General features: G+C 44.5%; 1 protein-coding gene across 2 annotated transcripts; it reads right to left on the minus strand.

Annotated features, from left to right (window-relative positions):
- Nucleotides 1–61,102: 61,102 nt before the first annotated feature.
- Nucleotides 61,103–192,413, minus strand: CLIP3 (CAP-Gly domain containing linker protein 3). Of its 2 annotated transcripts, none has more exons than XM_069206973.1 (14): nt 192,288–192,413; nt 114,939–115,093; nt 109,733–109,872; nt 105,899–105,992; nt 105,204–105,365; nt 102,783–102,901; nt 93,444–93,680; nt 89,181–89,316; nt 79,320–79,457; nt 76,367–76,501; nt 75,449–75,572; nt 74,432–74,496; nt 70,451–70,523; nt 61,103–62,202 (listed from the first exon to the last, which is right to left on the minus strand). In XM_069206973.1, the coding sequence occupies exons 2-14, from the start codon at nt 115,072–115,074 to the stop codon at nt 62,148–62,150; spliced, it is 1,614 nt and encodes a 537-aa protein (XP_069063074.1). In that variant the 5' UTR covers nt 115,075–115,093; nt 192,288–192,413; the 3' UTR covers nt 61,103–62,147. The 2 variants fall into 2 exon arrangements, with proteins under 2 accessions (XP_069063074.1, XP_069063075.1); XM_069206974.1 differs by having other exon boundaries at nt 62,005–62,202; nt 102,789–102,901.
- Between the last annotated feature and the right edge of the window lie 67,662 nt (nt 192,414–260,075).

The raw sequence follows: 260,075 nt of genomic DNA on the forward strand, positions 1-260,075 counted from the left end.
AGCATTAGGAAAACAAGCTCAACTTCCTTTCAAAATCAGACCCAGTGAGCCCAACTTTAGTAATAACAGAGAATGGTTATCTAATATTACTTTGACATTTGAAATCATATATTTCCACGTTTTGGATTGAAGTGGGAAACGATTTCGGGCAGGAGAAGTTAAATTAAAATCATTTTAGGCTTTAAAGATCGGGACTTTCCCGCCTCAATCGGATTGAGCTAGCGGTACAGAACACACACATACTCATCCATGCTAACAATTTACAAGCTGAAAGTGGAAGATGTTTTTTGAAAAAAGTAAAGGAATGTATTTTTTCCATCGATATGCATTGAATCAGAAGTAATTTCAGGTGGGCATAGGTAAAATCAAACCCTATTTGGCACGAAAAATCGGGAGTGTCCCACCGGAATCATGTCTGTTGGCATATGGATACGTGTCAACGTTCTGAAATACGAAAGAGATTTTGAAAAAAATTCGATGGGGGATGTAGGATTTTTCATTGACTTTAATTGAAGCACAGACAATTTCAGGCAGGAGTCTGCTTTAGTAAAGCCGTTTGAATCGGGTCTGCACACACCTTCAAAGTTTTCCTTTTTCTAATGTATGACATTTCATAGTTTAAGAGCACTTAAGTTTTACATTTCAATGCCTTTTGTCTGACACTGTGGCCCTCATGAAGTGCACATTCTCCCTTTGAGCAATAACTTACATGCCAAAAGACCAGATTCAGATGGAAGACTCCTGATTTTTTAAAGCCAAAAATGGCTTTATTTTTGTTGTCTCCCCGCTGAAATTGCTTCTTCTTCCATAGAAGTCAATGGGTGGAATACATTGTCCGGAATATTGTTTTTTAAATCTCCCACTTTCCTCTCCTAAAATGTTGGTATGTATGCAATAGATCTGTTGGCACAGTTTTTGCTTTGCAGGAATCAATACTTATCAAGGCCAATGAATCTTTGGACCCAGCATAAAGGTATAGAGAACAAGACATATAATTTTGGTACATCCTACATTCAATTACTCAGTATGACCAATGTGGCCACACATGGAAAACTCCAGTCAGGAATAAAGTTGAGGGGTTTTATTACAAACTCAAGCTTAAAGTCATGCAGACAATTCTCAAGGCAAAGCTATAAAGATATTAAATCACCAAGGTTGACCAAGGCGATAAAATAGATTTAGGTCAACTAACATTAGGAGAACTAGGAACTCTTCAAATACCATACAAAAGATCAGTAAAACAACTTGATGTACAGAAAACAAGCACTGCTCAGTTCTAATAAGCATTAAGGCAATTTGAAGCATCTGAATACAGAACGTTTGGGTGGTGAAAACCCTACAAATTAGCCAATCAGGCATTAACATGTGCTGTGCGAGCCACAAGCAGAAAAAAGACAAAAAGGACAATAGGGGCAAAAATAATTTTGGAAAAAAGGAATCCTTCGGCAACAGGTCACTAACTAAAGAGGGCAAAAATAAGTAAGAAGAGAAGACGTCAGCATCTCAGAAGCTCGGTCAAGAGTCTTCTACTTGGGGTCAGGGGAAAAATCTGTAAGTTTCAGCAAGGCATTTCAAAGGGGGCGAGGGTAGGGAGGGCAATACCTCTCAAAGTACAAGGGGGGTTCAACGTCTAAAGATTGGCGAGAGGGATCTGTTGCTAATCCATCTAGGGGACGGTATATTAAAGTTCACAGGGCAAAATGATTTGTCAATCCACCACTCCACAGTGACACTGAAGGTAGAACATCCAATAGAAATCGATCAGGTGACTCAAATACAAACATCAGTTAAGATTCTCAGATTTGTCATTAGAACTGTGTCCATCTGTGCCCTTCCATGTGAGACTGAAACATTTGTATATAAAGTCAGTCCATGGTTCTAAATGTTCCTTACTTAAGGACAAATTTGCATATTCTAAACATGTAAGACAATAGGGCATCTATTACCAAGCTAGGTTTCTCATGAGAATGAGATCTGTAAGAAGGGTACACGTTAGCAAGATGACTTGATATTTTCTGCACAGTAACAAATACATGGCATAACAGGCCTAACTTAGGCTAATGCAAGTGAATTAAACAGCACATTAAATCATACACATAAACATTTAGCACTTATGTTAAAATTTAAACATTAATAAACATCTATTAATATTCATTTTACAATAACTTTAAATGAGAAATAACTCTCTTAATACTTTTCTATGAATATAGCGCAGAACTGCATTTCTCTTGTTTTTGCATTCAAATTTAAAACTCTTTCTTTTGCATACTATTCTTTTAGACTCTGAAATATAACATAATGACAGAGTAATTCTTCAAATGTAATTTAGTCTCTGTACCACATCGGTTTCTGATAGCTAGTCTAGGGTATGTACATAGTAATATAGCTTCTCAGTGCATCACTGTTAGAAATGGGGTCTCTAGTTGGCAGCGGCTTGAACCCTGTCCAAGCAGGGACCCTCATTCTACTCAGGGTAAGGGTGTCACACAGCTAAGATAACCCCTGCTCACCTCCTTCGTAGCTTGGGTCAAACAGTTAGGCATATCTCAGAAGCAATGTGTAAAGTATTTGTACCCACACAAAGTACCAAAGTGAAAACACCACAAAAATACTCCACACCAGTTTAGAAACGTAGCCAATATTTATCTGAGTAAAACAAGACCAAAATGACAAAAATCCAACATACACAAGTAAATATATGATTTTTCAAAGATTAAATGTAGTATAGCGCTTACAAACACAATAGTTCCAACTGGGGCTATCCTAACGGCTTGGCGAAGTCGTTTTCAATAGTTCGGCACCACCCGCAAGGGAGCGCGGTCGGCCACAGAGTTGTATAGAGCACGGTTACAGTACCTTGGAAAATGATGAGGAAACAAAGACATTGCAGACAGTCAAGAAGGTGAGGATCGCTGAAGCCAGTGCCACGTCAGTTCCTTACTGCCATTGGGGAGGTGAACTGTCGGTTCCTAACTGCTAGGCAAGAAAGGTGAGATGTCGGTTCCTTACGGTTGCAAAAGAGGTGATGTGGCGTTGGCGGCGAGGTGTCATTTCCTTAGGACAAGGCAGGGTCAATGAATCCAGCAGGTCAAGACATGAGGCGTCGACTTCACAGTGTTACAATCGCACCACAGGACCACAGGTGCTGTGGCAGAGTCGGGTACCAAAGACGACAGTGACACAGCACTCTGGACTCCTGTTGTGGCGGGACTTCAGAGGCGCTGTGGTGGTGTCGGACCTGCGTTGTAGGATGCAGTTGTTGCACTCGGCAGGGACCACGGCTCAAGGGTAGCTAACAGCACAGGGTCGGAGAACGGCACCAGTTTCAAAGTCAGTCTGGAAGTCGTTGCACTAGTTTCTTCCTTATTGCACCAGAACTCACTCCCAAGAGGCCAGGGACTGGATTTAGCACCACTTGACAAGTCAGGACTTGTAGCAAGAGAGCCCAGGCGCTGGCAGGTGAAGTCTTTGATGTCCCTACAACTTCTTACCAGGAGGCAATCTCAGTCCACGCCCTTGGAGAACCTTTGGAAGCGGGATGTAGAAAGCCAAGTCCAGTCCTTTAACTCCCTGGACAGAAGTAGCAAGCAGCAGACCAGAACAACAAAGCAACAGGCAGAATGGAAGTCCCTCCTACAGCATCCAGCTCTTCTTCCTGGCAGAATTTCCTCAGTCCAGAAGGATTCTAACTATACAGTGTAAGAGGTCCAGTACTTATACCCATCTCTGTCTTTGAAGTAGGCAAACTTCAAAGGGAAGTCTTTGTAGTGCACAAGACCCTGCCTTTCCCTGCCCCGGCACTAGACACACTCCTAGGGGTTGGAGACTGTTTTGTGTGAGGACAGGCACAGCTCTATTCAGGTGCAAGTGTCAGTTCCTCCCCCTACTTTAGCTCAGGAGACCGATCAGGATACACAGGGCACACCTCAACTCCCTTTGTGTGGCTGTCAAGTATGAATGCACAAATAACTCAACTGTCATCCTGACCCAGACGTGTATTCAGCAGACAGGCAAAGGCACAGAATGGTTAAGCAACAAAATGCCCACTTTCCAAAAGTGGCATTTTTAAAGTCACAGTTCCAAAAACGACTTCGCCAAAAGATGTTCAGAGACCCCAAACTCTAAATCTCTATCTGCTCTCAATGGGAAAGTACACTTAAAAATATATTTCAAAGCAATCCCCATGTTACCCTATGGGAGAGCTAGGCCTTGCAGTAGTGAAAAACAAGTTCAGCAGTATTTCACTATCAGGACATGTAAAGCACACCAGTACATGTCCTACCATTTAAATACACTTCACCCTGCCCAGGGGGCTGCCTTAGGCTTACTTTAGGGGTAACTTACATGTAGTAAGAGGGAAGGTTTCGGCCTGGCAAGTGGGTGCACTTGGCAGGTGGAAATTGCAGTTTAAAACTGTACACAAAGACACTGCAGTGGCAGGTCTGAGACACGTTTACAGGGCTACTCGTGTGGGTGGCACAATCAGTGCTACAGGCCTACTAGTAACATTTGATTTACAGGCCCTAGGCACATCTGGTGCACTTTACTAGGGACTTACTTGTAAATCATACATGCCAATCATGGACAAACCAATCACCAATACAATTTAGACAGAGAGCACTTGCAATTTAGCACTGGTCAGCAGTGGTAAAGTGCCCAGAGCCCTAAAACCAGTAAAACAAAACAAGCACATGGTCAAAAACAGGAGGTCAGGGCAAAAAGTTTGGGGATAATCCTGCAAAAAGGGCCATTTCCAAAAAATCACTTCACAGTCAAACCATAAATCCTTTGGTTAACATAATGCATAAAATGTCACAGATATATGATCATTGTGACAAGAAGGGCAATCCTAAAAATTCTGCTACATTAGTCCCCACTCTGATGGCAAATCAAGCCATCACAAAACACACAATTCTCATTATCAATGAGACAGTTCAAAATTTCAGAGGTCGTTCCAGACAAGGACTTCTGAACTACTTTAACTGCTTGATTTTCCTATAGTAAATGCTCCTTCTAGTCTTCATCTCAATCTCTTCCTGTCTCCTTTGACTCTTTGCTCTCCTTTCTTTCAGCCTCTTGAACAACTGCAATTAGGGCACACATAGCTACTATCAATATGGGGTCTCAAAATGGTTCCAACATTTCCTCTCCCTAGACTTCCAAACCACTTTCCAACTGCTAAAAAACCATAACCTATTGGTCCCCCATGCACCTGTTTGCTGTTAACTCCTTGAGGTCCTGTTTCTAGTTCGTCATGTTCGCAATGTACTTTCTTACCTCCTTACTATTGTCAATGATATACATGCAGCACTATTGGGCTTGTAACATTTTGCAAACTCTGCCATCCTTTGCAAGAAGAATGTGGAACTCAAGGAGATTTTGTAAAACGATTGATCTTACGGCAATTATTTCTGTGTCCATCAACAAGATGGCACCTGCTGTATCTGCAGATAACGTATCTACTATTGTTGACAACTTCCTTATCTTTGTATTATTCAAGGTAACACCTATTGATGACATTATGGCACCAAGATGCCTCCTACAATTTCTGAAGCAGTAGCCCCTCTCTTAACTCTGGCATTTGATTTATCATTCCATGCTGGATCATTAAAATGGTCCACATGATAAATCGTTGGAAAAGCTACTCCCAGATAACATATATCATACCAACCTTTCCACAGTTATAGGCGTTCCTTCCATAAATGAAATAAACACCTGGTATGGCGGGTTCTTGTCCAGCTAACATGAACGTCTAAGCGCTCTCAAACAAAAACATGTGTCTACATTCACCAGCCCCTACAAAGTCTGTGTCAGTCTTGGATTTGGGTCTATATACACATAACTTCCCTACATGTTGCCAATCTAAAGCAAGGGACCCTTGATTTCCAACTAATGAGTGTGTTTCATCTTTTCTCCAATCTCGTAAAACGATTCCCTTTTCTATTTTAGCCTACAAAGCTCTTCTCCTTTCTTTGACTTGTCCAATGAACTCCTTTTCTACTGGGGTAAAATACAGGTCAAGTTATTCTTATGAGCATAAACTGTACCAAATATCAATGTAGGCTCAAATAATCCTCCCACTGTGTCAATGTTTTTTGCTTTTGCAATGTAGCTCAAAAGTTTCATGATTGGGACAATTGAAAACACAAGATCATAGTTGGAATAATAATACTGATAGTATCCCCACTGATATAAAAAAAGTGTTAACAATCTACAGGAAATTCCATAAGTTAAGAGAAGACTATGATAGGTGATTCTCCCACTCTCTGATGAAGGCAACTGAATGCACATGTGACAATCTTCAACTTCCCTAGTATCAATATATTCATACAACAACCCATAATATAAATTTGCAGACAAATCTCCTCTAGAACCATCAGTGTGTAAATATTTCTCATCATTGTGTAGGGGATCTTGATCTGCTGTGGGATTTGCTAAGCTCGGAGCACTTATAGATTTGACCTTCTTGAAATCACTTGTTGTTGATATGCTCAGTTCAATGAGCAGCAATATAATCTCAATAACTGTTATGACTACTAAACCTACACGTATGTATTTACATTTATTACCTCTACTTCTATTCGACTCCACAAGTTCTCTAATTTAAAAATAAAAATAAAACATTACAAAGCGTTTTTAATGTATCACTGTCCCTGTCAGTCCTTTATATTTATAAGAAAGTAAATATTAAAAATAGTCTTTTTCAGAATTTCAGATTATTCACAGAAGTTCCTTGATCTTCTGGAAAATTCATCAAGAGTTTTCCTACTTGCAAAGGTTCAAAAGGATTCTAATGAAAGTTCAAATGTCTCAAATAAAATCACAGCTCACAATTAGTAATATCCACTTCAAAAACGGTATGTCGTCATTCATCAAGCGGCAATGAGATTTCAAAGTTCAGTTCCAATGCAATATCAAATTCAAGAATATTGAACTGGATTCAAATTGTTAACTCAAAAGATTGCAAACTCCTCCCAGTCTTTGGTAGTAAAATATTTCCATTCAGGTGCTGACTATTTTCAGCTTGGTACTATTTTTCTCTTTGATCTTCTATTTTCTCGATCCTAAGCATCACTGTAACTTTGGCTTTTGTCTTCAGTTTCTTCAGCAATTGTTTGAGACATTTGAACTGCTGGCATTGTTTGTTCACTTAGCCAATTGTCTTCCGGTACAGCTTATTTATCTACAGCAACTGGTTCTTCATCAGCATCCGAGCTCGCATGAGTCAAGTGACTCTGTCTCAACCCTTCTGTACCAACTACTAATGTTGACTCACGCAGACCCTTCTCAGACTGTGCATGTGCTGCACCAGTCACTTGCCCAGCCCCAACAGCTTGACTAACCTGATCCCTTTTCCTCACTGGAACCTGGATCTTTGCAAGTATGGCTCGCATGTAACCAGTTAGGGAGACCAGCTCACTTCACAGCAGTAGTAGTGACAAGTACTACCTGATAAGGGCCTTTCCGATGCAGCTCCAAGTATGATTTCGTTACATGCTTCTTCACCATGACATAAACGCCTGGACATAAGTCATGGCAGGTCATGGCAGATCTCCTGCTGCAACTGTACTGTAGCTTCTCCAAACTGATGGGACACAGAAAGAACCATGTCAGCCAGTCCTTTGCAATATCCAGCACCAAGTTATCGGTAATGTTCACCAACGCATTTGCAGGCACACCTGGCAATCTCATGGCTCTCCCCATGATGATCTCATGCAGGGACAAACCAGTTTTTCCGTTGGGCATACTGCACATACTGATCAAGACAAGAGGCAATGTGCCTGGCCATGTCAAAGTGGTAGATGCACATACTTTTGCCTGTCTAGACTTCAAAGTACCATTGATGTGCTCTACCAGTCCAGAAGCTTCAGGTCTGTAACTACAATGTAGTCTTTGCTCAGCTTGCAATGTCACTCTTAATAATTTTAGGACCTCACTATAGAAGCGTGTCCCTTGGTCTGACTCTAGAGAAGTCGGGAATCCGAATCTAGGAATCAACTCCTTAACAGCTTCGCTACTGTGAGAATGTCATTTCTTTTTTTTGGGTAGGCTTCCACCAAACACGAGAAAACACACAATGACTAAAACATATCTCAGCCCATTGCATAAAGGTAGATCTATAAAATCCAACTGCATCCTGTTGAACGGTCCTCCTGATCTGCCTATGGGACTTATTGTAACTACGGTGAGTTTTCCTACGTTCATCTGCTGGCATGTGACGCACCTGTCACACACAGCTTCTGCTATCACTCCAAATCCGACGTTAAACCATGTCTGTCTAAAGGTTCTGATCATTGCATCTCGGCCTCTATGTGCCTGTCCATGATAATACCTAGCCATGGGTGACATCAAACTATTTGGCACTACATCTCTTTCACCACTTGAAACCCAGATATCACCCTCATTTCTCTTGACACATCCTGCTCTAGCCTAACACTGCATTCCTCTTCTGTCACTTCTTCCTGCAGTCCTTTAACTTCTTCCCAGGTATCAATAGCAGTTAACAAAAGGTTTTGACTTGTCTCATCATTTGTATCATTGCTCCACTCTCTATTAAAGGATGTGTAGCTCAGGGCGCAATATCTTGTCACCTCGTCTGCGTGCGTATTTCCTAAAGTTACATTATCAGTAGATTTGTTTATGAGCAGCACATTTGCTGACAGCAATTTTTGCAAGCATCTGTAATACATTCAACAGATTGTAAATCTTATCTCCATTATAGATAGTGGATCCAGAGGAGGTCATTAACCCTCTTTGGGACCACAACTGTCCAAAAACATGAACAACACCAAGCCCTTACTGACTATCAGTGAAGATTGTCACTTTCACCTAATCATGAAACACAGCATGCTCTAGTAAGAGCAACTAATTCAGCTTCTTGGATAGAAAAGACTTCTCAAAGCTAGGAAGCTTCAATCGCACCTGAAACTATGTCAACTGCATAACCAGCTCTCAGTGTACCCTCTTTGTCTCTTAAACAGGAGCCATCAACAAACATGACATAATCTTTCTCAGAAGAATATCTTGAATGTCAGGTCTTGGTTTGGTGCACAATTCAATTACATCAAGACTGTCATGCTCAACCCCATCCATATATTCATTGGCGTTTTCAACAGGGATAGGTAACAAAGTAGCAGGATTCAGAACGGTACATCTCTTGAGATTTACATTAGGCACGGCGAGGATGACTTGCTTATAATGGATCAAACATGCACTGGTGATATACTGTGTTTTGGTTCGAGTAAACAATATCTCCACAGAGTGGGGGTGCAAAAACCTTTAAAAGGTGACCCATAACAATGCCTACGTACTGTTGAATGCTGAGGCTCAGAGCTGCAACTGCCTTCAAACAACCAGGCAGAGCAGAAGACACAGGATCAAGCGTGGCAGAAAAATAGGCAACAGGCTTGTTTGCATTTCCATGCAACTGAGTCAAAACTAAGAATGCACATCTTTCTTCCTTCTTCCAACAATATAAAGTAAACATTTGTTATTAACAGGTATTCCCAGAGCTGGGGCGCAACAAATGCTTTCTTTCAGCTCCGGGTGGACACGTATACAGTTGTCATCCAATGGTACCAGATCAGAAACATCCTTGTGCATAAGCTTCTCTAAAGGCTTGGCCAAAAGGGAAAAGTTTGGAATCCGTTGGCGACAGTAGCCAACCATTCCCAGAAACACTTGGACTTCCTTTTGAGTAATAAGGGCATTCATTTTTAGAATATATTCTTTCTTGTGAAATTTTCTGCACACCTTTCTCAGTGTGGTGACCTAGATATAGAACTTCTTCCTGGCAATACTGTAATTTTGCTGGGGAAACGTTATGTCCATTCTCTCCTAAATGATTCATGAGGGCAATTGTATCTTTTTTAGAAGCTTCTTAAGTGTTTGATGCCCCAAGAAAGTCATCAATATACTGGACTAAGACTGAGTGATAAGGCATTTTGAGTGACTCCAGATTCTTTTTCAAGATCTGAAAATGGATGGACTCTCGGTATACCCTTGTGGATCTTGGCACCATGCCAAAACATGAATGCCAAACTGAAACACGAAGAGAAAGTGGCTCTCCTAATGCAACGGTATGGAGAAAAATGCTTGGCAAAGGTCAATCACAGCGAACCATTCTGCTTCACATGGAATTTGTAATAAAATCACTGCAGGATTTCGTACCACAGGACTCCATCTTTAGTAGAAACAGCTGTTTATGTCTGCTCAACAAGCTTTCTGCTCTTCATCCCATCTTGCCTCAGCAATTGTCTTTATTGTTTTCTGCATTCTGTTCTCATACTTAGTTGTAATTTTTTAACATGCTATGTTTTCCCAAGTACTAGGGGGCATATTTACAAGAAACTGATGCATCAGTGCTGATGTGCCAGTTTTCTTGCGTGGCCCCTGCCCCACCTAACGACACCACGGGTGCACCTTAACACTGCCTTAGCACCACCTTAGCATCAAAATAATGATACTAAGGCAGCGCTAAAGTGGTGCAAGGGGTGCTTAAATATGCCCCATAATTCCTAAGACAAAGCTATAAAGATACAAAATCACCAAGGGTTGATCAAGATGACAAAATAGATGTAGGCAAACTAACATTAGGAAAACCAGACGCTCTTCAAATACTATACAAAATAAAGGCAAAAGACCTTGATGTACAGAAAACAAGCGCTGCTCAATTCTAATAAGCATTAAGACAATTTAAATCAACTGAATACGGATAGTTTGGGCAAGGGAAAAACCAACAAATTAACCAATCAGGGATTAACATGTTTTGGGCGGGCCACATGCGGACAAAAGACAAAAAGACAAAAGGGGCAAAAATAATTTTGGAAAAAATGAATTCTTGGGCAACAGGACACTAACTAAAGAGGGCAAAAATAAGTAAGAAGGGAAGGTGTCAGCATCTCAGAAGCTAGGTCAAGAATCTTCTTCCTGGGGATAAATCTCAGCAAAGCATTTCAAAGGGGGTGGGGGTAGAGATGGCAATACCTCTCAGGGTCCAAGGGGTTCAGTGTTTGAAGATAGACGAAAGGAATCTGCTTCTAATCCATCTGGGGAATAGGTATATTAAAATTCATAAGGCAAAATGTTTCATCAATCCACCACTCCACATTGACATTGAAGGTGTAACATCAAATAGAAATCGCTCAGGTGACTTGAACTGAAACATCAGCTAAGGTTTGTCATGAGAAACGGAGTCCATTTGTACTCTTCCAGTCGGGACTGAAACATTTGTATATAATGTCAGTCCACAGTACTAAATGTTCCTTACTCAAATACACATTCACATATTCTATATGTGTAAGACAATAGGGCATCTATTACTAAGCTAGGTTTCTCATTCACTTAATCTGGAAGGAAGGTACACGTTGGCAAGATGGCTTGACATTTTCTGCATAGTCACAAATACAAGGCCTAACAGGCCTCACTTAGGCTAATGCGAGTGAATTAAACAGCACATTAAATTATGCAAATAAACATTTAGCACTCACTTTAAAATTTCAACATTAATAAACGTCTATTAGCATTCATGTTACAATAACTTTAAATGAAAATAACTGTTAATAAATTTCTATTAATGTGGTACAGAACTGCATTTCTCTATTTTTTGCATACAAATTAAAAACTCTTTTCACAAGGAATCTAATATCATTCATAACATTTCTGCTACATCAATTCCAAATGGAATAACATCACCCACATTTATAAGTATCGACCAGCTGGAATTATTTGGTCCTCAAACTATGTGCTCAATAATTCCAGGCACGGAGGCACTGAATCCTTTCAGAGGCTGCAGGAACTGCTGACAGTATCACAGCCCAGCCCCCACCCGACCCCTGCCACGGAATGGTGGAGCACATAACACTGCCACTGGCAGACTAAGGGCCTCATTTACAAAAAAGGGACACATCGTCATTGATGCGTCAGATTTCTTGTGCCTGCCGCACATCCCCTAACGAGGCCATGGATGTGCTGTATTTACGATACAGAGCTCCATGGTGCATGTTTTCACAGATGCATCAGAAATTCTGACGCATCTGTTGGTGCTAAAATGATGCATTGCTGGAGTTGCATTGTTAAAATGACACAACTTAAGCAATGTGAGGAGAATCCGACTGGAAAAAGCCCTGCATCAATTTTACTCCTGGTCTGAGCAGGTGGTTAAATTTTGACGCAGAACGGTCATAGAGTGATGCAGTAAAACGTTGTAAATTTTGCTGCATCAGTTTTACATGGCGTTTTCTATGGGAATGTCTACCTTGCATACATTATACCTAGTGCAGGTATAATGTGACGTAGGGCTTTACAAACTGATGTATTGGACCTAATGCATCAGTTTGTAAATATGGGAAAGTGAAGTGCTCTGCAAAAAAAAATGACGCAGCAGCAACGCAAGGGGTTTGTAAATGAGCCCCTAAAGCCTGTCCTGACCTCCCTGGCCCCAAGCCCCACAGCCACTTTTTCAGACATTTTTTAACCTGAACAAAGCAGGTGGAAACTTTCAGCAGTTTTCTCCTTGCGATTGAGGAAAACCACATGGAAAAGAACTGGTTATTCTGGGTCCATGTGGTCATTCCCCATCTTGGGGAAAAACTCGTAAGCAGCAGATTTTGGTGCAGAAATAAGACGCCAAATCAGAAATTCTGCTCCTCCAATCTCCAAAATATGCCAAACTCGTAATGAGGGCTACAGAGTGATACAATATTGCAAATAGAACAATCCATTTATGTATCTTTAATGAGATAATGTATAGAAAATGCACTTCGTTTGGGAATGTACTGGCCTGTGACTCCATTGAAACAGTTGCAAAGTCCTGAAGTCTTCATTTAAGGTCACTACCACCCCACTTCCGATTTCCAAAATGATTGCCCAGGATTTTTAAAATGGAATGTTCTAATACAAAAGGAATGTTAGGAGAACAAATTGTGAACCAGTTTGTGTCGCCAGACCGCAAGCAATGTGATGACATTCATCTTAAATCCTCAAGCTTAACTCAACCTTTTCCCTGGGTGACACAGATTTACAAACTGTGGCTTTTGACTGCAGAGCTATTCATTTGGAGGCAGAACAACCACAGCCAGTTCTCCAAGTATGTTGCCTATGATCAAACCCATTATCAGCTCGATACTAGAAAACTCCTCACTTGAAGTCCAGCTCAAGTTGTCTGCCCATTCTTCAATCCACCTTTCGGCTATGATTGGCTTAGTCTTTTAGATACTTTTTGATATATCATAAGGCATGTGAGTTAAAACGAATCACCTAGCCACCTCTGCAATATTAGTGGCATCCACAATGGTTCACTCTCAAAGAGGCTGCACTTCCGGAACCCCTTGACAGGAGGTGGGTGAGTAAGAAGGAGGCATAGCCATGCCACACAAGTTGTGAATCCGTGCTTGTCCCCTTTCAAAATGCAGATGCAAGGTCAACCCAAACTGCTTGCATGTGAGTCTTTCGAAAAGGCACATTAGCCGGCAAGCCTTCAACCCATTGATCCAGCCCTGTGAAGTGAGGGATGCTGGTTTACAGCAGGTAAGAGGAAGGCAGTACTACTGTCCTTTCAGACCAGGAGTTCGAAAGTATGTAGCCATTTAGCTAATGTTTTCGGTACCAGCTTAGTACAATTCATTGACAGACCGCAACTGCAAAGGAGGAAACAAATGCCCCCCTTCAGGATGTTCACTTTTACCCTCGTAGTTTTGTAAACGCTGCTCCCAGCTTAGAGAAGTAAAATCATAAATCGTTTTGCTGAGCACCACAGATGTTCAATCTGCTTTAATCCTGGGATTGATAAACCACGATCTAACATTAGCAATAACTTCAGAGCTCGGTGAGGAAGCTTTGCTTTCTGGAGTTTGTCTTATGCACCTCAGCAGCTCTATTTCAGATGCTGAAAGCTGTGGTAGAGCTAATGGTTATGCATGATTATATGCTGCTGTAAGTGACACTGACCCAGGAAGTTTATTAAACTTTTCTGCCCCCTTTCCCTAGTGCTTCTTACTCCAACATTGTCAATTCTGGCTCTCTCCTTACTGTACATTTTGTTCTTCCTCCGTCTACCCCACCATGCTTTCTCCCCCATCCACTCTGTCCTCTTCACCTGCTGCTGGACACAGTGCTCGGTTTTTAAACCTTCCTTCACCCTCATGTGAGGTGAATTTGTGGCTGTCTGTGGAGATCCCAGGGACACAATGAAACTTGCAGGCAGCACCTGATTTTTGGGGCATATTTATGAACCCCTTGCGCCGCAGTTGCATCACCTTTTGTGACGCAACAGTGGCGTAAACCTCCAAATCATATCCATGAGACCACGCAAAGCCACTCTGTGTGGCTTTGAATAGCCTCATAGATATGGAGAAAGGCAATCCAGCGTTGCCTTACTCTGTGTTAGGGAGGCGGTCCATGGGCATTGCAGTGGATGTTCCCTGCAGCACCCATGGATTTTTACGCATCCTCAGATTTACAAGACCCTGTAAACCTGGAGATGTGTCAAAACCTTACGCCTCCCCAGGGGAGGTGCAACAAGGGGAAACATCTTTATTTCTCCTCATTTTTTCCAAGAGGAAAACACCTCCCAAGTTTGTTTTTGTGCGGGAAGGTCCCCCTTCCTGTACAAAAACAATCCTGTCTACAACGCAGACACCATTGCACCATGGTGCAGGAGTGTCTGCATTGGTGCTAGGCTGCCAAAATTTGCACCAGCACAATGGGAAAGGACAGGAATGTGCCGTATTGCATAGATACAGCACATTCCTGCCCTTTCCCTTTTGTCACAGGGCAGCTCAACAAGGTGACTTGCTGCGCTGCCCTGTGCCAAAAGCCCATAAATATGAGCCAAAGTGTCTCACTATCAGCTGATTCCATCAATCTAGAGCCAGCAAGCTAAGGGGCCAACCGGATTCGCTATGACTTTACTTCTTGATAGCCACTCATGATTCACAGCTGTAAGACTTCTCCAGAATTATTAAGGGGACAGGCCTCAATCTACTCACCAGCACCTTGGACCTGGAAGATTGAAATGAGAAGGGACTCAACACCAGCTGCTCTGTGTTCAGCTGATTTGCATGATAAAATACGGATCTCACAGTAATTTGGGATGTTTCTAAAAACTTTAGTCTTGCCCTCTATTAGTGACACCTGGCATGACTGAATATACACCTGGGCACAGATTATCAAACGTGTCACCCAAAGGTGCTGCGCTGCATTGCGTGAAAGTGCCATATCAACGGAGATATTTTACTCTCCTCCTCTCTCCCTAGCACCAACGCACAATCAGGCTGCCAAGCGCCAGGCACATACCATAGTGCAAGAGTGTCTATGTGAGTCTGGCATAGGTTTTGTACTGGAAGGGTGCCTTAGGCTAACTTTAAATCTTTTCCCACTTCAGACGTAAGCTGTACACTGTAGCACACATGCAAAATGGGAAAACTTAGAAGAAAAAAGACCGCTCCTTTTTTTTTATTGCCTGCCTTCGTGTGGTGTGTTGTTTTGGTGCAAAACCCTATCTACTTTTGTGAGTAGATAGTTTTGCATCTAAAACCATGGGCAGTTTGAGAACGCCCATGTACCACCCATGGAACACCCATTTGACACAGAATAATGCAAACCAGCATTAGGTGCTGCTTTGTGTTACTTTGAGGAAACCTTCCATATATGCGCTGGAGAGAAAATTAAAAAATCATTTTGTGTAGCTTTTCGTTACAAAACCCAGTGCAAAGCATTTGTTAATCTGGTCCTTGGTGTGCCAATCCATATTGGTCCTCAATGGCACCAGGCATCCTCTTATTATGCCAAGCCCCGCTGTAGAGGTGTGGTGTGCATGTGACTAGGTTTGATCAGTGACCTCAGGCATCCACAGGTGTGTGTCAAAGACATGCTACGACTTCCCTGATAGGAATAAAAATGCTGAACAAAATAATGCAGAACATAAGTCTATTGATTCTCGAGAAATGTGAATTATTGCCCTAGTGTAACTGTAAGTTCTGAAGCTCATACTAACTGTTGGACCTAGAATCCTTGGATTGTTTTCCCCTAACTTTTGCCCTTCAGGCTTAGGGAAATTTTATGAGTTCCTAGCGCCACGGGAGCATCACTTTTTTGATGCTCCAGTGGCGGAATTCCCTGCGCCGTATTTAAGCCATGGCGTTAAGCCACTTTTTGTTGCTTAATGCCACCTTGTAAATATGTCCCTTTCACACACAGCCCTTTGTGTGGAAGGGGCGTGCAATGGGTGTTGCTGTGGGCGTGCCACAGCAACACCCATTGCATTTGATGCTGCCTTGGATTTACGAGTTTTCATAAACCTTTTGCAGCACAAAAGTTTAACACCACCTCAGGGGTGGAGTTAGCAAGAGGTAACAAGGAGGAATACTTTTATTCCTCCTTGTTTTTGCTTTTTCTATGTGTGCTGCATTCTGCAGCATGCATAAAAAGAGCAGAATGCCAGACATGATTGTTTATGTGTGGTAAGGTGTCCCTTCTTGCACATAAACAATCATTTAAAAATGATGCTTTGGCACTTCTGTTTGAGCTGCATTCTGCGTCACACACTGAAGTGCCAAATCGCCATTAGTGATTGTTTATGTGCAGGAAGGGACACCTTCCCACACACAAACAATCAAACCCCTCAGCGCAGACATTCTTGCACAATGGTGCGAGGATGCCTGCGTTGGCGCTAGACAGCTTAATTTAGCGCCAGCGCAGAGGACAAAACAGGGGTGCGCCGTATTCAATGAAATACAGCGCATCCCTGCTTTATGAAAATGACGGAGCGCGGCGCTGCCAATTTTGACGCAGCATCACACTCTGTCATTTTCTGTTAAATATGGGCCTTAATGTTATTGCTGACTTTGTTTTTGCTGGACTTAGGATTCTGCGTGCTTTTAAAGTGCTTGTGCTCTTTCCCTAAAATGTGGTAACATTGGCTTATCCACAATTGGCATATTTAATTTAGTTATAAGTCCCTAGTAGAGTACACTACATGTGCCCAGGGCCTGTAAATTAAATGCTACTAGTTGGCTTTGAGCACTGATTGTGCCACCCACTTAAGTGGCCATTCAAACGTGTCTCAGGCCTCTCACTGCAGAGCCTGTGCGTGCAGTTTTAAACAGCCATGCCGACGTAGCAAAGTCAACCCTTTGACAGGCCCAAACCATCTTTAATAATACATATTAGTCACCCCTAAGGTAGGCCCTACACAGCCCCAAGGGCAGGATGCAGTGTATTTAAAAAGTTGGATTTGTACCTTTAAGTTTTGATTGTCCTGGTAGTGAAAAATTCTTACATTTGTTTTTCACTACTGCAAGGCTAATCTCCCCCCGTAGGTTAACATTGGGATTACCTTATTACATCCTATAAATGTAATTCATAATCTAGAAGAGATACACATTTGGAGTTTGGTGTCTCTGGAATCACAATTTAAAATTCTAACATGGTGAAATTGGATTTTAAATAGTTATATTGGAAAATTGCACATTTAGAAAGTTGGCATGTTTTGCCTTGCCCGTTTGGTGCCTGCTGCCTGTCTCTACTCACATGTCTGGGGTGGGGTACAGCTGGGCTTTGTGTATTCCCTCTAGACGGTCACACACAAAGGGAGCATAGGTGGGACTTGATAGGCCATCTGTGTCCTAATGCGCCATCCTGGGCAGTGTACATGCTATGTTATAGAAAATTGTGTAGGTCATGATTTCATCTACAGAGTAGAGACCATTAGCAGTAGCTTATGACCATCCAAGGTGATTCAGAAATCCAACTTTCCTCCATGGTATACTGCACTCCTCCTCTGTGATGGCTGATGCAGGGGCATTTCTTGTGGTTTAGCAGAGAAAGAAGCCCCATACTGTGTTCTCAGGTGTTCGTTATATTGCTGGGATAGGTGCTTTTTCCAACAGGTGGTCTTTTGTACACAGTACCCACTGGCGGCTCTGATGGGATAATTTAATAATCCTTAAAATGAGGGATGAAATTATTACAATGCAATGCCCCATTTGTACAATGCCATCAATATTTGGTCACAGTTCAGTGCACTTCGGCCAATATTTGTACCTACTTCGCTACAAATTTGCATAATTTTTTTATGCAAATTCGGTGCAAAACTAATTCCATATTTATATTTTGATGTTAGACCCATTTTTTAGATGCATGAACCTACCTTGCATCAACGAGATGCAAGGTAGGAGTTACCATCTAAAAAAATGGTGCTAACCCCATAGCCCCATATTTATCCCCTGTGCTAAAATGACACACGGGTGGGAGGAGGCGCTAAATAATGGTGCAAAGCTTGCACCATTAGAAGAAGGGGGTTTTGCACCAAAAAATGACGCTAGGCAGGTTAGAGTAAAAAAACACAAATGAGTCTAACCAGCCTAGCGTCATTTTCTGATGCAAAACCATCCATACCACATGAATCCTGTCTGAAAAAAGACAAGAGTCATGCCCACCACCCCAATGGCCAGCACAGGGGACCAGGGTCCCTTGTGCATGGCCATTGCAGCCATGTTCCATTTCAGGGCCCCCAATGGCACTTAAAAAAAAATTACTTACCAGTACTTACCTATACTTACCTGGAATGGGGTCCCCCATCCTCCGCTGTCCCTCTGGTGTGGGTGGAGGTCTCCCTGGGGCCTGGGGAGGGCACCTGTGGACTTATTACATGGTGTTCCACCATGGAAATAGCCCCAGAGGTCCCCTAACACCTGCCATAACCCAGGCGTTAAATAATGGTGCAAAACTAAGGCCATAGAGTCATTTTTTGCACGGGAACTCCTGCTTTGCATCTCATTGGCGCAAAGTAGGTTTCCGCGTCCCAAAAATAACTTTAACTCCATAGATTTGGCACAAGATGGGTCTAGCACCAAAGTATAAATATGGAGTTGGTTTTGCACCGAATTTGCATAAAAAAAATTATGCAAATTCGGCACAAAACAAGTATAAATATGCCCCTCATTATTATTTTATCACCCCCCACACACACCTCCCTTTTCCACCCATTGGCCTCTCCCCCTGGGATTTGCGGTGACTGCCACTATAGAAAAGGACCTTCAAACCTCAGGGCATTATACCGAAGTTCCTTCAAACCCTAGTATGCAAAAACATGACCCACAAAAGCTTTAAGCTCCTGTCAGTAACTCCTTCTGTTACAGAAATCCACACCTTATTTGTACTTAGCATTTCCTGCACCAAAGTTCTCACAGTTAGACATAAACTTCAGTAAGAAAAGTGGGACAAGCATATGAACTGCAGGACAATCTTGCAAAAAATTCGAAAGATTAGAACGGTTGGCCATTGTACTTTTGAGCCAGAAGTTGAGCCTAGTAGCATTTGTTTTTCCCAATCTTTATAGAAAACATTAGACAGAAGCATGTTAAAATACATTAAATGATAACATGGCATGATAACAGGTATATGCACCACCTCCTAATACAAAAAACACAAACTAGGCATATTTTCTTGAAATAGCAGTATAAGATTGAAATAGCGGTAAAAGATTGATTGAATCACCTAGGTTACAAAGCTGCCCATTTGAAATCCTTATGAATTGCTTTGAAATCCCTATGATTCAGTTTATAATATTTGGTGGTGCTAGCTAAAGGAAACATTATTTTAGATTTCAAGTGTCCCATCCCCTTGGAAAGCACAAGAGAACCAGCTTCTATGATCCTCATTATTTGGCTGGAGAAAAATATGTTTCTCAGTAACATGTTAGTCTGCTCAGTTGAGGTAGCTAAAACACCTGTTGTTGCTAAGTTGATCCACGTCCTGTGTAATACTTTCACTCAGTCCTGACAGTATATCTGAAAGCATGTTGCATTCTGGGGCATGCTGTTTTGGTTTTAACACAATAAGAATAGACCAAAAAATTGTACACATGGTAAGTTCTAAAATACACCATATTGGCTAAAGTGGCAGAAATGATGGAATGCATGAGACAATATGACTTGGGAACAGTGCTTAATTTGTAAAATATTCAGTGCAGGTGCTCAAATTGTTTAGGAGGACACACCCACTTACCCACTTCCTCCACTGGCTCCACCCACTTACTCTTTTGGCTCCACCCACTACCTCAAATGGCACTACCGAAAGTCAGATGTAATACCTCGTGATTCCATGATATATATTAGGTAATGTCTTTAAAAAATAAAAAATATATATATTGGGTCCAGGCGCATTATGCTTACACTGTCATCATATGCACTCTAACATTTCCAAATTCATAGCCCATGCACTGCCCCTAGTGCCCAAGCATAGCCAAAATGTCTACTAACAACCTCCATGTATAATCCAATTGCAGCCACATTAGCTTTGATTCCACCTTAATTTCCAATTCAGCTCCATAATGCACATGGCTTCGAAATAACCTATTCTGCAACCGTAGTTATTGTAAAGTGGTAGGTGGTGTTCCCCTCGGAGCTGAAGGTTGGAAAGTGGTGTGTGTGCGTGCCACTGTTTCAATAATAGAGTTCCTCTTCTGTGGTTGTGATAGGTACCCTCGAGCAAAAGGGGATACAGGGACTGATGCTTTGACTGAGGTGCAGTGTGCTGTGAGGGAGGGAAGGCTGAGTGAATTGCTTTCAGTGCTGGAAAGGCAGACCTTTCCTGAAAGCAGCCCCCCAGCCACCATTGGAACAGAGTACTAACCTCTTACAATCTAGTGGCGCAGCCCCTTTGTACATGTTCAAACCCTGTGATACATACTAAGGGTAGTTAGATAACACTTGGAACCTCGTTACATTTTGGAAAATACATATACTAACATGGTCTAATAGTTACATTCAGTGTAATACAAGCAGCTGTTTTGGTACCTGCTTGTATAAGTTTATAGTTTTCTTTTTTAGATTCTCACACTCTGAGGCAGGAACGCGAGTTGCACATGGCAATGATCTCTATAGAACACCACATAACGAAAAAAAAATGTTTTTCGGATAACTGCACACAAAGCTATGCTGCAGCCTCTTCAGGGCAGAGTTAAAACGAACTATTAGGAACTCAGGTTGAAGAGGTGAGGTCCCTTGCTTCAGTGGCTTCATTGCTTTGCTGGAATGCAGCCAACCTTGGTTTTGCAGTGTTTTTGCCTATAGCGCAAACTCAACCCAGAGGTATTAGACCACTTTACATGAGCACCAGTTACATTACACAAGTCGCCATTCATTTTTGGTAGGCTCAGGGAGATTAATCAATTTACTCAGAATCACAGAATGTTGAACCAACGCCGAGACTCAAACTCGGTTCCCCAGTTCCAAAGTTGGCGGGTCTGGTTGTGTTAGCGCAACTTGGCTTATTTGGTTTCTTATCTTTAATTTATAAGAGGACGTGTTAGTGGTTCGATGGACCTTTTGACTACGCTTAGAGTAGTTCCCACTATAAGACTCAATTTCAATATCAATCAATAGGATGAATAATCTTGGGAGTCAGTAGTTTGCACACACCATGACCCCTATGGCCTTGAATAATCACACTTATATGTAAAAGTTACAATGTTTATTTCCTTATATGAACAATGTTAATATCACATAACGTAGTCTCAAAATCAAATGATAAACATACAGAAACATACCTGTTGACTAAACCTTCTGAAGAATCTCAATTTAATCAATGAGTGTATCACTACACATTCTATAATTACAGTACAAATCAATAGTGAGAAAAACTGCGCAATAGAAATAGCATACATTTAGATTCAGCAAACAAAAAAGACATCAACTGTTGTCAATATTTAGCATGCATCTTCAGTGAGTCTCCTAACTAGCCTTCTGATTAGAATAGCAAGTTTGGGCATAATGCAAAACAATTTAGTCAACACAAATTTGGAAAAACATCTAGCTATAACTCTATCAAATTAGCGGTTGGTACCTAAAGACAAAGCAGATTACATCAACAATAACATTGGGCTAGTACCTCTCCTTTGTATGGATCAACAGGCGGCAGCTGTCTTCGTTAATTGGACATCTGTTCGGTCAGCATGGCATCGGGACTCAGCAATAACGTTCAAGACAGAAATGCTTCAGGAACGGGCATAATAGGAAGGGTACTTCTCAGTAAAGATTTGGGAAAGTGTGCATGCTCTCCTCTCGGAACAGTCTGGCTAAGTTAGATTCCCTTGGACGTCTTCCCACTTTGCTATTGGTCAAAGAATCGTACGTTTACATTTAGTCCAATGAAAGTAGAACCTCAAATCTAAGATACAACTATACTGTCTTTCACATGTCGATGACTGACTCCTCTTCTCCTGTTCCCATCATTGGGCTCATCAGTTAACAATTTTGTATCGCCTTATACTCCAGTCAGTGCATCTATTATTAGTTCCTTGGAACATCGCCTTTACACACACTAAATTCTACAAAGTATCAATAGCTAGAACAATATATTCTAGCAAGCAGTTCTTCTGGGAAAGAAAATGTAGCTCTTAGCATCTGGTCAACGCAGTGGAAAAATACAAGTCTAACTCTCAAGGCAGCCATTTTATGTGACTCATTTTAACAAAGCAACATGACATGAGGACATGCAACTAGGCCCAAGACCTCGCTAATTTGAGGGCTATGAATAATAAAGCAAATACATAATTCATGACCATTAATATAAACATGAGCACGAAATTTTACATTAATAAGCAGTTAATAAGGGCACTTTGTGATTACTGACGGTCACTCAAGTAGGCACATTTTTAAAGTTGTATATTATTTCTCTGTATTATGGCCCTCATTACAACCCTGGCGGTCGGTGATAATGTGGCAGTAATGCCACCAACAGGCTGGCGGTAACTACCGCCAAATTATGACCATGGCAGTGAGAACTCAGATAGGCAGCCACTTTACCACACCGACAGCCAGGGCGGAAACAACAGCCACCATAGCGGTAGCCGCCTACAGCCAGGTGGAAGTCAATGTTCCACCCACCATATTAAGACACATCAATACGCCACCGTTTCCGGGGCAGTACCAACGGCATCAAAAGCCTGGTGGAAACAGACCTCAGGAGAGAAAGGACTCACCTTTGGAGACACAGGGAAGAACCACACTGCCATGGAGCCCAAACTTTAAATATTTCCTATGATATTAGACATCCTGCTTCACCACGAACACCAACGCCGGCGAAGACGACGATGGTGAGTACAGCCGCCTAGCACACAAGGGAGTTGGGGAGGAAAACAAGAGTGACACACACGCAACACCCTATACCCCCAACACCATACACACAATCAGCTGCAGTACTAAAACTTATTTACCCGAACCCCTGAGGAATAATGCAAGGACTACAGGAAGGTGATAAAGTGACTGTAATAATAACAACACAGTAGCAATACGAAAAGTCAGTCTCATGGTATATACATATGTACAGTTCAAGGGACACTGCCCAGTCCTCATTGTGCGTGGGCCACAGGGCCACAGGACAAAGTCCAAGGCCCCACTTGTCACCTGCACCAACACAGAGAGAACACTGCAGGGGCATCAGTTTGAAAATAGGCAGGCAGCTCAGGGGGAAAGGGAACAGGGGCACCTCAGCCAGCATATGGAACAAAAGGTGGGGCAACATGCCCTGTGCTTGGTCCTGGGGAGTGCAAGGCCACAGAATCTCTAGTGGGTTACTTGTCCACATGCTCTGGAGGGGGCAACATGCCCTGTGCTTGGTCCTGGGGAGTGCAAGGCCACAGGCTCTCAAGTGGGTGACTTGCCAACATGCTCTGGAGGGGGCCACATGCCCTGTGCTTGGTCCTGAGGAGTGCAAAGCCACAGTCTCTCAGGCGGGTGTCTTACCCGCTGGTTCTGGATGGGGCATTGTGCCCTGTGCTCTTGTTCCTGGGGAGGCTGGGTTGGTGGGTGTCTTATTCACTGGTTCTGGAGGGGGTATCATGCCCTGTGCTCTTGGTCCTGGGGAGTGCAAGGTCACAGTCTCTCAGCTGGGTGAGATTTTCAGGGGGCAGGCCGCACAGCAGCCCATTGAGGCAGGACTATATACCGTCCACCAGCGGTGACGGCTGCTCAGTGGTGGTGCTGCTGCTGCTGTTGGTGGTGGTGGTGGGAGGCTCCAGCTCATCCCCTGCAGCCTCGGACGGCTGCCCACTGCTGGTGGTGGTGCTGCTGCTGGGGGGCTCCATCCCATCCCCTGCAGCCTCGGACATCTGCCCACTGTTGGTGCTGCTGGTGGGGGGAAGCTCCAGCCCATCCCCTGCAGCCTCGGGTGTCTACACAACCGTGGTTGGTGGCGGGGGCTCCATCTGAGTCCCTGCACCAGGCCCCTTGTCCTTTCTGCCTGCTGGTGCAGGCACCTTTGCCTTCCTGGCAGCACTAGGGGCAGGCTCCTTGCCCTTCCGGGCAGCAGCTGGGGCAGGCTCCTTGCCCTTCCGGGCACCAGCTTGGGCAGGCACACTTTCTTTGAGGCTGGCTGTTGCCCTGGATCCTTTTTCACCACATGTGGGTGTGGAGACTACTGGGCCCATGGACTTGGTGGCTGAGGTGCTTGCCTGGGTTTTTGCCAAGCTGGCCAGACATGAAGGACGGGGGAGGGATAGGGAAGAGGTAAATGGTGGAGAGGAAAAGCTTCTTAGGGACATTGGGTAGGGAGAAGGTTTGGGAGTGGAGGAAGAGGGAGTGGTTGTGGGAGGTGTCTGTCTGCTGTGTTTGGGTGCAGGTGCATGGGCCGGATGCTGTTGTGAGGTGGATGGCTGTTGGGTGTCTGAGTGCTTGCGTTTGTGTACCTTGGGGGGGTGACAGACACAGTGGGAGAGGACACAGGGGATGTGTGCATGGCTGTTGTAGAGGTGTCTGCAAGTGAGATGTGTGTTCTGCTATGTGTGGTGGTGATGCTGGTAGTGGATGAGGATGTAGTGCATGCAGGTGTGAGTGTAGACGCAACTGGGAGGGAGGTGGGGGACACAGTGGAGGCAGTGGATGTTGGTATGTCTGCATCTGGATGGTGTTTGTGTGAGTGCCTGTGGGATGATTGTGTTTGCCTGTGCCACTCTTGTGTGAATGCCTTCCAGAAATGCATTTGTCTGTTGCATTTGGGCTGCCAGCCCCTGGATGGCATTCATAATGGTTGACTGCCCAACAGAGATGATCTCAGGAGGTCAATAGCCTCCCCACTCAGGGAAGCAGGGCTAACTGGGGCAGGGCCTGAGTGCCTGGGGCGAAGGAGATGCCCACCCTCCTGGGTGAGCGGGCATGTACAACTCGATGAGGGGCTGCTGGGAGGGCAGTGCTGGTACAGGGGTTGCAGCTGTAGCTTGGGTGGTCACAAAAGTGTCCACCACCACCAGGGAGCTTCCATCGGAGGAGGTATCTGTGTCCGAACTGTCCCCCCCAGTCTCCACCAGGGTGCTCCCCTCGCCCTCCGTCCCACTGGTGCCCTCAGCGTCAGTGGACTCTGCCTCCTGGGTCTTGTGGGATGCAGCTCCCTCCATCGCCGCTGCCTCTTCTCCGCCACCAGATGATGCTAATGCACATAAGGAGAGGATGACAAAACAAAAAGGGGGGAGACAAAGGATACACTTGGTCAATGGCTGCACCAACACCACCGTTGGAGTAAACACCACTGTCACACACAGGGAACAGCCCTACGCACTATGCAATGCACTATCTGTTATAATGCTAGCCACCAAGGCATGGGGAGGGGCACATACCGCCAAATGCAGCACACCTTGGATCCACAAAGCCCTGACCAGTTGTGGATGCCTTCAAGCTGGGTAGCAGGATTATCACTTTAGAACCCTGGCCACCATGGGAACTACTCTGCAATGTCAGGCCTGGCCTAGGGGCACCCATTGACACACATTCCCCTACCCGGGTACCCCCCTCCCATGTGTAAGTAGTGATGATGGGCACTGTACTCACCCCCTTGTGGCTACTGTGATCTCCTCAAGCATCCATCCATCTCTGGATAGGCCACCGCCAGTATGCAGGCCATCAGGGGGGTCAGGGTTCGACAGGCACCCCTTCCTCGTTGGGAGGCCATCCCCAGCTGGGCCTCCGCCGTTTTCCGTGCCCAGCATTTCGGGTCCTCCCACAGTTTCCGATAGTGGGTGCTCCGCCTGCCGTTAACCCCAGGGCCCGCATGTCCTTGGCGATGGCATGCCATATACCCTTCTCTTGATGGGCGCTGACCTGCAGAGAAATACACACAGGAAATGGTATCAGTAAGACCGTCCTGCCTGTTACATTCATGGCCCACCATACCTCTTCACATCGCCATTTGGACACACAAGGCCTAGCACAGAAGCTGCACACCGCCCATGGGGCATCCACCCATCCCTCCTACACCAAGCCTTCAAATACACCATCCCATGCATTCATGCCACATGCATCGTGCTCACAGTGTACTCACCTGTTGGTCTGGAGGCCCATACAGCAGTCCGTACTGGGGTAGGACCCCATCCACCTGTCGCTCCAACTCCACCTGGGTGAAGGTAGGGGCCCTTTCCCCAGTCACACGAGCCATGGTAGGTTCCAGACACAGGTCACATCAGCACATGCAGTGTAGGTCCTCTGCTGTTGAAGGTCAGGTAGCAAGTGAGTGATCAGATAGAAAATGGCGGTGACGTCCGCGGCGGTGCATACCATCACCGCCGGCATACATCACCATTGGCCACTGTACCCCAAGAGGGCCCAATGTTAACCAATGAGAAGTTGCACGGCGGTTCACAACCGCCTCCCACAACGGCACACAACGTCAGCAGAATTACCTCACTTCCACCTGCACCTCCACACAGGACAGGCGAACGCCATTTCAGTGGGGGACAGGACCTGGATAATAACTGCGTCACAGTTCAAAATAGGACATACAGGACAAATACCACTTATACATTACAAATTAACATCATGAATTGTACTGTTGTGGCTACAATGTTCAGTTTGTGACAGGCTCCTCACTCTTTTGCCCCATAGATTGCTACCGCTGTGGATGAATAGGAGATGGAGACATACCCCCATGTACAGACCCATGGTGGACTTGGCAACATTGGAGGACAGGCACGTTATCCTCACCTATAGACTTTACAGGGCCACAATCACAGAGCTGTGTGCCCAACTGGAGTCTGATCTGATATCAGTCACCCCACTGGGATCCTCCCTCTTGTGCAAGTTCTATCTGTGCTCCATTTCTCGGCAACTGGTTCCTTCCAAGTGACAGAGGGCTTGGCAGCAGGAATATCACAGCTAATGTTCTCAATAGTGCTGACACAAGTGTTGTCTGCCCTGATTAAACACATGTGCAGCTACATTGTTTTACCCCAGGTTGACAATTTGGCCACAATGAAGGCTGACTTCTATGCAATGGGACATATCCCCAACATAAATGGGGCAGTTGATGAAACACATGTCGAATTTGTCCCCCCTCCCCGGAAAAATGAACAGGTGTTCAGAAATCGAAAGAGTTTTCACTCCATGAATGTGCAGATACTGTGCTTGGCGGACCAGTACATCTCCCATGTCAATGCTAAGTATCCAGGGTCTGTGCATGATGCCTTTATCCTGAGGAATAGCAGTATCCCAAATGTGATGGCCCAACTACAGAGGCACCAGGTGTGGCTAATAGGTGAGCCCTGGTTCCCACCCAGTAGATCTTTGTGTGTGGGTATGGTGTGGGCCATATACAATAGTGTGTGGCTAAATGTTGTCCCTCGATATTTGCAGGTGACTCTGCCTATCATGGCTACTGACCCCTGTGGGGAATGCCAGGACAAGGGCAGAAGAACGTTACGATGAGGCACATGGGCGAACAAGAAGGATCATCGAACATACCTTTGGCCTCCTGAAGGCCAGGTTCATGTGCCTCCATCCAACTGGGGGATCCCTGTGCTAGTCACCCAAGAAGGTCTGCCAGATAATCGTGGCATGCTGCATGTTGCACAACTTTGCCTTGAGATGCCATGTGCCTTTTCTGCAGTGTGGCAGCAGTGAACCCTCTGGACAGTGAGGATGAGGAGGAAGAGGATGAGGACAACAGAACAGCAGTGATTCAACAATATTTCCAATGACACACAGGAAAGACAGTGGTACTTCACATTTTTGTAATTTTTTGGATTATCTATGGCACTGGCTTGCTGTTAATTCCCAGTTCTATGCCCACTCACTGTACCCTTTGGCAACTCATTTTGCAGATGTGGGTCCCCCACTACCGCTCCTGGTGTGGTTACTGCAGCCAACTACAGGTCTTTACTATGTGAACATTACTGTACAGTTGAATTGCAATGTTTGAACCTCGTTACACGAATACATACTTAAAACATTTGACATACTCCATACTTGTAGTTTTTTCAAAGTGTGTTTATTGAAGTGCTCAGAAGAAGAGGGGCAAAGTGCAATGGAATGGGGTGATGATGGAGGAAAGTCCAGGGTATTGTTCCAGTCAATTTGTAGCACAGGTGCATTGTCCAAGGGGACATAGGAATGGGAGCAATGGCAGTTCAAGGTGGACAGGGTGACAGAGTGGAACACAAGGGTGACAATCAGAAGAGTCTCATTTCCTGGCAGGGTCTTGGCAATAGTCTCTGGCTTCTGCCTAGATCGCAGGGAACGTTTGCAGGGTGGTTCTTCTTCTGCAGGGGAAGGGGTGCTGGTGGCCTGTTGGTCCTGTGGCGGTGCCTCCTGTTCACTAGCAGCAGCGGAAGTGGAAGGCAGTTCAGATGTCTGGCTAGTGGCAGGGGCCCACTGGTGTGAGACTGCCTCCCTCATAATGTTGGCCATGTCTGCCAGCACCCCTGCTATGGAGACCAGGGTGGTGTTGATGGCCTGCAAGTCCTCCCTGAGCCCCTGGTACTGTCCCTCCTGCAGCTGCCTGTTCTCCTGCATGTTGTCCAGGATCTGGCCCAGCGTATCCTGGGAATGTTGGTATGCTCCCACGATCTCTGCAGGTGCCACCTGGAGAGTCGGTCCCCTGGACCCATTCTCCCCCTGGCACACAGCAGTCCTCCCAGTTTCCCTGTTTGCCTGAGCCTCTGTCCCCTGAACCGTGTGCCCGCTGCCACTAACCCCAGGTCTCTGATTGTCTTGGGTATGAGGTGTGCCCTGGGGTCCCTGTAGTGGTGTACACACTGCTGATTGACGTGTCCTGGGACAGAGGTATGGGTACGCTGGGTGGGTGCTGTGGTGGTGTTTCCAGATTGGGGAGGCTCTGTGGTGGTGTGTGACTGGGCCTGGGTAACAGGCTGTCCAGAGTCCCTGATAGGCCAGGTTGGCCATCCAGATCCAGGCGACCAGAGTTATTGTCATTACTGTGGGCCTCTTCTGTGGGGAGACTGGATAGTGCTGGCACCTCTTCGCCGCTGACATTGGCTGGGGTACCTGTGGGATGTAAATACCGTTTAATTGTTTCTGTGTGTGACATATTGTGCATCGGTGGGTTGCCCTCTTTGTATTTGCCCTGGCAGCTTTCACTTGTGTACGTTGGTGTTTGGGGGGGTGATTAGTTCACTCTAGTGTGCATGCTTTAGTTATAGGTGTCCATGCAGGTCTGTGAGTGGTGTCCATGCATTGGTATGGCATGCAGGGCTAGGCACTGGGATAAGTGAGATGTGATGGTGGGGTGTGTGGGAGGTGGTGGAGTGATGGGAGTGTGGGTGAGGGTGGGGGTATGTGATGGCATGCAGGTAGGGGGGTGATAATAGATTGGAGTTGACTTACCAGAGTCCAGTCCTCCTGCTACTCCTGCCAGGCCCTCAGGATGCATCATTGCCAAGACCTGCTCCTCCCATGTTGTTAGTTGTGGGGGAGGAGGTGGGGGGTCCACCGCCAGTCCTCTGTACAGCGAGTTGGTGTCTTGCTACAATGAAACATACCTTCCCCCGTACCTCATTTCACCTCTTCCTGATGTTGTCCCTTGTTCTGGGGTGCTGTCCCACAGCGTTGACCCTGTCCACGATCCTCGGCCATAGCTCCATCTTCCTAGCAATAGATATCTGCTGCATCTGTGCTCCAAATAGCTATGGTTCTACCCTGATGATTTCCTCCACCATGACCCTTAGCTTCTCCTCTGAGAATCTGGGGTGTCTTTGTGGTGCCATGTATGTTGTGTGAGTTGTGTAGATGAGGGTGTGTAGGGTGATGTGTTGGGGTGTGTGATGTGGGGTTCGTGGGTGGTGTATCGGTGTAGGTGGTGTGTGGCTCTGGTTTTGTCTGTAGTCGTGGTGTCTGTCTTGTGCCAATGGTTTGTATTGGTAAGGGGTTGTGGGTAATGTGGGTGTGTGTTTTATAGTGGTGTGGGTGTGGTGTGTGTATGGGTGTCAGGTGTGTGTTGTTTGAATTGTCCAATGTAATGTCGTTTTGTATGTGTGTGTGTATTTTGAGCGCGGCAGTATGTACCGCTAATGGTTTACTGCCATGGAATGTCCGCCGTGGTGATTCGTGGGTCATAATGTGATGGGCGATGTTCTGTTGGCGTAATGGTGTGGGTTTGGATACCGCCAGTTTATCACTGACCTTTGGTGTGGTGGAATTGTGTCTGTGGTTGAATAGTGACAGATTGGTGTGTGTGTGTCATTATATAGTGAACGGATATCCGCTGCCGCCGCAGAATGTTGGCAGCAGTCAGCATGGCTGTAGGTGGGTTTTATCGCCTATGTCATAATGAGGGCCTGAGTCATTTTCTATGCAAATATAACATTCAATATACATGAATATTTATTAGTAAAATTCAGCGTTAACAATTCCTCCTCTGATGACTAAATATGTCATCACACTTACATCTTCCCACACAAATTTTCTATTCAGCTAAAATGTGTCAACCCTATCTCTTTTAATTTTTCATTCCCTCTTCAAATTTTCCCTAAACAATTTTTCCATTTTATTTTTTTGGATAAAGAACTTTTATTGGTTTTGCAAAAACAACGACATTAAGATACACACAACATGGCACCAACTGGTACCCGGAGACGGTCACCTTTCAGTCCCCAAACAAGCTACCACAGACAAAGGTTTCAACCAGTATGCGGCTGCATGGACATATTCTAAAGGAGAGAAGAAGAGATAGAAAAGGGAGATGAGGGGAAACCCCCCCATGGGTTATACTGGGGGTAGACTCTCCCCTGCGGATCGTGCAGCTCATGGGCAAATTAGGAGCACCACGTAACCTCCCACTTCCCCCACACTTTGGTATATTTATTTGGGCACCCCCTGGCTTCATATACAAGTTTTTCATGCTGGGCACACCAGTCTACACCTCATCTCTATCTGACCTGCGCCGGCGCCGCCCCAGCCTTCCAGTCTGCCATTATGTCTCTTTTGGCCACCAGACATGCCACTCCCAGGAAGATTCGGTCTGTTCTTCTCAATCCCACTTCTCCCATGACCCCCAGTAAGAGTGGCAACGGAGCCACTTCCTCCTCATCTCGCAAGACCCATGAGACCTCCCTCATAATCGCCCTCCAGTAAGTCGCTATGGATGGGCAGGACCACACCATGTGGTAAAATCAGCATCCGGGCCCGAGCATCGAGGACAGTCAGCCCGGGGCCGGAGGCCCGCTCTGTGTACCCTAATGGGTGTGAGGTATGCTGTGTGTAGATAGAGGGTCTGTAGCAATTGGAATAGAGTGGCCATGGTTAGGGTCCAAGGGGCCATTAGCGCTTCCCTCCATTCCACCTCCTCTATAGGGCCCACCCACTCCTCCCACTTCTGGCGAAGCCCATCGAGTGGACGAGTGGTGTTAGCAATCAGAGAGCGGTAAATCTGTGAGACCCCGCCCTCGCCCAGGCTCCCCATGAGAACCCTCGCCTCCATGGGACTGTACTCAGGTATGGTCTCTCCTGCTCAGACGTATACCAATAGTGCATGGCGGAGTTGTAGGTACTTGTGAAATTGAGTCTTGTTCAGTGAAAAGAGTCGTTGAAGCTCTTCAAAGGATCGCATGTGTGACCCCCCCCCCAGACGTCTCCCAGCGTGGAGATTCCTATACTGTCCCATCTCTGAAATCCCTCCAGCACCGAGACCTCAGCCAACCACCCCCCTATGCCATAATGGGGTCTGCTGGGTAAGCCAGCCCCATCAACCTGACACTCTTTGGGCTTCGCGCCAGCCCAGCAAGACCACTCTAGTCACCTCAGGGGACACTCAAGGGATTGGACGACCATTTAGTGCTTCAAGGACCCTGGGGTAGCCCATCGTTTGGAGCTCCAGTCGGTATGCTGAGTCTGTCCAACCACCCCCCATCCAATCGTTTATTACGAGTAGGTGCATCGCAAGGTGATAATAGTAAATATTGGACATTCCCAGACCTCCATCGTAGACATCTCTTTGGCAGGTATTAAGAGCCAGCCTAGGGCGGGTGCCGCACCACAGGAACTGACGTGCTACTGTGTCCATTTCTTTGAACCATTTCCGAGGAATTGGGTGCGGAAAGTTCTGCAGTAGGTAAAGGAGCCTAGGGAGGATCATCATTTTATAGAGTTCTATTCTACCAAGCAGATTGAGAGCCAGGGCCTACCAACGTTGGAGGTCGTCTTTAACTCATCGAGCAAGCAGTGCGACATTAAGCGCCCATGCCAGCTCCGGTAGTAGGGCCACCTGCACTCCCAGATATTTAAAACTGTTGCGCCTAATAGGGATGTTGCCACTCAGCGCAGTCTCTGGAGGGATGCAGGGGGACCAATAGGGATTTGCTGGGGTTCAAAGTCAGGCCTGAGGCCTCAGAAAGCACACCCAGGATTTGCAAGATTCGAGGACCGCTTTTGGCAGGGTTGGATAAGTATATAAGCATGTCATCTGCGTATAATGCCACACGGTCCTCCGGCCCCGTGGGCCATGACCAACCCTCAACTAGACGGTCCTCTCTCAATAGCTTTGCCAGGGGCTCTATCGCGAGTGCGAAGAGCAACAGGGACAATGGGAATCCTTGGCAGATGCCCCGACAGATGGGGAACGGGTCCGAAATCACCCCATTCACCTGGACTCGGGCGGTCGACTTAGAATAAAGGAGCTTCACCAGGCAGCGGAACTTGGGCCCAAATCAGTTATTTAGCAGGACGTGGCCCAGGTAGGTCCAATCTACAGTATCTAAAGCCTTCTCGAAGTCCAGCAAGAGAAGAACCAGGGGAGACCGGGCTAGGGTTTCGCAGTGGGCTAAGGCTACGTGCAGGTGCCTGATGCAGTGTCTTGTACTTCGTGTGGGCATAAACCCGCACTGGTCAGGGTGTACCAGCGAGGTAAGCACTCCCCTCAGCCTAGTGGCAAGAATCATGGATAATATCTTAACCTCGGTGTTTAAGAAGGAGATGGGACGGTACGCCGAGCAGAGTCACGGCGGAGGTTGGGTCTTGGGGATCACCACAATAGTGGCCTGGTCGGTCCCAGACGGGAAACAGCCTGTTTTTTCAGCTTCCTCGTACATATTTAGCAAGTGAGGGCCCAGGATATCTCCACATCTACTGTCGAGCTCTGCCGGGAAGCCGTCAGGGCCAGGTGTCTTACCTGGTGACAACTTAGCTATTGCATCGTTGATCTCTACAAGGCTTATGGCCTCATCCAGGCTTTCCCTGGTCACTTGTGAAATCTTTGGGAGGACAATGTCATCTAGGAGAGGGGACTCCCTTTCGGCCAGCGGCGCTCTGCTTATAGTCGTGCATAATAGGAGGCATAGCTCTGCGCAATGTCACCTGGCATCTTGGAAAGAGTTCCCGATTCATCAGCTATTTCGGAAATAATTCTATCAGCAAGCGGCCGAGTGGCTAGCCAGTGTAGGAGTTTCCCATTTTTATCCCCCCAGCCGTACACCCGGGCTGCTGATGCACGCCAGAGGTGCTTTGCAGTTTCTAGTGTTAAGGGTCTAATCTCGTCCTTGACTATAGTGAGTTGCCTCGAAGTGGAGGCTGATGCGGAGGCCGCATGTCAGCGCTCAAGTCGCAACGCCCTAGTCTCAAGCTCTGACACCCGCGAGTTGCGTGCGCGTTCCCGTATGCGAAGGAGATGTTTGGCATGTCCCCGGAGAGTAGCTTTACATGCAGCCCAGACCGTGCCCGGCGATTGCACTGACCCTAAGTTTTCCTCGAAGTATTGATTAAGATGATCTCTAACCGCTAGGGTGTACTCACTGTCCTGCAGGTGCCAAGCATTCAGACGCCATATCGGGCGCTGGGCAGGGTCTGCACCTCCCAACCGAATTTGTAGTGGTGCGTGGTCTGAGACCCCATGCAGCAGTATCTCAGCCCCGGTGACACTGGCAATGTCCAGCGCTGGAATGAACACGAGGTCAATTCTAGTGTGAGTCTGGTGGGCGGCTGAAGTGTGTGTGTATTGTCGAGTCCTGGGGTGCCAGATTCTCCAGACCTCACACATACCAAGGCTCTCAGCCCAGCCCCTCAAGCCCGACGCCCGGCAGGAATGGCTGGCAGATACAGAGCCCGAAACATCTATCCTGGGGTCTAGGACGGAGTTAAAGTCTCCCCCTATTAGAGTAGTCCCCTGGGGGAGCCCTGACAGCACCTGGCAAAGTGTGAGTAAGAAGTTATCAAACGCAGTAGGGGGGCGTAGGCACATATGAAGTTAATCTGCAACCCGTGGAGTGAACCGGTCACTACAACGAATTAGCGCTGTGGATCGGGCTGGGTGGCAGTGACCACCATGGGCAATGAACGATGGATCAGAATGGCCACCCCCTTGGAGCCTCTCGAGAATCCCGAGTGGTAGACTTTGTCGGATTCACCTCGCGCAAGCATGGGGCATTTGGTGCCAAGTAGATGAATTTTCCATTTTAATTTCTTCCCTCCTCTGATCATTTTTCATTTTCTTTGCTTTAATCACATGATACAATTTACATGTTCCCCCTGCTCCAATTAAGCAAATCACAATAATCATAATCCCTTGTATTTTTTTCAATACTATCCCTTTCCCAAGTTTGCTGAGCCAATTCCCTACTGAAGCAAATCCTTTGCCACCTTTTTCCCAAACTCCTGGTTCTTTCAGCTCTTTCAAATCAGTGCTGTTGTTAGTCAAATTAGTAAGTAAGCTTCTAATTTCTTTGCTATTATCAGGAATATATGAACAACAATGCTTCGAATTCAACATCTTGCAAACTCTGCCATCCTTTGCTAAAAGAATATCTAACGCAAGGCAGTTCTGAAGAGTCATAGATCTTACCGCAGCCATTTCTGCATCCATTAGGTTCATGGCTCCTGAAATATTTTACAACATGTTATCCACAATAGTAGAAAACTTTTGAATCTTTACAGAATTTAGGATAATTCCCACTGTAGGAATTATTGCTCCAAATCATCTCCAACAATACTAGAAGAAGAGTCTCTCTTTTGTATAACATGATGTAACTCAGTCATTTTCGGTAATCTTTTCAAGTTCTCTAGTTGAAATATCTTTGGGAAAACTATCCCTAAGTAACATGTGCCACACCATCCTCTTAGAAGACGGTAATAGGCATTTGATTCACAGTTGTAAAAAACTCCAGGAACTGCTGGATCCTGTCCATTCAACATGAACGTCCATTTGCTGTGAAACAAAAACACATGTCTACATTCACTTGGTCCCACAAACAATGCATCAGTTCTAGATTTAGGCCTATATACACAAAGCTTTCCTATGTGTTGCACATCTAATGCTAACCTTCCTTGTGTTTTTATTTCACTAAATGTATAATCATTTCTAAATGTTCTTTTCTCTAAGCCCTTTTCTAGTCTCTCTTTGAATGCCTTTCTCCTATCATCTGTCTGATCTAAGAAGTCCTTTTCTATTGGTGTAAGCGAGCATGTCAAGTTGTTTCTATGTGCATTAGCGGTGCCAAAGGTTAACCTATACTCAAAGAATCCTCTCACTAATTCTATTGTGTTCTCTTTAGCTACTCTACTCAGGTATTGAATTATAGGGACAAACGAAAACACAACATCATAATTAGAATAGAAATACTGGATGTATTCCTAGTTATAGAATCTTGTTAGTAGCAGGCTACAACTTATCCCATAAGTGAGGGGTGAGTAACTCCTTCCTTGACTGATGAAGGAATCTGCGTGCAAACATAACAACTTCTCGCATCCATTGTCTCAACATACTCACTCAATAGGCAATTGAAAACTTTAGAAGAAAGTTCACCTCAGGCATTATCTACGTGCAGATACTTCTCATCTAACCTAAACTTCTCTACTTCTGTGAGTACAGTAGTGGTCTCTAAAGCTGAGATGGTTGTCTTTACTCTTGACAAGAACAGTAATTTCCACAATCAGTGCCAGACACAATATCATGCATACAATTGCCAATCCAATACTCATGTATTTCCAGCACCTATTCTTCCTACCCTGCTGGCTACGGTTACTCATGATCTATAAAGAATCAGAAAGTGGAAGAGAAAATTATGACTATGAAGCAAAAATCTAAAACAAATCTTCAATCTTCTTCAGCAATTATTTACAAGTTTCAGTCTTTCTTCCAGGATCCTTTTGTCACAAATCGGTTTAGCAGCTTGTCATAATCAGGTTATCTTGTCAAATCAGGTTATCAAAAAGCCTTTTCCGGTTACTTTCAATAGTCTCTTTTTTCTCTGCACTTCTCTCAGATTATAGTTTCAACAGTTCAGTTCATTGGTTTCCTTCAAGTGGCAAAATATTGACCTGGAATGTCTCAATCAAAACAAAAAGACAAATATTATCTTTGCCATTCTCTTGACGTTGCATGTGCCCATTCAGGACCAGCGTACCTTCGACTTGCAACTCTCTTTCTTTTCAACCTTTGATCTCCATTAAATTCTCCTTCACTCAAGTCTTCTCTCCTTGTCATGTCTACTACTTCCTCCTCAATTGTTGTCACTGTGATTGCTTCTTTTCTTTTTGCTTGTGACTCTGGCCACTTATCTCCTTTCAGTGGACCTTTCGTTAATGCTCTTTTCAGTTTTAGACTTGTAATTTCTTCTTGCTCTGCAGGACTTACTTTTGACAGACCTACAACTGGTTCAGGAGGAGTCAGACCACATTGGCATTGATCAGCCTCAACTCCTTCCCCCTCGGGGTCTGACGTCTGCTCTATTTGTCTCTCAAGACTGTGTGCTTCTGGGAGAGCCCTCCTCTGACTAGACTGTCCTGCTGCCTCAGTTGAGTTTGGTCCACTTTCACTTTCCTGTGGGTCTTCTTCTTCGTCTCTCACAGGAGTTGCTGAACCACTTTCGATTTGCTCAGATACAGTCTTGGTTCCTCTTTCTCCCTTTTATGGCTCTGGAGTTGGTCTGGACGTTGCTGGTACTCTCAACAACTCCTCTTCATTGTCCAGAGGTGATGCCACTTTCCTTGCATGGCTTGCGTGGATCCAATTTGGAATTCCAGCACACTTCACAGCTGTTGTAGTGATCAGCACTACCTGGTAAGGGCCTTTCCACCAAGGCTCCAAACACGGTTTCCTCACGTGCTTTCTGATCACAACCCAGTCACCTGCTCTCAGGTTGTGTCCTTGACCTTGAGATGGTTGCGCTTCCACTTGAGAAGAGAAAGAGCGAACCATATCAGCCAGGCCTTTGCAGTAGTCCAGCACCATATCATCTGTTATGTTCACAAGAGCATTTGCAGGAACCGCTGGCAACCTCATTGGTCTGCCCATGAGGATCTGATGCGGTGACAGTCCTATCTTCCTGTCTGGTGTGTTTCTCATTGTCATCAGAACTAACGGTTGTGCGTCTGGACGCACACATTTTCACCATTCTTGATTTCAAGGTACCATTCATCTGTTCCACAAGTCCTGTTGCTTCTGGGTGGTAGCTACAATGCAACTTCTGCTCAATGTTTAAGGCTTGAACATAGTAATTTATTTACTTCATTGTTGAAGTGACTTCCTCTATCTGATTCTAAATAGATCAGAAACCCAAAACGTGGTATCAGTTTCCCAAGCAGTAATTTCACTACTATGAGGCTGTCATTTCTTCGAGTAGGGTAAGCTTCATTCCAATACTAAAGATACAGACAATCACCAACACATATCTCAATCCTCTACACACAGTCAGCTCAATAAAATCCATCTGCATTTGCTGAATGGACCTCATGCTCTTCCAATGTGGCTCAAATTGACTGCTGTCCCTTTTCCCGCATTCATTTGTTGACAAATGATGCAACAATGGCAAACTGCTTCAGCAACCTTTCTGAACTTTGCATTGAACCAATTCTGTTTGAACACATGAACCATTGCATCCATCCCAACATGTGCTTGACCATGATAGTATCTAGTCATTTGTGTCAGCAAACTGTTTGGCAAAACCAATTGACCCTTTCTCGAAACCCACAATTCATCCTGACGCTGTACACATTTCATTTTGACCCATTACTTTTTCTCCTCCTTCTCAACGTTACTCAGCAATGCTTTCAGTTCTTCCAAGGTATCTATAATATGTAATGCATAAGTTGGACATGTCTCATCTTCCTCAGGTAACAATTCTCATTTATATTTGAACGATATACAGTTCAATGCGCAAAACATTGCGGCTTGATCCGCATATCCATTTTCCATTGACGCAAAATCTTGTGATTTCAGGTGTGCACTGCGTTTCACAATGACAATATTTTCGGGCCTTTGGATATCTTGCAACAATTCCTGAATTCTCTCACCATTTCTGACTGGTGAACCAGAAGAGGTCAGGAAACCTCTCTGTGACCACAACTAGCCGAAGTCATGCACTATTCCAATTCCATACTGGCTGTTCATATAGATGGTAACTTTAAGTTGTGCAGAAACATGACATGCTCTAATAAGGGCTACCAGTTCCGCCACTTGTGCACAATATACTCCTCAAAGTTAGGACGCTTCAAATATACCAGAAATCGTGCATACAGCATATCGTGCTCTCAGTATTCCTGTATTGTCCCTTAAACAGGAACCATCGACAAAAATAATTTGATCATTTTCTTCTAATTGGGTACCTCTGATATCAGGTCTCGGTTTTGTGCATAGATCAGTTACTTCGAGACAATCATGTTCAACATCTTCCAGCTAATCAAAATTTCACCATTTTCGTTTGGGAGTAAGGTTGATGGGTTAAGCACTGTACACCTTTTCAGTGACACATTTGGGGACCCCAGGATGCTTGTTTTATAACGAGTCAGCCTGGCACCTGTTAAATATTGTGTCTTGGTTTGTGTAAGTAAAACGTCAATAGAGTGAGGGACCATAATAGTGAGGGGATGCCTCATCATGATGCCCTCAGACTGAGTGAGCCTCTGTCCAACTGCAGTGACTGAACGCAAACAGCCTGGTAAAGCTGCTGAAATTGGGTCCAAAGTAGCTGAAAAATATACTAGTGGGTGGTTTACACCACCATGGACTTGAGTCAAGACAGACAAAGGACATGTACCACGCTCATGACAGAACAACGTGAAGGGTTTTGTGTAGTCAGGCATTCCCAAAGCCGGGGCTTTGCACAAACTTTCTCTCAACTCAGAAAATGCTTTCATACAGGCTGGATCTAACACTAAGGGTTCAGTAACTTCTTTATGAGTCATCTTCTGCAATGGCTTCAAAATGACTGAGAAGTTGGGAATCCACTGGTGACAATAGCTTACCATTCCCAAAAATATCCTGACATCTCTCTGTGTGGCTGGGAGACTCATCTGCAATATGGCTGTAACTCTTTCTCTGGATATTTTTCGAATTCCTTTCACAATCTGGTGACCCAGATATTTCACTTCTTTCTGACAGTATTGTAATTTAGCTGGGGACACTTTATGGCCATTCTTTCCTAAATGGTTCAGTAAGGCAATCATATTGTACTTGTATTCTTCTTTTGTTTTGGACATAGTCAACAAATAATCAATATACTGTACCAATGTTGATTGGAAAGGCATTTCCAGTGACTCCAGGTTCTTTTTCAAGATCTGGTTGAAAATGGAAGGTGACTCTGTAAACCCTTGAGGAATTCTACACCAACGGTAGACTTCATCTAAAAATTTGAAACAGAAGAGAAATTGATTATCCTCATGAAGAGGTACAGAAAAGAACGCCTGCGACAGGTCTATCATGGTGAACCATTCAGCATCGCATGGGATCTTAAACAAAATCACTGCTGGATTTGGCACCACGGGACAACATTTAACCACAATTTCATTTACTTTTCTCAAATCTTGAACAATTCGAAACTTGCCACAGGGCTTTCTTAATCCCATTATTGGTGAAATACAAGGACTGCTCAACACCTCCTTCAAAACTCCTTCATTTACAAATTCTGCGATTATGGGAGCAACTTTTTCAATGGTGTCCTGTATCATGTGCTAGTGGGGAATCTGGGGAAAAATCAAGTTTGGCTTGACTGGGACCTTAACTGGCTCAACTCCCTTTGTTAGACAAATGTCTTTTCCTGTCAAATCTCACACTTTCATTTTAACTCTTGCCTGTAAGTCCGGAGAAAGAGCTCTCACTGTGAAAACTGGTAAAAAGCTAATCAAAGGGTATTCCTCATTTATTGTCTAACAACCTGTCTCTGGAGCTGGGTCATCATCATCATCACTGTTCGTCTAAATTTCGATTCCATCATTTGAACAAGTAATCGAGCACCTTGTTTTACACAACAAGTCCCTTCCCAGTAGGGATACAGGACTTGAGTCATAGGGGGTCATTACAACCCTGGCGGACGGTGTTAAAGCTGCGGTAATACCGCAAACAGGCCGGCGGACAAAAAAAGGGAATTATGACCCTGGCGGAAACCGCCAACAAAGACAGCCACTTTAACACACCGCCCGCCATGGCGGTACAGACAAGCAGCGCGGCGGTCACCGCCAACAGACAGGCGGAAGTCAATGTCCCGCCCATAGTATTACAACCCGCCAATCTGCCACCTTTTCCGGGGCGGATTCACCGTGGATAATAACACGGCGGAAACTGCTTTTGCAATGGGAAAACACTCACCTGAACACATCCCACGAGGAAGGAGGACTCCATGGAGCAGGAACTCCAAATACTCCCAGCGCTTGTCTTTCTGCTCCTCTACGACCACCATCTACGTAGGCGCCGAAGACAACGGTGAGTACTGCACCTACGAAATGGGGGAGGGGGGAGTCAAAAGTTAGGGGGACACCCACGAAACACTCCCACCCCCACCCCCACCCTTGCATATTACAACATACACACCAATGCATTTCCAAACATCACAGTAACAACCCACAATCCCCCTGGAAGAATGCAAAGACAAAGCGAGATCCGTTCAAACATTGTAATGTTGCAAGAAACAAGTTTAGCAAAAATATACAGATATATACGAAAATCTTTCTGAAAAATATACAGTACGAGAAGTAGTGCAGATATGTACATATCAACGTCCAAAAATGCATGGGCGAGGCCCACAAAAGATACCTGACCACAGTCGGAGAGAACACTGCCGGGGCATCAGATAGAAATACTACAGGCACCTCAGGGGGAAGGGAAGGGGGTGGCACCTCAGCCGGATGACTGCAAAGCCAGATCCACGACGGGGCTCCATGCCCACTGTGCCATCCTGGGAGTGCAAAGCCACAGTCTTTCAAGACTCTACAGTGGGTGGGTTGCCCACTGTGCCATCCTGGGGAGTGCAAAGCCACAGTCTCTCAAGTCTCTACAGTGGGTGGCTTTCCCACTGTGCCATCCTGGGGAGTGCAAAGCCACAGTCTCTCAAGTCTCTACAGTGGGTGGCTTGCCCACTGTGCCATCCTGGGGAGTGCAAAGGCTCAATTTCGCAAGTAGATAACATCCGCCAGTGGCTCATGAGGGGGCCCAGACTGGATTAGTCTCCCTGTGAAAGTGCCTGTCCCGTCAAAGTCCCAGCTGCACATGGGATAAGGATGCTTGATGTGGCTGTCTATTCATTCTTACCCGATGCATGCCCTGTTCAGCGGTCTTCACCATGGCGGTGCTTGCCCTGTTCAGCGGTCTTCACCATGGCGGTGCTTGCCCTGTTCAGCGGTGCTTTGCAGTGGCGGTGCTTGCCCTGTTCAGCGGTGCTTTGCCATGGCGGTGCTTGCCCTGTTCAGCGGTATTCACCATGGCGGTTCGGGACTGTTCAGCGGTGCTTTGCCATGGCGGTGCTTGCCCTGTTCAGCGGTCTTCACCATGGCGGTGCTTGCCCTGTTCAGCTGTGCTTTGCCGTGGTGGTGCTTGCCCTGCTCAGCGGTGCTTTGCCATGGCGGTGCTTGCCCTGTTCAGCGGTGCTTTGCCATGGCGGTGCTTGCCGCCCTGTTCAGCGGTGTTTTGCCATGGCGGTGCTTGCCCTGTTCAGCGGTGCTTTGCCATGGCGGTGCTTGCCGTGTTCAGCGGTCTTCACCATGGCGTTGCTTGCCCTGTTCAGCGGTGCTTTGCCGTGGCGGTGCTTGCCCTGTTCAGCGGTGCTTTGCCATGGCGGTGCTTGCCCTGTTCAGCGGTGCTTTGCCATGGCGGTGCTTGCCCTGTTCAGCGGTCTTCACCATGGCGGTTCGGGACTGTTCAGTGGTGCTTTGCCATGGCAGTTCTGGACTGTTCAGCGGTCTTCACCATGGCGGTTCGGGACTGTTCAGTGGTGCTTTGCCGTGGCGGTGCTTGCCCTGTTCAGCGGTCTTCACCATGGCGGTTCGGGACTGTTCAGCAGTGCTTTGCCATGGCAGTTCTGGACTGTTCAGCGGTCTTCACCTTGGCGGTTCGGAACTGTTCAGCGGTGCTTTGCCGTGGCGGTGCTTGCCCTGTTCAGCGGTGCTTTGCCATGGCGGTGCTTGCCCTGTTCAGCGGTCTTCACCATGGCGGTGCTTGCCCTGTTCAGCGGTCTTCACCATGGCGGTGCTTGCCCTGCTCAGCGGTGCTTTGCCATGGCGGTTCTGGTACGGACATTGGTGTGTGGCATGACGTTCCCTAGACTGGGCATTGGTGTGTGGCATGACGTTCCCTAGACTAGGCATTGGTGTGTGGCATGACGATCCCTCATAGCCCACCTGGGCTGTGGCAGCCGGGGCCCTCCTGGGTACTGACTCCGGCGGTGGTCTCCTGACCAGTGACGATACTTGAGCCCTCCTGGGTACTGACTCCGGCGGTGGTCTCCTGACCAGTGACGATACTTGGGCCCTCCTGGGCTATGACTCTGGCGGTGGTCTCCTGACCAGTGACGATACTTGGGCCCTCCTGGGTACTGACTCTGGCGGTGTTCTCCTGACCAGTGATGATACTTGGGCCCTCCTGGGCTATGACTCTGGTGGTGGTCTCCTGACCAGTGACGATACTTGGGCCCTGCTGGGCTATGACTCTGGCAGTGGTCTCCTGACCAGTGACGATACTTAGGCCCTCCTGGGCACTGACTCCGGCGGTGGTCTCCTGACCAGTGACGATACTTGGGCCCTCCTGGGCTATGACTCCGGCGGTGGTCTCCTAACCAGTGACGATACTTGGGCCCTCCTGGGCACTGACTCCGGCGGTGGTCTCCTCACCAGTGACAATACTTGGGCCCTCCTGGGCTATGACTCTGGGGGTGGCGGTGGTCTCCTGACCAGTGACGATACTTGGGCCCTCCTGGGCACTGACTCCGCGGTGGTCTCCTGACCAGTGACGATACTTGGGCCCTCCTGGGCTATGACTCTGGCGGTGGTCTCCTGATCAGTGACGATACTTGGGCCCTCCTGGGCTACGACTCCGGCGGTGGCGGTGGTCTCCTGACCAGTGACGATACTTGGGCCCTCCTGGGCTATGACTCCGGCGGTGGCGGTGGTCTCCTGAACAGTGACGACAGTGCTGGCGGTTGGGTCTCAACCGCCGGAAATGATGGCGCCCTTCTCTGCCGTGATACTCACAACATGCTGGCAAGACTTCCTCTGGGCCTTCCCCACCTTTGGTGGAGTCACAGCTGACTCTCCAATCCCCTTGGAACCCATGTGAGTTGGTTTCCCACCAGGAGGCTTCACACGGTCCCGTCGTCCACTCTCCAATTTCAGAGCCTTTACAGGGGGTGGGCTGCCAGTGCCTTGGCTCCGGGTCACACTGCCTGCCCTGGTGGCCGGTGCACTCCACATACCTTGAACAGGCACCACTGGTATTGGAGGCTTTTTGGCTGAGGCGCTACGACGGGACTGATGAATTGGAGGGGGGGGTGAGGGCAAAAAGGTCAACTTTACAGAGGGACAGTTTCTGACGGACACTGGGATGGGTAGTTAGAGGGGGTCTGGGAGTGGAGGAAGAGGAGGTGGTTGTAGGAGGTGTCACTTTAGGTGTTTTGGGTGCAGGTGCAGGTACTGGAGGCTGTCGTGAGGTGGATGGATGTTGGGTGTGTGATTGCTGGCGTTTGTGTACTTTGGGAGGGGGCGTCACAGACACACTGGGAGAGGACACAGGGGACGTGTAAATGGCAGTGGAGGTGGTGAGTGCAGGTGAGCGGCTTGTGGTGCTGGGTGTCCTTGTGCGATTCCTGGTGCCTGTAGATGTGGTGCATGCAGGTGTGTGTGTAGACGAGACTGGGAGGGAGGAGGGAGAAGAGGAGGAGGGGGACACAGTGGAGGCAGTGGATGTTGCTGTGTCTGTATGTGTGTGATGCTTGCGTGAGTGCCTGTGGGTTGTGTGGTGCCTATGTTTGCTTGAGCTACTTGTGTGCATGCTGGTCTGTAGGTGTGCTTGGGATGGGCTGGGGTACAGGGGATTGGGTCTGGGTGGAGGAGGTTGGAGGGGGGAGGCTAGATACAGGGACAATGGCTGCCATCAGTGCTGAGGCCAGAGATTGCAGGGTTCGCTGAAGGACAGCCTGACCAGAATGAATGCCCCCCAGGAATGCATTACCGTGTTGCAACTCTCGTTCTACACCCTGGATGGCATTCACAATGGTAGACTGCCCAACAGTGAGGGACCTGAGTAGGTCAATGGCCTCCTCACTGAGGGCAGCAGGGGTGACTGGGGCAGGGCCTGAGGTGCCTGGGGCGAAGGTGATGCCCACCCTCCTGGGTGAGCGGGCACGGGGCGAAGGCTGAGGGGCTGCTGGGAGGGCGGTGCTGGTAGGGGAGGTGGCGGCTGTACCTGTAGAAGTGGGGCGCACAGATGGTGCCGCCACCATAAGGGAGCTCCCAACGGCGGACGAGTCCGTGTCGCTGGTTGGTGATCCGGTGGCCGACGTGAAGCTCCCATCGCCCTCCGTCCCACTGGTGCATTCTGAGTCCGTGGTGTGGCCCTCCATGGCCATGTGGGATGCAGCTCCCTCGTTCTCCGGTGCCACTGTACCTCCGCCTGATGATGCTGATGCACAAAAGAACAGGGAGAGCAAAACAGGGGGGGTGGGAGACAGAAGAAAGACAGGTTGAGTGCATGGAATACCGCTACCATTGGCGGACAAGACAGACACAGCAGCCCCCTGCATTACGCCGTGCTCCTGCCCTCTGCATATGCAATTTCTGGGATATGGCCTACATGGCAATGGTGGACATCTGCACACGTGGATGCCACAGGGGCAACTATACCTCGACTTGGCACTCTACTGAGGTGGGGTAGAGTGCCACATGGGCTGCATTACAGAGGGGCCTAGTCTTCGTGTTTCTGCCTGGCCTAGGTACACCCACAGGCCTCCTCCCCCACCCAGACCCCTCTACTGCGCGCAAAGTCCGCAGAATGAGGTTGTACTCACCCCCTTGTGTCTGCTGTGATGCCCTCAAGCGCCCATCCAACTCCGGGTAGGCCACCGCCAGGATCCGGAACATCAGGGGGGTCATGGTGCGACGGGCACCCCTCCCACGTTGGGAGGACATCCCCAGCTGAGCCTCCGCCGTCTTCTTGCAGCAGCGGCGAATGTCCTCCCATCTTTTCCGGCAGTGGGTGCCCGTCTCTGGTGGGCCCCCAGGGTCCGGACCTCCTTGGCGATGGCACGCCAAATGCCCCTCTTCTGGTGGGCGCTGACCTACATGACATGCACAAGGGAAGCAGAGAAGTCATTACCAACTGCACCGTCGATGTGAGTGGCCCCCCTCCCTACTCTAGCCATGTGGCCCATTCATTGACATGCATTATTGTTCCCTGAACTCTGCCCCCTTCCCTCTTCCAACCAGCCCTCTCCCCCTAGGCCTAGCCCATACAACGTGCTCCCTGTGTACTAACCTGTTGGTCTGGAGGACCGTAGAGTAGCGTGTACTGGGGGAGGTCCCCGTCTACCAGTTTCTCCAATTCCTGAGCAGTGAAGGCAGGGGCCCTTTCCCCAGACGCAGCAGCCATCGTTGCTTCCAGACCGAGGTCACAGCAGCACTTGCAGTGTAGGTCCTCTCCTGTCAAAGGTCAGGTATCTAGTGATTGAACAGATAGAAAATGGCGGTGACGTCCGCGGCGGTGACGTCCGCGGTGGTGCGCATCATCACCGCCTGCGCACCTGTTCATTGGCTCCTGGGACCCATAGGGTCCAATGTTAACCAATGCTGCATTGCGCCGCGGTCTACGACCGCCTACCGCCACGGTGTGCAACGCCAGCGCTGTTACCCCACAATTCCATTGTCCCAGTTTAGAGGTCAGGCAGCCGCCATTTCAGGGGCCCACATGGCTTCATTTACCTCTGCGTCACACATAGCTAGGCCTACACTCAACACACATACAGGAAGGGTTTTGTGATTGGTGTAGTCTTGTGTGTAACTGTGGGTACATACCTGGAGGAAAAATGACTGATTCGTCGCTGTTGTCCTTCCTAGGCACCGTCACCTGGGACATGTGAGAAGATGGCGGAATCCTCTGGTGTACCGACCGTTGGTGGACCTGTTGACAATGGAAGAACGACATGTCATCATCACCTACAGGTTTGACCGTGCCACAATCCAGAAACTATGTACCCAGTTAGAGCCAGACCTGATGTCACGAATCCGCCATCCGACTGGAATCCCCCCTGACGTGCAGGTGCTGTCAGTGCTCCATTTCCTTGCAAGTGGGTCATTCCAGACGACAGTGGCCATGGCATCAGGGATGTCCCAGCCTATGTTTTCCAACGTTTTGTCCAGAGTGTTGTCTGCCTTGCTGAAACACGTAAGGAGATACATCATTTTCCCTGAGGTGGAAGATTTGCCTACAGTGAAAGGTGACTTCTATGCCCTTGGACATATCCCCAACGTCATCGGTGCCATTGATGGCACCCATGTAGCTCTGGTCCCCCCCCCACAGGAGTGAACAGGTGTACAGGAACAGGAAGAGTTATCATTCCATGAATGTTCAGATGGTCTGTTTGGCAGACCAGTACATCTCGCAGGTAAATGCTATGTTCCCTGGCTCCGTGCATGACGCCTACATCCTGCGGAATAGCAGCATCCCTGACATGATGGGTCAACTCCACAGGCACCGTGTGTGGCTATTGGGGGACTCTGGTATCAGGTGTGTGTATTTGTAATTGTCCAATGTGGCGGTGTTTTGGAGATGTGTGTGTATTTTGAGCGCGGCGGTGTGTACCGCCAATGGAATACCGCAGTTGAAAGACCGCCGCGTGGATTCGTGGGTCGTAATAGCATGGGCGTGTTTCTGTTGGCGTGGAGGTGGAGGTTTTGTTTTCGCCAGTTTAACACTGACCTTTGGTGTGGCGGAGTTGTGTGGGTGTCTGTATTTCGGCGGATTCCGAGATGTGTGTCATAATAGCTGTGGCGGACTACCGCCGCCGCCGCGGTGTATTGGCGGTCTTCTGCACGGCGGATGCACAATGTTGTGATGACCCCCATAGACTACAATTTTGTGTAATCCCTTAAAGTTGCCAATTATACCTGAACTGGTTCTGTAATTTGGTTGGTCAAATACTGATTTGCTACTCCTACAATCTGGACTGTTCTTCCTGAAAAGGGCAAGTTTGGAACTTTTATGACCTCTCATTCTTGGTCCTCTCATGTTTTGGAAAGGGTTGATGTCAGTGGTTTGCTGAACGACACCTTCCTGTACCAACATTGGACACTCCTGCTTCCAATGTCCGATCCCTCCGAAAGTGTGACATGGCAACAATCTCTTCATTCCCTGCACATCATTCTGAACCACTACAGTACTCAAATCGGGACTACGGTTTCTGTTTCCCATTCTTCCGCGACCTCTACCTCTCGCCTGATTCTGAAATACCACATATCCCTGTTGCTGTTGCTGTGAAAAATTTCCCTGCATCCCTGTTTGTGCCGCTTTAATCTGCATCACTATTGCCTTCTCTTTCGCCTTCCTCTGTTTCAACTCAATCTCATCACTACAGTACTTTGCATACTGCAATACCTCATCGTTCTGCTTTGCTTGCCAGCAAATCAAATGACTCCTAATCATCTGGCCAATTTCAGGACTCAATCCTGCAACAAATCTGAACACAAAATAAATCATGTCTTTCGGCCCAATTGTTTCTGTACCACTGTAATGTTTAAACGCCTGCAACAATCTCTCATAATATGCATGTATAGATTACTTAGCTTCCTGTGATGTCCTGTCTATTCTCTGCCACTTAATATTTTTAGGCTAAATTCTGGTTTTAAAAAATGCAATCACTTTATAGTAATATTTCATCACCTCGGGAAATGGTGCACCTGTAATTGGGTCTTTCTCTGGTTACTTTGTCAGCTAATGTACGCTCCTCTTGCATTCAATCCATAGATCTGCTGGAACTACTATCTCTAACAGGGTGTTCAAGCCTTCCCACAGGCATTTTGTGAGTTTCACAAACCTGTCTGTCTGTTGGTACCATTCTACTAGTTTCTCTCTCAATCTGGGATGATCATTTGTAAATGACACAATGTCACTTCTGTTCCAAAGGACATGCACAAAATTCCTTCCTGGAATTTCTCTCATTGGAATAATTTTTACCTGGTCCTCAACCTGCTGCACATCTGCAGTAAGATTTTCAGAATCCCTTTTCTTCGTATCTCTTTTCTTTACCCATCTACCTTCCCATTTGTCTAATGCTCCCCATGTTTGAATGCTCTGTATAATTCTCTAAGGTGAATTTGCATTCCTGGGATTCTCATGTTTTCAAAATCATTTGAATCAAAGTCTAATCTGTAACTCCTCTTCAAGTGCTTTGTTTTCTCAACCTCTATGTCATATTTCTCTACTAGGTCTGCTAATTTCTCTTGTACTATCCCTGCTTTGTTAGTAATCAGTTTGCATAGATAACTCAACTAATTTTCCTTGATCGTCTCGATCCTGTCTAAGCTCGTGGTTTCCTCAATTAGGTCTTCTGCCTCTAGTCTAAGCCTGGTCAAATTCAGGGCACTTCCTCCGCTAGAATCTTCATGTGAGCTGCTCAATTTTCCTAACCATTCAGTTAACTGCTGAGCTGTCAAATCCTGTCAGGTAATGTTGTTACGACTCACATCTGGCATTTGCTGTGCTGTCAGATTCGGGGTCAATGGTGTCACCATGCTTGGATTTGAAACCATGTATGATCTCACATCATTATTTAGAGGAGTCCAGAAAGGCAATTAGCGGACCTACTCCATTCAACTGTGGTTTCATGGGGGTTGACGTTCGTTCATTCGTGTTGTATCTCTCCCTCTCTACGCTTGGACTGATGGCACTATCAAGATGGTTGTTGTATCTACAAAAGGTACATGAGGGTAAATTCTCGGTATATCTTCTGTCAAAGTAGTTCGAAGACTAAGGCTAACCTGTATCAGGCTCTGGATTGAACCAACTGCCATTGGGCTGTAGGATCTACACTGGTGTTCAAACTTCTCTCATGCCCTACATATGACAGGGGATAATCTCTCAATAACTGTAAGATGAATTCATCATCATCATCGTCTGACTCTTCGTTGGTGTTAAAGATCTCCTAGACTATTTTGATTTCCACTCCCTACTCTTGGAGGGACTTCTGTTTGTCTTTCGGGTAGCTTTCCTTTCTTCTCTCTTACTGTCCTGTGTAATTGCAGGAAACAACTTAATTCCCTTTAAAGTCTTGGTTCTCCACAATTTCTAGTTTCCACTAGTATCTTTTCTGCCTTTTTCATTCTCCTATCACATTTCTGTTGCTGTCTGGCTAGTAGTTCCCAGATTGCTAATGCCTCGAACTGTGCTGGTCTCAGAGAAGGTTTCAAATCATATAGCACCCTCCTCAAATTCTCTAAGCTCCTCAAATTAAATGTTCCATGGGCAGGAAATGCTAAACTCCCATCTTTCTCTGTCACTTTGCAACATTATTTCAGCCAAAGGCATGGCACAGCACCCTTCTCTTTGAATGCAATGTAAGCAGGTGTACCTTCTGGCCGTGCAGTGTCTCCTCAACTTGTTGTAACATACGTATCTCCCCTTAGGGCACCCTTTAGAGCTTTGAAAAATTTCATTCCTACGACCTTTATGTTATTCTAAATAAAATCAGGAAGTGACTTACAATCCCAGAATCCTTTTCGCCGACCTTTTCAACCAATTGCGCTTCACGGTTGTCCGCCAATCCATGCGCGACCCTTCTCACTAACCAACCTATCCCAGTGCGGCTCCAACAACGTCACACTCACACGTACAGAGGCTGACAAAGTCTGGCAGCTTGCCCTCCCAAACGAGGATTCACACAAAACAAATGCTAAATTATTGTGAGCACTAAACAAACAAAATCCAATTTGTAAGTTTACTACAGGTACGGTAACACAATTGCTTCAGAAACCTTACAAATTTTTCACTGACGCCTTTTCCCTCTAGCAGCTACTCTTTCTTTCTCAGTTTCCCTGATTCGGAAACAAAATTCGACCTGCAAATTTTACTCTGAACTGATCAGTGGGTCTGTCCTGGTGCACATAGGACTTGCCAGATCTCAGTCGAAAAATTATTTCACTCACTTTGATTCATACTCTGACTTGCCGACCACGCCCGATCGACCTACTAAACAGACAAATTATAACTAAAACCAAATGTCTCATACACTTTTCAATATACTCTGGAGTCTTAGATCTCGCAGGGCCCGTATACCAACAACCATATGGACAATCTTTGAGCACAAAGCGCCACACACATATAAAGTTCGACGACTTCCCTACTCTCACACTTCGGATTACGCAAACTCCTTCAACAACTTCATTCGGAGTATACAAACTCCCTAAACCCTCACAAACATCACAATTCATCTGCGATTTGCATGAGCTGTGCAAGCGCAAAACCTGTTTCCATTTACACTGTCAATGGAATGCAGAGAACATCCTCAAACAATCATTGGCAAGCCTCAAGGTTCTGGGGAAGTCATTCTAAGTTCTCAGGGACACATTTCCTCTCCACTTTGTATCATCAAATCTGTGAATTATTTCCTCTATAGGGGATTGACCATTACCCCACACTCTTTTACCTATCTCTAAACCTTATGATGGGCTCTTAAGGGGACTAACCATGTACTGGGTATTTATGACGACTCTTAAGGAGACTAACCATGTACCGGGCCTTTATGATGGGCTGTTAAGGAGTCTAACCATCATACTCTACTCCCATCACTGTTAGCGTGTCTTACCTTATTTGGTTTCTTATCTTCAATTTATAATGGGACGCGTTAGAGGTTTGATTTACCTTTTGACTATGCTTAGAGTAGTTCCCACCATAAGACTCAATTTCAATATCAATCAATAGGATCAGTAATCTTGGCAGTCAGTAATTTCCAGACATCATGACCCCTTTGGCCATGAATAATCACACCTTTATGTAAAAGTTAGAATGTTTATTTCCCTATACTAATAATGCTAATATCACGTAACTTAGGCCCTCATTACGAGCCTGGCGGTCTGTGACCGCCAGGCTCGCGGTTGGCGGGAGCACCGCCGACAGCCTGGCGGTGCCCCTTAGGGCATTCTGACCGCGGCGCTTTGGCCGCGGTCAGTGCAGGAAAACCGGCGGTCTCCCGCCGGTTTTCCGCTGCCCGTCAGAATCCTCCAAGGCGGCGCAGCATGCTGCGCCGCCTTGGGGATTCTGACACCCCCTACCGCCATCCTGTTCCTGGCGGTTCGCCCGCCAGGAACAGGATGGCGGTAGGGGGTGTCGCGGGGCCCCTGGGGGCCCCTGCAGTGCCCATGCCAATGGCATGGGCACTGCAGGGGCCCCCGTAAGAGGGCCCGCTTGTATTTCACTGTCTGCATAGCAGACAGTGAAATACGCGACGGGTGCAGTAGCACCCGTCGCACCTTCCCACTCCGCCGGCTCGATTCCGAGCCGGCGTCCTCGTGGGAAGGTTGTTTCCCGCTGGGCTGGCGGGCGGCCTTAAGGCGGCCGCCCGCCTGCCCAGCGGGAAACTCAGAATGCCGGCCGCGGTCTTCAGACCGCGGTGCGGTATTCCTGCGGCGCAACTTTGGCGGGCGGCCTCCGCCGCCCGTCAAAGTTGTAATGAGGGCCTTAGTCTCAAAATCAAATGATAGACATACAGAAACAATACCAGTTGACCAAACTTTCTAAGAATCTCAATTTAATCAATGCGTGTATCGCTACACATTCTAGAGTTACAGTATGTAGGAAGTTGGCTCTATATACACTATCTCAAAGTAAGAGATAGTGTGCACAGAGTACAAGGGTTCCCCTAAGAGGTAAGATAGTGCGCAAAATTAGATAATTCTAATGCTCTATTTTGTGGTAGTGTGGTCGAGCAGTAGGCTTATCAGAGGGTAGTGATAAGCATTTGATGTACACACACAGGCAATAATGAGGAACACACACTCAAAGACTTAACTCCAGGCCAATAGTTTTTATATAGAAAAATATATTTTCTTACTCTATTTTAGCACCACAAGATTCAAGATTTGAAATAAATACATGAAATGCAAGGTACTCCACATGGGTAAGTAAAGAACTTTGAATTAGAGCAGTAACATACACAGTTTTAGTTAAAATGGCAATAAGCTGTTTTAAAAGTGGACACCGCAAAAATCAACAGTTCCTGGGGAGGTAAGTATTGGTTAGTTTTTCAGGTAAGTAAGGCACTTACAAGTTCAAGTTCCTGGGCATAGGCAGCACACCGTTGGGGGTTCAAGGCAACCCCAAAGTCACAGCACCAGCAACACAGGGCCGGTCAGGTGCAGAGGTCAAAGGAGGGCCTTTAACACATAGGCGCCTATGGAGAACAGGGGTGCTCCTTTTCAAGTCTGCCAACAGATAAGTACCTGCGTCTTCGGAGGGCAGAACGGGTGGGGGGTTTGTAGAGCATTGGGGTACACAAGTAGGCACACAAAACACACCCTCAGCGGCACAGGGGCGGCTGGGTGAGGTGGGCAAAGCAGGGGTCGGGTTTTGAATAGGAATCAATGGTGGGACCCGGGGGTCACTCTAGTGGTACAGGCAGTGCACAGGGGGGCTTCTCGGGCCAGCCACCAACTGGGCTAGGCAGAGGGTCGCCTGGTGGTCACCCCTGCACTGGAGTTCGGTTCCTTCTAGTCCTGGGGGCTGCGGGTGCAGTGCATGGTCCAGGTGTCGGGTTCCTTGGTTCAGGCAGTCGCGGTCAGGGGGAGCCTCTGGATTCTCTCTGCGTGCGTCGCTGTGGAGGCCCAGGGGGTTCGTATCGGGTTACTCATGAAGTCGCAGTCACCTGGGAGTCCTCCCTGTAGTATTGGTTCTCTGGAGCCCAAGCGGGGACGTCGGGTGCAGAGTGTGAAGTCTCACGCTTCCGGTGGGAAGAGTGAAGTCTTTAAAAGTTGCAAGAAAGTTGCAAAGTTGTTGCTGTTTGTGAACAGTGCTGCTGTTCTCTGGAGTTTCTTGGTCCTTTGGGGTTCAGGGCAGTACTCTGAGGCTTCATAGATCGCTGCTCCCTGTCAGATGCGTCGCTGTGCAGTTTTCTTTGAGTCTGGAGACAGGCCGGTAGGGCTGGGGCCAAAGCAGTTGTTGTCTCCGTCGTCTCTGCAGGGCTTTCAGGTCAGCAGTCCTTTTTCTTTGTGCAGGTTGCAGGAATCTGATTTCCTGGGTTCTGGGTCACCCCTAAATACTAGATTTAGGGGTGTTTTTATGTCAGGAGGGCAGTAGCCTGTGGCTACTGTCCTGGAGGGTGGCTACACCCTCTTTGTGCCTCCTCCCTGAGGGGAGGGGGGCACATCCCTAATCCTATTGGGGGAATCCTCCAATCCCAAGATGGAGGATTTCTAAAGGCAGGGGTCACCTCATCTCAGGACACCTTAGGGGCTGTCCTGATTGGTGGGTGACTCCTCCTTGTTTTTCTCATTATCTCCTCCAAACTTGCAGCCAAAAGTGGGGGCAGTGGCCGGAGGGGCGGGCATCTCCACTAGCTGGGATGCCCTGGGGTGATGTAACAAAAGGCATGAGCCTTTGAGGCTCACCGCCAGGTGCTACAGTTCCTGCAGAGGGAGGTGAGAAGCATCTCCATCCAGTACAGGCTGTGTTCCGGACCACAGAGTGACAAAGGCACTCTCCCCATGTGGCCAGAAACGTGTCTGGTTGTGGCAGGCTGGCAGAAACTGGTCAGCCTAGCACTAGGAGTCGGACTGGTATTCAGGGGGCATCTCTAAGATGCCCTCTGGGTGCATTTTACAATAAATTCCACACTGGCATCAGTGTGCATTTATTGTGCTGAGAAGTTTGATACCAAACTTCCCAGATTTCAGTGTAGCCATTATGGAACTGTGGAGTTTGTGTTTGACAAACTCCCAGATCATTTACTCTTTATGGCTACCCTGCACTTACAATGTCTAAGGTTTTGCTTAGACACTGTAGGGGCATAGTGCTCATGCACATATGCCCTCACCTGTGGTATAGTGCACCCTGCCTTAGGGCTGTAAGGCCTGCTAGAGGGGTGACTTACCTATGCCACAGGCAGTGTGAGGTTGGCATGGCACTCTGAGGGGAGTGCCATGTCGACTTAGTCATTTTCTCCTCACCAGCACACACAAGCTGTAAGGCAGTGTGCATGTGCTGAGTGAGGGGTCCCCAGGGTGGCATAATACATACTGCAGCCCTTAGAGATCTTCCCTGACATCATGGCCCTTGGTACCAGGGGTACCATTTACAAGGGACTTATCTGGGTGCCAAGGCTGTGCCAATTGTGGGAACAAAGGTACAGTTTAGGGAAAGAACACTGGTGCTGGGGCCTGTTTAGCAGGGTCCCAGCACACTTTCAATCATAACTGACATCAATTAAAGGCAAAAGGTCAGGGGGTAACCATGCCAAGGAGGCATTTCCTTACACAGTAGAAATCAATTGTAAGAATAACTGTGCAATAGAAATAGCATTCATTTAGATTTAGCGAAGAAAATACATGAACTTGTGTCAATATTTAGCAAGCATCTTCAGTGAGTCTCCTAATTAGCCTTCTGATTAGAATAGCATGTTTGGGCTTCATGCAAAACAATTTAGTCAACACAAATTTGGAAAAACAGTTGTTATGCCACATCCTCTCAACATCAATATATCACTGTATGTGAATGTTCATAGAGGGATGTAGCATGCATGCCATGTCCAGTGTTGCCCATATTGTTCCAGGGAATATCTGCATCAATCAAAATGCAAGCCATGGGATGCCATTGACAAACAACAGCCAAGCCTTCAGGGTTCTCTACGGAATTGCCAGTATTAATTCTTGGGCTTAACCAAGTGTCTCTTGATGAAAAGCAGCAAGACAGCTTTGATGAAAAGAAAGCCACATCTTGCCCGTCTCCGCTTACTATAGCAGTGCCAACAGGGCACAAAACCATCATGCAGTTCCAATTTCATGTATGCAATGCTTAATACCTGATTCCTTACATCATGAGATATATTCTTATGACGTTCCATTACTTCCTGTATTTTTATGACTTTGAAATCATTACTTAGGGCCATATGTACGAACACATTTTCCCATTGACACAGAATGGGAAAAACCCTTTGCTACATCTGGCCCTTAGTGCCTTTCATTAAACTGAGGCCTGCTACATGCCGCTGGCCTGCTGCTGCATTACATGCTGCTTGCTTCGTCTGCCTAACGCTGCGGCTGCACAGTACACTGATCGGGCGAAAACAAAGTGGGGACACTGATCACATTGGTCCAACTCGGGACACTTAACTGTTCAACAGCAAGGAGATACGGGCTAATAACTATTTGCAAGCAGTCATCGCAACTATGATTGACGGACCTGTTACGCTCGCTCAGGCAGGGACCCACCCAGGCAGCTTCTGTTGGTGTGTGCCTCATCATGATAAGATGGGCGGCCGGGGTGTCAAATGTATAAAACTTTACGCACTGTTCGGCACACAACACCAAATCCAGCCCAATCAGTGACCCAGTGGTGCTTTTTCCCCACACAAATGAGAAACATGTCGCCCATTTTTGCGGGAATTTGTACAATCTTGCAACACTGACACAGGCATAGATGGATTTACTGTGTGTGTGGTATCGGCTCTTCACCAGGAGTCTGGACACCATATGAAGTGAGCTGATATCGCATGTGACACACATTGCCACCGTGTGAGTTGGCACTTGGCAGGTATGTCAATAGATCTGGCCCTGAGAAATAAGTGCCGGTGCTAAGCACCGGAAACCACGGCCACAAATCAAGCACTGTCAGTGCTTAATTTGTAAACAAATAAGTGCTAGTGCCCAAAGTTTTTCTCTCAAGCCCGGGGCCAGCGCTGACAAATGTACTGACTGCTCAATACCAAGGCTGAATGGTCTTTTTTTTCCAACTCATGCCTCTTTCTTCCACCACCAGACACTCCCTTCTCTTTTATTCCACTCATAAAGATTATTTTTTCATCCCCGCTTCCACTCTACGTCATTGTTTTTTTATGTTTCTCTTCCTCCTCATTTTGTGTTTCTCGGTATTGTTCTGTGTCAAAGTCTTATGAGGAAAAGTAAGTGCCCACAAATGAGTGGGCTCTGGCCCCCACCTGCAACCACCGGCTCAAATTAAGCACTGTAGTTGGGTGACGTGTCATGAGTAGTTTATGCCCGATAGGCCCGATTCACACAAAAAAGTATTCTAGAAGATGTAAACCTGTGCTTGAACTTTCTTTTCATTTTATTTTCCAGTTCGCAAAGAAAATGCCTAAAATGCTACATTAGTTACTGGCTACCAGACTGAATTCCAGGAATAATCAAGTGACTTTCTCAAGCATTATTATTATTTTCTTGGAATTAAAGTGTACTAGCAGCACAACGCCCAGTTTAGCTTTGGGAAATACAAGTGTCTTGAAATTGCACATTTTAGTTTCTTTACCTGGAAAAACGTTTCCTGTGAAGAAAAAATTGCAAATGTGTAATTGTAAGTAGCGAAGGTATGTAATTAAGTATGTTTAAAAGGTTTACACCTGCTAGGTTTCTTTTTGTGACTATCAGCCATTTTTCGACTTTAATCATAGGCTGGTTGCCGTAAATACCTTTGATAATTAGACCCTAAGTCGTTAGTGAGAGACGGTGGAACATTGAGGGAGGTTAAATAGTCTAAAACACTAATAGTAGCAAAACTGTGAGTATCAATGATGGAGTATTCATCAACAGGAAAATTTAATATCAGCCTTGCCTACGGTCTAAGGCAGTAGTTCCCAACCCGTGGTCCGGGGACCCCTGGGGGTCCGCGAAGCCTTCTCAGGGGGTCCGCGAGAGCCTAGAAAATTGAAAAATATTAACAAATATTAACAAGTTAGGTCCCCAGCTTCCAGTAATGACTCAGACGGGGGTCCCCGGATTCCCATGATGATTCAGTGGGGGTCCACAGTAATCAAATGGTTGGGACCACTGGTCTAAGGTGTTTATAAGTGTCTTGTCAGTGTAGGTGTGGAGCATCTGTGGGTGGATTTCTGTAACACTGAGCAGTTGGATCTTCTGTCTATGGTTGTTGAGGTGAAAAATGGTTCTAAGCTCATACTGTTAATTTACCTCACGCAGAGGTTCCTGGTGGTTGGAAAGGATGTCATGGTATTGGATGGGAAGCATGTGAAGCTTCCAAGGGGCAGTGATGGCAGGAATGTAAATAATTCTTGTCTTGGACAAGATGAGCACCATCTGACATTGGGACCTACTCTGAAACTGAGTAGTACCATTTGAAAACGAAGGACCTTCGGGGAGTGTTTTCTTTCATTTTATTTTGTAATAGAGGTTGTTCATGGTACATTTTTTAACAGAATCTTAAAGATGTGCTTTTGTCCTGCATTAGGACCTTACATTAACTAATGAAAGCAACAGACGATCGAGAAACATTTATAACGGATGAAAACAAATTTCCCTTAACCTATTGGTGTTCAAGATGGGGTCAAAAGAGCCAGGTTTGCATCAGATGTTCAAGACAACCACTGACTATGTAAATCATTCCCACCTAGATTTAATATGTGTACATTTATCCCATGGGGTCGCTTTAAAATATGACATATATCCTTCCCATTGTTGACCACCCTGACCACACGTGAGCATTAAGCATACTTTTAAATAAAAACAGCACACGTCAGTACACAGTTTTCCAAACTGAATGAACCATTTAATTATGTGCACATTGCATAAAATAACACATCTGAAATACAGATCTGATGAAACGTTAGTGATTCCATATATATTTACAGTCTATACAGTCTAATACATCCAAATTCTACCTGTCAGGAAAACTGAGTTAATCCCATATATCTACTCAATTAAAGAGACAGTTAAGACAAAATTCTGTACGTTAGTCACGGTATAGAAAGAGAGGATTACAGCATTGATGATGGAATAGTGTAGACCACACTTTGGTTAAAAAGCCAACAATTTGTGAATTTGGTCAGAATGGAGATAGAGAGACAGAGACTTCTCATCTATGTCCCCCATTATTAATCTTATGGTAATGTAATGATACAGTGTTATGGAATGTCAACAGTGCAAGGAACCCAAGGACAATGCACAGAGCTACACAGTTTAATAATTACGGTTTAGCAACAGCGTTACTGTACCAAGGTCCTCATGCAACATGGTGCGCGATATAAGATTTAGGAGGCATGCAGTTGATACATACAGATCAAAAGCAGAGGAAGGCCTTGTACAGCTAAAAGAGCTTATAAAACAAGGAGTGGCAAGGAGAACTTGGTTATTTCAATCTGTACCTACCTGCGTTTTTGACCTTCTTCAGGAAAAATAAACTACAATTCCTCAGCATCAATCTGTGGTCTTCCAGTTATTAAAGTTGCTCTTTCTCTGGGGCTGTCCAAGCACAACATGAATTCCTTGACAGTAACTGCCGAAGCAGGACATTGGGATTCTGCAACATGCCCAATAAGTTCCTGGAAATTGCCCCCTTTAGAACTTCATGAAATCCCAAATGATTTGGGTGATTGTTTTTCGACTGACATTTCACCAAGATCACTAAAATGAAATTTAAATAAGTAGGGGTAGGAAATATTTGGTATTTTGGTCACTTCGATTCTTCCATAAAATCATATTCTTTAGGACTGTGTCTGTGGGAAGCTTAATTGAGTAGACTTAGGGGGTCATTCAGACCCCGGCGGGCGGCGGGAGCCGCCCGCCTGGAGGGAACCGCCATATGGCCGCTCCGCGGTCGAAAGACCGCGGAGACCATTCTGGCTTTCCCGCTGGGCTGGCGGGCGACCGTCAGCAGGCCGCCCGCCAGCCCAGCGGGAAACCCCTTCCCACGAGGAAGCCGGCTCCGAATGGAGCCGGCGGAGTGGGAAGGTGCGACGGGTGCAGTTGCACCCGTCGCGAATTCCAGTGTCTGCTGAGCAGACACTGGAATTCAAAGTGGGGCCCTCTTATGGGGGCCCCTGCAGTGCCCATGCCATTGGCATGGGCACTGCAGGGGCCCCCAGGGGCCCCACGACACCCCTCACCGCCATCCTGTTCCTGGCGGTCGGAACCGCCAGGAACAGGAAGGCGGGGAGGGGGTCGGAATCCCCCATGGCGGCGCAGCAAGCTGCGCCGCCATGGGGGATTCCCAGGGCAGCGGAAAACCGGTGGGAGACCGCCGGTTTTCCTGTTCTGACCGCGGCCAAAGCGCCGCGGTCAGAATGCCCTGCGGGGCACCGCCAGCCTGTTGGCGGTGCTCCCGCATCCCCGGCCCCGGCGGTCCTTGACCGCCGGGGTCGGAATGAGCCCCTTAGACTCCAATTCCAAATGTTTCTCCAACTGGTGGGTTCAGTTAAAGGAACATCTGTAGAGATTACAAAAATAAAATCTCAGTGGACAATGAAGTGCAGGCAAGTTGATGACTTAGCTCCAGGTTCCACCTTCACAAGGGCAAGCAACCATCCACTTTGTGCTGGTGAAAGAGCATCCTTCTCAAGTTTTAAAAATTTCTGAATATGTCCATTATTTGAAAAAGACACACATTTTGTCAAAACGCGGTGCCAACTGATAGTGTTAAACCACTAACAAGTGTTTGTAAATTGAATTAAATGTTGCTGAATGAGTCTATTAGAAGTTACTTAAAACCTTTCCTTAAACATATTAAAACCCAGAATTCCTAATTTAGTCAATTCAAGATGTCAAATGTCCAAAGCACTAATTAGGAGTGTGCTGAAGGCAAAAAGGAAGCATGGAACAATTAACAGAACAAGTTAGTTTGAAACCGTGAAGACTAACTACTAAGGGGTTGCTCATCCCATTTTGGATGCAATCTCTGATTAACCTCATCATAATTCATCTCTTAAAAAATATTTGATTGTTGCATTACATACACAAGAAGGTTTTGAAATTCGTCCACAAGTCCATCCACTGAAAGCCAATTTAGCTCAATCAGGAAACCCAATTGATCTGATCATTTCTTATTGTGATAAGGAAGGAATGGGGTCTGAGTGTGCTGCAGTGAATCCAGAAAATGATCATTACCTTCCTGTATAAAAAGCCAAAATCCCCGCAGGCATGGAAGCTGTTTCCATCCTCCCTTCTGTCTGGACCAGGTCTTGCCACACAGGAAGGCGTATGGATCGAAGAACATTTAAAATGTACCATAGTAGGGAGGTGAAAGTTCCAGGGAGTCGGATATGCACTAGCAATACTTCTGCTTTCATTCCAGACTTGCACAAAAGCGGCGAAAAGTTTATAAAAGGCGGACACTCCTGATTATCAATATGCCATGCCTTTCAGACAGCATAAATATTCCTAGAAGCATTTAGCTGAATTCCAGAAGCTGGAAGGGGCATTAGGAAAAGAGTTGTAGGGCCCGTGTGAAGTGATCATAGCGGTGTTTACATATATTAAAAGCGACTGGAACGAATTATCATAATTAAAAAAGCCATTACATCAACATCTTTACAAATATTGACATACCCTATATTTAAATAAAAGGGTAAGACGCTCATTAAAGCAAGTTACACACATGAACATTTTGCACATTTTTTAAAGATTCTCTGCACATAATTCTAATTATCTACTGCAAAAATCCCCGAAGTATGGAACATTTGGCAGGAGATGGAATTTATATAGTTTTATTAGATTTGAGGCAATATCTTGCAAGTGCAACAGAACTAGCATGATAGCTTCGCCAACGTGCATTTACTCAGGATTACAAGACAGAGGATAAAATGTAGACCACTGTAGTTTCGCTTCTTCCTTCAGATTAATTTTACCTGTGACTGTTACCTTTGGTACTTTAAGAATGCCCAACTTAACATCTACAGGAGTGTTTTTCTTTGCTAATATGTAATGATCTAATGCATGAAACAAACATTTAGGGCCCGATTTAGAGTTGGGCAGATGAGTTACTCCACTACAGTGACGGATATACCGTCTGCCGAAATATAAACCCCATAGGATATAAAGGGATTTATATTACAGCGGACGGAGTAACCACTCCGCCAAACTGTAAATCAGGCCCTTTGTTTCATCTCTTTTGCGATGAATTAGTGGTATTTTTCGATTTTTCAGCTATGCTGCTAATTTTGATCACCTGGCATAATACAAAACTGGGATTATGTTTATTAAGAAAATGCATTATTAACAACAAGTACGTGCCATTAAATCTAAACATGAGTAAGGTACGGATAGAAGCAAACCTCTTCCTGTTCTTGTTGTCATAAAGAGAGAAGAGGGGTGAAAACAAGGGCAAAGTAAATACATCATTGATATACAGTACATTATTCGTGTCTGGCCAACAAAAAGGATCATCACTTCCTATGGTAGATGTTGGAACCAGGTAAATTTTTCTGAACATAGAATTGTCAGGACCCTCTGGGACACGTAATAAACTGAAGTTCAGTAACAGCCAGCCAGGGCAAGAGAAGCCTTGGTGCAGCCATCTTGGGGCGGAAGTCACCACCATGCCCCAATGAACAATCGAGCACAGCCTTCCTCACAGACGGTGGGGACACTCAACCAAGAACAAGGCACTGGGGGTCACGAGGACGGCAGAGTGGGTATAGGCAGGGGTAGGCCGTCTTCAATTCTTTCTTTTTTTTTTTGCTTCCGGGATGAGCAGAATGGAAGAGGTCTGGAGGCAGGGTAGACGGCTCGGACTCATTAGGGCTGCATCTCAGCACGAAGCATCCAGGGAAACCAGCAACAGAAGAGTAACCTGTGACAGAAACAGAACACAGCAAAATCACATTACTTGTTACTAGTATATGTTTACTGCAGTCTACATGTGTATGGCCACTGGGCACTGGGGACTTTATGAATTGTGTGAAGTTGCACAGGACTGGGTTGCTTGGTTTGTGTGATTCTTCGTGGCACTGGACAGTCTGGATTGTGTGCTGCTACAATTTACCACTGTCTGGATTGTGTGTTACTACATTGCATTTGGCCGTCTGGATAGTGTCCTGCCAAGGAGCTCTTTGGGATCGGTGTGTGTGTGTGTGTTGGGTTTACTGTAACTGTATTGTATTTATTTGGACGTTTCATACATATGACGAGGACCTGACGTGCATTAGCAGATAGGTAGCTTGCTGGTGGAGTGGAGTGTTTGGTTGGAAGAATGTTGAATTTCACTGTGGCCAACATAGGACGTGTTTTGGTGCTGCAAATCAATTGTGCTCTTATCTTCTTTTTGATTGCTATCCCACAGGGGATAGTAGACCAAGAGGAGTGTGGTATAAAACACATGGGTTTTACATTAATTTACTGTATCTGGTTGGAGGAGTGTGGTTAATGATTGTGGCATATGTGGAAATTGTTGTGGTGTTGTGCATGGTGAGCAGTTGAATGCATTCATCGTGTCACTGAAATGAAGTCAATTAGAGTGCAAGATATTTATTTGCACGTAATCTTACCTACCACCCTTATGAAGGTGTAGGTTATGGCTCTTACGTGAGCGTCAAAGGCAGAGAAACCGCCTACTGTAATTGTCATACACAAGCTCTCCAAATGGTCTATTGCTCAATAGAGTGCACCTAGAAGCAATAGACGAGTACTTGTTAAAGGCCACCAGGGCGACGCTCTATGGAATCTACAAAGCAGAAACAAAGGAGCTACACACAGGACTGCACAGGTTACAGGTAGCCATGGGGGTACTCTATGGAGTCCATGAAGCAGAGAGTTAGTTGCTATGTTGGGTTTTTATATATTGTTCTGACTAATATGTTCTCTTGAAAATTGTGATTAGTTTTGTGATTGACATTGTTGTGAGCTAAGTGATACCCAACTATATGGAATGCCTGAGCTGTCTTGTGTGGGTGATAAGTATTCTAGCTGCCTCCAGACACCATGACCTGGTGGCATATGGTAGCAGTGGAAGCCATCAAATAGAAGTGGGGTTGCACTTTGGGAGTATCACATAACTTTGGTGTCATCCCACGTCCATGGTTATTCCCATTATCCCCATTTCACCACTTTGTGGGCTTTAGACTTTACTAGTTTATTAGTAGCCTAACAATGAGACTCCCTTTTCTGATAACTAATTGTTGGCAACCACACAGGACGAATCCATTACATCAACAAACAAACTGACCAAAATCACTGCAAGTAATCAAACAAGACATTTACTACCTGAATTAATGGCAGTCATAGACGTTAGCACCTATTTTTACTATGACAAGTGTATCCCCAATATGCCCCTAACCCACCGCAGAGTGGGACTCAACCACCACCTTTGTAACCTGCAGTCTGGTACCTGAGCACCTGCAGGATATAGAACACATTCCTGGCAGCTAAGCTATGGCTGCATCATAGCAACAATCCAGACTAACCTCTACATCAGCTCAGGAGCTAACCAAATCTTTTCATAATAAAGATAGGAACTTTCAACAGTCATGAAGGGACAATGGTCCCAAGTTAGAGGTTGGCGGAGAGGGTACTACATCGCTAACTACTCATCTGGACCTAAATCCTACCTACTCTAAGCATGAGAACAATGCCTACTTGACAGATAACCTATGTCACTCTACAAAAAAACCACTACAGATCTTGCAAAGAGAAATGTTCCCAGCTACACTACTATATTCAAGGAAGATACCCCAGCTCTCCTTTGATTTTCAATTTATCGCACTTTCTCCATTTACCCTCCATATCCTAAACATCTTCTTCTCTCTCCTCTACCCAACCTATCCCATCCCTCCTTCCATCTTCCCTTCTGATCACACTTTGCTATTCAATCCTTAAAGGCAACACAACACTCCCTCCTATCCCGCCCCTTGAAAATATGTAATTCTTCATCTTTCGCTAAGTCCACACCGTAATTTAAAACCTTCTCCCCTTCTCAACAATTAGCTGCCTGCCTTATGTTCCATCTCCTGCAACAAACCTCTGAAACACAGAAACTATAATTATCCCCCATTTAGTTTTTCCAATAATCGATCATACATCAGAAAAGATGTAGACCTGCACCTCAAAGTAAAATAACTTACTCTCACAAAGATGCTTATTCTACTCCTGCTTCCACTCTTTTCTTTCAGAAATGTGCAAACCTGCACCTTCACACCTAACTTGGACTTCTACTCTACATTTTAGTCATTCTTATGCCCAGTTTCCTTCAAACATTATAAATAGTTATACCTCTCTCATCCAAACCAGCCCATTGAGGTCACTTCCCATGATACTGGATCTGCTTGACAATCTACTACTCGATCCTGGTCACCACTGCTGCTGCCATATTGTCTGAAGCTGCTACCTAGATTATGTGCAGACCACTCTCTGGAATCTTCAAACACATCTTGATTAGCAAAAGAATAGAAAAAAGTAAGATCACCACCAATCCCACGCAATATAGCTGGCGAGGACCTTTACCCACAGATTCGTGAATCATAGGAATCTAGATTAGACCATACTACAACCTCTCCCGAAGTAGTTCTACAAATCCCCAAGCAGTCTAACTTCTTACACCTTCCCCATCCAACCAAACCCAACAAAATCACAGTAGGCATAATGGGGCAATCCAACAAACGTTCCTCTATACTTTGTTCACTACTTGCTCGTCCCCTCAGGCTGGAGCTGCAAACAGAACAATGTCCATACCACCCTCCAGAATCAACGACAACATGTATGGCTAAGGATCAGATTAGAAAACCACTCCAATATCAGCAAATGTATCTGGTCAATATGTAGACCTTCAGCAGAATCAACTAGAGGAATCTACAGAAGAACATTGTACAAACACATCCACAAGAGTCCGATGATGATCCAATAATACCTTACCACCTAGCAGTCAAAAAGGATGAAGTAGCACAAAGTGCACCTAAATTACATTCCTAGGGCCAATTGCTCCAACCTCCACAGCTGCCTTCTACCCAGCAGCCTGACCAACCATCAGCAAGACAAAACTAATAATATTTCTCATAACTACTTGGCCAAAACGTAAAGCAGTTTTCACATATAGTAATCAATTGAAGATAACTAAGTGAAAGCAAACTTCAAACCTGTGACCTAACTGTCTGCAGACCTTACCTCCAATCTATTACAGAAACCCATTTAAGTTAAAATTCCATACAAAGCAATTTCTAAAGGATACACAGCCCTCTGCAGAAATCAAATAAAACGGAAAATGGCTGTAGAACTTGCAGTGGTCACTACACTACTCACATCCCACATTAAGAAATTCACTCTATTAGTATATGAACCTATGTTTATTCACTGCTCTCTGCTGGCACATTTTTCAGGCTCATTGCTATTATTATGTTGACCTCCCCAACGCAGCCCACTTGTCTCACAGACTCAAACTGAATATTTCAATAGACCAAAGAAGCCCAGGCATCAATAGTGATTTCAACATCTGGTTCAATAAATCAGCACTGCACCAGATATCATGTTTGCTCACTATCAGTGAAGTCACTAAACCCAGCCACTCAGCAAGTCGCATGCCCAGTGAAGACAATGAAGAGGCTCAGGGCGACTATTGGCTGGTATAGACTATCTACCCCACAAGCCAATGATTCTCTGTCTGTTTCTCCCTGTCGTTTTAAAATATTATTTCCTTAGAAGGTCTAATGAATGTTCTAACAGCATGCTCTTGCACATCTGCCTCCATCAATAACGGTTGTACAGGATCTCTGCTGTCCACCCAATTAGACAGATTATCAGGAATGCACAGATCTGTGAAGATGCAAGACTTTGCGAAATGCTCCCTATCTGTGTGGAATGCTGACATTTGAGAAACAATGGGTTAATGATCCCATACTGAGGTTGGGGTTTGCGGCTTGTGCCTATCTATGAATACTAAATGTCCTGACCCTCGGTGAGCTGTGTGTTCAGAACATCGTGTATCCAGGTTGAATGTAGTTTGTGAAAGAGATATTCCCTTTATAGGTCTTATTCTGAGTAAAGCAAAGCATCCTGATCCTCAGAGTGCAATCTAAGGGCAGAAGAAGCTCTGCATCACATGTGGGACATATAGGATTGTAGCTATGGTAATAAGCAAGAGCAGATAGACTTTTGGTAGAACTGGCTATTCAGGCACAGAGGATCCGATAGTACCAGGATAGGATCAGTGGGTACCAGTGAATCATAGATAAAACAATAGCTCACCTTCAGTGGAATTGAGAAAGATCTCAGATAGCACAATAGAGACATTGTGGAGATGCACTCACCTAGAAATAGCTCAGCTTCATAGAGCATATTAGTTCCCAGAAATAACTTAATTGACCTTAAGCACTGACCACATTGAGGAAGAATATCCTTGGCAACTAATGTTGCCTCCGATAGGAGATAGAAGAAAATATCCTAACATGGTCTTATGTTTTATTTGTTAAATAGTATGACATAGTATAGAATGGTTAGGAATAGGACAAAATGATATGGTAAGGAGCATGATGGCATAGTGTGAGTTTTTCTAAAGGGCACATATATGAATGAATTGGCATCATGGTGGCCAAAACTCAAGTCAAACAACTCACAATGATGTACAGGGACAGGGCTACGTAGGAAAGATCCAAGATGTAACTCCATCCTGAAAGTGAGATGGTCTTCTGTACAACAATTTGAAATGAGTAGAACATTTCTTAGTAATGATGTCAACAGTAAATGTCGACCTAAGCAGCTGTGAGGACTCTATAGCATAGTTATAGGATCGTGATGATGAACATTAACAGTGAGGAAAGCTGAGTCTTTCTGTTACCAGGAAAACAAGAGGTCTAATACGGTTCTAAATCCTAGCCTTGAATCTGGGGAAATGCGGCATAATGATGGCATGGAAATCACCTGCAGCACCATCACTACATAAATGGCATACTGAACTGAGCAAATGGACCGGGAACAAACTAGCAGTCCACAGGAAGCTGTGCACTGGCAGACAGGGAAGATCCGGTACTAAGGTGGGAAGGGTATTTGGAGAAACTGGAGGTACACTCGGACGACTGTCCCCAGTGAGGAAATTAGGAACCTGAATGAGATTGAGATTGACTGACACAGCAAGTACACTACTCATCACACTGAAGCACTTCATACGTGCTGACATATGGCGATGCGCCTTTGAGGGGAGGGTGGGAGACAGAATATGGCCCATCTGGAGTGACGAGGATGGGGCCACATTGGTCTTGGAAGGAATACTGAAGGAGAACCAGGAGAACCAGAAGCTACAAGGGGAGCACAGGGATTGGGAAAGAGTAAAGCTGCGCACACCTGTGATTATATTGTTATTTTGATGTGTTATTTGATGTATCATGTATATTGAGCAATGCTATTGTACCTGTCCCGCCCCCCCCCCCCCCACCCCTCCTCCCAGCTCCCCACACTTTCTACTGTGGGGCATTGTTGTTGTACACGACCTGTGGACATGCTCTATACTTAGAAAATGAATAAACACATTTTTTTTTAAAGTGCAAGACAGGCATGGTGAGGGAAAAGCGATCACTCATCTTCTTAAGTGGCCGATCATACCACTAACACTTTGAAGATGCCGGTAATGGACGACAATCATTCCCAGGTATTACAAGCTCCAGTGATCAAAACACTGAAGTGAAATTGTTGTAATCAGAGCACCATTACCGCCAAAGGAAGAAAGTATTTTCGACTGATACAAACGAGATAGTTTCTGCGCGCGCCTAAAATATCAACAGGAGCTTGGACTCAAGCTATTCACGCTGTAAAAGGAGTTGGGGCTAGCTTCTGTGCTCTCAAGTCACAAATCGAGCTAGTAAAGCTCCTTGCTGATGCCAGTAACTACCGCTTCCGTTTTTGATGTCTGGCTGAAACCCCTTGCTCTGCTTGTTCTCACAGATAGCCGCCTGGCAAGATCGAAACCTTACAGCCAAATACAAGATCTGGAACCTGAGTGAATTCTACAGATGTAAATATTTATGCTGGCACCTATTGCTCAAGAAACTTGCAAAAGTAAATACTGGAAAATTCATCTAATAGGCTGGATGCTCAGCACCCAATGAGGGATTCTTTGCCCGTGGTGCCAGTAATCAGTGTGGCTGAGGATTAGGAGGCGAACAAGAACAGTTACATGCACGATCGCCATTCCATTGTAATGAAATAGCTTGAGCATTAACTGAATTATAGCCAGGAGATCCAGGGGAAATACGCTTAAAGTTCAGGAGAAATCTACTGGGATCCTTTTACATTATGACGGTACACGGACTAAATCTGGGCCTTATTACATAAAGAGCTTTCTCCAGAGAAGGTGGAAACTTGCACCTTCACCGAGGATAGCACAACCTTCAAAGATGGCGCACCAGTTGCAAACTGCTTCAGGGCAGGGGGGCCAGTGAGCTTTTGAAGGAAGAGGTAGTGTTCCCACACTGCTAGGTGATGTGTTCATTCCAACCACTTGGAGGGAATGCCTGGATTGATTCTTGGGATCTCCCAAAATTCACCCTGTGCACAGGAGTGGGCAGGGGCTCATGATCTGAGATATTGCTAATGGCCTAATACAAATGAAGCTATGCCATCTTGAGCTAGTTTGGGCGTAAAATGTACACCTGCATGATTGGAGTTACTGAAGGGGCCACAGAGGCATGTGCTGTTCTGCTGTAGTGCAAAAATGGCCTAAGGATCCAAACAACTGGTGCAAATGTCCTTTGCATCCCCACCTCACTCCTGTGATAGAAGCCCTGGTGAATACTGTTTGATAGCGCTGGAAGAAATTTTCACAAAGGAACGCACAGGGGATGGAGGGTTTCAGGGATTTGGAACTGCCTCACTGTAAAATGTGAAACACTTGCTTATGCAGAGTTTCCTGTTGACACTCCGTTTAAAAAAAAGTGAACGTGCTTAGTGTGTTCAGATGATATTCTAAGGCCCTGATTTATACTTTTACACGCAAAACAACGCCATCCCTGGGCGCCAGCCGGGTGTCATATCTATGGAATGGCACTAGCCGGCGGTAATGCCCGGTTAGCGTAATTGAAGATGACGCCAACTGGGTGTGGGAGGCATAGGGGGAACCGGAGGTTGTGTGCCAGATTATGGTGCTACACTGTTTAAAGGCCAAAAAATGCCTCTAAGCTGAGTAACTCCATTTCCTGGCGCACAACCCCCCTGGACATGGCTCCTGTATTAGTAAAGACAGGAGTCATGCCCACCACCCCAGTGGCCATGCCCAGGGGACAAATGTCTGCTGGGCATGGCCACTTGGGCCAGCGCCATGTAGGGGGGCCCAAGTCAGGGCCCCCGAGCGGGATTTTTAAAAAAAATAAATACTTCACGGGACTTACTGGGATTGGTCTCCCATCCTATGGTGTCCCTCTGGTGTGGGTGAGGGTGTCCCTGGGGCCAGGGAAGGGCACCTGTGGCCTCTTTCCATGGTATCTAACAATGGAAATATGCCTACCGGTCCCCTAACGCCTGCCCATACTCAGGCATTCAATAATGGCGCAAAGCAAGCTAAGCGCCATTATTTAAGGCCCTCATCCCCCTTGCTTGAATTCATGGGGGGATAAATATGGCATTAAGGCCATATTGTCATTTTCTGCACGGGAACGCCTACCTTGCATCTCATCGACGCAAGGTAGGTTTTCATGTCCAGAAAATAATGTTAACTCCATTAAGAAATAAAAAATGACAAAAATGACGCTAATTCAGCGCAAATCAAGTATAAATATGCCCCCAAATGTCTGTACATATATGTCATATATATGTGCACATACTTTCTCGGCTCTTAAACAAAAGCTACACACAGGAAAATTATTGTCCCAAACTGCTGTGTGTGCCCTGCAACACTCGTGTGCTACAAAAGCCTAACTATTTTAACTGTTGTAAGATAAAAAAAATGTTGTTTTTTTTTGTGCTTTATGTGGAAAAAAGGGGATCAACATACACAAAATTGTGTTTTTGGTTTACAACCAATTATCTTGGTTTTGCATGGGGAATGATTGTAATAGTTTTCAAAGTGCCCTTCGACCCATTTTAGGCAATAACCTGGACTATTCCATTGTTTCCCCATTTCATTTTACCTGGAGATGGAGTTTTCTGAAGTGATGTCTTTCGGAGTCCTGACAGCTGTGAAGTTACGCTTTGGCTGTGATACTGAAACAAGAAGAAACATTTGCCTTTTTTGAAGAGTCACATCTGTAACACGTCACCAAAGAAACCCCAATTTCATGGATAATCAAAAAAGTTTGTAGTAACTGCTATATAGCCATTGTGGGAAACATATATTAATATACATGCAGAGGGTAAAGTACAGCTACCAACAGAAATGTTCACAATGAAAAATTCAGCCTAGTTCGCAAGATTCACACGTGGGATACTTTGTATTATCAAGCAATATCCAGATCCTCTGCATTTAACAATAAGGAGTCCAGTCTCACCTCCAAAATATAACGACAAATAACATGCTATCATTAAAGCTTCTTCTGTAAGTGTGTCAAACGTACTCATCAGAGAAATACCATAAGCAAGCATTGGCAAATCTATTAGGCCTGGCCCTGGCAAGCTTGCATTTGTTTTTTTACATTTTTGTTTTGCTTACATATGCAATATGCACAATCATTTTGGCAAACATATAAAAATATAAAAAGTAAAGAAGTGGCCCAGCAGCCCGAGCACATCAGCCCTGGCATTGAAGTTTACTTCTTATCAGGTGATTGCGCACATGATCTGCAAAATGCCATCACTCACAGTACAAGACAGCCAATAGATGACGGGAGCTGACCTACAGGTCCTGATTTAGGCTGTTGTAGTTGGAAGTAACCTGTGAATGACACCTGAGCAAGCCAATGGGTGAAGATGGCTGAATCAAAGCGTTTTATATGGGTACGCATTTTTTATGAATTTCTTGGATGTGTCTGGTGAGCACTGAAAACTACCTCTAGAACAGACCCAAAGAGCACTTCAACGTGATCTTTGGGTTGGAATACAGACTTCCTAAATGCATGCTCTGACTCTGAACTTCCAAACATCTCCCTAACCTCAGTGCTCTAGTTTTTATTATTAGAACATTGGAATGTTGGTAGCTCCCTTGAAGATAGTGGAGTGCTCTGGGCTTCTAATGGCTGGTAAAAGTCCAGAGCTCCAGCATTTCAATGTTTGTCTCACAGCAACAGCTGTGAACAAAGGCCTTACAGAGCCCGAGGGGATTTCAATCCCTTCTGGCTCCATGAGGCTTTTGTTTTATTTATTAGAACATTCTGCTTTCTGGTGGTGGAATATTCTAATAGCCTTATAGCCCACCGTAGTTCAGCTATACCGGTCATTAAAGGCCCGCTCCCTTGAAAAAAGGCCCTCACCTTCAGCTCAGGCCTTTAACGCTGGAGTGGGCCTTTAATGGCCATTATAACCATCTACAGCAGGCTATAGTACTGATTTAAACCCATCAGTGGTGCTAAAAGGGCACAAATTCCACTTCCTCCCGTTTAAGTACCAGCTCAAGCAAGGCATCAATCGAACTTTTCTTGTATATTGGTAGTCACCCCCAGTTTTCAACTCATGGTACCTGCCTGTACAAACTTGTGCGCAAAGGGTAATAATGCACACTATTCCACCTATGCATATTAGTAGTCACAATTTTGGGCAAGATATTCTGGCAGGACAATATTTAAAACAGAATAATGTGATACACAACTGACATAAAATTGTCTTGTAGTTTCAGTATTTTATAAATGTAATCAGTTGGTTGTTAACCACTTCCTAATCAATGTCTGGCTTGTTTAACAGGTCATTTTGTTGTAAAATCATTCTTAGACTATTTGCTTCATTGAATGCTTTGATGACAAAATTTGGTGATGCATGCTGGAATCGTTACTTTAATTTTGCTTAGTTTGTAAGACGTGGACAGTGCAAGAATAAATTAACACACATTTATTCACACACTAAGAGTGCAGATTTGTCAAAATCTTCTTTTGTAACATAAACTGCATGTACACACACACACATTTACACCCTTATCAGTATCAACTGCATACCTAATTGAGCCACATATCGTGTTTGTCATAGTGAGGAGGCGTAGGTCTGAAGAATCATTCAGTGACTTCATTTTAGAGTAGTTACCATCCTGATTACATTAGGTAGCATTACTATTTTTTAAGATCTCTCTTCTGAAAAATGGATTTACTTAGCTTTGTTTCTTTCTTTTTAAGTCATGGTCCCCGATCTGGGTTGGATGATGGTGGGCTGGGGTTGAAGGTACCAGAAAAAGGTTGAATGCAGTGCTTATTTGTAAAAGAATATGTGCTGAGTCAAAAATTTTCTAAGAAGAGCATTGGGGCTGCGGATGAATATCAAGTGTTACTAAGGCTGGATGGTCTTCTTTTCACCTCATACATCTTTCATCGACAAATATACCCTACTTCCTCCTATATTGCATTCTTGTAGCAACCTTTACATCCTTGCTTTCTTCTTTTGCAACAGTTTTTCTATCTTTCTCCTGCTCCTTCTTTCCCACTTTGCTGCATTTTTCTCCCTTCTTCTGCATTAAACTCCCTATAAAAGAGTGGTGGTGGGCCCAACCTTCAGCCACCAGCTCAAACTAAGCACTAGTTGAATGTCATATGAGTATTGTTTCAGTCAATACCTGTGAAGGGCCTCTTATAGCTGCTCTGTCCTTCTGGATGTCATAGGCACAAAACCTTCTGCTGTCTGCCCAGTGGCAATTGATTGGTCCTCACCAGAGAGAGAGCAGGACTAGAGGTGGTGGTTCTGTTGGACATTGTGCTGGACATTTCTGTCAATGTGCCCTGTTTTAGCAAATATGGGGGGAAATTTATGGAGAGTGGTGCTGCACCGAGTGCCGGGCCACTTTCCCTGCGCCCCTTAGCACCCCCTTACCGCCACCATGTGTGCGCCGTATTTAAAATACAGCGCACCATGGCGCAGGGTAGGGGCAATAGCATCATTTCTCATGGCGCTACTGATGTGCTCTTAAGAAGTAGCGCCAAAATATTGGCGATTCTCCTGAAGAGTACATAGGGCCCCATTCTAAAGAATGGAAGCCCCCTTTTGACACCTGCTCTTGAGCAGGCGTTAAAAGTGCCGTAACAATGGTGCAAGGAAATCTCATGGATTTCCCTACACCATTGTTCTGGCTCCCCTAACGGGGGAACACCCCCTTTGCATACACTATGCTAGGTGCAGGCATAATGTAGTGCAAAGGGTTACAGAGTGCTCAATGCGTGCATTGCGCCACTCTGTGAATACTGCATGGGGATTTCGGCCTCGTTGGGCCACATTAACGTAAAAAATAATGACGTTAATGTGGCGCAAGGTGGCGCTAGGGCATTATAAATATGCCCCATGATTTTTTTAGATGTCGCAATTGGGATAGCTCACTTTTTAAACAGTATTCTATGAAAGTTTAAGGTGATTTTGGCTTTCTGTCTTCATAATCTGAAATGTATATTTTGACATTCACAAGACTAAACTGTCCTAATAAACATTTGTTTTATCTAGCTCACTAGTCTGTTGGGTTTGTTACTTCAGCACATCTTTTCATATCTCATTATTAATGTGCTATTGTGAATATTCCACTCAGATGGGAATTTGAAATTGAATTTGTATGATGCAATTTATGATGTTTATATTTGTAATGTGAAAGTCTTCATGGTTAATAGAACTAGGCCTTTCTGGGAATTCTTCTGGCTACCACTGGGCTCTCATTCTAGAAATGTGTTCATTTGAGTAGTTTAAGTCTCAGCTGCTATTGTTTGAGGAATATCGTCTGCTGGCCCTCTAAGTAGAATTTAAGTATTGTGACCAAAGAGGGAACTCCATTTTGAAATTTGTTGTTATAGTGTTAAGCATCTTAATCCCAGGTTTCAATTGGAAATTCTCCATTAACGATGTCCTGTGTTGCTTAAAAAGGTTCTTTTTAATTGGAAGTCTGCAAAAGGGTACTCCTGTATTTCGCTAAAGCTTATACAACGGTTAACAAAAGTACAAGGATTATGCTAAGACAGCATGAAATGGAAGTGGAAATCCAGTAAACACATTATACCTACTAGTAACTTGGTGAACCTTCTTCGCTAAATTACTGTCGCTTTGTGAGTCTTTGCCTGCTCCAATTCTGCAAAAATAAAATAGATGTTTTACCGCAAGAGCTATTCCACTACTGTAAATATTCCAAGCTTTAACTTACTTTACTCATAGTTTATGCTACATAATTTTCTAGCTGCATTCAATCTTAAGTTTTATGTGTTTTTATTTATTGTATATCAACTTGTAAGCTTATCTGTCAGGCACTATACCCTCGCTCCATTGTAAACTTTGTGTGGTTTTGGGTGACTGCAACTCAGTGCACCTATCAACTTCTTCAGAATATTAATTTCATTTAATGATGCCAAAACACTTATTAGGAACTACAGAGTAAGCTGAATGTTCTCAAACGCAAAGCTGAACATTCATTTCTACTCATGTTTCTCCGTTTTAAGGGGCAAGATCAAACTTTATTATCTCCCCTGCAGTCATTATCATCCCACTCACTAAAGTAGTTTGTAGGATGTTTCTCTATAAATGCATTTGCATGCATGTCAGTATTAAATATGAACCCACAGCATCGACAATCTCACTAACTTAACTATAACATTTTGTTCATATTCTATTCCCTGCAACTAATTGGTTAAAAACTATTTGCCTTCTAAATTTTGAGTGGAGAATATCATGAAACCATATGGCAGGGACTAAATTTCTAACGGTAAGTATGTATAGGTTTTCTATACGTAACTCCACATATACATACCTTGAAGATATATATATATATATATATATATATTACATATTTAGGTTATATATATAGTATAGATTTACTATTCTGAACTCTACATCTACGTGCCTTGAAGATATATATATATATATATAAATATATACACGCACACATTTATTTTATATTTTCAATATTTTGTCTATGATATTCTACCACGATATTCCTATGCTCCATATTCAGTGGTAAAATCTTTCAAAACTATGTTGCAGGGATAATTCACTCAAAAGTCACTTCAGTACTTTGACTTAACACACACCTTTGTACTCTGGAGGGTGGAGCAAAGACCCCATGTTTTGGAGAGCAGGTGAAGTAGCGCACCCCGAATACAGAGCCATCATGTTTCCCAGTGGGTTTATCCAGCTCGATTCCAAACCAGTAGCCTAAAGAAGAGAACAAATTAAAAGATGCTGTCAACCTTGTCTTCATGTATGACCCTCAGTGCTTTATTCTCACACATACTCTGCATCATCCAGCATGGCGTTTCCTCCTTCTTCCTGATACGAGTTGAGAAGATTATGAACATGACAGTGCAAACAGATCACATCAGAGAGGTAGGAAAAATTTGGTAGCTAGAAAAAGAATAATTAAAATAAAAGCAGTAAAGTGGGAACAAAGAAGAAGCCCACAAAATCCCATTCCAGAAGTCCATCACTGAGGAAGTGAAAGAGGATTTGGCCATGAGCATCAATTAAGAGTCGCCATAGGTAGAAGCTCCTATTATTGTGCTTGCCTTCTAGTACTCATGGAAGTGATTTTGCTTACTGTCTTAGCACCAGAAATGAATGTAATAAAGTCTATAAACCTTGTTTACTTTCAGTAGTTTCTTCTCCTTTCCTTTTAAGTAGCTTCTCAGCAGCAAATAGAAAGCTTGTGAGAAGCTAAAGGTGGAAGAAGCGGTCAGCCCTGTGACATCAACGTGGGTAAAAAGCAGATGAGGTCACATCTAATCCCATTGATATTTGATGATTCAATATTGATGAGTTTGGTGTTCTTTGCTGACTTCGTAGCCTTATAAAACCACAAACACTTGCAGTTTGATGCTGAAAGTCTTCAAAATCCATCAATGCATTAGGATAATTCTTGCATTTAATTACAGACATTCTTTTAATGCATTTTTTGTGGTTTCAGAAACACTGTACTTGAGGGAGCACAGTCCAGCCTCACTTTTACTTGCCTGGAGCGAAGTCCGTCTTTCCGTAGAACTGAACAATTCCCTGCTTCTGTCCGGCCACCAGCACCTGATCACCAACTTCGACCTTGAGTCCTTCTCGGTCCAGACTTGCCACGGATGGTGACTTCTTTCGAACAGCTAAGGGGGTTACAGGTACATCAGATCAAGGCACATTCAATGTACAATACCTGTGGTTAAATGTCTGGCTTCTGGTCAGTCAAGAGCCACAAGCTCACCAGCACTGGTTGGCAATTTTTTAAACCAAGAGGGACAGTTGGTGGCCCTCACCATTTTATTTGGTCTTTCTTTGTACCCAGATGTATAAGTAAGAACAGAGGTGTCTTATGTTGGTCTAAAGTTGGGCAATGTATGTGCTTTAATCTCAGGATATTCATGCGAGATACATTTTCATACTATTAATCTGAAGTAAGATCAATATAATTTTCAGTTGTACTGAAAAACTGGTACAGCTCCACTCCACAGTAATGAATGTTGGACACCCCTGCTTTGGAAGGTTCATTATGTATGATTTTGGAAAAAAATATTTACAACAGATATTGCACTATATCGAAAACCAATCGAGGGATAATTTGGCATCTGAAACTCCTGAATAAGAACAGAAAAAATGTCTTTGGATTTATGTTATGAAATAGTCCCAGAAGAGGATGGATGTGTGCAATATAGATGTATATATGTGTGCAAATGTGCTGTGTAGATGACAAATTCAACAAATAGGCTTCATATTAATTGAATACCTTAAAATTCAAAACTTTAGAACGTTTTGTAAAAAAATTTAAAGCAAGTTGTGCTTTAAAAGTAGGTACAATTATTTAACTTTAAAGTGTCTCAAGAAAATATGCATTCTTTGTAGTTCTAAAATTACATCATATGTGCATTGTCTCAAAAACATCACTAAAAGAAATCTGCAGTGAAATGTTGCTGAGTGGCTGTTTTGTAATTCATAATTATTCACTCTAATCTGCTATATTTAATCCTACAATGCGAAGGCGCAGCATGTAACAACAGAGATCATCCGTGTGAAACTAGGGAGCACAGGTGTGACCAAGTTACTTGGTAATGTAGAATGATAGCACCCGCTTTTATTTTGTTGCTGCCCATAGCTGAGGAACAGTAAACAGAATGCCTATTCAGATCCGGCTTTAGGGCGGTGCTGCCGCACCGGGTGCTGATCTGGATTTGGGGGCGCTGACATCGGGGGGCGCAGTGTTTATTATTAACTTATGAAACTTGTGATTTAAAAGCACCTGCTGTAAAGTTGATTGTGCGACTATCCTTCAGGAAGCAATTAAAATGTCAAGATACCTCTTGTGATTAATGTTCCTGCTAGGTAGAGAGATGGAGGTTTTGCCTTGGGCAACTTTGACTCACCATAAAGTAGCGCAGAGGGTTAATATGCCTGCTGCGAAGAACAGTAGTGTATTTTATGTGGATAGGGAGTGGATTAGTAAAGCCAGCCTTTACAAGCGCTTTAAAACAAATGAATGTACGTGTAAGGGGGGCTATGAAAAGATAAATGACACATTTTCCGGGAGGTAGTAAGGGGATCCGAGGAGGCGTCATGGGGGTGGGGCAGGAGCCAATAAAAAAAGACTGTCGCACAGAGCGCCACCAGTGCTAAAGTCAGCCCTGGCTATCATTCCCATTGTAAGACAGCACAAGTGGTTTCTTCTCAACTATTAGGCATCACACACAAACCCTAGTGAAGTACATTTGCACAATATGTAAAGGACAGAATCCCTCTCTTCACCACCAAACTGCACTCCGATTCTTAAACATTACTCTCATCGTATATTATCCAGCTATGCTGCAGGAATTGTTCATTCCACCTTTTAGCTCTTGTCACTAGGAAGAAGATTTCTATGGGGCTCAGAAAGCATGCCATCCGTCTAGTCTTCATGAAAACATTTAAAAATGACTTGCTCTATTTCCTATCAGTATGCAATGTCGGGCCATGAAAAATAGTGTCATGCTGTGTGTATATGATTCCTTTTTAGATTAATTGTATGAAAATGTATCTCATGTGGATGAACTTAAATTCTGAAAAGAATCCAATCTTTATGGACCACTGTAGGACGACCTTTATGTGCATGCCTGTAGCAACCACCTAGCACTGCTTGTGTTCTCCACTGAGGTTTTAATGCAAATTCATTCATCATGGCATTGCTACAAATGAATTAACATGACCTTAAGTACTTTTACTAGACCACAAAATGTTCTTATAAGCAGCACAATCTCTGCGTCTAAACACAGAAACATTTAGGGCCAGATATACAAGGCCCTTGCGCCTCTTTGCGCCACACTAGGGTCATTTTTTTTACGCTAATGTGACGTTAAGGAAGCCATTTCTCTGAGCCATATTTACAAAGGGCGAAATGCTAGCATTCTGTCACTTTGTAACCCCTTGTGTCACATTATCCTGCACCAGGTATAATGTATGCAAGAGGGGTGCTCCCATGCAAGGAGGCTGCAAAATATGCTGCAGTAAAATCTACAAGATTTCACTGCAACATTTTTTCCATCATTTTTAATTTCTGCTCGGTGAAGGCGTTAAATTGACAGGCCCTATGGACCTCCCTAGTGCTTTGCTGCACTAGCATCATAATTTATGGCGTGAATCCAGCAAAGCACCACAGTAGCATCATAAATTCTGATGCTATTGTGGAAACGAGTGCCATGGTGCACCATATTGTAAATATGGGGCAACCACGATGTCGTTAGGTGAGGCAGGGGCACCCCAAGAAAAGTGGCACATTGGGACCGATGTGCCACTTTCTTCTAGATCTGGCCCTTAGTTTAACATGGCCTTCTGACAATGCTGACTAACTGATGTTGAGTGATGCACTCTTTGTAAATGGAATACATCAGGCTCCTACGTAAGCCAACTCAAACGGACTTACATTTCAAGTGAACATTGTACCCTCACAACCAAGCTTACCTTTTTCTTTCTTCTCCTTCCTGGCCTTTCCTGTCATGCGGGAGAAGTCCATGCGTGGGGTTTTTGGAGTAGAAGTGACTGAAGATGGTGTCTGTTCCAGTGGGGCTTTAGTGATCTTTGATACAGAAGCAAATACCCCTGAAGAGGAAAAAAGAGCGTGATTGAACAAGCACAAACGTTGTGACTCCATTTAAATCTACCCTTCATTGCAATATCACCATTTTATGCAGAACTACCTTTCCAGTTGAGTAAATGTGTAAATTCCAAACCAAAAATCTGTGTCTAGATACCTGGCTTAACTCAATCCTAAGAATATTTTCTATTTTGTTGTTGTTCATTTAGAGGTCAACCTGTAAGGCAACCTAATCCATCTAATAAATTGCAGGACAAAATTTAGATGTATGAGTATGTTGAAAGCCAAACCCACTATATTGAATCAGGCACCTTTTTCAGTGCCTACAGTAAGCTACAATTTCCTCCTCCCAATACTGAAGTTAAAATTCTCCACAAGTTGTGAGTTTCATTTCTGGCTGGTATATACCCTGCTTGATCCTTTTTCTTTTAATCATGTCATCCTTTGATACTACTCTTTATAAACTTAGTTTAGTGCTACATTTAGCACTGATAGTAATCTAATGTTTTTAGAATGACATGGATTCATATAAGGTTTTGATAATACCACTAAATTAGCTTGAATTATTCGTTGAAGGGTTTTTATGACCTTTGTCCTCACAAAAACCTTTAAGAGTTGAGACACTGGTTATCCTTAGTAGATATTAAAAGTTCACTGTTAGGCAATTGAAACCTATGGTCCATTATTAAATTTATTAATTCATCTTATACACTAATAAACTCTTTGGTGGTGTCTATTTCCTGTCATCATTTTAATTATGTTATTCTTCTTGTTGTTGTCTGGATCTGATTAAGGAAGATGAATGTACAATTTTCCATAGTACCCGAGGAACAATTTATTAATTTCAAGCTGTGTGTACAGTTTGTTTATTAACCTTCAAGTATATTTGTGTGATGTCCCCTAAGGGTCCCTTCTCATTTACTAGTGTACCTAGACATCTACCTCCAAGTCCAGTGCTTAATTTGTAAATAAAAAGGTGCCGGTGCCCAACACCCTCCTCTTAAACACGCCGCTGCTGCAATTAAATGCGTGAACACGGAATACTGAGGCGGCGTAATCCTGAAGCCATCTTGGGCCTCTTCAATCCATGTAAAGCCACTGCCTGCCCCTTCAGCTCTCTCTTACAGCTTTCTACTTTCTCCCTTTGTGACGCTTTTTTCGTTTTTCCCTTCCTCCGGCTTTCCCATATGTGTCTTTTGCTCGCAGCAAATGCTTAAGGCAGAAGAATAAGCCCAGGCCCTCAAAAATAAGTGCCGGTGCTCAGAACCGGAAACAACAAGCACAAATTAAGCACTGCCTAAGTCCCATCAGTGTGCCTCCTAATGCTGTATTCAACATATTCATGTTTACCTAACTCACCAAGGCCTTTTCTCATTCGTTATTAAAGACTTCTAAACCATGTTTACTTTTCAATTTTGTGCTCTTGTTATTCAAAAGTCGTTATTGTACTTGTTATTAGCATTTTCACAACTATTTTTAAGGCAACACACGCACTTCTCATCACCACTTTAGGGCCCAGTTTATTCTCTGTGGCGGATCTGCATAATTTTTTTTCTCGTAAATTTGGCTCAAACTTAACTCAATATTCATACTTTGGCGCAAGACCTGTCTAGTGCCAAAGATATGGAGTTAAAGTCATTTTTTGCTTGCCAGAAACTACCTTGCATCAGTGAGATGCAAGTTAGCCGTTCCCGGGCAAAAAATGACTCTGAGGTCCTAGCGCCTCATTTAAAAAATACTCGCAATGTCCCAGAAACACTCTGGGTACCTAGAAAGGGGATCCCAGGTGTCTGAGGAAATAGAGTCTCAAAAACAGAACAGATATATAAATACACATGTAGCTACATGTGATGAGAACACACAATATTATATTTATTTAAATGATATAAATATTCACAAACCCAAATATGGCCAAAAAGATGCAACAAACTGATAAATAAACCCAACATAAACCCTGGAAAAAATGTATAACCTAAAAAACAATAATCACACTCATACTTCTTCACTCATACCATATTTAAAAATATGACAAGGACACAACATGATTCAAAAGGACCAGCAAATATCTTGTCTGAAGGACTGCATATATTAACACCAGGCGGGCCAATTGGTCTCGCCAGGAATATCACAACAGAATAGTACTGAATTAATATCATAATTTGCAGACTTAGATGTCCCCAAAAAGAGATCTTGATATATGCTATATTATGTTATCAGTCCAACTTTCTAGTTTTTGTTTCCTCTTTTTTATAATGTATATCCTTTGTTCCTTCTTCCTGTTAGATGGATAAGTCAGTTGTAATATAAGGTAAAATACCCATGTTGATCCAAACGGGTGTCCTTGTCTTGTATGTTAGTGCCAACGTACGTTTCGGTGACAATCGGCCCATCCGGGTCACTCACCTTCTTCAGGGCACAAACCCTTGATATATACAAAATAATTCCAGGGAAAAATCTAGTATACACTTGGTCTATATTTCTGAAATATAGAAAACAAGATAAATGTATCTGTAGTTTTGAGATCTCCACAAAGACAATATAACGAGAGACAAAGGAAAAAATTAAAATTTAGAGAAAAAGGGAAAAGCCTTATTTATCCTCCCGTGCAAAAATGGTGCATGGGAGGGAGGCGGGCCTAAATAGTGGCACTAAGCTTGCTTAGCGCCATTATTTAACGCCTGGGTCATGGCAAGTGTTAGGGGACCAGTGGGCCCATTTCCATGGTGGAACACCATGGAATAAGTCAACAGGTGCCCTCCCCAGGCCCCAGGGACACCCCCACTGATGCCAGAAGGACAGCGGAGGATGGGGGACCCCAACCCATATAAGTATAGGTAAGTAGAGGTAATTATTTTTCCTTTTTAAAAAAAAGTGCCATTGGGGGCCATGAAATGGGCCCCCCCTATATGGCACTGGGTGCAAAGGTCATGCCCAGGGGACCCTTGTCCCCTGTGCTGGCCATTGGGGCGGTGGGCATGACTCCTGTCTTTTCTAAGACAGGGGCATGTGGCATGGTAGATTTTGCATCAAGAAATGACGTTAGGCTGGTTAGAGTCATTTTTTTTTTTACTGTAACCAGCCTAACGTCATTTTTTGGTGCAAACCCCCTTCCCCATACCGTCACCCCCACCCGGCTAACATAATTTTCCTTGACGTTAGTCCACCCTTAGCGCTGGCTTGTACCATTCCTTAAATATGGTGCCCAGCTGGCGTTGTGGAATGGCGCAAGCCGGCACTATACTTTTTGACGCAAAACTGCGTTTGCGCTGTTTTGCGTCAAAAAGAATAAATCTGGGCCTAAATGCTTCCCAATTTCTTCCCTCCTTATATAATGCCACTTTCTTTTCCTGTAAACACTGTATACTGCAATAGGCAATGGCCTGACAATGTTGCTTCTCAGTTTCTGCCATTAGCAACACATAAAAGCTTTATATTCTGGTGCTAAGGTGGCTAGTTCTCATATGTAATTTATGCATGCACAAATACAATGTTCATTTGTAGTCCATACTTTCACCTTCAAAATCCTAACATATGCCAGTCCTCCGTATCGTCCAGCAGGTTTCAGCCAATGGCCTTGTAAGTAATGTTGACCTATATTCTACATGTGGACATTCACATGATTCCGATATCTGCCCCTTTCACTCCTGGACATTTTGAAAAGCTCTTTCTTTATCAGATTTGCTACTTGGAGGAAGGTACATATATGCGCTTCGCCTTCAAGTTGAATGGTACTGTGTGTTTTTATGTGCCATTTAATTCCTTTAATGATCCATATGATATTAAAATAAACTATAAGGTTCTAATTGTAACACTTCCTAACCTATGAATTTCTGTTTTCGGGCCATTTGACTCTCCTTTCACTGTAATATATCCAGTATCTTTATGGATTACCAATGTGTTTTTCCACCTCCTTGTCTATTCACCAACCCTCTCATAAATTGAAAGCAACCTAACACCACCCTTGTCGATCTTCAGTGGATCACTTTGGGATTTGACATGCTAAGCTATTCCCTCCCTCTCAAAATTGGAATGACCAACTAATACCTTGTTTGCTTACCCAGAGCCATGAGATTTTGTGTTTTTTTGGTGGTGTAACACTGTCCAAACATCTGTTTCTGTGTTCATGGTACATATACCTCTAGGGTGGTACATCAATTTCATCCATAGAGTAAGCCTCTGATATTAACCTATACCTATCTCAACCCACCTTCATCATATTTGATTGAATTATGAGACCTCCGCCATGTTGATAATGTAAATACCCTCACATTTCTGAATACTATTTTAGGCAGTAATAGCAGTGGGCAGTGATAATAGTAATATTAAATGTAATCAAACCTATTAGTGTAAACCTCTTCATTTCATATCTCTTTAGGTTAGCAGGCATATGTCATGGATGATTTTTCATGCCGTTCCTCTCTTGTTGCTGTTTTAGATATTTTTTGTTCTTCTTTCTGCACTCATCTGGTTTTGTCCCAATATTGTCTATGTGTTTCAGATAGGTTTCAACCCCTGTGTACTTCCTTCCCACTTTCCTTCTCAACTTCCTCTATCATTTCATTCATTCAGTTTGTTTCCTGTCTCTCCACCACAGCTCCAGCCCATCCCAGGTTTACATATGAAGCTCCACTACACCTCTTTATTCCTTGAAGCCCTTTTGTCAGTTTTTTAAGCGAATCCAGTCCCTGACAGATTTCCCCAGTCTGGCAGACTTGGGTGCAGACTTTGGCTATCTCGGATTCTTTGTTGGTGCACCTGGCGACTGGTAGCAGCAAAACTTCAGCGAGGGCTACCACTTTATCAATTTGGGCTCTTCCCACTCCTATGTCCCTGGAGCAGGATCCAGGGGATCAGCCAACTGATCCTTGGAGTCAGTGCAGATGGTGAAGCTTGGAAATCAGGTTTTCCATTGGTAAGGAGTCACAGGCAGGGTCTGAACTCCCTAGCCCAAAAGTGCAGCAGGTGTAGTCCTCAGGGGGCCCAGCCCTTCTTTATACAATTAAAAGCCAGCAGGGCAAGCCTTCTTCGGTCCTCGCTTCTTCTGCAAATGTGAAATAAGGGTAAGGGTGCCATAGGCGCCCTGCTTATCTCAGAAACATGCCTGAGGGGATCATGCGGTCACTAGCCACTGGGCTACTGGGTCCCCTCCTCTCTAGTGACACAGTTTGTGTGATGTGTGGCACCTGGTTATCCCAGAGTGCCACATTCTTGCCCTTTTAAAATGGCATGACCTTTCCTTGGTTGTAAAAGAGCAGGGTGGCCCACCCTCGGGTGTGGCTACCAGTGGGCTACACGCCTATGGGAAAATCGGTTCTAACACTATTTTCCCCCTCTTGGCCCTGTCTCCTAAATGTCTGTAGGAACAAAAGGCATCCTGCTCGGGAGTGTTGTTACCAGCGGCCCTTCAAAGGTGGCTTCACCTTTGAAGCTGGCCTTTTGAGCTAACACCCTTTGCAGCCTTCCTGGGAGAGGCAGTCACACCTCACTCCATGGATAATACCTTTGTTTTTGGGCCTGGGAGTGGTTCACATGTCTCCCCAGGTGGTCAGAAACCCATCTATGTATCATAGCCTTTGTGAGGCCACTGTACAAGCTGGAGACCAGGGTAGCAACTTTCTGAAAGTTGCATATAATTAATAGTGACTTTAAATCAGATCTGTCCTTCAGATCAGGTTTAATTTTCGCATTAATTTTAAACCTTACTTGACCTTGTTAGGTGGTCCCATTCTGGAATTAGACGCATTTACGTGTGAACTATTTAACCCTGTGTTAGCCAATTGGGCTCCTAACCTTCCCCAGCAAAATGATAATTCACAAGAGTTGCTGGAAAGACATATAAAAATTTACGCTTTGCTTAAGAATATATTGCTCCCTGCCATGGGACTTGGTAGTCCTGCTTTAGGGGACTCTGATAGATATATATATATAGATAGATGTGCCGTTATTTGTGCCATCCTGTAATTTGTCTTTGTGTTATCTGTGCCGTTATTTGTGCCGTCCATTTGTCTCTGTGCTATCTGTGCCATTATTTGTGCCGTCCTGTAATTTGTCTTTGTGTTATCTGTGCCGTTATTTGTGCCATCCTGTAATTTGTCTTCGTATTATTTGTGCCATTTTCCACCTTTTGTGCCTTTTTCCGACTCTGTTTTTAGTGCCTTTCTCCTTTTTGCCCATTTTCGCCAGTTTATCCGCTCTCCCATTCCCACTGCTGCATCCCCTGCGTCCCCGCCCCCTCACGCCCCGATTTGCCCACCGCTCCCCGTCTCCCGCCTCCCAGCTGCTCCTCCCTCCCACCTCCCCTTCTTAATGGCGGCCGCGTGCTGCGGGTGCGACAGAGGCAAGCCCATCTGCGCCTGTCCGCACCTGGACCGTGCCTAGTGCCAGTCCCCCTGTCCCACACACCCCCTACGCCGCCAGACACCGCTACACTGCCAAAGAACTCCACGCGCTCAACCCTGGCCGCCCCACAGCATGCATCCATCCAGACCTCCCCTAGGCACACACACGGACCCTTCTCGTGCTGGACGTGCAACTTCACCTGCGCTCAAGCCACCAAGCACCACAACAACGACACCCATAACAACCACCTCTGCTGCATCCTCCACAACACACGCTCCGTCCACAAACACGCCGTCGAACTCTGGGACTGCTCACATCAACCTCCCCAGACATCGCCTTCCTCACCGAAACCTGGATGAACCCCTCCTCGGAGCCCGACATCGCCATAGCCATCCCTGAGGGCTACAAAATCACCCGAAGAGACTGCACCAACAAACCGTCGGTGGTGTAACACTGTCCAAACATCTGTTTCTGTGTTCATGACTTTCTGGGTCATAGAGAGCGATGAGTCCAGTTTGAAGCCGAGACTTCGCTCACACCTCCACTATGCTGGAATCCGCCACAAGGCCCTGAACTTGATCACATCCTTCCTCTCCGGCAGAACTCAGAGAGTCCGCCTCCCTCTGTTCCTGTCAATAGCCACCAAGACCATCTGCGGAGTTCCCCAGGGATCCCCTCTCAGCCCCACCCTTTTCAGTGTCTAAATGGCGCCGCTCAACAACATCACCCGATCCCACGGCCTTAACATCGTCTCCTACATGGACGACACACAACTGATCCTCTCACTCACAAAGGACCGCGTCACCGCAAAGACCAACCTCAGCACCGGACTTCACGCCATTGCCAACTGGGTGGAGGCAAGCCGCCTCAAACTGAACTCAGATAAGACCGAGATCATCATCTTTGGCTCCAACAAATCAGCATGGGATGACTCCTGGTGGTCTGCCACTCTAGGAGCCGCCCCAACGCCCACCACCCACGCACGCAATCTCGGCTTCATACTGGACTCATCGCTCTCTATGACCCAGCAAGTCATCGCCATCTCATCCTCATGTTTTAACACCCTCCGCATGCTTCACAAGACCTTCAAATGGATCCCCATTGAAACCAGAAGAACGGTCACCCATGCCCTCGTTAGCAGTAGACTGGACTACGGCAACGCACTCTACGCAGGCACAACAGCCAAGCTCCGGATAAAACTTCAGCGCATTCAGAACACCTCAGCACGACTCATCCTTAACCTCCCTCGCCACGAACATATCTCAGCTCACCTCACAGACCTCCACTGGCTCCCCGTCAACAAAAGGATCATCTTCAAACTCCTGATCCACTCTCACAAGGCTCTCCACGACGCCGGACCTGCCTACCTCAACGAGCGTCTCAACTTCCACGTCCCAACACGCCAGCTTCGCTCCGCCAACCTTGCCCTCGCCACCATTCCCTGCGTCCACCGTACCACAGTCGGCAGCAAATCCTTCTCCCACTTCGCCGCCAGGACCTGGAACTCCCTCCCTGTCAACTTACGTCTGACCAAGGACCTTCTGACCTTCAGGAAGCGTCTCAAGACCTGGCTTTTCGAGCAGTAGCACCCCCTCCATCCCCCAGCGCCTTGAGACCCTACCGGGTGAGTAGCGTGCTTAACAAATAACTGATTGATAGATAGATAGATAGATAGATAGATAGATAGATAGATAGATAGATAGATAGATAGATAGATAGATAGATAGATAGATAGCTACTGAAGGGAAGTGGTCTCTTTGCCATTAAGGGTTAATGGCAAAGTCGAGTTAGTAGTGTTGAACACTGCCCTTTCAGTCTGCAGTGACAGGTTGAAGTGCATTTTACATTTTGTACAAGCAGGATGGCACAAACACTGCGATTTTTTGCCACTTTTTTTGCTCAGAGCAGGCATCAAAAGGAGGCACACCATTGTTTACAATGGGCCTCAATGGGCTTTGAAGGATTGACGTCAAAATTTTTTGCGCTAATCCTGCAAAGCTCCGAACTAGCGTAAACAATTCTGATGCTAGTTCCCTAACTATGGCCATGGTGCACTGTATCTTAGATATGGCGCACACATGGTGGCGTTGGGGGGGTGCTAAGGTGCGCAAGAAAAGTGGCACTGCACTGGGTGAAGCACCACTGTTCTTAAATCTGCCCATTGTTGGTATAAAGTAGAGCAAGGCTAAGAATGTTGGGAACTAACAGCCCTCTTACTTGACCTGCTACCAGAAAAACCATGAATTAGAGAATTTATTTAGATTCTCAACAATTGGCTCAACTTTCTAATATCGGCCACGGCCTGCCACCAAAGGAAACATAGAACTGCACATGCCCGGCGCCACAGGACATAGCAGGGACTTTAAAAAATGCCTCCTCGTTCTTTTTTTGTTACCTTCCTACTCAGTCATTCTAGACTCTTGCTTACCTCCTCCTCCCTACTACTCAGCTATCACACTCTCGCTGAAAGTGGCAGATGGTGCCAAACAAGTCAACAATTTAAAGAAATAATTAAATAAGCTCTGTATACTTTCTAAAGTGACGTCCAAGTCAAAATTAGGAATTTTATTAAGAAACCAGACTGACATTCAGTGTGTATCCTGAGATTGTAACGTATACTCTAGCAATGAAATGTTCTTGCTCCAACAGTTCATGAGTAAATGTTGTAAGGAGTATTTACACACTGCTTTAACTTCTGTTTTGTCTTCACTTGTTCTAATTAAGTACTCACGCCCCTTTTTGTAGCACCCTTTTCGGCTGTGCCTTCCTGTCTATTCCTTCTTTCCTCAGGCTAGTGGAGCTACTCAAAATCAGTATTCCTTTGCCAAGTGCAGTGATAGAACTAAATCTCTGCGCTCCAGGGTACAGGACAATGACCACGACCGCTGCCTCTACTATGAACCACATTTATTCTATATGCTCTGTAGACTGCTGCAATACAAATTAACGTGCCATTTGTCATTTTGACATAACACACCTTGTTATGTCTGGCATAATAAACCCTGTTATGGCCATTCATACAACTGTACACGATTCATATTTTTTTGTCAAATTGATGATAGTACAGATAGTCAACAAAGTCATGTAGTTTTGTTAAGTCATTTTTCCTTGTTATGTTCTATTTTTTAGCAATGCCACATTGTTAGGTAAGTGATGACATGCACATAATTGTAACGAGCTAGCACACGCCTGCTTTGCAGCAATGCTTTACATAGTGCAGGTTGCTTGATAATACAGTCCATGTCCTATTGACCCATATATCTTCAATTTTAGGATATTTCTAGTTGGAAGCATGATACAGCCTCTTCTTTTTTTAATCACTTAAAAAGATGAAGGAAATTAAGAATTTAAGAAAGCTGCACATGCAGTCATGTCTGACGAGTACGTACCATGTTTTGGAGGGCAGATAAAATATCGAATCCCTCCAACGCTGCCATCATTTTTACCCTCTGGTTCATCAAGCTCCACACCAACCCACTGTCCACTGGCAAATTCGGTGGTTCCACAGAATCGCAGGGTGCCAGCCTGAAAAAGGGATGGACAGGGTGTAAGACTGATGCAGGACGCTCTTTCCTTCGTTCATCTTGTGTTGGTCTCAGCTCATCCTCTATGACCTTTAAAAACCTGCATTTCTAGTCATACAGCCTTTCACTGGAATACAGGTATTTGTATCAAGGACAACTAAACACATGCATCCATGTTAAAAACAGACACATACACTGTAGACCACTGATCTCAGACACAAACATCTCTACTAGACCTGACTCAAGCATGGACATTCCAGACACACAAACACTTGAGATTATTCTTGTTTGTAAGAGAATGAGAGTGCTGGAAGATTCTATTGTTAGTATTTAGTCATATAGGGGCTTATTTACAAGCCCCTTGCCCTGCCAGGATTTCACTTTTTCTATGGGAAAAAGTGACACAGCCGCTGCGCAAGGGGCTTGTGAATATGCCCCATAGTCCACAAAATCAGACTTTGTACATCACACAAAATAGGAAATATGACTACTTAAAAGCATTCGATCTGATCAGACTAACTGACTTGAAAGTACTTATAAGACTTCTCAGAAGAGACTCGAGAATTAGCTTAAAGCCATTAAAAACTGGGAAAATACAGTGATCGAAAATCACAATCTAAAAATGACAAAATACAAGAATTGATTAAAGTACCTGGAAATAAAAAAAATATACTAATCAATAATAAATAAACATAACCAGATAAAAAGTGGCAAAAAAGAAAGTCAGAAGTGATACATACAGTGGTTAGGTAACTTTTTTACAGGATGTAAAAAGTTAAATAGAACAATCTATCAAGATGAGTCTGGCACAAACAGCAGCGTAATTAGGCAATAGACTTGATTGGCTTCAGATTACTGAACATACTGGAAGGGCTACTAGTGTTGGTGTAGAACCCAGTGATTAGAGCCATGCCTGGATTGCAAGTAGGTGGGTTAGGAACAGAAAGATTACCATGCTGAACTCAATAACAAAGGAATTTATTCTGTTATTAATGTTAAAGAACCAAACTTAAACAGTTTCTAGCTGTGCAAGCATGTCCATATGCAGAATGGAGATTCATCGCACTTGACATTGGTTAGTGGAACACCCTTTGTCTCAGGATTTCAACAGTTTATTGTTGGGCTTCTAATTGGCTGCACCTATGTCTTTTCAGATACGCTACATTATTTTTCTCCACCAGCTCTGGAGCACCGGAAGCTGGTTAACAGCTTATCCGATGCAGTCAAACTTTAGGTGGATTACCAGGATGGATCTTCCATGGTAGCCTTGCAACAAAACCAACTTGTAGTGCAGATACGTTCTTGCATGACCTTGGAAGGTTCAATAAATATGTGATAATTAGGATTGAAAGGATTCCTCTAGCGTGCATTGAGTTAAAGGTGCCTCGAAAGACATCCCACGATTCACAGAAAGTGAACAGTTACATCCTGTCTTCAATGGTTTAATACCTCTCTAAGACCCAGATAAGGTAAACGTTCTACTAGCCATCAGCACTTGTTTCGATTCACTTCAGCCACCAGGTCTGCTTTCAAACATGCCAGTGTAGATGGGCAAGCAATTAACTGGTCGTTGTACTGCAAGTTACTGCAATATGGCTTTGAAATTTCCATGCAGGGAAATCTGGAGGAAAGACATGATCTTTCATCTACATCGCACGGGCTGAGGCCCTTCACATTTAATTTTCAGCTCCTCTGCCAAGATGGAGAACTCTAAGCTAACCGCATGCAACCAGCATCTTATTGGGAAACGGGATAGTGAGGTAAGTGCATTCTTCACTTCCTCCAAGGAAGCATCTAGATATGTGGCTCAACTTGGATTCTGAGTAGATCAAGGAGGAAGAGGACTTTTGTAAAGTTTGCTCATAAATGGACTCTCAGATGTCAAACATCCTTCCCTTAAACGGATTAAGAAAACAGGAAACGGGGAAGGGTCACACTGAAAATAACTTTCCTCTGTATACTACGAGGTCACAAAATAGAGAGTTTGGATACACCTAAGAGTGCACAAGGGACAAAGGAAGCTTCACATTTTTGAAAATGTTGTCCTTCTTGCATACACTTATTGATCACAAAAAAAACAACGTTTTAGACCCAAACAAATGAATTTTTATAAAACACCAGGTAGCTAAGGAAAGTAATAACAATATAACTAATCTAGTAAGTAAGTGCCCTGGAGTTGCTATTCCACATAGGTGAAAAGGACAGCAGTTCTGCTCACTTTGTCCAAAAATCACAAACCAAGGGGTAGATTTACAAACATTTTGCGTTGCGATGGCATTATGAAAGTGATGCAAACCAGCACAAAATGTTTTTTTTTCTAATTTATTTTCAAATGCAAAACTTGCCTTGTGCTGGAATGTACCCTAAACGTAATACAAAGCAGCGTGAAGCACTGCTTTGAGTTACTTAGCGAAAAGGCAGCTCTACATGGGTAGTACATGGGTGTTCCCATACAACCACCCGTGCCTTTTGATGCAAAACCTTATCTACTAACAATAGTAGACAGGGTTTTGTGCCAAAAGTTAGCGCCATTTGAAAGGAGGCGTTAAAAGAAGAAATGTTTTTATTTCTCCTTTCTTTTTTGAATTTGCATGCGTGCTGCACTGTCCAGCAAACATACAAAGTAGAAAACGTTTTAAATTAATTCTAAGCATAGTATTTTGTACTGGAAGGTTAGCCTTCCACTACAAAACGTATACTAGACTCATGCACACACTGTTGCACTATGGCGCAAAGGTGTGTGCCTGGTACACAGCAGTTAAAATGTGTGCCAACTCTAGGGAGAGGGGAGGAGGGAGGCATATCTCCGTAGATATGGTGCTTTTCTGCTCCGTCCCTGTCATCAACGCAGTGCAGAATTTATGGCTGCTGTGCTGTATTCCATGACTGTTTTGTAAATTTGGGCCCAAGTGTGGAAAATGTTAAAAGTGCTACAGGGCTTGGTTGATTTCTTACAAACTGAGGGCCAGATTTACAAGGCCCTTGTGCCTGCTTGCGCCACAGTAGCGTTATTTTTTTACTCTAATGTGGTGTTAGGTAGGCATTTCTGAAGCACCATATTTACAAAGTGTTGCAGTGCTAGCATCACTCCACTTTGTAACCCCTTTGCCACATTATGCCTGCGCTAGGCATAATGTATGCAAGGGGGTGTTCCTCTACAGGGAGGCTGCAAAACATGACGCTGTGAAATCTACAAGATTTCACAGTGTCATTTTTTTCTGTAATTTTTAATGCTTGCACATTGCAGGCGTTAAAGTGACGGGCGGATAATAACCAATGAGCCTCCCTAGTGCCTTGCTGGACCAGCGCCATAATTAATGGCGCTAATCCAGCAAAGCACCACAATAGCGTAATCAGTTCTGACGCTATTGTGCTGACGTGTGCTATGGTGCGCTGTATTATAAATACTGCGCTAAATGGTGATGTTAGGGGGAGTAAGGGTGGCGCAAGAAAAGTGGCACATCAGGTCTGATGCACCACTTTCTTATACATCTGGCCCTGAGTGCTTTTGAGAGTGGGACAGATAAATGCACTGCAGACACATGGATATACACATACCCTAGGAGACTGGCACAGGCGTACAGATACACCCACACCTACTGCCTTTGAATCTTATACAGGCATATATTTTGCGCACACAAAAATATAAATTGCCTTCAGCTGTGACACCATTAAACACAGTGCAGATACAAATAGGCACAGAGACTGCCAGAGATTACACAGGCATACACATCATATACACACCAAGCTCCTTATTACAAGTGGCCTGGTTTTATGTGCGATAATTATTGCACACGACAAAAACCGTCACCAATGTGGGCCTATGTGCAATAATTATCACATATTACACCTTTGCCCTGGAAATGGAACATAGCATGCGGATTTTGGTTTTTAGACACTAAAATCTGTATGTCCCAGTATTTATCTGGTATTTTATCTCCTCAAAGTGTGACATTTTATAGGTGAGTATACACAAACTCCTCAGGGTTTCACACAATTATAGGCTCATATAAAATACCATAGTATTACATGTAAACACACTACACCAAACAAACACAACAAGACTACCTGTGTGTGTGATATAGGTGTTAATATTGTCTCACATACTTGTACACACACTCCATTTACCTTCTCGCTATCCACGAGGACCCGGTCCCCAAGCTTGAGTCCAATGGAGATCAGCATGAGGTTGCCAGGGATGTTGTCGTAGTTGGGTAGGGTGACTTTGGGTAGGTTGCAGCTCAGCGGCACTGCATCAAGGAGCAGCTGCTTCAGCTCCTTGGCCACCATGGCAGACTCAGCCTTGTCCAGGGTCATGTCCATTGGGTCAGGCACCACATCAGCAGGGTTCTGCCCTTTGCTATTCTGGAAGGCAGAAAGTGAGGCTTTGTAAGTTGGTAGCTATCACATTTAAAGCATTGTCCACCACCCACCTAGGAAATATGCCATTTGATTTTGGGAAAGTAAGATGTATTTATGTTGCACATTGGAACATGATTCATAGGAGGAGGTATACTTTCTCTGTAAGAAAGGCAAATGAATAAATTAAATAAAAGGGCTCTGCTCTAAATGTGCAGAGGACAATAAACAAAGAGCTGTGATGGTTCAGGTCATGGTGTGCATACCCTGTGTTTAAGAATCACGATACTGGAGGATCATCTCCCTATCATTATCCATAGAGTTCAGACTAAACTTGCCCAGTTGTCTGCGAATTTCGAAACTATAAGGGCTATTTAGGTCGACTGGGACTGAGAATCCAGAAAATGTATTATCTAAAGTGTCCCCAGTACATCAGATTTCAGTTTAACGTGATTTTTTGGGTATAAACTGAAACCTTTGTGATCCTAACCTACTAACAAGATGGCTTTAATAATGGAGCAGCCCTGTGTGTACTTGTCACTGATTTATTCAGCCAGGTTGCTGATATGTCTGAAAATAAAGAGATCCTAAGGCAGAGGTTAATTAAGATGAAGCCAGATTAAGCTCTGAAGTCCAATGTTAGGCATTGAAATCTAAAGTAGAAAGATTAAGCTCGGAATTCCAGTGCAAAGCATGTACACCGAAAGAGGCCCTGTGCATATGCTTATGCAAATAGTATCAAGGAATAGTTTGATTGGTTCATTGATCAGAACAGAGCCCTAGATCAAGCGGCCTTGGAAAAAATATACAGGCATCCTGGGGACATAACTTCACACTCACCCAACACAATACACTGCATTTTAGGGTTGCTAATCCACCACACGACACTCGTCCTAAGCACTAACGTACCAGAAAGCACTGGAATATAGCACGGACGTTAATTCAACAAAATGCCAGGGGTAGTAGAAGTGACATCACACACTTTTTTTATCTTTACTTTAACTCACACACACGCTTACACATACAAACACATTCACCCATGAACACACTTTTTTTTTAACATAAGTACACACCTGCAAGCATGTACACAATATACATTAAAAAGTGGTTTTTACTTACCTCAGCTACCATGGAGGGTCATAGACTCATAGTCCAGCTAAATGTACTCCATTTTTATTACAGTAATAGTGAATAATATAATCTCATTTACTATATTGGAATAAAAAAACTGATTGAAAACAAGGAAGTGGATTACCAAGTGACGTCCGTAAAGATGAGCTGCCCCTGGTTTCCTAGCACTGATTTTGCCACCGTTGAGGCAAGGGGTCGCAAAGGTAGTGCCAGGGTTTGCAAAGGGCAAGCTGGCGGTCGCAGCTGCGACCCCTAAATGACGTCCATGGAGTATAGGAACATCAACCCACCACAACCCACAGGGACACTAACCAATGTTATTGCACTACATACTGAGAACACTCATCCATAATAGCGTTTTATAGAAATAGTAAGTCGCACTAGACAGCATATCATAGTAACAGTAATGCACCACTTGTCCAAGGAACACAGCCCTGTCACACTGCAGTGTTTCCAATGTTCCCTAACACACTAACCTGCTCTTATCTAAGGTGCAAGATAGTCTTTGGGTACAAGTGGTCTAAATACAATTAACAATATAGTATAACTCAGAGCTACAACACGGGGTATAATAAACCACCACATTGCACAGGAGCCTAGGTACATTAAGTACTGTTCTACACTGCACTGTAGGAGGGTTAACCCCCTACACATGCACAAATATACATTTATACAAACAAACAGCATTGTTAGTTAAGCACACTAACCCAGCATCCTTACCTGCATCCTAGGGACACTGACCAGGCAGAATACACTGGATTCTAGAAACACCAACCCACTGTACTGCAACTTCTGGAGACCAATACGCCATACTGCTCCCTACGCAAACTGTACTACATCCTATAGGTACTAGTCTATCACAAGGAACCCAGGGATGCTAAAACCTCATGTACTGTACACTAGAAACACCAAACCCAATTGTACCCTACTGATGCTAATTCACCACACTGCAATACGTCTTGGGACACTAGTCAGCTACCTTCACACTGCACCTAGAAGGGTTAAATAATCTTATTTCAGGGGTATCCTAAACAAGCCACCATACCAAACTGCTCTAAAAGCTGAAACGTACACCTACCACATTTCAGTCAATCACAGGTACACATACCACTCGGCTGTGATCTAAAGGCTCTAACCCACAAAGTTCCACCATAGAAACAATAACCCACCAAACTGCAGTGCATTCTTGTAGCTAGCCTTGTAGACTGCACAATGTCCAAGAGGGTGTATCCCACTACTTTTTATTGCGTCTTAATTAGCAATGAGGCCCATATTTATACTTTTTTTGCGCCACCTCTGGACCACTTTTGCATAAAAAAAATGACGCAAATGCAGCGCTAAAAAAGTATAAATACGAGCCTAAGTACTATGCACAGCAATCTAGTGATTCTGATTCAATATTTTGCAGTGCAACAGAGGGACACTAAACAAATTTCATGGCTGCCCCAACAACAGGGCCTCCCAGCGCTTCCCCTTTAAGTTTGAGTATCACACAACAGAAATCAATCAGAGAGGTTGAAATACATTGTATGAACCAAGAAAAATAATTAGGTTGCAAATAGCCAAGTTTTGAGCTGTTTCCTAGAGCTACAATGGTTTAGTGTATTCCTTAGGTATGAGAGCAGACTGTTCCTTAGGGCATGGCCAGGGCCTGAAAGGAGTATCCTCTTACTCTTTTTCTTTTAAACCATGGATTAACCTCCAGGTTTAAGCTGGCTGAATGAAGAGTTTGTGTGGGTAAATAAGGTTGCATAAGTTCAGGGAGAATGGGGGTGGGGGCTCCTAATACATTCATGGTCTTATACGCTGTAGTTAGATTTTAAAGTGTATGGCCCAGATTCTGAAAAGTGCAATAGCCAAAAATGTTGCACTGCGTTGCATGACAGGGAGAGAGCAGGAGACCCTCATAATCACAAAGGTATGGCGCACTCCTCCCCTCTCCCTAGCGCCAGCACTGATTTAAGCTGGCATGTGCCACGCACACACCTTAGCGCCATAGTGCTAGGGTGTGTGCGTGAGTATAGCATATATTTTGTACAGGAAGATATCCTTCCGGTACAAAATACTATGCCTGGACAAGTGAAAAAGCTTTGCCTACTTTGTATGTGTGCTTTACAGTGCAGCACACATGCAAAGTCAGAAAAGCACAGAGAAATGAAAACATTTCTCTGTTTAACGCTTGCTTTTTAGCAGCATACATTTTTGGGGCTAAACCCTGTCTACTGACGATACAGAATAGGGTTTAGCATCAAAAAGCAGGTGTGGTAACACAGGAATGCCCATGTGACGCCCAATTGACACAATGTAATGGAAAGCAATGTTTCACACTGCTTTGCGTTACTTTTCCATACAAACCAAAGCAAATACCAGTTTGTGTTGATTTGTGAATCCCCAAAAAGGTTTAGCATCAGTGTAGAATTAAAAAAGTAATGCTGAACCTTTGTGAATCCGGACAAAGTGTTTTTCAATGGGCCATCAAGTTGTGAACCCATTGTCCCTAGGCTGATCAAAGTGAAGGTTTAAGTTTCCAATAATCTTAAAATTGGATAACATAAGTACTAATTTAGCCATATGGTCTGTCAAGGCTGTTTTAAAGGTGTTGGAAGGGTCCAGGGGTCTATATATTAGAAGGTCTGAGAAGATAACATTTGTATTCAAAGGAATCTACAATAAGGCACTTTCACAATCCTGAATCATACAGGGGAGCGGACTGTGGTTTTATAGGTAATCGCTATTTCACCCCCTGTGCCACAGGGTCTATCACATCTTTCAATGCTGTAACCAGGAGGTAGGGCTGATATTGACTCAGCTGCAGTAGCTGAACTGAGCCAGGTTTCCATGAGGAATAGCACTTCAGGTAATTGATCTTGAATAATACCATAGATATCGTCTTGGTGCTGTACCAGTGAGGGACAGTTAATAACAAACATTTGAAACAAAGAGCAGTGGGTGCTTCTATCCGGAACTCATGAACAGGGAGGCGACTCGTTGTAAGCATAAAAGCACACATGTTGCACTTATAAGCCATCTCCCCTGGGTAGCACACATGTAAGCAATCTTTATGCAGGACTTGTCTTAATGCTAGCAATGAAGATGATGGGTAGGAGATCCTGTTTACCATCAGGGGAGCAGCGTTCCTGGCCCCTAGCCAGGCTCGGACAGGTGCAGATGGGCTTGTCATAAGCTTGCCAGCGGCGCCTCAATGCATCGGCCCTCTTTTTTGTACTCATTCTGATGAGTAGGAGGCAACATATGGTGGCAGCTAGGCCGCTACCTGCCAAGGACTGATAGCCCAAGCAACATGGCTGACAGGGAGTTGGTGCAAAGGTACAAATTCTCACATCAGCCCCAATTTCACAGGCCCCTGCCCTGCTCAGTCTCCTCAGTCTGATTCAAAGCAGCACACCGTAAGCATAAAAGTGCGAAGTGCAAAACAACATGGTCCAGTTTCCCGAGCCAGATTCAGCCTCACAATATTGGAAAATACAGAATACCAATGAGTATGTTAAAACATTTAAAAAATGCAAAGGATCTGGATTTGAAAATATAACCCCGTAACAATACAAATACCTCTCAGTAGTACCCGGAGTAATGGGACAATACAACACCACACTGCACTTCATTCTTAGGATGCCAACGAGTTATCCTACATTCCAACGAAATTAATGCACCTCATTTCACTGCACTGAAGAATGCAAACAAACCATATTATTGTACACCTCTAAGATACCAACCATCACAATCCGTTATATTCTATAATGACTGATGAACCTTATTGGATCCAAGAGACAATTATATTAACCTCTGCCCTCTTACTCAAGAAGAAGCCAAATAAAACATATAAACTGGCAGCCGTATGAACTCACAAATCATCAATCTGCCCCTTTTCTGAGTAGTCATGGTTCTGCATTGTACTGTTGTTTAATTGGTGTTTGCATTTAGTGCCCCTTTCTGGGTCCTTTAAAAGATTGTTCCCTTTCCACATATAAGCTCATTGTAGATTAATCAGAAAGAGGAGTTGTGAAATTAATATTCATTAAAAACAACTTTTAATTACATTTACTAAACATAAATTACAAATATAAATGTTGGCTAGGTTTTTTTAAATTGTATTTTGTGTAAAACATATTATTTGTAAAATAAATTAATATATTTAAATCATACAAATATTCAATTGACATTTTGAACAGTTAATGTGGTATAACATTTTATTTTCTATTACTTCTAAAGTAAAAATAATTATTTGTATTTGTTTCACATACATAGTTTAAATTGAGATACATTATATATATAATTTTTTAATAATACACTTTATTCATTTTCCCTATACTTTTTCAAAGGAAGATCCGTGCCACAGTTGCAGAGATCACTACCTTCATGTAGAAAGTTACTAGCAGAAACTTAACACCTATAAATTCAGTCTTAGAGGTCTCCACCTCCTACCCTCAGGAGGTGGAGACATATAAAATGACACCTAAGTATAAATCTACACACGGAAATGCTGAATGGCAAAAAAGTGCAGATTTACACCATGTGCATGAGTAGGGTTATGTCTGAGTAAATCTACATGTATAAATGTATTCTTGTGAATAGGGCCCAAATATAGATTCTCAATTTTCTTAGCCAATTGGAAAGTATTCCACCATCCTTTGAGGCCTAGTGCCTTTAGTGTTCATCATGGTCTCAACAAAGGTACATCTGCAACAAGGGCCCCAATCATCCAGAATGTAGAGTTGCAGAAGGTTTTCTTTACATCACCCGACATAGTTCTTTCAACTGACTTTAAAATATAAAGTGTAACATTAAAACATAAGTAGGGATCAATAAGTGCAATTAAAGACCTCAGAGCAGTTTTATAAGCTCTGAGATTCTGTGCAAAAAAGATGGGTTTAAGATAAAAACACATGTAGTGCAAGTAAAATTTGCAAAACAAGTGTGACGGGCTTTGTTTACTCAGACTGTCACACAGGCATGGGATCGTGTCCGGTGGGCAAGACTTCATGTTGGGAAAAGCCACGAAGTGATACACAACACCAAGTCTAAATCTTATCAAATTGAAGCAATGCTGGATATTAGTGATGCAAGATAGGTAATGTTTGCAGCCCTCCTCAAGAGAAAGAGACATGTAAAAGGCAACTGTTGGTTTTCTTTTCAACGCCCCTTCTCCGTTCCATCGTATGTTGCAAAAAATATTCTTTAATAGACTTCTTGGTAAGTGATAACACTTGGAGGTTATCTGACTATACTGATAATGTAAACCAAGTGCTAAAAGAGGAATTAAAATAGGCTAGCCAAGGAATACGTAAAGCGTCATCCAGTTTTAGGCAATCTAGAATAATCAATGTAGTAAAATTAGTTCTCTTTTGCCCAAATCATAACAAAGGTCTTACCAGGAGCACATTCTCCAGATGTTGTAACCTACCTCCTGGTACAAAATCATAGTCAATGCTGAGGTAGGTAAGCAGAGAAGACATTTTAATAAAATCATTTTCCTCCACTTGCATGGGTGTGCGTACTGTGTAGCTGCAAAGACCAGCCCCATAAGCGGCAGTAGCCACAACTCTACCCTTAAATATTTCCGCCATATCTCTAACAGGTCAGCTACCTAATTTGCTTGAAAACATAAGGATCCCTTGTGAGTTTCTGCTCATTTTAGTTTTAATGGTTGAGATCTGCATGTAAATGAGACCCCCAAATAGCAAAAAGAATTTACATTAACAATTGGGGTGTTATTAATAAAAACGTTCTCCATTTTTTTATTTATGTCCACAAATCATTGGAAAAGTTTTTGATTTGTTAATCACCATTCCCTTGGAGTCACTCGACAGTTTCTGTAAACCCACTGGAATCCTAGATAACAGTACGGCATCATCCACATATAGCAACACAGGTGTAGGGTGCCCCGCAACACCCTTGTAAGGATAGGTCCCCAAAACTTAATGGCCAATTTAAATATGTCTACCAACACCGCATCTAGGCTAGGGACCCTGTCCCCTGCACTATCATGCAGAGCTGAAAGTACCGCATCAAGAGAGATGTTCAAGGGGAGGGGTTCCACTTGCACACCACCTCACACCCTTCTAAACCACATCCCCTATTAATCCGTTTAAAAATTTCAGAGAAGTGTGGCCACCCAGGCATTACAGGAAACAAAGGTACAAAGCTCAAGGGCAATATTATTTTTAGAAGAATGGTGCATTAACTATCTCCCAAAACAACTTATCATTTGCTTCCTCAGCTAAGGTCAATTTTGCCCAAGCTTCCTCCTGAAGAGCTTTCTTCCTTGTCTTCAAGTCCTCTCTATACTTTAGACGGAGGGACTTGATTATCACTGTATCCTGTGGAATACTAGGTGGGGCTGATTTTAAATCCCCGGAGGCCTGAGTGCTTGCCCGCTCGAACCATCCCCTATTTTGTTTCTGTGTGGCCTTCAGTTGGCATGTCAAAAGTGCCTAAATGGAACAAATAATGTGATCAAAATACTCCAACAACATAGTAGGAATTACTTAATCCTGCAAGCAGTAGCCCAGTTCCAAGGAGTTCCTAATAAAACGAATTTGAAGTATACTATCAGGGTCAATGTCTGCCCACTTAATTCACACACCATTAGGCCTACCAGAGGACACAAAGGAGATCAGGAAATCAAAAGAGGCAGAGGCGTTGGAAATGTATTGCCACTGCTAACTTAACACATGATCTGTCAAACATAAAAGTGTCAAGAATTTATGCTTCCTCTTGTCTAAGCCCCTGCCCCCTGAAAAATGTCTCATCTCTGCTAGCTGACCCACCCACAGATACCACACGCACAGATGTCTATTCTGAGCCCAGTTCTCAGTCTTCCCTGAATACACCTAACTCGTTAATTCTGTAATTCTGAGGTGTGCTCACCCCACCTATATTAAAATTATTTTGGACGCGTAATCACTCTAACCACACTGTGTATTTTTGTGAGTCTATACTTTTTGAAACTATTCTATTTTTGTGGGGCAGAAATGTGCAAGTTTCCAGGGATGTGGAGGATCAAGTTTCCAAAGGTGACTTATCCCTTATTCACAACTTCAACACATTAATTAAAGAATAGAGCCCATGTTAAATGCCAGGCGCCATTTATGATTAACTGGGAATTGTAATTTAATTATCATATTCAAACAACTGACAAACATTATTTACAGGTGATAATGTATGGCTCAACAAATATATGAGAGAGGCTGCCATAAATGAATGTGTGCCTAAAATAATTTCTACATATGTTTGAGCCTAACGGTTGCTGTAGTGCAGTTTTATCTGACATGTTGTGAAAAAGATCAGCAGGAAGCGGTTGCAGTTCACCTAAAATTTTGGGAAGTTCAGAGTAGTAATATTAGTGTTTTCGAAACATTTTCTGTATGCTAGACCTTAATTCTTCCAGCATTTTATACACATCTGTAACAGTGTTGTGATGCTTGTGTACTTACACATTAACAGGCGTATACCTCTGCAGAATAGGGGAAAAGACAGTTTGCCTCCTTGAACTTATGCTTACCATTGAATATTGTCTGGTTAAACTCCTCAGTAAAGATTCAGAGACAGTGATGTTATATGACATTAATTTCTACAAGTGTTCTCTCAACTCTAAGACAGTGCCAAAAAACTGCAATTATGATATCACTATTAATAAATCATCCCCTGAAACCAAACTACCTACCAATTTCTGTTCTTCCAGAGGTATCTAAGACAGTAGAGAGTTTTTCAGCAGGAAAATGTGGAACTTTTCTTGAACCAACTCATTATTTAGATGATTTGAAGGTGGGTCATTGAGAAGCTGGGTTACTTTTGATTTTAGTGCTTAATGATATCATGATGTTGGTGAAAGAAGCAGTATCTCTGTATTAATCCCTCTGCATGTGTTTACGACTTTTGATCCATTGATCATGCCATCTTAATCATAGGCGTTTGCATGACATTTCACTGCCTGTGTGTCAGTTACATTCTCCTTACCCTTACAGTGGGGTTGGCACCATGCTCCAACAAACACTTCACTGCTCCGAGGCACAGGTTGGATGCAGCAATATGCAGCGCAGTTCCATGGTTAAAGTCGCTGCACGTTGTATTCACCACTACAACAAACAGGGATGAAACATAAGGACTATTATAAAAGATAACGATTACACAGCTGTTATTCTGGGGCTGACACCATAGAAGCCCCCTAAAAGTCATTAATAATTGAGTCATGTGACTGAGAGTGAGCATAGCTTTTACGTTTCCTCATCTGCATCCACACCTGACTGCTTTCATTGCTCAAATGCAACCCCTGTAGTATGATCAGACTCAACTGGCTTGTCAATGCACACTACTGCATAGCCACAGGGTTGACCTGTAAGGCCATTGCTTTTGTGGTGTAAAAGGGCTTTAGAAGCAGTAATTTAGGAGAACTCTATGCCATGCTCTGTAATCAACTAGATCACAACTGTTACCTTTATGCAGCCTAGGGCCTTATCTAGAGTTAAGCACATGGGTACTGAGTCAATATGGTGTACTACAAGTGTTATAGGTTATAATGCACTTGCAATATTGCGGACTGGAGATACACCACAATTGTGATGCAGTTTCCTGTCTGTCAAACTCTAAATTCGGCCCATAAATTGGTGCAAGTTATATGTGCACTGGTTAATTACTACAGATAAGTGAAAGAAGTAGCATTTGAGTTTTTCACTAGAAAATACTTCTTGAGGGCCATTGTGTTTCCCTCACTCAAGGCTGAGAATTGGTTTGATATCATTTTTACCTTACACCAGAATTGCAGACGAAGTTCGCTCACTAGCCATAGGTCAAGAAGAAAGCTATTAGAACCTGACTCAGATGTATGTCACATCATAAAACACTGCTACATCATCAATCACTACATAAAAGCCACTACATCTCACTACAGGTTGTTTGACGATGTACGTATTTAATTAAATTAGCTACTACGTAGATTTCACTCCAACTGTACATCTACATCAAACTTAGCCCAAAACCTAACTCTAACAATCCGAATTATCCCAATCTTGCCCCTAACATTAACACTACCCCTTATAGCCATACTCATGACACGGATCATAGCCTTAATGCTCCCCCTTACCCCATAACTCTGCTTGACCCTTCGACTACCCTTAAGCTTAAAACAAAACCTAACCCTGAGTTTATTCCTAATTCTGAATCTTACCCTAAATATAACCCTTAAGCTAATGCCACATCTAATCTAAAGACTACTTTAATTGTAGTCACGACTCTAAGCCTAAACCTGAATCATACACCTTGACCAATCCTAACCCAAGGGTAAGTTTCCCCTTGCCCAAATCCTAACATTAAACCTACCTATGTTCTAACAGCTTACACTTGCATTTATTTAAGTGGTTGTAGTATCATCCTCAGCAGTGCTAGGTTTTGATTTAGTGCGTTTATTGTAACTGTATATTGATGTAGTAAATTGTATGTAGCAGGTCTGCACTACTGACTTGTATTTTCAGAACACCCACAACTCTGCCAAATATCTAAACTCAGAGAATCTTAGAATACATGCTACTCATACATTTGTGATTGTATGCTATGTTGTACTGTACTATCTTCGAGGGAGTGCTACATTGCTCAGCAGCCTTGCTTCATCCAAAATATCCAAGGTCATTGAGCTCCTTTTAAGCCCTCCCCTAAAAGTGAAAAGTCAATGCAGACCTCTAAGATCCCAATTGTGATAACTGGTATTTCACCAGAAGCAAAAACTCCAGGAGAACTACTGCATCAAGTGAATCAGAGTCTTTCTGCACGTCAAATTATTGGGTCCACTAACTGCGGACTCTAATTCCAGGCCCGAAAACCTATGCCCTCTCTGTAGTGCTACAGAGGCAAGAGTTGTGGACAGCATCACTTACTAGTACCCACCCAATCCTTGAAGCAGCACTGGGTGAGTAAACAATTTTTTCTAACAGGCAGGTCCGAACCTGTCCTGCTCCCATGCCCCCAACACAGTACCCCTCCCCCCCCCCCCCCCACCGACCCTCCAGCAGATATTTTCTTCCTGCTCAGAGAAGGAGGAGAATGTGAGCAAAGGATGCAGTATTCCGAGGTTTGAGCATTAAGGGCCATATGTACTAAAGCATTTTCCCATAGTCACAGAATGGGTAAAATCCTTTGATACATCTGGCCCTAAGTTCCCATTCGTGGGAAAAATACATAATCACTGGAACTTTGTGTGGAGATACGGGCTAGAATCAGAAATTCCCACCCCCTGGTATCCCTGCACCAAATTCCATGAATTAGAACCTAAGAGGTGCTGCCACTATTTATGAATGTGATATACACACAGCCTTTCCCTCTTAGCCTACAACCTGATCAGTATCTGTGTTCATAATGTAGGCTAAAACTCCCCCCTTTGTAGTGTACCTTTGGGTTTAGATGACTTGAGCAGGATACGGATCAGCTCAGGGACATCAAAATATGCTGCATAGTGCAGTGCGTTCATGTTGGTCCATCGGCTGCGCAATGTCACATCAGCCCCTAGAATAAGAAGCTGGTTGGATAGTCTTACGGCAGCTGCTGGATCACCTGCAACATATAAGTTTGGAGAACAGGATACATGTGCTGTACATCAATTTCCAAATTAAAGGGTTGTTGGATGGACTGCTTAGAGCTTGAATTACAAGACAGGATTGACAACAGCACAGTAATGGCAATGCTTTAGGATGACGCTACTATAGCATACTGTTAAACCTATAGACAAAAAACCCACCCATAGCCAATGAGGCCTCTACTTAGTACTACTAAGATTTCACCCAACAGATAAAGCCCACTGCCAATATAGGTCTAGTTTGGAGTCACAAATAAATGCAGTTGAGGAACTAACAGATTGTGGACTGCATGATGCAGGTACATGTAATCACTACATCACACTTAACTACATCTGATGTTAAACAAAAGAGATGAACTCTGTCACTGTACTTTTGTGGAACTTGCACATTTATTCCCTTCATTTATATATAGGAACAGGGAACACAGAAGACTAGCTTCCCTAGAGTCAATCAAATAGTTGCATCAAATACCTACTTATAGGGACAGCAGTTAGTGTTGTGCTTGCTTACCCACACCATGAGCACCGGCTTTGCAAGCATAGTGAAGAAGAGTCATATCAGTCAGCCCATCACGATCATTCACATGGCCACCACGCTTTAGTATCTGCAACCAAGGTGGGAAAACACAATTCAGAGGGACGCAACAAAGAGTGTTAAGCGGTAAAAAGATAGACCCTGAAAGATGAATGGCCAAGTGTGATGTTCCTACTGCAAACGTTTTCACTACACTAAGTTGCAGGACTTGGGCCCATATTTATACTTTATTTGCGCCACCTTTGCGTCATTTTTTTATGTGAGAGCGGTGCAAACTTACAAAATACAATTAAAAAAATTATGCAAATGCAGCGCAAAAGTATAAATATGGGCCTAAGTTGCCTACAGTGATTAGAGTACTGTGAGACACTGCAGAAGTTGCAAGGTTTTGCAGAGCAATGGAGAGGCCACTTTCCAAAAGGAAGGATGAGGTAAGCCTTTATTCTTCCGATTTATTAATGAGGACTGCTGAATTCTGATTGGTTGCCTTTAGTAGGGGCATTAATCTATGTGAAGTCTGGAATTTTCCAGAAAATTATGTAATTAGAATTGAACTTAACACAAGTTCAGGTGCTCCAGCACTGCTCATTAGGCATTACTTCAAGGTTTTTACTGTGCCATGCTGAGCATTGCAGACAAGGAGACTGTTATCACTTTTTTAGTAGGAACCTGGAGGAATCGGACATCCTACAGGATGTTGGCCATGCTCTTTGAGTACCCTGGAGCTGGACAGCCTTGGCACTAAACCTAGTCAAGTGACTGACGGGCAGGTACCTATTAGCGGTCCATCTCACCAGGCTGGTCTTGCGAGATACAGCTGAGGTGCAGAGCATGGAGTCACGGAAGCCAAACCTGTGGCACCTCACATTGCAGGTCAGTTCCATGACTGACTAATCAAGGTATGCATTTGCTTAGGTTGGATTCTTCCCTACTACATACAATAGAGCAAACCTTTGGATCTTGGTCATGTCTACATGTCTCACACTCTACAGACAGAAATTTTAAGAGTAGCCAAACAATTAACTGGGCTCAGATGGCACCTAGAAAGACATGACCTCACACCTGCTTGGACATATTAGTTGTTGCCTCACCATTTATTGAGATCTTACCCCAGAGCAGGAGTAGGTAACTTTTGAGTAGATGCTGTCAGGGACTGAGGTGGTGCCCCAGGCTATTTTGGATAGGAAAATAAACATACTTTTGTGATTGCAGGGTGTGAGGAGGTGGGTGCGTGTGCAGCCATTGTTCTGTAAAGTTATGTTTTGTCATGATGCAAGATGGACATTGTGCAAATAAATCTCTGTGGTATGGCATCTAAATAGCTGAGGTCTGTGATATGGCATCTAGATAGCTGAGTTTGCATTTTGTTTTGTGAGCAAGGCTCACATGTAGAATTCCCTTGACTTGCTCATAGAGATGTATTTACTACAGATGTTTTTGAATGAGAGCGCTTTATATCCCTATGGTAATAAGGGCAAACTCGGACTGGACGTAAACCTGCTCTTGGTTTTTAATTAAAAGTAATAACTGTTTGTGGGGGTACAGGACTACATGATGAGTACAGTTAGCAATAGAAAAACAGAACATCCAGTCTCTTGGTTTTCTCAGATGCTAAGCACTGAAGAAGTGCCTATGCAATTCTATGCACATGAAGCGTCAGACTGCCTTTGGCAGGCATCCAGACACTCAGACATACACACCACAGACTAAAATCAGTGTGTGTATGAGGCACACAACAGCCATGTTCTATTACACTCTACCAAGTACTAATTTTAGTAAAAGAAGGAAAGATGGCCTTATTTCGAGTTTGTCGCATCAGGTATTCCATAAAAAATATGGCAGGTGCCCCATTCACTGAATTATAAGTGCATTATTGTCATTGGTACGTATAATAATATAACAGACAGGACATCCACCACGTTTGTGACAGAGTCATGCATGCGTCAGATTTCTTGCACCCGTCCCACATCTCGTAACGACGCCACGGATGCACTGTATTTGAAATACAGAGCTCCATGATGCACGTTTCACAAATGTGTCACAAATTCTGATGCATCTGTTGGCACTGAAGTGATGCATTGCTGGAGTTGTGTCTTTAAAGTGCTGCAACTCCAGTAATGTGAGGAGAGTCCCAATGGAAAAAGCCTTGCTTCAATTTTACTTTTGGTCTGAGCAGGCACTAAAATTTTGACATAGTGAAGTCGTAGAGTGATGCAGTGAAAAGTTGTAAATTTCACTGTGTCAGTTCTATGTGACTTTTTACCCTGCATTCATTGTACCTAGCAAAGGTATAATGTGACCCAGGGCTTTACAAACTGACGCATTGGGCCCAAAGCATCAGTTTGTAAATATGGAGCAGTGCAGAGCACTGCCAGCGCCGCCACTGCGGCAAAAACAATGATGCAATGGCGGTGCAAGGAGCTTGTAATGAGGTCCTCAGGGCCAGATATACAAGGCCCTAGCACCTCACTGCGCCACACTTGTGCCATTTTTTTATGCTAATGTGGCTCAAGGAGGCAATTTTCGCTGTGCCATATTTACAAAGAGGAACAATACATGCATTGTGCCACATTATGCCTGCGTCAGGCAAAATGTATGCAAGGGGGCATCCCGGCGTTAAGAGGCCGACAACAATGGCGCTGTGAAATCTACGCGTTTTCATTGCACCATTTTTGGCGCCATTTTTAATGCCTGCTCAGAGCAGGCGTTAGAATGACACACCCATATTAACCTATGGGCTTCCCTGCACTTTGCTTCACAAGCGTCAACATTTTTGACGCTAGTGGAGCAAAGTGCCACAACAGTGTCAAAAATCCTGACGCCATTGGCCTAATGACAGCCATGGTGCGCCATATTATAAATTCTGCGCACCCATGGTGTCATTAGGTAGGGCAGGGGCGAAGCAAGTAAACTGGCGCATCGGTAGTGATGAGCCAGTGTCTTGTCAATCTGGCCCTTAGTCTTTCTGATAGAGCTACATTATACAGCATCTAGTTTCAAACATTGTGCTGTGCTGTATGTTAACTAAATGCTTTTGGAGCAAACAACAAGCATCTCTACAACAGGATATCTGTGGTTTGAGTAAAACACTGCATATGCCACCTGCTTACACACCTCAGAGAACTGACACATTTAGGTTCTACATTAGTTGTAAGAATTTTGCCTGCATTTGATGTTAGTTGTTTGCCTTTACTATCTTAAAATATTTACTGATCACTGTGTAACTGAACTAGTATATCAAACGTATAGGGATCTTGCTCAACCTTTAAAACAATGTCACGAAGGTCCCATGAACCACCACATTTGTGAAACGTTGTTTTCTTTATTGTCAGTGTTCAGAAACACAAGAGAGAAAAAAAAACTGTTTAAGCCTTAGACAGGGTAGTCTGGGAATACCGAATCCCAAGCATTGATGGGACAGAATATAGTTACCACAATATCCAGGGATAAAAGATCGAAAGGCAAGTTTCTACATATTTTCTATACCGAACTCCAAATATATGTGCATTTGTCTTATCTTCAAGGTATAATAATGGGGAGTTACAAATACCAGATCCTTGCCTCCTTCTGTGCACATACCTTCTGCTAATTTGTCTGTCAATAGTGTGATAACAATATTATATCCTGTCTCTATTTGGGATTCCTTGTTCCATACGATAATCCATCAGACGTCATCTGATGTTGTGTACTAATTCTCAATCACCTCGTTGTAGAGCACTATGCCTTTGGTGTAGACTGATCAAAGCACATTTCATAAATTTTAAAAAAAGAGTGACACATTTTCAAGACAGCAGCAGCTTTTCCACTCACCTCATTTCCAATGATATCGATTTTATGCTGCACTTGGGGGACCCACTGACGAATGATGGCGAACAGCTCCGGGACCGTGGTCTTGGGGTCATACAGAATTTCTACGCAGGCTGGGTCATTTGGGTCAAAGAAGGTGAATGCTGGAAAATGGGACAACACAACATTATCAGGGAGGAAAAATGTATGGACCTATTAAGGAAACCCATGTAAAGCCCTAACTGAACACATCTGAGAAAGCAAAGAGAATTTAAGCGCTTGACCACCAAGAAGAAGGTGTTCCACCGCTGCATTCCAACCTGGGTTTATCCTAGAAACTGAGGTATGTCAGACTGAAGTATGTCTAACTGAAGTATGTCAGAGAGGAGTCTGATCCAAAGGAGATTCAATGCAGTTACAACATTTACAGAAATTCCACGTTCACTCATACTAGCATGACATATTTGCAAACTAGGGAAGATGGTATTAAATCTGTATTTTTGGTGGGGCCGCCGGGTGTTAGTAACTTTGACTATCAGGAAGAGAGAGTAGGGAACATGTGATTATATTCCACTATCACGAGTTTGTATTGATTTTTGAATTTCTAAATGTCGCAATTGAAATATGAATCTGCATTCTATTCTCATGTATCTACGTGATATATTCTAATATATTATTATTAAGAAAAATAAGCTACTACATTACATTATATTAGTAGTTTTGAGCATCATTGCAAATGAAGTAGGAAGTTACTAAAGTAAAAGTCAACAACATTGGCTGCTGTGCTTAGGGAGTGCTCTGATGCACAGGTACCTTTCAGTGTGAGTATGACATACTCATCATTCACCGATCCCAAAGACCACTTGCAGCCCTTCTATGGATCACTAATTATTTCAACAAAGCAGTTTCAAACGTCTTTCTCACTGTATTTGTGTATATTTAATGTGATTCATTGTCCTCAACCCTTGCTAACCAGCATCATTTTTTACCAAAACTAGGTGTGGAGCAATACATTTTTGTAAACCTGTGTGTGAATGCATTTTTGTGTATTTTTGGAGGTGGGTGATGACATATTCCTTTATCCCCAAAATCCACACCTTGTACAGCTTTGTCGTAGATTCGCCCAAAGAGGATCAGAAAATGTTTGTGAACTTTGTAATGGTGGCCAGACCAACACAGAAAATCTCAGCAGCCAGTTTTGTGAGTGTTGAAAAACGATTTCCGACCGGTAAGCCATGCTTAAGAAACGGATTCAAAATTTTAACTTAATAAGTTGTTTGGGGAAGTAGTGCAGACAAAAGTAGAAATGCATATATATTTAGGTTCACTGAATTATTATTCATTGTTTTCTGAAGTATTGTTTTGTTTACTTCTTATTTTTTTTTTCAATTATTTTATTGATTTCATTTATGTGCATGCATTCTGGGTGACCTTGTTCTGTTGTTCTCATTTACCTGCATGGGCTCATTTGCATACATTCCTTTTATTGTTACTGGTTGTTCTTCCAATTAGATTAATCGGTTGGTGCTACTGCTGTATTCTCCGACCTAGTGTTTGGACTCTGTAATAAACAAATGAACTTATTTCCTATTTCGTGTTTCTTACCACACTTTCCTAATAACTCAGAACCTTTGGAAAAGATTTACTCCAAAACTCAAAAAAGGATTTATTCTGATCCAGTTTTTGATCCGTGTAGTACCAAGGAAAAAACGAAAATGGGGATTTTGTATACACATACTCCAAACACGAAATTTTCATGATGCTTTTTGACCCGTTTGACCTGCACCAGGCAACCAGAGGTAGCTGTAACACGTGACTTCCAGTTCTGGAATCAATTCATTGAACAGTTCAAAAGTTATTGACAAAACAAAATTTAATTTCCTTATACTTCGAGTGTCTGAAACATAACTACTGGGCATACCACGCATTGTGCACAGTAGCACCAGTGTAGAGTTTGGGTTAGGGTTACAATGGAATGGAAATTAGTGGCATCTCTCCCTAAGTTTGTAAAGGAATTAAAAAATGTGCAAATGTATTCACAGTCTGTTTCCATACGCCATGTCCAAAGAAATAGCTATTTTTCTTGTGAAAAGGACATTTTACACCGGCAAAGGATTGGGTGTCAGTCCTACCCCTAAATGGACCCATAGAAACATCTTTAAAAACAAGTATTGGCAAAGCCAATAGGTCTCCCCTATGCAGGAGCTATTGGCTTTAGCAATGTGCTTAGCCCTATTTGACACAAGTGTGGCTGCTGTTCAACATGGCTAATATATATATATATTGGCTTGGAGTGTGGTAGAGTGGAGAGGAGTGTCACAGTGAGTCGTATAGTGTCACAGAATGGAATATAGTGTTGTACAGTGAAGTAGAGTTTCATAGAATGGCATAGAATGTTGTAGTGTGGAGTGTCATAGAGTTATTGTAGAGTGGAGTGGCGCAGAGTGGAATGGCATAGAGTAACATACGGTTGAGTGGCATAGAGAGGCATACTGTACAGTGTTGCAGAGTGGAGTGTCATATAGTGGAGCATGGCAGAGTGTTGTAGGGTGAAGTGGCATAGAGTGCTGTAGAGAGGAGTGGCGTATAGTAGAGTGTCATAGAGTAGAGTATTGTAGAGTGGAGTGTTGTGGAGTGTTGTATAGTGGAGTGACGTAGAGTGGAGTGGCACTGAGTGGAGTGGTGTATAGTGGAGTGGATTACAGTGGAATAGATCAGAGTGGAGTGGATTAGAGAGGATTAAAGTAACGTGTATTACAGTGGAATAGAGTGGATTAGAGTGGATAAGGGTGGAGTTGATTGGATTGGATTAGACTAAAGTGGATAAGAGTGGAGTGGATTGGAGTACAGTGGATTAGAGTAGAGTGTACTGGAGTGCAGTAGACTGGATTGGAGTAGAGTAGTGTGCATTAGAGTGGATTGGAGTGAAGTGGATGAGAGTGGAGTGGATGGTAATGGAGTGGATATGAGTGGAGTGGGGTGAGTTAGAGTGGATTGGATAGGTGTGGATTAGAGTGGAATGGATTCAAGTGGATTAGTGTGGACTAGAGTACACTGAATTAGAGTGAATTGTAGTGAAGTGAATTAGATTGGATTGGGGTTGAGTGGAGTGGATTAGAGTAACATAGAGTGGAGTGGATTAGATTGGAGTAGATTGGAGTGCAGTAGATTGAGTGTATTAATGTGGAGTGCAGTGGATTAGAGCTGATTTGAGTGGAGTGGATTGGAGTGGAATGGAGTGGATTAGAGTGGAGCGCATTGAAGTGGATTGGAATGGTGTGGATCAGATTAGATTGGATAGAGTGGCGTGGAGTAGAGTGGAGTGGGATTAAGTGGACTAGAGTGGAATGGATTCAAGTGGAATGGAGTGGATTGGAGTAGAATGAATTAGAATGAATTGGAGTGGAGTAGATTGGATTCAAGTGGAGTGGATTAGAGTAAAATAGAGTACAGTTGATTAGATTTGAGTGAATTGGAGTGCAGTGGACGAAGTGTATTGCAGAGGGTTAGAGTGGAGTGTATAAGAGTGGAGTGAATTGGAGTGTACTAGAATGGTGTGGATTAGAAAGATTTGGATTAGAGTGGAGTGGATTGGACTGGATTATAGTGGAGTAAAGTGGAGTGGACTAGAGTGGAATGGACTGGGGTAGGTTACAGTGGTATGGATTAGAGTGGATTAGAGTGGATTTGAGTGGATTAGGTGGATTAGGGTGGATTGGAGTAGATTAGAGTGGAATGGATTGGAGTGGATTAGAGTGGGCTGGAGAGTGGATTTGAGTGGAGTGGATTAGAATGACTGGAGTGGATTAGAGTGGAGTGGATTGGAGTGGGTTAGAGTGGATTGGAGTAGTTTAGAGTGGAGAAGATTAAAGTGGAGTGGACTATTGTGGAATAGATTAGAGTGGAGAGGATTGGAGTGGACTAGAGTGGAGTGGTGTGATGTGGAGAGAATAGCAAAACAAATGCACACACAAGTAGTCATCTTTGCTCAATTGCTGTCAAGTACAAAGCTCCCAGAATGCTGATGCCAGAATCACACACTAAAGAGAAATGAGTGCAACTTGTGTAGTGTATCTTGTGTTCATGTAAAGTGCTCCAATGGGTTGAGTCAAATTCGAACTATTAAAGAAATTGCAAAAAAAACAAAGAAGAAATAGTACCTCAATTACTACTTGAGCAGTGGACGAACACTAATTAAGAGAAACACATTTAGACTTCATCCATGCGCCACACAAGGAGCATAAGTGATGCAGGAAGTGAAGCCTGGCACGCTCTGTTGAATTAGAAAGCAGTTAAGAAGTGTGATAATGATGCCGACAAATAGTAAGCAATGGGTGGGCTAAAAGCCCCTCTTAAGTATTTGTTTTCAGATACAATAGGTCGCTGAGTGACAGCAGAGAATGCGCGCATCCTGTAGACTCGACCTAACAAGGTCAGCACATTTCACTGCAGTTTGTGAAGCTCAGAAAATGATGGGTGTAGCAAATTGCTGTTTACTGCTATTCAGATTTCAAATTTGATTCGCATTCTGTAAAGTTTTGCAGCTTTCTCTCCCAGATATCTATGAATTCCTTTTCTTCACATTTTGGTAGATTTCTCAGAATTCAGTTGAGAGATGTATACCAAATAACAAAAAGACCACATAAGATAGTTAGCTATGTCTTTTTCATGACATGTTTGGTGCTGATCTGTGCACACACACACACACACACTCACAGACTCTTTCCCTCTTTCACACTCTCTCTCTCTCTCTCGCTCTGTCTCAACCTCCCTATCCTCCCCCAGGGGAGCAGTTAAACCCTATGTCCTGTTCCTAGTACAAATTAGTAGCCCTGCACACCAGTACTGCATACAGCCACATAAAAGGCGTTTTTTAATCTTTAACCCTGTGTGGCAAATCTGCCCCAACATTTCCAACAGTACCATATGTCATATTTAGGTTTATCCTGGAGTAGTGTGTACTGATTGTTGAAAGGATTGAGGAAATTATATTTGGGGGTTGCAAATGGTGTGTTGTCCATTGAAATGGGGAGTCCAAAGCAAGTGATAATGCAAAACTTGCTCCTGCAAATCTCTAACATGCCACCTGACACACAGTGACCTTGACTGTATAGTGTATTGAGTGTATTGTAGTACCATTGTATTCTTCAGTTGTTGCACAGGTATTTCAAGATGGCCTAAAAAAGTGGTCCCTTCATTTAGTATAATATTAATATGAGAAGAGTGTTACCATAATCCTTGGGCAGTGGAGCTGGTGCAGCCGGATGAACCACCGGCTTCTTCCTCCTTTCAAGAAGAGAGCTCTGGAAATCTAGAGGCCTGTGTTCATCCTCCGACGGAGGATCAAGCACGTCTTCTTTTGTCATGGTTCCAGGAATCTCCTTCCTGTCAGAATTGAAGAATGGATTGTCAGGCCAAGGACTAGACCTATGTGAATCAAGCCAAGCATGTCCTCCAACAAAGAGGGTCATCTATGATTGTTAAGAAAATGATACATTGCATATACAATGTCATGGATCCTAAACAATGAACTAAACAATTTATAATAATTGTACTAATTCTAAGATAGCATGGTATAGCTCATACATTTGAAGGCTAAGGACAAGAGGATATAGCAGCAGGTGGAACTCCTAAAGCCAAAATCATTCACTGTGGAGAGCTAATATGTGGAAGAAGGTCATTCATGGTGCTTTTAAATGTATGTTAGTGTGTCCTGGATTTGCCAGGATAGTCCCCTTTGGTGCCTCACTATGTGTGGTTTCCATACTGGTGAAGACTGTCAATAAAAATCTAATATTTTAAAGATTATCTTTGCCATTTTATCAGCCTGTAAATTCTATTTCTGTATACCAGAGGACGTCTTTATGTCATGCAAATTGCATACTGCAAACCTAAAATCTCATCAAAAACTATAACATATTTAGGAACATGTGTAATGATAAATATCACAAATATGTTAACTCAATATTATTCACAGCAATCTATAATATAATCAGTGCATATAAATAATTATATTGTTCATGACTGATTGATTGCAGACCTCTAAACTACCCTGTGGGAGAAATGTCTACCCTACTCATAGTGACCCCACAATCGTAATATTTTAGGATGTCTGTTTAAGTTAGCAGTCTCCTTTATAAGGACAATGCATAGTAAAGTAGTCATATTCAATATGTTAGTTGATAAACCTATAACAATCAAAGTTATCAACTGAATGTCCACTCGAGTTCCCAATTATGAATAGCCTTTATACATCTCAATTTCTGTTATTCCACTAACATATAGATTAGTTCACCAAACGGGCTTCCTCTGAGGCTTCTAAGATGAGATCATGTTCTCTGCCTCTCTCTTTAGACGGCGTGTTCACTTCTCCATCTATTGTACGCTATTACCACATTTTTTGTGAATACACATAAAGTCTACTGCTTGACCCACTATCCAGTGGAGGAGCAGAAACACGCAGATTCTCGTGCCCAACCCATCATTCATTGGAGAACATAAAAACAGAACAGGATCACCCGTGGCTAACTGGGAGAGAAGAGGAAAGATAGAATGTGAATGCACCAGGGGATGAGGTGAAGAAACCAGAAGTGAGCAAGATAGAGAAGCAAAGAAGTATGGGGCTGGAAGGAGAACTGAAAATTAAATGGAACGATGAAGGAATCGAGCAATACAAAATGAAATAGCAATTAATAGGAGTCATAGAGGAAGAAAGCTAATAAAAAGATCACATGAGTTGGCCTTATCGCAACAGTGAAAGAAGAGTCAGAAGCAGGAATTGAAACCAGGAGCAAGAGCAATACAAAGACCAACCTGAGCCATGAGAGACGGTACATATGAAATAAATGATAGAAACCAAAACCAGTGAAGAAGGAATAATTGAAAATACGAGGTAGAACCCCTAATCTCCCCAAAGTTTTTAGCTACCCTAATGTACACCCCAAAGCAGCTCTCACTGATCACTGTTTATCTGTACTTAGTTTGACTGAATAATGCTACACTTACATGGCCACCTGCGACTGACAAACCGACAGGAGTATTCCTCCCAATAGCATAGCATGCCTGAAAGTATCTAACGGAGCTCCTTATCAGCACCATATACATCACATACAAACATAACTCTCAGGTCAAGTTTAACTCAAAGAAAAACAAGTGTAAAGCATGTATGGGTACCAAAAGAATATATAAGTAACACAACACAATAAAAAGCCACCCCAATTGATAAAAATGGAGTACATTGTTATCTTCAAGTAAATGCCAAAATGACAGCAATTAAGTGAAGGGAACCAAAGTTATGATTTTTTCCTGGTTTTCATTAATCACTGATTTTCACTTTAAGAAACCTATAAAGTTTTTAAAAGTTTAACAAATTACTGCTTTTCACTCATAGCGGTAGTCAATGAGCTTTGAATTCAAGATTCCTAGGAAAAGTCAAAGTTTTAGCCCATGAGGGATGGAAGACAGAGTCGGATACGGGGTTCAAGTTGGTCCCGGTCAAGGTTTTACCTTTGTACTTAGAAACGTTTCTGGTTCTTTTTCTCATTGAAGGTGAGGTCGGTGGGGTCCTCTGCAACCTGAGTCCAACTTCAGGTTGAAGGCTGGCTGATAGGCAAAATCCAGAACTCCGGTGAATTCCCACAGGTCCACCTTACCCACTTTCACATCATTTCCTGTGGGGTTGAGACTAAACAATCCAACAGTTCATCTCTCTGCCCCAAATTCAAGATGTTGGAACCGTACTTCCCAGGGGCAGTGCCAAGGGCACAGCACTGAGGTGTGTCCAGTCTAGTTAGCCACCCATCATGGAAAACCAGTTCTGCAATGGGGTTTAACCCATTGAAAGAGATCCCAGCCTGTCTACCCACACAAAAGGGCAGGCAAGCTAATATGTGACCCCCATTTGCTTCTCAGAGGCGGCTGGGCAATCTGCAACCACAGTCCTCTGCTGTCCTGCTAGAGGAGGTCACACTTCCTCCCACCAATAGCCCTTTTGTTCCCCATTCCTGAGAGTGCTTCACAGATCTCTGGGTGGCAGCAGCTGTCTCAGGTGACAACTGATGTAGTTAATCAGAAACAGCTACTAGAACTTTAGGACAAGAAAGTGGTGACTTTCTAACTTCACCTTTGCATTAAGAGTTACTTTAAGTCTGACTTCAGCAATAAGTTAGGTTTAATGTAACAATTTGATACCTTGAAGCATTTGGCCCCAAATGGAAGTTAGCACTTAGCATGCGGACTAGGGAACCCCCATATTAGCTAACAGGGCCTCCTGATGTTACTGCAGTGAAAATGACGATTTAAAATGTTCACTGTCAGCACATGCAAGGTTTAAATTCTACATTGATTATCTTTAATAGCTAGCACCCTGCCTTATTGGATACTAAGGCCTGCCTTAAGGATGACTTACAATATTATAAAGGAAGGTTCTGGCATGGCATAAGTGTTGTTTTTCTATGTTGAGCTACAAACTGCCCTTCTACGGTGCAGTGGGAGACCTAGAGCCATGTTTTCACTTTGTCATATCAGTGGTGGTACAATAAGTGCTGCAGTGCACTGATGACATTTAACTTACTAGCCAAGGGTACACTTCAAGCCATATCAAGGGACTTTTAGGTAATTTAAGTAAGCCAATCAAGGTTAGCCAATTGCACATACACTTCGAGAGGTTAGAGCACTGGTAGTGGGCCCTGGTCAGCAGTGCCCAGCGTGCGTCAAAGTAAAAAAAACAGCTGCATCAGTCCAAAGATTTGATTGGGGAGGGGGAGCAAAAAGAGGCGCTTTCTTACAATATGATATTATCAATAGTGCAATAGTTTGCTGAAGATTAAAAGGACCTACAAGATAATAAACAAATGCCTATACCAGAAACGTCTTAAAAAGCCTATCTCCTTTCCCTCAGAGAAAGTAATTTCTACCATTTAGGAAGTCACCGGACTCAAATTGTTCCTGTGAAATCACTCCTCCAACTGGAGAAAAACTATGATTTACATGAAGTTCACTAGGAGTCCCAGGGTTGTTCTAAAAATCAACAAAGGTCTTGGTGTTCCATGAAGGCTCACAGACTACGTAAGCATGCACAATTTTCCCAAGGTTGAAAAGTCCAGATGCACGGATTTCTTCCAATGTGCATTTGCCCACATCGCTTTAATATTTCTCCAAAGGCAAATGGTTTCTCCCTTTTGAGAAACTCCTTCGCCTACCACCTATTAAACATGGGGTTGTTTCCTGCCCATTCTCACTCACATGCACTTACTCATAAGTTTGACTAGAGAAATGTGTGTTTGTGTACCAAAGTTGGAAATGTACCTGCAAACGGTGCCACAATCGTAAGGGTTTGTAGGTATACACCCAATTTTGCATAGACAGACCCAACTTTACTTCTAAAATTGCAACTTCGGCTATTGCACTAATGCCAATGAATAGACATATTTGTAAATGCACTGTGTGCACCTAAAATTCTGCCACTGCCGATTATGTGAATCAGGAGTGACAGTTTATGTGTGCAAAGTCTTTTTGCACGCCGGATTGGATCTTAGGTTACCATATGGCCTGCGGTCCCAAGCCTTCCACCAGTACTACTGCTGCTGATCTTAGTGACAGGTGGTTACCTTTAACTCAATGTGAGTGATAAAAGGTGATCAGAAGAAATGCGAGGAAGTTTTCTAGGAACAAGAGCGATTTTCTGATGCAAGATCAACCCTGAAATTATCAACCATGCAAAACATATCTCTAATGTTATCGCTACTAGCTAATAATCTCAGCATCGCTCCTGTGAAGGAACAACATTGAGGACAGTTTTTTAAGTTGGTCTTTTTTTGGTATTAAAGTGTGTACTCAGTCTTCATGTAAATTCAGACAGAAAATTGATAAGAATTACATTAGATGTGGGCTTGTAATACCAACTTGGATGGAAGCATGAGTGTGCGCCAAATCCATTATGAGGTAATTCCATATGTTGCAATACTGCATGTAGTACCATGGATAAATCTACCAGGCAAAACCTTTTGGAACTTTCCCCACAAAAAGACACAGATTACTACATTCACGTGCAGAAATGCTTTACCTCTAATTCTGATGTAAATCTGCGTCCCAGAATATCGACACCCAGGGTATCAGTAATTTCAGAAGTAAAATTACTGTATCCAAATAACTGCAGGACTTGTGTTGTGGGTCTAAAAACACTTCTCTTGTTTTGTTTTGTCAGCGAAAGGTGGACATACAAATGTCGAATTTAAATAGTAAAAAAGAAATATTGACCCCCTTGCCATAAGAGAACACACCCATGGCAAGGGGTGGTTTAAAAAAATAAAAATAAAAAAAAAAAAGAGAATCCCATTTCGTGGTATTCTTTTTTAAAATAAAAAGTGAAAATTGTTTGATGCAAGGTTCCGTCTTGTTGACAGAGCCCTGCACTAAACAGCGAAATGGATTGAGAGGAACAGCCATGACGGCAGTTCCTGCCATTGCTTTAAAAATGACGACCAGTTTGGCAGTCATTTATAAATATGGCCACCAGCATCTAAAGCTGGCCCTCATTGATTAGCCCAGAATCACAGGATGTTGAGCGGAGGCCAAGACTCATATCTGTTTCCCAAGTCCTAAAGGGGGCAGCCCTGGCTGACAGGGAGAATAGAATAAATTATAACAGATCAGCAAAAAAGAAACAGAATCGAAGAAGCAATCATTTTATTTCAGTAGTTACAAATGAGAGCATGGGCAACAACCCACAAAGAAAGGGCAGTTGAATAAACAGAAAAGAGATGGATGCTAGTTGACAAAGGGCATGTGTTGCCTCGCCCATAGGTAGGCCCACTGGAATTATGCAACTGTGCAGCCACTGTGATTTTCTCATAATTATACATTTGCCGCATGTGTCACATACTCCATTATCTGCCACATAATCTGCAGATTTTAATAAAACAAAACTTTGTTCCTAGCTCAAACAGTACAAAGGTTACTAAAAACGCAGCAACACATGTGTTGCTGCACAGTCGAAGGCCCTTTGCAAAGCTGGCCTGGTCACCTTTCTTATGCTTATTGCCACATTTGGGTATTAAACTGGTACTGATGAGGTGCAACCAATGACCATACAGTGTTACCAAGTAAAAAAATTACAAAATACTATTACAAAATGTGCTGCATTATGCAGCATAATTTGCATTTTCTTGGCACATAATTTATTCAACCCTGCTGCAAAACATGGCTGTCTCCTACTGCATAATTCTAGTGGCCCTGCTCATATGCAACAACGTCTCAGGGACCCTGGTACCTAGGTACTATAATATGTGTACTTTGAGGGCTCGTGGGGTAGGCATTGATCACCATAGTGAGAGTGGCTTATCACTTTGTTAACTCTGGCTTGAGTGGTCTGAAATATTGAACAGTTAAAGTGCACTAAAGATGGGTCTGTTTGTTATTCAGAGAGAAGCAGTCTTGCTGCCAATTGTGAAGTGACCATATGTTGCGTTGGCAGCCCCTTATGATGCACCAATAGATCGCTCATGTGTGTTTGGCCGGCCGTCTCAGGGTGGCTAAACACACATGCGCACTCAGGTTTCTCCAACCCGGTTGTGTTGAACAGCCGGCCTGGAGAAACTGCACACACCCCAGGGTTGTGTGTGAGCTACAGTCCCAGCTGCTCAGATCAATCCTCACGCTGCTTTCATGCTAGATTTAGCATGAAAGCAGCACCAGGATTGCTGGGTAGCCTGTGCTGGTGTCCCACTGAATGCAGGGGCACCAGAAGAGGAGCAAGGTAGCAGGAGCCGCTGACAGCGACAATGAAAACAGTAACAGTTTTTTTTTTGTTTCCCCCATCCCCATCATCCCTCCCTGGCCCCCCCCCTTTGACATTTGCAGAAGCCGTCGCTGCAAGTACCTTTAAAATTAAGAAGTTATTTGCTGAGAAGGCTAGAGCAGTGGTTCCCAACCTGTGGTCCAGGGACCCCTGGGGGTCTGCAAAGCCTCCTCAAGGGGTCCGCGACTGCTTAGAAAATGAAATAATATTAACAGATTAGGTCTCCAGCTTTCAGTAATGACTCAGTAGGGGGTCCCCGGATTGTAGTAAAGATTCAGTAGGGGGCCCCTGGCTCCAGTATTGATAAAGTGGGGGACCACAGAAGTCAAAAGGTTGGGAACCACTGGGCTAGAGAAAACAAGTCATTGTCAGGACATAATAACCACCATCAAAGAAGCACTTAACCTAATAAATACAGCACCTTAGGGCCCAGGTGTAAACAGTAAGATAGATCTCAGATTTCTCAGGTCCAAGTGATAGTGGTTCATTTTGTTAATGATTTTTCTCTGCATTCTGGTAATTTTAGGCTTGACTTTATAATGGGATAAACTGGTGATATAAAAACTGGACCAAATGATTTACTCAGGCACGGGCTTAGGAAATTTGAGAGTTTTGCATTAAATGAATGAAATGCTCACCTAAAAAGGAAGCAGTAACCTGTTAAAATATTTCTGTTGGGTGAATGTTTGCAGCTGGGACATGTTATGCTGCTACAAAACAAACAGCCGCATGTGGTAACAAGTTTGAAATAAAATGCTTTTACCGTAACTATAGACATTTCTTTGGGGCAATATTGTTAATGTGTCACTGTTAATGTACCACTGTTGAATTATATTAGTTTGCACATCATAAATATCAAAAATGAAACTCTTGGCATTTCAGCTCTTGTATCTAGTTTTCAGTGATTTCCAAAGGGTTGCTAACTGTTAAATTAAATGCCAAAGACTGTACATTAGCATTAATGGCCCTTTGGGCAGTAGAGCAATATAGGCAGGGGCAGTGATATAGTGGCTAAGTTGCAAACCTCAAGGTTTGAATCCGAACTTGAATAAAATGTGTGCTCCTTGGAAATTTGTTCACATCCATGTGCCCCAGTGTGCTTTGCAAAAAGAATACAATGGTTGTTTTCTGGTCGGGAGAGGAAGTATGGTTTGAGAAAGAAAAATACCTGCAATAGCTATTAAAGAATGTTGAAAGTGCATGAAATTTTATCTAAATTTCCTGCGAGAAAAGTATCTTACTACAGATTTGAGGTTTCAGTGTGGTAAATTAATCCATAATATAGTCGCACCTTTGGTATTGTTCAAATTGTTTGAAGGCCTTGAATAGGGCTCTTCTCTGAACTCACGCTTAACGAAATTTGTTATAAGGCATAGTACAAGACCACAAGGTCCTAGCTGACAGTATCTCAGGTGCAACTTCAAGTCTGAGTGTCAAGTAGAGTTAAAGCATTGCCACCTAAAATGTGATTTCGAGACAAGTATAGGGCCTCATTTACAAGCCCTCTGCGCCTCCACTGCGTTAGCTTTTTTTTACGCAGCAGTGGTACTAGCAGTGCACTGCACTGCTCCAGATTTACAAACTGATGCATTGGGCCCAAAGCAATGCGTCAGATTATACCAGGTAGGCGTTCTCAGGCAAAAAGCCACGCACAACTGACGCAGTAAAATCTGCAACATTTCACTAAGTCATTCTGCGACTTCACTGTGTCAGAATTTTACTGCCTGCTCAGAACAGGTGTAAAATTGACGCACAGCTTTTTTAAGCCTCCTTACATTTACAACGCTACTTCAGGAATGCATGAGTTTAGCGGCAACAGGTGTGTCAGAATTTCTGATGCATCTATGAAAACATGCTCCACGGAGGTCTGTATTGTAAATACAGCGCATCCATGGAGTTGTTAGGGGATCCTAGGAAAGTGAAAGAAATCTTGTAAATGAGGCCCATAGTTCTCTAAGGTTCCTTACTGTGCCACCCGCACTCTGAAAAAAACATGTTGTGCATCCAAAAATGTATTTCTAAAGCCCTAGTTCTAAACAAAGCTATGGTGCGTAAATTTAGACTTTAAGCACTGGTCTAAATTTTTGCAAATCCTATGTTAAACTTGTCCTTGGGTATAATTTTTAATATATTTAAATGCGCTTTATAACTGACTATCTAGGTATGCTCCACCCCAAAATAATCATGACGCATAGCCTTCTCAGCTAATATCCATTGAAAGTTACTTTTTTCCTCCCATAAATTAGAACCTTAGTTGTCTCCATATCGAATTTCAAGCTATTCTTCAAATTGTAGCTATCAAAGGCTTGTTGTGCTGATTATAGCCCAATTTGTCCTATCCAGAATTAAAGTATTATTGCTGTATTGGGTATGTGCTCTCATTGGTTAGGCAGAAAGAAATTGACCTACTAAAAAAAGACCTTTATATTTGGCATGTGGAGATTAAACTATACTGGGGCACTCAAACATGTCTGCTTCAGACCCACACCCCACTTTTGTCTGCGCCCATATGTCTGGAAAAAAGTAATTGGACGGCTTTCAAAAGGAGAATAGGAAAACTACACCTTGTCAGCTTTTGCCATTTGCTGGAAATTATGATCTTTTGTGTAGCATCCCCCCAGATGTTTACCTTGACTGTTTTTGTTGACCTTAGAACTATGTGCACTTTATCAATGCTAACCAGTGGTAAAGCACCTGTGCTTCCCCTATGGACTTGGTACAATTGGTATAAGCCCCATTGCTTTAATTAATTTGCCTATAATACTTCCCTAGTATTTGGTACCAAGTGTTCGCAGGACCTGTAAGTTAAATGCTAGAAGTGAACTATAACACTCATTTTACCATATTTAGCAATGGCACTGTAAAGCATGTCTCTAGCCTACCATTGTAACCTTGCTGTGCAGTTTTAAACTGCATATTGTCCCTGTCGAAATAACTCCTTTTTGACAGTCCTAAACCTTACTTATAAATGTGGATACGTCACCCCAATGTAAGACTTATTGCCCATAAGGTAGGATACATGGGGGCATATCTATAAGCCCCTAGCGCCACCCTGCGCCACATTAACATATTTTTTTTTACAATAATGTGGCCCAATAAGGCCAAAATCCTTGTTTCATATTTACAAAGTGGCTCAATGCATGCATTGCGTCAGATTGTAACCCTTTGCGCTACATTATGCCTGTGCCAGGCATAATGAATGCAAAGGGGGCATTTCCCCATTAAGAGGGGTTGAAAAAATGGTGCAAGGAAATCTAACAGATTTCCTTGCATCATTTTTTACGACACTTTTAACGCCTGCTCAGAGCAGGCATTAAAAGGGGGCTTCCATTATTTATAATGGCCCCTATGTACTCTGCAGGAGTAGCGCCAATATTTTGGCGCTACTCTTGCAGAGTACATCAACAGCGTCAATAAAAATGCCGCTATTGCCCCCTACCCTACGCCATGGTGCGCCGTATCTCTAGGAAAGTGGCGCTGCACTAAGTATGCCCCTTGGTATTTTAAAGTAAGGCACATTGGGGGTCATTCAGACCTTGGCGGACGGCGGTGGCCGTCCGCCAAGGTACCGCCGACAAATGACCGCACCGCGGTCTAAAGACCGCAGCGGCCATTCAAACATTTCCGCTGGGCCGGCGGGCGCTCTCCAAAAGAGCGCCCGCCGGCCGAGCGGAAATGCCCCTGCAACGAGGACGCCGGCTCAGAACTGAGCCGGCGTAGTTGCAGGAGTGCGACGGGTGCAGTTGCACCCGTCGCGTATTTCAGTGTCTGCAAAGCAGACACTGAAATACTTTGTGGGGCCCTCTTACGGGGGCCCCTGCAGTGCCCATGCCATTGGCATGGGCACTGCAGGGGCCCCCAGGGGCCCCGCGGCACCCCCTACCGCCATCCTGTTCATGGCGGGTTTCCCGCCATGAACAGGATGGCGGTAGGGGGTGTCTGAATCCCCATGGCGGTGGAGCGCGCTCCGCCGCCATGGAGGATTCAATGGGGCAGCGGTAAACCGGCGGGAGACCGCCGGTTTACCCTTTCTGACTGCGGCTGAACCGCCGCGGTCAGAATGCCCTTGGGAGCACCGCCAGCCTGTTGGCGGTGCTCCCGTGGTCGGTGACCCTGGCGGTCACCGGCCGCCAGGGTCAGAATGACCCCCATAATCATGTAATTATAGACTAGCCCTCAAAGCTATTTTCAATGTAGAAGGATTGACTGTTCTCTGGGATAGCATTGGCATACAGTATTACGTTTAATAAATGTTATTTCCACCAAGGAAACAGCTACAATTTTCATTTTTAGAATTTTAGAAATATTTATTGCAAGCCCACGTCAATGGTGAAGTCAGTTGTGCTCAAAATATTTCGGCAATGGTTTTTGTTACAAAGTCACCATTGCTCTGCGTGAAGTCCCTGGATGCTAAATCTGCATTTTGCTCTCTCTCATCTGCCAGCCAGTAATTAGCATTTCAATAGGCATGAACGAGGTGGGGACTTGCTCCCAGGACAGGAACAAAAATCCTTGGGTGTGGGGAGGTGTTGTGTGCCCTGGACAGGATGGCATGTGAGCTGGGCCGAAGGTCTTTCATTAACATCAAAGTGGCCTACCCTGTCACAAGCGGATTGAGCTAACAGCCAGGTCTGCACCCATCTTTTGGCCCCTCAGCTTGAAAGGCCCCCCTCACAGTGGGCGTATGTAAGAAACTGGGTTGCTGTTGAAGGGGTTGGAAGCAACAACTTCAATCCTTGTCAGGGTGAACCACAAAAGTAACTAAATTAACCTATGCTTACCCTCAGGTAGCTTGGCAAAAAAAGCAGCCAGGCTTAACTTGAGGCAATATGTAAAGTATTTAAGCCACACTCAAACAGTAATAAAGTGAAAACACAAAAAAAAACAAATCCAAACCAATTTAGAAAAATATAATACATTTTAATAAATGAAATTAGATCAGAATAAAATTAAATCAGTAGAACCACAAACATGCAATTCCAAAGATTCAGGTAAAAATATCATTTAGAAATGCAAAATACAAAGGGGCATATTTACTGAAATGGTGGCGCAGAGCAGCACAGCAAGTTACGTTGCTGCGCTGCCGTGCACCACGGGGAATGGGCAGGAATGCACAGCATTTATGAAATACAATGCACTCCTGTCCTTTCCCCCTGTGCTGGTGCCATTTAGGCAGCCTAGTGCCAACACACTTGAGGCTGATATGACAGGCCTGACACATGTTTTAAAGGGCTATTTTAGCAGGTGGCACAATAAAGGCTGTAGGGTCACTAGTAGCATTTAATATATAGGCCATGGGTACATGTAGTACCACTTTACTACTGACTTAAAAGAAAATCGAAAGTGGCAATTCAGTGTAAGCCAGTCTTACCATATACGCAAGCACTTTAGCACTGGTTACAGTGCTAAAGTGCAAAGAGTCCTAATGCCAACAAAACGATTTGCAGAAAACAGGAGGTGTTAAGGCAAAAAGATTTGGGGAAGACCACACCAAGGATGGCAGGTAGGTCTAATAGCTTCTTTTTGACATCACAGTGTTAGATCCTGCTGGAGTGTTAAGACTGCTTAACAGCACTTTTGGGGTTTTTCATATAACATTTGGGGAACACTTTAAAGCAGGGAAACAAGATGCCAAAACATTTGGGCCCTGATTCTAACCCCGGCGGTCTTCGACCGCCGGGGCGAGGGTCGGCGGGAGCACCGCCGACAGGCCGGCGGTGCCCCGCAGGGCATTCTGACCGCGGCGCTTTGGCCGCGGTCAGAAAGGGTAAACCGGCGGTCTCCCGCCGGTTTACCGCTGCCCTCAGAATCCCCCATGGCGGCGCAGCTTGCTGCGCCGCCATGGGGGATTCTAACCCCCCCTACCGCCATCCTGTTCATGGCGGGAAAGCCGCCATGAACAGGATGGCGGTAGGGGGGGTCGCGGGGCCCCTGGGGGCCCCTGCCGTGCCCATGCCAATCGCATGGGCACGGCAAGGGCCCCCGTAAGAGGGCCCCGCAAGGTATTTCAGTGTCTGCCTTGCAGACACTGAAATACGCGACGGGTGCTACTGCACCCGTCGCACCTTCCCACTCCGCCGGCTCGATTACGAGCCGGCATCCTCGTGGGAAGGGAGTTTTTCCCTGGGCTGGCGGGCGGTCTTTTGGAGACCGCCCGCCAGCCCAGGGAAAAACTCATAATACCCTCCGCGGTCTTCTGACCGCGGAGCGGTATTATGGGGGCGGAATTCTGGCGGGCGGCCTCCGCCGCCCGCCAGGATTAGAATCACCCCCTTGGTGTGTATTCACTGTTTGGTTGATTAACTCAGCTTTTGTTCTACCATCCTGTCTCTGAGATTCCTAGGGGTACAAGGAATGCTGAGAACTTGATTTTAGTGTTAGATGTGGGGATAACATAGGATTACTGTCTTAGACTTTTCACACACACACACACCCTGGCTTCGGAGCCCAAGTTTAGGGTGGCTGAAGACTTTGGCCATCTTGCTAATGCCCAAGATAGATAGCATTAGTCCCCGGAACCTTTCCCCAGTGGTTAGAGCACACCCAGGTGTCATTCCCACCCACTACCTTGTGCCAGTCACCCACTTTAGAACACTCCAGCACCTGAGGAAGATCAGAAGGGGACTGAACATGCCTTCTGCAACCCAAGAAGAGACCTGAAGGACTGACCTGCTCTTGCTCTCTTGTACCAAGGACAAATAAGTGAACTCCTGGAAGCCTTTTCCTACAACTGTTCAGATGACCAGCAGCAACTGGACCTAGACTGGACTCTCCTGTTGGCCTCTGTCTGCCACCCTGTGAGTCTCCAAGTCCCTCCTCTGAGGTCCTGATGGCCTCTAGAAGTGTACTACTGTGCTGGCTTGGGACTTACAGGACTAAAGTCAGAAGGTAAAATCTTTGACCAGGATGATCCTGGTTAGTGTACCTGACACACACTTCATTGTGGTCAGCGTCAAATTGTGCCTAGATCTACCATTAACCATTTTGCTAATTTATTTTGGACTTGTTTTATTGCCTTGCATTTCAACCTTATTACTGTTCTAGTACTGCATAAATACATGTTGCCTTTAAGTTAAGGTTATCTGCTCTGTACCACAGCTACCAAGGGATTGAGTTCAGGTTAATTTAGTGACTTTAGTAATTCATCTTCATATGGATGCATTGATAACAGTGGTATCCAGGATTTGCATTTTACAGTACCACTCGGTGATTTAAGCTAAAAGTTCTCTTTTATTTCTCCCAGAAGCAGGGACCAAGTACAGTATCATTATGTTTTGTCGTGTTTACCTGTTTGTGTGGGGGGCTATTTTATTATTTTTTTCCTGCTGGTGTTATACTTTGAGTGCATTCACTATACACATAAGTAACTGAACTGGTTTTATCCTGCCAAGTTCAAATTATGTCTGATATGCTTCTCCAGTATAGGAGATCTACTGCATACCAAAGGTGATGCTGTAATGACATGATGCATTTGATTTTAGTTGTAAGGTATTTGGCAGAATGTTAGTAATGGTACTGTATGATTTTATATTTTATATATTTGAGAGTGCACCATTAATTAAAATAAGTTCAGCAATTACACACTGCTGCAGAAAAGACAAATGTAGCCAAACTGGATTACTTTAGAAATGCCATCAATGTGCAAAATTTTGGAATACACAGGTAAGTATATACATTTTGAGTGAGACTTTACAGTGAGGCTAATCTCTCTCACAGCGTAGGCCTGGGACTTATGGCTAAAAACATTTTCAGGGCTGGTTCCTGCATCAGTATACTCCCACATGAATGTGGCTATAATTACCACATTTATCGTTGGATGAAGGTGCTTGTGTGATAAACAAGTAATCAGTTGGCACTGGATGAAGGATGTTGAAAAATAATTAGATTTGTTATGCTACTTTAACAAGAGATTTAATTAAAATTGTGGAAACATGAGGGAGGCTTTGCAGAAGGCTTGGAACCTCGCTACAGGGGTTCGGTGAATGCACAGATAACTGTTATTTGTACAGCTTTTGATCATCAATGCATTTTAATTTGTTTTCATTGCAGTAACTATTTGTCACATTGGGTATCTGCTATGAAGTTTATTGGCTACTACCTTTGATTCAGTAAAATGTTATCTGATCATTAATTGTCTGCTTCAAGTAGTATGTATAAAGTAAACCTTTTTCTAATAATATATTTAGATCATTTTCTCTTATTTATATTCTGATTAATTGTGTCACATAGCTTGCATTTGAGGAAGTCTATCATTTTATTGCACGTGGCTTACATAGGAATCCATTGTACATAAACCATGATTCAAACCCTGGGCAACCCTGAGAGGATAGTGGAATGGCAGATGACTAATCAAGGTCTCCTACCCAATCCATCCTCTACTAGGATAGCCAGAAATTGGAAGCATCCTGTGGAATGACTTATGATACTGTGCATCCCCACCTTATCACCTTTCTCGTGGGATTCTGTAGAGGCACGCAAAAGACAGCATATCTCTGCTGCGCTTGGTTGCAACTCATGCATAGCCACTCCAAGACTGACACCTGCTCCCTGTTTTTGTCACAGAAAGCATATAGTCTGGCCCTAGAGGAGGGACAGCAAGAAAAGCCAAAGGAAGAATGAATGTGGGAGGGCTTCAGTTATTTATTGTTATGGTCTATCTTGACAGCACAGCTGTCACCATACAGTTATGTCAGAATCACCAGGAGAGGGGCTCTGGCTCCGCCTACATGTTGGGAGCCAGCTTTACATGTTTTGAGTGGGCAGAAGTTGTGTGTTTCCACAAAACAAGCTTGCTGTCCACACAGTTGTGATTCTTGTTTTTCTTCATCCAGCAGCCTGAGCGTGAACTTTCATGGGCACACACATGCCACTGTAATCCTATTAAAGTCTTTGATAACTAGATAATTTATGGTGTGTTTCTCTGGTAGCAGCACAGATAGAACAAGGGCAATCATTAACATACATGGGTTTTAGGTTTTGCTTGACAGTGCTGCAACTGTCACCTGACCTTTCAACCCACACTATTATTCTACAGTTTTTTGCTTCCACAAAAATGCATATCCATTCTCATGCTATCTGCATCTAATTCCTGGGTACTCACAAACATTTTCTCAGGGGTTAAAAAGTTTGGTGAGTGATTTGACTGAGGAGAGTAGTGGCGTGGAGTTGGGTAGAGTGACGTGGAGTGGATGGCAGCAGGGTGGCGGCCAGGTATGAGGGTGATCAATGGGGTGGCAGTAAAGCAGGTGTGGGGGAAGTGAAACATGTACATCCAATGGCTGAACTGCAAAATATGAAACCAGAAAACCTGGGATTCATCCTGGTTTCCAAACTTTACCAAATTGTGTGATCCTGGGAAATTGTTTTATTTTACTCTCCCTCCTTTTTCATAGATAAGAGGACCTCGATGTACATTACTTCAGGATGTGTGCTGTACAAAACATTCTCCTGTGTTTGATTTAATACAGCATAATATTATTCATATATAATAGGAGCCAAGCCCACCCAAAGAGTGCACATAACAACTGACTTGCATTTTAGATCACTATTGGCATTGAATTTTGAAAACCCTTTATCATTTTACACTTTTGCTGCAAGATGTCTTTAAAAATGAAGGTGTTCCTAAAGTTAAGTGGTGCAGGTTTCCCTAGTTACTTCCATTCTTTAATATCATTTAACTTTTAAATAAGCGCTTATCTGTTTATTGAACAGTTTTTTAATGCTAGTGCAGAGCTGAGTAAACATAACGGTCAGGAGGGCCGCATGCAGCCCCAGGGCCCTACTTTAGGGGCATATTTACAAGGAGTTTCCACCGCTGCTGCATCATTTTTTGACGCAGCAGCTGAGCATTCCGTGCTCCTTATCTACAAAGTGACGTATTTGGCAAAATGCGTCACTTGTCTCTCCCGTGTGTCATTTCTTACATGAGCTACAACCAGCTGCGTCAGTTATTCACATACAAGATAGGCATTCCACTTAAAATCTCGTGCAGAACTGACACATCCATATTTACAAGTTTTTAGCAAAGTGCTGCATCGTTGGCAAATGTTCAAAATTCCTACTCCTACTAACAGGCAGAAAAATGACGCAGTGCCAATCATGTTGTAGGACCCCTTGACCAAACTGGGACCATGGTACCTATGAATTTCATCATCCACTGCCGCAAGGCTATGTGACGTTGTGCATTGTTTGCAAGAGATAGGCCAGGATTGTCACTTCTCCATGGAGGAAGGGGTCACCAAGTCCAGGTTTGCGTACTCCAAAAGGACAACAGGGAAGGAAACACATAAGGTAGGTAATACATGTATTTCCACTTCACATTCCAATACTTGTATTCACTTACGTTACACTGTCACTTACTATGTCACACGTACTCACGTCTCGACATACACATAAGTACATTAGGCCCACTGTAATGTGACACATAAACATACTGCATGAATACCTTCTGACATCTAGGACCAATGCAAAAGTCTAGATGGTGATATTCCACCATTTTACAGTCTTTTACATTGGTCCTAAAACATTAGGCTACTTTTGACATTTCAAACTGACCCAGCACCTCTAAATTTTGACGCATCGCTGAAGTTGCGTCAGTTCTGAGGCTATCTTCAGTAATGCGCCGCTTTTTGGAATCGTTACAACAAAGTTTCCACAGATGTGTCAGAATTTCCTTGCTCCATGATGCCTCATATTGTAAATATAGCAAATGCATGGCTTCATACACATTGTAAATAAGTTTGATGCATTGCTGCTGCAACGCAGTGATGCATAATTTCTTGTAAATATTGCCCTTTGAGTATCAATGTTCTAATGCTTCACTTTGCCACAGAACGTTCCTTCAAAGCCAGACTTATATATAAATGTATAAATAAGGGTGAAGGAATCTGAGAGAAGTGGAGGAAAATGAGGAAATATATAGAGTGAGCAATTACTGATGACTCCTATGCCCCTGCAGAGGTCATCACCGGTAAAAGTATAAAGAAGGGATATTTTTCATGTAGGGGGCATGAACAACCTAACATTTTACCTGGAGTAGATGTTAGTAAAAATGGGGTTTCCACCCAAGTGTTTCAGCTGGCATGACAAACAATTCATGCATTGCTCTCACTGTCCAGATGTTAATTTGTTGAAGACTAAGGCCCTGATTTATACTTTTTGACGCAAACCTGCGTTAGCGCAGGTTTGTGTCAAAAAGTATAGCGCCGGCTAGCGCCATTCCAGAGCACCAGCCGGGCACCATATTTAAGGAATGGTGCAAGCCGGTGCTAAGGCCCGGTTAGCGTCAAAATACATGATGCTAACCGGGTGGGGGAGGCTTACGGAAAACTGGAGGTTGTGCATGAAAGAATGAGGCTAGTAAGGTTAGAGTCAAAATAATGACTCTAACCTGACTAGCGCCATTGTTAGACGCACAACCCCCATGGACATGACTCCTGTTTAAGTAAAGACAGGAGCCATGCGCCCCCCAGCCCAATGGCCATGTAGGGGAGCCCAACTTAGATCCCCCTAAGGCACTTTAAAAAGAAAAGGTAAATAATTATCTCTACTTACCTGTACTTACCTGGATTCCTCCTGGTGTGAGTGGGGGTGTTCCTGGGGCTTGGGTGGGCACCTGTGGGCTCTTTCCATGGTCACTGACCATGGAAATGGGTTCACAAGTCCCCTAACGCCGGCCCTGACCCAGGCATTAAATAATGGTGCAAAGGCTTTGCACCATTATTTCACCCCCTCCTCCCCCCATGCATGATTTTAGCACAGGGAGATAAAAATGGCGCTAAGGTCATAGAGTCATTTTTTGCACAGGAATGCATACCTTGCTTCTCATTGATTCAAGGTAGGTGTCCACGTCCAAAAAATGACTTTAACTCCAAAACGTTGGCACTTGACGGGTCTAGCGCCAAAGTATAAATATGGAGTTACTTTTGCACCAAATGTGCGTCCAAAAAGTGATGCAAATTCAGCACAAAACAAGTATAAATATGCCCCTAAGGCCCATATTTAAGCTTTTTGATGCTGAACAGCGCTAATGCAGTTCAGCGTCAAAAGGTTTTCCGCTGGCTAGCGCCATACCAGGACGCCAGCTGGGCGTCATATTTATGGTATGGCACTAGCCAGCGGTAAGGACGGGCTATCTTCATAGAAAAAGACGCTAGCCGGGTGGGGGAGGCATAGGGAGAACAGGGGGTTTAGCGTCAGAGGATGACTCTAGTACGGGCAGAAGCAAAAAAAATGCCTCGGCCCAGACTAGCATCATATTCTGACATTAGAACCCCATGGACATGACTCCTGTCTCAGTTAAATCAGGAGTCATGCCCCCCAGCCCAATGGCCATGCCCTGGGACTTATGTCCCCTGGGCATGGCTATTGGGCCCAGTGCCATGTAGGGGGGGCCAAGTCAGGCCCCCCTATGGCACTTCGTAAAATAAAATGAAATACTTATCCATACCTACCTTTAATTACCTGGGATGGGGTCCCCCATCCATTTGTGTCTTCCTTGTGTGAGTAGGGGTAGGTGAGGGCATCTCTGGAGCCACCGAAGAGCACCTGTGGGCTCTTTCAATGGCCTCTAACCATGGAAAAAGGCCCACAGGTCTCCTAATGCCTGACCTGACCCAGGCATTAAATATTGGTACTAAGCAAGCTTAGTGCCATTATTTATGGTCCCATCCCCCCATGCTAGATTTTAGCATGGGGATAAATATGGCGCTAAGGCCACAGAGTTCTTTTCTGCACGGGAAGGCTTACCTTGCATCTCATTGACGCAAGGTAGATTTCCACGACCAGAAATGACGTAAACTCCATAACTTTGGCGCTAGACGTGTCTGGCACAAAAGTATAAATATGGAGTTAGGTTTGTGTTGAATTAATGTAAAAAAAAATGACACAAATTCAGCGCAAACCGAGTATAGTGAGCACTGATGAATGCTGGGGTTGCCGAACATCAAATCTGTTTTGTTCCACCTCATGCCTTTTTTATTGCACCACCTTCTATCCCTTTGTCTAACTCCTGTAGGTTCTTTTACATCTCTTCTTTCTCCCTTTGTCACTGTTTTCCTATCTTTCTCTTCTTCCTTTTTATCCCTTTAGTATGTTCCTCTGTCTTGGTCTCAATCAAAGCCTGATGATGAAAAATGACTCTTAACCCCCAAGATGAGTACTGGTGCCCACCACCTCCAACAGCCTGCACAAATTAAACACTTGTGCCCATAAAAAATAGTAACATCTTAGGGAAATATAAAGTGTAAACAAGCAAGCCTCAAAATGTCATCAACTGTGGGACTTTAAATTAACATAACCTATACAAATGTTAATACTGGTTCACCCCACTGATGCAGGCCAAACAACACAGGTGGATGACAGTCCTTTAAAATCACTTCAATTATTGTATTCTTTATTTTTTTTATTTATTTTTTTATTCTTGGTGAAGATACATAACCATTGCAGGTTTAAGGGCATCCTTTAAACTAATATATCTGCAACTACTTGAAGTACTTTTGTCCCCCCTCCCTATGTTGTGCAGCCGGAGTCACGCGGTTGAACACATATTGCATTTTGAATCCGATCCTAACTGTGTCTGCACGTGGAGTGCTCATCAGTGACAGCATGCCTATGAGTGCATTGCGTCCTTAAATTGACCCACAGCAGTGATTTATTGATTGACCTGAAGCCAGTTCTCAGATCAATAAAGGCCAGCTATAGTGCACTCTACCTGATTTCCACATATTTCTCTGTCTGATTCCTCAGGCACTAATGTAGACTATTGCTCAATGTCCTGGTCAAAAGCCAGCTGAGAACAGTTTGTTTCCTTAACCCAATCTGCTGGTGCAAACATCAAATATTGCGTAAGTAGCCTCTTTTGGTTGTTTCACCACATTAATATGGTCTAGATATATACTCACCCACAGATATACTGAATATTGAGTTTCAAAATATTGTCACAGTGAATAACTATAGATCTACACTTACCTTAACAATATTGCGGGCTGACAATATAGTTACAATAAATTTGTAGCTCAATGTTTTGAGGGTCGAAACTATGGGCCAGATGTAGGTAGGCTTTTGCACCTCGCAAACGGCGAAAAACGCCGTTTGCGAGGCGCAAAAGCCCTCACGCGATGCAGAGACACATTTTGCGAGTCGGAACCGACTCGCAAAATGTGTTTCCGACTTGCAAATAGTAAGGGGTGTTCCCTTCCTATTTGCGACTCGCACCGCGATGTAAGTTGATTTGCGACCGCAAAAGCGGTCGCAAATCAACTCGCAGTTACCATCCACTTGAAGTGGATGATAACTCATTTGCAAACTGGAAGGAGTCCCTATGGGACCCCTTCTCCTTTGTGAATGATCTCAAAAGTACTTTTTCAGAGCAGGCAGTGGTCCTATGGACCACTGCCTACTCTGAAAAAACCGAAACAAAAGGTTTCGGTATTTTTTTCTAAGTGCAGCTCGTTTTCCTTTAAGGAAAACGGGCTGCAGATAGAAAAAAAAACTGCTTTATTTAAAAGCAGTCACGGACATGGTGGTCTGCTGTCTCCAGCAGGCCACCATCCCTGTGAGTGCCCAGACTTGCTATGGGGTCGCAAACTGCGACCCACCTCATTAATATTAATGAGGTGGGTCTTTGCGACCCCATAGCGAGTCGCAGAAGGTGTCCGAGACACCTTTCTGCATAGCAAATTGCGAGTTGCAATTTGCGAGTCGCTCTGACTCGCAAATTGCAAGTCGCAATTTGCTGTCTACCTACATCTGGCCCAAAGTCACACAACCCTTCCATTCCATAAGTACTACTGTAGAAGTATATGTTTGTATATGCTGGGTTTGGACAAGAGACTTTTGTTGCAAAGTAAGAGACAATAATGCTCTCATTCCACAACTTAGTGACTCTTCCAGTCAAGATACCAGCAGGAACCTGCTTTCAGCAGCAGAGTCCATCAGTCTACATAGAATTAGTTTAGAAATGGAAGGATGGTGGCTTACCCTAGGGCTTTTCAGGCTCGCAGTGATGCCTGGGTTTTTCATATAGGGATTCGGAATGCTACAGCACCGGTATGTTGAAAGTTCTTTCGTTTGGCCTTCCTAAATACTCCATTGATTCACTTCAAAGTATTCAAAATGCTCGCATTTGACTTCTTTTCTCTCCTGTGCCCCCTGTGATCACATTCGGTGGTGATTGGCATGTAGGCAGAGTGGGGGGGGCAAATGTGGTTTTGGAGCGTGCGTGCATGCATGCATGCAAGGTGAGTGGTGTGTGTAAATCAAAAGAAAAAAAACACTTGCCTTGCTTGCTGCACGACGTCTGACGTCCTCACCGCTCCGGTCTCCCCACACTCCAGCAAATTCCCTTAAGCAATCTTGGTGCTGCTTTCATGCTGGTAACCAACATGGAAAAAGCGTCAGGATTGGAGGGAGCAGTCTCTCTCAGTACTCTTAAGAGCTAGGTTAGAGAAGTTTAAAGTGTGCATGTCTGACTGGCCGTGGCAGTAGCCTCAGCAGTGGCCCTGCCCCTTCCTGAAACTGAAACTCGGTTCAGGACGAGAGAATGGAAAATAAAATGGTGATAAATGAACTTTATTACAATTTTTGTTTTTATCCGTTGGGGTTATTTTAGGCAGAGAGGCGACGCTCCTCTGCCCTGAAGGAGGAACCACCACTGATCACATTTTTCCTTATCGTTCTCAACTTGCTTGCAATCTTTTCACGTATACTGTAAATGTTGAATTCAGTGCAAACGTTTTCAAGTCTCCATTCCCTGCTTCTCCATACTTTTTGATGCTATAGTTCTCTAGATACCCTCTCTTGCCCTCTGCTCCACTGCTTCTTCTTGCTGTGCCCCATACTCCTTTTACACAATTTATTAGCTCCCAGTTCATGGAATGTGTTTCTACTTTGTGCCACACTAGCCCCTTCAGTTGCCAGCTTCAAAAATTCAAGGGAACACCATAAGTCATTTTGCAATCAGGACCGGTCTTTTATCAGAATTGTGTACCTAGTATGCTGTGTACTGTCATGCATGTTTTGTATAACAAAGCACTATAGAAATTGATAAATACATTAAAAAGTAAAGTATGTAGATTTATGCCTCTTTCTCCAATACCTGAATGCCTATCAGAGGTGAACAACTGGATGGATAAGAGCTAGGTCAATTTAAACCTTGACAAGGTTGATGTCATGGTTGTTGGATCACAAACAAGATTATAAGTGACGCAGAGAAAGATTGAAGCCCACTTGTTTAAAGTGTGTCCTCCCCATTTGCCACCGGCCCTTAATCTGGTCTTCCTATTCAGCTCTAGAATCAACAAGCTCCACCAGGTAGATTGGTTCTCCAGTCAGAACCAAATTGTATTGACTCAGGACATTCCGAGTTTACATCTTGACCTCTATTTGTTAATTTAACCTATTAAGTGTGCAAAGCTGTACCTAAAAGAGATATCAATGTCACATAGTAACAACTGTCTGGGCAATAGATAAGTAAATGATCCCCATCAGAAGCTACATTCTTGTGGCAAGAGGAAAAGCCACACCCATTAAAGCCAATCATACTTTGATCTATTAACAACAAACAACAACAGACCCACAAATATATTAGCGATGTTAAAGATCCTTGTGGAGGATTTGGTGTATTACATGGTATGGGTTGGCGACCTTACCGTGTACTAAACTCACAAAAAACATTGTAGAATCCAAGATGAGCAAAATCCACCGGAGGGTTCCAAAGATACAGTTTTTTAAAGAAAACTTAAATCTCAGTACAACTGAAAACAAGCATTGGTAACTTTAAAGTATGTAAACTTCTGAAAAGTTTGTAAAAGTTATGTTTGGCTACTTCAGCCCAACTTGGGTGACCAAATCCAACAGGGAGAAGGTCTGAGGGGCCAATAAGGAGTATTTAGACAGTTCCCTGGCCACCAAAGGATTTTCCAGTCCAGTTCCAAACTTTATAGCACAACAGCCATAGACTTCAATTTGGTGGTCCTGATGCTGCAGATGCACGAGATGAAAGATGCTCAAGGATGCTCTGGATGCTGTGTGATTGATGGAGATGCCTTTGCAGTTATTCCTCAGTCAATGGGTCAGGTCGAGTGACTTTAGCCACAGAGGTAAGAGTCCCTCAAAGTCCTCTTTGAGCAAGTAGAAGGCTAGCTGCTGTTGGGCTTCTGGTCTCCATCTACAGCAGTCCCAACAATACCCTTTGATGGACACTTGTGTCCCTCTTGAGCAACCAATCTAGACTCAGACAACACCCCCAAGTTGGGCTGACTCAGGTGCAACTTCTGGCCATTGAGGATCGGTCTATTGGAGTGCCCAGTGGCAGTAAGTGGTGATTCTTCAGAAGTGGCTATTGACTTGCTGAGTACTTCTGCTTTGATGGCTCTGGTGCTGGCTCCAGGGAATCATCCTAGTTACCCTTAGAGTCACTTCTTTGGTCTGGGGCTTAAGAATGACTTTTCCTCAAGCCAGGAGCCACAGGCACAGTCCTCTCTTTGCTTGCCCAAGGTGTGTCAGGTGCAGTTCAGCAGGCAGTGCGGCTTCTCTTTGCCAGGTCTAGAGGTCAGTAGAGCAGTCCTTCTTTGGTCCTGTATCTGGTTCCTGCTTGATCTGAGGGTCAGGGTCCAGGGTTGCCATATTTATACCCAGAAAGTGCCCTGGGGGCTGATGCGGTCACTAGCAGGCTACCAGGATCCCTCCCACCTTGTGATGACTTTCCGGCTATGTATGGCATCTTCCAATCCCAGAATGCACTATTCTGCCACTCTCAAGATGTCTGAATCTTTACTCGGATGTTAGGAGTTTGGTAGGCTACCCTAGAGGTGTGGCTACCTGTGGGCTGCACATCCACTAGAATACCAGTATGTGAGGCCTCTGGGCAAACTAGGTCACAGAGTGGCAACTTTCTAGAAGTTGCATTTTCATGAAAGAGACAATACATTTTACTTGGACATCAACTCGGGTTTAATGCCAGGATTAAATTGATACCTTGAAGTACCCATTTCAGTAGTCCCATTCAGATGTTAGCCGGGCTGAGTTGTCACCCAGTAACTCTGGGCCTGAATTAAGCTTGGCCATGGGGAATACTCTGTCACAAATGTGACAGATATTTTGTCCCCCTTATTACGATCCCATGATATCCTATTGAGATTGTAATAAGGTTGACAGGATAACTGTCACATGTGTTAAGGAGTATTCCCTCCGCCAAGACCTAAATCAGGCTCTCTCTTTTAGCCAACGGAGCTGCTAACTCTTTCAGAGCAAAAACAACAATTTGGATGTTTTGTTGTCAGGACATATGTAATAATACATGTCCCACTTAATAATATAAATCTCCCTGCCTTTGGGCACAATAGGGCTTTCTTAAGGAAGTCTTATATATATTGTTAAGGAATGTGGGGACTTCGCCCTTGGTTAAAATAGCAAAGGTGAACTAGCAGTTTTAACACTGCCCTTCCAGTCTGCAGTGGCAGGCTGGGAGCCATTTTGTATTTTATAACACACAGGGTGACTGTTGGACCTGGCTTTTTGACAGGGACATCCCCAAACTTTTTGCCTCCTTCCTCCTATTTTTTCTGACCTGTTGTTGTTGGCTTTTGACCTCTGGGCACTTTACCACTGCTAACCAATGCTAAAGTGCATATGCTCTCTGGGTAAATTGTACTACTGATTGGTTTATCCATGATTGACTATTTAATTTACTTGTAAGTCCCTGGTAGAGTGCACTACATGTGCCTAGGGCAGGTAGATTAAATGCTACTAGTGGGCCTGCAGCACTGGTTGTGCCACCCACCTCAGTAGCCCCTTAACCCAGTCTCAGGCCTGCCATTGCAAGGCCTGTGTGTGCAGTTTCACTGCCACTTCGTCTTGGCATTTAAAAGTACTTGCCAAGCCTAGAACTCCCCTTTTACTACATATAAGTCATCCCTAATGTGTGCCCTAGGTAACCCCTAGAGCAGGGTGCTGTGTAGGTAAAAGGCAGGACATGTACCTGTGTAGTTATATGTCCTGGTAGTGTAAAACTCCTAAATCCGTTTTTACACTACTGTGAGGCCTGCTCTTTTCATAGGCTAACATTGGGGCTGCCCTCATACACTGTTGAAGTGGCAGCTGCTGATCTGAAAGGAGCAGGAGGCTCATATTTAGTATGGCCAGAGTGGTAATACAAAATCCTGCTGACTGGTGAAGTCGGATTTAATATTACTATTCTAGAAATGCCACTTTTAGAAAGTGAGCATTTCTTTGCACTAAAATCTTGCTGTGCCCTTCAATCCACATCTGGCTGGGTTTAGTTGACAGCTCCTTGTGCATTCACTCAGACACACCCCAAACACAGGGTACTCAGCCTCACTTGCATACATCTGCATTTTGAATGGGTCTTCCTGGGCTGGGAGGGTGGAGGGCCTGCCCTCACACAAAGGACTGCCACACCCCCTACTGGGACTCTGGCAGACAGGATTGAACTGAAAGGGGGCTTGGTGCATTTCTTAGAGACTCTTTGAAGTCACCCCCACTTCAAAGGCACAACTTAGTATAAAACAGGGCCTCTGCCCTACCTCATCAGACACTTGCTGGAGAAGAAACCTGAACCTGAAACTACATCCTGCCAAGAAGAACTGCCTGGCTGCTCAAAGGACTCACCTGTCTGCTTTTCTACAAAGGACTGCTGCCTTGCTGTTGGCCTGCTGCCTTGCTGAACTCTTGCCTGGCTGTAAAAGTGCTCTCCAAGGGCTTGGATAGAGCTTGCCTCCTGTTCCCTGAAGTCTCAGGACCAAAAAGACTTCTCTCTTCCTCTTGGACGCTCCGTGCGCCGAACTTTTCGACGCACAGCTTGTTCCGCGGCAAGAAAAACGCCGCACACCGACGCTGATCAACGCGACGTCTTCGGGACGACCGAAACTTTGACGCACGGCCTCGCAAGGACAACGCCGCCCGACATCCCGGGAGAAATCGACGCGACGCCTGCCGTGAGATCAAAACTTTGACGCACGGCCTCGCAGGGACAACGCCGCCCGACTTTCCAGGAGAAATCGACGCGACGCCTGCCGTGAGATCAAAACTTCGACGCGCAGCCCCGCAGAACGACGCGCAGCCGGAAAACAAGCAGGAAAATCCACGCACAGACCCGGGACATCTGGTACTCCCCGCAAACCACAGTAAGAGACTGTCCGCGCGCCGGAAGACGACGCCCGACTCCCCGCGTGGAAAATAACGACGCAAGTCCGTGTGTGCTGAGGAGAAATCGACGCACACACCAGTTTTCCACGCACCTCTTCTCCTGTGGCCCTCTGAGGAGATTTTCCACCAGAAACCAGGTACTTTGTGTTTGAAAGAGACTTTGTTTACTTTCTAAAGACTTAAGACACTCTCTATCACTTTTCAGTGATATCTTTACAAATTCGTATTGCAACTTTGATCGTTTTGACCTGAAGATACCCAGATAAATATTATATATTTTTCTAAACACTGTGTGGTGTATTTTTGTGGTGTTATGCTATGGTGTTGTATGATTTATTGCACAAATGCTTTACACATTGCCTTCTAAGTTAAGCCTGCCTGCTCGTGCCAAGCTACCGGAGGGTGAGCACAGGCTGATTTTGGATTGTGTGTGACTTACCCTGACTAGAGTGAGGGTTCTTGCTTGGACAGAGGGCAACCTGACTGCCAACCAAAAACCCCATTTCTAACATTGGTGATCAGCGGTGAGGATAGGACTTGTGTTTGTGCAGTGACATACAGTAGCTAAGTATTTCACTACCTACCCACAGTTGAAGGTCAACTTGATTTTTCATCTTTTTTGGCTTTTGGTTCTCTGATGTCCTCCTGGATATACTATTGATATTTTGGACTTTGGATTTTGGTTTTTGCTGATAAGATCTTATCAGAATGGGATTGCTTACCTACTCATTCTTTGTTCGTGCTGACCACCTCACTAAGGCTGACCTAAGGGAGCTTTGCAGAAAATGGGGCCTTCCTGTAGCAAGGAGATCTACTAAGGCGGAGATGCTCCATCACTACATAGTCTGGGGGGAGGAACGATGGGCAGCGAGAGAGGCAGCAAGAAACCAAATGACTAAGTACCCCTCAGATGAGGAGGAGGACTACGCACAGGAGGAGGAAGACTTCTCACATGAGGAGGAAGACTACTCAGAGTTGGACAGTGACCCAGAAATAGATGAATGGCTCCGAGGTCAAAGGCGACAGGAGCAACAATTAGAGGAGTATCTTGCAGAGGTTGAGGCAAAAAGACTCTTAGCCCTGGAAGAAGAAAAGATTGCAGCTCAAGAGCTGAGCTGTAAAGAGCTGAAACTGGAGGCCGGAAGGGCTGAGTCCAGTTCAGATGGTGGCAGCAAAAATCTTGCATCTAGTACTGCTGAAGGAGGGCACAAGCCCAGAGATGTGGTGCCCAACTTGAAGAAGGGAGTTGACACACCCCAGGCGGTTCAAGGGTATGAGGTAGTTCCCGTTATGCACAGGGTCCCTGAGAAGGATTGGGGGACTGGCACAGGGAGTCATATTCCTACTGGGGGGAGGGACACTTTACTGACTCTAGCAGAGAGTGACAGAGAAAAGGGTTCCCCCCTGGTGGACGTCCTGGATATAGAGTGTAGAGACATCCCAGAAGAGTATGGGTTGAGTGTCAGGGACAGACAGATACTGTCTCACCAGACTCAGGAGGGTGAAGTAGAGTGCTTTTCCAAGGTTGAGTTACTAGGTGGTTGGGTGAAGGGTACTGTGGTTAATACATGTGAAGGGCAGAGTGATGTAATTGCTGGAGAGCATATGTCTGGTCCTTATTTTCCAGAGCTACGCCAACACCAGGTGGAGTGTGAGTTCTCTGACCCCAGGGAACTTACAATGGAGGCAGACTTCTGGGTGAGTACCAGAGAGTCTGAAGAGGCATTTGGGGGTGCTCCTGAAGGGAGTGGTCTAGGTGGTTCCCAGCCGAGTGTGGTGGGAAAGGATTGTAGTGTCCCAGGTAGGTCCCAGGTCCTAGAGGGTTCCATGAGGGAACACCAGGAGGGAAGCCTAGCCTGTACCGTAGGGCCACCTTTTGAGGGAAGCCCCGCAGTGTCAGAAGAACTTGGGGGGGTGACTGTAGCCAGCATCCCAACAGTTCTGGTGTCTGGCAGTACCCCTCCTAGTGAAGGGGTGCAGAGGTCCAGACATAGGGTTGAGAGGGGGTTGCAGACCCCAGTGGAGGACCTTGAGAGTCAGGGGACAGCTCTGAGAGCAGAGCCCCCCAGGAATGACCCAGGTGAAACCGTTTTTGGTTTGGGGGAAACCCAGACTCTGCCGGATGGGCAGAGGTCGGGAGACCTGCGCCAACCAGACTCTTGTGTGGCCCTTGGGGACGGTGTGTCCCTTGTGGGGGGTGAGAGTGCCCCCCAGGAAGTCCTGGCATGCCAGGCAAAGATTCAACCTCAGGGTGGTGACTCTGGGTTGGATACCCAGGTTCAGAGGTTAAACTCTGACCTGGTGGGAGGTAGATGTGCCACCCAAGAAGTCCTGCTGTGCCAGGCAATTGTCCAACCTCAGGGTGTTGACTCTGGGTTGGATGACCAGGTTCAGAGGTTAAACTCTGACCTGGTGGGGGGTAGGTGTGCCCCCCATAAAGTCCTGGCGTGCCAGGCAATTGCCCAACCTCAGGGTGGTGACCCTGGGTTGGGGAACCAAGCTCAGAGGTTAAACTCTGACCTGGTGGGAGGTAGATGTGCCTCCCAAGAAGTCCTGCTGTGCCAGGCAATTGTCCAACCTCAGGGTGTTGACTCTGGGTTGGGTGACCAGGTTCAGAGGTTAAACTCTGACCTGGTGGGGGGTAGGTGTGCCCCCCAGAAAGTCCTGGCGTGCCAGGCAATTGCCCAACCTCAGGGTGGTGACCCTGGGTTGGGGAACCAGACTCAGAGGTTAAACTCTGACCTGGTGGGAGGTAGGTGTGCCTCCCTGGAAGTCCTGACCTGCCAGGCAATGGTTCAACCTCAGGGTGGTGACTCTGGGTTGGCTAACCAGGTTCAGGGGATAAACTCTGACCTGTTGGGGGGTAGGTGTGCCCCCCAGAAAGTCCTGGTATACCAGGCAGTTGTCCAACCTCAGAGTGCTGACTCTGGGTTGGATAACCGGGTTCAGAGGTTACACTCTGACCTGGTGGGGGGTAGGTGTGCCCCCCAGAAAGTCCTGGCGTGCCAGGCAATTGTTCAACCTCAGGGTGGTGACTCTGGGTTGGATACCCAGGTTCAGAGGTTAAACTCTGACCTGGTGGGAGGTAGGTGTGCCTCCCAAGACGTCCTGCTGTGCCAGGCAATTGTCCAACCTCAGGGTGTTGACTCTGGGTTGGATGACCAGGTTCAGAGGTTAAACTCTGACCTGGTGGGGGGTAGGTGTGCCCCCCAGAAAGTCCTGGCGTGCCAGGCAATTTCCCAACCTCAGGGTGGTGACCCTGGGTTGGGGAACCAGGCTCAGAGGTTAAACTCTGACCTGGTGGGAGGTAGGTGTGCCTCCCAGAAAGTCCTGGTGCGCCAGGCAATTGTTCAACTTCAGGGTGGTGACTCTGAGTTGAATGGCCCAGTTCAGAGGTTAAACTCTGACCTGGTGGAGGGTCAGTGTGCCCTCCAGGAAGTCCTGGCGTGCCAGGCAATTGTTCAACTTCAGGGTGGTGACTCTGAGTTGAATGGCCAAGTTCAGAGGTTAAACTCTGACCTGGTGGAGGGTCAGTGTGCCCTCCAGGAAGCCCTGGCGTGCCAGGCAATTGTTCAACTTCAGGGTGGCGACTCTGAGTTGAATGGTCAGGTGCAGAGGTTAAACTCTGACCTGGTGGGGAGTAGGTGTGCCTCCCAGGAAGTCCTGGTTTGCCAGGCAGTGATCCAGTATGAGGGTACAGACCCTGGGCTGGAAGACCAGGTTCAGGGTGTCCCCCGGACCTGGAGGGAGGGGCTACTGATAACAGTGCCCCTACCATGTTGTCTTCTGAGGAGGCCACTCCTAGTTGGAGGGTGCTGGACCCCAGAAGGGAGGGCAGGGGAGGGAAGCCTCACCCCGGGCCCTAGTCCAACCTGAAGGTACAGGCCCCAGGTTGAAGGGCCAGTTGCAGGTAAACAGCCCTGCACTGGTGGAGGAATGGTACAGGGCGACTTCTGTAAGCCCCCTGACCATGTTGGACTCTGGGGGTACCGCTCCAGGAGGGAGGGTACAGAGCCCCAGAGGGGAGGACCAGGTTCAGGCTGTCATCCCTGACCTGGTGGAAGGGAGAGTGGTTAAAGGGTGCCCAGCACCTGGGGCTACTGCCCCCCACTCTCCACAGCCACAGTGGTTGGAGAGCTTTGAGAGGCCTGGGGCCTGGCTCTCATCCCTGGCAGCTGTCAGCAATCACTGTGGTTTGCTGTCCGGCTGGACAGAGTTATCCCTGGGGAGGGGACAAGTGTCACACCCCGGGGGTAGAGTGGGCAACACCACTGTGTTGGTCATGGTGGTACTATCCTGCTCCTGGGATACATCTGTGAGCAAAGTAAGGTTAGGTGCTGCACAGATGGGATCCACAGGTAAGGAGAAAGGTTCCCCATGGGTTGGCTTAATGGGCCCTGAGAGTATGGACAGAGTGATCCAATTGGAGTCAGGAAGGCGAAGAACTGGAGCATGCCCCTGCTGTTGTGGGCCTGGGTCCTTGTTCTGTCGCCTCAAACAGGGAAGTACATCAGGATAGTGATTGTTCTCCCCTGGCTTTAGGCTGGTAGGGGGTCATGTTGGACCTGGCTTTTTGACAGGGACATCCCCAAACTTTTTGCCTCCTTCCTCCTATTTTTTCTGACCTGTTGTTGTTGGCTTTTGACCCCTGGGCACTTTACCACTGCTAACCAATGCTAAAGTGCATATGCTCTCTGGGTAAATTATACTACTGATTGGTTTATCCATGATTGACTATTTAATTTACTTGTAAGTCCCTGGTAGAGTGCACTACATGTGCCTAGGGCAGGTAGATTAAATGCTACTAGTGGGCCTGCAGCACTGGTTGTGCCACCCACCTCAGTAGCCCCTTAACCCTGTCTCAGGCCTGCCATTGCAAGGCCTGTGTGTGCAGTTTCACTGCCACTTCGACTTGGCATTTAAAAGTACTTGCCAAGCCTAGAACTCCCCTTTTACTACATATAAGTCATCCCTAATGTGTGCCCTAGGTAACCCCTAGAGCAGGGTGCTGTGTAGGTAAAAGGCAGGACATGTACCTGTGTAGTTATATGTCCTGGTAGTGTAAAACTCCTAAATCTGTTTTTACACTACTGTGAGGCCTGCTCCTTTCATAGGCTAACATTGGGGCTGCCCTCATACACTGTTGAAGTGGCAGCTGCTGATCTGAAAGGAGCAGGAGGCTCATATTTAGTATGGCCAGAGTGGTAATACAAAATCCTGCTGACTGGTGAAGTCGGATTTAATATTACTATTCTAGAAATGCCACTTTTAGAAAGTGAGCATTTCTTTGCACTAAAATCTTGCTGTGCCCTTCAATCCACATCTGGCTGGGTTTAGTTGACAGCTCCTTGTGCATTCACTCAGACACACCCCAAACACAGGGTACTCAGCCTCACTTGCATACATCTGCATTTTGAATGGGTCTTCCTGGGCTGGGAGGGTGGAGGGCCTGCCCTCACACAAAGGACTGCCACACCCCCTACTGGGACTCTGGCAGACAGGATTGAACTGAAAGGGGGCTTGGTGCATTTCTTAGAGACTCTTTGAAGTCACCCCCACTTCAAAGGCACAACTTAGTATAAAACAGGGCCTCTGCCCTACCTCATCAGACACTTGCTGGAGAAGAAACCTGAACCTGAAACTACATCCTGCCAAGAAGAACTGCCTGGCTGCTCAAAGGACTCACCTGTCTGCTTTTCTACAAAGGACTGCTGCCTTGCTGTTGGCCTGCTGCCTTGCTGAACTCTTGCCTGGCTGTAAAAGTGCTCTCCAAGGGCTTGGATAGAGCTTGCCTCCTGTTCCCTGAAGTCTCAGGACCAAAAAGACTTCTCTCTTCCTCTTGGACGCTCCGTGCGCCGAACTTTTCGACGCACAGCTTGTTCCGCGGCAAGAAAAACGCCGCACACCGACGCTGATCAACGCGACGTCTTCGGGACGACCGAAACTTTGACGCACGGCCTCGCAAGGACAACGCCGCCCGACATCCCGGGAGAAATCGACGCGACGCCTGCCGTGAGATCAAAACTTTGACGCACGGCCTCGCAGGGACAACGCCGCCCGACTTTCCAGGAGAAATCGACGCGACGCCTGCCGTGAGATCAAAACTTCGACGCGCAGCCCCGCAGAACGACGCACAGCCGGAAAACAAGCAGGAAAATCCACGCACAGACCCGAGACATCTGGTACTCCCCGCAAACCACAGTAAGAGACTGTCCGCGCGCCGGAAGACGACGCCCGACTCCCCGCGTGGAAAATAACGACGCAAGTCCGTGTGTGCTGAGGAGAAATCGACGCACACACCAGTTTTCCACGCACCTCTTCTCCTGTGGCCCTCTGAGGAGATTTTCCACCAGAAACCAGGTACTTTGTGTTTGAAAGAGACTTTGTTTACTTTCTAAAGACTTAAGACACTCTCTATCACTTTTCAGTGATATCTTTACAAATTCGTATTGCAACTTTGATCGTTTTGACCTGAAGATACCCAGATAAATATTATATATTTTTCTAAACACTGTGTGGTGTATTTTTGTGGTGTTATGCTATGGTGTTGTATGATTTATTGCACAAATGCTTTACACATTGCCTTCTAAGTTAAGCCTGCCTGCTCGTGCCAAGCTACCGGAGGGTGAGCACAGGCTGATTTTGGATTGTGTGTGACTTACCCTGACTAGAGTGAGGGTTCTTGCTTGGACAGAGGGCAACCTGACTGCCAACCAAAAACCCCATTTCTAACATTGGTGATCAGCGGTGAGGATAGGACTTGTGTTTGTGCAGTGACATACAGTAGCTAAGTATTTCACTACCTACCCACAGTTGAAGGTCAACTTGATTTTTCATCTTTTTTGGCTTTTGGTTCTCTGATGTCCTCCTGGATATACTATTGATATTTTGGACTTTGGATTTTGGTTTTTGCTGATAAGATCTTATCAGAATGGGATTGCTTACCTACTCATTCTTTGTTCGTGCTGACCACCTCACTAAGGCTGACCTAAGGGAGCTTTGCAGAAAATGGGGCCTTCCTGTAGCAAGGAGATCTACTAAGGCGGAGATGCTCCATCACTACATAGTCTGGGGGGAGGAACGATGGGCAGCGAGAGAGGCAGCAAGAAACCAAATGACTAAGTACCCCTCAGATGAGGAGGAGGACTACGCACAGGAGGAGGAAGACTTCTCACATGAGGAGGAAGACTACTCAGAGTTGGACAGTGACCCAGAAATAGATGAATGGCTCCGAGGTCAAAGGCGACAGGAGCAACAATTAGAGGAGTATCTTGCAGAGGTTGAGGCAAAAAGACTCTTAGCCCTGGAAGAAGAAAAGATTGCAGCTCAAGAGCTGAGCTGTAAAGAGCTGAAACTGGAGGCCGGAAGGGCTGAGTCCAGTTCAGATGGTGGCAGCAAAAATCTTGCATCTAGTACTGCTGAAGGAGGGCACAAGCCCAGAGATGTGGTGCCCAACTTGAAGAAGGGAGTTGACACACCCCAGGCGGTTCAAGGGTATGAGGTAGTTCCCGTTATGCACAGGGTCCCTGAGAAGGATTGGGGGACTGGCACAGGGAGTCATATTCCTACTGGGGGGAGGGACACTTTACTGACTCTAGCAGAGAGTGACAGAGAAAAGGGTTCCCCCCTGGTGGACGTCCTGGATATAGAGTGTAGAGACATCCCAGAAGAGTATGGGTTGAGTGTCAGGGACAGACAGATACTGTCTCACCAGACTCAGGAGGGTGAAGTAGAGTGCTTTTCCAAGGTTGAGTTACTAGGTGGTTGGGTGAAGGGTACTGTGGTTAATACATGTGAAGGGCAGAGTGATGTAATTGCTGGAGAGCATATGTCTGGTCCTTATTTTCCAGAGCTACGCCAACACCAGGTGGAGTGTGAGTTCTCTGACCCCAGGGAACTTACAATGGAGGCAGACTTCTGGGTGAGTACCAGAGAGTCTGAAGAGGCATTTGGGGGTGCTCCTGAAGGGAGTGGTCTAGGTGGTTCCCAGCCGAGTGTGGTGGGAAAGGATTGTAGTGTCCCAGGTAGGTCCCAGGTCCTAGAGGGTTCCATGAGGGAACACCAGGAGGGAAGCCTAGCCTGTACCGTAGGGCCACCTTTTGAGGGAAGCCCCGCAGTGTCAGAAGAACTTGGGGGGGTGACTGTAGCCAGCATCCCAACAGTTCTGGTGTCTGGCAGTACCCCTCCTAGTGAAGGGGTGCAGAGGTCCAGACATAGGGTTGAGAGGGGGTTGCAGACCCCAGTGGAGGACCTTGAGAGTCAGGGGACAGCTCTGAGAGCAGAGCCCCCCAGGAATGACCCAGGTGAAACCGTTTCTGGTTTGGGGGAAACCCAGACTCTGCCGGATGGGCAGAGGTCGGGAGACCTGCGCCAACCAGACTCTTGTGTGGCCCTTGGGGACGGTGTGTCCCTTGTGGGGGGTGAGAGTGCCCCCCAGGAAGTCCTGGCATGCCAGGCAAAGATTCAACCTCAGGGTGGTGACTCTGGGTTGGATACCCAGGTTCAGAGGTTAAACTCTGACCTGGTGGGAGGTAGATGTGCCACCCAAGAAGTCCTGCTGTGCCAGGCAATTGTCCAACCTCAGGGTGTTGACTCTGGGTTGGATGACCAGGTTCAGAGGTTAAACTCTGACCTGGTGGGGGGTAGGTGTGCCTCCCATAAAGTCCTGGCGTGCCAGGCAATTGCCCAACCTCAGGGTGGTGACCCTGGGTTGGGGAACCAAGCTCAGAGGTTAAACTCTGACCTGGTGGGAGGTAGATGTGCCTCCCAAGAAGTCCTGCTGTGCCAGGCAATTGTCCAACCTCAGGGTGTTGACTCTGGGTTGGGTGACCAGGTTCAGAGGTTAAACTCTGACCTGGTGGGGGGTAGGTGTACCCCCCAGAAAATCCTGGCGTGCCAGGCAATTGCCCAACCTCAGGGTGGTGACCCTGGGTTGGGGAACCAGACTCAGAGGTTAAACTCTGACCTGGTGGGAGGTAGGTGTGCCTCCCTGGAAGTCCTGGCCTGCCAGGCAATGGTTCAACCTCAGGGTGGTGACTCTGGGTTGGCTAACCAGGTTCAGGGGATAAACTCTGACCTGTTGGGGGGTAGGTGTGCCCCCCAGAAAGTCCTGGTATACCAGGCAGTTGTCCAACCTCAGAGTGCTGACTCTGGGTTGGATAACCGGGTTCAGAGGTTACACTCTGACCTGGTGGGGGGTAGGTGTGCCCCCCAGAAAGTCCTGGCGTGCCAGGCAATTGTTCAACCTCAGGGTGGTGACTCTGGGTTGGATACCCAGGTTCAGAGGTTAAACTCTGACCTGGTGGGAGGTAGGTGTGCCTCCCAAGACGTCCTGCTGTGCCAGGCAATTGTCCAACCTCAGGGTGTTGACTCTGGGTTGGATGACCAGGTTCAGAGGTTAAACTCTGACCTGGTGGGGGGTAGGTGTGCCCCCCAGAAAGTCCTGGCGTGCCAGGCAATTTCCCAACCTCAGGGTGGTGACCCTGGGTTGGGGAACCAGGCTCAGAGGTTAAACTCTGACCTGGTGGGAGGTAGGTGTGCCTCCCAGAAAGTCCTGGTGCGCCAGGCAATTGTTCAACTTCAGGGTGGTGACTCTGAGTTGAATGGCCCAGTTCAGAGGTTAAACTCTGACCTGGTGGAGGGTCAGTGTGCCCTCCAGGAAGTCCTGGCGTGCCAGGCAATTGTTCAACTTCAGGGTGGTGACTCTGAGTTGAATGGCCAAGTTCAGAGGTTAAACTCTGACCTGGTGGAGGGTCAGTGTGCCCTCCAGGAAGCCCTGGCGTGCCAGGCAATTGTTCAACTTCAGGGTGGCGACTCTGAGTTGAATGGTCAGGTGCAGAGGTTAAACTCTGACCTGGTGGGGAGTAGGTGTGCCTCCCAGGAAGTCCTGGTTTGCCAGGCAGTGATCCAGTATGAGGGTACAGACCCTGGGCTGGAAGACCAGGTTCAGGGTGTCCCCCGGACCTGGAGGGAGGGGCTACTGATAACAGTGCCCCTACCATGTTGTCTTCTGAGGAGGCCACTCCTAGTTGGAGGGTGCTGGACCCCAGAAGGGAGGGCAGGGGAGGGAAGCCTCACCCCGGGCCCTAGTCCAACCTGAAGGTACAGGCCCCAGGTTGAAGGGCCAGTTGCAGGTTAACAGCCCTGCACTGGTGGAGGAATGGTACAGGGCGACTTCTGTAAGCCCCCTGACCATGTTGGACTCTGGGGGTACCGCTCCAGGAGGGAGGGTACAGAGCCCCAGAGGGGAGGACCAGGTTCAGGCTGTCATCCCTGACCTGGTGGAAGGGAGAGTGGTTAAAAGGTGCCCAGCACCTGGGGCTACTGCCCCCAACTCTCCACAGCCACAGTGGTTGGAGAGCTTTGAGAGGCCTGGGGCCTGGCTCTCATCCCTGGCAGCTGTCAGCAATCACTGTGGTTTGCTGTCCGGGTGGACAGAGTTATCCCTGGGGAGGGGACAAGTGTCACACCCCGGGGGTAGAGTGGGCAACACCACTGTGTTGGTCATGGTGGTACTATCCTGCTCCTGGTATAGATCTGTGAGCAAAGTAAGGTTAAGTGCTGCACAGATGGGATCCACAGGTAAGTAGAAAGGTTCCCCATGGGTTGGCTTAGTGGGCCCTGAGAGTATGGACAGAGTGATCCAATTGGAGTCAGGAAGACGAAGAACTGGAGCATGCCCCTGCTGTTGTGGGCCTGGGTCCTTGTTCTGTCGCCTCAAACAGGGAAGTACATCAGGATAGTGATTGTTCTCCCCTGGCTTTAGGCTGGTAGGGGGTCATGTTGGACCTGGCTTTTTGACAGGGACATCCCCAAACTTTTTGCCTCCTTCCTCCTATTTTTTCTGACCTGTTGTTGTTGGCTTTTGACCTCTGGGCACTTTACCACTGCTAACCAATGCTAAAGTGCATATGCTCTCTGGGTAAATTGTACTACTGATTGGTTTATCCATGATTGACTATTTAATTTACTTGTAAGTCCCTGGTAGAGTGCACTACATGTGCCTAGGGCAGGTAGATTAAATGCTACTAGTGGGCCTGCAGCACTGGTTGTGCCACCCACCTCAGTAGCCCCTTAACCCTGTCTCAGGCCTGCCATTGCAAGGCCTGTGTGTGCAGTTTCACTGCCACTTCGACTTGGCATTTAAAAGTACTTGCCAAGCCTAGAACTCCCCTTTTACTACATATAAGTCATCCCTAATGTGTGCCCTAGGTAACCCCTAGAGCAGGGTGCTGTGTAGGTAAAAGGCAGGACATGTACCTGTGTAGTTATATGTCCTGGTAGTGTAAAACTCCTAAATTCGTTTTTACACTACTGTGAGGCCTGCTCCTTTCATAGGCTAACATTGGGGCTGCCCTCATACACTGTTGAAGTGGCAGCTGCTGATCTGAAAGGAGCAGGAGGGTCATATTTAGTATGGCCAGAGTGGTAATACAAAATCCTGCTGACTGGTGAAGTCGGATGTAATATTACTATTCTAGAAATGCCACTTTTAGAAAGTGAGCATTTCTTTGCACTAAAATCTTGCTGTGCCCTTCAATCCACGTCTGGCTAGGTTTAGTTGACAGCTCCTTGTGCATTCACTCAGACACACCCCAAACACAGGGTACTCAGCCTCACTTGCATACATCTGCATTTTGAATGGGTCTTCCTGGGCTGGGAGGGTGGAGGGCCTGCCCTCACACAAAGGACTGCCACACCCCCTACTGGGACTCTGGCAGACAGGATTGAACTGAAAGGGGGCTTGGTGCATTTCTTAGAGACTCTTTGAAGTCACCCCCACTTCAAAGGCACAACTTAGTATAAAACAGGGCCTCTGCCCTACCTCATCAGACACTTGCTGGAGAAGAAACCTGAACCAGAAACTACATCCTGCCAAGAAGAACTGCCTGGCTGCTCAAAGGACTCACCTGTCTGCTTTTCTACAAAGGACTGCTGCCTTGCTGTTGGCCTGCTGCCTTACTGAACTCTTGCCTGGCTGTAAAAGTGCTCTCCAAGGGCTTGGATAGAGCTTGCCTCCTATTCCCTGAAGTCTCAGGACCAAAAAGACTTCTCTTTTCCTCTTGGACGCTCCGTGCGCCGAACTTTTCGACGCACAGCTTGTTCCGCGGCAATAAAAACGCCGCACACCGACGCTGATCAACGCGACGTCTTCGGGACGACCGAAACTTTGACGCACGGCCTCGCAAGGACAACGCCGCTCGACTTCCCGGGAGAAATCGACGCGACGCCTGCCGTGAGATCAAAACTTTGAAGCACGGCCTCGCAGGGACAACGCCGCCCGACTTTCCAGGAGAAATCGAAGCGACGCCTGCCGTGAGATCAAAACTTCGAGGCGCAGCCCCGCAGAACGACGCGCAGCCAGAAAACAAGCAGGAAAATCCACGCACAGACCCGGGACATCTGGTACTCCCCGCAAACCACAGTAAGAGACTGTCCGCGCGCCGGAAGACGACGCCCGACTCCCCGCGTGGAAAATAACGACGCAAGTCCGTGTGTGCTGAGGAGAAATCGACACACACACCAGTTTTCCACGCACCTCTTCTCCTGTGGCCCTCTGAGGAGATTTTCCACCAGAAACCAGGTACTTTGTGTTTGAAAGAGACTTTGTTTACTTTCTAAAGACTTAAGACACTCTCTATCACTTTTCAGTGATATCTTTACAAATTCGTATTGCAACTTTGATCGTTTTGACCTGAAGATACCCAGATAAATATTATATATTTTTCTAAACACTGTGTGGTGTATTTTTGTGGTGTTATGCTATGGTGTTGTATGATTTATTGCACAAATGCTTTACACATTGCCTTCTAAGTTAAGCCTGCCTGCTCGTGCCAAGCTACCGGAGGGTGAGCACAGGCTGATTTTGGATTGTGTGTGACTTACCCTGACTAGAGTGAGGGTTCTTGCTTGGACAGAGGGCAACCTGACTGCCAACCAAAAACCCCATTTCTAACAGTGACACAATCAGAGCTACAGCCCTGGGTGGACACTCTCCCTTATATGCCTTTGGTACCCACAGGTACCATACAGTAGGGATTTATAAGTAAGTCAATCTCTACCCTTTGGAGGTAGCCAATTTGACAAACACTTTGTAATGGGTTACAACACTGCACTGAGGTCTGGATAGCGAGCCTCAGTGCACTCTCAGAGACGAGCAGCATCAGTCCAAAAATGTGGGTGTGGACATGCAAAAAGAGGCATTTTCTTACAAGCCAATCAGACTCTGGTCTGTTAGAGAAGACAGAGAATCCAGAATGCATACCACATCAATATTTCTAACATAATATAACAATATGGGGTAGGGGGTGCTTTAACCCACAACAGGTTCTGAACAGACACAATTTATATTTTTTTTAAACAACAAATCTAAATCTTACTGTCGGAGTAAGAAGCTGCATTCCTTCGTTTCCATTCTGGTGGCCAGATGATTTGCATTAATGCATGCATAGGCTTGAGTGCCTTTCAAGGTATGTGTTTCTGAACTGCAAAGTAGGATCTGGCTCAGAAGTCACAGGTACTTTTTAGAAATGTGGAGGAGAATTAGATTCTCTGAACAGGGTTTTGAAATTTAGGTTCTTCCTTAAGGGCAAACAGAAGCGTCTGAGATGAGTGAAGTGTAGGGTCTTGAAGATAAGTAGGTTGATGAGTGAGTGTCCTCAGGACACTCCACGTTGCATCTCTCAGTACTAGTTTAGCCGAAAAGCCCCTTGATAACTTGGAAGTATGTATGGCACTTTGCAACCTTAGCAACTACAGCCAAGGAACTGAGAACACTTGCAAACACTGAAAAAAGGGGTTCATGCAAGAATTTGTGATATAAATAAGATTGAAATGGAGCACGTTAAAGCATGACTCTATAGTTTGTATATCTGACAGTGGTCAGATCACACAGTAGTCAGCAGTCACTGTCTGTCCTACAAGTTGCCTACTAGACTATAAGCAAGAATTGGGAAGGCAGTAGGTTTGATTTTTTTTGTGCTAACATAAGCAACCAAAGGCCTGCAAAAAATGCACATAGAGTCTTTTTGCCCAGTCTGTACAACCTGCCTCTTCCTATGCCACCTACGTCTGGGCCCTATTGTTTACTCCCAGTGCTCACAATGATGCGTAGTAAGATTACACACCCATCCTAGGCTGAGCCTGGACAAGGGAGGCAGACTGTACAATTTTTTCTTGATGACACACAAACAGACACATACATACACACAGCAGGCAGTGAGCATACGGACACAAATAACACACAACCTGGACGACGTGTATCATAAGATGTGTAACATCCAATTGCACAAAGTAGGAAGCGGGCTATAGTAATAGTGATCACTTCTTCATACTATTTAGTCATATATTAATGTTCCATAGACTGAGCAAATAAAACAAAGTATCCTTTATTCCAGGTATGTCAGTGTGTTTACGTCTCATCATGCGCCCCAAAGCATTTCAGATAATCGTTCATCAGGGATCCAAATTAAGCAATTAATATCAAAATCACACCTATCATTCAGAGCAGGGCCTGTGAGCCTCATGCAACAGAGGCTAAGCTTGCACCACGCAATGGGCAGCCCAACAAGGCTTGTGATGGTTTGGTGACACATATGCACCAAGGTGCCAGCCTGCATCTTGGAGGCAACTTCATATGGAACCCTGTTAGGGTTTGGTCTCATACAACACAGAGACAAACACACATACAAGCACACTAGAGTTTTATCTGGTCGCTAGACATGGTTACACTCACACAAGTGGTGCTGTGGTTCTATATATGTACTACAAGCTGACACTACACTCTGGAGGTGGCTACATGCAGAGAGTTATTCAGGTTTGTGTAGAGACACTCCTGCACTTGATTTGGATTCATCACACCTTGTATTTGTTCAACGAAACATTCCTCGGGGTGTCATGTAAGGGCAATGTATTTTGCAGCAAAAGTATGACTGGTTTCCTTTTAGAAGTACAAGGATCTTTAATTCAGATGAATGACGCCATTCTAGCATCTCTCCCTCTAGAATGTGCCCCTGCCTTGATGCTAACTCTCTCTGCATGCTTAGAGATTATATTTTCCCACACTGGATTGCTCTTTCTATTGGCATGTGGGTTCCTAATACACATAGTCCAAAACCTCCTGAACAGTATGGGCTCTGGAGCCCTGAAGAAGACCCAATGCGTTCCCTCTTTCTGTGTCCTCGTCAGAGCTAGCAACAGTTGCATTGCAATCCTACAAGTGAATCTAATACACGTCTAACATAAATTAGTGAACATTCTCTTCCACCTCTCTTTTCTGTGGGCAAAAACACATCTATCATACAACCCGCATACAAAGCAAATCTATTGCAAATGACTGAACCTAGTCTGGGCTCTCACACACAGCTTAATAGTCAAAGGCCCAGATTTTAGGAAGCTCTAGCACCACATTAGCATTATTATTTTGACTCTAATGTGGCATTAGACTTAAAAAAATCACCGCACCATATCAACAAAGTGGCATAATGCATGCATTGCGCCACTTTGCGACTCTTAGTGCCACATTATGCATGCACCATGCATACTGTATACAAAGGGGGCATTCCTCCATTAGGGGGACCGCAAAAATGATGCAGTGGAATCTAAGAGGTTCAACTGTGCCATTTTTAGCAGCATTTTTAATGCCTACTCTGAGCAGCATTAGAAGGAGGCACACCATTTATTCAAATGGGCTTCTATGTACTTTGCAGGACTAGCACCAACATTTTTGGCTCTAGACCTACAAGGTACATCAATAGTGTCAAACATTTTGACATTATTTCCCCTACCCTGCGCCATGGTGCACCATATATTAAATACAGCACACTCATGGTGGAGGTAGAGGTCGTTAAGGAGCGCTAGAGGATTGCCACTGCAGTGGATGCAGCACCACTTTTCTTAAATATGCCGAGGAAAAAAGTCTCATACTATTTTTAAATATTAGAGAATCTAAAACCACCATGTTATGTTATGTGGATTTGTAAAGTGTGGCATCGCCTGAATGGTATCCAGGCTCTGAAGCAGGTGTGAAGGTCGACTGCTGGGTGTTAGTTGACGAGCCAGATCCTCAGCTTCTTGCAGAGTTTCAGAAGCAAGGAGGAGGCCCTTATGTGTGGAGGGAGGTCGTTCTAAGTTTCGTTCTAATGCTTTTGTGGATGCGAGAGGTATGTGCAGGTGAGGCAAGGCGTAGGTGTCTGCTGGAAGTGGAGGCAATTGAGGTAGGCTGGTATATTGTTGGAGGGTTGAATGGGCACCGTTTGTGTACTGGCAACCAGTAGAGGGGCTCTTGAATGAGGGGCTCTGCGTGTGCTTTATAGAAACCCTAAATTTCATGTATTCCCTAAAGGACGTAAGCAGTTTGTCTTTTTTATTTAATCACAGAGACAGCTATTGATGAATAGAAAATATGAGGACAATTGCTACTTTTCATGCATTGATCCTTCCACAAAGTCTCAAGCCTAGTGTCCACGCCTCCCAAAGTTTCTCTCTTAGCTAGTGATAAGAGGATCTAAATTTAATGGAAAAACGAGTGTAAATGTGATTAAATCCGAATTCCCAAACACTTAGAGGAAGCTTGTTTCAATACAATATCTAAATCTGATAAACTGGGTCTAAAAGATGCTAATTTGTACTCAGTTCAATTTATGTCCACATCGTTAATCATCCACATTTATGAGCTGCAACACCACTGGGAATGAGAGAGCTGGTTCAGGCGGTGTCAAAGCGTAGCATTGGCATACAGAAGAATGCTGTGACCCAATTCTCCTGCACAAATTCCTCTAATAGCATTGCAAGGTCTGATTGCTGTTGACAAAATGTCAAATTTGCAAAGTCAAATAGCAATGAAGGAAAGAGGAATCACTGCTTTATATCTGTAGCTTACGTAATACAGATCTTAGGAGTTCTATTACGATACAATGCATGAAACACATAAATAAAAGTGTTCTCAAAATTCATTTTCTTCAATGTGCACTGCAGAAAGTCCCAACTTACATCTTACATTATAGTAAGCTTTCTCTGCATATGTAATTCTTCGGATTCTCTGCCATTAGCCCAACACAATATATATGGCCGTATTTTAGGGGTCTTCAGGGCTTCCAGCTCTAACCTTGGCTTGCCTCTTTAGACCCCTTTCACTCTGTTTGAGACCCCTGGCCTTTGTGGTGGCAATGCCAAGAACAGAAGGCAAACAGTGTGCAGGTCCGCACTGTTTACTTCCCGCGAAAAAAGGAAATCAGTAAGAAAATACTTATTTGTAAACATGTTGCTGATTTTCATTATTGTGTTTGAATACAAACGTCACCTCTGTGCTTGCATGAGTGATCATAATCAAAATCTACTAACAATGTTCGGAATTTGGTAAGTCAATAATATAGTTCACATTGAATATATGGTCTACTTGAATTATTATAGGTGAAGAAAACCATTATAGTTTTTAGAATCACTTATGAGTGCATCCCCCTGTCATTTATCAGTACATTTTATTCTTTGGATATACACCAGGAGAACCATTAAATCATGATAGTTTGTGGTATAAATAATTTGGGTATCCAGCGTTGTTCTGCGTTTTTTTGGCTATATGTTCTCCTCTTCGGATGAACACATAATTTTTCACGCAATACAAAAATAAATGTGTGATGTTACTATTATGCTAGCACCCTATTTAAAATATAGGTGACATGTAAAATGTGTTTGTTACTGTAATGTTATTACATAATTGTATGCTTAAGTGGTTCTTAAATTCAGCATTGTCTAATGTGATGTCTTCAGGATTAAGGTCATGTGACATCACTTTCTGGGAGAATTCTGTGTCAAAGATCATATGATGCCACTTTCTGTGATGCCACTGGGTCAAAAGGAGGGTATGTAATGTCCTTTACATCTGACATTTTGGTGAATCGATGTCCATGACAATATACCACAAATGTAACAAGTGTTGTTTTTTCCATTCGTCTTTTTGATAGCATTAGTTTAAAGTTTACCTACCAAAAATGTCATTTCAGTCAAAAATCAAACACATAATGTAGATGAACCAAATTTACTGATTATGATAAGTGCACAATAAAGTAGGGCGCCTTTTGTTTATGCCTAAAAAGATTAACCAGTAGCTGTGCTTTTCAGTGCTTTACACTTGTGATCTCCGCAGGCGATGGTGCCTTTTTGCTTCTCACTTGTGTTCATAGACTAGCCTCCACATACTTACGTGAGAAAATGGAGGACTACATTCCCTCAGGAGCCACCCCTCGAAAGAATTTGCTTTGAAGTGCCACATTTGTGGTTTTTCACTGTAGTTCATTAGCCATTTCGGTATCTGAGAGAGATAGCTTTAGCTGTTCTTAGCACTCAGGGAATCTCTGCAAAGAGGGTCTCGGCCCCTGAGTGCCTATCAGACATTAGTTGTTGTGTCATGCATCACACTCTTCAGCATTCGGTTGATTGTAACTGTCATTCCAGATGTGTGGTGTTTTACATTGCACTAACACTTATGGCTTCTGCATTGGAGTACCGACAAGATGGGAGCCCTCTTTCGTTTTTATTTCCTTTTTGTTCAACAGCAGTTAGCAGATTTTCAGCATAGAAGGCAGGAAACTCTAAGGAACCATACTTGGTTACAGTAATAAACATTTGATGTGGCTATGTTGCATTCAAGTTGATGTTTGCCTCTAATGGTGGCATATGTGCGGCTGCAGTCTTCATGTGTGTGGCAGTGTTGTCTGCGCATGGCCTATAACAAAGGCCTTGTGTTTTACCTGTGAGGATATTTAGAAAATGTGTGAATTACTCTGCTTTAGATGGTTGCTAGACATCTAGATGTAGCCTTGTTTCTTGCAGGCAGGTGAAAAGCCATGTTCTTCCACCTCCGTTTGATATTGGGCAAACAGACGAAAGACTATGGGTTACGTGTGAAAGTCTTGTATTGCATACCGACGAAGGAGATGAAGCCCAAAAGTGACATTCTGTTGCATCCCTTTCAGATGAAATAATGTTTGCCTTTGATAATCGTGAGAAAGTTGGGGAAGAAGAACCTGGTGGTGATCACGAGAGGATTTTTCCGACTAGCTGCCCCTTGTAGTTCAGGAACTCATACTGTTTCGTAATTCATGACCAAGAGCTCTATTACTCTTAATTGTATAATATGGATTTGCAGATACTTCCTTTTGTTTGTTGTTCACTTTGTTAACTCTGTTTTTATTATTTGTTGTCGAACAGCATCTGAAGCTATTGGCCAAATCATCCCTCTTATTTGGAGGCTGTGTGATGTAGTTGCATACATTTCTGAACTAACTAACATTGGTAGCGACTTTACCCCAAAATTATTGGTAAGTTCATACAGACCTGGATAACTCTGGCCTTGTTGTGAACTATTTCTGATTGTTCAACAAGTCATATGAAACTATGCACATAAGTGTCTTTGATACATGATAATAAACAGATTTTAAAAATGCCTGGCAGACTACAGACAATCGTTGGCTACATCTTAATACTAATGAAGCAGAGCTGATCATATTAGGATATGTGGATGACCTCCGAACTCCCAGATATCGGACACACATACTCATGCACTAAGTCTGTTTAGATAGTTTTGGAATTTTTGAATATCCGTCAATGATCCATGTTTCCCCAGGTCGTAGTAGAGTTTGCACCAGTAGCAGGGACTGAAGGTCTCAGACCTGGAGTGGAATGCCTTGAACAACACCTTGAGAGCATTACCAAGCCATCTTTGCTTCAGAAAACACATAAAAATGATTTTGTTTCAGGATATCGGTTTTACCTAATACAAGGGTAGCACATAAAGAATATCAGTTAGGGGCATCCATATGACCTCTACATTGGACTCTCCTTAGGACAGGTGGCGCTATACACAACTTCAAAATAAATAAATACATTTCATTCCCTCTTCACTTAGAATCCACACTCATCTAAAGTCAATATTATATCCCCACGTATGGACAAAGGCAATTGTCTTTTCTTGCAACTGTAAGGAATGCCAAATGTACCAAATAATACACATTGGTAAGGCTATTTGGTGTCTGGTGAAAGTGGACGAAAACATATCATCTCTGTAGATTACTCACTGTACTGCTTTCCTCATGCCACAGGGTTAAGGACAAAGCCTTGTGCATCACACATTTCGCCCTGAACCAGTGAACCAGCTTTACAGTCTCTATAGTCAATAAATCACTACTTCTCATCACCATAGATCTGCAGCCAATCACTTGTTGATGAGTCACTGTTACAAGAAGGTGAGGAAGGGAATGAGTCTACCTCTGCAACTTCCCTCCTCCTCCTTTAAAATTAGGTCTGGGTGAAATCTGCATTACGCTGGCGTGATTAGGCGATTTCAGTAATTCTCTTATTCCGCAAAATTCACAAAATTGCACTATTCAGCCATGTCATGTAACTACATACCGTTCATGGTAAAAATTTACAGTGAATGCACCGTTTGCATAAATAATGACCAGATATGACCAGGAACCATGCAAACAACATAACATGAGTGGCACTTTTTTAGCGAGACATGAGAACATATTTCAGGCTAAAATACGGAGCCTAAAACCAGTTTTGCATTTCCCACAAGTATGCGTAATTTCGCATAATTTTGATGCCATTTCGCGTAATTACTCAGAAGCAAATTACACTAATTGTGCACTTCCCTGTTTCAAATCTTTTAACACAAACATTCACATATAGCGCAGCATTTCTGACCAACTTGTTGTTATTACCTAGCTGTTAGCAGGGCAAGACTACTTAATGGTAGTTTCAAGCTCTGTAAACAATTCTGACATAATGTAAGAATTAAACATCATTTTCTGCTGCACCAAACGACCTTCTATCGTTATCAGAGCAGTGTGTGTTACATTATGTGGTGTAATGTTACATTGTTGCGCTTTGTTATTTTATATTCCTTTATGTTTTGTTGCAGGTATTTGTAGGACTTTGCTGATGAGATAGTGCTTCTCTGGACCATCAGAGTCCCTGATGCAAAACGGAAAAAAACTGCATTGGAGGATGTCTGGTTTTGTGCATGATGCCTTGGCCTGAACTGTTGTGTACCATGGTGACAGCTGCTCCTTGCTGGGGTACCTTAGTAGGGTGCTTCTTTGTACAACATACAGCCCATAAAGGGTTGGCAATGCAGTGGTTACTTGGAGAGTTTCCCATGTCAGAAATATCCACAGTCATGTCCACTAGTCGGGTAACTGTTACGGACAGATTGTCCTTGACCCATGTTGCTGCAAGAAATGTGTCCCTGTGTAGCCAACTCAAGAGCTGACAAAATCAAAAGCTCACTTGCTGTAGTCAGACTCCATCCTATATTCATGTGGTTAGCTCTCATATCCCAAGGCTTAAAGGACAGGTATAATTTGCTACATATTATATTCACTAGTGCCTTACAGTGATGATAAACCTGTTCCACTGTGGTTAATGGCATTGGAAACATTGACATGTAGAGCATGGAGTGTGGGAAGACTCTGTTTTAAGCCACCTTAAAACTGCTAAAGGAAAAAAAAATTCACCTGGAATTTGCCAAAAAGCAGGCAATATCTTCTGGTGAAACACTTAGGGAGTTGGGGGGAGGGTGGATGGGAGGTTACATCAGACATTAGGGTGCAGTATTCCTGGGTGGCCTGTAAATTTCTGAGGGTACCCTAAGGATATACCTCTTACACATTGGTAATTACTTTCCACCCCAAAATTAATTATGTCCCTGGTATCTGCAATTTTGAGGTGGAGGTGGTAACACTGGGCCAGCTACAAGATCACTCTGTTAGAAATGGGGTCTTTGGTTGGCAGTCAGGTTACCCCCTGCCAAGCAAGGACCATCAGTCTAGTCAGGGTGAAGGAGACTCACCCTCAGTTAACCCCTGCTCACCCCCTTGGTAGCTTGGCACAAGCAAACAGGCTTAACTTTAGAGTCTAGGTGTAAAGTATTTGTACCAACACACACAGTAACTCAGTGAAAACGCTACAAAATTACCCAACACAGATTTAGAAAAATAGGTAATATTTATCTAAACAAAACAAAACCAAAACAACAAAACTGCAAAATATACAAGTCAAGGTATGAATTAGAAAGCAAAACGAGTCTTAAATCCTTAGAAAACAGTGCTAACACTGTTAGCGTGAAAAAGTACCTGGGTTGCGTCAAAATAACACTGCACGTGTGAGTGTGCGTCAGAAAAGTGCAGCGATGCATTGATTTCTCACCCGCAAGCGAGACCGTGCATCATTCCTCTTCCAGTCGGGTTGGCGTGCGTCGTTTCTTCTCTCCACAGGAGAGAGATACGTCGATCTGGACAAGCACCTCAGGTCCATGCAGGCTTTGCGTTGATTTTCCGCGCCCAACGATGTTGCATCAAAAATACTGCCGCACGGTATCAGAAAAACCGCACTATGTGGGTTGCGATGTTATCAGCCTCCATCAGCAGGTGTTGCAGGTGGTTTCTCCAGCCGTGTGCATCGATCTTACAGCCACGATGCAGGTGGAGCATAGATTTCAGCCGTAAAGCCGGCAGCGCGTCTTTTCTCAGCCACGTCTCGGAAGGTGTGTCGAAAATTTCCCCGCACAGCAGTCTGTGTGTGGATTTTCAGTCTTTGTCTGCCAGCTTCACCTTTAAAGGGCCCAGGAACTGGATAGGGCACCAGTTGGCAGGGCAGGAAGCTCAGCAGAGAGTCCAGGTGCTGGCAGGAGAAGTCTTTGATGGCCCTGAGACTTCAACAACAGGAGGCAAGCTCAGGTCAAGCCCTTGGAGATTTCTTCACAAGCAGGAATGCACAACAAAGTCCAGTCTTTGTCCCCTTTCACAGGCAGAAGCAGCAACTGCAGGATAGCCCAACAAAGCGCAGTCACAGGCAGGGAAGCACTTCTCCTCAGCTCTTCAGCTCTTCTCCTTGGCAGAGGTTCCTCTTGATTTCCAGAAGTGATCTAATTTTTCTGGGGTTTGGGAGCTCTTCTTATACCCATTTCTGCCTTTGAAGTAGGCCTACTTCAAAGGAAAGTCTCTCTTGTTTGTGAGATCCTGCCTTGCCCAGGGCAGGCCCCTGTTACACACCAGGGGGTAGGAGACTGATATGAGCGAGAGCAGACACAGCCCTTTCAGGTGTGACCACTCCTCCCCTCCCTCCTAGCACAGATGGCTCATCAGGCTATGCAGGCTACGCCCCAGCTCCCTTTGTGTCACTGTCTAGAGAGAGGTGCAAACAGCCCAACTGTCAAACTGACCCAGACAGGGAATCCACAAACAGGCAGAGTTCCAGAATTGTTTAAGCAAGAAAATGCCTGGTTTCTAAAAATGGCATATTCAAACACACAATCTCAAAACCAACTTTACTAAAAAGATGTATTTTTAAATTGTGAGTTCAGGGACCCCAAACTCCTCATGTCCATCTGCTCCCAAAGGAAATCTACACTGTAATCATATTTAAAGGTAGCCCCTATGTTAACCTATGAGAGAGATAGGCCTTGCAATAGTGAAAAACAGATTTGGCAGTATTTTACTGTCAGGACATATAAATCACATAAGTATATGTCCCACCTTTAACATACACTGCACCCTGCCCATGGGGCTACCTAGGGCCTACCTTATAGGTGTCTTACATGTAAGAAAAGGGAAGGTTTAGGCCTGGCAAGTGGATACACTTGCCAAGTCGAATTGGCAGTTTAAAAATGCACACACAGATACTGCAGTGGCAGGTCTGAGCCATGTTTACAGGTCTACTTATGTGGGTGGCACAACCAGTGCTGCAGGCCCACTAGTAGCATTTGTTTTACAGGCCCTGGGCACCTCTAGTGCACTTTACTAGGGACTTATTAGTAAATCAAATATGCCAATTGTGGAAATCCAGTTACACATTCATTTTACATAGGAACACTTGCGCTTTAGCACTGGATAGCAGTGGTAAAGTGCCCAGAGTAACAATAACAGCAAAAACAGAGTCCAGCACACATCAACAACCTGGGAAACAGAGGCAACAAGTTAGGGTAGACCACGCCAAGGATGCCACGTCTAACACACTCCTAATGAGGCACTAAGTGGTAGAAGGAGGTAGGGAGACAAACCAGATAGGCTTAGTTTAACCATATCTGAGCGAGTTCTTCCTACTACTGCACTGTGCCCACTTTCTTGCTTTCATTCGTAGCCCGAGAGAAAGCTAGGCAAATCTAGGCAGAAGAAGCAGGCACTGGACACTGGGGAGCCAGTGGCATAAAATTGGTCCCCGCAGTCCACCGTCGCAGAGGAGGCCTTATCGCCTCAGCTCTGTGCACAACCGGTGAGCCCCTGTCCTGAGAGCTCCTGACGGGTCTAGGAGGGAGTGTGGGGCCCTCCTCCATGTACTTTGCGGGGGCTCAGTTTTCGTTACACCAGTGTGGAGAGCTGATTGTGCCAATCTGCCAGAATTTAAAAGCATGAAAGACAAGTTGACCCAATCACTAGACAGCTCTCCTGTACTGTACTTCTCTGTGACTGATATCACGTACTGTAAGGAAAGAATAATGCCTCCACTCTCAAGAGAGCAGAGGACCTACAAGCAGTGGATCCCCCAGAGGATGGCAATTATCAGGATTTCAAAGAGAAACCAATGCAACCAAAGCTACTAGGCATCGAACTGTACCCTGGTAGAAAGAGGTTTTAAACTGACTTTTGTTCTTTTAATTGTGATGCATGACATTGTACAAGTACATAGGAAATCGGGAGTAGGGCTAACTCCGTTTGTCAGTTGTGTGTGACTATCTACCCAAAATCGGAGACACTGATCCTACGATAAAAGCTATCTACAGAGTTACACTGTAACACTGCCAGGTATTGGCAACAGTACAGGTGTGCTCTATCACATCACTCAGCTAGTTTATGAAAATGTCACACTCAAGAAATGAAACTAAGGGTCTAAGTTAGATTTCGGCGGATGGGTTACTCCATCACAACGGTACCGGATATCCTGTTTGCCAAAATATAAATCCCATAGGGAATAATAGGGATGTCACTGTTGTGACGGAGTAATCCGTCCATTGAAATCTAAATCAGTCCCTCAGTCTTACGAAGCCAAAACACAATGGACGGGGAGGAGCAACCAGAAAATATAGCAAACAGTCCAGCTACAGATCCATTCTTGAACATAGTAGCTGCTAAATGGCCCCAATTCATGTGTGGTAACTCCGGCCATCATATTCTGGGACTTGAACCTCTGCAACCCATAAGACCAGACACCTTCACCTGTCAGGAGCACAGTACACAGACAGCTTCGGAGACCGTGACCAAAATCTGGAGAAAAAAGTGGAGAGGTGGGTCATTGCATCTAGTGTAACAGATAAAAGGCCCAAACAGAGTAATATTCTGCTAGGGAGGAATAGAAACAAAGATGTAACTTCTACTACACTGTCCAACATACACATGTGTGAGAGGAGCACCCTTTTTGTGTGGTCTTTGTGGGAATAAAACACAAAAATATTTTTTGTAATAATAGGATAATTAAGAGAAACATAAAGCGGGGGAGAGATGGAGGATAACAAGTGAAAGAGAGGTTCCTTGAGAGAAAGAGGGTAAGGGTAAGAGAGAGAAAGATTGAAAAAGACAGAAAGAGTTAGAAAGAGAAAGAGAACATTCCACCCTAGAAGAATATACATTCGCAGTGAAGAGCCCCAAAGACAGACAACTGCTAAACAAGCACAAGAGCAGTGGCCAAGGTCTGGAGAGTGAGAGGCAGATATGGAGCCAAATCAAATCCGTGAACAATGGGACTTCGACCTGGTAAAAAACAAACATTTCTCAAGCACTATTCGAGGAGGAATGTCAGGAGACTTGGCATACAGTTTATGGCGCTGGGGTGTAATACCACAAACCGGTTCATATCGAGGCCCTTATTTATACATTTTTAGGGCCGCATTTGCGTTATTTTTTTACGCAAAAGCGACGCAAACTTGCAAAATATAATTGTATTTTGTAAGTTTGCGCCGTTTTTGCGTCAAAAAGCGGCGTAAATGCGGCGCTAAAAAAGTATAAATATGGGCCTGACTTCGTTACACAGAAGGAAAGGGTGGCAGTCCTCACAGACTGTCAGCACTATCCGGCGTGAGGCGTTGCATGTGTGGCAAATGCAGTATAGAACAGTGCTCTGACAGCCTACATTTCCCAGCACACCCTGAACTCTCACATTGCCTGGAGATGGTGGTAGCCGCCCTGGATTACCGGATGCCTCTCGATTTTCACAGCGTTAGGCACCCGTGCTACAATGTTGCTGCAACCAGGACCTTGCTATTGGGATTCAGGATTAACTCATGCAAAGTGCTGCTTTCTTAAGAATCTGTGGAGGATATTTGAGAATACCGAGAGGTATTCGGATATTCAAGTCAAATTTAGAGCTATTTTTTAATTTTGATTTTGAACTTTGCAGAAAGAGTAAGGATTGTTTCATTTAAACAGGAGAAATTATCATACTCAAAATAATGCTACACGTGATATGTATATATGATTGTGCATAAGGTATTGAAAGTTCTTTGCAAGTTATATTTAAATTGCTAATGTAAGAAACCACAGAATATTGATGCCTATTAATTCCTTATTTAGAGGAACAAAGTAGAAACTAAGCTCATATCCAGCAGACAGCACATAATTAAGAAGCTTAAGGTAGTTATACAAAATTTAGGGAGAAGGTGTTTAATAACATATACTCATCTTTTGCTCATCTTTAGATCAAGGATTAGCAAGCATCATATCAGGCACAGAGAGCTGGTTATACAAAGATACCTTCACTGCTATGGTAAGATACATAGCATTCAAGACAGATTACTAAAGAGCTCTCCTACTCTTTTCAGATAGTCACTCGACAAGCGCGCATCAGTGCCCAGAAGAAGTGACAACTCAGAGCAGTGTGTCCATTGGCTGTAGCTGCCCTTTGCCACCCCCCTTTCCCTGTTTCTACTACTGTCCCTCACATTCTCTTTGTATGTGGTCAGCGGGGAAAGCAGTGACAAATGTTCGAGTCTATGGCTCCTGTTGGATCCAGAGTTAGTGTATTCTGACACACTGCCCCTAAAAGGATGAAAGCAGGAACTGTTTGCACAGGTATTTGGCTTTTAAGATTACAGACTTCGCAGATTTTGAAGATGACTTAGAAATCAATATTAAGCTGGCAGGGAGAGGGGAGGGTAGAGGAGAGCCCAGCACTGGCAGAAAATGCATCGTGGGCATTTTCTGCAGGTGACTGTACCAGAGGCTCAAATCTCTATTAAGAGAAATGCAGCACCTGTGACCGCAGAGAATCTTAGATGCACTGGCACCCCCACGTCGTGCAATAAACTATTAATAATTTAAAAACAAAAAGTGAGAAAGTAAGAGAAAGAAAGTGAGGCAGAAGGAGAGTGTGTGAAAAGAATATGGTGTATGTAACACAGAGGTAGTAAAATAGAGCAAATTAAGAACAAAGAGCAGGATAAATAGTAAAAATGAGTGGAGAGGGGAAACAAGTGTCTGTGTGAGTGCACACTCATGAAAGAGAGAGAGGAAGACAGAAAGTGAAAGAGAATGAAATGTGTAAAAACCAGTGTAAGAAATGGAGATATAGGGAGAGAAAGGAAAAAAGAAATGAAGATACTTCATGGGAAATAGAGTGTGTGAGTAGGGGAGAGAAAGAGAATGTGAAAGAAGGAAAGCAGTGAGTGAAACACTTAGGCCCATATATGTATACTTTTTTAGCGCCGCATTTGCGCCGCTTTTTTACACAAAAGTGTCACAAACGTACAAAATACAATTGTATTTTGTAAGTTTACGCAGCTTTTGCGTCAAAAAATGACGCAAATGCGGCGCTAAAAAAATATAAATATGGGCCTTAAATAGATAACGCGAGAGGGAGAAAGCAAGAAGACAAAATATTTAAATACAAAAAATACAGCTTTAAACAATTCAACGCATCCAACATCATTCTGGCATGTTGCTTTGAACGTTATATTGTATGACCTTTCTAGCACTCTATGACATTTTTATGAAGATCTTCAAGCACTAAGCTAGTGGGTGGCAGGTGGCAGCCTGCTCATGTTGATTGTCTGACAATTAGTCAAATACAGTTTACATTACACCAAAATGAAAGACAGAACTGACAACCATCTAGAGATTTTGGTTTGTTAATAGCACTACTAACATATTACTAAGCCTATGATGGGTATGTGGCTGTAATTCAACACCACTAACCAGTCGTGCTGGAGCACTTTTCAGAGTGGGGATGCTACCATCAATGTTACATCACTGAAGTCACAGAGTTTGTGAAAAATCAAATCACTGCATAAAGGGCAAGTGTAGCAAATGAACCAAGTTCATTCAGCAGGAAAATGGTTGGCTGTAGTATGTGTCCAGAGGAGCATTTGAAGCAATGTGTCCCATATACACGAGCAAAGCATGGACTGGTGGGGTACCTCCATGTATAGAGAGCACATTTTTGATTGAAATGTCTTCTTGAAATGGAGATAAACTTTGTGTCAGGCAAAAATGTTACTGCTAAATGTATGTAGCGCACAAACAGAAATTTGTTGAAATTTTCTGTCTGTGCGTATTTATCACACAAGTAAAGTGTCTTGGTTTGTTTCGAACCTATTAGAGCTCTGTTTCCATCACAGTTCATAAATAGAAAGTACTATATTCATTATTTGCTACTGATATAATATTAAGTGTTTGTAAAGTTTACTTCAATTCTGTATGTTTTAAACATTAGGCATACTTTAGACTTATCCTTTCACACTCTCTGTACCCCAGGAGGATTGTTACTTACTTGATTGTAACATTCATTCTCTTTGCAGTAAGAGATGGGGAATGTAAACACCAGCCTCCATGTTAAACAAGCATTGGCAACCCAGCAGGTCGCGCCTATGCAAGATCTATCAGCTTTGCCAACGTGTTTTGGCAATGTTATTCACCAGCATGGCTGCTGTTCAGTATGGCTAAAGGTTAGTGGTATGGAGGAGAGTGGAGTGAAGTGTTGTAGTGTGGAATGGTGAAGAGTGAAGTAGATTGAGTAGCGTGGAGTAACAGACAGTGTTGTGTACTAGAACGGCACAGTGTGGAGTCGCATGGAGTGGCATACACTGGAGTGGTGTAGAGTAGAGTCAACTGGTGTAATTGGCATAGAGTGCTACAGAGTGCAGTGGTGTAGAGTGCAGTGGCATAGAGTGCAGTGGCATGGAACAAGCAGCATACAAAGTAATGTCATAGAATGCAGTGAAGTAGAATAGCGTGGCGCATAGAGCGAAGTGGAGCAGAGTGGAGTGGAGTTCTGCAGAGTGAAATGGCGTAGAGTAGAGTACTGTGGCATAGAGTGTAATGGCATAGAGTGGTGTAGAGTGGTACAGAGTAGAGTGGCATAAAGTTGAGTGATGCAGAAGGCAGCGGCTGAGAGTAGAGTTGCACAGCATAGAGTGCAGTGGCTTAGACTGCATAGTAGAGTCAAGTGGCATAGAGTTCAGTGGCATAGAGTGCATGGAGTAGAGTAGCATAGACTGGTGCAGAGTAGTGTATAATGCCATAGAGTGCAGAGGCATGGAGTTCAGTGGTGTAGAGTGGAAAGTGCAGAGTAGAGTGGCATAGAGTTCAGTGGCAGAGAGTGCAGTGTTGCAGAGTAGAGTATAAGAGTGCAGTGGTATAGAATGGCATAGAGAGCAGTGCCGTATAGTACAATAATGCAGAGTAGAATGCAGTGGCACAGAATGCAGTGACATAGAGTGCAGTTGTGAGAAATGCATTGGCGTAGAGTGCAATGGTTAAGAGTAGAGTGGTGTAGAGTGCAGTGGCATAGAGTGAAGTGGCAGAGAATGGAGTAGAGTGGTGTAGAGTATATTATTTCGGAGTAGAGTGAAGTGGCTTACAGTGGAGTGGGGCAGGGTAGAGTGCAGTTGCGTAGAGTGGCAGAGGTTGTAATAGTGTAGAGTTAAGTGGTGTAGGGTGCAGTGATGGAGTACAGTAGTGCAGAGTAGATTAGAGTGGTGTACAGTGGACTGGTGTAGAGCGCAGGGACATAGAGTTGAGTGTTACAGAGTAAAGTTAATTGGCATAGAGTGTATAGGCATAAAGTGCAGTGGCATAGAGTTCAGTGTTGCAGAGTGACATAGAGTACAGTAGCACAGAATGGAATTGTGCAGAGTAGATTGGTGTCGCCTTGACTGGGGTGGTATAGAGTGCAGTGGCAAGGTGTGCTGTGGTGAAGAGTGGCAAAGATTGCACTAACATAGAGTACAGAGGTAAAGGGTAGAGTAAAAGAGGGGTAGCATGAAGTGGTTTAGAGTGCAGGGGCATAGAGTGGAATGGTGCAGAGTGCAGTGCTGTGAAGTGGTGTAAGGTGGAGTGGTGCAGAGTAGAGTGGAGTGGCATAGAGTGGAGTATTCAGGGTGTGGTAGCACACTGCCATTACAGACAATTTTTTAATTGAAACAGCCATTACATTTGCACAGACATACAGTTTTACTGATAAAACTATACAGTGCACCGATGAAAACGTGTGGAAATTGCACCACGTAGTATAATGATCCTTTTTGATCATGTAAACATATTTCCAACACACCCTAAAAATAAAAAAAAAATTGCTTCATGTGTATGTTCATAATCCTGATATATTCTGAAATACTTACACAGTTCATTTAAACGTTGGCATGTGCTAGAAAACAACAAAGAAATATCCTAATCACAGTACCCAGCAAGATTTTCACATAAATCCTCTCAATTTGATCTCAGAGAATGAAAAGTAAATAAGTGTCCTTAGAAGACAGTGCCTGACATTTGACCTCGGGCTTTTTTTTTAAATTGCAGGTATTTCAAATGTTACAGCACATTTGACAGCTATAGAAATATGGAAAAGGAACACAAAAGAACCTTACCCACATTTCCACCCAAGAAAATCACATATAATAATCACCTACATAACAAAAAACATTTAGCTCTGTTCCTCCCATTGTCCCGTCACCCAACCCACTAAAGAGTCCCAGTGTCATCGTGGGTATGTTCAGATTGCACCAGTAAGTATATATTCAGAGGGCTCCAAATATCTCTGGGCTGCAATACCTTTGGAATCTCCTCTGCATATAGTTCTAGCTGTGATTTACAATATGTCATACCCGCCAACCAGGCTTTCATGGTGGGTTTGATCTTGCTTCTCCCATGTAGTACAATCCTTCCTTCTCTTTGCTAACAGCAAGGCTGTCGACACAAATCATCGATGCACAATTTGGAGCTCTTTAATCAGCCCAAGCAGGCATACAGATGGATCACATTGAAGAGTTTCTATTACCATGTTAGTGAGAGTTTTCATTACGTCCACCAAGTATGCCAGTAGTGCAGTGCAAGACCAGGCCAGATGTATAAAGTGCACGCCTTCAAACACACATCACACGCAATTTGCATCATCTCTCACTCCGTATTTATACAGTTTAGCAGAGGTGTTTGTACATTTGATGGATAAATTTGAAACGTATAATTCGTAGATTGCAATTAGATGTGAGTGACTCTAACTGCTGACAGCAATAGTACCAGTCCGCTTGTGTTATGGGTTGCGGAGAGCTGCATTCCAGCCCTCATGGTTAACTGCCCTGTGTCCATTTGTGCAGCATTATATAGTTTAGTAATGACATGCCACTGCGTTGTGCTAGTTAGTGTGATTTGTAGCGCAGTAAGTGCAGATGGCTCTTCTGGAAATTGCGGGTATAAGGAGTGCAAGGCCATGTGCAATCAGTAATAGGAGAATATCGACAACGAGGAGCTCCGCCAGGGTTCCTCGATGTTCGCGAGGGCTATGACTTTACAACTTCACCTCGGCCTTTGAAAGCACAGCAAATGTGACAACATAAGAGCAAGATGTAAAGACCTGCTAACAGAAAGCTAGTTTGTGGAATGATACAGAAAACACAGTTTAGGCAACAGCAGGGACAAACTGAACCTGAAAAGCATAAAGCAAAGAAAGCCAGCAAATGGAAAGCCAGAAAGCGTGAGTTACAAACCAATGGTAATCAACAAACGGAATGCATTCCTAGGTCAACTTTCTGAATGTCCCCAAGATGTTTTTAGCAAACTAGACAGCTGTACTGTCTGGTAGGCTGTGACCTAAAAAGAATAATCAGAAATTTGCCACATAGTGTGACAACTGACTTGTGTTTTTTAATACACAGCTAATGCTACATGAGACAAACAAAACCGAAAGGCAACTTTATTGATCATTTTCATCTGGAACTCTTACAAATGTATTCTGCGGGTGATGCAGCACCTCCTGCTCCCATCTTTCCAGCCCACCTGCCTCTAACCTTAGGAAGAAAATCTTTACATGTTGCATTTAGCAATCTTCCCAATCGGTTTCCACATTTCTCTCCAGAATGAGTAGATGTGTGGCAAAAATTGCCATTCATTAATATGTGTAAAGGTAGTGTCTTAATATGTCTTGTGGTACACTTATAGTCCTTTCCCGGTGCTTAATTTCAGCCGGTGGTTGCAGGTGGGGCCCACCAGTACTCCTTTTTAGGGACCTGCACGTATCCCTTATCAGACTTTGACCCAGAACAAGAAAGAGAAAAACACAAGGTTTAAAGACGGTGTGACAAAAAGACTATACAATGGTGACAAAGGGAGGGAGAAAGAATGGGATGAGAAAGAATCTGTAAGAGTAAGATAAAAAGTCATGAGGTAGAATCAAGACTTTACAGCCTTGGTATTCTTCAAGCCAACTTTCATTAGAGCCAGCTGTTGGCTTGTAAGCAAAACTTTGGGCCCAGGCACTTAGGGCCTGATTCTAACCTTGGCGGACGGCGGAGGCCGTCCGCCAAGGTTCCGCCGCCAAATGACCGCACCGCGGTCACAAGACCGCGGCGGCCATTCTAACATTTCCTCTGGGCCGGCGGGCGCTCTCCAAAAGAGCGCCCGCCGGCCCAGAGGAAATGCCCCTGCAACGAGGACGCCGGCTCAGAATTGAGCCGGCGTAGTTGCAGGGGTGCGACGGGTGCAGTTGCACCCGTCGCGTATTTCAGTGTCTGCATGGCAGACACTGAAATACTTTGCGGGGCCCTCTTATGGGGGCCCCTGCAGTGCCCATGCCATGGGCATGGGCACTGCAGGGGCCCCCAGGGGCCCCGCGGCACCCCCTACCGCCATCCTGTTCCTGGCGGGAGACCCGCCAGGAACAGGATGGCGGTAGGGGGTGTCAGAATCCCCATGGCTGCGGAGCGCGCTCCGCAGCCATGGAGGATTCCCCCGAGCAGCGGAAAGTCGGCGGGAGACCGCCGACTTTCCGCTTCTGACCGCGGCTGAACCGCCGCGGTCATAATGCTCGTGGGAGCACCGCCAGCCTGTTGGCGGTGCTCCCGTGGTCGGTGGCCCTGGCGGCCACCTGCCGCCAGGGTCAGAATGACCCCCTTATTCTTTTACACAGTAGGCAGTGTATTAATGAACATTTTGGAGGGAACTATCATGAGATGACAAATGTAATTATAAGCTAAGAATCATGAACTGAAGCGAGGGTGCATAACATTAGTAAAAGACAATGTTTTCATTGATACTGATCTCCACAATGTTCATTTAAGCTATTACACCCTTTTCTCCCCAGGAGTGCCAGGCAACACCTGAGTTTTAACACTAAGATTCTGCATGAGCGAAGTACTTTTGTTTAATGCACCTGCACAGCAGTATCTGGTGGCAAGGAGTGTGGTGTGTGGCTTGTACCTTTAGCAGCATTGGGCAGCAGCACAAACAGCTGGGAAGGTAGCCTTTAGGCTGTTTGATACAGCAACAATCTCTGATTCCCTGGTTGTCCATACGAATGGTTCCAAAGTTAAAATAAAGAGTAGTGGGTAAGATGAAAGCATGGTCATGTATACCTGAAGAATTGTTTTGGTTCAGAAAAGGCACAGTTCAGAGCCACACTAACTGATGGAAAAGTGCATACTGTTTCTATCATGTCAGCAGGGACTGAAAGCAATCTGTTAAAGGCCACTCAATTTTAATAACTGTACTTTCATTACCTAGGAAAATGCTGATCACAACTGAATAAATCGTACAGTTCAAACAGCAACGTCCACGAGGATACTCGTGCCAAAATTTCCACTTGTTAAGAAATCCTGTGCAATCCGGATGTATTATTTTTAGAAAAACGCCTTCAGTGTTGTTACTGCAAAGTCTTTTAGATCACACTTGCTTAGGAAATGTATTATTAGTTTGTTTTTATTAAATATTTGTAAGGCTTTTTGGCCCACATTTGCTATTTTTCACGATGTGCAGCAATCCACATTTGATGCACCGTGTTGTGCTAGGGAGGGGTTGGGACACAGAGCAGGGCCTGCTGCTGCTGTTATTTCTTGTGCCAATGTTCTAAGAAGGCTGCCTTGCACAACTCAGAGCAGGGCCTGCTGCTGCTGTTATTTCTTGTGCCAATGTTCTAAGAAGGCTGCCTTGCACAACTCAGAGCAGGGCCTGCTGCTGCTGTCGTCCCCTGCGCCAGTGTTCTAAGAAGGCTGCCTTGCACACCTCAGAGCAGGGCCTGCTGCTGCTGTCGTCCCCTGCGCCAGTGTTCTAAGAAGGCTGCCTTGCACAACTCAGAGCAGGGCCTGCTGCTGCTGTCGTCCCCTGCGCCAGTGTTCTAAGAAGGCTGCCTTGCATGCCTCAGGGTAGGGCCTGCTGCTGCTGTCGTCCCCTGCGCCAGTGTTCTAAGAAGGCTGCCTTGCACAACTCAGAGCAGGGCCTGCTGCTGCTGTCACCCCCTGCGCCAGTGTTCTAAGAAGGCTGCCTTGCACGCCTCAGGGCAGGGCCTGCTCCTGTTGTCGTTCCCTGTGCCAGTGTTCTAAGAAGGCCTCCTTGCACGCCTCAAGGCAGGGCCTGCTGCTGCTGTCGTCCCCTGCGCCAGTGTTATAAGAAGGCTGCCTTGCATGCCTCAGGGCAGGGCCTGCTGCTGCTGGCGTCCCCTGCGCCAGTGTTCTAAGAAGGCTGCCTTGCACGCCTCGGGCAGGGCCTGCTGCTGCTGTCATTCCCCGCGCCCATGTTTTAAGAAGGCTGCCTTGCATGCCTCAAGGCACGGCCTGCTGCTGCTGTCGTCCCCTGCGCCAGTTTTCTAAGAAGGCTGCCTTGCATGCCTCAGGGCAGGGCCTGCTGCTGCTGCTGTCGTCCCCTGCGCCAGTGTTCTAAGAAGGCTGCCTTGCACGCCTCGGGCAGGGCCTGCTGCTGCTGTCATTCCCCGCGCCCATGTTTTAAGAAGGCCTCCTTGCACGCCTCAAGGCAGGGCCTGCTGCTGCTGTCGTCCCCTGTGCCATTGTTCTAAGAAGGCTGCCTTGCACGCCTCGGGCAGGGCCTGCTGCTGCTGTCGTCCCCTGCACCATTGTTTTAAGAAGGCTGCCTTGCACGCCTCGGGCAGGGCCTGCTGCTGCTGTCGTCCCCTGGACCAGTGTTCTAAGAAGGCTGCCTTGCATGCCTCAGGGCAGGGCCTGCTGCTGCTGTCGTCCCCTGCGCCAGTGTTCTAAGAAGGCTGCCTTGCACGCCTCGGGCAGGGTCTGCTGCTGCTGTCATTCCCCGCGCCCATGTTTTAAGAAGGCCTCCTTGCACGCCTCAAGGCAGGGCCTGCTGCTGCTGTCGTCCCCTGCACCAGTGTTCTAAGAAGGCTGCCTTGCACGCCTCGGAACAGGGCCTGCTGCTGCTCTCGTCCCCTGCACCAGTGTTCTAAGAAGGCTGCCTTGCACACCTAATGGCTGGGCCTGCTGCTGCTGTTGACCCTTGTGCCAGTGTTCTAAGAAGGCTGCTGTTCACAACTCAGGGCAGGGCCTGCTGCTGCTATCGTCCCTTGCGCCAGTGTTCTAAGAAGGCTGCCTTGCACACGTCAGGGCAGGGCCTGCTGCTGCTGTCGTCCCCTGCGTAGGTATTCTAAGAAGGCTGCTTTGCACCTCAGGGCAGGGCTGGGTGCTGCTGTTGTCCCCTGCGCCTTCGTCCACTGCGCCAGTGTTCTAAGAAGGCTGCCTTGTACCCCTAAGGGCAGGGCCTGCTGCTGCTGTCGTCCCCTATGCCAGTATTCTAAGAAGGCTGCCTTGCACACCTCAGGTCAAGGCTGGCTGCTGTCCCCTGTGCCAGTGTTCTAAGAAGACTACCTTGCACACCTCAGGGCAGGGCCTGCTTCTGCTGTCGTCCCCTGCGCCAGTGTTCTAAGAAGGCTGCCTTGCATGCCTAAGGGCTTGGCCTGCTGCTGCTCTCGTCCCCTGCGCCATTGTTCTAAGAAGACTGCCTTGCACACCTCAGGGCAGGGCCTGCTGCTGCTGTTATCCCAGGCGTCAGTATTCTTAGAAGCTCACCTCAGGGCAGGGCTGACTTCTGCTGTCGTCTTCTGCGCCAGTGTTCTAAGAAGGCTGCCTTGCACAGCTCCGGACAGGGCCTGCTGCTGCTGTCGTCCCCTGCACCATTGTTCTGTGGAGGCTGCCCTGCACAGTTCGCAGTTTCATATCATGGCACAGAGGCAAGTGTGCGAAATCTAATGTAGGATCTGATCTGGAAAAATACCCTTCCTATTCAAAGTCCTCAAGAAATTATACACCTGTTTTAAGAAGGTGTTGGTTTTTTATGCAGAGCTCATTAGGCTATCTTAGTAGATTTGGCTTTGTGACATAACCTATTGGTGTTTGTGCTAATGTGCCCCAGTGACACCCAATATTTGAAAAATATTATTTTGATGGTTTTATTTATAAGGTTCAATGCACAAACCTAATTGCCACTATGTGTCAATATCATAAGGAATAATTGAGTTTTTATGACATACTGCAAATATAGAATAACAAGAGCCAAATCAGTTCATGAACATGAATAGTTTTAATTTTTTACAGGCCAACACAGTATTTTTACTTGAGATTTAGAGGTAGAGAGTTTTTAGATCCCTGGGCCTATAATGGCAAATCTTCAGTCTCTTTCCATCGTGGGGATGTGCAGAAGGCCTAAGCTCCCTATCCAGACATTGCAGGTGGACATAAATCCAGCATTTATGTCCTACAAATAAAGTAGCGCAAGTCGTATCACACACTTGATCGCCAAACAGGCAAGTGTGAGGGCGATCTCTTGTGTACTGGTGGCCAGTACACACCTGTGACATGAGTGCATTTCCCTAAATTGAGGATCAATCTTGCTTCCATGTTTTGCACCTAATGTAAGCATGCCATAAAGCTGAGAGCCCACTAAGCATTGGCAAAATCCAGTTTTGAAGTGATTGAACTAGTAATGACTTTATGGTATTTCTTTTCCACAAATAGCAGTGTCTATTTTAGCAGTCAAAGCTAGAATATCCTGACTGAACTATTGAGCCAATATGAGCCTCAAAACTGAGTTCAGTGTCCCATATGACTTTCAAACTCTTTGATTTTGAGCAATGGAGGTGAGATCCCACATTACTCAGGTGGGTGGAGGGATTGTGCTGTATTCTGCCACTTTTGGTTTGAACCCATAGGCACCACAACTATTCATCTATGTGGCCACTTCTTACAAGCCTTTTCTTAAAGCTGTAAGTCGTCTGCTGTTGTGTCGCAGCTTTTGTTTTTGGCAGTTGGACTTTCTCGTAGAGCTTTGTAGTGTTCTATCTGTGGGCTTCAGCCCGCCTATAGGCTTCCATTTTTAGGTATCGGCTGGATTCTCATCTCCCAGTTTTTTGCTACTTGTTTCCACCCCCAACCTGTATGCATACCATCCCAGTACAGCCGTGACTAGTTGTTGCGAGATGGAAATTAAAAGAACTGCTCAAAGCAGACGTTAAAAGGAGGCTTCCATTGGTTACAATTATCCTCTGGGTGCTTTGCAGGGTTAGCGTCAATTTTTTATACGCTAATCATGCAAAGGCTGGACTAGCATAAAAAATTCTGATGCTAGTCCTTAAACTACCGCCATGGTGCACCGTATTTTAAATACAGCGCACACAAGGTGGCATTAGGGGAGCGCTAAGGGGTGCAAGAAAAGTGGTGCTGCACTGTGTGCCGCGCCACTTTTCTTAAATATGCCCACATGGCTCTACACCCATTCCTTGCAGTTTGGTCCTTGGTGCTGGTTCATAGCCAACTATGCAACATTAGACGGGTTGCAATTTATGAACTGCAAGTAGTAAAAAGATCTCTGTGTCAAAAGCAGTAACCCACTTGTTTACCTACATTAAAAAAATCTGTTATCTGCATGGAACTCCATGGTCTTTGCAGGAGACACAATAACACTCTATGCTACTTTATGAGTCAAGCCTGTGACTTGACTAAACACAGATCTGTGCAACAAGAGCATTAACCACCAGAGCTATCTTACTATCATTATTATTCCCTGAGATTTACTGAGTACACAAAGATCTCTGCAGCAGGTTTCTAAGTCCCATAAGCTATTTTAAAATACAGCCTTTGCAACCAATTAAGCTAGAACACATTTACTGTCGAGTTTATCCTTATTTACAATTTCTTTGTGGCAGAATTTGAAATAAAATGTATACGTCGATTGTCAGACTGCTTTTCATGATTCCACACCTCCTCACTCCACCGCCTTTTCTGTTGCCACATCTTGACCCCCAATTTATGGGTTCCCGGAGTAAAGATTTTCCAATTCCAGCACTGCACACCAGACAGAAATACCCTCAGTGTTTTTACTTTTATGTATGACTGCTTGAAGTATGTTAGATGTGTGTTTGTGTGCACGTAAGCGTGCATACACGTGTGTGCACTCCTTCTGCCATGGTGAATGGTTATGCTTTGCAGTCAGGGCACGTGGCTGGCCTGCGTTGCCAGCCACTCTCTGACCAACACTGAATTCGAGTTGATGTTCCCATTCTGAGAAAACACCCGGGGCTACACACTCAATAATGAAGTCTTTTTGAGGGGAAAAAACAAACTGATTTACATTGCGTTCCCTTGAAACACTCATTCATTTGTTACCGTTTGTGTGAGCGTCAGAGCAAAAGCACCCTTTCTGCTTTCCTGCTTTTTCTTCTTTCTTCTTCAACCCTCTTTCCACTTCAGTCTCTGGCGCTCTCTTACTTCAGCTTCATCTCTCACTTCCCGTACTACCCCAATTATTGTTACCTTCTTGTCTCCTCCCTTCAGAATCTAGTTTTATTCTACTTTCAATCAGTGGCATGACTTATAATGATGGGGGCCATAGAATGTGATGAGGGTCCCTTGAGTCTCCCATATCTCACAGATATTCATTGGCCTTTGGCTGAATCGGAGCACCGTGAATAATTGGGGGGGGGCCTTGAAGGATCGGGGCACTGGTGCACAGGAAGGGCTGCAGGGACATGTGTTAGGCCCCTGCTTCCACCTCTCTAATTCTTCCAGTCGAAGTCCATACCTCTCAATCTTTCCCTCTCACTCCTTCCTCGTGTACTCAATGTCCTTGCACTTAGTGACTTTCCAATGGCACTCACTTTTTCTTTGTCTCACCCTCTATCCAACACTCTTTCTACCCTGTCAGATTTTCTCCTTTCTCTCTGTCTGCCTTTCTACTCCCACTTTATGTCACCCTTTATTATCCTCTTGCACCAGTTACTTCTATCTATCCATGGCTCCACCCCTCCTTTCTCTGTGTCTCTTCTCCAATACATAATTTCCAACAAAAGTAAGTCTCAGAGCCCAAAGTTTTTCCAACTGCTGAGGGGTTGCTGAATAAATAGGTTACATATTTTTGATTCCACTTCAGGCCTCTTTCTTCCTCCACAATTTTATGTGTCTTTATCTCACACTTGTGTTTTATCATCCCTGTTTTCTCCCTGTCACTGTTTCCCTGTCTTTCTCTACCTCCTTCTTTCGCCTTTGTTTGCCTTTCTCTCTTTTGCTCTAAATCAAAGTCTGTTGATCAAAAAGAAGCCCTGGTCCACAAAAATGATCACCTGTGCTCACCACCTGCAACCTCCGGTACAAATTAGGCACTGTAACCTTCAACCCCTCCGACTACCATACTCTTCCCCTTCTTTTTATTTCAATTTCTGTTTCTCTTACCCTTGTGCAACCTAATTATTTCTTCCTTGGCCCTCCCTCCCTCCCTCTCTCTGTCGTCTAGCTTCCCTCTGCCTGGGCAGCTTAAGAATTCTGCTTGGACAGATGCCATGTACCGTCAATAACTGAATTCATGGTGAGAATGAAGTGAGCTGTGTCCTCGCAACAGGGGCACTGGTGCGGCAGTCATTAGCATTTACTTCACCCTCCCCCAGTCTACGGCCACCTCAGACTCCTCCTCTTCACAGATTTTGTCTCCTTCCGCCATTACCAGTGCAAGGACTTTTGTCTAGGGAAAGAATGGACTTTGCTTGGGTTACCAGAATTTCAGATCCAAAAATCAGGACTGCCACAAACACAAAAATAGGACTAAATGTTGACACTGACCATGGTCACTGACACTGGATTACGGGCTCTGCGGACCTGATTCACCCCTCATAAAATCCTTCTGTACTACTTGAATGAGGCGAGGCAGCACAGCAGGCAACTCTGAGCTACGTTTTTGTGCCCCTTGTGTGATGAGGGCCGGTTGAAACTTGAGCCTTCACAACATTGTGATTAATGTGCATGTTCACCCAACCCTCTAAAAAACCAGGGCATGTATTTCTTTCAGCAGAAAGCGTTGGGGAGGTGAGACATTCTTTGAGAAAACAGGACTTCCCATGCAAATCCGAGACGTCTGGTCATCCTAACCTTACTGTAAAAAGTTATTCTCCCCTGTAATAGAAGGAATGACTGCAGCATCCAAGGACAGCCCCCCCCCCCCCCACCCCCTCAACCCCTGCAGGTGACTCACGATGGCTGTTGGAGCCGTACAGCCCAATTTTGTAGAGTGCAGTCCTTACACTTTACCTACACCCATCCCTTCATAGACTTCACCATCGGGGTAACCCCACTAATAAAGGACAGCCATGCCAAGTTTTCCAGGTCCATGCATGGTGTGCTGCTCTAGTCCAGGATTTTTATTGGAATTCTGGGACGTGTAGTGTTGTTTACCCCCTCATAAAACAGGACTTCAAATTTCAGAATTCAAAGGAAAAGAAACCTGGACTGGAGCAGCACATCGCTCATGGACCTGGGAAACCTGCCAGCTATGAAAAGGGAACCGGGCGCAGTTGCCTTCCCTCCAGTTTCCTACCTTACTTAGTGCCGGTGTCATGCCTCTGCAACGTGGTGCCAAGGAAGACACTTGAGTTGTGCTTCGTGTGTGCCATGGATCATTACGCAATTAAAATGTGCCCTTTCCCTGACAGGGTAGAAAAAAGAGTCCTAATTGGCAAGCAGTGGGCCGCTCACAACCAGGGCCCCGGAGCCAGTGCACCTACTTAACTAATTAATGACAGTTATGGCGCTTCTCAGCCAGTCCGCCTTCTTTTACACCGAACCCTGCCCTGACTTTCTCTCACCACAGCCACTTTACCCACATGTTGCCCATGGCTGTTCTCCCATACCTCTCTATGTCGCTACACGTCACTTCCCCAGCACTTTCCCCACATTTACGTAATCTTAGTGGGTGTGCCTCACCGGCACAGATATGCGAGGGCCTTAGGCCAAGCACCCTAGGCCTCCCTCATGCCCCCGCCTCACGGCCACAAGTCTTACATTTGATAAACACACCCTCAGTGCAAAATACATCCACCTTTTTAATCTGCCTCTCGATTTTCCCCCATCCCCACAGCAAGACGTTCAGACTCACACACAGCACACCTCCCCCTCCTGCCCCATAACTTCCACTCTTTGGATCAGTCTGGAGCGCTGTCGATACAGGCCCAATCACCTAATTGGCCTGCCTGTTCCAGGCCTCCTTTATCATATTAATGCTCCTGTCACTTTTGATATGGAGCCGCGAGGCCGCCGTCCCCCATCGCGTCTGCTTTTAGCCATTCTAGAACGTTCTGGTTTTAAAGCCCAGAGGGGATTCACTCTCGGTATTTACATAAAGGCAGCGGCTCCATCCATCTAGGACACAACGGGGAGGGGTGGGCAGGGTAGAAAGGAAAGCGCAGGTAAAGGAAGAGAGCGCGAGAGACGAAGAAAGACTGGACAGAGAAACGAGAAGGTTTAGTGTAAGGTGGCTCCAGGACAGTCAGGGACATGCAAAAAGAAACAGAGGAAGGGACACGCAAAACGAAAGGGATAGTCGAGCACTGTTAGAATAAAACAAGCATTGACAAAGCCAATGGTTCTGTGTTAAGTGTTGCAAGGCATGCAGACATTTTATTTCCATGCAATAGCACATTAAAATCCGACGCATTGGCTTTATCTGTGCTTGGTAGTGGTGAGGGCAGTAGTGTGGTATTGGTAGGGGTTTTGCCATGTGCTGGTAATATTAGTAATGGTGGTAGTGGTGTGGTATTGTTGGTGTTGGTGGTGGTGGTACTGCTGTTAGTAGTACTGGCATTGTTGGTATATTAGGTGGTACTGGTATTGGGGTGGCATTGATGATTGTGGTTGCAGTGGTGGTGAACATGGTAATGGTGGTAGAGATATTGATGACGGTGTTAGTGGTACTAGTAGTAACATTAGTGGTCGAGATGTTGCTGGTAGTGATATTGATGATGGGAGGTATTGGTGGCGGTGGTATTGGTAGAAGTGTTCATGGTTGTGGTGTAGTATTGGTGGTGGTATTGTGTTGGTGGTCTAGAGGCCTGTGGAGTGAAGACAGAGATAGAGGTACAAAAAAGGACAAGGGAAACACAGTAGATACATGTACAGAACAATGAGGAGTTGGAAATAGGACCAGGCACCTAAATGAGATAAAGCGATGGGCAGGAAAAAACAGAACTGGGTAATAATGTGAAAAGTCGACAAAGATTCAATGTATTATGTGGCTAACAAAACTCAGGTATACATTTAACAATCAAATATGATAAAATAAGTTTAAAAGAGCAAATTAAATCATGGTTGAAACATTTAGATATGTTTTACCATATCTAAAGCACTTCTTTTCCTATAAAATGGAATTTGTGCAGCTAGACCTTGGAGGTATGGCTTTAAACGTGCACTCTAAACACTGTAAATTATTTCTCTGAATGTCATACTTTACTCCTTCTTGCCTATACATCTACATTTCCATGCTGATCATGCATAGGATACGCATCTCCTAATATGCCTGCATAACATCAGTGGTGTTTAGGCACGTGGGGTGGGTTTACACCTACTATCCTAACGCCATGTTTGTATATTATTAAGAAATAGATAATCAGATAATGTAATAACATAGTTGCTCGTACTACTTCATATAAATAGTCATTCTTAGTACACACCTGTCTCCCCTCCTTGCACACATGTTGTATACAGTGTATGGAGTGGTCCACTTTTCTGCGTAACATACACCGGGACCATTTGGCGTATGTCTGATGCACAGATAAGTTTATCGAGATTATATGATCACCTTTGTGAGTTACAACTTTGCATGGGCTTGCCTGATTTGCATTGCATGTCAATGTTCACCACTCTGAGACTCCACTGGGAATGCCCACGGTTTCACACCAACGGGCAAAATGCTCATGTGTAATGTACACAAATAAACTGCACTTATGTATGGAAACATTACAACTCTTTTCAGATGTAATTCAAACTTTTACTTAGAAAAAAATTGTAAATCCAACTGTAGAGCCTCTGAAAGTGAGTTTACAGCCAAGATTTACTAATGTTTAGGGCAGGCACTTGACACCATTACTTGAAGGAAAGAAAACAATAGTGTCAGTCAAAGGAAAGTGAACACACAGATCTTGATTTGGAGGCAAAAGATGAGTGGATTACAAATTGTTAGGCATTGTATATGTATCAACAGCACTGTCATCATTCCTGTTCTCAAGAAGCCTCTCAATTTTTCCTTGGACAACTAATGCCGCACCGCCTTCCATTCTTCACCAAAGCTCCAATTTTAAAAAAATCGATTCACCTAATCCTAATACTTCTCTTCCAAAAATCTATTCAGCGAACTTCAATCGTATTTCCATAGATCACACAAAAACATTTCTCCCAGTTTATCACATTCCTCACCACAACCATCTATCTTCCAGCCTCATCCTTCCAAATGGCAATGTTCCTATGATACAGGCAGCCACAATGCACTTATAAACTCTCTGTCAATATTTAGCATCTCAGAGTCTACTCTAGAATTGCTTTCTTCCGACCATGATAGTGGATCATACACGGTCTTATGGTGTTCATTCTGCTGTGGCAAGCTCATCTCTCTATCAAGTCTCCCCCCCCCCCAAATCTGCTTGTGAAACACAGCCGCTTTGGCGGCTTTGTCTCCTCTTGCAGAATTGCGTGCCATTTCTTTGTGGAACGCAACCAATTCTGCATCCGTATTGTACCTTACTAATGCCAACCTTGCATTGTAGGCAGCGTCTTCAACCGGCACTACAAACTTGGTGTCCATTTACTTCACCTCGTATTACGCTCCCACAGCCATCTTATCCTCATTCTTTTTTACTCCTAGTTGCATTCGCCCCTTTTCCTGAATAAGCGATCTCAGGGTCTACTTTGACTGGCTACGAGACTTTCAACCTTCCTCAGCCTACACCCACCTCCTTCCCATACAAAAACTGTGAGTTGAGGATGTTCCTCTCCCTCAACTTCCAAGTAGTGGTGTGCAAAATTTGCTATTGTGTAATTACGTGACATACAAAATTGTCATTTAGCCCTAAAATTTAACACAAACGGTGCCCTTGTGTCAATTTTTGATGCGAGGACACATTTATCACAAAAAATAGCACAAAAAACACAACTGGTGTGAACACCAGCTGCTTGGGGTCTGGCTGTTTGAGTTGTTCCCATATTATAATTTTGGCACAAATAACTCCGTAATTTTCCAACGTGGTGTAATGGTCTATTTTGGGGACTTTGCGTAATGTGAAATTCCCACAATTACGTGAAATACACAGGTGTACTTTGTATTTCACCCAGGCCGACGTCCAAGCTCTCAAATACCTTGGTAAAGCCTTAATCTTCAGCAAACTTCCCTGCCAATCTTCTCCTCCTAGGAATTGTACTCTCTGCTCTTTCCCTCTGCTCTCAAAGCCGTCAATTTTGAATTATGTTCAGCCTCCCATGCTACATGGACGTCTGAACGCAGAGCTGACATACAGATGGTCCCAATTCACCTGAAAAATGCTGCTTTCCGCCCAGTGCTTAATTTGTAAATAAAAAGATGCCGGTGCCCAAAGCCCTCCTTTTAAACACGTGGCTGCTGCAATTAAATGTAGGAACACGAAATACTGAGGCAGCGTAATACTGAAGCCATCTCGGGCCTCTTCAATCCATATACAGCCTCTCCCTGCCCCTTCAGCTCACTCTTGCAGCTTTCTACTTTAGTCCCTTTGTGACGCTTTTTTGTTTTTCCCTTCTTCCGTCTTTTCCATATGTCTTTTGCTCGCAGCAAATGCTCGAGACAGAAGAATAAGCCCCGGCCCTCAAAAAGAAGTGCCGGTGCTCAGCACCGGAAACAACAAGGACAAATTAAGCACTGTTTCCGCCCTTTCTCTGATTTTAGGCTACCCAGTATGTAGATTTATGTGAAACTAAAACCTTAGCAGAATGGCAGCTTTAGCCTGTCTACTGCCACACGGTTGCTCTTGGGCAGGAAACAGTACCAATATAACAACATCGGACATCGTATAGGTAGAAAAAATATCTAATTTACTTTTCTATTGAAAAAATTATATATACTCTTTTAACGCTCATTTAAAAAACACACACGCCCTATCCAAAAGCGTAAGAGAGATGAGTGCATTCATCGCACCACGACGTGTCTGCCCCCTCTATGGCCATCTACGTTTCGACTTATTGTGATAACTTGTTATAGGTTAGACAGGTGACCGAATACAAACTAACAATAAAAACACGTTCATATAACTTATTGTGATCATCTCTGTGTTCTGTTCTGGCCTTTATTTCTACGTAATACGGCATCCCCGGCCCTCATCCCTTTGAAACGATAGTATCCCTTATTTATCAAAGAGAGAGACACTTCTTTTTTAAATTTTATTATTGCTAGTAATCTATAGAGGACACAGACATTTATTGATTTACTCCGCTGATCACTAGAATATCACTTCAGACCACAAAGCCAATCAGGTTGAATGATCTTAATGTAATTTCTAAAAGTGAGCTGAATTCTGTTTTTTGGGTAATTTCAGGCAGCGAGTTCAATATGCAGTAAGTGTAAGAGGCCAAGATGTTTGCTACCTACATGTGCCCTGCTAAATCTTAGGAACTTTAAGATATTTATACCATTTAATCGTAGATTTCAAGAGGGATTGTGAATTCAAAGTATGTTCTTAAGCTATCAAGAGCATCCCCAAACATGGGCTTGTGGGTCAAACAGAGCCTACTGAATTTCACTGTAGACTTAACGGAAAGCTCGTGCAATCTCCTAATAGTGAGGCAGGACCGACTGGTGTTCCATAAGGACATTGGCAATCATCCTAGCAGCCGCGTTTTGAAGAAATTGATGTATTTTGTATCAGTTTCTTAGGAATTTCAATAAGTAAGACACATCAATGGTCAGTTTCCAAGCAAGTGGTAGCAGTTGTGTTTCTATGCTGCACTAATAGGAAGCAACTGAGGGCCTCATTTACAACGTTTTGGCGCAGGGCAGCAGCGAAAGCCTTCTTGCTGCGCTGCCCTGCGTCAAAACAGAAGGGCAGGAATGCGCCGTATCTACAAGATGCTGCACATTCCTGTCTTTTTCCCCTGTGCTGGCGCACAAATTGCAGCCATGGGGCAATCCAGGCACCCTTGCACCATGGTGCAAAGGTGCCTGAGTTGTGGGGATGATTGTTTTTATGTAGGAAGGGACACCTTGATGCACAAACACAATCATGAGAGGCGTTTTCCTATTTCTATGTGTGCTGCAAAATGCAGCACACATAGAAAAGGAAAAAATCGGGAGAAATAAAGATATTTCTCTGTATTGCGCCACCCTTACCCCACTCCTGAGGTCGCATAGGCTTTTGACGCATCCCCAGGCTTACAAAACCTTGTAAATCTTGCAATGCATCAAAATCTGTGATTGTTGCGTGGGAACACCCAATGCAACACCCATGGAAAGCCTCTTTGCTGCAAAGTAAGGCAACGCAGCAACTTGCACTGCTTTGCCTTACTCCATATCTACAAGGCCATGAAAAGCTGCACCAGTGGCTTTGTTTGGCCTTGTAGATATGGGTGTGCAACCTGCGCCACCAGTGAATCACAAAGAGTGATGCACCGGCGGCGCTAGCCGCTTGTAAATAAGCCCGAGTCTCCATAACTGTTCTGTGTGTCACAGCTTTAATGAGGAGCTCCATGGAGAAATGGCACAAACCATTTTCAGTCTGTCCTGAGAGCAATGTCAGTAATTCACACGTGTGGCTTCTCTTGTTCGGGCGACCTACAACTTGACTGACTGTGACGACTGGTCCACGGACTGTAAGTGACCTTCCGGCATTTACCGTTTTGTTTTTTATGGAGAAGTTACAATTTACGGTCCTGATGAAGCGCCATTGGATCAATTTCTGACCGTGTAGGCGCGAAACATGTCGACCCAGTGTTAGGAGTGAATACTTTTTCCTCCTTTCTGTTTTTTAGGAGTACAGGAGACATTATTTCCCTTAATACTCCTGCATTCATTTTTAATCTTGGCCTGACCCTTACTTTAAGCATTAAATTGAGGCATTAGGTGCTCAGAGCCAATTTTATATACCCATCACTCTCCTTTCCTCCCTTGTCAGCACGTACTGCAGACTCAACTTGATCTGCGATACAACTTTTCGGTTTAGTGCCACCACCACTTGTGTGGTGGCCCGTCAGATGTTGCAGTGCCGGTCTGACGAGGAGTTAGCCCGATGATGATGCTTAGCATCCTATTGTGATGCTTGAGGGCACTCCTGCAATACCTTTTTCAGTCTATCTTTCGTCATCATTGCCAATTTTCTCTGGAACAGTGTACTCATTTCTATTATAGCTTCTCTTGTTCAACCTTAACCAGTTTTGCTGATGAAGCTATCAGTAAAAACTATATCCTGAACTGTTTTAGGTTGGAACCAGTGTTCCTCTGTTCCCATGCGACAGAGAAGGTAGACTGAATAATGTCAGGGTCCTGTTCAGGGGAATCAGATCATCTGAAAATAGTCAGAGTATTATCTGCAAAGTTGCGGAATAACACAGCTGAATTACGGAATGACACACCTGATTTACGGAATGACGCACCTGATTTACAGAATGACGCACCTGATTTAGTGGGAGTTGGTAAAGGGACCCAATATATATATATATATATATATATATATATATATATACTGAATTGTCAGGAGAGTGTCAAGAGCCCACCAAAAGAGAACAGACGAACTGGATCTCAAAATTCTGGATGCTCCCACTTTTTGCACCCTACCACTGTAAATTCCTCCCTTTGACCTCAGTCAATGGGTCACACTCTTCGTCAAGAAACTCTTCTGACTTGAAAGATACTCTGACAGGCCTTCAGCAAACTGAGGCTTTTCTAAGGTTAGTCAACACTCTGAACACTCTGTGGGCTCAATGAACTGTGAACCGACATACTGAGAATGGCCACGAGTGTCCTCTATACCAGTGATTCTCAATCTGTGGTCCGGGGACCCCAGAGGTATGCAAAGCCTCCTCAAGGGGTCTTCTGACTGCTTATAAAATTGAATAATATTAACAGATTAGGTCCCCAGCTTTCAGGAATGACTTATTGGGTGGGGTCCCCAGATTGCAATAATGATTCAGTAGGGGTCCCCGGGTTCCAGTACTGATAAAGTGGGGGTCCACAGAAGTTAAAAGGTTGGGCACAACTCCTCTATACCACCACCAATCCATTTTCTCACGTTCTGTCGCGATCTCATGTAGCACCTGCTATCTGTGAACAGACAGATAATTAAATTGTGATGATTCTGAACGAGCTATTTAATACATGCTCTTTTTCAGTGTAAGAGTCAGCAGAAAAATCAGGGCCAAAATTGTTAAGCTACCGTTGTTGGTACACAGAATTATGTCGGGTTTTGCACCCAATTCCAAGTTCCCCACCTCCAATGGGGACAAACGCGGAAAAGGTATTTTTTACATCGGTTTTAAAGCATTATAATTCACGAACCTCACAGTTTTTTCTCAGCAAATTTATCTGCATTTCACTAGAGGAAATTGCGCACACATAGAAGGGGGTAGAATTCAATTTACCAACAAACTGTGATTACAAATTAGGTACAAATAAATATGTATCAAGTTTAAAGCTACGGATACGCGACTATACGCACATAAAAACAGAAGAGATACTGCGGGTTATTTACTCGTTTTCCATGTGTGCTTGTTTGGCAGAAGGTGACGCAGGACATTTCGTCAATTTATTTACCATTAAAAAGGCCTCGGGGCACAACTCTTAGCAATATTAGGGCAGTGAATTTTACTCCTTCAGTGCTCGATGTTGCCCAAAACAAACATCACGTTGACACCTTAATAATCAAATGTAAAGAACGAACACTACGTTGTTAGAATCAAGTACATGGGGGCTGGATCATGGAACCATGGCTCTCTCGGCGGAGGGGTAGTGTCTGACTGATGTCTATACTAATACAATAAATGAGCAATACATGGCAGAGAACAGGTCCCAGTCTGCGTTGGGCGGATGTTGTTTATCTGCACAGACTCCCGCTCCACGCAGTACCATAAGAGTATCCCCCGCCCCCAGCGTCACCCAGCACCCTCCCTCCCTCCACCCTGCTCTCCTTACGCCTTCTATATGCCTCCCTCTTTCATTCTTCCCATCACTCTCTCTTCTTCCCTCCGTAACCCCTCTCATGCCGCCTTCTGTCGATATCCCGCTCGCAGCTCCTTCTGTCCCCCCTCGCTCTCGTCCTTCCGTCCCCTACATTTACTGTACCTCTCTCCCCTTTACTCCTCCACCCTCGCGCTCGTCTTTCCTTGACTCATCTGTGCTCCTTCTTTTCATCTTCTGACCCCCACCTGTCTTCGACCCATCCTCTCCTCGTCATCACCCTCTTCCCATATCCAGCTCCCGCTCCCTCTCTTCTCCATCCTTCGAAATCCTCAAATGTATTCCCTTAATTCCCGGCGCGTGCCTTCTCATTCCTCCGCTCTCCTCTTTCACCTTCTTTCTTCTCTCGAAACCGACTTCGAGGTCCCGCCACCCCTCCTCCTCCTCCTGCTCTTCCCTCTCTCTCCTCATCTTCCTGAGACATTCTCCCCTTTCTCTCACGCGCCTTGCTCTTCCCGGAACCTCCGTCACTCACCCTACCGGGTGCAACCTCTCCTCCTCTACCTTTCTCCGAGGGACTTCTCTCACTGGTAATCGCTCCTTCCGATCCCTCTCCTCCATAACCTTCCCTCCGCCCTCCATCTCTCCTCCTTCCTATGTTCCTGCTTCTGTCCTCCACTGCCTTCCTCACTCTTTACACGCTCTCCTCAGCTGTGTTGATTCTGCCATATACCCTTTCATCCTCCCTATCACTGCTCCTCTCCCTTTCCTCCGTCCTCTGCTCACGCTCCACCCGGGCGTCGTTCTTCTCTCTCCTTCATCACCTGCGATGCCCCCTCTACCCTCCAGCCTTCGGTTTATCCGCGCTCTCCTCCGCCGACCCTTTCTCTCGCTTTGGCGGTGCAGCAGCGCCCCCCTCCCCCGCTGACACTCCCTCCAAAACACATCGTTTAGAGGATCTGACCTGGGCAGGCGAGTCAAGGTCCGGCTTGGATGCTCCTGGCTGTGTTGCTGATGCTGATGCTGCGGGTACCACAGCGCCTTCTCCCGTGATGCTGTGACGCACCTGACTCCCTCCCGTCAAATGAAGCTGTGACGTACCGACTCTCCTCCTCTCCAGTGATGCTGCGTGACGCACCATTTTACCCCTCCTCTTTTTTTATCAGTGATGCTGCTGGAAGACAGGCAGCTCCAACCAGGAACCAATAACCGCCCCCCACCCCCGTGTTTGTAAACAGGCAGCTTGCGACGGCCGGACAAGGGATGAACGCCTGAGAGATGTTACTTTAAGAACGTAACACAAAACAACCTATCACAATCACTTCGGAGGCAGGGCGGCATTATATTATTGGTATAAACGATGATATGACACTGGGGTTTAAAATAATGGCAACAGAGTGGAAGGGCGGCATTGGCCTTTTATATCTCTAAACACGAAGAGAAAGGACTCTGGCCTATAATATTTAGGGCCGTAGGAATTATGCACCAGGAGAGAACCAAGTTACGTGGCACAGTTGCCTAAATTATGCGGCAAGGAAAGGCAAATCATGTGGTGCAACACGGCACATTCTGTGACAGTAATATTTAATTATATTGCAATTTTTCCCAACGTTAACACTGTCTTAGCAAAGGCTCTATCTCATAAGTACCACTTTGACATTCATATAAAATAAGCTACTGAAAAGTGACTAGTCAACCTTCGTGAACGGCCTTCTACTGAGGGGCAACACGTTGAACTAGAAACCTTTTTTTTTTTGTTAAAATCTGAAAAATATGCCGCAGATGATGGATTATGTGGCAAATGTGGCAAATCCATAACTAAGCGAAAATTGCCTCGGCTGCGAAATTGCATAACTCCAGGTGCCCTGATAATATAAAATCACATTATAAATAATGTTATTTATATTTTTTTAAAGAAAAAGTGCATAAAGAGAGCACTGATCCCTTAGGCATTCTCTCAGTTCTTTAAATGGGATGAAAAATTGGGGGGTCTCTAGTAGGGGCATGATCAAAGAAGTGCACCTAACAATCATTCCCAAGGAGTGTTTCCTATGTAAATAAAGGTGAGACTGGGATCTGCGCACCGGCCTCCTGACTAATATCTGGCTACCTCTATGTGAGTTTTCTGTTGCTGAATCCAGTCATGTAACACAACAATAATCATGCACCTTAAACAATCCGGAATTATTGGCTTTGTCCATGCTTGCTTTCTACTTATTCACAAGACAACCGTTGTTGTTGCTGAATTATCAAATATCAGTAACAACAATGTTCTTATGAGTAATTAGAATTGAAAATGGTTCCATTCTGAATATATGAGATTGTTAATTAAACATTATTAATTTATTTGGAAGGGATAGTGTTCTTTGGAGTGCGTCAGTTACTCCCATTCACACCACTTTCCTCTGCAGTCTCTCACTCTGTTAGACATGCTCTTTCCTCCCCACATCTTTCTAAAATCTGCCATCTGCATCTCTCATTCTTAATCTCCTTCCTCTTCATCACAGTCTTTTAACTCTATTCATCTACATGTATTTCCTTCCATCACCACCATCCTTTTGCCATGCTTTCTCTTTCACACACATATACTCGCCTCACCTGAAGCATATTTTTTTCCATTGGCATTGTCAGTGTTTCAACAGCTCAATCAATCAATCAGTATATTTGTAAAGCACAGCTATTCACCCGTTAGGGTCTCAAGAGGGGGTGGGGGCCGGGAAGGGGGGAGAGCAGTAAGTGAAAGTCAGGGGGAGTCAGGTGAAGAGCCACGTTTTGAGGTCCTTTCTGAATTGTGATAGATTGAAAGATCTTCTGAGGTGGATAGGGAGGGAGTTCCAGGTCTTGGCGGTGTTGTGGGAAAAGGACCTTCCTCCGACTGTGGCCTTCCGGATGTGTGGGACAGCGGCGAGGGTGAGGTCGGCAGATCGGAGTTGCCTGGTGGGTGTGTAGAAGAAGAGTCTTTGGTTGAGGTATTCTGGTCCGGTGTTGTACAGGGCTTTGTAGGCGTGCGTGAGAAGTTTGAATGTAATTCTCTTGTCTATTGGGAGCCAGTGCAGGTCTCTCAGTAGGGCAGAGGTGTGGCTGTGTTTGGGGGCGTTCTTGATGAGACGGGCGGAGGCATCTGGGATGCGTTGGAGTCTTTTCTGTACCTTGGTGGTGGTTCCGGCGTAGAGTGCATTGCCATAGTCCAAGCGGCTGCTGACGAGGGCCTGGGTGACTGTTCGTTTGGATTCGCTTGGGATCCATTTGAAGATCTTCCGAAGCATGTGCATGGTGTTGAAACAGGTGGAGGAGACTGCGCGGACTTAACGGTTCATTCAGAGTGCTGTATCCAGGATGAATCCAAGATTGCGGGCATGGTCGGTGGGGGTGGAGCGCTTCCGAGGGCTGTGGGCCACCAGGAGATGTCCCAGAGTGAGGGGTTGTTGCCGATGGCAAGGACTTGTGTTTTTTCAGTATTTAACTTGAGGCAGCTCTCCTTCATCCAGGCTGTGACTGCCCTCCTTCAGTTGTGGAAGTTAGCTTTGGCTGTGAGTGGGTCGTTGGTGAGGGAGATTATTAGTTGAGTGTCGTCGGCGTAGGAGACAATGTTGAGTGCGTGGTGTCTGGCGATGGCGGCTAGGGGGGCCATGTAGAGGTTGAAGAGAGTGGGGCTCAGAGAGGAGCTTTGTAGGACGCCGCAGATGATCTTGGTGGCCTCTAAGTAGAAGGGGGGGAGACAGACTTTTTGTGTCCTGTCAGAGAAGAAGGAGGTGATCCATTTTAGTGCCCTGTCTCGGATGCCGGCGTTGTGGAGACGAGTCTGTAGAGTGCAGTGGGAGATGGTGTCGAACAGGTCGAGGAGGATGAGAGCCACGGTCTCACCCCTGTCTAGGAGGATGCGAATGTCGTCTGTGGCTGCGAGGAGGCGGTGTTCCTCCTCCACAGACTTCGCAATAGAATCATAACTAAAATTGTCACATGTGACCATTGACCCTGTACACTTTGCTGAGAGACCAAGAATTGGATGAGAATATTGTGACCTTTGTCACCCACTGACAGGCACTACGAGAAACTTCCACTGCTTTCAACCTCAGCCACCGATCCCTCAGTCTTTACATGTCATGAAGACCCACCCCGACACAAAGAGATGACTCAGTTCACAGCACACACTATGCAAGAGTCATATGTTGTGCAAAAACAAATAATCTACAGAAACACAAAATCTGGAAAAGTAAATACTCTTAGAGAACGCAAGACTACGTATAACAAGTTAAATGTAAATATGGACTGCATCGCATTCATGATTTACCTCAATAGTTTTTTTCATTTATTGTGCAATCAATTTGTTTTTGCCTGTAAATTTAAGGACATAAATAAGCGACCCTTTTAAGCATTTCTAAATCACATGTAAGCAAAGAAATACGGTAGGTGTCCTATAGTAGAGGGTAACATCACATGACTCACATAACACATTTTTCTTGTCAAATGTGTTATATCTGACTTGCAGAACCGTTTTCTAGTTTTCATTTTACAGTGTTTTTTAAATTCAGGCATAGCCAATTACCTGTTCCTAGAAATACAGTCCCCTTAATTGTAAAGCTGGGTTTATGAGTAAGCCAGGCAATAGACACAGTGACAACATATATTCCCATGCAAGTGTAACCCAGTATTGTAGATTTAATAAGGCCTACATTGACAATAGCGATAGGCAACACTGGGCCAGTTGCCTGAATCAGAATGGAAGAACTTAGTTCAAGTGGTAATTCCACATGAGGCCCATGAGCCTGTCAAAGTAAAATCATCATGTGGTTCACTAAGCACATGCTCCACGGCACAACATTGCGCGAATCAAGGCTATTTCAGCTAAGATTATAGGTATCAGCACAAGACCAGTGGACCACTGTATTTAGAATTGACTATGGGGAGTCATTTTGTTGACCTTTTATGTAACTAATCTAAAAGGTCAATGTGCAAAATCGGGACTGTTTGAGTCTTTATAAGACTTAGTCTAGGGCTAATATACAAACTTGTGTGAGGCAAGGTTCCAGATTATAACCACATGGGGTTATTCAAAATATCACCATTATAGAAAGCAAAAAGTGATTGTTTAGTCAATGTAGGAATTAGCATATTCAAAGTAATCAAAATATAATTCTGCAAGGAGGAAAACATTAGGGCTGCCTTTGAAGGAAAACAAGGGGAAGACTAAGTAGGAATCAAATAGACAAACTGACAAAGAGTCTCTTCATTTGCAAAGGCAAAAATAGTCTGTCTCCTCTCCGAAACTACACAGCGTTTATAATGTTTCAGTACACAAAAACTACACGCATTTCATGGAATGATATGACATAACAGGGTTGGACTAGCAAAGTTGCAAACATGTAAACCAATCAATAGTTTAGCAGACATAATACTTCTAGAGACACCTACTTCCTAATGCATTTTATTGGTTAGGCTAGGCATAACTAATTAAGGAAACAATTTGACATGTTATGTAACAGCAATACAATGACTTGTTAAGCTAATGAATGACATGCACAGGACATCAGGACCTTGAAAAGTTAGATAAGAAAGAGGAACAAACTGAGCATTGCTTTCTCGAGAGAACACAAATATTACATTGTGTGCTCATAAAGACACCAGTGTTGAACCTTTATTTTAGATGATTTTCCTGAAATGGAAAAACACACAAGCCCAGAGAAAGAACGGCTCACTCTTATAAAATAAACATGAACTAGTATTTTACAAAGCTCTTAGTCCAAGCTGACTGCAGCCTAGTTATGTTAACAAACACATTTAAATTGGGTATTATTTTCTACCTTGTAAAAACTTGCCTACAACTTCATCGTGGTCACACTGGTGTTTTTATTGGAATCGTAATAACATTTCTACTTCAAGCTATTTGTTGATAAGATGACCTAAATACGAATATTTTGTCACAATTTGCAGGTGAGAGCTTCAAAAGGCACGCTATTTTACTTGAAAAATTTCCAGGAAATCAATTTTTTGTTGTTTTCTTGTTTATTTTAAGTCAATTATAACAGTAGTAGGAGGTCAGAATTTCTGATGAGCTCGTCTGCTTCAATGTGTCATCAGCAGGAAATAATGGAGGCACAGGTAGGTCGCTAACCTATGGTGGAAAGTTAAGACTATTTTGAAAATTAGCATAAAGAACTTCCTGATAGACATTAATTTCTTTGTGGGGATGCACATAATATGTCCTGCATGTGTTTGACACATCCTCTAACCCTCACCTTTTTTAATAGTGGCCCCAGGAATGCCAATTTGTTTTTTTATTACCATCTGTGAACGTGTACATTATGCACTTATTGTACATGATAAGCATGTAATAACTAAACAGCGTCAGGTCGCGCTCACTTGTAGCTTGGATATTTCTGGTGTTGCAAATTGTATCTAATTGTTCCCTTCAAATGAAGGGGCCCCTCTTTGCAAAGTGAGGGCACTGTTGAGTGCTGTGGATCTAGGCAACTCCTACAGTAGCCAGGCCCACCCAATTATTGGTGGGGTGCACGTCATATGAGTAGCTCATTCGAGGAGAGATGCCAAATATGACTTGTGGGATGACCTGACTTTCGTGCCTGATGGTCTATGGAAAAATCTGGAAATGAGCGAACACCTGTGGCTCTGCAGCCATGCACAAGTCTCACATACACAATCTGTGAGAAATCGGGTTGTTTGTTGAGGAGGGTGAAATCTCATCCAAGCAACAGCCACAATCTTTGACAGGGTAAACTACAAAAAGTCACTAAATTTACTTATGCTGAACTCTCTGGTAACATGGCACAAAAACAGTCAGGCTTAACTTAGAGGTAAAGTGTAAAATATTTATGCAGCACATAAACAGTGACAAAGTGAAAACAGCACAAGAAAAATCCCACACCAATTTAGCAAAAAAGAATAAAATGCAATAAATTATTTGACACCAAAACAACAAAACTCCAATCAGTAGACCTGGAGATATACATTTTTTAAGATGTAGATAAAAGTAGTTCCTAGAAGTTGTGTCAGACCTGGACAAAGTCACAAGTTCAGGCCAACTGAGATGGAGCACAGGCTGGATACAGGGACTAGGTTAATCCTGCTGAGAATTGCACCTTATTTCCTTGGTGTGGAGCTTTGCACCATGCAGTGGTGGTTCACATGTGCAATGTGGGGTCCTGCGTAGTGGAGAAGTGTGGCACAATGGTTAGAGCAGCAGACCCTGAAGCAGAGATCTGGCTCAAGACCAGGGTTCAAGTCCTGCTTCGGCAGGTCTTGGGCTCAATTCCCTTGGACCAGATAATTCTCGCCTCGGTGCCTAATCTAATTAATGGGTCCCACTCTGCAACTCTGGGCAATAGCTTGCTTAATCTCCACAACGGCCCCAACAGCGCTTGGATGCCTGGCTTCACCCTGGGGGTGCCCAGGAGTGGGCACCTCACAGGGAAAAGCCAGGAGGGGTTCCATAGCGGTATGAGTACAGCGCCTTGAGACCCTAACGGGTGAGTAATGCGCTATACAAGTGCAAAGTTTACAGAGTTGCCTCATGCTGCACTGATTCCAATGAGGAGCTGCGATGCAAGGTCCACTGTGAGTTGCATCACCCTGCATCATTTCTGATGGGAACCACAGCTGGGCTGCCAGAGCACTTTTACGCCCACTTTCAAGGACCCGGGACTGGAGAGGCACCACTTGGGGGTTAGGACTCACAGTAGGAAGAATCTAGGTGCAGGGTTCAAGGGTGTTAGAGCCCTTTTAGTCACTCTGGTGGTCCTGGGTTCAAGGTACAAGTCCAGTCCTTCTTTCTCAGGCAGCAGAGCAGCTGGGCAGGCCTTCCTGCAGCAGGTCAGCAGAGCAGCTGGGCAGTCCTTCTTGCAGCAAAGCAGCAAGACAGAAGAGCAGTCCTACTTCTGAATCTTCCACAGGTCCAGAAGTGATCTGAAAAGCTGGGTCTGAGGGTACAATTTGTATACATGTTGCCAGCTTTGAAGTGGGAGAAGATTCTGAGGTTTCCCCCTACAAAGGGGTGTCTGGAATTTTCTGCCCCCCCTGCCTTGGTCCTGGTCTGTTTGGGGGCACAATAGGCTAGTCATCCTTTGTGCGTGAGCTGAGCCAATGCCTTTGCATTGCAAGTGTGGTAGGTGACAGCTGTGCCCCTATCAAGTCAGAGATGGCCCATCCTGCCAACATCCAGTCCCTCTATTGTGACGCTGTCTAAGAGGAATACACAAAGGCCAACTGTCAACTACAGGTAGACTGCAGGCACCAAATGATTAGGACAAGAAAACACCAATTTTCTAAAAGTGATCTTTTCAGAATTTTTACTCGACTTAAAATCCAACTTTACTATGAAAGAGGGGTTTAAATTACAATTCTTCAGATACCAAAATGACTTTCTACTACATCACAATCAAACGGTATCACTTATTCATTGTACTAGGGTAACCTAATGTTATCCTATGGGAGGTAGGCCTTGCAATAGTGAAAAACAGATTTGAGGATTTTTATTACGAGGACATGTCCAAGTTAAAAGTATAAGTCAAACTTTTTAAATAAACTGCAACCGGTCTTATTGGCTGTTTAGGGCCTACACTAGGGGTGACATATGAAATAAAAAGGAATGTTTATGCCTGGCAAAAGGTTTATTTTCTATGTAATTGGTAGAATACACACCGTTGTGCATCAGCTTGTGTAAAAAGGTTTATTTTGCAAGGTCAAATGGCAGTTACAAATTGCACATACAGGCTGCAATGACATACCTGAGATAAGTTTAAAAGGCTACTTCAGTGAGTGACACAATTAGTGCTGCAGGCCCACTAGTAGTGCATAATTTACAGGCCCTAGGTAAGTGCAATACCGACTTACAAGTGAAGTAAATGTGGCAATTGGGTGTAAGCCAATTTCACCATGTTTAAAGGAGAGAGCACAAGCACTTTGGCACTGGTTAAGTGACAGGATTCTAAAAGCCAACAAAAATGGCTTCAGAAAACTTGGATGCAAAACATTTGAGGATGACCCTGCAGAGAGAGCCAAGGCCAACAACATCCATTTATTGACATCATCATCCCACTCCTGTTAACTATCTTCAATCATCTCTAATCCATCACCCCTTTTTCATCCACCTTCCTTCTTTCATTATCCACCATCCATCATTCCTCATCTGTAATCTGTCATTCTTTATCCGTCATACATCTTTCCTCAACACTATTCCTCATTCCCCATCTATCATCCCTCATTCCTCACTAATCGGCCTTCCTCCTCATTTGAATGGTGAGGAAGTAAGTGGAAAAATGGAGACACCCTAAAAAAGACACATATTTGTCCATTGTTCATCCCACCTTACGCCTCCTCGATAGTTAGTTTTCTATTTTTTACTGATTTTGACAGATAAATACAGACAGAAAACAATGTGTTTCCTGTCTGTATTTACTTTTAAAAGTGAAAAAATACTGAAAATTGTTCTTCTTTTGATTAAATCTCCATGCAGTCTTTCAGCCAACAGATGATTAGATAGACAGCATGGGGAACTAAAAAACAGGATAAGGTTTCCTTAAATACCAGCATATGTTAATACGTATATATATATATATATATATATATCCATATATATATATATATATATATATGTATATATATGCACACATATGTATATAAATATATATATAGTGCCATTATACTTCATATATTTGAAGTACAAAGGCAATATTTACCAGTGAGTGTATTGTTTTGTTGTGTTTGGCTGCTTCATTTGCTAAAATGCATCAGGCATCAGAGAATGAATGCATGTTCCTCAGTTAAATGAATGTAGAAATATACAATTTTGCAACTCCATTTTTTCCCAAAACAGTAAATAAATATGGATAAATGTCAAAAAGATGGACAAAAATAAATATGGATAAATACATACGGAAATGTTAAAAAAATAAATAGCATAAAACCAGGAGCCCTATTTATGAGCGAAAGTGTTCATGATTTTCTTTTCATACCGAACAAAGACAAGCATTTTATTTATATAAACATGAAGGTGAAAGATCACCTTTACATTATTTATTTGTTTTCAGTTATTTTAGCACTTGCATTCACAGTGCAGATGCAAAACTCTTTTACAAAAACTGCACAATTAATAGACATGGGGTGGCTCCTCTGCAGTGGCGGAGGGGCCTCTCCACCCTGACTGAGCCAGCAGGTGAAAAATAAAAAGATAGCTTGCTATCATTTTAATTTCAATTATTTTTCAGCTCAGCCAGCAGAGTGTACAGGAGGGGTGGGACTGGGCCATGGGAGGTAGGAAGAGGGAGAGTGCACTAAGGCCCATATTTAATCTTTTTTAGCGCTGCATTTGCATCATTTTTTGACGCTAAAGCAGCGCAAACTTACAAAGTAGAATTGTATTTTGTAAATTTGGGCTGCTTTTACGCTAAAAAGCGGCGCAAATGCGGCGCTAAGAAAGTATAAATATGGGTCTAAGTGTGCATGTGTGTTTGGCCGGCCGTCTGAGGCCGTCCAAACACACATGCGCACTTAGGTTTCTCCAAACCGGCTGTAAACAAAGCCAGGCTGGAGAAACAGCACAGACCTCAGGCTTGTGTCTGAGTGTCAGTCCGAGCTGCCCAGACCAATCCTGCCACTGCTTACATACTATGTTTAGCATGTAAGCAGCACCAGGATTGCTGGGGAGCCTGTGCTGGTGTAGCAGTAAATGCTGGGACCCCACAAGAAGAGTGAGACGGCTGGAGGCGGTGGGAGACAGCGGCGCGAGGGAAACAATAAGTGTTTTCTATTTTTTCTCTAAATGTTGTTTCCCCTCCCCCCCCCCCCCCCTTTGACGTATGGGTGGCTGCCGCTGCACTGTAGTAGAGAGCCACACTCCTGGGAAGCATTTGATACACGCTTACCTAGGGATGGGATATTTGCAAAGCCAGAGTCCTTTGGCCATATGTCACTCCAGTTCTTATTTCCATACAAATAAACATACACATCATTGTGGTGCTACTTCATACATATGTCGCATTACTATCCCATAATGTCCAGAACACACTCTACCCATCATTTTGAGTGTTAAGAAAGGCTGGGTGTTTAACTGATTGAGTGAATAGCGGAAATGTTGACTACTTGGAAAACAAGCATTGGCAAAGCCAATAAGTCCCACTTTGGGACCTATTGGCTTTGGCAATTGCTTTTGCGGGACTGTGTAGCATAGGGAGATACACTTGGCAGCATGTTTTAAATAAAAAAGACTGACAAAGACACTAGCTCACGCATAGGCAAGACCCATTGGCTTTGTCAATGCTTGCTGTAAAAAGTGAGTCTGGTCCTTATAGTATTGACCCTCACTGGTACACAGGGAGCTACTCAACATGCTACACAATGCCACACACGGTAGCACACCTACGGCTTCACTGACACAAAGAAAGAGTCACACAACCCACGTGACACTGACACAGGGGTGCCAACATACAATTTAATAAACAGTGGCACAGTGCACACACACACATTACTCAGCAACGCTACACTCTGTAGCACACCTACAGCTTCACTGACACAAAGAAAGAGTCACACAACCCACATGACACTGACAAAGGGGTGCCAACATACAATTTAATAAACAGTGGCACAGTGCACACACACACATTACTCAGCAATTTGGACACACTAACACAACAAAGTTGCCATGTGGAGCCACACAGCACACAAAGGATATCAGGCACACAAACACACCAACAACTTCAGTGGTGCACAAAGATAGCCATTTAACAATACCGGCATCACTGAAACATGTGCAAAGAGCTACACAAAGTACACAGCATCATACACATCAAAACTGCATCATCATCACTGGTACAAAGAGAGATTCACACAACACTCACACAGGCACACCAACCCACAACATAATTGACAGTGACAACATTCATCAAAAAAATTAGACAAAGTAGAGGAACAAAAAATACTGTGTGTTTAAAAAAGTAAAGATGCCAGCAAATAAACGCATTTTAATTGAAAAGCCAAAACGAGTTCACATGACGCTTCAGGTAAGATCTGGTATTTTCAGGTCTTATGCCGTGACCCACCATATGAAACAGCTGGGCACTGGGAATGTAAACAAGAGGCTTGTAAGGAAACTAGGGGGCCAGATGTATCATGCATTTTTTTGCGACTGCAAAAATGCATTTTGGTATGTATGAATACCAATTTGCAATTTGGTAACTAGTTACAGAATCGCAAATTGGGATTGTGACTACATACCGATTCAATATTAGGAAGGGGCATGTCAAGGGCGTCCCTTCCTAATACCGAATCTCAGCAGTATGCAGGAATGTTTTTTGACCAACATGCGGTAACAAAACATTCGCATTTTACCACCTACTTCAAGTAGGTGGTAACCCGTTTGCAAACGGGAAGACATCCCAAACAGACCCCTTCCCCTTTGTGAATGCATGCAAAAACATTTTTTAAGTGCAGGCAGCTGCCTACTCCTACAAAATGAAAAGAAAACTTTTCATTTTACTTTTTTAAATGCATCCCATTTTCCTTTAAGGAAAACCGACTACATTTAAAAAAATAAAGATTGCTTTATTTAAAAGCAATCAGACATTGTGGTCTGCTGAGCTCAGCAGGCCATCATCCCTGTGATTTTAGCGTTTCCTAATGGGTCGCAAATTGCAACCAATTTCATGAATATTAATGAGGGAGGTCGCTTTGCGACCCATTAGGAAACACAAAATGAAACTCCATGAATTTCATACATTAGAATAGAGATTACTTAGTTGCGATTTGCAGGGGATCGCAATTAGGTAATCACAATTTCATAAAATGATACATCTGGCCCTAGATGTCCCTGTGATGAGGGTTTTTTCAAATAACTCGCAAGGCAACCCCGGCTTCAAATAACAGTACACACTGCAAACCCAGCCATTGGAGACCTGCGGGGCAACCGTCTGGGTCCCGAAAACTGCCATTTGTTAACGTGTGTTAATAAAGCAACATTTTAAGCATGACATTCTAAACATGCCCTAATCTACATTATCACTATAAAACAAATCTTGCTTCAAACACTTTGGGAAGCATGTGTAGCACTTTGGAAACTTATTTGGGTTGGTGTTTACTGAATATTTTAAAAACCCTGTTTTCTATGATTGCCATAAATCAGGGATTGTGGGAAAACACACGGTGACTCAGGGAGAGAGAAGGCATTTTTCTAAAAAAAAAAAAAAAAAAAAAAACTGCAAAGAAAGGACTGCATGGGACAAAACACACACGCGGACTGCACTGCCCCTGAGAAGATTTTATGACAGTAACATTAATAACAAAGATATAATCTAGATGGACACAGAGGCGCAGGAGACCCTGCTACTTACAGTGTTAATTTATCCACTGTAGCATCCCTTGATGTGCAGCTGCACCCCTTTGCTGCATAATAAAGTGCTGCGCAGTGTTAATCAAAAGAAAGCAACTTTAAATAATTGAGGCGTCCTCTGAAAACAGCTGATCTCGTTCTTTGAATCCCAAGCAAATGTGAAGAGATAAAGACCTGATTCATAGCCCTGTTTACTGAAACAGCACTCAGAGCATAGGAACCAGTGAAAACACAAGCGCTTCTAGAGACGGCTATGGAACAACTCAAGACCCCTGTGTCCACTGCTGTTGGTCAAAGGAAAAACTAGTCCCTTTTCCAGTCACTATAATGGGACAAATGGAGTGCTACAAGTACTTCGATAGTGCTCCATGGGAGTGAACAACCGATGAAAAGGAGGGACAAAGAAGACAAATTAACCACTTGGAAGCAAGGATTTCTAAAGGATGCAGAAAGAGACGAACAAAACAAATGGGTGGAGTTGAAGTCCAGGAAGTATATAATGACAGGTCGCTAAGCGCTGTCTGGGCTCGACCTAAAAAGGAACTAGAGAGTTTTTATTCAACTGAATATTATTTTCAGGAATGTTAATTGAGTACTTTTCATCAATAATTTGTTTAAACATATTTGTATGTTAAATTTTCTATCTACAAGTCTGTCATGAAACCATTTGTGCTTATCAAGAAACAAAATGTAGATCAATCACTATGGCGTGCAAGCAAATCCTTTCCAGCTTTGAATATTTGTTTGTTCTTAGCTCAACTACTAAAAACAATAGTTTCACTTATCACTTGAGGAAGGAGGAATGAATAGTCAAAAGGATATTTGAGGGATGACAAATGAAAGCAAACCATGAAAAGTGAGGACTTTGATGAAGGTTTGCAATGTATATTATTGATGCATGTAAATTTATGATTTGCAATTTGTATTTTCACTATTTCCATCTACAGACCACATGCATAAATTGCAGAGGTTTGTTCCCCTGTTTTGTTTTTATGAGTGCCCTGGAAAATTCTGAGGGTGTAAGCACTATCACAAACCAAAACCAAAAACTAAATATTTTCCCAAATGGAGATTTGAAAAGAGCATGTATTTTCCCTATTGTACGTCACTTGTATATTTTCCAAAACAGGTGATCTTATAAAGGAGTCAGAATTACATTTTAAAATAAAGTAGATGCAGGATTGCTTGGTGCATTTTTAAAAAGCAGTTCCTTTATACATGAATTAAGTATGCTGCATTGAATGTTATAATGCTCAGGCACCAAAAGACATATTTACAAGGAGTTAGCGCCTGCTGTTGCACCATTTTTTTGGTGCAATGGTGGCATTAACTCAGCGCCATAATTACAATGTGGCGCTAGAACTGTCTAGCGCCACTTTCCCTAGGTGTGCACCACTTTTTAGAAGCCATCTACAGACAATGATATGCAGGGTAGGCGTTCCCTTCTAAAAAATGATGCTAGCCTGCTATCGTCATATTTATAAGCCTCCCCAAAAAGAATTGTGCTAAGGAAAAATAACGCTAGCTCTGACTAGCGTCAAAATTTTAGCACCTGGTCAGACCAGGTGTTAAAATGACGCACAGGTATATAAGGAAAACACACAAAAGCATCACTAGCACCACCGCATCACCCACCATCACTACAACAGCAACCACAGCGAATCCAAGAGGCCATCAAATATTACCATCTGAAGCGTGAGTCAATTGTCCAGCTGCTCCACCATATTGCACCCACAATCACAGTGAGAGTGAGAGTTGACAGGCTGACAAATATACCACCCCTGACAAAGCTCCTGGCTGTGCTGCACGTGCTGGCTTCTGGTTCCTTTCAGACGACTGCAGCATGAGTGGGCGGAATATCACAGCCATCCTTCTCTGCCTTCCTGCCATCTGTACTGGACACCTCACTCCCCACCACATTCTCTTCCCTAACAGCCAGCTACTGCAGCGAGAGATAAAACAAGGGTTTTATGCAATTGCTGGGTTTCCACATGTGATTGCTTTAATGGATTGCACACATGTGCATCTCGTTCCTCTGCTTGCACCAGAAAATCTTTATCCGAACAGGAAGCACACAAACTTCATTAATGTGCAGGCTATTGTCAACCATCGGGGCCTCTTTACCCAAAATGGCAAAATATCCTGGCAGAGTGCAAGATGCTTATATCTTCTGGCACTCCATTATTAACCAACGATTCCAGGATGGACAATATGGCAATGGCATACACGTAGGTAAGCTAACAGCAACTACATAACACATGTAACAAATAAGACATATGGGGAAACAAAACACACCATACTCTGCACACATGGATAGTGACTCATGGATGACTGCTGATCAACACATATGCAACATGCATCACTCCACACATCCAATGCACATTACCCTCACTTAGGGCTCTATGTACAAGACCCTAGCACCACTGGAGCGTCACATGTACTGATGCTTCGATGGAGCAATGCCTGCTCTGCATTTACAAGGCGGTGTTAAGCCACTATTTGTGTCTAAACACCGCCTTGTAAATGCAGCCCCTTTACACACATCACTTAGTGTAGAAGGGGCATGAAATGGGTTTTGCTGTGGCCGTTCCACCACAACACACATTGCATTTTGGCAATGTCCCACACTTACCTGAAACTGTAAACCTGAGGCAGCACCAAAAAACAACGCCATCTTAGGGGTAGCATTACCATGGTGCAACAAGGAGAAATACTTGAATCTCTCATTGTTTTTGCTTTTCCTATATGTGTTGCATTCTGCAGCACACATAGAAAGAGTAAACTTCCATCATTGAGTGGTTATGGGCATGAAGGGACGCCTTCCAGCACATAATCAATCACCCCCACAACAGGCATCTGTGCACCATGGTGAAAGGGTGCCTACATTGGAGCTTGGCAGCTGACTCAGAGCAAGCGTAGGGGAAGAGGACAGGAATGCACTGAATCTAGTGGATAGGGTCATTGCTGGCCTTTCCCAGTGGTACAGGGTGGCGCAGACTGCCCTGTTGTGTGCCACAGGGGCTTGTAAATTAACTACATTCATGGAAATATATCTTAAGATACTATGCCACATGTTGCATGATGTCTACGCATACACATGCATGCCAGCCAGAAAATATGGTTAACAGCTCTGTGTGCAAGGGAGGAGTACCATGTCCACAGGGTGGGGTTCACATGCAACAAACAGGGCACAACACCCGTCTCATGGCACACACAACACAAACTAGGTGAAAACACAAACAACATGGCTGATAGGCAGGTCACGTGATTTGACACGTACAATAATCTGCACAATCACACACATTCCGCATGGGTGAACTGTCATGCCACACAGATCACTATGCCCCTGAGGCTGTACCCTTGACTGGAAGGTGCACCACCACCACACACAACTACAATCATGCATGCAAACAGGAACCCACACAACACCAGATGCAAGTTTGGATCTGTACTTCGCAGACAAATACTGTGCAAGGCCAGTTGGAAAAAAACACAAGGGCAAGTCTGACACTGTCCGTCCTTCCATTTCAATGGACCAAGGATATGGTATCCAGCCGTGGGCGATGACACCATAAGTAAACCCACAGAGCAATGCAGAGAAGGCATACAATCAGGCACATATCCAGACCTCGAATGTTGTTGAGAGGGCATTCGGCATCCTGAAGTCCCGTTTCAGATACCTTGATTTATCAGGGAATATATTCTTATATTCACCACCCCTTATCTGCAAAACTATTTAGGTGTGTGCCATAATGCACAACATTTGTGTTCGGACTAATGTCCCCTGGGAAGAACAGATGGAGGACCCCAGGGAGTAGGATGAGGACAATGATGCCCCACCTCAGGATGGATAAACACAAAATACTGCTGCTGGGGCTCGCAGACATGCACATACTGTGCAGAACTTCTTTGTATGAACATTGAAACTAATATTTCATGTTGCAAAATCATTTAATCACACAATTGTCTTAGAGTATCTGTCACATTCAAATGCAAAAGCAACTCATACACATCTAGGAAAGCAAGACTAGGCCATATCAGTGGGAAACAAGTAGGAACACACTCAGCAAGACTGAACAACTACACACAAAGCATTGATAAAGGAATGTGCAGGTGTAATGTATGCATTGACAGTTAAACATAAATTTTATATAGCAACACACGTCACACAAGTCTGTCTGGTTGAAATTCGACAGCAGGCAAATTGGAACTCCATATGATGAATATTGTCCATATGTCAGGCCTTGGTAGGACAAGAGTAGTGATTGCCTACATTAGGTCAGTGTCAGCTATGTAATAAAACAATGTCTTCATGTCACAATCACAGGTGACAACTCATAACATATCCGTCAGTGGCACTCACATGTATGACAAATAGTGTGTGACATACAGACGACACTGCATCAGTATGTCTAGGCCTGTCTTCCTCAAATCAGTTGTCATCTCCCATGTATGTCAAATAATATCATAGAATGTCTCATAACCTTTGCAAGCTCCATGTGTCAATCAGGACATTGACAAATTTCCACATTAATATTGTACTAATAGCTGTCAGGACTATTCATACAAACCACCCACATTCATTGTGCATCTGACAAAGGATATTGGCTGCAGCCGTGTGTGAGTGCTAATGTAAAACACACACATATTGAAGTACAGCGGAGGCACTCCTGTACTGAACTGGCACAGCCACTTTGTGGAGGTGACTCACAGACTACACAAGTGGTGCTTCTGGAGTCTGGAGATGTGTGGGTGTCAGTCACTCATCCTGCATACAATGGATATGCTAAGGCAAAAATTGCTCGCCCTGTAGACAATTAAATGTTCTTTGGCAAAGATCACATGGACAAAATCCTGTGACATGCATGAAGGACTGGACTGTGAGGATGAGGAAGATGAGGAGCAAGTACAAATTGTCCAAACAGTGCAAGCCGGGTGGGACTCGAGACCTACAGTACACAGTCTGGCTTCAACATGTGGGAATGAATACACAATCGTAAAAAAATCACTCCACAAAACAACATTGTAGATATGTAAGACCACATAAGCAAACATATTGTGTAGGCTACTTAACATCCTGGTCACATTGTCAGCAAGTCCACCTGTGTGCTTGCCCAGCACAAACAAGTATGAGTGATGCATGTGTGAACTGACACCATCTATACCCTGGGTCTGCAGACATGTCCCTGTCCCACTATCCACCAATGGAGTGCCAATGCAATAAAGGCACAATTACCATTCCAATTCACAGACTCATGTAAGTCCCTAGTAGATAATAGGCCAAGGCTGACATAAATCACCTGTAAGTCCCTGGTAGATAATAGGGCAAGGGTGACCTCAACAACCTGTAAGATAGTAGATAATAGAGCAAGGCTGACATAAATCACCTGTAAGTCCCTAGTAGTTAATAAGGCAGGGGAGTGTAGTCATACCTGCACTTGAGTGTGCACTGATGTATAGCCTGCCATCCCTGTCTGATGGCAGCCCTGCCACGCAGACTGTGTGCTAAAAGGAAAGTCTGTGCAACTACATGGTGAGGAATTGAACAGTCAAAGGGTATGTGCAAAGAACATTGTCACAAAATGTGACCTTAATGTCCTCCCTAGGTGCCCCAGGATCTGTGTGGCCCTCAATCTTAAGCATGGACAAATGCAAAGATGCATCATAGTGCCTGGTGTTTGGGGAAATCACCTCTTAACACTTACATACAGTACGGTTGTATCTACAGAGGGTAACATGTTATTCACTGATATGAGCAAAGATATTGCTCTGAAGGAGCGCCATGACCAATTAATGGATCATGAAGATTGTTGAACTGATATCACTAAACACCCCACTGTTGTCTGCAGAAGAAATCACACATGAAGAACACAAACCACCCACATGCATGGCATGACAAACACATCCATGGTACATGTCTGTTCAGAACATCCCAACATGTACGTGCAGGGGGGACTGTGAGTTATTTATGTTGCATGACAGTCTAATATCTGCTTCTTGGGACACACATTAGATTCTCACACAAATGCACTGTCATAAGGGTGGGTTAGCTGGCCACAATCCAGGGAAAGTCAACAGAATCCCTGGAGATACACTTAGCAAGGGTATTATGTGCATGAACATGTTGAGCACATGGGTCAGCTATCGTAAGCAGTGTGGCTACACAAACTGTGGAATGTGCCATCTGTGTAGTCTGATCCCAATAATGCATGTACCCTCACATATGTACACTCACAGTAAAGATATTGGTGGTCATTCCGACCTCGGCGGTCTTTTTTCCAGACCGCCGAGGCCGGGGGAGACAGAATACCGCCATTGCCGGCGGTATTCATGCCTCCCTATTCCGACATTTCCGCTGGGCCAGCGGATGGTAACAGCGTTACCGCCCGCTGGCCCAGCGGAAATGGCACATCAACATTGCTGCCGGCTCGTTATAGAGCCGGCGGCAATGTTGATGTGCAGCGGGTGCAGTAGAAATTCGGGCAGTGAAATGCGCGACGGGGCTACACCTGGGGTCCCCTGCACTGCCCATGCCAAGTGCATGGGCAGTGCAGGGGCCCCCAGGGGCCCCGTGCGTCCCCTTACCGCCAGCCTTTCCATGGCGGTGTCTACCGCCACGGACAGGCTGGCGGTCGGGGACTCATAATCCCCAGGGCAGCGGTGATTGCACCGCTGCCCTGTGGATTATGACCGCCAGGCGGAAACCTGGCGGGAAAATGGAGGGGCAGCGGTATGGCTGTGGCTTTTGCGCCACGGTCATACTTGTTGGCGGGACACCGCCAGCCTGTTGGCGGTGTTCCCGCCAGCAAACCGCCGGCCGGCAGGGTCGGAATGACCCCCATTGTATACATTGGAAGACAGGAAGGTGGGTTAATAGTGAAGCTCCAGTGGAGCTAGCGGCTTGTAAATTAGACCATAAGGGGCTGATTTAAGAGGCCCTGCAGCCATCCTAACAACACATTAGCATCATTTGTTTTTACGCTAATGTGATGTTAGATGTCCAAAACACTGCGCCATATTTACAAAGTGGTGCAATGCATGCATTGCGCCACTTTGTAACCCTTTGCGCTATGTTATGTCTGCGCCAGACATAATGCATGCAAAGGGGGCGTTCCCCTGTTAGGGGGCCAAAAAATGGTGCAAGGAAATCTCAGTGATTTCCTTGCGCCATTTGTTTTTTACACTTTTAACCCTGCTCAGAGCAGGCGTTAAAAGAGGGCATGCCATTGTATACAATGGGCCCCTATGTATTGCCCACTACCCTGCACCATGGTGCACCGCATTTTAAATATGGCGCACACATGGTGGCGGTAGGGGGGCGCTAAGGGGTGGGAGTGCCACTTTCCTTAAATCAGGCCCTAAGTGTCACTACACTTGCCAGTACCACACATTGTAACCACCCCCCATGCATGACAGCCTGCTCTCTGTAATTTGGGACGCAGCACATTGTTTGACATGTGTGCAGTTCTACATGTGGGTGTATGGGCCATATTCCATGGCACCTCTGGGGGTAAACTAAACAATGGACTGAGGTGCCAACACATAGGGGCATATTGGGGCAATTGCTAGTGTCCCCAAGGGTGGCTACACCTTTCCAGTGCCCTCTCCCTTTGGGGAGGAGGGCACATTCCTCACCCTATTGATCACTGTCCTCCAAGCCAAGATGGAGAATTCTGCAGGGAGGGGGTCACTTCAGCACTGGACACCTTAGGGGTGGTCCCAGCTGGTGTGGTCACTCCTCCCCGTTTTACTTAATTTTCCAGCCGGACTTGCTGCCAAAAGTGGGGCTTCGTCCGTAGTGCGGGCATTTCCACTAGGAGGCCTGACCCTTTGATTCTCACTGCCAAGTGTTGCAATTCCTGCAGGAGGGAGGTGTGAAGCACCTCTACCCAAAGAAGGCCTTGTTCCTGATCCCAGAGAGCACAACGACTCTCACCCCATGGGGTCAGAAAGATATCTTTTAGTGCAGGCTGGCCCAGACAGGTCATCTTTACACTAAAGGGTTGGGTAAAATACAGGGGGCATCTCTAAGATGCCCTCTGTGTGCATTGTACAATAAATCCAACACTGGCATCAGTGTTGGTTTATTGTGCTGAGAAGTTTGAAACCAAACTTCCCAGCCTTCAATGAAGCCATCATGGAGCTGTGGAGTTCGTAATGACAAACTCCCAGCCCATGTGCTTAATATGGCCACACTGTACTTACAATGTTTGAGAATTGACTTAGGCACTGTAGGGGCATATTGCTCGTGCAGCTATGCCCTTATCTGTGGTGTAGTGCACCCTGCCTTAGGGCTGTAAGGCCTGCTAGAAGGGTGACTTACCTATACCACAGGCAGTGTGAGGTGGGCATGGAACTCTGAGAGGGATGCCATGCCGTCTTTACCTTTTTCTCCCCACCAGCAAACACAATCTGCAATGGCAGTGTGCATGGACTTGGTGAGGGGTTCCTTAGGGTGGCACAATACATGCTGCAGCCATTAGGGACCCTTACTGGTCACAGAGCCCTTGGTACCTGTGTGCCAGGGGTGTGCCATTTGTGGAAACAATTATACAGTCTGCGGCCAGGTTAGCAGGATCCCAGCACCAATACCAGGCAAAAAGTGGGGGCTAACCGTGCCAAAGGGCACTTTCCTACACCAGTAATCCCATGTTTCTATGTGTGCTGCATTGTGCATCACACATACTAAGACAAAAACACCACTTGGGCCTGATGTTGTGCTGGAAGATGTCTCTTCATGTACAACAGCAATCATCCCCAAAACACAGGCACTCTTGCAGCATGAGGCAGGTGTGCCTGCATAGGCACATAGCAGCAAATTGTGCACCAGCACAGATGATAATGACAGAAATGCCCTGTATGTTGTGTGTAAGTTACATGTGTGGCCTTTCCCAGTGGTGCAGGGAGGTGTTTCCCAGCCCTTGCTGCCCCGGGGGATCAGTGCACATTACATGTGTTTGGTGTTTAGCCATTATTGTGCCCCCATGAAACCCTTTTGCATTCATACAGTGCCTCATATGTGTCTCACCCTTATGCCATTTGTTAGTTACAATATTGCCCCCTGCTGCAACTTGCCCTGTGTTTGTTGTGGGTCATCATATGCCGCAGTGTCCTGTCCCTGGACTCTGGTCACCAACTCCTCAGGGATGACCACTGCCACCATCTCCTCCAGCTCATCTAGCTGCTCCTGGTGTGCATGACTTCCACCACGGGTCTGCATTGCTGCCTTTCGGTTGCTAGCCAGTTTCCCTTTGGTTTTGCACTTGCAATCATGCCAGCGCTTCTTACAGTCCATGACAGTCCTCTTCACCTTTGCCACACTGTTCATTTTATCAACTATGCTCCACCATATGGCCTCCTTCCTACCTATTGGCACTTTAGAGCTGAAGAAGAGCTGTGCTGGTGCTCCATCACCTCTGTGATCAAGATGTTCTCCTTCTCACTGAACCTACACTTCCTCTTCTCTTTCCCCTTCTTGTGGGAGTGTGTCTGGACATCCAGGCTTGTATTGGGCTCATTGGGGTTTCTCTGGGGTCTCTCTTGTCCTGACTTCTCTATTCTATCACCTTGTGGCGTTTTTTTTAGCATTTTTGGAGGCTTTTTTTTTAGATGCTTTTAAGTCCAAAAATGACACTAGCACGACTAGCGTCAAAATACGTGCCGCCAATCAGGCTAGTGCCACTTTTGTTTCACTAGCATCATTTTTTTGCAACATGTCGCTAAGTTGGGTGTCTTTTATTTTTTAATGCGAGCCTTTTCTTACCGTCATTTTGTGCTGTTTGTAAATATGGCGCACGTATGGCAGTAAAAAACTACTTAGCGCGGTGTAAAAAATGTGAAGCGCAGTTGCGCATCAATTCTTGTAAATATGCCCCTAAGTCTATGGCATGGCTTGTTATTGCAGCCCTAAGCTTGCTTCCAACCTATGCACCTCCCAGCCACCATTATACATATTAGGTCTCAATTCTACATCTTGTCTCTCTCACACCAGACATGTGTTAAGACATAAGCTTCCTGCGGGTCTGATCGCTTATTACTGTGTAAGGTCTTTGCCTATGTTTAGTGCTATTGATGTGAATTATTGGTATGGCCCACACTTCATAAGCCCTTATAATCTGCTGTCTATGGTCACAAACGTGAATGCATTATTTTGAGGGTGAATTACTTATGCATTCTCTTGTTGGCTCTTAGGCGGCAGAGCTGCATAACGCCTAGAGGTAGTCCGAAACTGTAGGTTTCCACTAGTGTATAGGATGGCTTCATGGGTTGTGCTGGGAGGATCTGATTGCTAGTTTGCACAGAGCTGGAAGATGAAGTCATCCGATTCAGAATGTTCATAGAGTTCGATGAGAGACTGTCAAAGTGGCTGCAGAGAAAGAAGTCTCCCAGGAGACCGGTGCTTAGGCTTTTCCATAGAGGGTCCTTGTTTGGAGAGGTCAGCCAAGGGACTTTAAGACACCAAGAATAAAACAGGTGGGCATTTGGCCCAGGAAGAGCCAGTAGTGGTGGTGTTGCCTCAAAACTTTTAAAGCAATACTTCTGGAAAATGACACTTCTCAATCATACGGTCTAATAATAAATAAATCAATAAAAGCACATACTCCAAAATGATTGTTTCCAAAATGTATTGTAGTAAAGACAGTGTGAAAGGAGTTGTAGGAATAAAGATTTGGGGTTAGGGATATGGAGATAGTAGCTTTAGAGAAAAGGTTGAGAGTTTGGCCAGTAATTTAAGGGCTTAGGACCATATTTATGACCAAGTCATGCAATGGAGCACAGCAAGTCACCCTTCAGCCCTGCGATGCGTGACAGGAAAATGGAAGGAATGTGCCATATTTGTCCAATATGGCACATTCCTGTCTTTTTCTATTGCGCTGGCACTGTTTTGGCAGCCTAGCGCTAATGTAGGCACCTGTGCACCATGGTGCAAGAGTGCCTGTGTTGTAGGCAAGATTGGTTTTGTGCAGGAAGGGACACCTTCCTGCACAAAAACAATCCTGAGAACCTTTTTTCTCTTTCTATGTGTGCTGCGGAAATTGCTTTTCTCAGTAACATTGCACTTAAGTAATTTTAGTGAAACACATTTCGATATTGAAGCAGTGTAGTTAAAAATGTCAAAAATGAACTTATGTTATTTTTAAGTAAAAAATTGGGATTGACAAGGTATGGCCCTATCAGGTAATGTTGTCCACCCACCACTTTGGAGGGACAGAACGATCGAGACACACAGGCCCTGATTTAAGAGGGCCTAGCGATATATATCGCCACATTAGCAATATTATGGCAAAAACACTGTGCCATATTTACAAAGTGGCGCTATACATGCATTGCGCTACTTTGTAACCCATTGTGCCACATTATGCCTGCACCAGGCATAATGTACACAAGGGGGACATTCCCCAAATAGGGTGTCCCGCAAAAATGCCACAATGGAATCTAAAAGATTTCTTTGCGCCATTTCTAGCGGCATTTTTAACACCTGCACAGGGCAGGAGTTAAAAGGAGGCACACCATTGTTTTCAATGGGCCTCAAATGTGCTTTGCAGGATTAGCGTCAACATTTTTGGTGCTAATCCTGCAAAGCGCCAAACTAGCGTCAAAATGTTTGACGCTCGTTCCCTAACTACTGCCATGGTGTGCCGTATTATAATTACAGTGCACCTATGGTGGCATTAGGGGGGCGCTAAGGGACACAAGTAAAGTGGCGCTGCATTGGATGCATCACCACTTTTCTTAAATTCAGCCCGTAGGGTGTACAAAAACCTTTACCACCAAATGGAGGGCAGTTAGCGAGCTGGGCTTTGAGGTTTCTCTCAATAGCCCAGCAAACTTTCGATGGATCTGGGAAATAGGCAGTTCATTTTGGATGGAAGCATAGACTGGTTTAGGAGTCTTGGCTCCCCGGACATGTTGTATTTCCAAAGACAGAAATAGATCAAATTAGTTCCCAGTAGTTAGGCCTAAACCCTTGTATCATGCACTTCCCTTGCCTTAGGAAGGCCCTACAAAGGAAACTCACTAGGATCAGTGATAGGAATAGTCTGGGGTCATATCATGTAGAGATTCAGCTGATTCCACTATTCAAAATCTTACTATGTGTCATTACTGCCTTGTATGAGTGAGTGGATATATGTGCTCCCTAGCATATTTTAATGTAACAAGGGACACCTTTGTGCAGGTATGTTTCATCTCATTGCACACAATTACACCTTCTGCTCAGACTTGGTGACTCCATGCCATTCCTGACCACTTAAAATCCATTTGGCAGTACTAGAGAATGGTTTGCTCACTGGTACACTGCACACAGGGGCTGCACAGATTAGAAAGCCAAAATATCTGATGGCTACACACATGGTGCCAGCTTTTGTCTTACCTATCGGTGCCCTGCTTTGTGTTCCTCTGTCCTGTTAGCGGAACCAGGGGCAAAAGAGGCTACATGGACATTATAACATTTTCAGGTGCCCCTTGTACACTCAGGCAGTGATGTTTAAGGAAGGGAAAGGCTGATAGTGTATTTTGCTAGGATTCACCGGATTTTTCACCTTCGTAAACTTATGAATGAGCTGGGGAGGGCCTGTGAGCTTGGCCTTTGGTAATGTATCAGCCACAAAGCCAGGACTTTGCTGGTAACCAAAGAAGTTGTCAATGCATTTGCTTACCTTATCACCACCGGCACACCCAGCAGCTACATATCAACTTCCAACTCTGCCCCAATGACAACACTTGCCTACAGACCCCCAGGACCACAATCAGGTATTAGCGATGCCATCTCTGAATTAATCCTGCTGGACCTCTCCACAGCCTTCGACAACGTCTCCCACTGCACACTCATCCACCATCTGAGCCAGATCGGGATCACAGATGACGTGCTCAAATAGATTGCATCCTTTCTCTCAGGGCGCACCCAGAGTCTGGCTCTCTCCTTTCACTTTTCAACCTGAAGACAACATCTGTGGTGTCCCTCAAGGCTCCTCCATCAGTCCCACTCTATTCAACATCTACATGACTCCTCTCGCAGACATTGTCAGAACCCACAACCCATAATCTCCTATGCCGACAACACACAGCTCATCCTCTCGCTTTCAGAAGACCCTACCACTACGAAAACCAACTCCCACAACTGCATTAGGAGCGTCTCCACCTGGATGAAGAACCAATGCCTGAAGCTCAACACAGACAAAGCCGAAGTTCTGATCTTTGGCAGGCACACCTCGATCTGGGACGACTCCTGTTGGCCAGCATAACTCGGCCCCATCGCTACTCCCAAAAATCACGCCCGCAACCTCTATCATTCTGGACATGATCAATGCAGTTGCCACATCCTGCTTCCTCACCCCCTGCACACTTCACAAAGTCGTCAAGTGGCTCTCAGTAAGCACAAGAAAAACAGTGACGCAAGCTCTCATCACAAGCAGATTGTATTATGGCAATGCACTATATGCGGGTACAAACACAGCACTCATAAAAAGACTCCAGACGGTCCAGAAAACGGCAGCAAGACTGATCTTCAACCTGCCCAAAAAGACTCACATCTCCTAGCACTTGAGAGACCTCCACTGGCTCCCTGTCCAGGTAAGACGCCAATTCAAGCTCCTTACCCACACCTCCAAGTCCCTCCATGACCTAGGACCCGCCTACCTGAACCACCGCCTGAGCTTCCACGACCACTAAGGAAACCTCGGCGTGGCTCACTTAGTCCTCACGCAGGTACCACATACCAGACGCTGCCGCACCGAGCTCACTCCCTCTTCTACTTAGCCACCAAGTCCTGGAACGATCTCCCCTCCACCTGCGCACCTCTCCCTCCCTAACCCACTTCATGAAGGGGCTCAGAACCTGGCTTTTCGACCAACGCAGCAGCCCAGCTCCTGGATACGCACCCGGGTGACGAGCAGCGCTCTAGAAATACAGGTTAATTGATTGATTGATTTCAAGCATGTGTAAGACTACTACAAAAAAGTAGGCACAAAAGTGTAGTTAGGGTTGAAACATTTCCGAGACACACAATTGGCTATGTATAAGTTTTTCATTTTTTAATACTGTTTATGGAACCTTGTAATAATGTTAATCATATTGGATTTATAAGTACAAAGTGTATTAATTAGACCCTCAGCTGTTCAGGCTTTTCCCTTCCTTGGTCTGAGTCCCATTGTTGGGTTTTATGGCACTTCACAGACTCCAATTTTTTTAACCAAAGGTATCCATGCCAAATTCACATTCTTTTTTTCCCCACATGTTGGGAATTATAATATAGCCTTATAGCCCGCTGTAGCAGGCTATACTGGCTATTAAAGGTCCGAATGGGGCCGTTAACAAGGGAGCGGGCCTTTCATAGCTGGTATAGCCTAGCTACAGCAGACTATAAGGCTATTAGAACATTCCACCACTAGAGGGCAAATGTTCTAATAAATAAAACAAAGGCGTCGTGGAGCCAGAGGTAATTGAAATCACCTAGGGCTCCTTGATGCCTTTTTTCACAGCTGTTGCTGTGAAACTAACATTGGAATGTTGGATCTCCGGGCTTTTCCAGCCATTAGAAGCCTGGAGCACTCCATTGTGTTCAATGGAGCTACCAACATTCCATTTTTTACAGATACACAGGGTTTGTGGATTCTGCTGGTGGGAACTGAGCAAATGGTCTAAATACAGCAGAAATGTGGGATCTTTTTTTTCTTAAAAATGGGAAAAGTACTGGCAGAAATGCATTTTGTTGAAAAAAAAATGAATCAACAAAACCTTTACTGTGCTACTATCAATATATAGATATATATACAGTATTTGTTAGGTGTCTAAAAGCATGTGACACGCAGAGTCAAAAACTGAGCTGCAGCTTATAATAATATTGCTTTGTGTGCTGATCATGCAGAAAATCATACGGTAAAAATTTAATCAATTAAAACTAGGTATGTATGAACCCTCTGCATTTTTTAAATATGTCAAAGATGCTAGGTTTAGGAGTAAGGTTTATTTTTACATCTGTGAATTTGGCATTACCCCTGAAATCATGTGCTTTACAGGGCATTTTGCAAAATGTGTTCTTTCCTGCACACAGCCTTACATCTAGAGGCTAAAATTGTGACAAATTCAATTGATATTAACAAACCCCACAGTAGGCCCCAAAACCCAACATGGAGATATCAACTTTTCTCAATAAAAATGGACTCATTTTGATGTTGTGGTTTGCTGCCTTATTTGTGCCCTGGCTTATCCACTACCCAGAGAAACCTGCTGAAGTTAGACATTTCTGAAAATTAGGCACATAGAATGGTGTGACCTATATGAATCCCACCACATTTTCTTAACCAGAATGCCCTGCAAACATCAAAACATCAAACATTGACTAAAATCATATTTCTGTGAGGTAAAGTTCTAGAATCTGTGTGGATCCACAAAATTACTACCACCCAGCATTTCCATACTTCTCACAATAAAAATGATATCTGACTTGGGGAACTCAGCCTATCACCCGTGACAGAAACTGATGAAAAATTCGACTATATGACGTTAATATGCTCCTAGCATGCCCCCTGGTTTGATCCAGTCTTGTTTCAGGTAATTGGGCCATCAGGTAATGACTGATGTCTAGCAGGCTTTGTGAGTTCCTGGAGAGGGTGATGATTGGAGGTAAATGCATCCTGGGAAAGGAGGGGGTTGGCAGAAAGACTGTTGCTGTCATTTTGCGGTTAGGGCACGACCTGATGCCAAGGCAAGATACTTCTATCTTCATTTTTTAATAAGATTCTTCTTGTCCCTAGTGGGCTTTCTATACCCCAGGGGAGCAGAAAGACAATTTTATATTTTTAGGCAGGTGGGGCACTTGCTCATAGCCGGGGATCCTCCCCCCCTCCCAATGCAAATGGTGGATCTTTGCTTGGGGATGGCTGTCATAGGGCAATTCCCAAGCAGGGATTCACTTGGGAGAGGTACGGCTAGTAAGGGGGTATTGTACCCTTTCCAGCGGCATCTCTTCATCACAGATTGGGGTTCAGGGCACAGTTATGTTCCCCTAAGCACAGATTAAAGTGAAACGAGTCAGCACCTAATGGCGCGGACTGGTTTCACTTTTATCAGTGTGACGTCAGAGGACTTGTGCATCACACATTAATCAAAACAAACCGGGGCCATGAGGGATGCCCTTCCCTTGTGTCTCAATTGTTTTTAAAACGAAAATCCTTCTGGTGCCTGCCCCACAAAAAAATTCTTTCTTGGAGTGCTTGATGAACCATTCACATCACATCCATACAAAGATATTGTGCGACTTGTGAACCACTCAACAGAGCACCACAAAGGTTAACCAGCTGTAAATATAATAATCATCCTGTATTGGTCTCCTGGCCTAGTGGCTCTTCCCCCTCATTGAAAATTCAGCTGACATACTAATAGTGCAAATAGTATCTTTCAATATTATTAAAATCAAATGTAAAATAAATGTGAGCACACAAATGTAATAATTAACCAGACACTTCATAGTGTATCCAATATTTTACGCCACAAGTAAAAGGGTTTACCCATAGAGGTCTCCTTAATTACTAGCTGCTCGTCTTTCCCTTGTGACCAACCAAAGATATGCCTTTTTGTTAATTAGGCCGCCAGATCACTTGAGTTATGTGAGGACCCAAAATCTACACTGGTTTCATTTTGTGTTTTCTGCACACTTTTCAAATATATTTTTAGCCAGGGTTGCAAGTGAGTTCAACTCTGCTAGAGATTAACCTTGACAAAACAAAAAATTAACATTAAACCAGAACCCCATTACGTCTCTATTTCACCAGCTGAAGTAAAGAAAGTATACTTATCTGTCACAGAGTAGCAGAAAAACAACACAGTTGAAATTCTCCTTCGAGACACAAAGTTGTATGAATATATAAGCTAAGTAGATGTGGAGCTAAGAGTAGTAAATCTATTTTTAACCTCCATTAATTTGTGGTAGCTGATATTCTGGATATTATATTATGGCAGGATAGTTCTTAATAACTGGATATTGTGACACACATCCAAAATAATGCATAATTTAAAAGTGATTTACTATACCAGTTTTTTTTTTAAATGATTAACTCGAAAATAGATTGGTCCCAGCAATATAACATTGGATTTTCCATCCCTTAATACAGACATATTTCTTCACTTTTCCATGCAGCTATTATTGGAACAACAAGACCTGCCCAAATTCAAAGAAACAGCTCCCAGTGAATAAACCTATTTTTCTGCCCTATATATTCTTACAGAATAAACATGCATTGAGCACAGTTAATACATCAGTGTTTCCTCTCCAAAGGATTGTATTCTTATTTCAGCCTGAAGTATGCTTGGGGCCCTCGTTAATGACTTTTAAAATATTTTCTTTAAAACTGTGGCTCATTTAAAATTCCAGTCAGTCATTGTTTAAACGTCCATATATCCAATCTAACACATTCATGCATCTGCAGTCAGCCAATCAGGTAACTTCCATGCAGACAGCTAGCCTTACTTCACAGGTTCTCAGATCAACCCATTTTCCTGGAGTATATACATACATTGGCTTCTTACAGGTCTCCAAATATGTAGCTTGCCTGATGCTCAGCATGAAAGCACCTGATGCAGTCCTCAATCACGATTACATGCTGTAGGGAGGCACTCCTACATTCTCCCCTTTGAAGTAGGCCAGCCTATCTGGACCAATCATTTGCCATACTTGATGCACAAGTGAGCCCAAGATAGGCTCCGTTCTCTGTGTGGCAATTGGACTTTTGTGCTCAGCGCCACTGCGAGGAGAAACATAGCACCGCTTGACCTGCATGCTCCATGTCTGTGGTGGGCATCGACATTAGCTTACAGAGCTACTATATTGCAGGGGCATGAGCTGTCGGCATCAAAACTGTGGCCAACGAATACAGTGACTGCTGCACAGCATGAGTATCCAACCATTCCCTACTAACTCCTATAGAACCAAGTGTGGCCATGTTAGCCAAGGAGGCCTTAATGTGACAGAAGAGCGAGTGTTGCATGCAGTTCCTTCTCTGCCCAGAGATTCCTAACCTGTCTGCGCCTTGGCACTTGAGGCTCCTATGCCAAAGCAGTAGCACTATATTGAGTCCCCCCATGCTTCCTCCAGTAGGAAAATGTTACAACAATATTTAAGGCACCCTACATTGCCCACAGAGCCTCCCAAGGAAAAGGACTGTTATATATGCAAGTTAAATTCAAGCAATACACACAAAACAGAACACTGTGCTCCCGGTTTGCACCACGTATCTTACCATAAAACTAACTAAGGAGGAACTGCTTTCTCAGTACAAGACACCAAACTCTAGAACTCACTACCAGCCAACATTAGGATCACCCAGGAGCATATATACAGGGAGTGCAGAATTATTAGGCAAGTTGTATTTTTGAGGATTAATTTTATTATTGAACAACAACCATGTTCTCAATGAACCCAAAAAACTCATTAATATCAAAGCTGAATATTTTTGGAAGTAGTTTTTAGTTTGTTTTTAGTTTTAGCTATGTTAGGGGGATATCTGTGTGTGCAGGTGACTATTACTGTGCATAATTATTAGGCAACTTAACAAAAAACAAATATATACCCATTTCAATTATTTATTATTACCAGTGAAACCAATATAACATCTCAACATTCACAAATATACATGTCTGACATTCAAAAACAAAACAAAAACAAATCAGTGACCAATATAGCCACCTTTCTTTGCAAGGACACTCAAAAGCCTGCCATCCATGGATTCTGTCAGTGTTTTGATCTGTTCACCATCAACATTGCGTGCAGCAGCAACCACAGCCTCCCAGACACTGTTCAGAGAGGTGTACTGTTTTCCCTCCTTGTAAATCTCACATTTGATGATGGACCACAGGTTCTCAATGGGGTTCAGATCAGGTGAACAAGGAGGCCATGTCATTAGATTTCCTTCTTTTATACCCTTTCTTGCCAGCCACGCTGTGGAGTACTTGGACGCGTGTGATGGAGCATTGTCCTGCATGAAAATCATGTTTTTCTTGAAGGATGCAGACTTCTTCCTGTACCACTGCTTGAAGAAGGTGTCTACCAGGAACTGGCAGTAGGACTGGGAGTTGAGCTTGACTCCATCCTCAACCCGAAAAGGCCCCACAAGCTCATCTTTGATGATACCAGCCCAAACCAGTACTCCACCTCCACCTTGCTGGCGTCTGAGTCGGACTGGAGCTCTCTGCCCTTTACCAATCCAGCCACGGGCCCATCCATCTGGCCCATCAAGACTCACTCTCATTTCATCAGTCCATAAAACCTTAGAAAATCAGTCTTGAGATATTTCTTGGCCCAGTCTTGACGTTTCAGCTTGTGTGTCTTGTTCAGTGGTGGTCGTCTTTCAGCCTTTCTTACCTTGGCCATGTCTCTGAGTATTGCACACCTTGTGCTTTTGGGCACTCCAGTGATGTTGCAGCTCTGAAATATGGCCAAACTGGTGGCAAGTGGCATCGTGGCAGCTGCACGCTTGACTTTTCTCAGTTCATGGGCAGTTATTTTGCGCCTTGGTTTTTCCACACGCTTCTTGCAACCCTGTTGACTATTTTGAATGAAACGCTTGATTGTTCGATGATCACGCTTCAGAAGCTTTGCAATTTTAAGAGTGCTGCATCCCTCTGCAAGATATCTCACTATTTTTGACTTTTCTGAGCCTGTCAAGTCCTTCTTTTGACCCATTTTGCCAAAGGAAAGGAAGTTGCCTAATAATTATGCACACCTGATATAGGGTGGTGATGTCATTAGACCACACCCCTTCTCATTACAGAGATGCACATCACCTAATATGCTTAATTGGTAGTAGGCTTTCGAGCCTATACAGCTTGGAGTAAGACAACATGCATAAAGAGGATGATGTGGTCAAAATACTAATTTGCCTAATAATTCTGCACTCCCTGTATAGCTGAAGACAGTTGAAAGCATGGCTATTTCCTAGCTACCTGCACAACACACATCCTAGCAGCAGAGCCTAGAAGACAGTCACACCCTCAAGCATACTCCTCAGGTTACATCAGCAAACAACAAGTCAACCAACAAACTGCTTTCAATATGCAGATAAGATAACAAGGGCTGACCTATGGTTCGTTGTGGCATTTCGTTATTATATACTTGAATGCATGACAGTTATGGCTAACAATAATACTAAAACCATAATATGAAGCGCTCAGCAACAACTTATAACTTATACCTATTAAATTAAAATATGACATTTGCTATGAGATTTGTGCATCACCAGCACTGTACAGCTAAAGTCCCAGCATAACCAAATGAGAAGGCATGGTATAACTGAAGAGATCTGTCACACATTGCAGGACAATTCGGAGGACTTTAATATGGTCCACCAACGCAGGTCCCAAATACCAATACAATCTGAGTGCTTCTTTACATATCACAAAGAAACTCAGATATCAGATGGTAAAAGAAATACCCATTCCTACAGATCTTTGCACTTATCTCTCCTTCCAGCCATGCCTGCTCAGGACCATAGCCAATCACAACATCTCAGACTAGACAAATTAGTGCAGTTACCATATAAGCAGACCATATATTAAGAAATATTCTAAAAGTAGCTGCAGAGTTGTTCAAAGCTACCAGCATGCTGAAAACCATAAAACTGAGCATCTTTCACATCTGTCTCACACTTCACCATCCGACACACTTCTGTGCGCTGCATTCTATAAAATATCACAGTTTTAATGATGTTAATACATTTGGTCAAGCAAATAGATATAATTTTTAGTTAAGGATTCCTCACAAACCACATCTTGTTGCTAGGCATATGCTTTTTATGTGTTATCTTTGGTCTTCTTGTACGCAGTGAGAACATCACAACATGTTTCGCACCCTTAGGCACAGTATGCATGGGACTTTCTCAAAGCTTGGTTATAGATGTCATATATAAGAAAGCATTTGCAATGCAATGGGTCTCACATTTGCTCGAATTAGCACTATTAGCATTGTAAATTACTAACTGGACTTTTCTTGCCACATAAATTGAAAATGAAAAGTAAAACTTTGACAAAACCAATCCAATTCAAAGCGCCACGGCTGCCATGAGCATGAGCGCGAAGGAAAGACACAAAAGGAAAAATAAGTTCGCTCACAGTCAAACCTATCGGCAAATGTGCAATTATCCATGTAACAGGATCGATGGGCAAGGCGGTAACACAACTGCCCCAAGGAAGGACAAACGTAAAGTGCCTACCAATGATAACAAAGGATTTTTGAAAGGCAAGCCTATGAACGAGTGATAGTCATGGACGTGTGGTGGCCAGGTTAAAAGCCCACAGACAGATTAAAACAGGTCAGAGCGCTTGCACGCTCGACCTAAAAAAAAAAAAACTGTCTGCTCACTAAAATGTTAGGGAACGGGAGGTTACTTATGTCAGTCCATGAAGTCCCAAGTGGTCTGCCCATGTGGTAAGATCAGTTTTGGAACGCAAGTGCAACAAGAGAAGTTTCTGAAGAATCATACCTAAATAATATATCTACTTGCTACATTCATAGATCTTGGAATGATGAACTGAAAGTCTTAAGGGAAATAACTTGACCCTGTTCAGTTAAAAATGAACCAATTCCAGGCTAGAGTGCCACCTTTATACCTCACACGTTTGTTGAATGGCAGCCCTGACTGAGCAAATTGTGTGTTCATCTAACATGGAGTCTCCTAACAAATCACCTTGTTACAGTTTGGAAAGATTTGTAGGGCTTCCATCTCTCCTCCATGTCAGAAAACTATGAATCCTTTTCTGGGCTCTGTCAAAGACAGGAACTATACAAGCTTGCATTGGAGAACTGATATACCATAGGCAGCACAAAGCTAAGCATATAAGAGCATAGCCATGATTTTCTAAGTGAATTTTGAGAAAGTAGGGGAATTTATCTGACTAGCATGTAAAAGCAATTTTGCGAGGGTTTAGGAGGTTGTGGTTTGGCTCCAAATATTTAATTGAGAACATTGGTGGTTAATGGAGTATTTTAGAGAACATTAACTGACTGCCTACGGTTAAATACATAGGTGGTTTACAGATCCTCAGTCACAAAATATTCAATAAAAGAAGTACTTACCGATCTCTCGCTTTGTCTTAAAGAGTCAGGTCTTCTACATGAGTGAATGAATAAACTAATTGCGACCACAAATATCAACTTGCAGGGTCTTAAAATACTCTTTTTCATCACAAACATCACAAGTGAAATGTACATACAGATAACTGTAGTAGGCACATACTACTACTGAGTTGTCTCACCGTGATAAGAATTTTGTGTAATGCAGGTCACTGCAGAAGGTGCATTCACCTCTTCACCTAGTCGACTGGTATTGCAATTGGGGAAGCCTGTAATGCAAAGTAGAGCTCTAAATCAGACTCCTTAAAACCCTGTGCTATCTTGCAGGAACTGGAAACTGTGACATGCAGGTTCCGCAGCTGTTCATGCAGCAAGAAATGTATTACCCTGAGCCATCTGCTGGACATGTGACCTAAAGAGTAGATAGATTCCTGCAGCTGGTCAGGGCAACGATACATAATAAGAGCATGGGAGTGTCTTCTGATTTGAAGTCCAATGCATACATAGTGCAAGTCATGATAGACGTGTGCTGCCACGCTCTTAGGATGTCTATGTATTTGGGTGGCAGCACATTGTGAAAGTCTAGATACAGATGCACTGTGGGGGCTCATGATGTATCAGAGCTGGGACATCCTCTCATGGAGAAGGCATGCTAGTTAGGGCTAGGTCTTAGTACTAAGGTAGCAGCTCATGATGCAGGTCAGAGTGGAGGTCCACTATCAGAGGTTCCTGGGTGTCAGTGGGACAGCAGTGCATGGTGTACGTCAGTATAGTTGTGTACCATCCATACTCTCCAAATGCCAATAAACTGAGATTATAGCGCTGCAACACCAGCTAAGGATGAAAGTTAGGACAGAGGTGCATCATCAGATGTCTCAGATGTGTTACTACTGGAATAACAGCTAAGGGTGCAGGTCATCCCACTGGCCATACAGCCAATTAGTCGCCTTCCTCTGCCCTTTCAAGTCCCTGCTAATGGTTGTCCCTTAATTTGCAGTCATGCAGTAGGCTTACAGGCCCCTTGGCTTGCTATCACAGACCATCTGCTGATCCTCTTTAGGGTGGGGGCTGAGATAATGTGGCCCTCACATTACCACAGCCACTCTGAGGCATCCGAGCTGGAATCTCAGTGTGGAATGGTGGGTTGGAATATATACTGGGGTTACAGAGAGTGCCAGTTGGTCTAGGCTTCTCATCTATGCAGAAGCAATTTGATTTTATAGAATAACTTTCCTTAACTAAATCCTAAAGTATTATGGCTGTCATTGAAAAAGAGGACAAGATACTGGCAATGACCAGGTAATTTGCAGAGAAGCCTGGAGCCCTGCTGTGATGAAGCTCCATCGGTTTGGGCAATCCTGCTGAGGCGGTGTGTTGAGGCCCTCTCAAAATTCAGCTGAGACATGAGTCCTGAACACAGAAGGATGTGGCAGTGGCAGGACCTCACCCAAAGCAATAAAAAAGAGGATTTTTATGATTAACTACTTGCTTTAATCAAGCCAGGCGAGGTGCACAAATGGAGCCGGCGCAAAACTCCCATTGCGTAATCAAGGAAGATGAGTTTGGAACCATCTACCATTTTTAGTTTTAGAGGCTAAAGAAGAAGAAGAAGCAGACAAATAAAGTTGTTGTTAGAAAGGTTTTAAGGAAGAGGTCAATGGCCTAGTACGTCAACTGATGCTTTCATTAATGGTTTAAGAGTATGGCTGCCAAGTGTAATTACGTCATATTTCCTGACCAAAAGATAAGTGATCACATAGTAAATAAAATGAACGATTATAAATTACAATAAATGTTGTTGTTGGTGGAGTATATACCTTTATAAAAGGCTATTGATATTGGGCACCCATTTGAATTAATGAAATAGGAACTGAAACAATTGGCTTAAAAGGATACTGATGAGGTGCAGCTTGTCAATCACGAGGATATTGGAAACATATATTAGTAGTTGATACCAAACCCCAATCATATAATATGTGGGGTAAACCTATGACAGAAAAGAAAATGTGTGTGTTTCAAATGTGGTTTAACAGGTTCTATATTTAATTATCAATCTGGCCCAGCAACTGGTCAAGGCTGCAGGGATTATGAGACAACAGGCCATTATGCTAAAATGTGTAGAAACAGAAACAAATGTAAGGACGATAAAGGGCTAGTTCTAGTAAGAGGATTTCAAGTCATATAAAAGAAGTGATGCAAGATGAAGATGCAACACCAGAAGAATACATTTTGGGAACATACGAAATTAATGAGAAAAAAGTAGCACCTATTTGTGAAGTGAATATAGGATGAAAAGAGATTAAAGTTATGTCAGTTTCAGAAGCCAGGCATACTTTGATAGGTGATGATTTATTAATTTTGTTTCCCAAAAGAAAGCTTTAGCGATTGGATATCAGTCTAGTGGGTATGGTAATAAGCCAACTGATGTGCTTGGTTAGTTGGATTCAATATCGGTTTACACAGAGAAGACCCCTGAAACAAAAGTATATGTTACCAAGGAGGTTCATGCTTGTTAGGATGCCACAACAGAGAGATCTCGTGATAATCCTCAATATTAATCACCATGATCAAGGTTTGAATTATAAGAATTTGATGCGACAAATGAATGACGACAAGGCTCTAGAATGATACCATGTATTTCCAAAGGTGCATTAATCCAAGTTAAGTTTGTTTAAAAAATGTGTTCATAAAATCATTCTCAAGGAGGAAGTGTGGCAAAAGCCCACAAGTTCAGAAATGTCCCTTAAACTATGAAGACTGCCTTAACAGAAGAGTTAGACAAACTATGCAAACAATAGATACAATATGGGAAATAGAGTCACCTATGTAGTTGTCTCCTGTTGTGGTGGTACATAAACACAATTGAAAAATAAGACTATCGATTTAGGAGACCTCAATGATTGTGTATGGCTGGATCGCCAGCCATTGTCTAATATAAGAGAAACTTTTCATTGATTAATGGTGCCACTGTGTTGTCTACAGTAGATCTTCCCAGTGCTTATCACCAGATTGCTTTACATGCTGATTCCAAACATTACACTACCTTATAACAATAGAGGGACTATTGTTATAAACAAATGTCACTTGGACTGATTTCTGCATCTGTGGTTTTCTAGACAACTATGCATGGGGTATTCAAGAATATAAAAAAGAGTTGTATTTTCAGGATGATGTCCTAGGCTTTGGAAACGGAAAAAAAAGAAGAGGATTAAACTTTTTGTTCATGGTTTTAACAATTTTAGAAAACAATGGTTTGACTTTGACCAATGACATATATAAATGTGAAATTGCGTCAATAGATTATTTAAGCCACAATATTGAAAAGCATGGTATTTCACCAAAGCATAGGTTGGTCAAAGCTCTCGAAGATGCATCTGAACAAAAGCACAAAGATCAACTCAGATCGTATGTGGATTTCGCAGAATATTGTGGCACATTTATTTCAGAAGTTTCTGACAAAACTCAATATATTTGTGAGAGCTAATGAAGGAAAATCAAATTGTTAAGTGTAACAAATAATGTGTATCTGCATTTAATAATTTAAAGAAGGGCTTTGCAGGTGATTCCTCCTTGAGTTTGTATGATTCCATTATATTGAAAGATGCCAACAATGTAGGCATTGGTGCAGTTTTATTACAAGATCACAAAATTAGTACCTATAGCATTTGCTATGAGACCATTGAGAGAGGCCTAACAAAACTATTCCATCTAGGAAAGAGAAAGTTTTGCATATTGGTATGGTACTGAATAATTCAGGAATGGTGTGTATGGTACCTAATTCAGAGTGAGTCCAGATCATCATCCTTTAGAAGATGTATTAACTACAGAAGAGATTATAGAAGAGTAACACCTAGAGTAGCAACATGGAAGAGTTTCACTTATATGTAGTGTCTGTTCCTGGAGAAAGAAATGCACTGGCAGATAGTTTATCACAAATTCCTAATAAAGAAATGGGCAAAGCTTGTAGTGAACAATCTGATTTAGACAAAGTGATGTCACTTTGTGAAGTATCAAGAGGTTGTATTGCAGAGATGTGAAATTGTTAGATGAAAATTATCATATTTTCATGTTTCAGAAGAGTTTCTGAACAATATGGAGTGTTGTTGTGAGATAAACAGTTGTTCCTGAGAGTTTGAGATAACCTATATTAGATATGACACACCAGGAATGAGTATTATGAAGAGAAAAGTGAGAAGTAATTTCTGGTTGCCCAGTGTAGATAGATGTGTGGAGAGCAAGGTGTGGTCACGTACAGAGTGTGTCAAAGAAATCACATAGACCGATCACTCCATCGTCCACTTCAGCATCTCCGGCCCGCACCTCCAAACCCAAGATGACCACCGCCCCCCACTGGAGGTGGAACAAAACCTCAGAGACCAGCTGGGCAGACATCCTTAACACCTCCAACCCCGCTACCTCCACCATCCTCGAACATGGAGTGAAAACCTTCAACGTCTGGCTCACCAATTGTGCAGACAGCATTATCCCCATCAAGATCAACATCCAGAGAAAATCCTTCAAAAAAGCCACATGGTACACCCAAGTACTCAGAATAGTGAAATGAGACAGCAAACAGCTGGCAAAGAGATGGGGCACCAGCAAGGACACCTCTAACAGAACAGCCTTCAAGACCTCCCTCAAACTCTACCACCTCCTGCTGAAGGCAACAAAGAAGACAGCCCTTGTCGCAGGTATTGCAACCAGCACTAACAAAACCAAGGAACTTTTCAACTTTTAAGGAATTCTCCAACCCATGTGCCAGCAAAAACAGCATCACACCCTCACAGGAGCTGTGCAACAACCTCACCCACTTGTTCCACAACAAGATCACAACTATATACAGAAACTTCAAACCCCAACTCACACCTACGGACTGCCTCGACAGATATGCCACCACCATAACTAACACGAACCACACACTGACCACTTGGAACATCTTCCCCAACCAGGACATCGCCTGCACCATGAAATCCATCCACTTTGGAGCTCCCACAGGCCCATGCCCGTACCACATCTTCAACCTTGATAACCAAAGGATTAGCTAGAAACTCAGCACCCTGCTCAGCACCTCTAGCACCACTGCAATATTTCTCGATGCCTGGAAACACACCAAAGTCAGACCACTACTCAAAAAACCCTCCGCCGACCCCAGCAAACCCAAAAACTACTGGCTAATCTCCCAACAAGCAACTCATGACATGACATTACAGAACTAGCTACTCAATGCCTCACAATCCAACTTCACAATCACAGTACCGAAACTTCCCTGGTCGCAGCCACTGATGCCATCTGAACCCTCCTCGACCGAGGAGAAACAGCAGCTTTAATCCTCCTCAGCCTGACGGAAGCCTTCATTCCACATGCTTATTGAAAGACACAACCACATTGGCATCCAAGAGGACTCACTCATATGGATCACCTCTTTTCTCACTGGAGGAACGCAGAGGATGCACCTCCTATCTTTCACCTCTGAACCCAAGGAGTTTACCTTCAGTGTCCCCCAGGGCTCATCCCTCTGCCCCACATTCTTCAAAGCATATATGACCCCCCCTGACCAACATTATAAGATCTCATGGTCTCAACATAATTTCCTATGCAGATGACACCAACTCATCCTCTCACTCACCGACAACCCCTCCACTACCAGAACCAACTTCCACAGATGCATTACAAGCCTCGCAGACTGGATGAAGAACAACTGCCTGCAGCTGAACACAGAGAAGGCAGAAGTGCTGATCTTTGGCAACAGTAGTAACACATAGGTCCCGCACCCACTCCCTCCGACCACGCCAGACACCTCAGAATCATCATTGACAACAAGCTCACCATTAAAGTTGCAGATCAACGCTGTCTCCTCTGCCTGCTTCCTCATTTTGCACATGCTACGTAAGATCTTCACACGAGACACACCGTAACACAGTCCCTCATCACCAGCTGACTGGACTACGGCAATACCCTCTTTGTAGGAATCTTCACACACCTGCTCCAGAGACTTCGGACCATACAAAACGCCGCAGCCACACTCATCCTTGGCCTTCCCTGAAGAACCCACATCAGACCCCACCTCAGGCAACTCCTCTGGCTCCCTGTACAGAAAAGATGCAATTTCAAGCAGCTGACCCACACACACAAGGCTCTACACAGCCAAGGACCCACATATATTAACCACCACCTGAACGTCTACCAACCGTCAAGAAGACTATGCTCTGCCTCCCTTCCACTTGCCCATACTCCCTGCATGTACCAAAGCAGAAGTGGAGGACACTCCTTCACTCATCATCGCAGCAAAATCCTGGAACAGCCACAACTCCAGACCATCACCTGACTTCTGGAGTTCCAAATGGCCCTCAAGACCTGGCTGTTCGAATAAGCCTCCGGGACCTGCAAGCGCCTGGATACCCTATTGGGTGATTAGCCGTGCATTATAAATCCTGATTGATTGACGCAAGGGAATTGTGGATTACACTAAGTTACCCTTAACTAGACATGGTAGAGTTTGGGAAAGGATATCTCTCAACACTGTCATGTGTTTTTTGAAAAGTCAGGTATATTGCCCAGTTTTAATTGGTCAAATGTCACTATGGACAGAGGAGAAAATAGTGAACCAAGTAACATTTAAAAATGCTATTGAATTCATTAAAAAAGTATTCAAGGAGGAGGGTTTCCCTTGAGCTAGTGTAACAAATAATGGTGTACAATAACAACAGGAGGAATTAAATAATTTCTGTCAAGCCAAAGAATTGAACATATTCGCACACATTAGGGTATCACCCTCACAGCATTTGTGTTGTGGAAAGGTGGATAAGGGTCTTGAAATATGGATAGCAGTTGGCATTAATTAATGGGAAATAGATCAAGAAGTTACTTTGGAGTTATCGCACCACTCGTACAGTTGCTGGTGAAAAGTCAGAGGTTATGAAGTGGGAGAATTCAAGAAAAGGAAGCTATTTTCGGAAAGGTATGAATCCAGTTTGGAGATCAATGCATCACCCGCTTTAGAGGAAGTTGATTAGGTACAGGTGAAAAAAGGTAGATTTGTCCGGGGTGGTGCATCTAAATTTTCAGATCCCAGAAAGAGAGTTGGCAAGCAAGTGGTTTAGTTAATGGATGATAATGTGTGGACCATGAGTAAAGTGGTAAAACTACTGCTTTGTTTATGACCCAAAGGTTCTGAAGGCAGGGGTAATACCAGTTATTCCGCTGCAGTGAATAAGGATTCCTCTGATGGTGAACATTGATCTTAAAGCATTTGAGACATTCTCCTACATGGTGTAAGAATCATCAAATGTATTAGTTGCTTTTCATGGTCACTGCATACGCTAGGTATTTGTTTCACGCAACATAGTTACTTATTCACTTTCTTTACATATGTCAATTTTATTTTGTATATTAGATTTCTTCTTATCATACAGTCAGACAGACAACTGTCAAATTTCCCACTGCCCATCTGCACAGGAAGTGACATCACTGGAGTTCTCATTATCCATCTGCACAGGAAGTGACATTACTGGATTTCCCATCATCCATCTGCATACCTGGTTTCCAGCCAAAACTGTCTTTAAACGAAGCCAAGCAATAGGACTTCATTTCCCACTGCCCATCTACATAGGAAGTGGCATCCCTGGATTTCCCATCATCCATCTGCACAGGAAGTGACAACCCTGGTATCCTATCCACAGAGTCCTGCATTCTTTCCTCCTTCCAGGCCCTATTTAATGGTGGCTGCAGTGCGAACATGCAGTAGACATGAGCAGGAGGTGCGTGGTCTAGGTGTGGACAGCCACAGAGAGGCTTTGGTGCACCAAAGTCAAGCCTATCTGTGCCCATTCGGATCTAGTCCATGCCCACTGTAAGGAACCATGGTTCCCCCTTTTCCGCTACCCTGCTTTCTCCTCTGTACTCTTAATCCCAATCACTGCTTACCACAGTGGTGCCACACTACATCACAAAACATGGAAGGAGCTTTTACATGTACCTACTGCAAGTTCTCATGCACTCTCCCACATCCTACACCCACCACCCCTGCACCAACAGCACCTAGTACACCAGTCACTCACACATACTAGCCACGCACTCATGCTCACACAGGCCAAGCACTTCCCAAACATGGCACACTTACATGCATGCTCCTGAACACCTGATAGCTCACCAAACACATCACGAAAAATAGGCTCTACTGCTCAACCACGCTTTGAATATGCTCTTTCTCACCGAAACATGGCTCAGCCTAACCTGGCACTGGGCATCGCAACAACCATTCCTGATGTCTACAAGATTGCTAGGCAAGACCGTCAGCACAAGCCTAGAGGACTAGTCTCCATCATATTCAAAGACACCCTACACAGACACCCCCACCAGCTACATGGAACATCTCACATTTGAGATATGCATCACAGCCAACTTCCGCCTGGGTAGAAACCTCAAATAACGACCACCAAGACCTGCACCAATTTCACAAGTGACATCACAGACTTGGTCTCACACCTCATCAACTCCAGCACCTTAACCCTCTTCAGAGACTTTAGCTTTCACCTAGGAGATTGCACTGACCCAAACTCAATGGCCCTTCTAGAAAACCTCTGAAACCTTGGCCTCACCCACCATATTATGAGAGACACCCACAACACCAGACACCTATTGGACTTGATTTACCGCTCAATCAGCAACATCACAATTGACAAGTCAGCAACTATGACCTGGATAGACCACAACCTTCTCAGTTTCAGCATAACTATCCTGAACCACCACAGATCTACCACCACCAGAACCTACCCCTGCAGGTGGAAAAGAATCTCAGACAAGGAGAGGACTTCTGTCCTTTCAAAGCACTGCCCAAGCACACCAGCACCTTGCCAAAAGCCATCAAGAACTTCAACAGCTGATTCACTGCAAGCACCCTGGCTCCGCCTAGAACAACCCAACAGCAAGAGCCGGACCACAGGCCAGCTAGTACAGAGCGGAATACAGGCCGATTAAATGCCACTTCAAGAAACTGGAGCACAAATGAAGAACAAGTCAAAAAATTACAGATAAAGACATCAGGAGAACACCAAGCACACAGATCTTGCAGATCGCGTTGACATCAGCACTAACAGCAGGAATGAAATTGTTGCCATCATCAATTTCACTGCTCCTCCTGCCACCTTCAGCAACATCACCCCCTCACAAGTCCTTTGCAACAAGCTCTCAGATGTTTTCTGCAACAAACACTTCCATGTATAGCAACTTCAGTCCTCAAACAGACCCAGTCACTGTTGCAACTAAACTTAACATCATGGCCGATTAACAAACTTTGACCTCGTGACCTGCCATCACCACTGTCAAAATCACTGCTTCCATGATGGCCATTTTCTCAGGTGCTCCATTTGACCCCTGCCGTCACCATGCCTTCACCAAAGGACTCCTGCCAATCAGCGGAGCACAAACACACATCCTCAATCACTCCATAGGGTCAGCCACATTTTCCAACACCTGGAAACATGCCACTGTCATGCTCCTGTTCAAGAAAGCATCTGCTGACCGATCCACGCTTTTCAACTACAGACCCATCTCCCTCCTATCATACCCGCCAAAGGTATTATGGAAACTATTCCACCAAAATTTCACAGACCATCTCAGAAACCACCAGCCTCTCAACGTCACATAATCTGTATTCAGGCACATCAGAACAGAAAAAAGCACAACTCATCACCACAGATGTCACCCATATCATTCTTGACAGAGGAGACATGGAAGCCCTCATTCTCCTGGACCTCTCAGCAGGATTTGACTGGCTCACATTCGATCCTCATCAAATGAAAACATAAGATTGTCGTCCATTGACTCGCTTTCTGTTGGATTTGTCCTTCTTAGTGGATAAACCACAAGCTGTCAGCCTGACACCTTACTCTTTAGAAGCCTGCAAACTCATCTGCAAAGTGTCACAAGGTTCATCAAGCAGCCCCACCATCTTCAATGCATATGCTCTGGGCAACATTATCCGAGCAGACATGCCAACGACATGCAACTCATACTGTTCCTTTCGGAAAAGACCCCCAGCACAAGAATCAAGTTCACCGCCTGCATGACCGAAGTCACTAAGTGGATGAAAAACAACAGTCTCACGCACAACACAGACAAGACAGAAATAGTGATCTTTGGCATCTCACCATGGAATTACAACTGGTGACCCCAGACCCACAGCCAGAACCCATGCCAGGAACCTCAAAACCATGAACACATCTAAACATGACCATAAAAGTCAACGCCATCACTGCACCCTGCTTCCACACCGTGAAGATGCTGAGTAAGATCTTCAAATGGCTCTTAAGCAACACTAAACAAAGGGTCACTCATGCCCTAGTCACCAGCAAGGTGGACAAAGGGAACACTCTCTATGCCAGGGTCATCAAGCAACTCACTGGAAGACTACAACCATCGAGGACAACAAAACATACATACATCACACCACACCACACCTCAGGGCTCCTGAGAGACATACTATTCATACACAAATTCATGTCCCTACACAATTCAGGCCCCACCTACCTGAACAGTCACAACTACTTCCACGAAAACACCCAGATACCTCTGCTCCACAGGACTCCTACTCACACACATATACAGAACCAGATCAGGAGGACGAGCGTTCTCTTACATCACTGCTACAGGGTGGAATAGACTCCTACTCTACATCAGTCTGCTCCTTTGTTCTTGAATTCCACACGCAGCTGAAGGCCTGGATTTTCAATGAACCAACCTACCATAGGCAGGACTAGACACACACACCTGTCAGCACCAGGATACCCTAGCGGATGATAGTGTGCTTTACAAATACATATAACTTCACCCAAGTTATTTCTTTGTTAATTTTCTGAACATATACCAATTCTATTTTGTGTACTACTTTGTGGTATTATATCCTCTTAGCTATGCTGTTGAGCCCTTGTTTAAAGAAAGGGGATGTGTTGCATCCTAATTGGAATCTCAGTGGGGAATGCTAGATGGGACGGTACACTGTGATTCCAGAGAGTGCTAGTTGGCCCCGCCTTCTCTCCCATGCAGATGCAATTTGATGTTATGGAATGAACTTTCCTTACCTGAACCCTGAAGTGTCACAGCTGTGATTGAAGAATAGGACACAATACTTTCATAAACACTTATGTGACCTTCACAGATAACTAGACAACAGTAAGAGATCCGAAGCTTGCCCTCACTCACTCTCAGAAACCCTCTGCCAGACCTGAGGCACCAACAACCAACCGATAATCAGTTTTCAATTGACCATAAGACTCACTGCCAAAGTTCAGACCCACTCCACAGTTGCTCAGAATCTGTCAAACTGTCTTTCAAGGCCCAAGGGCTTCCTAAAGACACCCACAACCTGCCATCAGCCCACCATACGTGATTCCTTGCTGGCCCTCAGATGATGCATGAGATCCTCACCTAACCTCATGGACAGTGGAATCATGCAACGTGGGCGGACCAAATTAAGAAAGAAGGACTGTATTACTCAGCAAGGAAAGACAAGTTAACGAAGCACTTATGAAGCCGTTACGGCATATGCATTATGCATGTGTCTCACTAGAAAGTAGTTTTGGATTGAAGACATGGAACCTTACCAAGAGAAGCAACTTATTTGTGAGTTTTGAGTACCTTGCTGAAATAAATGCATCTTTGAAAACAGTGTCAGTAAAGTGCATACGTATTTGAGTTAATAGTGGAACAGAAAAAAAATAATGGCATAAAGGAATCATTATGTCCTCCACATTTGATTTACATTTTTCAAAAGCCTTTCACCTGGCCACCAAAAGCAGATACTCTAGCAGGGCAACACTACTACACGTTTAAAAGGACAATTACAGCAAACAACAGCTGAAGGTAAACAGTTAATATGTGGTGCAGATCTGCACAGTATGTACAAGAATTTTAGTAACTTTAAAAATATATATTGATGTTTCTTTAAAAAAAAAAAAATTGAGAATACATAAAGTGTCAGTTTAGAACTATGTTGTTTGGGACTTTTTCAGCTAGTCCTGCTTTCGTATATTGTTTTCACGAAGCACTGTGCTCGTCTGTTAGTTACCCACTGACCTGATTTAGACACCTCTACATTACCACATCACATAATTTTACTAACTTTTATCCGTTTTACCAAGAACAAAATTGTGTTTTGTAAATTGTGCAGCAGATGATGGATTATTTGGAGAGAGTGGCAAACGTGTATTTGGGTGGAATATGCCGCTGCTGCCTTTTTTTAAAGTCGTCCCGCCCAGCTCTCAGAAGCCCCGAGCTGAACACTACCTTTCTTCCAAAAGTCTTGTCAGTTCCTCCCTGCCAGCCCACAGACTCATTGAGACTGCCTCTACTGCATTTTAGAGGTCAGCTCTGAAGAGCACCTTCGTGAGTGAGACGTCATACCTGCTGGTCTTGCTGGGTTATTAAAGCCCTCAAACCCCCTTTCAAAGTTCTAATAAACCCCCAGTCCCTCCTTTGTTCCCAGTGCCCCTTTCCAAACCTTCCATCCCAGGAGACTTCCTGTCATCAGCTGCACAACAATTCTATGTCAGGACCGGAGGCTCCGATAATGCTATCTCCTTTACTGACTTAAAACAGCAACCAATCAAATAACAGTAAAAACAAAAAAACTACACATCCCATGATGCTACAGTATACATAATATGACCCAATCACAGTCAACAACCTCTGTCCATAAATGAGATGATCGACTAAAAACAAAGAAGGGCTAATATGTCGGGAGTGTTTAGGGAAAAGTTGGTCCTGTGTACGGTACTCCCATCATAATACCAAAAAAACAAAAGTACACAGTTCCAGCCAATAGACTAGTACAAATGTATACAGTAAGTAATAGAGTCTGAGTCTGCTCTTATTAGGACAAGAGCCCTCACTCACCAAATGGTGACATGCTTCATCATCGGGCTTTTGCTCCTCGTCAGACCGGCACTGCAATGCCTGACGGGCCCCTTGTGGGGGCTCTTTGCCGGAGATCTTTTGAGTGTAAAGAATACCGGTAGCTGAGTGCTGGTATGTGGGATTGGTATATGGGTATGTGAAAATAAAAATGGCTAAAGGTCTGGAAATATCGTATTTAATCAACCCAGACCCCTGTCATGATTAAAAACAGAGTGTGGGTAAGGATTAGAAGTAATGTCTAGTCCACCCTCAGAAACAAAAAAACTGTCAGTCCCTGAATTGGGGGAATGTGGAGAGTTAGAGTACAGAACTAACTATACTTCTATCATCGGGGTCAACATGTTTCTCGCAAAAAAATGTCTGTTAAGATCAGTGCGATTCGTCAGGACCAAAAAACTTACCTAATCCACATGTTATAACCCAATACGGGATTTCTTCGTACCACAAAAACCTACAAAGAGCAAAAAAAATAGACTCAAAATACAAATATAACCATGTGCACAGTGAGCTCATTCCGGTGAGAAACCCTAATGTGCAGTGTATCACACGGTGAAATATAAATCAAACAGACTCCTCTCAATTCAGAGGATGAATCCTTACCCTCCTTGTATTAAAGGATGGGCCCCATCGGGATAGCGATAAGCATTAGTGGTCCAGGCTTGTATAGTCAACTAAGTATAGATATAGATGACATGTCATACATAACAAGTATAAATATCTCAAGGATTATAAATCCATTCAAACTATTCAGGACAAACTTAAATCATGGCTCAAACATGTCCAATAACAGAAAGTCCTAAGTATGAGGACACAAGTAATCACCATAACTATGTGGAATATTGTTAGTCAATTCAAATTGCCAAAATAATCTTAAATCACGAGTCAAACATGTCCAAAAAATGTGTATAGTGTAGACAATCGCCAGTCCAATAATGTACACCAATAGTATTGATAATAAGGACACAGGGTCATAGTAGTGTCCAATGTTTAATGACAGCTCCCACCAAGGATCAAGAAGGGGCAAAGAAAGTGGTAGATTTTATTGTGTTTAGTTACTCATTTGCTACAGCGACGCAATTCCACTCGCTTGCTTTCACTTGTGGTAGCTGTTATATCGGGATTTACACTGATCATTTTGTGCCCATTATATTTTTAGGTGGAGTGGGAGCTTCTACGCGTCACGCACGTAGTCTGTTTTCCACTTTTCACACGCTGTCAGCGTGCGCGCGTTGAGTTACGAGCCGTTTATCTGGGTTACATTTTCCCCAGAGATCGGCTCGTGATTACAGCTCACGTGTGTCCAGCTTCCCAAAATAGCCTTGTTTGCTCCCTGACGCCCAGCGTTTTAAGCGCCTGGGATGTCAAATCTAAATAAGCTCTGTCTAGAGTGATATACAGGCAGCTCCCTCCATTTCTATTGGGCCTAAATTTGTATATTGGCTGTAAGGGTTTTTTTTTTTTCCACTCACCCTGTGCTTCTATTATTGATACCAGAATACTGAACATTATGGCTCAATGGGAAGATCCAGAGACAGGATATTTTCCTGAGGAATCTAGCAATCAGCTAGAAGTGAATCTGGTAGAAGCTTTGGACACCAGGGTTCAACAGTCTGTTAACGATGCTCTAGTTTGAGCACTAGGACCTTTTTCAGGTCAACTTTTCGAATATGCCCATTCACAGGGCTGGTTGTCTGGTCAGAATTCTTCCCTTCCCGAGGGGACCAATCGTAAGGCAAAAGCAAAATCAAAGAATGCTGAAGACTCAGTGTCTCCAACTGGAGATCCACATGCTGACATTTTTTAAAAGATACACAAGAAGCGTATGACTGAACATAACTATAGTTCAAAGAAAGACGCCTTTTATCTACATCTTCTTTGGATACAGACTCCTCATCCAGAAACTCGGATGACTCCGACACTCCAGGTCCTCGTCAGAAAACAACCGTCTGCTTTACAGGTATTGGATTTTGACCCATTTGAATTAATACATCCCAGATCTTCCAATTGGCTGCCTTCCGCTGAAGTGGCTCAATATGTGCACTCTAATCTCAGAAAGAGTTTCGATAAGGAAGTTATCGCTCGCCTTCGGGCAGAATGCCCTAGACCTGATTTGGACAATAAAGTATCTGATAGCCCTGAAGTTGACCCAACGATGGTTACATTTATGAAAAAGTTTGCAAAAGACCCTAAAAAAGGACTAGATAGATCTTGGAGAATATGCCAGGACAAGCTTCTCTATTTATCTGGTCCCCTAACGAAGATATTGGATATGGATGTTAATGCTAAGGAATCAGGCACTCCAGTACACACGGATGTTTTGGTGGGATGGGCTCAGAGAGCCATTTGCCAATTGGGTAATACCAATTGTGCTATATAATCGGAACGTAGGAAGTCTATCCTTATGCGCATTGACCCAAAATTGCTAGACCAAGCCTCGTTGGAGGCTGGTCCGGCGGCAGAACGGACTACTATTTGCCTCTTCCTTTATCAAGGAGTTGGCCAAATTCTGTTCCACCTTCTCATCATTGGATAAGGCCCAAATGTCCCTCAAAAAAGTATTTAGGCGAGGCCTTTTTGTCAGGGCCGGGCGTTTTGGTGGACGAATGCCCGGCTGAGGCTCCTTTTCTAGTCCCCACAATTCTTATCCCAGAGGAAGGGGTGGTTGGGTATGGAGACCAATCTGAATCTTCATTTTACCCCACTCAGTCCAGGGGTGGCCGAGCCAGATTCCGCAGAGGACAGCGTAGACGCCAACAAGGAGCCATCTAAGAAGCTGTCTATTCAGGTAAACATTATTCCTCATTCTCAAGTTCTTCTTGGGGGCAGAGTGGGTCTGTTCTTAGACAATTGGGAAAAAATCTCTGGGATCCGTGGATTCTCCAGACGGTCTCAGGTTTTCATCTAGAGTTTATCAGTACTCCAACTCAACTCTTTCCCCCTACGCAAATGAATTTTTACTACGTAAATCAGATGTTTATAGATGCAGAAGTGCAAGCATTACTGGACAAAGGAGCGGTAGAATTTTCAGTGCTTCACCCTTCCGGCTATTGCAGTCCCATTTTTGTAGTGGAAAAAAAGGGTGGAGGTCATCAGCTAGTGCTCAATCTAAAAGATTTCAATTATTGGATCGTGTTCAGGCACTTCAAGATGGAAGGGATCCACATGTTGAGGGATATACTATCAGAAGGAGACTGGATGGTCTGCCTAGACCTAAAGGATGCTTACCTATCAGTTCCAGTTTTTCCTCCTCACAGGAGATTTCTTCAATTCCTGTGGAAGGGCCATTGTTTGGAATTCAAATCTCTTCTGTTTGGCCTGTCATCGGCCCCTTGGTGCTTCACAAAACTAATGAGACCAGTAGTGGAATCGTTGAGGACCAAGGGTGTTCGATTGATTATCTATCTGGATGACATTTTATTGATGGCTCAGGATCTTCAATCTCTTCTGAGACATTTGGACTGGACACACAAATTGGTAGAGGATTTGGTTTTCCTTATCAATGCGCAGAAGTCGTCATTGAATCCGACTCAAGTGATAGAGTTCTTGGGCTTCAAGATAGATTCAGTGCGATCACAACTAGTCCTCCCGTCTGCAAAGATTCGCCGTATCAAGAGAGAGCTGAGATCAGCATTGGCCAGTCCAACTATTTCTTTGAGGAGCATTGCCAGAATAGTGGGTCTGTTGACCTCCTCTATTCAGGCAATTTTCCCAGCCCCTCTCCATTACCCTGCTCTACAGAGACTAAAGATCAGACATCTGCAGCAGGGTCTGAGTTATTCGGAATTGATCCCTTTAACCTCAGAGGTCAGGGAGGAGATTCACGGGTGGCTCCAACACATGGAAGCCTGGAATGGCAGGGCCATCTTTGGGTCTCACCCGGAAGTAATAGAATCAGACGCTAGTCAATGGGGTTGGGGAGCCTGTTGCGGGTCTCTTGTGACAGGAGGAAGATGGTCACAGACGGAACGATCTCTCCACATCAATTGTCTAGAACTCCTAGCAGGCTGATTTGCTATAAAGAGCCTATCACCTCAGAAGACAGACTGTTGCATTCTACTGCGAATGGACAACATTTCAGCAGTACGGTATGTCAACAAACTAGGGGGAACGAGATCCAGAATTCTAGCGGAGATTGCCAAATAATTTTGGCATTATTGTCTAGAACATCATCTAGTGGTAATCGCAGAGTACCTTCTGGGAACTCAGAACACTATTGCAGACTGGAACTCCAGACACCTGACGGATTCCAGCGATTGGAAACTGGATCCAATAGTTTTCCTCCAGATAAACAGGGAATGGGGTCCTTGCGGAGTGGACCTCTTTGCATCTCGTCTCAATGCTCAGACATTGAAATTCTTCAGTTGGCATCCGGACCCTCTAGCTCTAGCAACAGATGCTTTTCTACAAGATTGGTCCCTGTTTCGGGGGTGTGTCTTTCCGCCCTTTCTGTTGATTCCCAGAGTATTGTCTCAGGTGCAGAGACAGAAAACAGATTTGATTCTGGTGACGCCATTCTGGAGGTCGCAACCCTGGTTCCCAATTGCCATCCAGTTGGCGTGCTCTCGCCCGCTGCTCATTCTTACTCGTCAGAATCTTCTTTTGAGCTCGGAGGGCCTTCAACATCCACTGATAATATCGGGGAAATTGACGTTGATGGGGTGGTTGGTTTCCGGACGAGATGGAGTCCCTCAGGCCTTCAGCGACAAGCTACGAATTTGATCAAACAAGCTTGGGCCTCTAGCACTCGCAAAAGATATTCCTCAGCATGGCGCAGATGGAATAGTTGGTGCAGTGGAAGGGGTAGTAATCCCTTGGAATCAAACATTGATTTGGTTGTTAATTTCCTTGCTGAATTGGCTTCCTCAGGTTTGGCTTACAGAACCACTAACAATTTTAGATCTGCCATTTCAGTTGGCCACAGTGATATTGATGGTAAGCCGATAGGCGAACATCCATTGGTCTGTAAACTTTTGAGGAGTATTCGTTTGACCAACCCTCCTCATTCTAAATATTCTGCGGTGTGGGATGTGAACATTGTTTTGAAATTTCTCGATGCTTGGCCGGCCAATAAATATTTATCCCGTAAACAGATTTCCGCTAAATTAACTATGTTATTATGTCTGATTTCTTGTAAGAGAGTTTCAGATGTTAAAGCTTTAGATCTGTCAGGAGGGGTGTACTCTCCTGAAGGAGTTACTTTGAATATTACCAGAAGGACAAAAATGAATTGCAGGTCAGTAACTTATCCTACGTATCCAGATAATTCAAAACTATGTGTGGTACAATGTTTAAAAGATTATGAAGCAGTTACTGAAGAATTTAGACAAACTGTTAATGGACAGTTATTAATTTCTCTACAGAAACCATTTACGCCTGTTTCAACGGCCACTCCTTCTAGATGGATTAGATGGTTAATGAGTGAAGCCGGTATAGATATCAGTCAATTTGGAGCTCATTCTGTTAGAGGAGCTATGGCGTCTAAAACTTATGCTTTGGGTTCTAGATTGGAGGACATTATGAAGGCAGGAGACTGGCCTTCTGAGTCGACTTTTAAAGTGTTTTATAATAAAGCTGTGGTTGATGTTGCTTCTGTTGTTATTGATCAGCTTTGAACGAGCATAATCGGAGCCTCCGGTCCTGACATAGAATAAAACAAATTCTAGTTTACGGGTCAAGAATTTTCAATTCTATTAAGGACACGGAGGCGAGGATTATCCCTCCCATAAGTGCTGATGTGTGTCACATTTATTGCATTCATGTATACATTCATGATTTTGTATGATATTATACCCGCCCTAATTACTATGTTAAATACTGTACGTTATGATTGATTGTTTACCTTTATGAGGTATTATAATGATAATTTTGTATTTCAGGTTCTGATCAGAAAAGGACCTGAGGTTATATCCCGTTGATTATGGTGGATATCGTTCTGTGTACTTCAGTGCCGGAGGAGTTGTTCGCATCTTCCAGTTTCAGTTGAACTTTGGGGATGTTTTGCTCCGGATGGAAAACTTGGACTCTGTATCTACGTAAGGAGTTTCGTTTCAGAAGTTTCGTAAAAATATGTCTAGTCAAAGAAAGAGGAAGTGACTTTCAGGGTCATCTCATTTATGGACAGAGGTTGTTGACTGTGATTGGGTCATATTATGTATACTGTAGCATCATGAGATATGTAGTTTTTTGTTTTTACTGTTTTTTGATTGGCTGCTGTTTTAAGTCAGTAAAGAAGGAGATAGCATAATCCTCGCCTCCGTGTCCTTAATAGAATTGAAAATTCTTGACGCGTAAGCTAGAATGAAAATGTCACTTACCCAGTGTACATCTGTTCGTGGCATTAGTCGCTGCAGATTCACATGTTGAGCACAGTCCGCTGCCTGGTGTTGGGCTCGGAGTATTACAAGTTGTTTTTCTTCGAAGAAGTCTTTTTTGGTCACGGGACCGAAGGACTCCTCCCTCTTCGGCTCCATTGCGCATGGGCGTCGACTCCATCTTAGATTGTTTTCTCCGCAGAGGGTGAGGCTGGAGTTGTTTGCTATAAATAGTGCCCATGCAATGGAGTGAATACGTATGTACATAAAAAGTTTATAATAATTATTTACAAATGTACAAATGTTTAAGATTTAAGATTTACTTCTAAACGGCTACAGGCTTCCCGGGGAGGCGGGAGGGCACATGTGAATCTGCAGCGACTAATGCCACGAACAGATGTACACTGGGTAAGTGACATTTTCAGTTCGATGGCATATGTTGCTGCAGATACACCTGTTGAGCATAGACTATAAAGCAGTTACCTCCCCTAAAAGCGGTGGTTTAGCCTGTAGGAGTTGAAGTAGTTTGGAATAATGTTCTTAGTACAGCTTGGCCCACTGTAGCTTGTTGTGCATTTAGTACATCTACACAGTAGTGTTTAGTAAATGTATGAGGCGTAGACCAGGTTGCAGCCTTACATATTTCGCTCATAGGAATGTTTCCTAGAAAGGCCATTGTAGCACCTTTCTTTCTGGTTGAGTGTGCCTTTGGTGTAATAGGCAATTCTCTCTTGGCTTTAAGATAGCATGTTTGAATACATCTGACTATCCATCTAGCAATGCCTTGTTTAGAGATTGGATTTCCTATGTGTGGTTTTTGAAAAGCTATGAACAGTTGTTTTGTTTTCCTGATTAACTTTGTTCTGTCAATGTAGTACATTAGTGCTCTTTTGATGTCTAATGTATGTAGTGCCCTTTCAGCCACGGAATCTGGCTGTGGGAAGAACACTGGTAATTCTACTGTTTGATTTAAATGGAATGGTGAGATTACTTTTGGTAGAAATTTTGGATTTGTTCTTAGAACTATTTTATTTTTGTGTATTTGAATAAATGGTTCTTGTATGGTAAATGCCTGTATTTCACTTACTCTTCTGAGGGATGTGATTGCAATGAGAAATGCGACTTTCCACGTTAAATATTGCATTTCACAGGAATGCATGGGTTCAAAAGGTGGACCCATGAGTCTTGTTAAGACGATGTTAAGGTTCCATGAAGGAACTGGTGGTGTTCTTGGTGGTATAATTCTTTTTAGCCCTTCCATGAATGCTTTAATAACTGGTATTCTAAATAGAGACGATGAATGAGTAGTTTGTAGGTAAGCAGATATTGCTGCGAGGTGTATTTTTATAGATGAAAAAGCGAGGGTTGTTTTTTGCAAATGTAGTAAGTATCCCACTATGTCCTTTGTAGAGGCATTCAATGGTTGGATTTGATTGGTATGGCAGTAGCAAACAAATCTTTTCCACTTAGATGCATAGCAGTGTCTAGTGGAAGCTTTTCTAGCTTGTTTTATGACCTCCATACATTCTTGTGTGAGGTCTAAGTGTCCGAATTCTAGGATTTCAGGAGCCAAATTGCTAGATTCAATGATGCTGGGTTTGGATGCCTGATCTGTTGTTTGTGTTGTGTTAACAGATCTGGTCTGTTGGGTAGTTTGACATGCGGTACTAGTGAAAGGTCTAGTAGAGTTGTATACCAAGGTTGTCTTGCCCATGTGGGTGCTATCAGTATGAGTTTGAGTTGGTTTTGACTCAATTTGTTTACTAGATATGGAAGGAGAGGGAGAGGGGGAAAAGCGTATGCAAATATCCCTGACCAACTCATCCATAGAGCATTGCCTTGTGATTCGCGGTGTGGGTACCTGGATGCGAAGTTTTGGCATTTTGCGTTTTCTTTTGTTTCGAACAAATCTATCTGGGGTGTTCCCCAAATTTGAAAGTAATTGTTCAGAACTTGGGGGTGAATTTCCCATTCGTGGACTTGTTGGTGATCTCGCGAAAGGTTGTCTGCTAGTTGGTTTTGGATCCCTGGAATAAATTGTGCTATTAGGCGAATGTGGTTGTGAATCGCCCACTGCCATATTTTTTGTGTTAGGAGACACAATTGTGTTGAGTGTGTTCCTCCTTGTTTGTTTAAATAATACATTGTTGTCATGTTGTCTGTTTTGACAAGAATGTATTTGTGTGTTATTATGGGTTGAAAGGCTTTTAACGCTAGAAATACTGCTAACAGTTCTAGGTAATTTATATGAAATTTTGTTTGGTGTACGTCCCATTGTCCTTGAATGCTGTGGTGATTGAGGTGTGCTCCCCACCCTGTCATGGAAGCATCTGTTGTTATAACGTATTGAGGCACTGGGTCCTGAAATGTCCGCCCTTTGTTTAAATTGTTGCTGTTCCACCATAGAAGCGAGAGGTATGTTTGGCGGTCTACCAACACCAGATCTAGAAGTTGACCCTGTGCTTGTGACCATTGTGATGCTAGGCACTGTTGTAAGGGTCGCATGTGTAGTCTTGCGTTTGGGACAATGGCTATGCATGATGACATCATGCCTAGAAGTTTTAGCACAAATTTTGCTTGTATCTTTTGGTTTGGAAACATAGCACTTATTACCTTGTGGAATGCTTGAACTCTTTGTGGACTTGGAGTGGCAATTCCTTTTGATGTGTTGATGGTTGCCCCTAGATATTGTTGTGTCTGACACGGTTCGAGGTGTGACTTTGTATAGTTGATGGAGAAACCCAGTTTGTGAAGGGTTTGTATGACATATGTGGTGTTGTTTGTGCACTTTCTTACTGTGTTGGTCTTGATTAGCCAATCGTCTAGGTAAGGAAACACATGTATTTGTTGTCTCCTGATATGTGCTGCTACTACAGCTAGACATTTTGTGAATACTCTTGGTGCAGTTGTTATTCCGAATGGCAACACCTTGAATTGGTAATGTATTCCTTTGAATACGAACCTTAGGTACTTTCTGTGAGAAGGATGTATCGGTATATGAAAGTACGCATCTTTTAGGTCTAATGTGGTCATGTAATCTTGCTGTTTGAGCAGTGGAATGATGTCTTGTAGTGTGACCATGTGAAAGTGGTCCGATATGATGTAGGTATTTAGTGTCCTGAGATCTAATATTGGTCTTAATGTTTTGTCTTTTTTTGGAATTAGAAAGTACAGGGAGTAAACTCCTGTGTTTTTTTGTTGTACTGGTACTAATTCTATTGCATCCTTTTGCAGTAGTGCTTGAACTTCTAGTCCTAAAAGTTCTAAATGTTGTAGTGACATTTTGCGTGTTTTTGGAGGGATGTTTGGTGGGAATTTGTGGAATTCTATGCAATAGCCATGTTGGATTATTGCTAGTACCCAATTGTCTGTTGTAATCTGCTGCCAAGATTGGTAGAATTGGCTTAGTCTTCCCCCCACTGGTGTTGAGTGAAGGGGTTGTGTGACTTGAAAGTCACTGTTTAGGTGGAGGTGTTTTTGGAGTTTGGAATTTTCCCCTACTCCTTGGGAATTGACCCCCTCTATATCCCCTGAAACCTCCCCTTTGGAATGAACCCTGATAGGGTGTGGTTCTTGTTTGTTGGCTGGTGGTGTCTGTGGGTTGGCCACAAAACCCCCCTCTAAATGGAGTTTTTCTAAAAGAGCCTCTGCTCTGCGGGGAGTAGAGTGCGCCCATGGCTTTGGCCGTGTCTGTGTCCTTTTTAAGTTTTTCAATGGCTGTGTCCACTTCAAGGCCAAAAAGTTGTTTTTCGTTGAAGGGCATATTAAGGACAGCCTGCTGGATTTCAGGTTTGAACCCTGAAGTGCGGAGCCATGCGTGTCTCCTTATGGTGACAGCAGTGTTGACTGTTGTTGCTGCAGTATCGGCTGCGTCCATTGAAGAGCGGATTTGATTGTTCGAGATCGTTTGTCCCTCTTCAACTATTTGCTGCGCCCTTTTTTGGTATTCCTGGGGAAGATTGTCTATGAGAAGTTGCATCTCATCCCAGTGTGCGCGGTCATATCGGGCTAGCAGCGCTTGAGAATTTGCGATGCGCCATTGGTTGGCTGCCTGTGATGCAACTCTTTTTCCTGCCGCATCAAATTTTTGGCTTTCTTTGTCCGGAGGTGGGGCGTCGCCAGATGTATGGGAATTTGCTCTTTTGCGAGCTGCCCCTAATACTACGGAGTCAGGTGGTAACTGCGGAGTAATAAACACTGGGTCTGTGGGTGGTGGTTTATATTTCTTATCCACCCTTGGGGTGATGGCTCTTGATTTTACGGGCTCTTCAAAAATTTGTTTTGTGTGCCGCAACATCCCTGGTAGCATTGGGAGACATTGATATTGGCTATGTGTAGCCGAGAGGGTGTTAAATAAAAAATCATCCTCTATAGGATCGGAATGCAGTTGGACATTGTGGAATTCTGCTGCCCTAGCCACCAGTTGCGAGTATGAGGTACTGTCCTCTGGCGGTGACGGCTTTGTGGGGTATGAATCGGGATCATTGTCCGGCACTGGGGTGTCGTATAAGTCCCAAGCGTCTTGATCCTGATTATCTTGACTTATAGTAGTTTGCGCTGGTGAGTGCATTTGTAGCGGAGTTTGTGCCGGCGATGCCTGTTGTGGTGGCGAGGGCGGAGGCGTGACTTTTTTAACCACTTTGGCTTGTGGTTGTGCGTCATCCTTGAGAAATCCGATCCTTCTTTTTCTCATTATTGGGGGAAGGGTTGATATCTTCCCTGTGTCTTGTTGGATGTACAGTCTCTTTTGTGTGTAGTCTGATTCTACACTTTGGAGCTCTTGTCCAAATCTGTGCATCTGGCCACTTATTCCTTGTTCCTCTGTGTAGGAAGGAGGTGTGGAACTTTTCGGCGCCGAGAGAGAATCTTTTTTCGGCTTCGGTACCGACTGAATTTTTGTGGCTTTCGGCAGTGTGTCTCGGTGCCGATGTTTTTCGGTGCCGGCATCTTGTTTTTGCTTCTCGGAGCCGCTATCTCGGCTCCGAGGTTGCTCCATGGCGGTCCCTCGACCGGAGTCGGGTGTCTTCGCTATGGGCGTGCCCTTTTTCGGCGCCTTCGACGGGTCGCCGGTTTTATGGGTCGAGCCATGGCCTGTTGGCAGTGGCGTCCCCTGGGGTTTTGTTTTTTCGATGGTCTTTATTTTCGACGTCTTACTCACTGTTTGTTGTTGTTGTTCGACGTCGGAGTCTCCGGATTCTGAGTCCGGAACCGAGAATGTTTCCTCTTCGTCGTCGAAACGTTGTTTTGTCGGCGTGGACGCCATTTGTAGACGCCTGGCTCTTCGGTCCCGGAGTGTTTTTCTGGACCGGAAGGCTCGACAGGCCTCACAGGTATCCTCCTTGTGCTCGGGGGACAAGCACAAGTTACAGACCAAGTGCTGATCTGTATAAGAATCCTTACTGTGACATTTTGGGCAGAAACGGAACGGAATCCGTTCCATCGGCTTCGGCGTCACACGCGGTCGGGCCGACCAGGCCCCGATGGGGGATCGAAGCTACCCCAAAGTCTTCCGATGATCGGTGTCGATGTACCTAACTATCCCGATACCGAACGGAACAATACCAACGCTTTCTTCCGAGATTCTGACTAACTTTCCGAACCGAAACACGGAGCGAAAAGGAATACGTCCGAACCCGACAGTGGAAAAAAACTATCTAAGATGGAGTCGACGCCCATGCGCAATGGAGCCGAAGAGGGAGGAGTCCTTCGGTCCTGTGACCAAAAAGACTTCTTCGAAGAAAAACAACTTGTAATACTCCGAGCCCAACACCAGGCAGCGGACTGTGCTCAACATGTGTATCTGCAGCAACATATGCCATCGAACATTATATTATTCACCTTTCCAAGCACCATCTTTGTCTTAAGCAAAATCCAGACTTCAACTCCAATCCGCAGTTACATGTCACCAGTGCACTGGAGTGCTAAAGTTAATGTATTTTCTGCACGCTATTGCCTGTGTAAATTGTTATTATTAATGTAATTATACATATACACATGCCAAAAAGATGCATTATAGATTTACCACACTAGTATTTAAGAGAAAATGCATATCAGCTTGTACGCTCTCCTTTCTTCAGGTATCATCACACATTTTCTACAATTCGTCTTTGAAAATCAGAGCCCTTTGTAGATCTAAACTGCAGTCAGCTCTCGGTTTGCAAGGCCTATAGTTTCCAATACATTAAATATACAAAGAGAGGGCTTTTTCGATTTTTTCTTTTTCAAGCCCCTTGTTCATACATGGATGGCTTTGCCTATCTCACATCCCTCCTCCTGATTCAGTGATATTCCCACCCGTTCTTGTGATTATCCAACCCAGGAGAATTTTGGTCTCACAATACGCCACCCCCTGGATTATATATTCTTTGCTTGCTGACATCAGACCTTGCATTGCAGTGCCTGGGGAAAACGGTTTCCTGCTTCTCCCCAACAAGCCCTGTGTTTTAAATGCTTTTTTCAAATCATGGTGTTTGTAGGACTGTTTTTTGTACAATTTTAAGTAGGCTAGCCAGATACGTGCAGGAGGCACCTAGAATGGCTTTGTTTTAATCTCTTAACCAGAAAGGCTTTTCCACCCCAGTGACAAACTCTTTTTTGGCTATGTACAATACTTTGCGCTTACGCCTTCATAAATTTTTTTTCTACATAAGACATCCTTGCCAAACTTGCGTCCTTTTTTCTCAGCATCATGGGAATTATGAGAGTACCCAGGGTTTGTGAATTCCCCCCCGAGGGGACCGACAAAATAGTACAAATATAGCTAAATGTTTTTCAGGAGAAAAACGGGAAAACAATGCTGCACTAAAAAGTTTTTTTCCCCCTAAAAATGGTATCAACAAAAGATTTGCTGTGCTATAATCATCATCTTCCCAGCCTTCAGGAACAATCCGAGCTGCATAAAAAAAACTTTTTAACCACAGATTTGCCATGTGTCTAAGGTGTAGCCTATTTTCCTGAATTTCGTACTTTTAACCTACTTCCAGTTTGTGGTGGAAACAAGTGCGATCCCCATAGATGTTCCCAGAAATCTATATATTTGTGAAACAGAGAACTCTGAATCCAGCAAGGGGTCATTTATTTAGATCCATCAAGGTTTTCTCAAGGAAACTAACTTTAGAAATAAAAAAATCTTGAAAGTAAGGGGAAAAAAATTTCATTTGTTATGTTTTCATTTTTAACTTCTTATCACAAAGGCAGAGTTACAAAAGCAATATACCGTTACATTCACTAGACACTTCTGGTCATATGGGATATACAGGGTTTGTAGATTCCCCAAGAATCCATGATATCCAGCACCATCAAATGAGCTGCACCCCACAATGGCTTTTCATTGTCTACACAGGAATTCCTATGGTACAATATAAGGAGTGTAAAATAGGTAATGAGGAAATCTATGTATTTATGAACACCAGGGCCCTCATTTATGTGGATTTCGTGCAGGGCAGCACAGCAAGCCATCTTGCTGCGCTGCCCTACGTCAAAGTGAAAGGGTAGGAGTGCACTGTATTTATCCAATATGTGCATTCCTGTCCTTTCGCCCTACAATGGCACCTTTTCAACATCCTAGTGCACTATTGCACCATGGCAGGCACCTTTACCCCTCCCCCCGTCACTGGCACCGACCCTGCTTAGCACTTTCGAGATCAGACGCATTCAGGACTCCGCAGGTCACAGAAGTCCACCTCTGCGGAATTTCACAGAGTTTTTAATCAACTCCGCGGAATTCCACAGAGTGGAACTCTGTGAACTCTGCCCAGGCCTAATTTAGAAGGCACAAATGCTGGGAAATCCAGTTGGTAATAAGAGATGTTCAACTATTCTGTGTTCCCACATGTCTCCCAATGGAAAATGGTAGCTCATTTTTCTGACTGGGTCTAGCACCAGTGACCCAATATACCCCAAGCTCAACCTGGAGAGAGTATATTTAACCAGCAGAATCCATGCTTTTATTTTTTTTCTTACGTGAGTAGCTTGGGATTTTGGGCTTTAGCTCAACCGGCACCTAGGGAAACCTAGCAAAGCAGCACATTTGTAAAATCTAGGCACCTGTGGGAGACCAGGGCAGTGTGACTTGCATGACTTACACCAAGTTTTTTTTTTTTTTTTTTTTAATACACAAAAGCCCTTGCATACCTCAAAATTCAGCTAACGTACACGTTTTTCTCAAATGTCTGTGACAGAAAGTTCTCGAATCTGCATGATCAAAAATTCCTACCACCCAACGTTCCACCAAGTCTCCTGATAAAAATGGTATCTCACATGTGGGTGGGTCTAGTGACCATAAAAGGAAAGAGCCCAAAACACAACATGGTCATATCGTCTTTTTTCCACTCAAAACCAAGACTTTTTATTTTGCAATTTGGATATCAGTGGATTTTAAGCCCTATCTCAGTGGGTACCCATCGATACCGATCCAACCTTCATATTTCTGAAAATTAAACACCCAGGGTGGCATGAGTTGCATGGGTCTCACCTGGCTTTTTAACCCAGAAGCCCTTGCAAACCTCACATTTAGATTAAACATACAATTTCCTCCACTTTCCGTGAGGGAAACTTCTGGAATCTGCAGGAAGACCCAACTGTCCACTCATCCAGCATTCCTGAACATGCCCAGCTATAAATGGTACCTCATCTATGTTAGTGGGCCTAGCTCCTGCAACAGGAAATGGGACCAAAACACAATCTGGAGACATCAACATTTCCTATTTAAACAATGACCTGATTTGGCAATAGGAGAAGGTGCAGTACTCCGGGGTGGGTGAGGTATTTGTGGCCAGGCTCGGTGGCCCCTAAGGGAAACCTACGAAACCCAGACATTTCTGAAAACTAGACATGCAGTGGAATCAAATGAGCTGTGGCTCATGTGGATTCTCCAACGTTTTCTTATCCAGAAGCCATTGAAAACCTCAAGCATTGGCTAAAAACACACACTTTCCTCACATTTCTGAGGGAAATTCTTGAAACGGAGGTGAGCTACAAATGTCCTACTATCCAGTGTTCCCCCACGTCTCCCAATAAAAACGTGACTGCACTTGTGTGGCTGAGCCTAGAGCCCGCAACAGAGATGAATCAAACCAGGGTCAATGGGAGTCCTCACAAGGGGACTCCGTTGCTGTTGGGAGCACTAGGTCCAGCCACACTGTAGGTTATGTTTTTATCTGGAAAAGTGGGAAAACACTGGGTGGTAGGAATTTTGTAAATCCTGGAAGTTTATATCAGAAAAATGCAACAAAAATGTGCGATTTTAGGCAAAGATGGAGGTTTTCAGGGCACTTAAGGTCAGAAAACATCATGGAATCCACGTAAAGCACACCACCATCGACTCCCCACAAGTCTAGTTTTAAAACGTTTCTAGGTTTGGTAGGTATCACTGGGTGGCTGTCAAGCCAGGGATAGATTTTCCAAATCTACTTGACCCATACGGACGCCATTAAGGAACTGATGAAAGGCAAGTGTGCCGCTTATGCCTGTGGGATCCTGTACTTGTCCAAAAAGTAATATCCAGAGCGCCATAAGCTCAGATTTCTTACCTCAATGAAATTGGAAATTTAATGATTGATTATTTGGGTAAAACCCAAGGTACCAATAACAATTTGCATAAACAACCTCACTGTTAGATAGCAAAAACTGCCCTGTTTCATAATGATAAAACATTTTACACATTTACATCCCTCTGAAGTGGAGTGCACCTTATTCTTTACGTGGAATGGGGATGGAGTGCTCAGTGTGCCTCCTACACTTATAGCCCCACAATTTGGTTTTCCAAATGAGTTTCCCAACATCACCCAAGACCTCATAATTACAACCTGAGCAAAAGGGTTTGATCTTGGAAGCCAATCAGAGCCTGATTTCGGAGCCAACAGGTACCCTTTAATAGTACCCAAGGCAAGGACTTGCAGGGCCAGGGGCATCACAAGGAACAAAGCTTTGGACTGTTTGGCCTGTAAGGTGGGTGGTGAGGGGCTCTTGAAGGGGGGGGGGGTCAATCTGCCTAGAAGTGCACCAGGCCACAAGCGTACTCCAATGGCAGGCAAATACAGATTTGGTTGAGGAACGCCTGGCTGCCAAGAGGACATGAATGACTTCAAGAGGAAAGTTGAAAGCATTCAACTGTTGCCACTCAATTTCCAAGAATAAAGGAGTAGATTGTGAAGATTCTGGAGCCGAGCCCTGCCCCAATTCTGTGACAGGAGGTCCTCCTGAAGGGCAACCTGATCAGAGGCAGATGCTCATGCTAAGGAGTTGGCATACCGGCAATCCCAGCACTTTCTGAACTCTGAGTAGAAGAGGTATTGGCAGAAAGGTGTATGAAAGTCCCAAGTTGCCCTCGATGAGGACCGCATCTCCGACTGAAAGACACTTTGAAAACACCAATGCACAAAAGTGTTGACATTGCACATTCTTGACAGCAGCAGAAAGATTGATCCATGGTTCTCCCTGTCACAGAAAAGACCATGTGCCACTTCCAGATAAAACTGCCACTTGTGATCAGCAAAGCACTGATGGATGAATTTGTCCACTTTGGCATTCAAGAAACCCGTCAAGTGGTATGTCACCACAAAAATTCCTTGGCTGTCTACTCACATCTAGAAATGCAAAGCATCCAGACAAGGTCCACAACCCTACTCCACATTACCTCTTGCAGTACCACACAGAAGTGGTGTTTTCTGTGAGCATCTGCACCTAGCTTGCCTTTCATAGATGCAGAAAGGCTTTCAACACAAAGAGAATGTCTCTTTTCTCCAGAAAGTTGATATGGAGTCAGGCCTCTGCTAAAGGCCAGGCATCTCTGATCTCCACCCTTCTCTGGAGGCCTCCTCAGCCCAGAAGTGTTGCATTAGGCACAAGTTGAGCTCTGGGTGATGTTCGGAGAGGGGTCTGAGGCTGACCCATTTTGGTCCTGCAGCCACCTTAATCTGGACCAGATCCAAAAGATCCCACTAGTTCTGTGCCCATTGAGACTTCAGATTCCACTGCAGAGCCAGCATATGCCATCCTTGCGCAGTAGGATGCAGGAGGCCTTCGGTTCCAGCAGCCTTGAGTATGCCTCACTGACATCCAGGAAGAGGCTGAAGTATCAGGATCATAGCCAGAATATCCTGGTCGCCCCGCTTCAGAGGAGAGATTTAAAACTGCACTGTGTCCACAATGGTTTCGATGAAGGGTAGCATATGCTAAGAAGTCAGAAGGTTCACCAAATTCTGGAGATGGGTAACGAATGCCTGGGGCGAGACAGTATTTAACAGCCACTCATCAAGGTATACAGAGACTGTAAACCTGGCTCAGAAAATGTGCTGCAACCACCACCATCACTGTTGTAAACACTTGAGGTGCGCGGGTAAGGCCAAAGGGGGGAAAGAAAACATAATAAATACTTGAGTCCTGCCATGAAGTGCACACAATGCCTGTAGGCCCGTAGGACAGGAACGTGAAGGTAAGGATTCTGCAGGTCCAGTGCAACCATCTAGTCTCCAGGGTCAAGGGCAAGAAAGGCCTTGGCCAGTGAGCGTTTTGAACTTGCCGGTTCACATGAAGCTACTGAGACAGCAAAGCTCTATGATGGGACGGAGGCCTTTGCCCTTTTTCAGCACAAGAAAGTGACAGGAATAACAAACACAGCTGACTTCTGGTTCTGGCACCCTTGTCAATGGCTCCTTTGGCCAAAAGATTCTACACTTCCTGCTGTAAGAGAGACAGATGGTCCTCAGTCAGCTGTTCAGAGGATGATTGAAAATGTGTCAGGGTTTTAAGAAAGTGTACGGTGCAACTCTGCTAAACAAATTTCAAGACCCACTTGTCAGAAGTTATTGCCTGCCACCTTGACAGAAATGGTCAGATCCTGCCTCAGACAGGGTGACTGTGTGTCCGAAAGAGCATGCTAAAGAGGCTTGGGGGATGCAGCATCTGGAAGGGTGATACTCTGGGCTGATGTCCTCTCCTGTGGGCACCATCCAAGAAAGGACAGAGGCAATTGTTGTTACGATTGAGACAGTTGGAGATACTGGAAGCCTTTACCCTAGCTACTGATGGGGCAAAATAAAATTGTTGATGCTGCTGGCAGGTGGGAGCAGAAAGGACCAAAGAGCATGCTGCAGCCCTGCTATTTTTGAAGCACTCCAAGACAGAGCTGCTTTGTCCCCGAGAAGTCAGGTGCCATCAAATGGCATGTCCATGAGGCTAGGCTAGATAACTCCCAAACACCCAGGGGATCGGTTATTGTCAACCCCAAAGTGAATGATGAATTTGGCCGCATCACGATCACCCTACATGGCCTGTGAAAGAATGGCATGGGCTTCCACCAGGCTCATGAGCAAAACTTGGGCTACTGAGTCTTATTATGCGTGAGAAGGCACCTGCCATTCACTGAGAGAAGTGCCAAACTTGTTGAGGAGAAAGTTCAAAGGTTTCGATCCTGTCCAATTCCCTGTCAGGGGGAGTAATGGGAAACAAGTTTAGATTTACCTTACTGGCCAACACCTGCACCACAAGGCTCTCGGTTATAGGGTGCAGAGTAAAAAATCTGGGTTGCCAGTGCAGGGTTGTGGTACTTGGAAATGAGTTGATTAATAGGTGGGCCTCTAAGTGGGTTTTGGCCCAGATCACCAAAAGCGTGTCAGATAGTGTCTCATTGAAAGGAAGAAGAGGCTCATAACTTGTTTGGCCAGATAGAAATACCTCAGGCAAGATGCTGGTCTTATCTTCCGGAGTAGGAAGCTGAAGGTTGAGAACCTCTGCTCCTCTGCTGCCCTTCATACAAACATGTTAAAAGAGGTGCCATGTTCAGGGGCAGGGCCTGGGGGAACAAGCAAATGTCCAGAGAAGTATCCAGACTCCTGGCCTCCTCTAACTCTATGTACTAGTCTTCTTGGTATAGCAGGGCAATCTCACCAGTGTCAATATCTGACCCACTTAGCAGTATAGCACTTTCATGTTCGTGGTTATCTTGCCTCTTTAAGGATTTCCATTGTTGCTAGGGGAAGCTGAAGGTGCCTAAATTCTAGGTATTCAGGAGCCATTCTGCTGGTATGAGAGTGGTTGGCTCTGGATGGCATACTCTCCAGTCTTTCATTGTTAGCAAGTTTGGTGCTGTCCTTACAAATAGGATCTGTCCTCCGGACATCTCTAGCAGGTCTGTGTACCATGTTTGTCTGGCCCACCATAGGGCAGTGAGCATGACTGATATGCTTGACCAATACTCTTGGGATCAGGGAAATCAGCAGAAAGCGTATTCAAATCCCCCAGACCTGTCCATCGACCGGTGACGTGGAAATCTGGATCCAAAATCATGGCATTTTGCATTTTCTGGACTTGCAAAAAGGTCCATGCTTGAGATGCTCCAGTGTTTAAACTTGCTGTGAAGTTCCTCTTGTGTTATCTCCCACTAGTGGAAGGTTTTTGCTTGTTTGCTTTGTCTGCTTCTGTGGTCTACTATTTTCCTGGGAGGTGTATTGTTATTAGGGTCATGTTGTGTTGGAGTACCCACTTCCATACCGCCTGTGCTTTTGACAGTAGGAGGATTTTGTTCCGCCCTGTTTGTTGAGGCAAAAAAGTGTTTTTTTTGTTGCCCATCAAAATCAACACTTGGGAGCTGGTAAGTTGAAAGGTCTCTCTATCCCCACACTAAGTGTGTTCCACCATTCTACTTCCTTTTCAACCTTTGCAGTGATAACCACTAGATTGTACTAGCTCCCCTTGGTTTGTGATCATGTGTTGCAGAGGCATTTCTGTATGGACCACATATGCTGTCTTGATTGCAGTATGAGGAGGATGCACAATGCCATCATTCCCATTAATTTCACAACAGTCCTAACTGGCAGAGACTGACTCTTCTGGCATAAGTGACCTTGCTCGGTTATGGCTTTCGTCCTTTTGGGGACTGGGTATGCATGTGCTGTTCTAGAGTCCAGTGTCTCCCCAAGAAAACCTTTCACCTGCTCCGGGTGAGAGGATGATTTTTCATGGGGTATGTGGAAACCGATCTGTTCTAGCGTGGCAATGACAATCTGTAAGTCTTGTCGACACCTTTTGTAGGAGGTTGGCCTGGCTTATAGTGGGTACCAATGGTACTTACACCTTATACCAGGTCCAGTTAACCCTTATTAGTAGAGTGTAGTAGTGTTCTAGCAGCTT

Source organism: Pleurodeles waltl, chromosome 9, assembly GCF_031143425.1.
Source record: "Pleurodeles waltl isolate 20211129_DDA chromosome 9, aPleWal1.hap1.20221129, whole genome shotgun sequence".
Classification (NCBI taxonomy): Eukaryota; Metazoa; Chordata; class Amphibia; order Caudata; family Salamandridae; genus Pleurodeles; species Pleurodeles waltl.

What these genes read in the sequence shown, in the direction of transcription:
- CLIP3 (XM_069206973.1), bottom strand. Translation starts at nt 115,074, where the DNA reads ATGACAAAAGAAGACGTGCTTGATCCTCCGTCGGAGGATGAACACAGG. An exon ending in TCGATATCATTGGAAATGAG is followed by an intron (nt 105,993 to 109,732) that starts GTGAGTGGAAAA and finishes CCTTGGTTGCAG; the next exon opens with ATACTAAAGCGTGGTGGCCA. An exon ending in CAAGTCATCTAAACCCAAAG is followed by an intron (nt 102,902 to 105,203) that starts GTACACTACAAA and finishes TGTTTGTTGTAG; the next exon opens with TGGTGAATACAACGTGCAGC.